Raw genomic sequence first — 224,919 nt, 5'->3', positions numbered from 1 at the left:
GAGGAAACAGGAGAAAAGTACAATGAAAATAGACACTAAGTGAAAACAGAGCAGGGAGGATGAAAAAAGGATTGAAGAGGAAGAGAAGGAAGATGAAAAAGAAAAAGACAAAACATACAAAGAGAAGTAGGTGATGAAGTAAGGATGGAGGGACCAAGAAAGAAAGAAAGAAAGAAAAGAGGGATATGGAGAATGGAGAAAGTAAACAAAGTGGCATGAAAAAATAAACAGAAAGAGAAGGAGGTAATGAAGCAAGGAAGGAGGGATGAAGAATGCAAAAAGAAAGAGGAAATGAGGGAGAAAGGTGGAATGGAAGGAAAAAGAAAAAGTGGAGGGAGAAAGAAAGACAGAAATAAAGAGGAAATAAAAAGAAACGAGGAAAGTATCAGCAAGTGTCGCTTTTTCTTCTTCTTCTTCTAAATGAGTCCGTTCAGAGGAATCCCATTTACAGATAAAACAGAGAGAGAGAGAGAGAGAGAGAGAGAGAGAGAGAGTAATAGAGGACGGGAAGACGAGAGGCCGCAGAGACAGAAAACTGTAATTCATTTTCTGATAACACGTCTAATCCGTGGTTACCGTGGGAACGACCATCCCATAACTGTGCTGTAAAAACGAAGGGAAACAAGTAGGATGAGAAAGAGAGAAGGAGGTAATGAAGCAAGGATGGAGGGATGGAGGGATGAAGAAATGACAAAAAGAAAGGAAACAAGGGAGAAAAGACGTATGTAAGAGAGGATGGAGGGATGAGGAGAGAAGGAACGACGGAAGGAAGAAGTTTTAGTCTATTTCCTGTCTACGGGATGAAACTCGTCCTCACTTCCTCCTCCTGATCCTCTCGTTCCTCTCGTTCCTCTCGTCTCTCTCACTCGTTCATCTCATCGTACGGATGAACGTCGAGATGATTTTTTTTCCTCTAGGCCAAACGCTCCCACGCTCATTTGCATTCTCCGTCTCTGTAAACTCATTAAATTTGCGCTTCCATTTCCTTCCTTCCATTAAGACGCCAACGTTTTTAACATATATTTGTTTGTACTTTATTTATTCATAGAAGCAGGAAACGTGTGTTTGACTTATGCTGCGTTCATGGACACATCCGAGACTCGGTTAGGAAAACGGTGATTTGTTGTTTAGAGGTTAAAGTTTAAATTTTTAATGTAAATTCAGTAAAGTCTTTTGTTTTTAGTATCAGTATATGGCCATGCTAACATTAGCACTTAGCTCCAGGAGGCCTCACAGATCTCCTAGGATGGATGTAGACTCTGAAAATCAGTTAAAATTTCTTAAAACGTTTGAGAAAACCGGAAGTATTTCAAACTAAATGTTTCTGGTAACTGCTGATCAGTGGTCTACAGCAGCTTGGAGGAATTTTAGCTTCATTGCTTCAGTTCTGAGATGTTGGTGGGTTTCCTCACATCAACTGCTTGCTTCAGGTCCTTCCACAACATTTCTATTGGATTAAGGTCAGGACTTTGACTTGGCCGTTCCTCAACATTCATCTTGTTCTTCTTTAACCGTTCTTTTGTAGAACCACTTGTGTTCTTGGTTCTCGTTGTCTTGCTGCATGACCCAGTTTCTCTTCACATTCAGCTCATGGACAGATGTCCTGACATTTTCTTTTAGAGTTCACTGGTAGAATTCAGAATTCATTGGTCCATCAATGAGGACAGGACGTCCTGGTCCAGATGCAGCAAAACAGGCCCAAACCAGGACATTAGCACCCCCATGTTTGATGGAGGGATGAGGTTCTGATGCTGGAATGATGCAGTGTTGGTTCATCTCATTTAAACCAAACTATTCTACTTTGGTCTCATCTGTCCACTAAACATTGTCCCAATAGTCTTCTGTCTTGTCCACATGATGTTTAGAAATGTTCTTCTTGGAGAGCAGTGTCTTTGTCCATCACACCATGGTTGTTCAGTGGATTCATCAACATTAACATTAGCCAATGAGAGAGAGGCCTTTAGCTGCTTAGAAGTTCCCCTGGGTTCCTTTGGGACCTCTCAGACTATTATGGAGTGATCTTTGTTGGTGGACCACTCCTGTGGAGGGGAACAGTCGTCTTCAATCTGTCTGACTGTGGATTATTTGTGGGTTCCAAACTCTTTAGAGATGGTTCTGGAACCTTTTCCAGCCTGATGAGCAACAACAACTCTTTCTCTGAGCTCCTCAGAAAGCTCCTTTGTCCACAAACATGTGTTGTGAAGATCAGACTGAGACAAATCCCTGATTTACTGAAACTAAACCAGGACCTGAACCACACCTGAGTCTCATTACATTGATGGAAATACTTCTGAACACATGGACCTTTGCTTTTAACCTTAGAAGTGCAACTCATGGAAATGTAATATTGGTGTATTTTCCTGAATAAACATGCAAACCTGCAAAGAAAGGCTTAATGCAAACATATAAGATATCATCATACATTTAGGCAGGAATAGATGTTGATGGGACCAGATCAGATAGATGCGGCTCCAGGCCAGAGACACAGAAATGCTGCATCGGGTTGTAATCGTGAGAAAACGCAACCGAAAACGTTGTCAACAACAGCTGCTCTCAGACTGACAGTCCAAAGGAGTTCACACAAAAGATTGGACAGACTGAAGGAGACATTCATGTGAAAAGTGGTGAAACTAAAGCCAGCAGCTGTTTTCTGTTTTTCTAAACCACAGACGTTAAGAGGCGACACGTCTGAAGATCCATTCACAGAAATCCAGAACGGGAGCCGAGGCACAGATCTGCATATTAATGTGGTCAGTCTGGACCCTGAACACAGCACGCAACAGCTTCCAAACCCGCAGCACACACACACACGCACACACACTGAAGTACACACTTGTTCACGGCCTCTCCGATTTGTTCTTGTTTTTGTGTAAACGCCTCTTTACATAAAAATGTCTGGAGGCAGATTTGATGCGCAGAGCGACCGCAGACAGACGGAGAGAGACTGCTGATCAGCCTCAGAGAGCGCGTATGTGGGAAGATGCCACAACGCAAAACATCCACTGACTAACGATAGGAATTATTAAAAACGTTATAAAAGGAATTAACAATCACTGCATTAATGTTATCCAAAATGTTAGCTGCTCTTTTAAAGCTGGCCAGACAAAAATCAGGTAATGCTAACACTAATGCTAATGAGAAGGATATAAATGAAGCAGTTCTGTTCAACATTTTATACTTTTTGTAGACTCCTCGAAGCACACTTTTGCAACTCAGAGATATGTAATATTGGCACATTTTCCAAGGATCAGGTAGCTGCTAACGCTAATGCTAATGGGCGGGAAAGAAAGAGAGTGGTTCTGTTCAAGCTAACACTTCATAGTTCCCTGGAATCTTAGAAGTATACTTACTTCTAACTCACAGATATGTACTGTTGGCTCATATTTATGATTTAAAGCTAATTCCGTACAAATATCAGATAGCTGCTAATGCTAATGCTTGTCGTAAACCTCTCAGACTATTATGGAGTGATCTTTGTTGGTCAATATTGAAATTAACATGGTAATCCCAGAAGCATGCTCACTTTTGCAACTCTCTGGTACAGTATGTAATATTGACCCGTTTTCCAACGATCGGGTGGCTGCTAACGCTAATGCTAATGAACAGGATAGAGATAAGAGTTAAAGCTAATAGAAAAATAAGTAGTTTTACTGAGTAGACTCTGTGATAGTTGATGAACCATATGTGTAACCATGGCAACTTAACGCACAGAGCTGTGGTGTCAGAATATTTCGAAAAACTCAAAAATACATACATTTGCAAAAAAAATGTAAGTATATTATATGTTCATAGTTCTGCAGAGCACTGGTACAAAAAGGTACATTTATACTATTTTGATGTCTTTTATAACATATAGATTTATATTTAAGTATATAATATGATTTGTATAGACTGAAAATGATTGAATGAATGAATATGATTTAAACTAAACAGGATCTTATGATTTAAATGGTGTTTGTAATGGCAGGATACCGATCAATTTAAATGACTGTGTTTGAGTAATCAGACGTAATTAAACTGATGTTTCTCTGCAGGAGATCTGATTTACAGACCATTTGCATTTTAATGAGTTTTAATTACTTTGCAGACCTGTGATTGGGTGATGTTACGCTGACGGCCTAGATGTTGATGACCAATCGGTGATGAGCGCTTAACTCCGAGCCAATCAGGAGCAAGAGAGAGCGAGCGCAGAGGTGAATGGAAATGTTCAGAGGAAATTGGTTGTTACCTCGAGACAAGTGGAGAAAACAGCGGAAAATGACAGACTGTGTGTGTGTGTGTGTGTGTGTGTGTGTAGTAATTATATCAGCAGTCAGGCTTGATGGATGATTGAGGTTCTATCTGCAGCCCGAGGCCCTGAACGCACCACAGCAGTATTAATCTGACATCTCTACAAAGTGTGTGTTTGTGTGCGTCTGCAGGATTGTGACTAGAGTTTAGAGAAAGAATCAGTTTAAAACCAACTTCACTGTGGGCGCCGGTATGTATGGAAGTCTATTAACGATCAGACCGGCGTGTAGCAGCAGCGTAAACATGTCCAGAATAACAGAGGAGTGGTGTTGATCCAATGGGACACGTCCATAATTCTAGTGCCAAATACTGCAGTTCCTCTAACGTCCACTAGAGGATCTGAAGCAATCTCCATAGATGTCTATGTTAATAAACATGTTTAAAGCCTGGTCTCTATAGCTAGCCCTCCTTTGTTTTGAAGGCTAACTCAATGCTAATGCTAAAACAGGCTAGCTACATGTAGCTCCGTTCATGACAACTGTACAAGGAGAACCCTTTAAAGAACTCCTCTGTTTAAATTATATCACAGGTTTAAAGTTCTGCAGGATTAAGGGGCGTGGCTGCTTTGAGTGACAGGTGGGTGTCCTCATAGGTTGTCATAGCCATCTTTAGCCTCAGCTCCACCTCTTTGACATTTTTTTTTTTAAATTAGTTGGGATTTAGATGGAGTCAGACACAACCAAGATGGTGATGGCAATTGATGCCACACTGAGCTTCAAAATTTGAGGTTCATCCACCTTAGCTTGCTAGCATTAACTTAATAACACTTTGTACCATCCATCTGCTAGCGTGGTGAGGGTGGGGCTTATCACATATACAGATATAAAGTAACGAGCCACCAGATGTTTTGGCTTCATCAACTCATTCTCCACCTCTTTGACCATATTTGAATTAGCACAGAGTTAGATGGAGTCAGATGCTACCAAGATGGCGGCGGTCGTAGACGTCGCACTGAGCTTCAAAACTTCAGGTTCATCCATCTTTATTTACAGTCAAGGGTCTTAGCTTGCTAGCTATGACATTAGCATTAACTTAATAACAATAGGCTGCTCTCTATCTGCTAGCATGGAGGGGGTGGGGCTTATTACAGGGCTTATTCGGGGTCCAATCCAGAAGTTTTGGCTTCATTTCTGGGTTCATTAGCTCAGCCACTCATGCTCCACCTCTTTGACCATATTTGAATTAGCACAGAGTTAGATGGAGTCAGACGCTACCAAGATGGCGGTGGCCGTAGACGTCGCACTGAGCATCAAACCTTTCAGGAAACGTATGGTGTCGTCTCTGAGAGTTCATTCATCTCTATTTACACTCAAGGGTCTACTTTGTCCCATTTATCTGCTCAGGGCTCTCAAGTCTCACGCATTGGGCGTGAGACACACGCATTTCGACCCGTTCACACGCTCACACGCCACACCTTGTATTTCTCACGCAGAGAAATTACCACGATAAAGCGCACCAAGTTGCGCCGCTATTTTTTTTAAATAGGTATGAATCAAGCGCGTTCCCGTAGAGTTCAGAGGCGCCTTTCACGCACCAGCCAATCAAATAAAAAGACTATAGCTACTGAACAGCCAATCAAAAAATAGGATTGCTGTATCCGGGCAAGATTTAGATTTTCCCGGTTCAGACGCTCGCTGAGAGAAGGACTGTCACATCGAGTTACATCTAACTCATTACAAAACTTCTGGGTCTCGTAAACCCGACCAATTAAATATAAAATCAATCCTGTGTCCCGTTTAAAACTGAATATTTTTTTCGTTTTGTTTTAGATTAAAAAACAAATAACCAGTCTCTTTTTAATTTTTTGATTTTTGATTGCCATTTGAAAATGGAAAGAACGACTGATAAACCAATTGTAAGTCATCTCATCATTTGATTTTTGTTGCTGGGGGATATTGTGTCCAGGATAATCAGTATTAATGTTAGCAGTTGACTAGTGTGTGAACTAGCCTAGCTAGCTCGTTGAATCCTGGCTAGTTTCAGCAGCTATTCTGACACTTGTTTTATAGTCTTAGTTCAGGACACATTATTCACATAGCTTTTCTCTTAGGCCACCGCTTAGTTTTTTCTTTAACGTTGTTCACAAAGCAGTTGAGACCAACTTTTAGGAAGGACATTACCAACTTAAGATGAGATTTGAAAAAAAAAAAGCTCTGCTTTGCTTGAAGGCTCATGCAGGAGCTATTCACCTCGCTCCATGATAGGCTGAGTGCTACATTTTTGACTCAGTTGCAGAAATATCTTTCACAGGGGGCTAAATTATGTGATACCATATTATTGGTAAGCTCAGACATTATCAGACACACACAAACCTGCACTAAGAAATGCTGAATTAAATAAATATTTTTATTTGTGCGAATTTAAGTGTCATTTATCAGATCAAAGCCCCGTCCCCAACCAAATTCCTGCCGTCGCCGCCAAAATCTCACTCTGAACTCAGATCAAAACTTGAGAGCCCTGTATCTGCTGGCATGGAGGGGGTGGGGCTTACTACAGATAACGAGCCACTGGGGTCCAATCAAGATGATTTGGCTTCATTTCTGGGGTTGTCAGCGCATGCTCCACCTCTCTGACTGTATTTGAATTAGTGAATGAAGTTAGATGGAGTCAGACAAGATGGCGACACCCAGAGACACCGCTCTGAGCTTCAAAACTTTCAGCCATCTTTATTTACAGTCAGTGTTTAGCCTCCACGTACGGCTGCGTTAGTGGTCAACATAGAGACGACATGTGTCAGTATCTGAGGTGTTGTTGTAAATGTGCAGCGCAGCAATCAAACCTGTCACTACATCCAAACACAGCTGCTACCCTGTTGTTTGATACTCATTAAGAGTCACTGTTGCCTGAAAAACTTGACGCTACACGTTATTTTAAGCGCTGGAGAACAGTCGTGATCAGACCGTATGTTTTCTCGTTATTTCTCCCGTGGAGCTGAAAACCTCCCCGTGAGCGCAGTCTCATTAAACATACATGAAATCAATCTCGCCGAGTCTTAAGTGCACATTTTGCAAGTCTGATTGGGTGTGAAAAGGCCTTAAAGGCACTAAATGTGTCTAATAACGCTAATTATAAACAGTCAGGCACTGTCACCTTCGCCGCATTTCACTTCGCGTGAGTTCACTTGAATGCAACACGTCGGTCTCTAATGAGCAGTTTCAGTCTCATTGTTATAAAAGGGTTTGTGAGACAGAAAATGAAACCCTCCATTCTCCTACTGTCACACTGCGCCGGGCCTCGCTGAGTGTTGATAACAGTGCCCGTCTGATAATCAACCACAATTACATCCAAACAGAAAAAGACAGAGAAGAAGTGGGAGGAAGGAGGACAGAACTATTGATATGGTAATATCTGTCAAACACACCCACACACAAACTTGTGATTCTATCTTTGAAAAGACATTCCATTGATATGATGCATTCCCTAACCCCTTACGCCAACCATAGCCATCAACTAAGTGTCAAATCATCACCTCATTGCAACATGCTGCATGTAAAACCACTATCTGATCTCACCTGTCCATCTCTACGTTACTAATTAACCCTCTGAGGTCTAGAGGATAACTGGCTGTTTTTAACTACCTCTCCTTGTTTGGTCTCATTCTTTTCAGCACAACCTCACATGTGTGACTTTACAGTTATTTTTTCATTCTGACATACTGTATTAACACACTGGACCTAAAACCACACTGGAAATATAAAATCCGAGAAGGAAAAGCTTGTGAAAACCAGAAACATGTTTAACAAACCAAATCTAAACTATAGCAAACAACAAAGTTATTTACAACTATTTACATTAAAATGTAGAAAATGCATCAGGCATTTTTGTACAACTATTTACAACCATTTACAAAACTATCAGGCGTCACAATCAGTAATGTCTAAAGGTCACAAATCTCTCAAATCTCAAATCTCTCTTCTCTCTTTCACCATCATCACTCCATAGACCGTATACAACATCACTCCCACAACTTTTCCCTCCTCCTTAGCAACCGTTGCCGTTTAATTTTCTGATTGGTTGATGAGATGCATTTTTCGCTTGCTAGCGTTTTCCTCTTCACCATTTCTTCCTGCACCAAACATGACGACAGTATTCAGGAAAAAGCACGGCGTCAATTATTTATAATAAGTCTAGTTTTACTTGGTCTATCAACACAATTGTAGATAGATAGATCCTTGGTTCTGAAACAGCAGTAGGCAGAGATCCAATAGAGACAGCACAGCTGTCTGTTGACTTGGGGAGATGATCCATATCTTGGAACAAGTTCTCTCGTCACGTTAAGTTCTTCTTCAGAAGCACTTTTAATAATAAACAAGAAATAATGAATGAAATGACTGAACAGGAGTCCATATCAAAAACCACCTCAGCTCATGTCGATGGATGAGAAGCCAGAGGTGTTTGTCACTGCTTCAAACAGAGCAGCGGTGAAACTACAGCAGTGATCTCTAAAATAAATCCACAACATCTTCTCCAGCACCGTCCCATCAGCGCGCCCACACCTCTGACATGTCCTCATCAGCCTCCACCTCAACAAACAGCCCCACTCATGTGGTGTCAAATCCATCTACTTTACTGTGAATCAAAAAGAAAGAAGACGAAGACGGGGTCAGAGGGCTTTTACTTTGAAGCAGATCAATATCTTTCTCACTGGCTGTGTTTTTAAATTGAATTCAGCTGAGGGAGCTTTCATCAGCTTGATACTGATAGCAGTGTGTGTGAAGCTGATAAGGAGAGAAGCTCTTTAACAGAGTGAAATGACACATGTGATAAGGACGGTGTGTTTGTGTGAGGTCTGTTAGCGTGGGTTTCGTGCCAGCTGGAGAGACAGAGCGACGGCGAACTCACACATACTCATACACCTGCACTTATCAGCATGAATGTCGACATGATACGTCATTAACGTACTAATAAAGACACAGCAGTGATCACTGCCGCGGTCTTTACAGATGGATGGGCCCTTAGCGAAGAAGAAGAAGTGGTTTTCGAAGCTCAGTGTGGCATCTCTGGTCGTCTCCATCTTGTCTGATTCCACCCAACTCCCTGCTCATTTAATGGAGTATATAAAGATGGATGAACCCTCTGTGGCGTCTGAAGGTTTTGAAGCTCAGTTTGGCGTCTCCCGCCAACGCCATGTCGTCTGAAATCAAATTTGTCAGGGAGGTGGAGCATGAGTCGTGGAGCTGTGGAGGTAGATAAAGCTTTTGAACTCCTGCCCCACCCCCTCCATGTTAGCAAATGGGATGAACAGCAATAAGCTAAGACCACTGACTGTATGTAAAGACGGATGAACCCTCCGTGACGTCAACTTTCTGAAGGTTTTGAAGCTAAGTTTGGCGTCTCCCTTCGTCGCCATGCCGTCTGACTCCGCCTAACTCCCAGTTCATTCAAATTAAGTCAAAGAGGTGGAGCTTGAGTGGAGCAGAGGTAGCCCCACCCCCTCCATTTTAGCAAATGGGATGAATAGCAACAAGCTAAGACCAGTGACTGTACATACCCTCTGTGACGTCAACTATCTGAAGGTTTTGAAGCTAAGAGGTGGAGCTTGAGTGGAGCTGAGGCAGATGAAGTCTATAAACCCAGATATGAAGCCCCCCATCCACCGTTACTCCTTGCAGTGTATGTAAGCTCCACCCCCTCCATCTTGCATTACCCATCGTTATAAAGTTAATGGTAATATATCATAGCTAACAGGCTAAGACCGTTGACTGTATATAAAGATGGATGAACCCTACGTGACGTCAGCCACATGTTTCCTGAAGGTTTTGAAGCTCAGTGTGGCGTCTACGGCCATTGCCATCTTGTCTGACTCCACCTCACTCCCAGCTAATTGAAATGTAGTCAAAGCTTGAGTGGAGCTGAGGCTAAAGACAGCTAGCAACCTGAGAGGGCACCCACCTGTCACTCAAAACAGCCACGCCTTTTAATTTTGCAGAACTTTGAGCCTTGTACAGAGGTCATGGAGAAATTAGCTGTAGCTTTTTGTACCAGGATGTGAACTTGTTTATTTCAGCTGTAAAGTTTAAACACTGAAGTTTAGTGCAACTTGAGTCTCTGCAGGGGGCTGTAACAGAGATTACAGAGTTTTTGAATATCCAAAAAAAGCTGAAACAGTGACGACAGGACTTGTAGAGTTTCTTCATCCAAGTCTTCAGCTCTAAGAGACTAGTGAGAAGCTGTCGATGTCACACTCCGGAAAGAAGTCTTAGCTCTCTCTCATCACTCATTTTTATAAAAATATCATCTCTCAGGTTCTGTAACATATGTGGAACAGAAATAGAAGAACAAATTAAAAGTGTGGGGCAGGAGGAGGATTTCCAGGTCTGCAGATGTGTCGTAATCACCTCACGTGTGTTAATTGGTTGGTGACAGTTCCTTCGTACCCCGTAGGGAGATCAGCGCTGCTCCTGCAGTGATGAAACTATGTGTTGGTTCACTTGTTTATTTTCTCACAGTTTTATTCTCTTCTGCCTGTAACTACTCATTCTCTCATACCTGCATTAACGAGGCAGTTAACAATCATCACTAGTAGAGAAACTAGTTTTAAAAATGAGATATGACATTTCTACAGACACAACCACAGAGAGAGACACAAAAAGATACGACAAACACAAAATACAATACAACAGAGACACAGCCACCTCACTTTGACAAAGAACGTCTGCAGAGAGACACAGAACAACCAGGAGAGACCAAACTATTGCAACAAGACACAAACCAACCACAAATCAACAACGAATAGCTGCAGAGAAACAAAAACAGACCACAAAAAAAAATGAACATAAAGCAACCTCCAAAAGAAGTGCTGCAGACAGACGGAGACAGACGACAAAGAAACGCAAGAGAGACCAAACAATTGCAAGAATACACACAATAACTGCAAAGACGTACAAAATGGCTGCAGAGAAATCAAAACTGTCTCTGAAGAGACAAAAAACAACCACAAAGAAACACATTGCTGCTGCAGGCATTTACAGATACACTACATTTATTGTCCTGGACCACAGAGAGACCGCACAATTGCAACAAGGCACAAAACACCTGCAAAGAGACATAAAACGGCTGTAGAGAGACAAAATAAAACCACAGAGAGACAGAACAATTGCAAAGAGACACAAAATTAGTGTAAAAGGAGACAAACAATGATCACAAAGAGGCTTAAAAGAATAGCAAGAGACAAAAACAGAGACCAAACCATGAAGAGACAAAACAACTGTGAGACACAAATAAACCACAGAGAGGCAAAAAGAGACTAGGAAGAAACTGCAGAGACATAAAACAGTCCCCAAAAGACCAAACAGTCGCGACAAGACAGAAATCAACCCCAGAGACACCAGGAGCAGCTGCAGGGACTCAAACGTTAGATTTTGTGTGATATTAAATCTACTGTGATAGATCACGGTGTTCATACCAGACTGCTGCTGCTGCTTCTTTCTTTTCTTTCTCTTTGTATGTTTGTGACATTTTCTCTCTCTCTCTCTGAGTTAATGAAGGCCTGATGAGATCTCCGTCTCTGCCTTTAGAAGTGTTTCTACATCTGCAGCTCTCCTCCCACACTCCCTCCATCCATCCATCAGAGAGGAGGAGGAGGAGGAGAGAGAGAGGGTAATGGAGGTCAGCTCAGAATGTGATTTGTCTTTTCTCCTCTCCACTCGTCTCATTCTTCCTCTCGACTGTATCATCAGCTTCTCTGAACTCTCCCAGACTCTGCTTCTTTCTCCTCCTCTCCTAATGTCGCTTTCTGTGCGTTTTTAGCCGTGATGGATTTTATTTTCTCTCTCTCCCTGTTCCACTCCATGGCTTCTTCCTCTGTTGTTCTTTTATTTCTCTCTCTCTCTCTCTCTCTCTCTCTCTCTCTCTCTCTCTCTCTCTCTCTCTATTGTCATGCCATCCTCCTCCTCTTGCAGCAGCAGCAGCAGCAGCAGCAGGTCAGGACTTAAATAAGGCCAGTGGAGCAGAGTCTACATTAAACATACGAGTAGAGAGACGATCAAAGCTCCAGCTACTGTACAGTCAGGGAGAGAAGATAAAAGCAGGAGAGGCAGAGAGAGAAATAAAACGACAGACCTGAAACGTTCAGACATGAAAAATATTTACTTTCTGATCGCCTCCATCTGAAGGCGGAGCATCGACGGACGACCTGAAGGTGTCCAGCTGAGGCTTTGATACCTCTGAACCCACGACGGGCGTCGTTCACGGCAAACAGGTTCAACTGATAACCACAGAGGGATCCGTCACTGAGACCAGAGGGAACGATGAATACGTTCATCAAATGACTGAAAACCAGACCAATTCAGATTCAGAAACTTTATTTGTCGCCCGGGAGGCAACTTCAGACACATGTGAGCAACATGACGGGCACAAACAAGACACCTTTAAAGAAACAAATACACAATATCCACAAAAACTGTGTCTTTAATGGTTGAAACTTTCCAAACCGTCCACAGATGATGTGAACAAAGACAAAAGACAAAGAGTCTCAAAAACAGAAGACTGCAAAGAATCATAAAATGACTGCAAGAGAGATAAAACGGCTAACAATGACACAAAATGACCAATAAATGACAACAAAGGCAACAAAAACATACAAAACATCTGTAAAGAGACATAAAAGACGACTAAGAGTCTAAAAAAACACACAAAAACAAAACCGCTGAAAGAAAATGACATGACAACGAAGAGACACACGACTGCAAAGAGTCAGAAAACAACTGCAAACACACAATGACTACAATAAGACAAGATCCAGCAGATTCAACATGAGACACAAAAACAACCACAGAAAGAAAATGACTGCAGACACACAAAGACAAGACAGATATATAAGATAACAACGACCACAAAATGATTTTTAAGAGACAAAAACACAACTAGAGAAAGACAACAATCTAAAACTAAAACCTACAGATACAAAAATTAGGCAAAAACACAACCGCGGAAAGCAAACAACTACAAAGAGACAAAACCTAGCTACAAAAAAAAGACTCAAAACAAACCACAAAGTATCACAAAGAAACACAAAAGACTCCAAAGTGTCGAGAAAAACACACAAAAAGACTGCAAAGACAAAAATACAGCCACTAAAATCAAACAGCTACAAAGAGACATAAAAAGACACAAAATGCAAAGAGACGAAAATACAACTAGAGAAAGAACACAATGACCACAACATGTGGCAAAAAACACAACTACAGGAAGCAACAAACAACTACAACGAGATGGAAACTAGCAACAAAGAGACTGCAAAGAAACACAAAGAGTTTAATGAAAATGACTGCAAAGAGTCGTACGATATTAACAAAAAGACAAAATGACTTTTTAAGAGACAAAAAACCCAACTAGAGACAAAAACATCTGCAGACATACAGGCACACAATTAGTACAGAGATGCAATAAGACAACAATCACAATCAAAAATTGCAGATACAAAAATGAGGAAAAAACACTAAAAGCAAACGACCACAAAGTGTCAAGAAAAACACACAAAAAGACTCCAAAGACACAAATATACAGCCACTAAAATAAACCACACAAAGAACCACAAAGAGACAAAAATACAACTAGAGAAAGAACACAACTGCGGACACACATAGTGACCACAAAATGAGGTATAAAACACAACTACAGGAAGCAACAAACTACAGAAACTAGCAACAAAAAGACTCAAAACAACCACAAAGAGACACAAAAGACCACAAAGTGTCTAGAAAAACACACAAAAAAGCAACTGCAGAGAGTCATGAAATAATCACAAAGACAAACAACTACAAAGAGACACGTGGCTACAAAAAGTCACACAAAAAAAACAACTGCAAAGACACAAAAATACAACTAGAGAAAGAACACTACTGCAAACACAACCACAGGAAGCAACAAGCAACTACAACGAGACTCAAAACAACCACAAAGACACAAAATGGCTACAAAGAGACAAAGAAAATCAAACAGCCACCAACAGAGACGCTGTTATTTTAGACTTTTTACTCGTTCTCTCTGCTGTGGATTCTTTTTTACAACGCGCTGCTTGTTTTGAGAATAACTCCAGTAGCTGAGGAGGTGAGAGTCTAATTGAACACACATGTTCCCATTAATGCAGCCTCTCATTGTGTAGTCGCGTCCCACGGGCCGAGCGCTGTGTGTTCAAAGGTTAATGCTGTTTCTCTGTGGGCCTCTTTCAGAGCTTCTCCTTCCTTTTCTCTCTCGCTCTCGTTAGTCGCTGCTTATTCCTCCCTCGTCGCACATCTCCGCTGCGACTCAGCCGTGTTTCTCCCCGCAGCGCTGACTCACTGCAAATGGAAACGACTTTTCCAGCGCGGACCTGGATTCTAAGTAAAATGTTTGAATCATTGTTCTTTTAGAAAAAAAAAAAAAAAACAGTTTCTATTGGAGCGTCCAGCTGTGAAGAACCATGGAAACAAGGATTTGAAAATGTCAGAGAGAAACCAACAACCTGTACGTATATAGGTGTGTGTGTGTGTGGAACCTTGTTTTTATTGGGTTGTGTGGATCCATGTGGATTCCAGCTTGGTTCGTCTTTTCAATTCAATTCTATTTTATTTCTATGGCGTCAATAACAATACAAATTGTCTCAAGACGCTTTACAACATCCAGCCTGAAACCCCCAGAGCAGCCTGAAGGCGACAGTGGCAGGAAAAACTCCATTTTAACAGGAAGGAACCTTGAGCAGAACCTTAAGCTCATATGGAGGGACCCATCTGCCTAAGGCCAGACGGGTAGAGACAGAAAAGAGAGAAGAGAAGAGACATGTAGAATCTGATGATGATACAAATACAACATATAGTTGATGATGATGTTACATGACAGTTTGAGAATATAAGACGAATCACGGGCAGGTTGGAGAATTGACCTTTGGCTAAGCCCCGCCCTAGAATGTAGATTGACCAATCACAGCGCAGAGAGCTCCCACAGGGGTCCGACACTTTTTCCACAGCGCTCCATTGACTTTAACGCAGGCGTCTCATATTTTCGGTCTCGGCAGGCTATACTGTCGGTATATATCCAGCATCCAGGGTATGGATAAGCCCAATGATGTGCGCGCAAAACCCTGTGGAGCTAACCAAAACATCACCGTTACAGCTTAAGTTGCATAGTTGTTGATACGCTAGCACACGCTGAAGAAATACAACGTTATACGTGCGTGACGTTAGTCCGTTTGCTTCGTAATAACGATTATAGAAGTGAATAGAGACGTACCCAGCTTTGCATGAACAGTGTTGCTCCTTGATATTGATACCAGAGCCTTATAGATAACCAGAAAACCACAGCCCAGAAGAGAATGTCGGACGTAGCAACAGTAACTAAGGGGGGCGGGGCTTAGCCAAAGGTCAATTGTTCATTCAGGTAGGAGTGGAGAACCATAGGAGACCATGAAGACTGGGAGGGTTGATGAGACCACGACAACAGATGTAGTGTGGAGCTCCACAGGAGTTTATCAAACCCTTGGTTTGGGTTATGGCTGCCACCTGATGTTTAGTTAAACAGCACATTGGACACTTTATTTGAGGTCCAGATCTTTAAGAAGTCCTCATATTTACCTACAACTGCAATAAAGATGAAGGTTTTGGGGTTTTAGCTGCTCAATAGACTCCTGAGGTGACTGGTATCGTAAAAACCCAAAAAGGTGTCTGTGGTTGCAGAACCAAGAACTCAGGCTCGGGAGGAATTTGGAGAAACCATGAAGTTCACCAAGACGGTTCTTGTCACACTATTGTTCCGTCCAGAAGATAAACCTGGTGATTGACAAGTTTGTGGTCTACATCTCCATAAATATACAAAGAGATTCTCTTGTCGTCCATCTCTTTGTAGTTGACCGTTGGTCTCTAGTGGAGGTTTCAGGCTCTGGTTGCCTAGGTAACCATCTTGCATATTCCATATTCTTGTATATTGTAAGGTCCACAATGGTGAGAGTCACCCTGAGAAGCTCAAGTCTTTGGACATTGTGGGACTGTCTTGGTTGACTTGGAGGACAGGAGCTTAAGTTTTGTTTTAAAACTCATTTTTAACCATTTAAACAGTTTCTAAAAGCTGAGACGTTGTACTTTACATCCAACATGGCATCGCTACATTAAGTTTATTAGCGCCTCCCCCGGAAGATTATTATACTCTTATAACATGTAATAAATTTTAAATAACTGCCAGATATTAAAAGTTCTAGTTATTCTGGGAACATGGGCCAAAGCACTCACGGGACATTTTCTGACCTTTTTATAGATGAAATAAGCGAAATAAAAAGTCCAGGTGGACATTTTGAGGCTTTGGGTGTTAAAGTGTTCAGACTAGATCATAACATTTCCCTTTTCTCTACTTTCAGAGGCAAGTTATGGACTAAATAATAATATTTTAATGGATGTTTGTTTCTCTGAATTGTTCATGAATGTTTGCAAGTCATGGGAATTTTTCACACCATTACTTTTACTCCCACATGATTTTAATGCACCATTAGTTCTGTTATCTCTCTGAGCTCCGTTCAGAGCATGAATGGAGGTTTTCACAACTTGGTGAGTGGAGATTCTTAATGAGGTCCAAGTTCATGAGTGGTGTGTGTTGTAATGTTGACATTTTCAGAGATGGAGGTGGATGCTCTTATTATGTCTGAGTAAAAGGTTAATGTTCACAGTAGCCTCATCATTTCATTTGCATTTCTTACATTAAATTAGAATGTGTTAGCTTGTTAAACTGTTAGCCTCACTAACAGTTAGCTTGCTAAACTTTTGCCTTAGTGGTTTATAGACACCAACAGCTACCTTGCTAAATTGTTAGCCTTCCTGGCTTTTAGACGCCAACAGTTAGCTTGTTAATCTGTTAGCCTCAGTGGCCTCTAGCTCCGACAGTTAGCTTGCTAAAATGGTAGCCTCCCTGGCTTCTAGACAAAACAGTTAGCTTGCTAAACTGTTAGCTTTCGTGCCTTATAGACGCTAACAATTAGCTAAACTGTTTGCCTGAGGGGCTTCTAACTCCGACAGTTAGCTTGCTAAAATGTTAGCCTCCCTGACTTCTAGACTTCAACAGTTAGCTTCCTAAACTCTGAGAATCAATGGTGTCTAGACAGCAACAGTTAGCTTGCTAAACTTTTAGCCAACAGTTTTGTGTACATGACTTTCTGTGTTGTAACCACGGGTTCCATTTGATGTTTTTTATTATGTCTGAGTCAAATGTTGATTAGATTTACTCCCTCTACATCTGATCCATCAGTCTGATCTGATTCAAGAGGTCACCTTACACAGTTTTGTTCTGATAATTATGTAGAAAGCCACAGTTTGACCCTCGACCCTTCACATTACAGGAAACCTGAGCTGATAACACCTAAACATGTGGACGAGTAAATAAAAGTGAACCAGTGCTGACGGACGACAGATGTATCGTCAGACGGTGAGTTCAGCTCTTTTTTTCTCTCTCTCTTCTCGTTTTCCCGTCACTCGTCCTCCGCCCCCATTACTCACCGCCCTGTGAGAATGTGATGTTTAAATTGCGATATATTTTTTTTCCCCTTGGCAACACCAATCTGTCACAACCGTGATTTACGACAACACAAACGTACACTTCACATTGTGTGTCTGTGTCTGTGTTTGTATTGTGTCAGAGAATAGAAGGTGGAATTCATCAAAGTTTTCAGGCTGATGTGACAGACGTATTTATATAAAACAAAACTATTGTATTGTGTTGTAGTGTGTTACATGACTTCATAAATTATTCTGTGGCGCTGCGTGTCTCGTTGCAGGCGGTGGAGCGGTATCTTTTGTTCTTATTGTAAAATCATTTCATTTTCACACAAACATTTATTTAAATTTGACCTTTTGGTGGATGCAGCCGTTCCTCCTGTTGGTTGCTTTGATTGTTTTATTTGTGTGTCTGCTGCCTTTGTGGCGCCAAGCGGTTGTGAATTATGGTTTCTGATTGTTAGCACTCAACAAAATCAATTGAACAGAGCAGCATGTCTCAGTCAAACTGCTTCTATTCTCTGTTTTGTTTTGGGGTTTTTTTCATGGAAGCTAGTTCTAAAAAAATATGTTTGCTTTGTTGTTAAGTTAAACAGCACATCAGACACTTTATATGAGCTCCAGATCTAAAAGAAGTCCTGATATTTACCTGCAACTGGCAATAAAGATGAAAGTTTGGGGGGTTTAGCTGCTCAGGAGACTCCTGAGGTGTCTGTGGTTGCAGAACCAAGAACTCAGGATTGAGAGGAGTTTGGAGAAACCATGAAGTTCACCAAGACGGTTCTTGTCACACCATAAGACAACTCCAACCAAACTGGAGAACTGTTGTTCTGTCCAGAAGATAAACCTGGTGATTGACAAGTTTGTGGCCTCCACCTCCTTAAATGTATAAAGGATTTCTCTAGTCGTTCATCTCTTTGTAGTTGACCATTGGTCTCTAGTGGAGGTTTCAGGATCTGGTTGCCAAGGTAACCCTCTTGTCTATTCCCTAGTGGAACAAGTAGAACATAAAAATGTTGCTAGTGTCTGGACGGACCTAGCTTTTCTTAGATTTAGGTGCCAACAGGTAGCTTGCTAAACTGTTAGCCTTTGTAGGTTTTAGACTCCAAAAGCTAGCTTGCAAAACTCTTAGCATCATTGGCTTCTAGGCGCCAACTGGTAGCTTGCTAAACTCTTAGCTTTGGTGTCATTTAGATGCCAACAGTTATCCTCCTAAACTGTTAGCCTCAGTGACTTCTAAATGCCAACAGTAAGCTTGCCAAACTGTTAGCTTCCATGGCTTCTAGACGCCAGCAGGTAGCTTGCTAAACTCTTACTCAGTGGCTTCTCGGAACCAAAAGTTAGCTTGCTAAACTTTTATCCTCAGGGGCTTCTAGACGCCAACAGTTAGCTTGCAAAACTCTTTAGCATCGTTGGCTTCCAAGCACCAACAGGTAGCTTGCTAAAATCTTAGCCTTTTCCACAATTTTCCATGTTGTAACCACAATCTCACTAGATCCATTTGAAGGCATCATCAGTCATTTGCTCCTTGAGTTCATAAGTATGGCTGGACACAGTGACGGATAGTTTACTCAAAACGGTCCAGAAATGTGGATGTGAAGTGGTGGACACCTCTCAGCTTCAGCAGTAGTAGTAGTAGTAGTAGTAGTAGTAGTAATAGTAGTAGTAGTACTTGTTGTTGTAGTGGTAGTAATGGAAATCTCTCTGCTCAATGTAAATAATAAACGACTGAAACTCCACAGTTGGTCCATGTGAGCAGTTTGCATTGCTGCTCTGTTTATTAGTTGCATCTGTAATAACCGCACGTCTTCCACTCTGATCCAAACACACCTGCCCGCTGGTAATCTGATAAAACCTTTGCTATGAACTGATGAGAAGCACCTGAACGCATCATTAGCTCTGGTTTGGAGGTTGGTCTCGAGAATGACGAGCAGGTTTCTAATTGAGCTGGACCGGTTAGAAGAGAATGATTCATGTTTTCCACTCCCTCCGCCAGGAAAGAAACTAAAAAGTAGAAGAAGGAGAAGAAAGAAAGCAAGCGAGGGAGGGAGGAGGAGGAGGAGGAGGAGGAGGAGGAGGCCTGCAGCCAAAAGAAATCCGTCAACCTGACACACCTGTCTGTCCGTTTGTCTGAAATAAGGAATTAGAAAAGAAAACACAAATGAAATGAGCTGAAATCAAAGCCAGAAAAAGTAGGAACACATATACAGAGCAGTCTATCAGCCGTGTTTGTTGCTCAAAGCATCTGAGCATCTTTTCCTCTCCTTTCTGTTTTTTTTCAACCCCTCCATCCTTCCTCTCTAATCACTGCCTGGCAGACTGCTCGCTGTGTGTGTTTGAGAGTGAGGAGGCGTGAAGCGTTGAGAAAAACCTGAGGAAATAAATTCAAACCGGAAAGAAAAAAAAAAGAAAGAAGGAAAAACGAACACAGGAGAGAATGAGGAGTGCAACAGAAGAAAAGATGAAAAAGAGAAAGAGAGATTATAGTGGCCTGAAGACAGGAAATAAAAACAGCTGCTGCTGACGGAGAAAACAAACACACCGAAGGCCGGACATGTGTGTTGATCTGAGCACAGATGTTCTTGGTTTGTTGTTATCATCGTTTCTTCATTTCGTCGGTTTATTCCCTTATTCAGACGGCAGAGTGAGGGTGCGTTCACAAGCAGCTCAGAGTGATTGTCTGTTGGTTTTCTGTTGATAGTAAATCATTTTAGAGGGTGCTGCCTTCAAATGGGGTCGTCGTTAGCGAGGAGAGTCCATAAGAACGTTGCCCTCTTGTGGTATTCACACCCTGCTGTTAGCTCATAAATGTTTGACATATTGTATTTTAGTTGGAACAGGTTTTAATGTCTAAAGATAGTCCTAACAGACTCGTCCTTCGTCTTAGCTTTACAAACATTAGCTTGCAAACATTTTCTGTCTTTTGTGGCATCTAGGCACCAAAGGTTAGCTTGGTAAACTGTTAGCACCAACTATTAGTCTTCATGGTTTGTAGATGCCAACAGTTAGCTTGCAGACACAAACAGCTAGCCTGCTAAACTATTAGTCTCCATGGCTTCTAGATGCCAACAGGTAGCTTGCAAAACTCTTAGCTTCAGTGGCTTCTTGGCACCAACACTTAACTTGCAAAACTGTTAGCCCCAGTGGTTAGTAAACTCCAAGGGTGCATCCGAATAGTCAGTACATACTAACGTCGGTTAGAACGTACTACTCAACTGTCAATTTAGTACGTTATTTGGGTATGCGAGCGAGTAGTAGGCATACAGTTAGGACGTACTGGGCAGCCATCTTGCCTGTCCTTTGACCCCGGATGTTTACATGTGACGCCGACACATATGACGCACACTGACGGATGCCGCGAAATTTTAAAGCCACCTCGGAGAAGTATTTTCGAAACAACCAACATTTTAAACTCAACATTTATACTAATATACTTACATTTATAAACTTCGGTTGTCGTAGCTGTAGCTGTCACAACGGTCTCAGCCTTTTTGTCTGATTTGATTTTCCCGGCGGCTCGTCTTCTTCTACGCTTAGCGGGCTCCCGCTGAATTGTGGGATAGCGTAGTGAGCTACCGTTGTATACTGTGGAGGTAGTAGGCCATCTGGGTATTTTTCGCCTACTAGTCGATGACTACTAAGAATTCGGACGTACTACTACTGTGACGTACTGCGTCTCGCCTACTGAACAGTACGTTAGTATGGGTATTCGGATGCACCCCAACAGTTAGCTTGCAAAACCCTTAGCCTCAGTAGCTTCTAGACGGCAACAGTTAGCTTGCTAAAATGTTAGCCTTTGTGGCTCTAGATGCCAACGGCTAGCTTGCTAAACCCCTAGCCTTGGTGACTTCTAGATATCAAGAGTTATCTTGTTAAACTGTTAGTCTCCCTGGGCTCTAGATACCAACCGATATGGTTAGCTCTGCTGCACACAGAGCTACAAGCGGTTTCCTTGTGACGGTCAAAGATTACGATGTGAAATGCTGAACACGATAGATCAACTGATCAAATGTTCAACTGAAAACAACACTACCTTCTAAAAACTGTTCACAAAGCCCATGTACATGGTCTACTTCAGTCTAGTTCACAGAAGTATCCTAAATGTGCCGTATTGAAGACTTTTCAGCTATGCTAGCCGCGGCGTCTGGCTAATGGCTATCATGTAGATTCAGGTAGTTGGTCCTGAAATTACGACTATGAATGATTTTAACATCTACTTGAACTTTATTGTACACTAGTTTACTTTGATAAATGGCATCTTTCATCATCTTAGCTGTACATTGTGTTTAGAGCTGACCAACTAATTGTAGCATGCTAATGTAGCTGAATTAGTTTAGCATGTTGTTTTATTCATTGATGGATATTGTCCTTCCAGAGTCTTATAGTTCCTGTTTAAATCTCATAGTCTGCAGTTTGATGGTTTCCCCAGCTCAGCTCTATCTAAAGGACTAATTACCACAATAAAAGAACATCCAGGCAGCTGATTGGCCCATCACCCATTAAAACGTGTAATTAAACACAGGGACACCCACCATCTACAGTCAGTGTCCAATCATGTGGCTCTTTTTTTCCCCCCAGGGCTGAATGTGATTGGCTGACAGCTCATTATACACATGACTGAAGCTCAGACAGCTGAACTGATTGGTTTGCTTAAGGGAAATGAAAATGTGATTGGTTCAAGTTTAAGGGGTGAAATACAAATGAGTTGGTTTGGTTTAAGGTGAAATATGCAAATCACAGCAAGTCAGACGTGTTCTAAATCGGGATTTAAAATGTAAAGGATCAGTGTTTTCAGTCGTGGGACATACAGAGGACATGTGTTGTGAGGACGAACAGTAACGAGGATTAGTTTGATCATAAACATATTCACTTTGGTCTGGTGGATCTGGTTTGATTTAATGATCCTTGAGAACTGAACTCGATTGGACTCCACCTAAAATGAAGTCTCAGCAACTCACTGTAAATCCCCCATCAGTGTCAAGCTGCAGCCACAACATTATGACCACTAACAGGAGAAGTAAATAACATAAACCATCTTGTGACAGTTCAATGTTCTGCTGGGAAACTTCTGGACCTGGCATTCATTGGTGTGGATGTTACTTAGACATGTAGCACCCACCTAGACCAGACCAGGCACCCCCACCCCATAGCAATGACCTCCAAATTCACTAGATCCCTCAAAGCCCCCCCAACAACAGGACACCCTCAGAAGGCCCATGTCCATTCTCTGATAAGTCACCACAAGGGAGACCTAAACAGTATTAGGAAGGTGGTCATAATGATATGCCTGATCATATACTAAATGCTCACTTATATAAAGCAATGGTTCAGGTAACAGAAAGTCTCAGATGCTAACATGCTAACAACAGACATTTCTCCACACAGGATAAATTTATATGAGAAAAAAAAAAACACATTTAAATGCCGCGTCCTTCTCCAATCTAGCTCCACTTGTCCACCAATTATCTCGAGCTCGTCCAGATAACAGCTGCTCCATATTCATGAGAAGACACAAAGAGTGGAGGAGGAGGAGGAGGAGGAGGAGGAAGACGAGGAGAGGCTCTTTGAATGTTAAAAGGTTTTAATAGTCGCAGACAACCCTACAACACTCAGCCTCGATGGAAACACAAACCTTGCCCCCCCCCAACCCCCCACCCCCCCACAACAACACAAACAGGCCACACACTGATGATTCCACTATTGTTAAAGAATAATGAGACGCTGCCTTACCGCCTCCCACTCACATCTGAAAACCCACACAAAGTGTACGAGAGGAGTGAGTGGGTGGACTGACGCATCCGTCACGTTTTCAAAATTTTATTCACAGCAACAGGTCGTCAGTAATGAGTAAAACAGCTCAGAGGTGTTGGTTCATAAAAGCATCAGAAACACCGAGAGAATATCAATCACTCCAACAAACAGCCCGGCGCTTTAATGAGAAAACTGTCAATGCGCTTTATCAGTAAGTAAAGAGGACACACGAACGAGAGCGTGTGCATTTCGATTTATGGAGATTTGGCGTTTTGACAACATTATTATTCAGGTAATTAAATGCCGTTCGTGTGGTTTGTTGAAAACGAACCGCTCATCTTTCATGCATATCAGATTTTGGGCATTGAAACGGACGGACTGCAGCAGCACTTAGCATTACCGGTCATAAACGGTGGAGTGTAAAGTATTTAAAAGGGTTTATTCACATGGGAGCACAAATGGCCTGCACCATCTTTGAAATATTAAAGACACTGTTCAGTATTCTAAAAGAACAAAAAAAATGTTAATATAAATAGTTTTAGTTTGTCCAATATGAGGAAAACAGAGGAAGTTATTTCTGGAAAATTGGGGGAGGCTGGGGTGGTTGGATAGGCTCAGGAAAATAGTAGCCTGGGTGCCAGCCGAACTTAGTCCCGCCCACAACATTTTTTGCTCTGGAAGTTCGGTCTGGTGTCGCTCCGTTAAGGCGCAATTATGCTCGAACAGAAGCTGTTCGAACCAATCAGATTCTCAGGGCGGGCTTTATACGATGATGGACAGATGATCAACAGTAACGTAACCACGTCACCAAAGAGCGCTTGGGTTGAATTTGTTTACAAAGATGGCTGCCGCTGGAGAACTGAGACGTGTAGATTCTGCCATCGAGTCTGTTCTAGAAGATATCGACAGCGCATTAATTTTAAAAGAGGAACAGATAAATGCGATCAAGGCATTTGTTAATCGGAAAGATGTTTTTGCCATCCTTCGTACGGGATTCGGCAAAAGTTTAATTCATCAGCTGGCTCCGATGTTTTTTTTTTTTTTTTTTCAAACTTTATTTAACGGACAGTCAAACAAGCTGGCTCCGATGGTCGCTAAGAAGATGGGACACAACATGCGTCGCACACTCCGTTGCTCTGATTGGTTATAGGTCTATCCAATTGAGTGCAGAGGCATTTTTTTTCCTGGTTCGGTTGAAACATGCCCCATAATCACAGCCCTATGGAGCGGTACCAGACTCACATTCTGACTAGAATTGAGTATGGCTACGCCAGGTTAGGAAAATAGGCCAATCAATTCAAAACCAGGTTGAATTTTATAACTCCCAAAGTCAAACCTTATCTTTGGTTTGTCCATGAACAAACGAAGGCGTCAGTCATTTCAAGAAAAGCCCAAAAAGTCCTAAAGAACGGGTGACGGGTTTAAAATGACCAAACCCACAATGTGGACAGGTGGAGGAGGTTGGGGTGGTTGGATGGGTCCATCTAGATGTTAATATAAGAGTGTCAGGTGTAACGGATCAGAGAAAGACTAATAGACCAATCAATTTAAACCCAGGTTGGATTTTGCAACTTGATTATTCAATTTTGTTTATATGTTTTTTTGCTCAATGGACCAAATAAAAATGTGAGTTTTGTGTCTGATATGACTCAACCAACGGCATCACTAGTAATCCTGCTGCAGCGCATTTCATTTCCAGTCAGGAAAGTAAAAAATCCAGAGCGAGGCAGGAAGTCTCACTCTGACAGCTCTGATCAGTGTGTTTTACTCTCAGACGGCGTTACAAACCGAGGTGGCGGCGAAGACGTCGAGCTGTCACTTCTGATTTCTCTCCCTCTGTTATTTCCGTATTCATCTTATTTATCTGTTGATTTCTCTTAATTTCTCCTCTGTTGTCGTCCTGTCACACTTCTGTCTGATTTAATTTCGTCGTCTCTCGTTCGCCGTGGCGTCGTTTTCTTTGCGTTTATTTAATCTCAGTCTCTTGATTGAGGAGCTGGGAGTCAGTGACCTGATAATATTAGATGCTCTCATCTCTCTAAAGCAGATCTACAGGATGCTGGATTCAATTTATTGTGTTTGCAGAGCGTCAATAACGATTCAAATTTGTCTCAAGACGATTCACAGAACCCAGAGCCTGAAACTCTCACAGCAATAATGTTCCTTTACAGCGTGGACAGTCATAGTCCTACGAGCTGCCCCTAGAGACTAAAGAGTTCTTCTAAGATTGTTACCAGAAGTTGTTACCCATACAGAAGTTGCTGCCCATCTGAACCCCACCCACCGTCCTGGGTCCACCTGTCCTCCAGAGTCCATACTTTAGAGTCAAACTCATTAAATCCAGTCCATTGATAAATCCCTCCGTTTTGATTCCCCCCATATAGATCACAAGAGATGGTGCAGTCAACGTTCCCTGATCTGACAAAATGATCCAAATAATACCCTGTAGTGTGTGGTTAGGGTTAACACTGGAGGGAAGACTATCTGTTAAGATTATCCTTAAGTGTGTGATGTGAATGGCCTTGTTTCCTGAGCTTTCTTTCACGCAAATAAAACTCTTCTGTGATCCGTTGCACTCATATATTAACAGTTTGATGGACCCATCCAACCACCCCAGCCTCCTCCCTTTGTCCATTGTGGTTTCTGATGAATGTCGTCAGTTCTTTGGCTCAGTTCTTTTAGGGTTTAGTTCCTGGGTTTAGTTATTGAGTTTTTTACTTGAATTAGTTTCTGGGTTTACAATTTGAATCAGTTCCTGGTTTTAGTACTTGACTTTAGTTCTTTGGCTTAGTTAGTTCTTGAGTTTAGCTCTTGCGTTTAGTTCCTGGGTTTAGTTCTTGAGTTTAGTTCCTGGGTTAAGTACTATAATTAGTTCCTGGGTTTAGTTCTTTCAGTTTGAGCGATTGTTTAATCAAAGTGTTTTAGTTGTTTTTATTTTTTATTTGTTAATTTACTCTTGTTTTCATATTTTTATTCTATTATAAACAGTGAGTTTAGTTTTTTGACTATATTTTTTTCAAAAATTGGCCTCTAACTTTAGTTCCTGGGTTTGATTTGTGACTTTGGTTCCTGGGTTGGATTTAGATGAGACTTACGTTGTCAACTAGGCCCAGAGTAGTAAAAATAACAGTCTCACAAAAACCTTGTGTACTCTGACATCTTGAGTTTTTCAGCGAGAACCACAATCACTCAGTCAGTGGGGCGACGGCTGTTGAAGTTGCTCTGATTGGTCGGTTTCCTATGGTGTCATCGCTGTGTGGCCCACCTCAGCTTTTTCTAAAACTAAACCTGGGTTTGGACTGCAGGACTGTTTGAATTGATTGGCCTATTTTCCTGAGCTTTCTCTCACACAAATAAAACTGCTCTCTGATCTGTTACACCTGACTCTTTCATGGACCCGTCCAACCGCCCCGTCCTCCTCCCTACTACCACCAATAGAGGCCATTTTGGACATTATCCTTAAGTGTGTGACGCTACCAGATTTCCAAATCGAAAAGTAACAAACCCAGTTTTAGTTTGTCCAGTATGGCCTCTGAACACAAAGAGGGGAATCTGTAATTTAAGAGAATGCCCAAAAATGTCCTCAAGTGGAGGAGGTTGGGGTGGTTGGACGGGTCCATGAAGCTGTTAATAAATGAATGCTGGGTGTAACGGACCAGAGAAGAGTTTTATTTGTGTGAGAAAGAACTCTGAATGTAGGCCAATCAATTCAAAATCTGGTAGGATTTTTTAAAACTCCTCCAGTCCAAACCCAGCTTTACTTTCTAAATCCTCTTTCCTCGCCTCATTTCTCTCCTTCACTTGTTCGTCCTAAAGCGACAGAGTTATGTTTTAAACCTACAGAGAGAAAGACAACACTTCTTTATTTTTAAGTCTTCGTTCTCTCTCCCTCTTTCTTTTCTTTGTTTCCTCTCTGCCTTCATCCCCTCCGTCAGCCGTCGTGTTTCATGTTTTGTTTCTTGTTGTGACGGTTTGGGGAATTACGACACAATTTGCAAGTTCACCTTGACTTCAGCGAAACCAAATTATTCTCCTCTTCCCTCTGAGGTTTCATTTCATATTTATTTCTTCCTCCCTTTACCGCTTCATCTTTATTCTGTCTTTCCCGTCTCGTCTCTTTTATCCATTTATTTCCTTCTCGTCCTCATTCCTCTTCTCGCTCCTCATCTTTAATTCTTTCTTTTCCTTCTTCCCTCATCTCTTACTTCTTTTCACTTCCTCCTTTCTTTTTCACCTCCTCCTCTCCTTCTATCCTTCCTTTAGTTTTCATTACTTTTACCTTCCTCTCATTCCTTCCTCTTCTCGTCTTCCTTGTTTTCTTCACCTACATTATTTTCATTTCCACTTCCTCTTCCTCTTCTCTCTTCCACTCATCCACAGTCTCATTTCATCTGTTCTTCTTTGCCTTCTCCACCTCATCTTCCTCTTTTCCAGTCTTCTTCTACACTTTTCCCCCCTCATCTTCTTCCATCTCCTTCCTCTTTTATGGTTCCCTTCACTCCCACTTCTGCTCCTCCTCCTCCTCATCACCTCGTCTCTCTAGCGTTCGCCTCCCTCGTTATCTCCCCTCTCTCCTGTGTCAGATCTCTCCCTCTCTCTCTCTCCTTCCGATGATGGATGCGGTGATGGATGCTGGGTTGCCACGGTAATTTGATCGATGCCTTAGCAAAGCGATACGAGGGAGGGCAGCGGAGCGGCGCCGACACACATCTCAGGAAACACTCGGCTGGTTTGAAAATGGCATTTTTGTGTCAGACCCCATTAGATTTTATTTGTCTGTTCGGCTGCGAGGGGTCACGGGTTCAAATCCAGCCAAGAATCAACCTCTGTCAACTTTTAGTTATTTATTTTCTTAGTCAAAGTACATGATTAAATCTTAACGATGCTTCCTCTTAAATAATTAGATTTTAAATGAAGTGTAATTACATTAAAAAAATATAAATATTGTAGGAATTTGCAGTAGCATGTGAAGGCCTCTTAACATCTTCTGGCAACGGTTGTCAAGACAACAAGCAACTTTTATGCTAATGCTACAGCAGACACACACACACGATGTCTAAGGCAGGCGACGGTTATGAATGACCCAGATATGGATCATAATTAAATAAGTATTTCCCCAAATTATTCTGTAACAAGGAGAAATGGGCGGAGTAACTCTGTATGTGTGTCGTCCTTGACTCCTGGCAGAAAAGATGAATGAGCCGCAATTACGCTGATGCAGAGATAATCACAGGAGGAAGGAGGAAGAAGAGGAAGAAGAAGAGGAATCAAGGTCGACCACCAGACGAGGAGGTGAGTTAACAAATGTCCAGTTTCCAAACACGGAGTTTTCTCACTAAAAGAATATCTTAGATTTGGAAAAACTACAGCTTTGTAAATCTGACATGATCTGGAGCAGAGTTTCAGATAAACCCACGGCTCCTTTAATGTTTCAGCAATGTGGACTTTTCCACCGCCCAGCGCAGGAATATATTTAAAGAACTGAGAACCTTGCCTCTGTTTCAAGGCTTTCTGTCTCATTGTTTCGTCTCCCTCGTCATCTCTGCCCGCCGATGCTTTTAATATTCAACGTGACATTAGTGTTGAGTTCACAGAAGGAACTAAACCAAACTTTATTGTCTGACCTGATCTGAACGTAACATGTATTTTGGTTCCTGAGTTTAGTTCTTGGTTTTAGTATTTGAGTTTAACTTTTAGGTTAAGTTCCTCTCGTTTAGTTTCTGGGTTTAGTTCTTGAGTTTAGCTCCTGGTTTTAATGTAAGGGTTGTGTTCTTGAATCAGTTTCTGGGTTTCGTTCTAGAGGTTAATTTCTGGGTTTAGTTCATTCTTTTAGTTCTTGAGTTTTGTTTCGTTTCTGGGCTTACAATTTGAATCAGTTCCTGGTTTTAGTTCTTGAGTTTATTTGCTGGGTTTAGTTTTTGAGTTTAGTTTCTGGGTTTAATTTCTGGGTTGTGTTCTTGAATTTAGTTCCTGGGTTTAAAATTTGAAGCAGTTTCTGGGTTTCGTTCTAGAATTTAATTCTTGAGTTTGGTTTCTGGGGTTTAGTTCTTGAGTTTTGTTCCTGGGTTTAATTTCAGGGTTGTGTACTTGAATTAGTTTCCGTGTTTACAATTTGAATCAGGTCCTGGTTTTCTTGAGTTTAGTTCCTGAATTTAGTACTTGACTTTAGTTCTTGAGTTTATCTCTTGGGTTTAGTCCCTGAGTTTAGTTCTTGACTTTAGTTCCTGGGTTTGATACTTGACTTCAGCTCCTGGATTTAGTTCTTCAGTTTTAGTTTCTGGGGTTAATTCTTGAGTTTGGTTCCTCGGCTTATTTCTTGCATTTAGTTCCTGGATTTTGTACATTAATTAGTTTCTGGGTTTAGTTTTCAAGTTTTGTTCCTGGGTTAAGTACTATAATTAGTTCCTGGGTTTAGTTCTCTTAGTTAGAGCCATTATTTGATCAATAGGGTTCAGTTGGGGTTTTTTTTGTTTTTTTATTTACTCGTTTTCATATTTTTATTATAGTATAAACAGTGAGTTTAGTTTAGTTTTTTTACTATATTTTTTTCAATAATTGGCCTCTAACTTTAGTTCCTGAGTCTGATTTGTGACTTTGGTTCCTGGGTTGGATTTAGATGAGACTTACATCATGAACCAGGCTCAGAGTAGTAAAAATAACAGTCTCACAAAAACCTTGTGTACTCTGACATCTTGAGTTTTTCGGCGAGAACCACAATCACTCAGTCAGTGGGGCGACGGCCGGAGAAGTTGCTCTGATTGGTCGGTTCCCTGTGGTGTCATCTGTGTGTGGCTCATCAGCGATCAAACGGAGGATGTTGCATCGCTGTGTGGCCCACCTCAGCTTTTTCATCACGGCCCTCAGCAGGACAGAGTCGGCCTGAGATTATGATAAAATACGAGGAAAAAAACCCTCCAATCTGCCTGACTCAGAGCGGGATCAAAGGGAAGCTGCTGCAGCGCTTTCAGTCGACTCGACTCAAAAATACACCTCCTGCAGGGAGGACAAGAAGAAGAATGGGAGGTTGGAAGGAACTGACCTGCGGGCAGCCATCAAAGAGGATCTATTATAGAGCTGCACTCACAGAAAAAGTGAAAAAGACAGAGATCTGAACCAAACCACACTGTAATTTCCCTGAAACAGCCTCAAAATCTTCTAGGAAAACTGAAGCAGACTGTGAAAATAAGAACTAATTATGCAATTACTATCACTATTGTTATTCTGTATTTGTTAATATAAAATATATGATTATAAAACTGCGAGCAAGCAAAGCTACAACAAACTAGGTGTTAAATAGGATGTAAAAATACTTCCTGGTTCCTGTTGTAGCTCCTAACATAAGATTGTCGAAATAAGCTAATTAATTAACTAGGAAGAGATGCCATTAGCTGGGTGGCTAGGAAGCGAGGAAGAGCTACTATTAGCTGTGTTTCTTGGAAACTAGGAGGATAGGAAGCTAGACGCTATCATTAGCTGGCCGGGAAGCTAGGGGATGCTACTATTATAGAGCTATTGTTAGCTGGGAGGCTAAAAAGGTAGGAGGAATTACTATTGGCTGAGAGGCCGCGAAGCTAGGAAGAGTTACCATTAGCTGGGAGGCTAGGAATCTAAGAGGGACTACTATTAGCTAGGAGACTAGGTAGCACTACTATTAGCTTGGCATCTCGGAAACTAGGAGGATAGGAAGCTAGGAGCTATCATTAGCTGGAAGGCCGGGAAGCTAGGGAATGTTGCTATTAACTTGGACACTAGAAAGCTAGAAAGGCCTACCAATTGCTGTGTGGCTGGGAAGCTAAGAAGAGCTACTAATAACTGATAGGCTAAAAAGCAAGGAAGAGCTACTATTAGCTGGGCTTCTAGGAAACTAGGAGGATAGGAAGCTAAGAGCTATCATTAGCTGGCAGGTTGGGAAGCTAGGGAATGCTACTATTAACTTGTAGGTTAGGAAGCTTGGAGGCTAGGAGGAGCTACTATTAGTTGGGAGGAATCATGCTGATCAGCTTGTCTCCACTTTATTTATTCTAGATGATCATGTTGTTGTTGACCTTATTGACCAACTCGTTCCATCATCTTGTTGCCAACAGTGCAGGACACCATGGAATCTGGGCTCACCGATGGTCCCTCACCATCCGTCACGGCCTTTTTTTAAAGAAACACAACATTTCATGGCTTTAAAACATCTTTTCTTTCACCCGTAGTCATCACAGAATCTAAACTCTCAGTTTGTAGGCTACCATCTAATGTGAATGAATCTCCTCTGCCTCTCTAAGACCTGCCTGGATCTGTTGCACTCTGATTTCACCGACGCCTCATTCTCTAACCGAATGTGTTTGCAGGCTCTCGGGGGGATTTGAAGCCGTCCTCTGATATCTTAAATATGTTCAAGGATTATTGAGTTGTTTTGATTTTTCTTTGCCCCGTTTAAGCTGGTGCTCGTTTAGCGGGTCAGCAGAGAATTCAGCTGGTTTCATTTGAGTCTATGCGGACACAAGGCCTGATTAATAACCATCCAAACAAATCGATGGCTCGGGTCAATAGACGAGCAGCGAGGCGCTTTCTGTGCTGTGAGGAAATCAAGGCTGCATGTTTTATAAATGACTTTCAGGGGCAATCCAAATTACATGATTGGTGTAAAGGAAGGATTCAAGTCGTCAATACAAGTAATTTGTGTCAATGTTAATCAGTGATTTGATTCAACTGATATTGAATTTTAATTAAGCCTCTATACATCAAATATGTTTAGAGAGATCGAGTGTGTTTCCATTTTGTCTGTCTTGTAATGTGTCATTCATTCATTTATCCAGATGCAGCCAATGGACCAGATGCAAAATTAAGGCACAGGGCTCAGATTCAGTCTGCCAAGTCACCATGTGGTGCATAGTTGATGGAGAATTGTGTGGATGGGCTCAAAAGGAACACAAAGATAATAATAATAAAAAAAGCAGTATCTATTGCATTTGTTGTCATTTCTTTTTGGATTTGGTGAAATATTAGTACATATAGAAGAAATTCAGATACGCTGACTGTTTTCTCAGCAGTCATGTGAAGTGTCATTCATACTTTTATCCAGCTCTCCCTTTCTCTCTTCAGTCACTGAGGGCTTTTGAGTGATAAACCAGACGTGTCTAAGTGGCTGCCATTATAACAACTGGTCATATTCTCTGAACCACATGGAAAGATTCTTCAGTGCTTTCCTTCTTGTCTCTTTTAGGTAAACTGGACGAAAGCCGAGGGGAGATAAAGCCATCCTACACTTTACTGAGGCACCAATGATGCACCAGCCGCCATTAGCAAAGACCAAAATAACCAACATGTGACGCAGATCATGAAGTACGTAAGTCACCTTTGTGTTTTCCATCTTGTGCCAGTTTATAGAAATATCACAAAGCACATATTCTACAAAGGTTTTAGTAAAACTTGAACCAAGCCGACTCTCCATTTGGACACCAAAGCGTTTATGCCACATTGTGTTTTCACCTCTTGAAAAGAGGGAAAGGGAATCTGGCAAAATACAACTGATTCCACTACAGGAGGAAATGTACACACATTTAAACCTTTGGACATTTTCTTTAGCCTGGACGTCATCAAATTCTACTATTGTGCACATTATACAATCAATAAAAATACTGATATTTCCTCCATATGGCTGTTGTACACACAAGTAACTCCCCAAAGCATGTTACATATCAGTGCTAAGCTAACATTCAGTAGAAGGTGGCTGTATTGTGTTTGTTATTGGTAGCACCACCATTAGCCCACCAGATGAAGCCAAAGAACAGATTCTGTCAGTGAAGTCACCATGTGGTGGATAGTTGTTGTCAATTGTTTTTTGATTTGTTGAGATATTGAGAAAGAAATTCTGACATGCTGATTGTGAAATTTGAAGTTTGACTGTGTGTTTTCTCTGTTGACTGAAGCTAGCTGGTTAGCTCCAGCCATGTGATGTTTTGTGTCGATGGAAGTCGGAGCTTGTTTTGTTTTAAATGACACCGACCAGAGTAGAGTAGAGTTGGGGCTCTTATTTTATATCCATTTCAGAAACAAACATTTTTTCTAAGTAAAATACACTTTGACTGTTGTTTTATTGGTTTAAAGTCTGATCTTTCAGAGACATTAGCAAATAACACCAAAAAAAATTATCTTTGGTAGCGTAATCTCACCTAGCCTCATTGTGAATGTTGATGTCCGTCACAAATGCTGAAATTCTTGCCTTAATAAAGGCGTAAATATAATATTCACTCACATTTATATAGCCTGCATGACAGAAGAAAACAGAAGGAACACATAAGGCTGAAATCCGCCCCTTGCTAATTTCCTCCCTCTCATCCAAGATGGCGACGGTCAGAATGGAATGTAAATGTAAACCTAATTTTGATCCATGTAAATGTTTCAGAAGCAGCCGTGTGCTGCATGACCCTGTTTGATCTGAATTTTGTTTTGCCTCGGTCTGAGCAGCAGGAGAACAGTCTAACATGCAAATTAGGTCTTGGAGGTCTGAGCATCACATATTGATGACAGTCCAATCAACAAGCTGTCTGCTGAGCGCCCGGTGGCCTCCTGCTGAACATGTGATGAAACACACACCGACCATTACCCCCTCCAACGGTGGGCATGCTGTTCGCCGCATGTTAACGTGATGAATCTGATTATTAGATACCACATAATTCATCACTAGCAAGGCTCGTTACTGCATACTAACATGGAGGACACATCAGGAGCAGGAACATCTGAGGTCAACAGGGCAGTTCTAAACAGATTTTAATGTAGCATCGGCTAAAACAAAACCTTTCTAATGTCGACTTGATAAATCTACTGCTACTGTTTCATAGCTTTTGTTGTTTAGCTCAGGGGCCTGCAACACAAAAACACAAAGGCTTTCCACCATGAAAAACACCCTTCCTGGTGTCATCCATGTGTTTCTTGAAGGTTTTGAAGCTCAGTGTGGCGTCTCCGGCCGCTGCCATCTTAGCAGTGCCTGACTCCGCTTAACTCCTAACTACTTCAAAGACAGTCAAAGAGCTGGAGCATGAGTGGAGCTGAGGTTAAAACAACCTCTGAGGACGTCCACCTGTCAGTCAAAATAGCCATGCCCCTTGATTGTGCAGAATTTTAAGTAGCCTGGCGTAGCCAAACTCAGTTCTTATCAGAAAGTCTGGTATCACTCCATTTGGATTTGGGTTGGGTGTGTTTCAGCAAACGCGAAGAAATACCTCTACGTACAACTGGATAGTCCTCCAACCAATCAGAGCAACAAAGCATCTGACATTATGCAATTAAGTCATACTTGACAAATGCTTGCTCTGCCGACGGCAGCCATCTTGTTGTAAATGGTGCTCGGATGACAACTCTTTTGTCCATTAAGCCCCGCCCCAAACAATTTGATTGCAGGAGCATAACTAGTTCCCAATGGAGAGACTTCTCCTGATCAACTTCCCCACGTACAAATTATTTGTGGCAGAAAGTTGGTCTGGCTTCCAGGCTAAAGTTTGGGCTGTTTCGTGCCTTAATCTATGATATATTACAACTTTAATAGAACTATAATAAGTCTGTCCCCTGTGCAGTTGAATGGAGAAATCAACCATAGAGACAAAATATTTTTTTAGTACCGGGCTGTAAACACGTTTATTTCTCCTGTAAAGATTTTAACAGATATCAGAGGAACTGTAGTTTTAGCACTTTTGCATTAGCTTCGTGTTTTGTCATTGGTGGTTTCAGCTTGGTAAAGACATGTTATCATGTGCCAGTAGACAGTCTTTTAACTTCATAAATCCCATCTGCCGCCATCTTGATGAGCACTGTTGGTGCTCACTCACTATACAATGATAATTGTCTCAATAAGAATGATTAGTAATGCTAGCTACATATCAGCTACTGTTCTTGGTTGTGCTCTTAGCTAACTAGCAATAACATTAGCATAAAGTTAGCGAGCTATAGACATGAAAATTGTTTTGTTAGTGTTAGTGGACATTAGACGAACTGCAGCTTTTGGGAACTTTCAAGTTTCAATTGCTGCTTGGGAATAAAAATAAATAAATAAATATTTGTCAGAATTAACAACAAACATTTTCATACCTGACTTTAACATTAGCATTCCCTAGCAGTGGTTACAGCACAGTACACATTAGAGTGGACTCTACTATGGATCATGTGTTACACAAAGGTTAGGGTCTAGACCTGTGTTTGTTTGTTTGTTTGTTTGTTTGTTTGTGTGTTGAAGAAGAGGACTGGTGTGCGTATGTGTGTGTAGTTGTGTTGAACTCTCTCATGTTGAAACTGATGTGAATTGACACATGAAAATTCCCATAATCCCCTAGGACAGGTCTCTGAGCTCTGAGCTGAGCGGATTACCTACTCCTGAAAAACACACAAACACACCGACACACACTTTCCTCATTCCTTCTTCAGAAAAAGACACTGAAGAGACACATGTTTTGGTTTTCTACATTTGCATGGTAGCATATATTCCACTAATAATCACAATTAATGCAGTTTTGTCGATAAACGTCTTCTTCTTGCGTCTAAAGGAAGCATTGGCGTCTGTAAAGATCTTCTCAGGAGGGAAACGAGGACAAACACTTGGACTGAGCAGCATTTCACTGTGGATGGTTCAGAAAAATATATCCCAGTGACAGAATGTGAGGAGACGAGTGGATGAAAGCCACAGTGAAGCGATTCAAGTCTGGAGTTGGACACCTGCAGTGACCGGACTCCACCCTGATCAAGGGGAAGCAACGGTTCATTCCACAGAGACATGCTCCAGCTTCTGGTTTCATCTTTGTGGAGAAGGACTCGTACTGCAGCAGGAGAATGAGCCTCAACACTACTCAGAGAAGAAGAAGAAGAAGATCAAAGAAGACCATGACAATATTTCAACAGCCCTGATCAGAGATGAACTATTTCTATGGACACTAAATGTAATGATCTGATCAGATACATGCGTTTATATCAAAACTTTATTGACAAAGTGTTTCTGAAGCTGTAGAGCAAATCTGTGTAAATCTGCTGGAAACAGAAGAAGAAGAAGATGTCTCCACATCTCCAACGTTGCTGTCCACACAGATTCCAGCTTGTTTCATCTTTTTAAACAAGGGGAAGGAAGAGGAGGAAGAAGGAGGAGGAGGAGGCGGAAAGAGAAGAAGGATAAACAAGAGGAGGAGGAAGAAGAAGACGGAGGAAGAACGATGAAGAAGGAAAAAGGAGAATGAGGAGGAAGAAGAATGAATCCTCCTCCATGTCCTCCTCCAGTCCTGAATGTATAGAGTCTTAGAAGACAACCAAGATGTCTCCACGTCTCCATCGTCTCTGTCCACATTGATTCCATCTTGGTTCATCTTGCTTTTCTACCTCCATGTTTCTGTCCCTCCTGGAAACTCCTCACCTGATGATGATTGGTAAAGGTTTCCATCAGAACCTCTACTCCTCATCCACCTGTCTGATCTTTTAAAGGGAAGGTTGAAGGAAAAGGGGGTATTTGAAGGGAAGACAAGAGATCAAGGAAGGAAGAGGAGGAGGAAAGAGAAGGAGTAGTAGAAGAACTTTTCTTTATCTTTGTCTCCAGTCCTGAATGTCTAGAGTAGAAGAAGACGACCAAGATGTCTCCACGTGGGTTCCAGCTTGGTTCATCGTCTCTAACAGTTGTTTTAACTGGTCACATGAGGCCTTTTTATTCTGATTACTGGAGGAACACTAGAATCCATGTAAACGCAATACGTTTCACATCATGCTGGAACAACTTGGGTCCATGTTGTTGTTAAAGCAAAAGGATTCTTATCTCAGATTCTGACATTTGTGGACAGTTTTTTTAACAAATCTTTAATAGAGTCCAGAAAACATCTCAATGACTCGTCATCATCATCATGTTCTCCTGCTGAGTCGTTTGGACCTCGTTGTACATACTGTAGACAGAGAAGTACAATGTTTGATAGTGAATATCATTATTTAAAGAGTTTCTGGATAACTTCTGTAAGTAATGTAACTGGAGCTTGTCAGAAAGTTTGGGGAGCAGTGAGGAGTGAAGACGGTGTAATTACCCCCGAAAAACCCCCAGACAGTTTCTGTTTTCTCTAAAGTATTTAACAAGAAGTGAGTCTCCGTCTTTGTTCTCCTCCTTCTCCTCCTCGCTCAGATTCACAGAGACCGATGGACGGGTGATGGATTATTGATAGAGGGATGGACGGATCGATAGGAGGAGGAGGAGGGGGACTGAAACTAGGCCACCCATCTGTTCAGAGACATCCATTTATCTGCTGGATGTCCAATGTTTAATCTGGACAGAAAGAGTGAAGAAGAGGGAGGAAATAAGGAAGCGAAGTGACATGTGGGAAAGGAAAGTAGGAGGCAAGAGATAATAAGAGGATGGAAACAGAAAAATACAAGGAAGGTGGAAAAGGAAACAAAGCGGTAGATGGAAAGGAAGGAAAGAAAAGAGGATTCAAGGTGGTAAAAAAGGATCCATAATCGATTAATCCAGAAATGAAGGAAACACAGCAGATGTCTGTGGAGGTTCTCAGTTACCCAGGTCATAGTTTATCCCAAAAAAAAAATCAATCTGAAATAACGAAAACTGGACTTGTAGAGTTTCTTGAAGACGTTTCATCCCAGTCTTCAGTTATGAACTTCTCGGATGAAACGGCTCCAAGAAACCCAACAAGTCCAGTCGCTTTTGTTTCAGCAGATGTTCTTTTTAATATTCTGACGCTTGATGTTCACTGAAATCAACTCGAACATGAAGAACAGATGCCATCATACCTGAATTAAACAATATAAAGCAAAAAATAACAAAAATTCTCCCGACAAAATCCAGAAAGTAAAGTCTTAAACGGAGCAAACCAGCTGCAGTCCTCCACGGTAAACTATAACATTATTAATCTCTTGGTTTTATATTAAACAACTGTCGTTTGTGCAGATGTTTGAAACAGCTGCTCAGTAAGTCTACAAATACTCTAGCACCGCCGCCAACACATATTTGTATTCAGACGTTTTTAGATTTAAAAAAATCGGATTAATGAAATCGGAGTCAGAGCAGCGTTAGCAGAAGTAGCAGTGTCGGCTTGTGCTGGCATTTGAAAATCATAGTTTAGCGTTAGCATGGAGTCGGCTAGCTAGCTCCACTGAACGTGCATCAACACGACTGTGACAAAAAAGCCAGACGTGCGACTTTTGTCTTACAAAAGTGGAACATGTGCAACTCTCTTTCATTGAACGGTAAGAGGCGCCACCTGGTGGTTCATCCTAGTACTGCAACAAATCTGTAGCTTGTATTCTGCTGCATGTCTCGTCGGCTCCTATATATTTTAATCTGCAAAATCGTTAAGACTAATTAACAATTTATGCAATGAAATACGTAATGTAGTAGATAAAGACAAAAATAACGGAAGAACTGAGGAGGAAAGTGAAGAAAGGAAGATATATAGAAAACAAATTGATTGAATTCTCATTAATAACATACATCAGTTTGTTCTGTGGGAGGAGCTAAATCACAAGCCAATTCAGCAAGGATACTATGAGGAGAAATCAGATGCACCCAAAGAAAGGAGGAGTTCGAAATAAGGAATGGAGGACATGAAAATGCTTAATGCATAACTAAAGAGGAAAATGAAAAGAAAAAGAAGTGAAAGGAGACGAGGAGGCAGCCTGAAAAGAAAGGAAGTGGTTTGAGTTGATTGACTGATGTGCAGTGCCCCCCAGTGGCTGCTGGCAGAGCTGCATCCATGTCCCTTAGACTCCAAACAAACTGAATTTCATTATAAACTTTATATAAAGGCTCCACGTCATTAATCTGATGGAGTTAATACACTGTATCCCGTTTCCCTCCTGCTCGCCTGATTAGAATAAACGAGTCTCTGGCCACAAATGAGAAGGTAATGAAATATTGAATAAATGAAGTTTCCCTGTGCGCAGCCTCGGCCTTGAGCCCGGGAGTGTTTAAAGGATTCATCCTCATATTAGACATGGCTGTTTGATCCGTTAGGTCTCTTGAAGAAATTGATTTCCTGGTTCGTAATGAAGGTTTGTGAGGATTTGGGAGAAAGGAAATATTTTTTTTGTAGCTCCAATCTGTCTCTGATTAGTCTCGGCGCAGTGGACGACTGCTGGAACATTTTAATGGATTTATAATCTGTCTTCTATCTGCTGTCTGTCTTTTTTATGACGAGACTCTTTGTATGGAACAGAATGACAGGATACATTTTTCTTTCTTATCGGCTAAGACCAAACTAATCCTAAACAAACATACATAAAGTAAACACAGACACATTCAGTTTGGGTTTTCATGCATGTTCTTTGTGTTTTACTTTCTGTTCTAGATTCTTGCTCCACTGGTTTGACTCCCAGCTCTAACCTCATTTCACCTGTGTCTCGTTTACCCATCAGCCCTTGCATCTATACATAGACCTGTCTTTTCCTTATGTGAAGTATCCATTGAGTTACCGACTTGTTGTCCAGGTACTCCTGCCTGTTTTCCCACATTCTGTCGACTTTACCTGCCATCCTTTATGTTCTTTTTGTAAAGTGACTTTGAGTTCTTCATGCCGTCTTTCCTGACTGTGATGTCCCCCATCAGTCTCAGGAGATCGGCATCGGGGCCTAACCGGATCGTTTTCGGTCTGTCATAAACCAAAACCACGCCCCTCAGAACTACTTCTTCTTCTTCTGTTTTATTGAGAGTAGAAGAAGAAAAAGAAGAAGAAAACTAGAGGAAGACAAAGAAGAAGAAGAAAATAGGAAGAGAAGAAGAAGAAGAGACAGGAAAACAGTTTTCTTCTCGTCTTCTCTTCTTCTGAGACGAAGAACACGGGAAGAAGAAAACACAAAGAAAAGGAGGAAAAGAAGAAGAAAACAGGAAGAAGACGAAGAGCAAATGAAAATAGGAATGAGAAGAAGAATAGGAAGAAGAGAGACGAAGAAAACAGGAAAACTGTTTTTGTCTTCTTTCTGTTTTCCTCGTGTTTTTTTCTGAGAAGAAGACGAGAAGGAGAAAACAGAAAGAAGAAGAAGAAGAGCAAATAAAAAGAGAAATAAGAGAAGAAGAAGAAGAAGAAAATAGGAAGAAGAGAAGAAGACAAACATGTCCAGCCGGCGCTGTGATTGACGCCAACAAAGTTCCTGATGGACGACGAGAAGAAGAGGACTCTTGTTTTCTTGTCCGAGGTTAAAACCACTAACGACTTTTTGCTGGACCTATCACATGACCCAGATAAGCAGAGGGGCGGGGCTAATGGATATTTAATCACCGGTCAACCTGTTCATCCGGCTAATGAAGCAGAAAACGCTGTCGTCTCGCTAACACTAGTTCGTTAGTTTAATTAGTGGAGGTTGGTCGCCCTGCCTCAGTGTCAGCCGCCTGTCTTTGTCTGTAACGAGCCTCGTTAGTGGAGAATGTGCTGATTGGCTGAAGCCTCAAGCCCCGTGTGATTGGTCGGTGTCTGCTTCTGCAAAGCTGAAAAAAATCAAACAAACAACAAAAAAACAAAAAACGATAAAGTGATGAATTCCTCAAGGAGCCAATTATTTTTAATCACACGCAAATTCACACAGAGACAAGGTGACAGAGAGAGAATCAGCTTCAACAGGCCTGCAGCTAAATGACTGAACATACTGGAGATAATGTTTTATTATTTATCCATATATGTGTATAATTTAACGTTATATTACTACAAACATCACCTTTCTGAAAAAGTGTTTTTGCAGATTTAATTAACTCATTAAAAAAAAATGCACAGCTTTAACACCATTCAAGAATGTGAAGATAGAAATGGGCTCTGAAAACTGGATTGTTTATAAAGACGCACAAACTGTCCGTGAGGAGTTTTGAAGCTCAACACTGGTGTCTCTCTTGTGCCAAACTTTAAATGTTTGTAGGAATTAAACAGGTGACTACTAAATTGTACCTGTACAGTCGTCATGGATTGAGAAATTAGCTGTAAAGACTAGAACTGTTTTAGTACCAGGCTGTAAAGCTCATTTCGCATCTTATTGTAGTCATTTTGCATCCCTCTGTTTGGGGATCCTGTACTCTTTATGATCATTTTCTATTCAATTCAGATTGGTTTGTCCATCTGTTCTGGGGTTTTTTGCACTAAATTTGAATATTTTGCATATCACTGCAGTTACTTTGTGTCTCTGTGGACATTGTGCATCCCTGCATAGTAGTGCATAGTGCATGTCGTTGTGGTGGATCTGTCTCCGTTAGGTGTTCTTGCATCGTGTGGTATTCATTTCACTCATATTGTAGCCATTTTGCATCCCTTCGTGGTCATTCTGTCTGTTCGGGGATACTTCATCCTGTTTTGTTGTCATTTTGCATCCCATCTGGGTTGTCTTGTGTCTCTTATGGTGGTTCTGTCTCTGTTTGGTGCCCTTGCATCGTGTCGTATGTATTTTCCATCCATTTCCCATCATTTTGGATTCATTTGTGGTCATTGTGCATCTCATTATGGCTGTTCTGTCTCTGTTTGTACCCTGTTTTGTGCATTGTGCATATGTTGTAGTCGTTTTGCATCCATTTGAGGTCATTTTGCATTCCATCTGGATTGATCCGTGTCTCTATTTGATGTCTTTTTTTTCACTAAATTGGGATCATTTTGCATCCCATTGTGGTGGTTCTGACTCTGTTTGCTGCCATTGCATCATGCAGTATGCATTCCCCATCCATTTGTTGTCATTTTGCATCCCTTTGTGGTCAGTTTGAGCCACCTGGTGGTTATTTTGTGTCTTTGAGTCATGTCATTGGTTATTTCTGCTGTAAAGTCAGACATTTTAACATGGACGTCTATGGGGATTGGTTGACTTTTAGAGACTTTAGAGGACCTGCATGTTGGCTTCAGTTTTCAGTTTGCCACTTTGGTTTCACTGTTCCGTTATTTCAAGAAGCAAAACAAACAGCGTTATGCTCCTCTACACTTATATAAATACCAGTGGTTATTTGGGCATTTTGGTCAACAAAAATGAGTCAAGCTTTCCAAACTGTGTTATCATTTTCTAACAATGTATGTGGAGAAAACATCATCACTCATTTTGGAGTGTTTGTGTTGTTGTCATTCAATGTAGTTGATTTATTATAAAACACAAAGAAGAAAAGGAAGTAGAAGAAGAACAAGAACACGAGAAGTTCTCCAGCACATGATTTCTTTAGTGGGTCCAGTCCAGCTTTCCATAAATTATAGAATGTAAAGGAAGTAGAAGAAGTTTTCCTGCCCGAGTCCAGTCCAGCTGGTAGCGACCCACCTTTTATTCATTATTAAATCCAAATAAGAAATAATTAAGTTAATCTGAAAAGACATGTTTGATTTATGACAGCAGTGTTTACATTTTGATGTCCTTTAAGAGTAAGTCATGAATAAAAGATTTACGAGGTTCAGTCTCCATGTTGAGAATCCACGGCTTCACTTAATTTACAGTTTAATTATTTTGCTCAGTCTCTAATTGACTGAATTCTCTAAATTAAAAAATTATAAAAAAATTTAAAAAACATTTTTTAAATAATCGTAATTATTATAATTTGTTTTAATATAGTTTTTATTGTTTGTATTTTTATATTTTTAAATGCAAATATACAGTTTTTATTTATTTTTTTTTCTGTCTTTTTTTTTTTTTCTTGCTCATTTCTCTCCTGAATAACTTCTCGGTTCTTCTCTCAGTGCTCTTTGATTTTCACTAATTGATGAAATTGTTCGTCTCCATATGACGGCTCACGTTCACACGCTGCCTATAAATAGAGCCGTCTGCAGGAGAGGCACAGTTGCAGACCTGTTTTATCACCTTTTAACGAACCAATTAACTCTCCTAATCTCTGTATTTCTTGTTTTCTCAGGTTTTTAATAGCGCTGCTTTGGTTCTGTCGGGTTTTGCTCGAGCAAACAGGAGAGGGAGTTAGTCAACTCTCTGAGCTGACTTTATTTCATATCAGATTCCTCCTGCTGAGGTTTGCCGTGAGACCGGCCACCTCCAGCTTTGATCTGATCTGCTTCTGATCCCAGTGTAGAAAAGCATGATCCTCCATCCAGGCAGAGATCACTGAGGGTGGATACTGTGACGACGAGCCTCTGTCTTTGTCATCATTTCAAGTCGTTGTGCATCTCGTCCTGGTCTTTCTGTGTCTGTCCGGCGTTCTTGCACCATGTTTGGGGGAATTCTACATATTTTGTTGTCATTTTTTTCTCCTTGTGTGTCTCTGTGGTGATATTACGTCCCTGTGTGGTCGTATTTCATCACCTTTAAGTCACTTTACGTCTTGTTGTGGTCGTTCTGATGTCCCTGCACCCTGCTTTGAACCTTTAACATGTTTTGCAGTCATTTTGCATCCCTTTGTGATCTTTATGTATCTCGTTGTGGCCCCTTTAAGATAAGACAGTCCTTTATTTATCCCGTAGTGAGGGAGTTTGCAGTGTTGCAGCAGCAGACAGTTTGAGGACAGTGCACACAGGAGATTATAAAGTACAAAAATGAGATAATTAATAGAAAGTAGTGTCTCTTTGTGGTCAGTTTGCGTCTCGTCGTGGTTGTTCTGTCTCTGTTTGATGTTCTTGTACTCTGTTTTGTCATTGTGTGTCTCTGTGGTCATTTAGCAGCCCTTTATGGTCGCTTCCTATTCCACTGGGATCGTTTCGTGTCTCTGGTGTTTTAGCACCGTGTTGTTGCATATTGTTGTAGTAATTTTCTATTCATTTAGGGCTGATTTGTCCATCTGTTTGTTTGTTTTTTTTTCCCTCTAAATTGGGATCATTTTACACGTCACTGCCGTTACTTTGTGTCTCTAAATATTTTGCATCCCTGTGTAGTGGTTCTCGTTGTGGTGGTTCTGTCTCAGTTTGTTCTTCTGGAATTGTGTTGTTTGCATTCTACAAAATTTGTAGCCATTTTGCATCCCTTTGTCGTCATTCTGTCTCTGTTTGTTGTTCTGGAATTGTATTGTTGGCATTATTCAAGGTTTGTAGCCATTTTCCACCCATTTGTGGTCTTTTTGTATCTATTTGTAGTCATTGTGCCTCTCCTTGTGATCTCTGTTTATTCTTTTGGAATTGTGTTGTTTGCATTTTATTAATTTAATAGCCATTTTGCATCCCTTTGTGGTCATTCTGATTCAGTTTGGGTATATTGCACCCTGTTTTGTCCATTATAAATATGCTGTAGTCATTTTGCATCCCATCTGGATTGTCCTGTGTCTCGTGTTGTGGTTCTGTCTCTGTTTGATTCCCTTGCATTGTGTGGCATGCATTTTCCATCCATTCGCTGTTATTTTGCATCCCTTTGTGGTCATTGTGCATCTCATTATGTCCATTCTGTCTCTGTTTGGGGTTCTTGCACCCTGTTTTGTGCATTGTGCACATGTTGTAGTCATTTTGCATCCATTTGAGGTCATTTTGCATTCCGTCTGGATTGTCCTGTGTCTCTATTTGATGTTTTTTTCCACTAAATTGGGATCATTTTGCATCCCATTGTGGTCATTCTGTCTCCATTTGCTGCCCTTGTATTGTGTGGTATGCATTTCCCATCTTATTGCTGTCATTTTGCATCCCTTTGTGGTCATTTTGAGCCGCCTGACGGTTATTTTGTGTCTTTGAACCACGTTACGTTTATTTTTTTAGTGCGTCGTTGTCATTTCATGGTTATTTTTGCTTTGTCATTTCCCCTTGTGCTTTTTGTGATATTCTTGTACTGTTCTGTGGTTGTCTTACATCTCTGTGTCTTCATACGTCTCATACTTACTGCTTCAGTCATCTATCAATGCGGCTCAACTGTTCCTGGTGTAAAGAGTCTAACTGCTTCCACGTGTTGAAGAGCCTCCAGCAGCCAACCTGCTGATCTTTCCCTGTGAAAACATGATTTGAATCCATCAGGTGGACACAAACTTGACTCTAAATCATTGCCCATGTTTCTCTGCATGTGGAAATCAGCAGCTGCTTGCTCAGAAGTTCAACACGTCAGGGATGTGTTTGCCACAAATGTCAGTAAGCGGGGGTTTGAACGAGGCCGTCCGTCTCTTTGCGTTTTCTGCCTTTTCATTTCAGATCTCTCTCTGTTCGCTGAACCGATTTATTTAGTTCTCTCCCCGGCGGACGGGCGTCTACCTGCTCTGGGTATGTGTGTTGATAACAGCGCTCCTCTAATAATCAGCCACAATTACGTGGCAACAGAAAAGGAAGGGAAGAGGTGGGTGGAAGCGATCAGGAGGAAACCATTGATATGGTAATATCTGTCTCTCTCGCTCATGCTCAGGCCTACTGCAGTGTGACAGCAGGAGAATAGAAGATTTCATTTTCTGTCTCACAAACCTTTCATTACCGCGCAACACTGAAAGTACTCATTAGAGACAGAGGAGTCTGTCTTGACTCTTACCATCCTTTTTGTTTTGTTGTTTTTTGGTTTTCTCTCATTCACTTTAATATTTCTGCCTCCTTTCGTTTTACAAGAATTTAGTTTCATATATACATTGTTTTTTACGCCTCTTTTGAGTTTTAGAGTCATTGTGCTGATGTTTCTGTTGGTTTTATGTCTTCAGTCTGGTATATTTGCTCTTCAGGGAGTCTCAGGTTGATATTTGAGGGTCGTTTGGTGTTTAATTTCATATTTCCATGGCTTGTCACGTCTCTTCTGAGCCTCGGTTTGATGTTTGTGTCCTTTCATGAGCTCTGCTTTGATGTGCTTTTATATCCGGGTCACCTTTAGAGTCATTAGACTGAGGTTTCTATTGGTTGAATGTCTTTAGTTTGATATATTTGCTGGTTAGGAAGCCTTAGTTTGATATTTGAGGACTCCATTGGTTTTCATGTCTTTATTGAACCTTTTCATCTTAGTTTGATGTTTCTGACCTTTTTGTGCCTTCTGCTTTGATGTGCTCTTACACTTGTTCACACCTGGAGTCATTGGACTGAATTTACTGTTGGTTTAATGTCTTTAGCTTGGTGCTTTGCTGTTTACGGAGTCTCAGTTTGATATTTGAGGATTTTTTTGGTGTTTAGCTTCATATTTTTGTTTATTTTTTTAGAGTCTTAGTTTGATGTTTGTGTTCTTTTATGACCTAAGCTTTCATTTGGATCACTTTTAGAGTCATTGGACTCATGTTTCTGTTGGTTTAGTGTCTTTAGTTTGATATATTTGCTGTTTAGGGACTCCTGGTTTAATATTTGAGGATTTGTTGGTATTTAGTTTCATATTTCCACGTCTTTTTTTTTTTTTTTTTTTTTTTTTGAGTCTTCTAGAATCTTAGTTTGATATTTGAGGATTTTTTTGGGCATTTAGTTTCATATTTCCGTTGGTTTTACTTTTGGTTTTTACGTCTCTTTTGAGTTTTTTAGAGTCTTGATGCTTGTGTGCTTTTATGATCTCTGCTTTGATCTGCTTTTATATCTGGTCACTTTGAGAGTCACTGGACTGATGCTTCTGTTGGTTTAATGTCTTTAGTTTGGTATACATTTGCTGGTTCAGGACTCTTACTTTGATATTTGCAGATTTTGTGTTTAGTGCCATGTTTCTGTTGGTATCACGTCTCTTTCTAGTCTTTTTTTAAATCTTAGTTTGCTGCTCATGTCCTTTTACGCTCTCTGCTTTGATCTGCTTTCATATCTGGGTCACTTTCAGAGCCATTGTGCTGTTGGTTTAGTCTTTAGTTTGGTATATATTTGCTGCTTAGGGAGTCTTAGTTTAACGTCTGAGGAGTCAGTGTTTAGTTTCTGTTGGTTTTAATGTATGTTGAGTCTTTTAGAGCCTTAGTTTGATATGTGTGTGATTTTATAGTTGTGTTTCTGACAGGTCTTTAGATTATTGTGCAGTTTTATAATATTCATGTTCATGTTTCTGTTGGTTTTAGTGTTTTTATTCCATAGTTCTGTTTTTACATGTCTCAGTTTGATTTTTCTGAACTTTTATGTGGTCTTTGGTTTGATCTGGGTCAATTTAGACTGATGTTCTGTGTTGGTTTTGTCATCTTTTTTAGAATCTTTACCATTTTAGGAGTTTATAGTCGGATTTCTGTCGAGCCTTTATTTTATTTTGGCATTTTACAGTCTTTAGTTTGATATTTGTGGGGTTCTTAGTGTTCAGGTTCATGTTTTTGTTGTTTTTTCACACCCTTCCAAGTCCTTCGGCGTCCTAGTTGGATAGTTGTGTGATTTTGAAGTTGTGTTTCTGTTGAGCCTTTAGTTTATTTTGTCATTTCGTAGACTTTAGTTTGACATCTCTGTGGGATTTGTCTGTTGCCATGTTGTCTGTAAAATAAATAAATAAAAAATGTCTTCACTTTCACAAAAACGTTCCTTTTCCTTCTTCCGTCCTTTGTAAAAATGTCTCTTACCCCTTGAGACCACTTTGCTCAAGGGCACATAGGCAGCCGTGGTAAGTGGAGAAGGTTGCATTACCATGGTTACCCCATAGAGATAGATTTAAAAAAAAAAACAAAAAAAAAACAGAGTCTGTCATTCATTCCTCTCTCTCTCTTGTTCATATCAGTTCAGGTTTGACATGATTATAACCGTAACCTGACATGAAACCCTCCACACAACACAACACACACAACACAATGAAACACACTACACACTCGAACACAAAGTCCGTGATACTGAGAGAAAATAGAATTGAAGGCTGCAGAGTCACAGCACCAATCAGACACGGTTCACCCTGGGGCGCAAAATTCACACAAAAACGTAGACCTACAAAACACACAATACACACCGGAGGTTTGGATTACATGATCGCGATACATGATACTTAAGCCTTTTTAGACAGCGCTGAAGGTTTACACACCCAAATGATCAACTGATACTAAGCTGCATTAATTATGATCTACTGATTCATCCTCCCTTCTAGAGCTTGTTCTATCAGAAACATGAGCCAAGTCTTGGGTGTGACTTACAGCGCCTATTAAAAGTATTTATGGCTTTCATAAGTGTCAATATAAAAGGGAGAGCTGTGCACGATAGAGCGCATGCATGCATGCATATTGGCCCTGGAATACTGTGCACGAGCAGAGAACCGAGAGAGAGCGAGTAAACAAACTAGCATGGAACACACCGACGTAGTTTTTATAATACCCTTCGTTATTGCTAAATAATTTGACCTAAAGTACAACGATACAGTCGTTATACTTTAGGTCAAAATATTTAGCAATAGTCAATTTTAGGACAAAACCAAGGTTAGGATGTTTCTGAAAGTAGCCTACATCGGTGATGTTTGCTATCAGTAACAGTTAGAAGCATTCATTGTGGCGTTTTATTCCACAGTTTAGATTTATCAGTTTGATATGTGGTAGATATATGACCGCTACCTGTTGATGTGGTTAGACGTTTGAGAGTGAAGCTGAGGCACAGGCCTCAGACGAGGATTACATCCCGGCTCCTTCTACACGCCTGCGGCCAAGTGGTGCGACCCGTCGAGGTCGAGGTGGTGGAGGGAGGGGAGGGCACTATGAAATGCGTGTCCATGAGCAGTGATTGACACTCTGTTAGATACACCTCTGGTCTTGATTGGTGCATCTGGATGTGGAGCGGTGGATGTCTTGCAAATCGCGCTACAGGCTCTAGGAGGGGCCAGAGGAGCCGATTTTTTTTTAAAATGACCTGCTTCATGCAATTATACTTGAACATAGGGTCAGTTTCAGCAAATATGACAGAAAGTTAGTTTTATAAGACTTTCCTACTGCACCTTTAATGTCTTGCAGATTCATCCAGATTGGAGCCTCTGACGGGCCGGCCTTGGCCTGTGAGCCACATGTTTGACACTCTGAATGGTCGTTGGGGGGCATCACTTAATATCTATTTTAATATTAATTCTTTGTGTTTTATTTAATCCAGGGTTAAAATCATCGTTATTTTCAAGCAGTGGATCTTGTTTGTTTTTTATTTTTACTCCCTTTTGTCCCGAACACTGGATCAGAGAAGCTGGTTTCTTTTTGACGTCTTGTTCTTGGTAATGCTTCACAGATGAAATTCAGCTCACACAGACAGACGTGATAAGACAATAATTGCTACATACAAACCGAAAGTGACGCTCACCTCCCACAACCGGATGATATTCGCCCTCGGGCTGCAGCTCTGACTGCTGAGATAGTTAGTAACACAACACGCCCAAGTTTTCACCACCCGGGCAAATAAACCAATTTACTCCGAACATTTTGACTGATGCTTTATTTTGAAGGAGGACAGTGGTTTATTTCATCTTAAATCTCTTTCTCTACCAAAACCTTAATATTGGTACCTTTGTCTTTCTCATTAAGGAAAATGTCATCCATCAGTTGCATCTTAAAAATTTAAACTTTATTTTCAACAAAAAAAAAAAAAAAAAAAAAAAAAAGGCTTTAGTATTCTTATTACATTACAAAGATTGGGGAATTAAAAAAAAATAAAATAAATTAAAATTAAAAATGACAATCATTTTTTATTCCTGGTAGTCTGGGGTTAGGCAGGGTTGCCTATCTTTATTGAGCTTCATATCTTTGTGTTTGTTTTGCACTTATTGTTCCCGCCTCGTCTTCTCATTTATATGCAATTTCTTTTCTTCATTTTTTTTTAAAGCTTTGTGGCACAGTAGTTTGACATTAAAGGAACATGTGTTCTCTCATTTACTGTTGCCTTTCCAGTCTTTGGTGGGACCCCTAAAACTTTGACCCTAGAATCGCCCCTGTATGACACATTTATCTACATATACACAATTTATCTCATGTACATATTTTATACTCTTACATATTATATATAGATAGATGAGATAGATATTCTAGTATATTGTATATATTCATATATCTTTGTATATTGTGTGTATACTTTTTATATCTACCTATCTATCTGTATGTCCATCAAGAGGAACAATGTAAAAGCTGTGACTGTTGTTGTTGACTGTGATGACCAGTGCTGTGCATGAACGCCTCTCATTGAACATGTTCATATTTTTGTGAACTGTGAACTGAACGCATCATTTTTCCAACTGTGAGCGTAGACGTGAGTTTCACTCAATCTGGAGGGAAATAAATAGAAGGTTTGCTACAGCTGTCAGCTGACGTATGACCTACAGCATTCAGCATGGCTGGTACAGCTGAAAGAGAAGCTGCTTCCACGTTTGGGTCATTTCCTAGTATGTACAGTCAATGGTTATTCAAGAAGAGATTCTAATAAAGGTGAACTGTTCATTTTGGAGTCAGTGAACTTAGTTTCAAATTTCAAAATGAGAACTATGAACTTGAACTAGTTCACTTTTATCTGTGTGACCTGAACGTTGAACTGGTTCTTGTTTGATGTGAACTTGGCACAACACTGGTGATGATGGATGCCACAGCTTTGTGTTTAAAGCTGATGAATCAGTCTGTGTTATGGCACGTTTCTTCCTGGTTCATTTTCCTGACATCACTGATTAACACAGGGAGTGGCCACGGTGTGTGTTTTGGCTCTAATAATGTAGAAAGATCTCTTTTAACATTTTCTCTTCTTGTCAGTTTCAAAGGGATGCCACTGTTGCCGTATTTTCTGTCTTTGCAGTGTTTCATGTTATATCTAATACCTTAGAAATGACTTTCCAGGTCTCCTCTGGCATATACATTTCAACCAGGTCTATGCTTTGTTATGTTTGTGTTATGCAGCCAGTAGAGTGAGACGAGAGATAATTGATGGCAGGCACCAGGAAGGTAAGTCCCTTTGCAAATAAACCATGACCTGGATGACGGGAACCTTCACAGTCTTAAGTATTTTCACAATCACCGGTGTCTTTGTGTGGAAGCTTCTAAGGCTGGAGTTATAATCAGAATTTTGTGCAGGTCACTTAACTCTCTTGTTAAAGGGCATTTGGAGTCGTTTGGACAATATTTACATCTGCGTATATCCATATAGTGGGAGTGACTGGGGCACCAAAACACAGCCTCTAAATAATGCATTATCGGCTGCGAAACTGTCAGAAAGTATTTTTGTCATATCCAAAGCAAAGCACTTTCTGAATTACCGGTCACTCCACATTATATACTGTTCACTAATATTACCATATTTAATCTATTGTATAGAGGTTTGGGGTAACACCTACATGAGTTCTTTACAGAGAAGAGTCATCAGAACATTTCACAGAACACACCAACCCATTATTCATAAAATCTAAACTAATTAAGCTTCGTGACATTGTGCTTTTACCATACAACATACAGAAAATGTTTCAGGAAAGAGAGGAAGGGTACAACTTAAGGGGAAAATCAAACTTTAAAACTCAACAAAGAAAAGGTTCTCAATATCACCTACGCAATATCTCCCGTCTCCGCCCATCCCTCTCAACTGAAAATACTGCCACTCTTGTCCATAGCCTGGTCACGTCCCGTCTGGACTACTGCAACTCCCTTTTATTTGGTTTACCTGACAAATCCATCCATAAGCTACAAATGGTTCAAAACTACGTCACACGTATCATCACTAGAACCCCCTCCATAAGTCACATAACAGCGGTCCTGCAGCAACTCCACTGGCTTCCTGTCAAATTCCGTATCAGCTACAAAATCCTACTTCTCACCTTCAAGGCCTTAAACAACCTCACTCCCTCAGTACCTCACTAACCTGCTCCAAATAAACATTCCTGCCCTCACTCTTAGGTCATCCTCATCACAACAACTCACCATCCCACCTGCTCGCTTGACCACCCCCTGCCCCCTGCCTCTGGAACACCCTCCTGGAACACTTAAAAAATTCAGACTCAGTCACCACCTTCAAATCTCAGCTCAAAACTTATTTATTCAGACAGGCCTACTCCATTCCATAGTCTCACTTCTATCTCCCATTCTATCTGTCATTTGTATGTAACTATATGTTCTATATTATGCTTGTGTGTATTTTAATTGTGTTTATTTCGTGTATTTGAACTGTGTTTTATTTTAAACAATTTTGTACGGTGAGTATCGTGAAAGGCGCCTATAATTAAGATGTATTATTATTATTATTATTAATATCAGTTGCTGGGATTAAAACTCTGGAAGGGTCTGAATGTAGAGCTTGAACAATGTCCGAGTATGAATCACTTTAAATACAAGTATAAACAGTTTTTTTTCACAAAATACAGGGAGGAAGAGACTTAACATTCACCAGTCATCTGTTTTGTGAAATCCCATTACTGTTTGTGAAGGTTCTCAGTCATCCAGGTCATGGTATATCCAAAAAAGGTTCCAAAAAAGGCAACTGGACTTGTAGAAGGAAAAACGTATTAACGTAAATAGATAGCAGATTAAATCTCAGTCCACTTCCTCTGTTTAGTGAAGGGTTTTCGAGTCATCTATGTCAGACTGGAAAAACCAGTTTAGTGAAGGAAAAACCTTCACTAAACAGAGGAGGTGGACTGAGGTTTAATCTGCCATCTATTTACGATACAGTTTTAACTTCTGTCCCCAAGAAGTTTCAGCCTCATTCACACCTTGACACTGGAGCCTCAGACGGACAAGAGTCGTTAGAGAACCATTCATAGGGAAGAGGACGGGGACAAAAATAGTTCCCCCTCAACAACAGGTAAGTACCCAGTCGTTAATGGATATTAGCTGCACCAGTTTCTGGTTGTTAGCATAATAAGCAAGTTTCAGGAGGAGTACCTATTTAAACCTCAGACTTCCCACCAGTCCCCTAGAACTGAAGAAGCTACTCTGATGAGTGGTGAAACGTCTTCTCAAAAAACTCTACACGTCCAGTTGCCTTTTTTGAACCTTTTTTGAACCTTTTTTGGATATACCATGACCTGGATGACTGAGAACCTTCACAGACAGACGTTTCACCACTCATCCGAGTAGCTTCTTCAGTTCTAGGGGACTCAGATGAGTGAGGAGTGGTGAAACGTCCAGTTGCCCTTTTTGAACCTTGTTGGATATTGACATGGGTCAGCTAGCAAGGGGGTAGGACTGTATAAGTATTTACTTCTTCCTACTCCTACTTGAACATGTATCAACTTGCAAAAAACATGTGGAACCATCTCTTTTTTTAATTTTATTTTCTTCATATTTTAACATGTAAATCAAAAAAGTTAATCAAATCAAATCACAAAAAATGTGTGTGCCCAACCACTACGCAGACTCACAAAAAAAAAAAAAAAAACTCGGTTCATGGTTCTGAAACAGCAGTACAGATCCATTAGAGACAGCCCCTGTTAAAAAGTTCTACTGCGAAGATCAGATTTGAAGAGCTGGCTGGAGACACATGTTAATGCCAGGTGTGAACTCAGGAACTAAAAGCTACTAAAAGTACGGAAGGTCTGAACATAGTTGACTGGAGGCGGTGGAGGTTAGGGTGGAGTTTTGAACTAAGTTCTTAGACTCCAAAATGAACAGTTCATTTTTTTTGTTTTTGACTAATTTTTTTCCACCAGGATCTGTGCTGCTTTTTGAATAACCATTAACTGTCTATACTAGGGAAATGTTTGTGTGATCCGGAGGCAGCTTCTTTTTCACCTTTACTGTACGCTATAAATCACATGTCGGCTGACAGCTGTTCTTCTTTTTTTCCTGAACAGACGTGAACGTTGCTATTTCTCTTCTTGCAAATCACTGGGTGGAGTTACATCAAAAAGAGTGATGTGTGCGTCTATTCCTGTTTGTCAGGAAGAGGTTTATTACACTGCTTAAAACAAAGCTATGTGACTCATTGATCATCTATGCACCATCAAAGGAGAGTCTCCAACGCACACAGGTTTGTTATGTTTTTATTCCATCTAAAATGTTGGGATGGGGGATATGAAATCAAGTGAGGATTTGAACTGTGGCTGCAAAAAGTTGAATCGCTATCATCATCCCAAATAGTTTTGTTTTGTCACGTCTTTTAACGGAGACAGCTCCTGTAAAGCTAACGTCGTTTTTTTCTGGTTTGTTACAGTATGAGCTGCTGATAAAAAATAATACGCTGCGGAGTCATGGCACAAATTCAAGTCTTTTGTTTCTGCCTCTACACGGACGAATAGATTTGAAACAAGCAGAAACACATAGCTGTTACGTGTGAAGATACTAGGAATGCAAACATCAGCATGTCAACTTCAAACTGTCTACTGACTGAGGAGCAGCTTTTGTGCTGCATCTGTCTGGATGTGTTCACCGATCCCGTCACGCTGCCGTGTGGACACAACTTCTGCAAGGACTGCATCGTGGAGCACTTGAATTTTAATTCCCAGCGCCAGTGCCCCATGTGTAAAGAGCGCGTGGAAAAGAAATACAAGCTGCGTGTGAATACTTTCATATCTGAGATGGCGGTTCAGTTCAGACTGTCAGTTGGAAAGAAAGCCAGAAAGATCCACAAGCAGCACGCCGCAACACCGTTAGATGTTCCTCACAATGTTCCTGCTGGACCTAAATGGACATCCCTGTGGTCCGGCCTGTTGATTGTATGTTTGGTCTTGTTTATTATCAGCCTATACCATCATCAAACCATATCCAGCTTAAAAACTCACCAGCTGTTTGATTCTGTGCAGAAGGCCGTTGAAAAGATCAGTACTGAGCATGACAAACGTCTAGATCGGTCCTATGTGGGCCCGGGTGACAGAGTTCATGAGGCGCTTCCTCTGAGAGAAGAATATGAACTAAAGAAGAAAGAACTTTTGGAAACAGAGGCGAAAATTCAGGAGGTGATCCAGGAGAGGCGGCGAAGGGTCCAGGAGTTCAAACACTCGGTAAAGGTCGGCAAGGTAGCTGCAGATCGAGAGATGGAGGACGGCGTTCAGGTCTTAACCGCTCTGATTGGATCTCTGGAGAGAGCCCAGACAGAACTGATCGAGATGATCAGACAGAAGAAGAAAGCAACGGAGACAGAGGCCAATGCTTACATCCAAGAGCTGGAGCTGGAGATCTTCGAGCTGACGAAGAGGCGTGCTGAGGTGGAGTACCTCTCCCGCTCCAAAGACCACCTCCATGTAGTCCAGAGCTTCTCTGCCCTGAATTCAGCTCTTCCCACCAAAGACTGGATGGACATGAGCATTTGTCCAGTTAGATATGATGGGATCACACGGGCCGCGATAGTGAGAGCTCTGAATCAGCTGGCGGAGACGGTCAGGAATGAGATGCAGAGGCTTCAAGACGCCGAGTTGAAGAACCTTCGGCTAAATGCAGCTGACGTGACCTTGGATCCCGACACGGCGCACCCCGCTCTGGTCCTGTCCGAAGACGGGAAACAGGTACACTGTGGTGATGTCTGGAGAAGGCTCCCAGACAGCCCAAAAAGATTTCAACCTGCGCTTAATGTCTTGGGAAAGCAGAGCCTCTCCTGTGGACAGTTTCACTATGACGTCCAGGTTAAAGGGAAGACCGGGTGGACTTTAGGAGTGGCCCAAAGGTCCGCCAACAGGAAGGGAGATATTACATTAAACCCAGAAAATGGCTACTGGACTATATGTCTGAAAAACAGTAAAGAGTACTTTGCACTCGCTGGCTACCCCCTCCCCCTCCCTGTGGACGGTCACCCTGACAAGGTGAGAGTGTTTGTGGATTACGAGGAAGGTCTCGTCTCGTTTTACGACGTCGATGCCACAGTTCTTCTTCACTCGTTTACTGGAAACTCCTTCACCGATACTCTCTACCCGTTCTTCAGTCCTGGGCCGAGTGACGGCGGCAGAAACTCTGCACCTCTGATAATCTCACCTGTAAATCACAGGTGACGCTGAACATTGTTGTTAATCGTCAAACCAGACGCTAAGAATGATAAAAATGTCTTCAGAAATATCTTTACACTTATAAGGCTGTCATTTGGGAGGTTGTTTAAATGTCTGTATGTACGATACAGGGTACAGTCTTACAGCTAGATGGTTATTATGGTCTGTTCTGCTTAGTCTCTAGATGGTTGCTATGGTCTGTTCTGATCAGTCTCTAGATGGTTATTATGGTCTGTTCTGCTTAGTCTCTAGATGGTTGCTATGGTCTGTTCTGGTCAGTCTCTAGATGGTTACTATGGTCTGTTCTGGTCAGTCTCTAGATGGTTGCTATGGTCTGTTCTGATCAGTCTCTAGATGGTTATTATGGTCTGTTCTGGTCAGTCTCTAGATGGTTGCTATGGTCTGTTCTGATCAGTCTCTAGATGGTTACTATGATCTGTTCTGGTCAGTCTCTAGATGGTTGCTATGGTCTGTTCTGGTCAGTCTCTAGATGGTAACTATGGTCTGTTCTGGTCAGTCTCTAGATGGACATTTAGTTGATATTAGGACCTTCATCTGGGTCTGGAATTTTCTCCAGGACCCAGTTCAGATAGAGTACTTTTTCTTTTCAAGTATTTATCCATTGCTATCACCACTATAACTCGAAGCATGACTTATTCTGTTGTTTGAATGGCAACAGGTGGATAGACAGGTTAATTATTTTCCTTCTGCCAACACAATTTCATGGTATTCTTGTGCAATGACAATAAAGCTTCTTAGTGGAAGCGTATTTAATTGTTCTGCCTGTCACTACACGTCGCTGGCATAGACGAACGAAGACTAATTATTTGAAGAAAATTAATAATAATTTTCTGACCAACTAAGTGAAATTGGATCATTTCTCGCGGCACACCTGATGATCTGTCACGGCACACTAATGTGGTTGGGAATCACTGCTTTAGAGGAGCCGCTCCGCCGTCCACCTTTATATACATTCTATGACTGAGATGATAAATCAGTAAATTTACAGAGCTGCAGACAGATATATTGGTCACGTGAAAATGTCAAAGAGGCAGAGGAAGTATCCAGTTTCTTTTCTGAGTATGATTTACTTTATACACTCTCATACGTTCTTGATGTTTGGACTGTCCACATTTGGCGAACCAAAGATGATTCATTTTCCTGGGAACCACAGATGCTTGTAATCCATCCAGTTGATGTTAATATGCTGTACTGTAGAAAGAGTAAAACCTTTTTTTTTTTTTTTCTGGTGGTGGCTCTTAAACAAAAATCAAGAAAGCCCCAAAGTTGTTTTCAGTTCATCCTCTGGGCACACTCACTATCTGGACCAAAATCCACGGCCATGCGTTCAAGATATTTGACTAGATTGTGATATTTTATATAGACGCTAATGAGCCCAAGAGGATGAGTCCTGCCATGTCCTCTGATGGCCATATACTGAGCTGTCAAGCTAACTGACGTTTTAATACGGTGTAATAGCGCCCCCTATGGACGCAAAGGTTAAACGCAGACTCAACTCCCGTTTAGTTAAGTTTCTCTTTTGGTTTTTGGGTCAAGGGGGTCAAGGCTGCTGCTGCAGGCTGTGGAAAGATTTTAGTTTGTCCTTGGAGCCACAGAAGGTCATATCAGTAAGTTTTTATGCTTTAAAAGTTTAGTGAGAATTGGTTATGTATGACAATCATTTTTATGTTGTAATAATTATCCCATGCTTGTCTGAGAGGCAGATTAGCTCAGCTGTTAACTTGTTAGCCATGTAGCTCAGATATTGTTACATTCATTTTGAAGTGTTGTACTACACCTTCTTTCTGTTTGTGCATATGCAGTCTGTACTTACTTCAGTCATTGTGATTATTATTTTCCCATATATTTAATTTGTGGATATTTTGTATTGCAGTTTCACAGTTGAGATATGTTCTTCAGTAAAGATCAGAGACAACGCCACCTGTCCGGTCTGTGAGTCTTTTCTGGGCTTACTGGGCATTGTTTGGGCTAGCTGGATAAACTACTTCAGCACGAAGAGGGAGGCCAGTATAAATCCTCTTCATTTAGGTAAGGTAGCACCGCCATTAGGCTGATCATGTGCTGTCCTGTCTCTAACAAGTCAAAATGTCTGCTGTGAAAATGATGTGGAAAAATATCAGTGTCCTGGAGCCTCATGTACGAAGACTTGCATGGATTTCCTTGTAAAACGTGGCGCACGCTCAGATCTAGAAGCATTTTTCCTTTGTACGTTCCAATCGAGCGTACACGACCCCTCCCTGTCCACGCCCCTTTTAAATATGCAAATTATATTTATTGGCTCTGCTCAGGGTCGACCTGCACAGTCCCGATCGGTCGGACTAATAGTTTTCACATTTGTGACAGTTTCCCGGCATCACCTCTAAGTATCACCAAAGGATCAATATCTGTAGAACCCAGCGTACGCCAGCCATGACATTGGCGTAGACACGTACAAGTTCCCAGACATTTCACTCTTGATACATCTGAACTTTTCCGTGAGCGAGTACATACGGAACGTTTTTGTACGCACGCAACCTTCGTACATGAGGCCCCTGGACTTGCTAGGGGAAAAGTGACAGTAGTCTTCTTTTCTCTGGTAACTATGAATGCCAATATGACATGCTGGACAGTTGAAAGAGTAAAACCATTGACCTTGTGTCAAATCATTACAATTGGTCCCCTGGGCATAGTCACTATCTGGACCAAAATCCATGGACATGCATTCAGGATATTCCAAACCATGGTCCATTTTTAATTCATGTACCAGACTGTATTGTACTGTTTAGTTTTAACAGTAGGTGGCGCTAGCGTCTTGAGCTTCTCTGCAAAACAAGATTAATCAAAGAAGACTTTTGGCACAGGTGATTAAAAATGGCAGAACCAAAGAAATGCAAGACAGCAAGTGAGACACGGTGGAAAAATTAAGATTTCTTGAAACCAAACACTTACATGAGAGCAGAACGTTCAGCTAATAGCAGCTAGTCTGAAGCTCTGCACATGTTTTTATGCGTGCTAACAAAACACAGGAAAAGGCCTCAATAGCCAGTTCAGAGGTTCTCAACTCGTTGCCGAACAGGAGAAATCTTTCTCAAATAGTAACTTCTTGAAAGTGTTCCTCAATAAAGTCTTAGGATTAATGTTCCTGGGAAAAAGGCAGCATTCAACAACGTTAGCACGTCGAGAAACAGTTTCTACACACAGCTGTTGACAAAAATCAGACGTATTCAAATCCATGACAGTTTCTAGGGACACTAATGGGCGTCCAAGTAATTTTGGTCTCTTCATGAGGCTGATATCTGAGGCTTTGAGTAAAATTGATGTTGTGGTTTGGTGCAGACGATCATGGTGCCCAGAGGATGTATTAAAGAATACCTACAACCCCTTCAGACACAATTCAAGGCCCTCTACAACTGTACTTCAGACTGCTGCTGCTGACACCTCCTCACTAAGAGCCGGTCAAAACTGAGTCTCATCTCATCTCTGTATGTTCCGCTAAGATCTGAGGCTTAAGGCGACTTTCCTTCATTGTTTTCAGGTGAATCGAACCACTTTCTTTTCTGTAGTTGGTGAAAACCGTGACTGAGCATCGCAGTGTTTCACTAAATGAGTTTTCAATTACAGAGGGACAGATGAGCGTATCGGCGTTGTTGTTCCCATCGTTCACCCCGCCAGCTTCATTAACTTCCTGTTCCTAAACCTCGTCTCTCATCTTCTTGACCGTGTCTGTTTAAATGAGCTGTCAATCAGCCGGCACGGGCCCCCGAGCTGCAATTACCCCGACATTATTACCTCAGCGTATAAGACCGAGGATTAAAAACACTTTCGGTGCTGTCGGGCCGCTGTGATGCGAGCGTGAGCTGAAAAAAGACGAAAACTGAATCTGACAGAGTGAAAGAAAAGCCCTGATACAACTGAAAGAGAGGCCGTATTCATTGTTCTAACTTTTATTAAATGTACAGAAAAAGACGTCGAACTATGACTCTGTAACTTTTGAAAACTACACAAAAGAAAGTATTTCATTCGTAGTCCTCTCCGAACTTTTCAAGGGCTTCTACAACATCTTTAGGGACTTAAACACCTCAACAACTTCTTTAAAGACAACCAGAACATTTAGTGGTTTCCTCACAAACTCCTCAAGAACTGCAATGTTCTCATGTTCTGCTACAGTGGAATTAAATGTTTCTACAATATCCTTTAGGACGTATAGACCAAATACTTAAAGTTTCAAAGACTCCTCAAACAAGCCAATGACGTTCAACAAACGTCTTACAGGTGCTTCACTCATCAGCGACTCCTAAAGGACTTTTCCTCAAGAATCCCCACAAACAGTTCAGTAATATTGGCGTTGTTGAGCAGTTTGTAGAGGCTATACCCTTCAAGTCCCCTAAAACCTATTTGGTGACACCCCATTGACCTCTACAACATCTCCAGTGACCCTTACAACTTATCCACAGTCAAACGGTTGATTTTCTTTTGTAGCTGCACAAATTAACCTTCTGCTCATGAGATGATTTATTGGAATTTGACTCAAATTCAGAGTTCTCCGTCTAGAACTAGGTGAAGAATAAACACCAGGCTCAGAGAAATTATTCTCAACCAAATCCAGACTTTATGATGTGCAAAATAAATGTGTTCCAGTTTTTATGTAAACACAAGAATAGCTAAAAAAGGCTGATGACGCTGATGGCACTAAAACGCCTGGTTCTGTTGTTGAATCTGTGGACGTCATGGACAGGCTTTAAGACAATTAACTACCGTGGTCCTGAAGGTCAAAACACAACATTTCAGATAAGAAAAGTGTAGGGACAACACTTCTGGTTTCTGATTGGACAGAACCCTGAATGCACGGTTGACGGAGTTAGGACTGAGGAGACGGTGCAACGACGTCCTCATCGTGCGTCCCCTCGGCCTCTCTAAACAATGGCAATGTCTTTCCACAAGACATGCAGAGATTTGGCAACGACTCGTACTTTCTTTCCACAATGTGGACAGTACATGATCGCATCACAGTGTCTACACTTATTGTCATTTCTTGACTGGCAGCGAAACAACCAATCACATCGGCTTATATTTTAGCATGGGACCTGTCCAATCAGAAACAAGAAGTGTTGTCCCTACCCTTTCTGTAATCTGAAATGTCATTGTGTTTTCTGTAATGTCGTTGTGTTTTGACCTTCAGGGCCACCGTAGTTAACCACTGAATTCAACGAATTAGTCTGTGGAGTAAATATAACCCGTTCAACCGAACAAACAAATAAGAAAAATGTCTGTGAAGGTTCTCAGTCATCCAGCCCCCACCCCCAACCACCACCACCGCCCCCCCAACATAAACAGAGCAACAGACAACAACATGCAGGCTATAAGGCAGACACAGCTAATGATGTTTACATATTTATTATTCAGAAGTCAGTCCTTTAGAGGGGCAGTTTCTTGCGTCAGGTATTGTGTATTCCATAGTTTAGAAGCTGTCACAGCAGAGCACATAATGTACTTTCATTATTGTTATTGTTGTTGTATTTTATCGTATTTTAAAATGTGCCAAATAAATGGAAAAATGGAAGCGGCATTCACATCCCTGGTTTGTTAAATGAGGGACTCGTCTCAGTGGATGACTGTTCAGCAGTTACCAGAATCGTTTAGTTGCTGTTATTGTTGCACAAGGGTTCACTTACGTTTACACTTCTTGAATAAATAAAAGCTCAAGTATAATACGTCCATTTAATTTGTTTTGTTGCTTGGGTTCTCTTTGTCTGATCAAGCGCTGATATTTTGAGTCATTTTTTATGCAGAAAACTCTTTAAACACATTGATGAGAGCTTCAACAGTCTCTTTAACGACACCTACGGTCTCCTACAGGATCACGACGACCTCCTCGAGTCTTTCAGTGACTTCACTCCAACAATCTTTTATTACAGAGAGAGAGTGAATCACCTCAAGGACGGTTCCAACCTCTTTTACAATCAGTTCAAGCACCGTTATGGCCTTCACATCCATGTTAAGATGTTTATCGCCTCCCCAAGGACTTCCACTTAACAACTCGCATCATAGAGTCGAATCATTGCGTCTCCTCTAAGTACTAATACCACAGAGCAGCTGTGATCATGAGTCTGTCTAATGATTTATGGACTTCCATATTCTGTTTGTAGGTTTAGGAGGATTTTATTTTTCCAATTTCAGTTGTGTTGTAGTTCTGAGCCACGGCCAGAAGATGGTGCCAAAATACCACCAAACCAACCTGATGTGTCTGAGGCCGTACCGTCTGCTTTATATATTCATCCAACATTTAAGTCATGATCTTCTCTCTATAGCACACTCTTCATTTCTGTTTAATTCTCACAAATCAGAAGCAAAAGAACTCTGTGGAGTCACCAGAAGACATATGAGGTCTGGTGTATTAGAGACGGACAGGAGGTGGAGTACAGGACACTGATCAGAGACTTTGTGGAGTGGCCCCAGACAAACCACCTAGTCCTGAATGTGGACAAGACCAAGGAGCTGGTCACTGACTTCAGGAGGAAGAGGACACTGGCAGAGTCCATCACCATCCAGGACCTGGAGGTGGAAGTAGTGGACCGCTATAAGTACCTGGGAGTACACATGAACAGCAGACTGGACTGGAGGGACAACAGTGATGCTGTGGACTGAGTAGAATCTAGTTCTTGAGGAAGCTCAGGTCTTTAAATCTATGCAGCAAGTTGCTGGACACTTTCTACCAGACTGTACTTTACTGTGGTTTGTTGGAGGAGCAGCACCAGCAGAAAGGACATCAGTAGGATGGACAAGTTGATCTGAAAGGCTGGACATGTTATTGGCAGTGAATTTGAGACATTTGTCTCAGTGAGGGACAGGAGGACACTGCTTTCCATCATGGAAAATCCATTACTGCACCTTACTATCATCCCTGAGTATATTCTTCCGTCTCTATTTCTTGTACATTTGCTCATATGCTAATTCTGTATATTTTTGCTTATACTGTTTATATTTTATTGTACTAGATTTTACTTACATTTTATTTTATTTAATCTTTCTTTACTTGTGGTTCTTAAGAGTGTTTTCTTTTATGTGCAACTAATCTAATATGAATAAAGTTTATCTAAGTCTAAAACTGGATAGTTTTAAATCCCTAAAATTATTTGTTTATTTTTGCAAGAGAGTCAAAAGATGTGTGAACTGGTTCTATTTGTGGTGTTTGGTTGAGGAATTTAAGACTTAAAAAATAAACACTGCCCTCTCATATTCTCAAAATGGCACATTTGCTTTTGTCAAACACTAGGGGGCGCCACAGAACAATTTAGCCAACGCCATACCATCTAAACACTGTGCTCTTATGATAATTTATGGAAACCAAACTCAATGAGTCAGTTATAAAAGTGTTAGAGCAGATTTTAATAATCTGAAGCATGAATCCATTATAGTCACTTCAGGTTCCTTCACAGCTTCATCAGGAACGCTTGGAACCTTTTGAAATCATCCCCATCCAGGACACTTGCAGGCCGCCACAGCTTCAAAGAACTTCCCGTATAACTTCTTTAAGGACGCCTACATCTCTCCAGCAACGTTCTCAATGGTCCATACAACATCCTCAAAGTCTGCAGAGTTCTTAAAGACCCCTACATCTTCCTTAGAAACTCCTACATCCTTTACAAGGATCAATACAACCTCTTCACTGAAGCCTACAGCATCCTCCTTCAGCCTCTTCTGTGATGCCTCCTACCCTCTACTATAACATACAGTATGTAAGTACTACTACATCCTCTAGGATCTGAGGCAACTTGCAGCATGTTCATTGGTGCCTTCATCCTACTGAACAAGCCTTACAGCCTCATCAACAAGACCCATTCAACCTCTCCTAGAATCCTAAATCCTAAAATCCTAGACCCTTCTACTGCATCCTCTAGGACTTAAACGTCTTTGCAACATCTTCAGGTATTCTTACAATCTCTTTCATGAACATTGTCAACATCGTTTAAAACATTCCTAAGGAGCCTTATTACCTCTAGAACCTTTTCAAAGCCCCTCCTCGATTGTCTTTTAGGACCTGTACTGCCTCCTCAACAACTCCTACGATCTCTTCAAGACTTCTTCAAGGACTTGTGTTGATTTCTACGACTTCTGTTGTTAGTCATGCTAACACATTGGTAACAAAGTGATGTCTGCAGGTGTCCTTAACTAATTGTTGGCTTAGCACAAATTAGCAAGTGTCATGCTAACAGACTAAACTAAAATGGTTAAACACACAGACTTATGTAGGGATCTTCAGTTAATGTTTCCTTAGCACAAATTAGCAAATTAGCAAAGCAAATGCTAACAGGCTAAACTGAAATGGTAAAACTGGACTTATGTTTGCCTTCCAACTAATGTTTGCTTAGCTTGAATTAGCAAAAGGCATGCTAACAGGCTAAACTGAAATGGTAAAACTGGACTTATGTTTGCCTTCCAACTAATGTTTGCTTCGCTTGAATTAGCAAAAGGCATGCTAACAGGCTAAACTAAAATGGTTAAAGCAGACATGTGTAGGTGTCTTCAACTAATGTTTGCTTAGCTTGAAACAACTATTGTTTGTTTAGCATTAATCAGTCATGCTAACAGGCTAAATTAAATGGTAGAAATAGCCTTCTAATTTCAAACGCTAACATTTTCAGCGTGAGCATGTTAGCATTTAGCCTAAAACACAGAAATCATGCCTGCTTTTTACCTTTTATTCATTATTACCTCAAAATTCCATATTTAAGCAGAAAAATAATAATTATTCATCTTGTTTTTATCAGTTTACATGTTAAACACCAACTTTTCCTCAGAATAATTAATCTTATAATTTTACATAATTCACATTTAAAGTGATTCTGCTCCAGTCATTTGGGAAAATCTAGACTTTGAATGTAAAATGAGATAAAATCTCTGAGTTTAAATCTGTTCGTACCGGATGAATCGCGGCTCTGTTTCATTCACAAACCTGTTGAATCACACACACACACAATCACACAAACACACACAAACACACATGCAAACACACACTCCTCTAAGCTCCGCCCCTCCCGCAGAGAGCGGACGGAGACCTGCTGGTGAATAAGTAACATGCCCTGAAAGAAGCGTCTGACTCGGCGTTAAGGCGTCTGTCCTCGTCGGTCGGTCGGTCGGTCTGCAGGTGTTGGGTTTCGTCGGCAGCGGCAGAGACACACAAACCAGGAACAGGTAAGTCAATGTTGCTCGAACCGGCTTTTAGTTGCTGACAGTCGATCAGCAACTGTCGCTCCTCAGCTCGACTCACATTCCTCTGGTGTCACTGCAACATTTAATTTAATTTAATCATCGTTGTGTTATTTTAATTGTATTAACTCTGCGTTTGTGGTTCTTCATTGTGAGTCAACACATTTTAGAAACTTCTTTAATAATAATATAATTTTTATTTTATATTTTTGTAGTATTCCTGCTGTGTGATGCCTGACCCACAGAGTCTCTCTATAATATTTTTAAAAATATTTCTATATATGTCGTTTTATTTGTTTACAGCTTCACTGCTGTTATAAACTGACTTCACTGTGAAACTTTAACTTGTGGAACTTAGTTAATCATTTATTAACTTTTTTTATTCTTGGTATTTAAACTCAAATATTTACCATAAAAGCTTTAGAACATTTATCCACAGTCAAACGATTGATTTTCTGTTGTAGCTGCACAAATAAACCTTCTTTATTGGAATTTGACTCAGTTCTTTGTCTAGAACCAGGACAAGAATAAACACCAGGCTCAAATATAGTCATCTCAACCAAATTCAGACTTAATGTTGTGCAAAATAAAAAGTGTTCCAGTTTTTATCTAAACACGAACATAGCTGAAAAAGGCTGAGGATGCTGACGGCACTAAAACGTCTGGTTCTGGGTCTGTTGTTGAATCTGTGGACGTCATGGACGGGCTTTAAGACAACTAACCTCTGAATTCAACAATCTGTGGAGTAAATAAAACAAGTTCAACAGACAAAACAAAAGCTACTGAACCAGCTGGGGTCTTTTTTTTTTTTCTAAAAGCTGATCAACAGCTTCTTGAAGTGTCATTGACAGTGACAGTAACCTGTTTGTAAACTCGTATATAATTCAGACTGACAGCGTTCCTGAGCGACGCCAGAAAACTGTAATTATAGTTTTACACAAGAGTTAAGACGACCGGCCGAGACTTTTAACCCGATCAGACGTTTCCTCATTTCTTCAGTTATAATATTAAATATTATCATATGTTCAAATCTCATCAGGTTACACTCACAACCTTTTCAAGAAGACTTGCAACCTTTTGAAATCACTGCAGTTTTCACAAAGACCACTACAACGTCCCGAGACATTTACACTGTCCCTATAACGTCTTAAAGGACTCCTACATGTCTTGAACAACCTTCTCAAGGCTCCAGACAACCTCTTCATTGACCACAGGACCTTCTTGAACTTCTTCAAGGACCCCAACATCTACAAACATCTTAAGAACATAAAGTCTGACCTCTGCAACCTACCCAAAGACGCCTACATCCTTCTTAGGAGCTCCTACGCTTCTTCAACAACCTTCTGAAGGCTCCAGACAACCTCTTCATTGACTACAGTGTCAATCAGAAGCTCATTACTGATTCAGTGACTGCTAAACCCTCTTCAAGGAACACCTAGAAACACCTCAAGGGCATCCATAAAGTCTGCAACCTACCTAAAGATGCCTGCATCCTTCTTAGGAGCTCCTACATTTATTCAACAGCCTTCTCAAGGCTCCAAACAACCTCTTCCTTGACTACAGTGTCCTCCAAGACCTTCTTGAACTGCTTCAAGGACCCCAACACTAACAAATACCTCAAGAACATAAGGTCTGACCCATGGAACCTACCTAAAGATGCCTACATCCTTCTTAGGAGCTCCTGCATTTCTTTAACAACCTTCTCAAGGCTCCAGATAACCTCTTCGTTGACCACCAGGACGTTCTTAAACTTCTTCAAGGAGCCCAACACTGACAAATACCTCAAGAACGTAAGAGCTGACCCATGCAAATTACCTAAAGACACCTACATCCTTCTTAGGAGCTCCTACATCTCTTCAACCTTCTCAAGGGCCCAGACAACCTCTTCATTGACCACAGTGCCAAACAGGACCTTCTTGAACTTCTTCAAGGACCCCAACACTAACAAACACCTTAAGAACATAAAGATGTCTACATCCTTCTTAGGAGCTCCTACTCTACTATGATGCTGCTTTGAGACACAGTGAAACAGGACGACTCTTCATCAAGTCATATTTTTAACTGTTTACTCACAGATTTTCTGTTTTTGTCACTTCCACAGCCGACAGTGAAGAGATGACAGTCCTCTTCCTCTTCCTCCTCCTCCTCTTCGTCGTCCTCAGCCCGGCGTCAGCGCTGGACTTTCGGTACCACAGTAACCGGGAGATGGAGCAGTACCTCCACCAGGTCAACGCCTCCAACCCGGACATTGCTCACCTGTACAGCATCGGCCGGTCGGTCCGAGGTAAGGACGCATCTTCTGTCTTCTGTTGTTTGATAAATGTCTTTAAGGGGGACAGTGACAGGTATTCATGAAGGTATTGGAGGTGTCTGGTCTAGGTGTCTTTATAATAACCCAATCAGCCATAAAATTATGACCACTGATTATCTGGTTTGTCATGACTCCTGTCAGTTGACGGGATGTGTTAGAGAAAAGAGTTGACGTTAGAAGTGGGAAAAATGTTCAAGTGGAGGAATCTGAGAGACGAGATAATGAGGAAGTGGAGGAACAAGAAGACAATGATGATGAAAAGGAGGGTAAGGATGAAGAGGAAAAGAAGCAAGAAGAGAAAGGGGGGAGGTGGAGGAAGAGGAGGAGGTAAAAACTAGTTCAAGGAAGGAGAAGAACCAAAGATAGGGTCATGGACCAAGAGTCATTGAGAACTGACACATGTTCCTAATATTTTGTCATGCTAAGCTAGGCTAACTAACAGAAACACAGAAGGACCATCCAGGTGAATCACTGCCTCCCTGACGCTGTTTCATCACCAGAACAGTCGTGATCTGGAGCAGGACATTCACCGGTGTACCTAATGTTTTGGCAGACATAGCTGAAAGTTTCTGCAGCGTGAAAGGTGGACATAAACGGGATAGGGGACAAGGGGGAGGGGGTTAATGATGAAGTGTCAGGTGTCAGGTCGCTATGGCAACCAGGACACTGACCGTGATCGTATGACGGGACAGCAAAAAAAAAAACTAAAAAACCTTGGTTAGTTTAATCTGGGACGTCTTAATCTGGCTCCACACACACACAGAGCTAATCTGAGCTAATCAGGGACACCAGCTGGCCCCCGTCCAACCTGAGTCATCCCATCTGTCTCCACTGAGACACTTTACCCCCTCAGGGCGCTGGGATGACTTCTACTGTTACTGTGTTAGTGTTAGCGTCCCGCTGAGGCTGCAGAGCTGCATTCATCCAGTCATAGAAGGGTTTCAGACGTTCACATGGAAACTCCTGCTCCACTTAAAAATATCCCTGAAGCTCCTGAAACTTTTGTTTGATTGTCTCCATTTTCTTGTTTCCAAATCAGCTTAATCCTCTAGTTAATAATTCTTCATCGAGAACTTGATTGAGAATAAACATCCTTGATTAAAATAAATTCATCTGGACCAAATTCAGAGTTTACGTTGCTCCAATAAACCAAAGTAAGATGATGTTTTCTGAGAACGTGCAGCTGCAAAATCTGAACATATATTTGATTTATTTCTCTTCTAGTTGCACAATCGTACCTTCTGCTCCTTCTTCTACTAATTCTACTTCTACTAGAGTTTATGAGGTACAAAAACTTTGCTCCAACAAACTAAAGTAAGATGAGAAGAAGTAAAATGATGATTAAAATTTAAAAAAAGGAACAATGCATGATATATTTCTGTTCTTCTTTGATTTTTAGATAATTAACAAAGACGTAGCTCAATGATTCAATAAATTAGTCTGTGAACTGAATAATTATCCTCTGCAGATCTTTCAGGCTGAATCAGAACATTTAAATCTTCACCCTATAGACACATTTCAGATTTGCTCTTGCAGCTGCACGTTTGTAGCTTCTACTCCTGAGTTAATTCATTTGAATACTGACTCATTTTCCTGTATCCAAACTAGCTTCGTCCTCAAGTTCAGAACTGTGTCCAATAAACTGTAGTACTGATGATACTAACAGCTCTAAACAATCAGATAATATTTCTGTTCTACTGAACTTTTAGACTTTTAACTAAGACATAGCTCAGTGGATTTTAAAACGTTAAAATCTGCGAAGTGAATATAACTCAACTAAAAATCGTCTTCAGGCTCCAAAACCAAAACAACGAGCTTAAAAGGCACTTCACTTCACCTTTAGCAAAGAAATACACAGATAAATATTATCTTTAAAAGTGTGAAAGGCAGATGCACTGGAGTTTGGGGCAAACTGTGCAGCTAGAAGTTGATAAACTATCTGACACAACTGGTTCATGGAGGAAACTGATTTATTGATTGAATTCAGATGACGTGTTTGACTACTGTTACCCTTCTGTCCATCACATTAAGCCCCGCCCACAAACGATCTGATTGGCCCGGCAGATCTTTGCAGGAGCAGAATCACTTCCCAACAGAGAGACTCCAGACCACCTTTCCACTGTTTTATTGGCTTCCTATAAAACACCAACTTTAAAATGTGTGGCAAAATGTGTGAACTAGCTAGCTAAAAGTAATGGATACATATTTGCAATAGCTGGCTAATCTTATTTGATACCTATCTGAAATAGCTAACTTAAAGCAACCAGTTGAAGTTGCTAGTTAAACATAATTGCTAAATGTTGGAAATGGCTAGCTAAAAGTAATGCATAAATATTTACAGTAGCTGGGTAGACTGATTTGAAGTAGTTAGCTTAATGCAACTAGTTGAAATAGCTAGCTGAAAGTTATTGATAACTATTTAAAATAGATAATGATAAACCATCTCCATCAACTCTCCGTCATGAACTTGTAGTGACTTACTTAGAACGTAAACGTATAAATTCTCTGTTTCCTCCCTCAGGTCAGAAGCTGTGGGTCTTGGCTCTGGGCATCAGTCCTCGCCATCACGTCATCGGCATCCCAGAATTCAAATATGTGGCTAACATGCATGGAAATGAGGTGAGAGGTTTAAGATTATGACATCCTTCCTGATATTGTGTAGGCGACTGGTCAAAAAATAGACATGGGCTGTGCCTGGTCTGGTCTAGGTGGGTGCTACATGTCTAAGTAACATCCACACCAATGAATGCCAGGTCCAGAAGTTTCCCAGCAGAACACTGAACTTCACAAGATGATTTAAATGTTATTCACTTCTCCTGTCAGTGGTCATAATGTTGTGGCTGGTTGTTGTATATATAGGCACATGAATGCGCTCGGCCACCCAGCCCTGGCAGAGGAACCCCTCCCTGTTAACAGGAAGCAAAGTCTAAAAAGAGACTAAAGAGTTCAACAAAAGCCATTCAGAAATCAAACACGGTGTTTTGTGTGCAGACGACAGAGTGTGTGGTGGCCGGTGTTTCTCTCCATTATCCTCAGATGAACGCTGATGAGTCGACAGTAAAAACATCTGACGACTTTATGAATCCAACAGACACAGAGAGAGCTTTAACAAAACAAAACAGAATAATGAGAGAAAATGATTTAACTGTCGTCAAACATTCATCAAACAGACGCCACAGGGAAGACGAGCATTAGTTTTATTGCCGATGTATAAATAGACTTTGTAGTAGACGTGCTTTTCTGTGCACAAAGAAAAGACTTTTGCATATTTTTATATTTGCAGGTATATGTTGGTTAATCCGTACTGAAATAACTCAAATACTGATATATTCTTAAAGTCTCTTTCACTTCAAAAGAAAAGATCAAAATATGATAAATTACAAATATTGTAAGTCAAATTGAATGCATTGAATGCAGTGAAAGAGAAGAACGATAAATGGAGTTATGTTCTTAAATCTTCATTAAAAGCGGCGTAACGGAAAACTCTCGGCCACCCCTGGTTGCCGCGGTGACCGAGGAGCGTGAAAGTCCAATGAAATGTCCTTAAATAGACAAGTCACGCTCGGACACACTCATTCACACACACACACTGGAGACGGCAAACAGGATCAGCGGAGTGTGTCGGTTTAGAAAAGAAACCGGCAGGAAAACACAAAAAACAAAGTCTTTTGACTGAATCCAGACACAGAAACGTCAGAAATTTAAGCTTAATGGAAAAGTTGAAAAGGTGTCGTGTAGCGTTTATTTGCTGTTGTGGGTGTTTATGTGAACAGCAAATAAGTTCCTGTATGATAAGAGTTTATTTCCCGTGAGGACGACAAACACTTTCAACTGCTTCGTTTACAGTGACAAGATCAAGAGATTACGTTATTAAAGAGGGCAGATATATTTTATGTTACTTCCCCATTGCAATAATTTGAATCCAAGGATATTCATACAAAGAGTGTCTCTGTGGTTGGCCATGGGAGCGATTGTGCACAAGTGATACTGAAACAACAGTTTGCGTTTAAAATATCCTATGTACAAATTGGGTGTAACAGAAAACGCAGTGTGTAAACAGAAACTAGCAGGACTAGTTTCAATAAAGACATAAAAACAATAATAAACCATTAAAATCATTTGCTACAGGTAAGTAACTGTTAAAACAGTTAGCTTACTTTTAGCTTCAAACATTTGACATAGCTAGCTAAAAGTAATGGATAATTGCATGAAGGATAATTGTTTAAAACAATTAATTCTATGTAAGGATTAGGTAGCTATAGGAAGTGAAACCATTTGAAATAGCTTGTCTAAATAACTATTTAAACAGTCAGATAAAAATTAACTCATAGGCCTTTGAAATAGCAATGGACACATGTTTGAAATAAATATCTTAAATGAATGTAACCATGTTTGAAATAGGGATATCTGTTTAAAATAGCAGGCTAAATTTATTGGCAGCAAACTGTTTTAAAGAGCTAACTAATGTAGCCTAATGGATGAACTGCAGAAATTGTGGTTCTTCACCTTTTTTCAGAAGTGTAAAATAATTAGCTTAGGGCGGGATGCTAAAAGCTAAACGTATCTGACAGTCAGTTCCCAAAACAAGTGCAGACTTGATAAAACAAAGTTTTCTACGACAGTTGGTTAATTGTAAACTGACTAACATCACTGATGACTTGATACGACATGTGAAGGGATGTTTGTAGTTCTCTAAATTGTGTTTAGCCAGCGAGGTCCGTGCATTCTTGGCGCATTAGAAACTGTGTTGCGTAGGAAATTCCATTGTACAGTACGTCCTCTGCTTGTCGGTGAATCAGAGTCCACAGAGTGAGGCCTGATGAGTGAGGACGTATCCTCCATCAACACCAGTCAGTCAGTCAGTAGCAGGAATGCAGTGTTCCTGCCTGGAAGATAAACCCCGCTGCCCCTGAGTATGTTAGTGATGTCAAATCAAACAGACGTGTTTAAGCACTGATTTAAATTAAAACAAATAACACACTCCTTTCACATGCATGTGACCAGCTTCCTTAGAGTCACGTCCATCTCCTTTCTCTTCTGTTGGACAGATTGATGAACTTCAGCACATACATTAACAATCCCCAGAGGGTGAATCCTGGTAACTTAGACGATACCCCGACCTTTTCTTGTAGCACTGCCACAGGGTTTGACAACCGATCGATGAACTGCCATTAGAAACATTCATGTTCCCGTCGGAACTAAAGAGATTCAGGGTGACTCAGTTTTCCTTTGGCTCTCAGGCTCTAGTGTCTTGGTTTGATGTGACGCTCTGATCCATCTCCACTTTCTAAACATCATCTTACGTCTGTTAATGCGCAACAACAAAGGCTGGTTTGAGCTTGTAAAAGGCCAACTATCCAGTGACTAATTAACCGAAGAGGTGGTAAGTATGATAAACACATTGTAGGCATGTTAACTTTTAATTTAAGAGCTTACTGTTTGCATTCTCAACTAAAGGAGAGTTTCAGAAGACTCATCCTCCCGTCTTTAGATCCGGTTGTTGGTTTTACTTGGGCGTTCAAGCCTTGGGATAGACTCACAAACGCCTTTTATTTACAAAAACAAAAACCTCTTGAATACCGCCGGGGTGTTGTCGACAAACTAAAGGGCGTGGCGAGGGGAAGCGAGGGAAGAGTTTCAGCAGGCGGCGGATGAAAGTAGAGCGATGGCCGGAGGCAGAGCCAGTCCTGACATGTGTGAATGTGAGCAGCTTCCTACTCAAACCTTTTCACCTCTCCCACCCTTCTCTCTTTCTCACTCCTGAGGATTTCATTCATTCATTCATTCATTCACAAAGCTGTTTCCATTCACTCTCTCTCCCCCTGGCTCCCAATAAGTCGACTGTCTCAGGGAAAAAACAAACCTCTGACTCATTTCCTGATCGTAGTTTAGTTCCTCACTGACTCTGGACATCACTTCCTCCTCTCCACAGCATGTTCACTTCTTCACTTCACTGTTTACATTTCCAATTGTGCTTCTATGTCTCTATGAGGAAGAGACATTTTAATAGAATAACGTCCTCTGGCGTCTGTCTCTGACGTGTCTAGCTCTGTTTTCCAGTAGTGTTTTGCACTACTTACTGTATATTTAGTAATATATGTGCATCTTGTTAGATTGTCAGGCCAAAAAAGAAGTCGTTACCTGGACGTAACTAATCAAATAGGTACGAGAATATATCAGAGTGTGGACAAGAATCTTGAATCATTTTTTAAAAACACTTCTGAAAGAGTTTTAACAGTTCCTTATGTCTTGGTGATGGTGACATCCTCAGCCTTGGACATGAAATGTCTAACACATCATTAAAAACTGGAAGGACAGTGGAGAACCATCGTCTTCCAGGACGAAACCAGCAATCACTTAAACGTTTGGTGAAATCAAATGGAAGAAAAACAACAGTAGAACCCAGGGCTATGTTTAATAGTGAAAGTAAGAACATTTCCACACGAACAATGTGAAGGGAACTCAAGGGATTGGGACTGAACAGCTGTGTAGCCTTAAGAAAACCACTAATCAGTGAGGCTAACTGGAAAAAAAGGCTTCAATTTGGACTCTGGAGCAATGGAAGAAGGTCATGTGGTCTGATGAGTCCAGATTTACCCTGTTCCAGAGTGATGGGGGCATCAGGGTAAGAAGAGAGGCAGATGAAGTGATGCACCCATCATGCCTAGTGTCTACTGTACAACCCTGTGGGGGCAGTGCTATGATCTGGGGTTGCTGCAGTTGCTCAGGTCTAGGTTCGGCAACATTATGTGTCCAAAGAATGAGGTCAGCTGACTACCTGAATATACTGAATGACCAGGTTATTCCATCAATGGATCATATTCCAAGATGACAATGTCAGGATTCATGGGGCTCAGATTGTGAAAGAGTGGTTCAGGGAGCATGAGACATCATTTTCACACATGGATTGGCCACCACAGAGTCCAGACCTTAACCCCATTGAGAATCTTTGGGATGTGCTGGAGAAGGCTTTGTGCAGTGGTCAGACTCTCCCATCATCAATACAAGATCTTGGTGGAAAATTAATGAAACAATAGATGGAAATAAATCTGGTGACATTGGAGAAGACTATTGAAACAATGCCACAGAGAATATGCTGGAATCAAAGCTAGTATTAGAGTGGGGGACCTTTTTATTTTGTCCAGGCATTTGTGTGGACAGCAAAAGAATAACTTGTTGAATGTTGAATTTAATCAGGAGAGAAAATTACATTTCATGAAAGTGTAAAACCGAACACTTATTGTTTTTACCCAAATTAACCAGAGAAACACGTCTGTGAAGGTTCATGGTGCATCCAAAGAAACAAACAATCTATAGAGATTTCTATATTTTATACTTCTTAACTTAAGTTTCTTTCTTACCACCTAAGTTGTTGACTCTGAGCCCTGCACAAGATTTCCAGTGTGCCTGGACTGTTGGTTTATGCACAAATGGCCAATAAAGAACCTTGAACCTTGAACGTTGAACAATCTGAAATGAGGACAGCTGGGCTGGACTTTTAGAGATTCTTGAAGACATTTTCTTCATGTAGTGCCTTCAGTTCTTGGTTGGGGTCACGTTGGGGCCATTAATGGTTCACTAGAGTATAATTCATCAGGGAAAACAGTCTGTTAGAACCAAAGACTTGAATGAAACACCTGAAACATGCTGCTTGTCAACAGGCAATAAGGGAGTAGTAGTGAGGCCCTTGAGGGAAGTTTTTAGTGACTGTAGGAGACGACCTTAAGACAAAGTGATTGATGTGACATAGCTACGCAAATTAAATCTTGTAAAGTGTCGCGTTCACAACTCCTAAACGTAGTTAAACATGACAATAATTCTAAATGAAAAGGAGCTGTCCCCCTGGGCGTGAAGAATTAAATAAAAAACAACAGCTAGATGAATGAATGAAACTATGAGGAAGAGACATTTTAATAGAATAACGTCCTCTGGCTGTCTCTGTCTCTGACGTGTCCAGCTCTGTTTTCCATGACGTCAGCCTCTACCTTCAGGCAACTTTGTTCTTGTCGAGAGTCGCAGAGTTTTGAAATCACAGAACGTTTGCGCCATTAAAAATTAACTTCAGTTTTATTTGTATAGTGTCAATAACGATATTAATGTCTCAGGTAGCGACAGACTGGGGCGCCGAAAAGGGGGGGTAAAGGAGACGGATTCTAGGGGCCCATGATTGAGGGGGGCCCAGAGAGGCCCCTAATGATGATGAAATTATAATACAGAAAAGATAATGACACTAAGTTATTAACTAACATATAATCACAAATGTTTTATTTTCAATGTCCTGGTAACAATAACTTTATTTGTTTTGGAAACATCAACGCCTGCAGGGCCCCCCTCTATTTATGTAAAATGGTTCAGTCCGACTGGATCAGCTGTTTGTCACACAGAGCCACAGCGGGCAATGAGGAGGAGACGGCAGTATGCCTCAAAAATCAGGCAGCCAAAAAAGAAAAGAAAAGAAATTAAGAGAGGAGAAGGAGTTGAAGGGTCAACAATATGTCACCCAGTATTTTAAAAAAAGGCGGGTTTGTTAGTTGTGGTGGAAAGTTATGGAATATTAACTTTCTCCCTGTCTGTGGTCTATAAGCTAGCTCACTTTTCTCACCATGTTAGCTCAAGAAAACTCTGGATTTTTACATTTTACTGCTATATTAGTTGAATAATCAATCCAGTCAAACATTTATCAAGCTGTTCTTATTCAATAATAGTTGATCTCCCCTCTGTCAAAATGATGCCTCATTGGTAATGGTAATGATAGTCAAAAATACCATTAAAATGCATAATTATATGTAAAATAGCATCAGAAAAATTCGCCGCTGTGTTGGGGGGCCCTGTAAAGATTCTTTTCATGGGGCCCAAAATCCCTAGCGGCGCCCCTGGCGACAGAACCCAGAGCCTGAAAACTCCACGGACATACGTCTGAATAAATCATACATCTAAGAAATAAGAAGACAATATAAAGCTGATGTGTGATACGTGAGGGATTGCTAATGTATGCTAAATGTAGAAATGTTTAGTTGGTTTACACAGAGCGCTCACAAAGAAAGAAATAGGAGCTAGAAGCTGCAGGAGAGTAATTAGAGGATAGGTGCTCAGTGCACCCTCCCCCAGCAGCCTAGGCCCATAGCAGCATCACTAAGAGTCACATTTCTGATCCTCTTCTCTTCTGTGTCGTCGTTTTTTTTATTTCTAGGTTCTCGGCCGGGAGCTGCTGCTCCAGCTGATCGACGACCTGGTGCGTGGTTACCGCAGCAACGAAACATGGCCGCTGCAGATGCTTAGAAACACCCGCATCCACATCCTGCCCACGATGAACCCCGACGGCTTCGACGACTCGGACACGGACTGTGTCTTCAGCCAGGGCAGGTACACAAACGTACACCTCCACACCACCGGACCGAGTCGGATTATTCTTCATCATCTTCTTGTTCTTGTTCTTCTCTCATTTCTTCTTCTACTTCTCCTTTTTCTTTGGCTTCTGCTTCTTCTTCGTCTTCTCCCACAGTACTCTCATTTCTTCTTCTACTTCTGCTTCTTCTTCTCTCATTTATTCTTCTACTTCTTCTGTTTCAGGCTGTTTTTGTTCTTCTTCTGCTTCTTTTTATTCTCTTCTTCTACAGTACTCTTCTTTCTCCTGTTGCTGCTTTTTCTTCTACGTGTTCTTCTCTTGTTTCTTTTTCTACTTCTGTTTCTGGTACTTTTTGTTCTTATTCTGCCTCTTCCTCTACTACGGTACTCTCATTTCTTTTTCTTCTTCTTCCTCTTTTACTTCTCTCATTTCTTCTATTTCTGTTTCTTTTTGTTGTTGTTGTTGTTCTTCTCTCATTTCTCCTTCTACTTATTCTGTTTCTGGTTCTTTTTGTTCTTCTTCTGCTTCTATTTCTTCTCTTCTTCTACAGTAATCTTCTTTCTCCTGCTGCTTCTTTTTCTTCTTCTTCTACAGTACTCTCATTTCTTCTTCTTCTTCTTCTTGTGTGTGTTATAATTAATAGTAAACTGAAGGCACGATGATGACAAACGTCCCAGATCTAAAACATTTCCAGCTCTTTTCGCTCCTCCGCCTCCTCCAGTTGTTTGGTTCTCTTGTTTCCAGCATATGTGGAATATGTGTACATCCAATTCTAAATCACAGCTAAACGCTCCACACTCTTTATCTGTGCAGGTTGCGTCTTTTTCCAGGGTCAAAGTATTAAATTACAGTGTGTCATGTCATCCATTATTTCATCTAGAACCATGTTAAGGTTTCCAGAGGGAGGTTTTCTGTGTCTTTCAGGTCAAACACCCAAATAAGACTTCAACAATAACATAACGGATAATTTAGTGAAGACTAAACTGAGCGACTGTCCGACGCCCAAAACACCTTGATTATCAGGAAGCCATGTTAGATCTGTATCACACAAACACACGGTCACAGTTTAAGCCTTTAATGATCTAATTATGTGTGTTTTGGCTTCTTGTGTTTCTGTTGAGACTCTTGTGTCGTTGTGTCTCTTGTGTTAATCTCGTTGTGTCGGTGTGTTCTCAGTCTGAGGAGTCGTCTCGCTGTAGACGTTGACTTGAGTTTGTGTGTGGTCTCTTTCCAAAACCTTCGAAGGAAACGAGTCTCTGAAAGTCAATGAGGATTCTGGTTCTTCCTCTTCTACTGCTACTACTTCTTTTCTGCATCTTCTTTTTTGTTCTTCTTCCTCTGTCCTTTTCTTCTTCTGAACACTTTCCAGTTATATAATTCTTCTTCTTCTATTGTTGTTTCTTCTTTTTCTTCTTCTGCTTCTCTTTGTTGCTTTGTTTTTTGCTTCATCCTCTGTATTCTTCTTCTACTACTACTTCTTTTCTCAACTTCTTTTTTCTTCTTCTTGCTCTCTTATTTCTTCTTCTGCTGCTTCTTTTCTTCTTCTTATGAACACTTTCCAGTTGGATGACTCTTCTTCTTCTTCTCTTTCTCTTTTTTGTTTCCTCTACTTCTGTTTCTTCTTCTTCTTCTACTACTACTACTACTTCTTTTCTACATCTTCTTGTTTTCTTCTTCTTGCTCTTTCATTTCATCTGAACACTTTCGAGTTGGATGATTCTCCTTCTTCTTTATCTTCTTCTTCTGTTTTTTCCTCTTTTTTGTTCCCTCTGCTTCTTCTTCTTCTATTGTTTCTTCTTCTCTGGCACACTTTCCATTCGGGTGATAGTGGTGATGATGTAATAGAGACCTGTACGTCTTGTTCTCAGACGTCTCCTTCCTGTTTTTGTATCCTATATTGATTCCACCATCGTCCCAGTTTCCTCCCAGACTGAACATGAAGATGATTTATTAAACTCTTCACTGCTCGTCTAACCAGGACATCTACCTGTTCATTCCTCTCAGTGCCAACATGATAAATCATCATTACAAGATCTGTTCCGACTCCTGATGAAGTTCACTCGTTAACATACGAGACTAAATGTTTGTCTAAAAGCCAGAGGACACGGACAAATAATAAATAAGGACATGAATAAGACGCCGTGCTCAGATCTACGGCGGGAACCAAACCCACGATCAGATGATCAGTTTTCAGCTGCTGCGACTTTCTCTGGCGTCTTTATTTAAGCAGCTGCTGTTTAAATAAAGACCCACTCACTTCCTGGAATCGACGGGGGATCGTGGGAAAGCGTTTCCAGAGCGGCTGCCTTGCTCAAGGGTTGGCGTGGCGGCAGCTGGACCCGCATTCGGTTTCGGTTTATAACGTTTCCCAGAGGCCAGAGTGAAGATGGGACGTTTCCTGTTGACGGCACAACGTCAGCTTGAGTGAACGTGTGACAGACGCCTCGTAAATGAAGTTTGACTGATTGATTCCTGTTTGTTTCTGTCAGGTTCAACCACAACGGCGTCGATCTGAACAGGAACTTCCCCGACGCCTTCGCCGGTATCCGAGGGCAACGGCAGCTCGACGAGGAGAGCAGGGAAGCGGAGGTGGCAAACGTTAAATTAAAGAAACGTTTATTAAATGTTAGAAGTTAGATGTTTGAGAAACTAGTTTATTATTAGAGATGTAAATAAGGAGGATTCTGATTGGCCGGTTGTGTGTCATGTGTTCCAGGTGAAAGCTGTGATTGGCTGGTTGAGGACAGAGACTTTTGTTCTCTCTGCTAACCTCCACGGAGGAGCAGTGGTGGCCAGTTATCCTTACGACAACGGCAACGGAGGTCAGCACACACACACACACACACACACACACACACACACACACACACTCTCGTACTCGGTGGTCGACGTGTGTTAGTTTTTCTTTCCTTTACATGAAAGTGTGACACAGAGACAGGAAGCTGCCTCTTATCGTCCCATAAATACACAAGAACAGCTGAGCACGCTGACCTCTGACCTCTGACCTCTGTTCACGTAAGAAGTCATGAGATCTGGTCTGGGTCCACATGTGGAGGTGGTCTGGGACACACACTGAGTCCTGGGTCACATTAAAGACCACCTACTCATCCTTCCTTCATTCCTTCGTTCTCTTTCTTTCATTCTTCCTTCCCTTTTTCTTTCCTTCTCCTCTCTCCTCGCTTCCTTCCCTTCTTCTTTCCTTCCTTCCTACCCTCCTTCTTTCCATCCTTCCCTCTTCCCTTCCTTCCTTCCCTCTTCCCTTCCTTCCTTCCCTCCTTTTCTTTTTTCTTTCCCTCCTTCCTTCCTTCCTTCTTTTTTCCTTCCTTCCTTCCTTCCCTCCTTCTTTCCTTCCTTCTTCCTTCCTTCCTTCCTTCCTTCCTTCCCTCCTTCTTTCCTTCCTTCTTTCTTTTTCTTTCTTTCCTTCCCTCTTTCCTTCCTTCTTTCTTTTTTCCTTCCTTCCCTCCTTCCTTCCTACCCTCATTCTTTCCATCCTTCCCTCTTCCCTTCCTTCCTTCCCTCCTTTTCTTTTTCCTACTCTACATCTTTCCTTCCTTCAGGCTTTCCATTCTTTCCTCTTTCCTTCCTTCTTTCTTTTTTCTTTCATTCCTTCCTTCCTTCCTTCCCTGTCCAGGTTAAACAGGTCCAGGTGTGAACACTGATCTGGTCTCTAGAGTCCGGGTTAAACAGGTCCAGGTGTGAACACTGATCTGGTCTCTAGAGTCCGGGTTAAACAGGTCCAGGTGTGAACACTGATCTGGTCTCTAGAGTCCGGGTTAAACAGGTCCAGGTGTGAACACTGATCTGGTCTCTAGAGTCCGGGTTAAACAGGTCCAGGTGTGAACACTGATCTGGTCTCCAGAGTCCAGGTGTGAACACTGATCTGGTCTCTAGTGTCCAGGTTAAACAGGTCCAGGTGTGAACACTGATCTGGTCTCCAGAGTCCAGGTGTGAACACTGATCTGGTCTCTAGTGTCCAGGTTAAACAGGTCCAGGTGTGAACACTGATCTGGTCTCTAGAGTCCAGGTTAAACAGGTCCGGGTGTGAACACTGATCTGGTCTCTAGAGTCCAGGTTAAACAGGTCCGGGTGTGAACACTGATCTGGTCTCTAGAGTCCAGGTTAAACAGGTCCAGGTGTGAACACTGATCTGGTCTCTAGAGTCCAGGTTAAACAGGTCCAGGTGTGAACACTGATCTGGTCTCTAGAGTCCAGGTTAAACAGGTCCAGGTGTGAACACTGATCTGGTCTCTAGAGTCCAGGTTAAACAGGTCCAGGTGTGAACACTGATCTGGTCTCTAGAGTCTAGGTTAAACAGGTCCAGGTGTGAACACCGATCTGGTGTCAGTCCACATGTGGAGGTGGTCTGGGACACATGTGACCTCCTTCCTTTGGTAGTGTGAACACACAATGAGTCCTGGGTCACATTAAAGACCACCGACTCAACAGGGCTGATCTGAGGAAGAGGAGTTTAACTCATTCATTCAACCACTAGTAGAAATGATCACATGAATCAGTGATGTCTGTTCCTTCGTGCTGTATTTATACTGGAGCTGTATTTTAGTAAATCTGTGTTACTGCGCCCTCTGCTGGCAGCTACTGACGCTGCACCGTTGGAGAGATTAAAGCAGTAACTCTCTGAACTTGTACAAATAAAAACTTAAACTCTAACATTTATGTGGTTGTGTGGGAGGAAGTAGTCGCAGCAATCATGAACAATCAGAAAAGTTAATGAATACTCAGGATGCAACATGAAAACAAGGTTAAAGGAAATACTTTGTCAGAGTTTTATCGCTTTAGTTTGCTGTTCATGGCCTCATTCAGACCTTCTGTTTACATCCGTCCTGAGCTAATCGGATCACAAGTGTCCAGCTTTACCTGGTAACCTTAATATAAATGTGTCTCCACATGCGTCCCCAGCCAGCACTTGAGATCTGATCTCAGTTTGTGTGTCTGTAAATCAGCAGCGCCATCATGTGGTCAGTAGAATATTGTACCAGCTGCTGTCTCTAATGGATCTCTACCTACCGCTGGATCAGAACCATCAACAGCTGCTGGTTGACTTGGAGACATGATCCAGGGTTCAGATTAATGACGTGTCCTGGATGTGTTCACACCTGGACTTTAACCCATTCAGGCCTAAACACTCTTCTGTAAACCCCCTCTCAAAACCTGAGGTTTTTCAAAATATGTCAACGCTTACTAAAACCTTAATTTCTCAGGCTCTGTAGCAGATAAAAACATGAGATAGAAAGCATTTGACAGCTTACTTCTTTGGCTTTCAACTTGACTGACTTGCTAGGGCATAATCTTCAAATGCATTTTTTTTAAAAATCAATAAACACCAAACATTTTTAAAATTTTGAAAATCAGTAAAGATCTATTTTTTCAATTACTTCGTCAATATCACTTCCTTCACTTGAGTCAGCCGTGACGGATCGCTAGCACGGTGTTTAAAATTTTCGACCAAAACATACTCCACGTGTAGGCTTATTTCGACCAATCACAAAGCGTTTTATTAGTCACATGAGTTTAAAAAAAATCCCTAAGCATCTCTGTCACTCACCCCAAGAATATTTCAGCCAATCACAGTGCATATAATTGGCCATGTGCCTCGAAAAAGACGACAACGCTCAAAATGACACAGACGCGTTTGCCGGCCTTAATGGTAACTACGCATAGATGCGTGATCCGGTCTTAAAGGTAAACACGCACAGATGCGTGATCCGGTCTGAATGGGTTAAGGTGGACACTTGTGATCAGATCGCCCAGGATTGATAAAACAAAAAGGACAAAGAGAGCATTAAACCGTATTAACATTTCTGTTCTGATTTCACCTCAACAGGCAACGAGCTGGTGGGCGGGGCCAGCGTGAGCCCCGACGATGACGTGTTCATTCACCTGGCCAAGGCGTACTCTGACAACCACGCCTCCATGCACCAGGGGGACGTCTGCAAAGACAGCCCAGTCTTCCCGGGGGGCATCACCAACGGGTACCAGTGGTACCCTCTCATAGGTCGGCATCCCAGAATAACTAACTAATAAATAAATGTGAAGTTAGCTTTACTGTTAGCCTAGCTTAGCATAGACAATATCCAAGGACAAAATCTCACTAATTATATTGTATTTGTTTTTAAATTCATTGAATAAAGTGGAAGAGGAGCTTAACTCGTTCATTAGAGAGTCTTTCCATCTTGTTCCAACATCTGGATCATGTCTCCAAGTCAACAACCAGCTGTTGATGGTTCTGATCCAGCGGTAGGTAGAGATCCATTAGAGACAGCAGCTGATGATGGCGCTGCTTATTTACAGACACACAAACTGAGATCAGATCTCAAGTGCTGGCTGGGGACGCATGTGGAGACACATTTATATTAAGACCAGGTGGAGACACAGGGACTTAGAGATGGACAGGAAGGTCTTCTCCTGAGATGTAAACCCATGTTTGCTGAGCATCAGTCACAGACAGACAGTCCTGTCAGACTCTGAGACGTTCCCGCTCATCATCTCTGACAGCAGTAATCAGACCTGCCTCATAAAGACGTTGTCAGGCTCTATAAACTCGTTTTCAGGAATCTGTTTCCTTTACGGCAGCGAGACACGTGTTCTGAGTTCTGGGAAGCTCGTTCAGCTGAAACATGATGAGGAGCTGCTGTGTGCTCATCACTCACGCTGCCTCCTCTGGTTTCCTGCAACCAGACATGAACTATTCATGTTATCACAGAGGAGACTTCATTCTGGTCGTGTCCGTTCATAACTGGCTTCCTGGCTAGCAATAACAAGCTAGCTGGGAGGTAGAGAGAATGTTTGTTGATGTCTGTTTGTTTGTTCTTTGAGTCCGTATCTAAACTCTTTATTACTTTATTTACAGGCGGGATGCAGGACTACAACTATGTGTGGGCTCAGTGTTTGGAGATGACTCTGGAGGTGTCCTGCTGCAAGTATCCTCCAGCAAAAGAACTTCCTGCTCTGTGGAACGACAACAAAAGAGCTCTGAAGTCCTACATGGAGCAGGTCCACCTGGGTCAGTACCTGGTCGGACCCTGTCATCTGTCTGTTAGTGTTCTAGACTCAACATTTCCATCATATTTCTGTATCTCTGTCTTTTCACCTGGAAAGGCTGTGACACTCTTAGCAACAGGTGGCCATTTCCTTCCCGGCCTTCCAGCTAAGCTCTTCATAGCTTCCCAGACTCCCAGCTAATAGTAGCTCTCCCTAGCTTGCTAGCTTCCCAGCTAATAGTAGCTCTTCCTAGTTCCCTAGCATCCCAGCTAATAGCAGCTCATTCCTAGCTTCCTAGCCTCCCAGCTAATAGTAGCTCTTCCTAGCTTGCTAGCTTCCCAGATTCCTAGTTTCCTAGCATCCCATCTAACAGCAGATCCTTCATAGCTTCCTAGCCTCCCAGCTAATAATTGCTATTCCTAGCTTCTTAGCCTCTCAGCTAATACTAGCTCTTCATAGCTCCTAGCCTCCCAGCTAACAGTAGCTCTTCCTAGTTTCCTAGCATCCCAGCTAATAGCAGCTCCTTCCTAGCTTCCTAGCCTCTCAGCTAATACTAGCTCTTCCTAGCTTCCTAGCCTCCTAGCTAATAGTAGCTCTTTCTAGCTCCCTAGCCTCTCAGCTAATACTAGCTCTTCCTAGCTTCCTAGCCTCCCAGCTAACAGTAGATCTTCCTAGTTTCCTAGCATCCCAGCTAATTCTAGCTCTTTGTAGCTTCCTAGCCTCCCAGCTAATAGTAGCTATTCCTAGTTTACTAGCCTCCAAGCTAATAGTAGCTGTTCCTAGCTTCCCAGCCTCCCAGCTAATACTAGCTTTTCGTAGATTCCTAGCCTCCTAGCTAATTGTAGCTTATTCATAGCTTCCTAGACTCTCAGCTAATAGTTTCTTTCCTCCAGAACCTATTTTCCATCTGATTGTTGTCTGTAGTCTTTGTGCTGCGTTCAAGTGCACCGTTTTGGTTCAGACACAGAAGACGTGAGGCGGTTTTACCTGTCTCACTCTGCACCTGTCTGTTCTGTTAGTCTACCTGTCCTTCTACTGTTTCTCTGCCATAATGACCTGAATCCTTAACCAGACATTATATCTTTATCACCCATGTGAATGTTTGTTTGCCTTCAGGGGTCAAAGGTCGCGTGTTCGATAGCTCAGGCGTGCCGGTGCAGAATGCAGTGGTGGAGGTCAAAGGTCGCAGGAATATGTGTCCATTCAAAACTGACCGCAACGGGGAATACTACAGACTGCTGCTACCTGGATACTACAACTTTACAGTAAACACACGTTTGTCTTTTTATACTTAGATGAACGGCAACACTTCAGCCCTGAATATATACAGCCTTATATAAACCAGGTCTTAAACTTCAAACAGCTCAGATGATAAACCAGACTGAAATGTCCTCATAGTGCTTTAGTGTCCCCGTAACGATGGTATAAAACAGACACATAGTGACACAGTGACCTCTAGTGGCCATAACTTAAAATATCTGCAGTTAAAATCAGAATCTGACTTTCTTTTTGTACATAAACATTTTAAACAATAGAAATACTCTATAATAATTTCAATGATTGTCACTAAAGATAACTTAATGAGTTAGCCTCATGCTAACTTTAGCTAAAGTCAGAAGTGGTTTTTCTGTGGCTGTAAGTTGTAATCAAAAACATATTCACTCTGATAAATCAACATGGTGGAGTAGCATTTATTATCACTCAGTAAAGCAGTAGTTAAATCCAAGCTGCGAAAGCTAACTAGCTTAGCAGAGGAGCAACAACTGTATTTAGTTTTGGTGTAAAGGCTCCTGGTCCTACGATTTTTTTATTTGTAAATAATAATCCTTTATCATTACGTCTCAGTGAGGTTTCAGGTATTTTTTAACGGCTATAAAACATCGTAATCATGCAAACAGACACAAAATGGCGTCGTCAACATTGGTTGCTCTAAACTGTTACGCTCCGATCTCTTTCATTGACAGGTGTCTTACCCAGGTCACAAGGTTTTGACGGAGACTCTTAACGTCCCTCACGGTCCCAGTCGCTTCTCCGCCCTGAGGTACGACTTCCTGTTGCAACGCATCGCCACAACAACTGGCTCCACCCAATTTAACCCCACCAAAGCTAGCATCACCCCTCCCTGTAACTACACGTTACACCAGGAGGGGGGCGTCTCCGGGGTGACGTGGAGCAGACTGGCTATGGGGCTCAGTCTGGTGGCGGGTTTACGATTCCTGATCGACTGAGGCAGACCCTGTGGACAGAGGGACATTCGGTTTGATTGACCCGCTGGACTGTCTCTGAGCACCAAAACAAAATCAAACATTTCTGAAGGGACAGTTTGACGTCTAAAGTTTGGGTTTGCCAAAAAAAAAATCTTAATCTGGGGTCAAAAGGATGAAATGAACCACAGTGGTGGTCTCAGCAGTAAGAGGCACAGTGAACCTTAATGGGATGTCCTCAAAAATGTTGAGGGTGTAAGAGATTATTTGCAGGTTTAATACGCGTTTTTTTTTTCAGCAGTAAATAACAGAATGAATTATGGCTGGATTCCAGTCAGCTGATTCAGTTTCAGGGTTGTTCATGCTTCCGTCCACAGTTAATGAATTTCTATCCTCTACATTAGTTATATGAAAAGTAGGAGTTGGTTTGTTGAGCTAAACAGCAGGAGGCGCTAATTTAGGTGCAATTAATTGATTCCAGAATGAAAGAGTATTAAGAGACGATGTCATGGAGAGAGATCCAAGCGTAGCTTAGACTGTGAAATATTTAAATAATCGTGACAGATTTACTCCACACTGATCAGATGTTTTCATCTTTCTTTTCTTTTTTGGAAGCTCTTTTTTATCGATACGCTGAAATATTCTTTTTCTGATTGTTGGTGTTCTCAGTCTTAGCTTCTTGTTACTTAAAATGTTATTAACATCTTGATTTTTCTTATACAACAACTGAAAATATCTGCTGCGCAACACCTCTACAGGCTAAGAGCTAACTTTATAGCGAGCTAGTCACAAGGCCTTACTAACCAACTTGTGCCTCAGGACAAATATTGTGTGTTCACACACTAAACAGCGAAAAACACCATTGCTAGAATGCTAATATACTAAGGCCAGCAACATGTTAGCATGAACATGTCACATTGGCAAAGCTAGCTAGCCGTACAGTTTTTAATAATTATTCCATATTTTGTGACACACTTTATATTCCGTTTATGGAGGTATTCAGCTATTGGTGCACAACAGCTAGCACATTAGAGGCTAGCATCTTCTGTTTTTGGACTTCCTGGCTCAGGATAAATGTTTGTGTGTTCACACAGGTGTGCATGACTGAATGACCAACCACCATTGCTAGAAAGCTAATACACTAACGGCTAGAAACATGTTAGCATGAATTTGTCACATTAGCAAAGCTAGCTTGCTAGCTTGCTAGCTCACTAGTCACGCAATAATTTCATACCTTTTGCATAATCATATTTTGTGATGCAGTTTATATTCCGGTTGTGGATTAACATGTGGAATATACTTAACTTTTGGTGCAACACAGCTAATAAGTTAGCTGTAGCATGGCAGTAAAATATTTAAATACTGTTGTGACTGAGATACTAATGTAGAAAAGACTTAAAAAATCTCATAAGAAGTGGGAAAAAAAGTATTATGGATGTTTTTATATTTATAAAAAAAAAAAAAGCCTGATTTTATAAACTTAGAACAGGTTTTAAATCTGGATCTGCCTTCTTTAAGAAAGACAGCTGAGAGTTTGTTTTGTTTAAAAGCTTCACTCCTGCAAGGTTTTAGTTTCTTTAGATGCTCCGGACCGTAAAGGAGCGAGAAGAAGATTTATTTTGTCTGTAATTTTATATGTGAGGACGAGCACTTTAAAATTAGCACTTGCAGCGACTGAGAGCTGTTTTTAGAAACGGTCGCATTTAGACGACGTTGCAGTGGTCGACGGTGGAGGTTACGGAGACATGAGCTGTGAAATGAAGCGATTCATGAGTTCATGCTTTCATCCTTTCTGCTTATTCAGTGGATCCCAACCTGTGTCTTATTTTGTTTTTGGTGGCTAAAATAATCATAGAGGAATGATTGTTATTTTGACCTGTCTTGAATTTGTTGACGGTTTGACACCAGACGTTAAATCTGTTTGAGTTTCATTGCTTTTAACTTCACAATAACACAACTTCTTCTTCTACTACTACTACTAATAAGCATGCAATGCTCATTTATAATAATTAACCTGCAAAATTAAAGGATAGTAGGAGATAAAAAGAGAAAATACTAAAAGAAATGTAAAAAAAAGTCTGACACATAGAAAAAAAAGGTTAAATTTGCTCAATAGCACCACCTGCTGGCAGAAACTGTATTGCACATATATGTCAACTGATTTAAATTCAGAACAACAAACAGTAACAGGGAATTTTATTATCTCTGATGTTTATTGTCACCAATAACAACCTTATAATTGCAGAACATGCTTTTTATTCCAGTATTAAATTAATCCAGGAAGATCTTGTTAGCTAGATTGCTCAGATTGTACTTCCTGTTTCCAAAACGTAAAGCATGTCTTCCTTTAAAGGAGTACAGGCTGGGAACTAGAGCTTTAAATGACGTCAGGGAATCAAACCTGTGACCTCCATTAGTGAGTGGAGCTCATGTATCCGTACACCACTTATATTTATATACACATAAAACAGACTACGTGGATCCAGTTCAAACCCTCAGGACTGTAACTCAGAGGCCTTCTACGCTCCCTCAACTTCTTGCCAAATGTTTTTCTACTTTTGTACTCTTTGTATTTTTAAATGTCGCTTTGTTAAAATAACCGTCTTGTGCCACGTTGTGACTGCCGGCTTCAGTCACAGCTCAGAGCTCGTTCTAATGTTTTTACCTTTCGTCTGTTTCCGGCCTCTTTGAAGGAAATATTCTCTGATTAAAGAAAAAAAAAATGAAACGTTGAACCGTGATAGTTGTGTTGGTCGTTTCTCTGGGAGCTTCGAACTTCAGTTTATCGTCATTAAAACTTTGTTTGTCTGCTTGGTTTGGTCTTTACACCAAGAAATAAATGAACAATTAGTTATGTTCAATCAAAAAAAAAATTAAAAAAAGATTATGAGATGTTAAAATTGTTCAAAGAAAGAAAACATTTTTATGTATATTTTCTAAATAAGGGTAAAGATAATACCATCAGAAAAGAGTATTTTAAAATTGGAAAATTGGAATTGACTGGAAGACTGGACATATTTATATAGAACACAGACACACATTATATTAGTATTTGTTATATCTATCTATCTATCTATCTATATGTATATATATATATATATATATAATTGTGACTTTTGACTTGTGGAGGTTTTGACAGATAGAGAATATACAGATTTATTTTAATTATTTTGTATGTTTTTTATATATATATATTCATTTAGAATAATAATGATACTTTTCCACAATTTTTAGATTTTAACTTAAAGCTTTAAATATAATATGTATTTTTTTCTATTTTATAGATTTCTATATTTATATTTATATTGGGAAAAACATTTTAAAATTAAAACCATTGATGGTAATAAATATGGTGTGACTTGTGGCTTGAGAAGGTTACATTCCTGACATTTAACATCTGAAACTTTTATTTATATATATCATTTTTATTTTGTAGATTTTGTTGTTATTTTGTTGGGTTTTTTTTGTAGATATGTTTATCTTTTAATATTTATAAATAATTAATTTTATGTTATTTTATGTTCATGTATGTGTTTTTGGTGCAAGAGAGCTTCCAGATTCCTATATTCATTCATTCATTCATTCATCTTCTGTACCCGCTTATTCCTGTTAAGGGTCGCGGGGGATTCCTATATTGATAATAATAATCTTTTCTAATTTTTTTGTTTTTATCAGCTGCTATTTCACGCTACTGGAATCGTTTCTGAATGTTTATTTGTTTTTGTTTAGTGTTGTTAATATTCTTCCACATACTTTCTGATTTCCAGCTTTTTACATTTATTTATTTTTCCTTCTTTTTGCACATATGAGCTTCCGTATTTATTTTGACCGAGCATCTGTTTTCTTCTTTTGTCCCATCTGGGCCTCCATACCATAGACTGTATAAAGATGGACGACCAAACAGCTCCTCTAAAGTGAAGCCAAAACAAGTAGAGCTTCCCCTGGTGGCTGGCTGCAGTATAGGTCATAAGCTCCACCCCCTTCATGTTAGTGGGCGGGACTTGGGCCAAACTAAAACACTAAAATATACATCAAATATTTTTTTAAGGATGGTTTCTGTCATTTTACGTAGTTAATATAATGTTGATGAATGTTCAAGTGTCAGTTTTTCTGATAAGTTAGTTATTTAATGTTATAGAATCAGGATGTGACGTCGTGATGACTACAAATATCCATGCCAACCGCTTAATGAAGTGGTCCCATGTAACTGGTGGAGGTACAGCAGAGTGTAGTGTTAATTTAATAAAGACACGAGCGAGTCTGACGGAAATGTGGGCGTGTCATCGACAACTGCGTGACTCCACCCTCGGACCGTACTGCGCAGACTCGGGCTTCAAACTCGCAAGATGGCGCCGACGTATCCCCGGGAAAATGTTTGGCTCATGCGGAGGGGCCGGGACGTGTCGTCCATGTTTACATACAGTCTGTGCTCCATAGCAGGTGTACAGGTAGTCATTTATTTAATTAGAAGAAAATCTGGAGGTGAATCGTCGTCGATTAGTGAAGTGACAAAAACAAATCCGCACTTTTAGCAGAAAACACACGATTTAAAATAAAAACACCCAGTGAGAGGATGAAGAAGTCTTCCTGTCCTCGGCCTCAGGTGAGACACAGTCTGTTTGTTTACCTGTATTTGTGTATTTGATCAAATATTGAAGGAGTTGAAGGAGCCGAATTAGCCTTTAGCATTAAATGTTTGCAGACAGGTGTCAGTGGATTAATGTGAAGCTGAAGAAAAGTTTAAAATGCGACGGTTCTCCGTTAAGTTCTCAGCTGCTGTGTTTTCAGACGGTTTCTTGGCGGATTTTAATCTAAAAGAGTAAAAACAACTTGTTTACTTTAATTCAGAGAAATGAATCATGTTTAATGTTTAATGTTTAATGTTTATTACAGTTAATCAGTTTAAATGTGTCTGAGATGAATCAGGACAACACCGCCCCCTAGTGGTATGAGCTGGATCTGAACATGTTCATCAGTTCAGGGCTGGAGACAAATCAACCTTCCTCCTCCTCCTCCTCCTCCTCCTCCTCCTCTTCATCCTTCTATTTATTCTTTCTGCTTCTTTTTCTTCCTCCTCGTTCGTCTTCCTTATCTTCCTCCCCTCTCCTCATTCTCCTTCCTCCTCTTTCTATTTCGTCTCCTCTTCTTTCTCCTTCTTCCTCGTTGTTTTTCTTCCTCCTCCACCTCCTCCACCTTTTACCTTCTCCTCTTCCTTTCCTCTTTTTGCTTTACGTCCTCTTTCTTCTCCTTCCTCCTCATTTTGCTTCCTGCTCCTACTCTTCCTCCCCTTCTTTATCCTTCTTCCTCCTTGCCCTTCTTCCTTTTCTCTTCTCCTCTTTCTCCTTCTTCTTGTCCTTGCTCCTTCTCCTTTCATGTCTCCTCCTCTTTCCTTTTCCTCTTTCTCCTTCTTCCTCCTCCTTTTACCTTCTCCTCTTTGTGCTTGTGTTTCCACTTTCCTCCTTCTCCTCCTCCTTTTTCTTCCTCCTTGTTTGTCTTCCTTATCCTCCTCCTTCCTCCTCATTTTGCTTCCTGCCCCGCCTCCTCCCCCCTTTCTTTATCCTTCTTCCTCCTTCTCCCTTCATTTCTTCTTCTCCTCCTCCCTCTCTTTTGTCCTCCTTATTCTCCTTCCTCATCCTCCTCTTACCTTCTCCTGTTTCTCCTTGTTTTTCCCCTTTCCTCCTTCTCCTCCTTCCATTTCCTCTTTCTTCCTCTTCCTCTCCTTCCTCCTCATTCTGCTTCCTGGTCCACCCCCTCCTCCCTCGTCCTCTTATTTCCTTTTCTCCTGCCTCCTCTTCCTCTTTCTCCTTCCTCATCCTCCTCTCACCTTCTCCTCTTTGTGCTTGTTTTTCCCCTTTCCTCCTTCTCCTCCTTCTTTTTCCTCCTCCTTGTTTGTCTTCCTTATCCTCCTCCATTCTCCTTCTTCTTCTCCTTCTTCCTCATTCTGCTTCCTGGTCCACCTCCTCCTCCTCCTTCCTTTTCCTCTCGATTCTTCCTCATCTTCCTCCACCTTTCCCTTTCTCCTCTTTCTCTCTTTCCCTGTTCCTCCTCCTCGTTCGTCTAACTTATCCTCCACCCTGCTCCTCTTTCTCCTTCTGCCTCTCCTCTTATTTCTTCTCCTCCTCTTTCTCCTTCCTCAGGTTGTTAAACATCCTGGTCTTCTTCTTCTACTGAATCAGTTCATTCCTGTCAGTGAACTTGATGGACTCTTCTTCTTCTTCTTCTGTTCTATTTCATGTAGTCTTTGTCATCGTCCCGTCCTTCCTTTAACCATCAGATCTTCTTGTCTCTGATCCGTCTCTGAGTCAGACGGTGAGTCTGTGTTTGATGAGTAACCCTCAGTGTGTGTCCTCCACTCATTTCCACTTCCTGCTGGAAGCGACGAGGACGATCAATTATGTCCTGGGGAGACGGAGACGGGGACGAGGACGAGGATTTATTCATTTGGTCATTTGTGCTCAGGTTTCTGTCCATGCTTGGTGTCTTTTTTTTAGCGTCTTTATTGAGTCATTGGTGGTTTTATCTTTCTTTGTAGCCGTGTTAAATACATTTGTTGGTTTTACGTCCATTTCCAGTTGTTTTGATTGTGTTTATGTTCTTATTTGATTCTCTTCAGGGTTGTTTTGGATCCATTTCTGGGAGTATTGTGAATCATTTTCAGTGTTTAGGTGATTTTTATTGCTAATCTATTGTTTGTGGTTGTTGGGGTTTTATTTTTATTTCAGTTTCTGATGGTTTTGTTATTATTTCTAAGGTGTTCAGAGGCTTCGTGGTCTTTTGTTTTTGATTGGTTTAAATCTTAGTGACGAAGGATTTTATATAACCTTAGAAGATGTTCATCAATGAGCTATAAATGGACTGTGGTGTCCCTCAGGGTTCTACTTTAGGTCCTGCACTTTTTAATCTTTACATGCTGCCACTTGTTAACGTTGTCAGGAGGCATGGCTTCAATTTATATCGTTATGTAGATGATACTCAGCTTTATTTTGCCGTTTTTTTTTTTGCCGTTACCTTTGCTGTGGTTTTATTTCTCAGCTTTTGTTGGTTTTACACCCATTCTCTGTTCTTTTAGCTCATTTTATTTCTCGTTTGGGTCATCTGGGCTCAGTTCTGGTGGTTTTGTGCGTCATCGTTGTCATGGTGAGCTGTGTTTTCGATGGTCTGGTTTCTATTTGTAGACTTCAGACTCATTTTGTGACGGTTTATAGTGTTCCTGTCCATATTTGGAGTCTGTTTATGTTTTAGCTGTAGGCGTGGCTTTGTGGCGTGGTTGTTTGCGGTGGTTTTGTGCGTCATTGTTGTCATTTTTTATTGTTTTGCACCAAACTAGAAGCTAATCTGTTCATTTGTGGTTGATTTTATTTCTTATTTCAGTAATTTGAGGTCAGTTTTTGTGCCTTTATGTCCTTTTTGCTTCTCTTTAGGATTGTTTGTGTTTATTTGTGAATCATTGTGAGTCTGGTTTTGGTTGTTTTGCCTCCAGTTGTAGTTGTGTTGTGTCTTTTAGTTTTTATTTGTGGTTTTGTTGAACGTATTTGTGGCCTTTTTGCTTCTCTTCGAGGTTGTTTTGGGTCAGTTTTTGTTGAGTTTGTTCATCATGGTTGTTTTGTGTCTCACTGTTGTGTTGTTGCCTCTTTACATGATGCTGCTTACGTCACTTTGTGGTGGTTTTGTCTCATTTTGGTGCGTTGTTGTTACTTTTTGCTGGTTTTGAATCTTATTTTGTTTTATAGTTGTGTAGTTTTATGCTCCTTTGTTTGTTTCCAGTCGCTTTCTCTTCTCATTTATCATGTTGTGTTGCTTTCTGGTGTCTTGCGTCTTGTTCTCAGTCATTTCAGTTTCATCATTTCTGGTGGTTTTGGTTCTTTGTGTCGTTTTGTCATAGGTTGTGTTTCATTTTGGTCGTTTGTTGATTCAGTTTGTCTTCGTTGAGTCTGTTTACGTTCGTTTTACATCTACTTGTGAGAGTTTTGTTCTTCTTTTGTGTAGTTTTCCATCTTTTTGTTCTTGTTCTTCATTTTGTTTTGTTTTGTGCTCGCGTCTCTTCCTCAGATGTTTCCTAGATCAGGGGCCTCCTCTAACTCCTCGGGGCCCTCGTCATCTAGTCGTCTCTGGACCTTTTTTAATCTTTTATTAATTAAAACAACAAACCAATTAAAGTGATTCTCGCCGTCGATTGTGTCGAGGTTTGAAATCCACAGTGGAGACGCTCCCTGAACAGCGGGGGGTGGGGGGGGCTGTCAGATTCTCCTCCCTCTCCTCCTCCTCCTCCTCCTCTCTCTCCCAGCTCGTCTTCCTCCTCCTCCTCCTCCTCCTCCTCGTTTCTTCTCGCTGCCGTTCAGTGTCTCCTCTGCGTTTCCTCCTCTACGTCCGATGAGAGATGGGATGTGGTAATTCATCTCCAACCAACAACGCCAGGAGCAGCAGCAGCTCTGGAGGTGAGGAGCTCAGTCTGGATGCTTCATCTCCTCCAGGGGTTTGTTTCTGAGACGTCTGGGACGCGTTTATGACCGGATGCTCTTTGGGAAAATGACCACGCTCGCGTCCGTCCATTTTAATCCTTTATAGACGTGAAGTTATGAGCTTTTTATTGGAATCATTGTCAGTGTTTGTCAGGTTTTGGGTCAAGTTGCGTCTTATTTGGTGCTGGAGTCACATATTTTGTCTTTTGTTTTTACTTCTCAGCGTCTTTGTGGTTGTTTTGCATCAGTTTGTCGTCAGTGTGGTAGTTTTATTGTCACCTGTTGATCATTTTACTTCTTATTTTGAGTCTTGTTTGAGGTAATTATTGTGGATTTTGTGTCTGATTGTTGTTGTTTCCTGTCAGTTTGAGGCCGTTTGTGTTTTTGCTGAACGTCTGTGGTCGACTTCGTCCCGTTTGCTTCTTATTCTGTTTATTTTATTAAAGTCATTTTGTGTCTTGTGGTTGTTTTGCTGCTGTTTGAGGCGATTACGGTGGATTTTGATTGTCCTGCGTCCCTCTGTGGTGTCTCTGTGTCCTCGGCTACTAAAATGAAAACAGACAGACGTGTACAGATCCAGTTTTCTCATGTTTTTTGCCTTTTTTTGTCGTTTTCAGTGAGTTTGTGGTTGTTTTGCGTCAGTTTGTCGTCTTTTTTGTCATTTCGCTTCTTACCCTGGTTGTTGTGAGTCACTTGGTGGTTGTTGTCATATTTTGGTTGTTTTGCGTCTCAGTGTGGTTGTTTTATCTGTTTGAGGTCATTCATGTAATGTTTTTTTGTCAGATTTTGGTCTTTTTGTGTCTCGTTGTGGTTGTTTCCTGTCGGTTTGAGGCCGTTTGTGTTGTTTTTGTGCGTGTTTGCTGCTTCTGTTGTGTCTCCTAGTTGTCACGTCTCTGTTCGTGGTCATTATTCTGGTTTGTTTTGGTTCGTTTCAGTCGCTCTGTGTCTCATTTTGGTTGTTTTTCGTGGCTCCAGATCATTTTTGTGAGTCTTTGTCGTCATTATTTGTCAGATTTGGATCATTTTGGTTCTTTTAAATCTTCTTTAGTCCCTGGTTAATGATCAGCAGGTCGTAAGAATCTCTACTTTGATGGAAACCAGTCGTTTATTTCTGTCCTACAACACAAGTTGTCTCCAGTTTGTCTTTTCTGGTCTCGTGGTCGTTGACCGTCAGTGTCAGATCATAGAGGACATAACGTCTCTGTCTCTGTCTCTGTCTCTGTCTGCAGGTCACGTCGAGCTCTCATCAAAGCCGTGAGTACAGTTTGATCCTGAGTCGTGTCTCGCTGCCGTTTGACCTTTCTCTGAAGTCCCCCCCCCCTCCCCCACACCACCACCACCCGTCCACTTTTGATGTTTGTGTTTTCAGGTTGGACGGGTCGCTGCCTGACGACGAGGACGACGACAGGAGGAAGTGAGTGGTTCAGACTTTCAGAGTAAAAGCCTTTTTTCTTGGCGGAAGGAAGCGTTGACGGTTTGTGTCCGTGTCCCGTCAGGAACTACGGGGGCGTCTACGTCGGACTTCCTCAGGACCTCAGCAACGTCCCTCAGGTTCAGATCGGATCTCTGAGAGGTAACGTCTCCGGTGATCGGTCAGCCTGTTACCATGGAGATGGAATCAGGGGATGTGACCAGAGACGCGTGTTCACATTTAAACGGTAGCCAGGGTAGGACTTTACTGAGGAAGAGGAGGAGCTACTGGAAATAGAAGGAAGGAAGGACAGACCTGTTGTTGATTAGTAAAGGTTACCATGGTTACCGCCTCTTCTCCTGATTTAAATCCAGTCCCAGTGTTTAAACCGTTTCCTAACTCCAGATATAACCTCAGTTTCCTGTTTAATCTCGGGGGGGTGTGTGTGTGTGTGTGGGGGGGGGGGGGTCTGTTGGTGTTTGTTGTGTTTTGATAATTTAATAATTAATCAGATTAAATCTTAAACGTGTCTTCTTCTTTGTCGTCTTGGTGTTTGTTGCTGTTGTGTCCTCAGAGACAGACAGAGACTCGCCGTCCCTCAGGAAACCTCTGTGGGGAGACGGACTGTGATTTTAATGAAGAGCCAGGTCTGAGCATGCTCAGTGTGAGTGACGGCCCCCACTTCCTGTTTCTCTTAATGGGAACCATGTCAGCAATAATAACCCCCCCCCCCCCCCCCACAACCCTCTGTTTGTTGTCTCAGCTGAAAACATCAGGTCAGAGTTCAGATGAATGAATGAATTTAGTCTCTAACTGTCCAGCTGTCTTCTAACGATGTAAATATAGTTTAATTCATTTCCTTGTCTCTGGAGGTTCTACAGGAAGGAGGAGGAGCCTATAGATCACACGTTCATCAGCTACCGTCTCTAATGAACTCGTCTCGTCTCCAACTTCCTGGTGATGGACGTCTGATCCCTGAACTCATAGAGTAGAAGAAGAAGACGACCAAGATGTCTCCACGTCTCCATGGTCTCTGTCCACATGGGTTCCATCTTGGTTCTTCTAGTTGTTCTACGTCCTGATGTTGAACCCACGATGGATTTATTCTTATCAGCGTCTGGTAACATCTGGATTTCAACCAATAAGAGACATTTAGTTGTCAACTAATTCATCTCCAGGACGTTCTGAAGACCCGTTCTTGTTTCAGCTTTAATCATTATCATTTGTCAGATGATTTAGTTCAACTACACTTTAGATTCTGTTTGCTTTCCACAGCGTCACCGGCCTCTCGTGGTCAGACTCTAATCTGAACATGAGTCTGGATACCTGGAGGGAAAGTCTTCAAGAAACCCCTTCACGTCTTCGGGCTAGCCTCCAGGCTAACGTTTCATTCTGTTCTGTGAATATCGTCCAGTTAGCATCGAGCTGTGTTTCAGTGGAGTACTGCTGGCTCCGCCCCTTTAGGCTGATTGTAATGAGTTCCTGGAGCGCTTTGTGCTATCTACCAGTTAGCATGTTAGCTAGCACTGATCATTCTTTACATAGAAGAGCAAGCTAACGCTGCAAATTCAGATGAAGTGTTTGACTACTGTTACTCTTCTGTCCATCACCACATTAAGCCCCGCCCCCAACAGATAGACTAAATGTTTGTTGGTGGATTTGTTTGGTTTTTTGTCGTTCAGAGAATCAGCAGGTCAACGCTGAGACGTGTCGCTGCTCGACCTGAACTCACCTGCTGTGGTTTGGTTTTTTATTTTTCTTTCGTTGCGACTGAAAACCAGCAGGAGCTCGTCTCGGCCCCCGGGGGCCACATCAGTAGGGTGGCTCCTGCTGAGAGGTGACGTCTCCTCGGAGCAGAGTTGATGATGGTTTTAGTGGAGAGATTAGTTTTGTGTTTGATCAGGATCCAGGTGTCTTGATTAATTCATTTTAGAGCCCACACCCCCCCATGGTGTTAATTTACTAACTAATCAACTGTTTTAGTATTTTTGAACATCGTGTTAATAATTTTCTGAATTTTTCATACGTATGTAAATATTATTTGTGTTAATTGTCTCATAGATTGATTGAGAAGAGCCTGTAAATGACTCGTCTTTAAATAAATAAGAGCAGAACTGTGAAGGCTTGTAGCTTTAGTTTTGTAATTTAGAGTCGTCAAAGATCCAAGACGCGACGTAAACTGTTTACAGGTAATTTTGGTCAAATTCTCTCATTGAACAGAAGCAGAATTAATAATTAACAGCTCCTCTTTCCAGTTTATTAGTTTATTCACAGAGAGCTGCCACTGGTTTACTGTGATACTGAAGAGAACTTAAAACCTGAGAATTCTCAATGAGGTTCTGAATGGGCTTTTTCTTTTCCTTGTCATTTCCGTGCAGGTTTGAGGTGAGCTTGTTCTGGACGGACGACGAGAGTCGATGTCTTCAGGAAACGTAAGTCTGTCTTTACTGGACTCTGTAGCGCCACCTGGTGACGAGTAGAAGGTAAACCTAATCTGAATAAGGTTTAAAAAGCAGGATAATTAATAAATCATAGTTTTTAAATTAAAGTTTTCAGGCGTTTATTAGATTTTTTTATAAAAAAAAACAGGACGCCACTTTGAAAGAAATTATTAGTTGTAGTTTTTATTTTAAAAAAGAACAAATACATGTTTTTGGAACAAACAAACAAACTCAATAAATATTTCATTTGAAACCTTTTGATACAAAAGTTCATCGTCTGACGTAGAAAAGCAGAACAAACCACAAACTGTCGACTTGAACGTCACAGCTGCATCAAAGTGTTTCAGTCGCTGAGGTCTGAGTGGTTTAGATGTTTGACTGAAGGAGGAACGTTCCTCACGTAGAACGAAGCTTTGACGTCCTCCTGTTTTCTCATTGGTCACTGTCGTATGTTTATATAGTTTTAGCACTGAGGTGATGTGTTGATAAAGTTTTAATGTATATGTACACAGATCTGCCACAACATTATGACCACAGTGTTCTGCTGGGAAACTTCTGGACCTGGCATTCATTGGTGTGGATGTTACTTAGACATGTAGCACCCACCTAGACCAGACCAGGTCTCCTGTCACTGGTCATAATGATGTGGCTGATAGGTGTACAGCTCTGTCAGTTCATGTGAGTATCTCCTGATCTCTAACCTACTTCCTGGTCTCTCACCCTTCGTCTCTCTCACACAGACCCCTGACTTCCTTTCCTGACGACCACTTCCTCTCCTGACGCTAACTTCCTGTACAGCTGTGACAGGTCGTCCGGCTGCGGCGCCTTCGACTCCGGCGTGCAGGGGACATCGAAGTCTGACGAAGCCTGAGAGTTTGGAAGCTCCTCCGCCTCTGATTGGACGACGACGCCGCCCTCGCCGCTCTTCACGTCTCCTCCTCCTTTTGGTCTGAGGATTATGGTGTCGGGTAAATTTGAGTCGGTGTTCTGTGACGAGTGACTGGACAGAGAGGCCGACAGCGCCAGGCTCAGGTGCTCGTTGCTTTCAGGAGCCTCTTCATCTTCATCGTCGCCGTCGCTGCTGAAGAGCTCAGGCGTCTGGGAGTCGGTCATCCTGGACGGCGCCGAGCAGCAGGATTGTGATTGGCTGTTCTGGCTGTCGGGCAGCGTCTCCGTGGTGAAGAAGTCCTCCCACTTCGGCTCCGTCTCTCTGCTAACCTCCTGCTCCTCCTCCTCCTCATCTTCCTCTTCTCCGTTGGACTCGGTGCAGTCGACGTAGTTGCGTGGAGCAGACGGGGCGACGGTCGGAGGTAACGACTCCTCCACACACACAGGGGGCGCTGTGGTCCCAGGACGGCTCTCTACAACCAACAAGGTCTCGTTTAGTGGCTTTTAAAAGTCAAACTGATCATTATATTATATCATATTATATTATATATTTATTTACTGAATCAAAGTCGTACCTGGTTTCACTTCCTGGTTCAGACTCATCTTCTTCCTCACTGGTGCCAGGTCCAGACCGTCGAACAGATCGTCTTCACTCTCAGAGTCTGAAACACAGAGAAACACCTTTAAATGGAAACTGATTGGTCTGCTGAGAACCAATCAGACGCCGCCGACCTGTTCTGACTTCCTGTGTTACTGTTGCTAGGCTGGCCAAACAACCTGTAGAGTTGACCCCTGTTCTCACCTGACGACCTCCAGTAGTAACGTCTGTGACTTTAATCCCGCGTGAGTCGGCCATGTTTGTAGTTTTTAATCACCAACCATGTTTCTGCTGACACACAGGTCCTCAGATAAAACCAATCCGGTGTGAATCAACGTCTCTGTGAGTTTTTATTTAATTTTTAAAAGGTTTTGTTTCTTTTCATTTAATGACGAAGGTTTTGTTAGAAATAAAGAGTCTGGACAGATGTTAGGACGAAAAGTCAACATGTGGCTGACGTCTTTAACAACATTTACAAACTACACATAAATTAAATCTGCTGCTACACATCTAACCGTCCTTCAGAAACTAATTCTACTGACGGTTTACGAGGCCACATGTTGACTTTTCATCCTAACATCTGTCCAGACTCTTGATTGATAACAAAACCTTTAAATGAAAAGAAGCAGCTGATAAATAAATAAATAAATAAAACTCCTCCTAAAACCACAGAGATGTCGGTTCGTTTCATCTCAGGAGAAACATGGTTGTAATTAAAAACTACAAACATGGCCGACCTATGACAGGATTATAACTTACGAGAGGTGATCAGGTGAAACTAAAACAACTAGTGACACGTCTGCGTTAGCCTACCTAAAGGTCGGAGGCGTCTGATTGGCCGTCAACAGACCAATCAGACGGCCAGTTGAGTGCAAACTGTTTCTTTTAATCTCTTATTGGAGCTGCTGTATAGAAATGAGACTAAATAAACATTTTGTTTTAGCAGAGCTGTGATGGTTTGTCAGTTTTTTTATCCAGATGCTAACGAGCCTCTGAGCGCCAGGTGTCGTGTGTGTTGTGGTGTTGTGTGTTGTTACCGTATGTGGGTCGCTCCACCCTGCTGCGTTTCAGGACTCCCAGGGGTTTGTAGACGAACGCCGCCTCATCAGAACGGTTCCTGCACATCAGCTGCAGCCTGAACACCAACCACAGTTTCATCAAGGTTTTCTACTTATATTTATTTATTTATTTATTTATTTATATTTAAACCAGAGCTCTACTCACATCTGTGAGACCTCGGTGAGCGTCCGACCGATGGGGATGACGCTGGGGTAGATGTTGACGGGTCGAAGATACGACAGGAAGTCTTTAATCTGGACGTTGAGAGGAGCTTTATGAAGAACTATAATAATAAATAAAAGGTATTAACGGTGACTGTGTTCTTACCTCAGAGTAGGAGGAGTGGAAGCTGAAGCAGGCTCTGTAGGAACTGGATCCTGTTCTGGAATAAAAACAAACAAACAGACGCTTTAATAAACTAAGACCTGTAGAGATGTTTATGTCTTTGTTTGTTTCTTTACTTTATTATGACGTTGGTCTTCTTGGTCCTCTCTCCGAACCACATGGTCGACGGTTTGATGCTGATGATGCGTAGCGGCGTCCCGTCGGGGGCTGTGCAGCCGCACGGTAACCGGTTGCCTTGGAAATACTCCTCGTCCTAAACACACACACACACACACACACATTAAATAACATGTCGCTCTCCAGACAGATGAGTTTAACTCAATGTGGTGAAAATCAAACCAGACCTTTGGGTGTCGACAGGCGTGAATCTGCGTCCGGCGGTCGGTCGTCACGTAGCTCAGGATCTCCGGCATCTTCTTGAACATGGCCAGACTGTTGACGTGGATCTGTGGGAAACAAGTTAAACAAACTAATGGTTAAAGTTTTATTAAAAAAAGATGAAATGTAGGAGTAAGTTTAGCTTTTGTGGCTAATTTGTTTTGTCTGAGTGGACTGGTGAACCAATCGTTTTCAGGTTTGACTGGAGCTAGATATCAGTCTGATCCAATTATTTTAAAAATGCCTGGACTGGTCCCAATACTGATTTGTATTTGTGTACATTTTGGCAACTGACATGATTAAAAGTAGCCGAATTATCCGTTAGCATCTCCAGTTTGACTTCCATTAAAGCATTTAGAGACATTATCTCTGGATTACTATAAAACTGAAGAAAACATTAAAATGTGATAATTTCTAATGAAGTTCTGAATGGTATTTACTATGACTTCTAAACCAGTTTATTTTCCAGTGGGTATCAGAGATAATGACGTCCTCTGGTCTCAGTGTTTGTTCCAGTATTGTGTGTGTGTGTCACCTGTGTGTTGAACTCCTCTCCCAGGTTGGTGAACAGGTATTCGTATCCGTACGCTGCTTTACAGTTGAGCCACACCACGTGATACGAACTCTGGCTGATCCAGTTCCCGATCAGCTCTGTGATGCCGTTCAAACAGACTTCCTGAAAAAACACAACACAGAAGTTGGATAAAGCTTTAAGATGCAGAGACATTCAAGGAATCCCACAATAAGTACAAACTTACCCGCGTGGGTATTTGATAGAAGCGTGGGTCGTAGAAAGTGGAGTCCAGATAAACACTCTGAATGTCTTTAACTCTGTGAAACATGAAAACACTGGAGTCAAACAGAGGAGAAATAAAAGATGGAGGATGTAAAGATGTTGATCAGTGACCGACCTGCTGCCAGAGTGAAGATATTCTATTCTGGCTGCGTCTCCAACTGCCAACCTGAAGTCTCCGGTGTACAACACGTTTCCTTGGGAGCCTTCGAACAGGAACCTACAAGATAAACAATAAAATTATTGGTTTAAGCTCAAGGGAAGAGCTACTGTCAGCTGTTAAATTACTGGTTTATATACAGCTTTAAAATCCTGTCTTTGTGTTTTAACTCACATGACGGAGCCGGGACAGTGACCTGCAGGAAGCAACGTCACCACAATCTCTTCTTTCTGTCACACAAACACCAAAAAACAAATATTAACAACTGAAAACAAGGATTAAAATGCTTTTACAGCTCCCAGACATGAACAGATGATTGATTATCTTGAATAATAGTACATATCTGACATATTTCCTGCTTTCTGACTCCTCTACAAGATTAGTAAATACCTCTCCTGACGCTTCGTCCACCAGTGAAATCTGAGTTGGGCTCTCCAGCTCCAAAGGAACCTGAACAGATTAGTCACCAGGACAAAAAATAAAAATACAGATTCCACTTCCTTTAAATCCTGATTTGATTCTTGTTCTTAATTAGTCAGAGTAGACGAGAGTGAACTTACAATATATTCCTCCCAGAAAGCATATTTAGGATTGTTCAGCAGGATCTCTTTGGTCACGAAGGAGCAGTAGAGTCTGACGGTTCGACTGAAAACAAAACAGAAAACAGTCAAATCGTGGCTGTGTTTGAGTCACGGACCTGAAATATAAATATTTTACTACTTCTGTTACCAACAGGATGAATTCTGCCTCCTCATCTTATTCATGCATCCTATCATTTATCCTACCTGTATATATATTAACTTCTATCCCCATTTCTTTTGTACATATGCAAATCTAGTATATTTTTTGCTTATATTATTTTATTTACGTCATTAATTTAATTTATATTTTATTTTAACTATCTTTCACCTAGTTTTTTTAAAGTCTCACAATTGAATTATTTTTTTTTTTTAGAAGCATCGTAAATATTCGCGTACTTTAATTTGTGGTGCGTTTGGACGAGATGTCTCATTTTTATATTAAAAAAAAAAAAAAAAAGAAGAGGGAAAGAAAGAAACATAAACTCAAGTTTGGTTTGTTAATTGAGCCAACAAGAAATTTTACAATAATGACTTTTTGAACATGTAAAGTTATGAATTCTTCCTATTGACTTTTTTAATCAAATTTTACAAATGATAAAATCTTGATGTTTGTCAGAATTTCAAACTTTTATTATTTTATAGTTTTGACTCTTATCAGAGTGTTTCCAGTATATTTCCATATATTTCAGATCAGCTGAGCAAATATTTTATGGCTGTATTTTCTCTTATTTTATAAATTTTTATTTTCATGGTTGTTTCAACCTTTTCCTTTTAAAAATAATTTTGACACTTGTAAAAAAAATAATAAAAAATAACGTTTACAGTCCAGATATAGTACATTTTGTAGATTTTTATTTTATTTTACTTGATTTTTTTTAATTGATTTTTTTTTTTGGGGGGGGGGGGGCACAGAGAGACACTTATTATGTGGGTAACGCTTTTTTTCCAATTGTCTTTTATTTATTTTTTTAATTATTTATGATTATTTTAATCTTTTCAAATGATTCTGACAAAATTTTTATGTTAAGAATTCAGATCTCGTCAATTTTAATAATTTGAAACTAGTTAAAATTACCATAACTTATCATGTTGACTTTTATTTTTTTGACACACATTGTCCTCCATACCTTTACCATCAGCTGTTATGATGCCGTAACTGTGTTGACTGAATAACTTCAGTTAAAATAAAACCAAACTGTTTTCACCTGAACTGTAGTTTTCTCTTGAGATGAGGTCCTTTTAGTCCTTTCATGTGATCTGAGGACGAAGAAGATTAAATATTACTGGTTTTAAACAAAGACCGGTGCTAATGAGGATGCTACGGCTAGCATACCGAAGATGCTACCGCTAGCATACCGGCTAGCATACCGAAGATGCTACCGCTAGCATACCGGCTAGCATACCGAAGATGCCGAGGATGCTAGCATACCGGCTCACCTTTATGGCAGTGTGAGAGGAAATATGCCCGGGCATGTAGGTTCTCCCTGTCGAACCGGTCCAGAGAAATTGTGGGATACTCCTTCATTCGACCCGCAAAAGAACTCATCTTTCTGCCGTTTGGTGATAAAATCTAAAACTAACTACGTTTTCAACAGAGACAACAAAGTTATCATCGTCTGTGTTTGTTTGTTTGTCCGTCCCGCCCACTGAATTGAGTTCTTCTTCTTCTTCGCTTCTTTTCGTTGTAGGATCAGTGCTCTGGGACTGGTACCGCCACCTACTGGCAACTACCGCTAGTGACATTTTATATTTACTTCAGTTATAAATAATTATTAAATTATTAAATATGTTTAGATGCTTTAATTAATTAAAGCTTTAATCATTTACTTAAAGTATTAAATAAAATACTTTAATTCATTCCTGTTAATCTGTTTTTCTGTTGTTATCACGTTTTAATTTGCGTTTTCTCATTATTTTTTTATTCTAGTTATTTTTTAGTTAACTTAGTAAATTATAATTTTTTATCTAATTTTATACAAAAATGAGCTCTAATTTGCTAACTTTTAACTTTTTATCATTATTTCAACCTTCATCCATACTATATATATATATATATAAATAGATGAGTTTTTATCTAAACATTTTGACTTTAATAAAATCTAATCCACTAAATCAGAGGTCTTCAACAGGGGGTCCGCGACCCCTAGGGGGTCCGCGGAGGTACTGCAGGGGGGTCGCGAAAATGTTTTGATTGATTAGACATTTTTTTATATTCACCTCCACAATTTTTTTTAAACACACATGAAGTTCTTTTTAAATGTTATACAGCTTGGGGATTATGGGGAAAAGAATCAAGGCTCTAACTATTATATAACATATATTTATGGGCGATTTCCTGATAGTAGTGATCATAAACGGCAACAGAGTCAACCATCTTGATGTAAATAAACGATCTATGCTGCTGTGCCATACTATAGGACCGGTTTAATATAAAACACAATTTTATACAATATATATATATAAGTAGGGGGTCCCCGCTCCATCTCTCCATCAGATTGGGGGTCCTTGGCCTGGAAAACGTTGAAGACCCCTGCACTAAATCTTGAGTTTTTATTGTAACTTAAACCTTATTTGTTTGGATCAATTTGCCTTTTTCATATTCAGAATCAGAACATTTTTTTATTTCTTGACTTTTTAGACTGGGCAATTTTAACATTTACAATTTTAACATTTACAATTTTTTACAATATATATTCAAAACTAAATCTTATCAAGTTTGGATTTTTTTAGACTTTTTTTTTTCAGACTTTTAAAAAAATAATTCTGACCTCGCCATTTTTGACGTTTTATTATTATTAAAATATTTGATAGTTAACGTTTAAAATGACACGTCGTCTGGCGCCATCTTGTGGACGTAGATGGAAAACATTTAGTTGTTGGCGCGTGAGAATACAGGAGAAATGTTTTATTTATCAGACTATTTTATTTATTGCACTGATTTAAACAAACATGCTTCTGGCAAAAATATAAAATAAAAACATATACAATTCAAGTAACGTCCTGTGATACAAATAACGTCCAGTGGTATTTTTTATTTCCAAATATATTGTGCAGAAATTGAGTTTAAATAATTTGATCCATAGAAAATAGACTTTTAACCACTTTAAAGACTGATTATTACTATTACTGTATTTATTTATTGCTGTTCTTTAAACAATGAATGATGATATTGATGAACAAACTCAATATATTTAGGTTTTTTACTGTCTATCAGATAAAACAAGACATTAAAACACATATCTGAACTATTTTACAAGTCAAACCATTTATTTAACAATAAAATCTAATAAATAAATAATAAAACAGAAAGAGAAATGCATGAATGTGCATTGAGTATTTAAATTCACCCACCATGTTAACTGTAATAACACAGAATGATGAGATGACCACATTTGACCCATTTCAGTGAAGGCCACAGTAAACCAGGCTGAGTTGAGTTTATTTATGAAAAACGTGACGTGAACATTTCTTTTGCAGGGATTAATCTCTGGGCCTGTCACACTCTCCTCATGTGATGCTAACACGAGGGTTGAGATTACTACGGAGCTCAGTGCACAACACATTTATGAACATTAAAGTGTAATTAGAAAGTAAGGTGAAGCTGATGTGACTGGACGACGGATCAGCCCTGCGACAGCAAAACGGGTAAGACATATATTAAACGGAATTAACTTAAAGTTATTTAACATATTTTATGCTTCAGTGCATCTAAAGTTTTATTTTATTAACAGAATGAAACAACTAGTTTGTTTTTAACCATTTAGCTTAAAAAAATACATAAAACTGCCTTTATTCGCAGAAAACGACTAAAACTGTAAATATAGTGTAGAGAATATTCAGCCTCATACCAAAGTCCATTCACAATTTTGAGGATTTAAGGTATTCTCTTAAATGTATTAAGTTGCTATACTTGAAGGCAAAAATAAATAAATAAAAAATAAAAAATATTAGAAGATCTGAACCAAAACAGAATATAAAAATAAGAAGTCAAATCTGCCAAAATTATTACTAGAAATTATTGCCCATTTTCAATAAATTGCCTAACATTATGTTGATAATGAACTTATTCTTAAGAAAAAAAAATGCCGACTTGTACGCTGGAATGTGACATTTAAAGATACTGCTTAATAAATTAATGTACAACATTTGTGCCTGTTAATAACAATAAAATACTTAAATAGTTTGTTTTCGGCATGGAGTTTGGCGTGCTTTAACGATCATGAAATCGAAGATAACGGGCTTAAAGTTGTAATTTATTTAAATAATTTACAGCTATTGTGTAGTTTTTATTGCTCCCTGATAGTACAATGTAGTTTAATTACTCACAGTGTGTTGGAAATTTCTTAAAAGAGCACACAAAACAACTCCGTGCGCTGATAATCCGCCCTTAAATCGCTTGATTTTTGAACGAAGTTCGGCGAGCTACGTCAGTGCGCCTGCCCAGCCGGAGCGCTAGGTGCCGGTCGGCTCAACAGTAAAAACGCCTTTAACGGCTTGAACCGGAGCTACCGGGCTTATTCCCTTTAACTCTGACCCGTTTCTGGTCTTCGGTTGAAGTTATGTTTTCAGCGGAGTCAACGCAGGAACTCTAAGGCGAGTACATTTGTAGTAAATCCAGCGGCTACCGGCGTCTTTAGCTGTGTTTTAAGTAAAGATTCTTCTCGAGCTCGTCCACACAGTTAGCTTAGCTCCGTTAGCATCCCTTAACAGTTGGCCTCGCAAAGCTCCGGTTAGCTAACATTACTGAATGCACCTTTAACGTTATGACTTATCTCGACAGTTTGTACATATTTAATTATCTCTGCGGCGGGATATAATAATATATAATAAATATTAGCGGCGTGTTCGTCCCGTTTCGGTAGCATATGCTTAGCTGCCCCGGGGTACGATAACTTGACACGGCTAACTGTTTGCTTAAAGTTAACTGTGTTTTCTTTGCTGCGGCTAAGCTAAGTGCTAAGCTAACTGGTGAAATTGAAGTGAATCGTGATTGTTTTGGGGCGTGTTATTAGTTAGCAATCAATGTTTTGACTCTCTTTTTAATATTTTAATAACTTCAGCTTCTTGTTTAATGAACCAAATAAAATAAATGTGTAGTTTTCTGTTTGTTGACAGTGTTTAATGGTCAGATTGAGCAATTTCTGGATATTGATTTGTTTGGAAAAGTGGTTGAATGACACGATAAAAGCTGCCAACAACGGCTCTAATGGATTCATTATAAATGTCATGTATAATTTATGTTTATGTTTTGTTTTCACTGACATTTGAGGCCTTGAAGGGTGGTTTAAAGTGATTCAGAATACATAAAAGTACATTTAAAGTGAATTTATTTGTAGTTTTATTTCATTATTTAGCAGATTACTTGCTTCCAGCTTCTTAAATTCACCTTCTGTAAGAGTAAACTCAATATTTTAAGACATAAAATATAATATTTCATCATAAACCATAGATTCAGACATTTATTCTGATTTTACGTCCATTTATTTAAAGGTTCCCGGTGGTTTAAAGTCTTCTCCAGGCTCACGTATGTGTTTTCTCGCTGGTTAAGTCGTGGGATCTCTCTCTAAGAAGCCTAGTGAATCACAAGGCTGCGGAGGAATGTAGCTTAAGGCCAGATTTCTGACGGTTTATAATGACGCTCTTGTTTTTCTTTTTTTTTTCCGCTGAGAAAGCTCTGAGAGGGTTTTTTATTTCCTTCCCCACCGCCTCCTCACCCAGAAAGGAAGACGAGTTGGTGTCAAACTGTGAGGAAAGACGTTTTTAACACATTCAGACGTGTTGTGAGCTTTAAAGGTGCCTCTGCTGTTGTAATTCTCTCTAAAAGTGACAGACTTTAGTTTAAAGTTTGTGTGTTTTGCATGTGTCCAGGTGTGGAAACAGAAAGAAGGATGTAAGCTTAACTTTCCCCTTTTTCTTTCTCGCATAAATTAAAACTCGCTTTCACAGCAGCAGGTGTCTGCAGCTCCATGAAACAACGGAAATAACGCACCTGGTTTCACAAGCTTTGTGTATTTAGAATAAAGACACGAGATAAAAAAAACAACCAGATCATTTTGTGGCGCAAACGTCGATAAAAGAACCACAAAGAGAAAAGTCTGGGGGCTGAAGGAGTTTTTTTGTCTGATCTGATTTCGAGCTTCCTCTTTTCATCTGTCGCCATCTTCAACATTTACTCAGAAGATGGAAGCGGCTGAGGTTTATTGTTGTTGTTGTTGCTGCGTCTTTAAAATAGAGGAAGAGCTGAAGCTGCAGGAACTACAGTAAAAATAAAATCAGTTTTATCTGCGTTTCATCAGCAGCAGCTGACCGTCGCTGAGAGAAAACCACTTCCTTCCTCTTGTAGTAAAACCGTCGATAGATAAAAATATGTAAATGTAATCTGCTGTTCAAGTTAAAGTCAGATTAAAGCAAATTAAAGGGCTGTACCTGGACATTTGTCCTGGCGTCTCGCCGCTGGGAGCTGATTCTGCTTCTATAACTCTTGTCTTTTAACTCGTCCCGCCCCACAGGTGAATCAAACAGCCCACCTGGCCCGGGACAGTCCGCCCTCCGCCATGTCCCCAGCGGCGTGTTCACGCTGACGGCCTCGTCCCCGACGCCGTTCGCAGGGAGGCCGCCGGTGCAGAGCCGGCTAGCATGCGGCGCTGGCCCGGCGTTCCCAGGAGGAGGCGGAGCTGCTGAGCGCGAGTCCGCCGAGGCGACCATGGACGACTTCTCCACCCGGACGTACGGCACCAGCGGCCTGGACAACAGGCCTCTGTTTGGGGAGACGTCGGCTCGGGTGGGGACCGTTGCCCCGCTGCTGTTTGGACTCGTTCTCTGGACGTTCTCTGAGTTTTAAACGCCGTCTCGTTTCTTCTTTTCTCACAGGATCGGTTCATCAACATTGCAGTGGGGGGGGTCACGTCTCTGGTTGTTCTGGTACGTTCCCCGTCACTGGCTGCTGTCGACCCGCTTTAGCTGTTGCCCACTTCCTGTTTACACCACTCGCAGCTTCACCGCATCAGCTGCCACCACCGTGATGTGCTCGGCGTCCAGGACTGAAGACGAAGACGAGCTCAGATAGATCGTTTACTCGTGATTGTTACTAATTCGTCTCTCGGTCTCTCAGGTGACGGTGATCTGCTCGTTCGTGTTCCCTGCGATACCTCCACGGCCGCTCAACATCTTCTTCGCCGTCTGCATCCTGTTAGTCTGTGGCTCCACCATCGTCCTGGTAACGCATCCACCTTCTCCTTCTCTGTATGTGGTGCTAGCGTCAGTTAGCTAGCTAGCTCTGCTAACTCACAATCTCCTCCTCCTCTTCCTCAGATATACTGGTACCGGCAGGGCGACCTGGAGCCTAAATTCAGGAATCTGATCTACTACATGCTGGCGTCCATTGTGCTGCTGTGTCTATGTGCCAACCTGTACTTCCACGACGTCAGGTAAAGACGATGAAGAGGAGGAGGAAGAAGAAGGGATGACATGGCCTTGGTGAAAGGAGCTACAGAGTGGAAGGACTACGTGCAGAGAGAGACGAACCAACAGACATTTGACCAAAAACAAAACAACAAACTTCCTTCTTTCTTTTTGTTTTTTTTAAAAACACATTTCTCACACTAGCTTGAACTTTTTGCAAAGGATTGTGGGAACAGGAACCGGTGAGGCTCAATGGTTCCAGTGGGATGATGTTGAATTATGCAAACACACGTCAACAGCAGCAGCAGCAGCGTAGGAATCAGGACGTCCTGGAAGCTGCCTGGAGGACAAACTTCAAGATGTTTACACGAGCGTCACGAGAGGACGAGACGATTAAACAGTTAAACGAAAAAAAAAAAGAAAAATCATCTGTTATTTGAAATGTGTGTTGTCTCAAAGGAGGACGGGTCCAACTTTACATTAAACACAACGAGAACTGGAAGATTTTTAGCTTTAAATCTGCTCATAAAACGCGGTAATAGACCATTCAGAAGTTGCTTGAGATTTGTTATGTTTTTAAGTTTAAGTCAGAGTCGCAGTAAAGCAGCGACGTTAATCCGTGTGTTTATGGGTTGGCTTCAAACCGGAGCTGCTAACGGCTGATTCAGCTGCTTTTTAAAGGTGTTTCCTCCTTAAAACCAGAGAGAGTCAGCTTCAGAGGGGGTTTAAATCAGATTGACTCTCTGGATTGGGATGAAATCGCCTCCTCTGGAGACGTAAATCAAGTCTGAATGAATCTTATTGTCAGTAACGATGCGTTCGAGGGCAGACAGCAGAGTGGCTTTCTCCTTTAAACTGGATTCAAGCTTGTAAACGCACACACACGGCTTCTGTTTATGTTTTTCTTTCTTGCTTCTCTGGAATTAAATCATGTCCAAATCACTTAAGAGGATTTAAAATTAGATTTAAACGACACAATTCTTTCCTGCACTAAATCAAACTTTTGTCCCGAGCCGACGCCGAGTGAGCGCTTCCAGACTTTAGCGCTTTTAATCCAGATCAGAGCTTCTAAGTTTGAGAAAAGAGGAAAATAAAATAAAATAAAGTGTTTGTTTTGGTAGAAATGGACAAGACGAGGTGAAGGTGGGTTTAAAACCCTTCAGGGACAAGAAGAGCAGGACATCAGGTCCTTTTTGGGGCCGAGAACAGAAACGAGACGAACCACGCTGCGTTCAAGTCGATTAAAAGCAGCTCCGCTCAGATTAACGCCGTCCTCCGATGGTTCTGGTCTTATTTACGGGGCTTATTGACGCTATTCTTCATCACCTGGTGCGACTTGTAGCGTCAGACTGTGAACTGCATCTTTTATTTTGATTTTTTTTGCAGCCGTAGTTTCTTCTTCGTTTTTTTTTTTCCCCGTACTGTAACTGACAAACAGAAAGCGGGAGAACGAGCACCGTCTTCTACCAGAAGAGCCAACGTCACCACAACCTTTAGGATTGTCAAAGCCATAAGTTTCTCCTTTTTTTTTTTTTTTTTTAATTTAATATTTTATGGAATAAATAATTGTGTACCCTCACTGACTCCTGCACTTGTTGTTTTCTTTTCAGCTGGGCGACCAGATTTATTTAATTTAATTATTTTATTTGCATTTATATTTTTATTTAATAATATCCACAAGATTTGACAAATTTAAATTATATTAAATGTGATTTTTTATTTTTTAATATTTAAACGTTGGATAAAAAATAGGGAAAAACTACCAAAAAATTAATTTATAATATTCAGTTTATTTATTTCCTTTACAGTTTGGTTCCTTTGCGTTTACATTTTCTGTGTAAAATCAGGTTTGACAAATTTAAATTATTTTTAAATATGAAAAATAAGGTTTGAGTTTTTTATTTATTTGTAATATTTAATATTTAAAAGTTTAAAAATTTAGAGAAAATTAAAATACAACCCTGGGTTTCCAAACTTTAACCACAACCTCGTTTAAAATAAGTCTATAATCTATTTATTTATTTCCTTTACACAGTTTGGTTCCTTTGCAGTGATATTTTTATATTATTTTAATTATTTTAGAGGAATTTGTAATATTTAAATGCTGAAAAGTCAAAACCTTGAGCTTCCAAACATCAACCACAACCTCGTTTAAATAAAAAGTCATTTAAATAGTTTATTCTCATTATTTTTTCCACCAATTACAAAAAGGAAGAGCTCATTCAACGCCGCCGTCCTGTGGCGACCTCAGCCTCGTTACCAGAAAACTGTCTTTAAGCTCCACGTTCAGAACAGGTGGAGGTGAACGGTGAGTTAATAAATTATAGTTTAGTCTGAACCACGAGCTCCATCTGAAGGCAGCAGTAATTATATAAATAATGTGATGAAGCCACAAGCGTCCAAGATGGCAGCTTCGTTCAGCAGGAAGTGGAGTCTGATGACGCCGGCGGCGTCCGTCTTTATATTCAGTCCGTTAACGTGAGAGTTCACGTTGTTTGGCGTCAAGAGTCTCTTTGGCACCGTGGAGGCTACGAGGGGTTCACACTTCATCCTCACGGTCTGAAGCTTCTGTCAGTTTTTAAAATAACATCCTGGTTTAAAGCAGGAGTCAGTGTCTACTCACGGTCTCCTCCTCTTCCTCCTCCTCCTCTAGTGTGTCCTCAGTCCTCAGTCCGAGACTTCCTGGTTCTCCAAGATGGGATCTGAGGACAAAGACAGGAAGTGATGTTCAGCTTTGAGGAGTTTCACTACTTCCTGATTCGTAACAGATAATAAGTGCTCGTAAAACGTTTCTTTAAAAACATAAATAAACGTCATAACTGTCTCTGCAGCTCAGATGGATTTAAGTAAACGTGAGACAAGAAGCTAAAGTTGTAAAGTTGAGCAGTAAATCCACCATCTTGGTTTGTTTTCTGCTGCAGAATAAAAACAAAAATGCACATTTTTAATGTAAATAAAATCATCTTTCACTTTTGTTTTTGTATTATAATAAATAAAAATATATAAAAAATGACTGAATGTAGTTGTTTAGAGGAAAAAACTAAGAGTTTTAATTTGATGTGGATTTAAAATAAAGTCTAAAACTGTCAATTACCCGTCAATAAATAAAAAAAGGATCCTTACAGCGACGAGTTTCTGCAAGACACAAGTCTCTGGAGCTTTTATTCTGAAATTCTAGGTTTGTTTTAAATAAAAAACACATGTTTAAACAAAGTATTGATTTAAAACGAGGTGTAATAAAGTCTGTTACCTGTCAGAGTGCTGCTGATGTTGGGGGGAGACACAATTAACACAGCGCTGCCACTCGGTATCCCAGAATGCACCACTGGCCCTTCCACAGAGGGGGAACTCAGCTCCTGACGCACAGTCAAATGATTAGCTTTTCAAATTAAAAGCATGCGTAACGTGTAGGACATATAAAAATAAAAGAACCTTGTCGGCGAAGCCTTCCGTCATCGGCCCCCGAGTCTCGACGCGATCCGAACCCTCCAGGAGACTCGTGGCGTCGTCGAGGCGGTCGTCCTGGCCCCGCGCCACCGCCTCCACCACCAGCTGCGACTGGCCGAGCGGGTCGGAGGAGGAGGCGGGGTCAGAGGTGACGGTCTGGATGATGACGCCGTCGCTGGAGCAGAGGGCGTCGGTCTGAGGAGGGAACGCACACGATGATGATGATGATGATGACGAAGCAAAACAAATGAAGATACAGAAGAAAAGAGTTCAAACATGGAGGGGAACTGACCGACAGGCTGTGGAGGATGATGTGTTCATGAGACGAGGACGACGAGCCGGTCGTCAGGGTAACCGTGCTGTTGTTGGCTAAGCTGAGCGGAAGGCCCTGATTGGACGTCGTCTGGAGGTAGTAGGTCCCCGGGGTGCCGGTGGGCTGAAGGTGGAAGGACTGAAAAACAAAATGAAGTCATGACACGTGGACTCTGTGGAGATTTAGATCTAATTAATACTGCTGGATTCACTGCTGAGGAAGATGAGGAAGAAGAGGAAGATGAAGAACAGGAAGAAAGAGAAGAAGAATAGGAGGATGAAGAACAACAAGAGGAAGAAAAGGGAAGAAGAAGAGAAGGAAGAACAAGACCAATAAGAAAAAAATATCAAGAACAGAAAGATGAAGAAGAGGAAGAAGGAGAACAACAACACAATCAACAAGATCAAGAAGAAGGGGAGGAAGAAAAAGGTCAAGAAGGGGAAGATGAAGAAGAGGAAGAAGAAAATAAGAAGAAGGAGAACAACAATAACAACAAGAACAAGAGGAAGATGAAGAATGAAAATGAAGAGAAGGAAGATGAACAAGAAGAAGAAATATCAAGAAGAGGAAGATGAGGATGAAGAAGAGGCAGAAGGAGAGCAACAACAACAAGAAGAACAAGAAGATGAGGAGGAAGAAAAGGTTCAAGAAGAGGAAGATGAACAAGAAGAAGAAGAGGAAAAATGGGAACAAGAGGGGGAAGAAGAACGAGAAGAGGAAGAAGAAAGAAAAAGAAGAGGAGGAGGAAGAAGAACAAGAAGAGGAGGAAGAAAAGAACAACAGGGAGAACAACAACAAGAAGAAGAGGAAGAAGAGGAACAAGAACATGGAAACAAGAGGAAGAAAAAGTAGAACAGAAGGAAGAAGAACAAGGCGAAAAACAACAACAACAACAACAACAACATGAAGATCAAGAAGAAGAGGAGGAGGAAGAAAAAGTTCACGAAGAGGAAGATGAACAAGAAGAAGAAGAGAGAACAAGAGGAAGAAAAAGAAGAAAGGGAAGAAGAAGAACATAAACAAGAACAAGGAAAATAAGAGGAAGAAGAACAAGAAGCACAACATGAAGACCAAGAAGCATCATCATCATCATCATCTAGTCTCTGGTCCTAGTCTCTGGTCTTAGTCTCTGGTCCTAGTCCTGGTCCTGGTCTCTAGTCTCTGGTCCTAGTCTCTGGTCCTAGTCCTGGTCTGGTTCTCACCGGTAGGATCTCAAAGGTCTGCAGGGCTCCAGCGTTCAGGGTGATGGTTTCACTGTCACTGGACGAAGCTGCTGCAGAATCTGAGGCTGAAACAGAAACACATGACGTTAAATTAAAGGTCATAAACAATAAACCAGTTAAATCTGATAAAAGATCACCTACCCAGGTGTGTGATCTGCAGCGGGATCTGAACGGGAATCTGCAGCGCCGCCACAGAGCTGGGGGCGGGGCTACTGCTGCTCTCGTCCAATCGGGTGAGTCGGATCTGGAGCGAGGAGGAGGAGGGGCTCCCGGGTCCGGAGGTCGACTGTGAGGACGCCATCAGCTCCTGGAGGCCCTTCAGGAGGACTGAGGAGACAATGACACGCACACGGTGTGAGTAACCACAGAAGAAGAAGAAGAAGGAGGAGGAGGAGGAATAGAAAAGGTAGAAGGAAGGAAGGAGGGGGAGGCAGAGGGGAGGAATAAAGAAATGAAGAAGGAAGAGAAGGAGAAGAAATAGAAGAAGTGAAAGTAGGGAAAGGAGAAGAAGAATAAGGAGGAGATGTAGAAGAAGGAAAGGAGGGGGAGAGGGCAGGAAGTAGTAGATGAGGAAGGAAAAGAAGAGGAAGAAGGAGGGGAGGAAGGGAGAAGAAGTATAAGAAGAAGAAGTAAAAATAGGAGAAGAAGAACAGAAAAAGGGAGTAGAAGGAGAGAAAGAAAGAGTGGAAAAAAATGAAAGAAGTAGAAAAAGAAGGAGAGGAAGGAAGAGAGGGAGAGGAGGAAAGAGGAGAAGTGAAAGTAGGGGAAGAAGAAGGACTAGAAGAAGAATATGGTGGAGATGTAGAAGAAGAAGAAGGAAATGAAGTAGGAGAGAGAGCAGGAGGAGAGGGCAGGAAGTAATAGATGAGGAAAGAAAAGAGGAGATGAAGGCGAAGAAGAAGAAGAGGAGAGAAAAAATTGAGAGAAGTAGAAAGAAAGAGATGAAGGAGGAGAGGGAGAGGAGGAAAGAGGAGAAGAAGGAGAAGAGTCCTGTAGGAGGAAGAAGAAGAAGAACTGGAAGAAGCAGAAGGCAAAGGAGAGAAAGAAGAAGAATCTTTCTTTTACTATAATTCTGATCAGGTGTTGATTGTTGCTGCTTTCATTTGTCCTCTATCTCTCTCTGGACTTCCTGTTTCATTTCTAACCCAGCGTCTGATTGGTCCGTTCCCTAACCGACCCCTGTCTGATATAAATCTAAATGTGTTAATGTTTAATAAGTAAAAGATGTTCTTACTGCTGAAGGGGATGTCCTTGTGATTGGCTACTTGTCTCTTGATGCTCCACCACTTGGATCTGAGCCACTGAGGCGACCGGACGCTGCTCCAGCCGCCGGCCAGATCCTCCCACTTGATCTCGTTCTCATCCTCCACCTCCAGCTCCGATATCCTGAAACGTACGATTAATAAATAATTAATTAAATGAACCCTACGACTTCAATAAAAAACTCTGTCTCCGTCTCTGTACCTGCGAACCAGGTTCAGGTCGTCCTCCTTCATCCACTCCGTCCCTCCGCTGTGTTTCCAGTTCAGGTAGTTCAGCCATTTTGAGCGACACTGCTTCTCTGAGCGCGTGCGAACCTGATCGGCGACCGTTGCCCAGGAGACGCCTCCCGTGACCGCCGACCCCGGGGACGCGCCGGCCATCTCGTACACGACCTCGGCGAGGCGTCGCTCCTCCTCCTCGCTCCATTTACCTGATTCAGAAGATGATGTATGTTTATACAGATATATACGTAAAGTAAACGACCAGCGTGTTACTGGTTTGATTTAAGGTGGAGACGTTTAAACACCTGTGTTGCAGGTGTCCTTCATCAGACGACAGCGGTCTTTGACAGACGAGGCGCTGCGACCCAGAGCTGCTCCGATAGTCGCCCAGTCGTTCCCGTGTTTCTCCCTCAACCTGAATACAGACATCAGATGTGACCACATCAAGACCATGCTAAACCATTTCAAAATCTGGCATAAACTAGTCTAAAACTAGTCTAAGACCAGGTCCAAACCCAGTCTAAACCCAGTTAAAAAACTAATGTCCAACATCATGTCAGAAACTAGTTCAAAACTATTTCATAATCTAGTTAAATCTGGTATAAACGTGTTCAGAACTAGTCTAAGACCAGGTCCAAATCCAGTCTAAATCCAGTTCAAAACCAAATCCAATATCACACTAAAATCAGTTTGAACACCAAGTCAGAAACTAGTCCAAAATCAACTCCAAATCTAGTCTGAAACCAGATTAAAACAAGTCCAAGACTAAGTCCCAAACTAGTCTAAATCCAGTTCAAAACCAAATTCAGTATCACTCCAAAATCAGTTTAAATATCAAGTCAGAAACAAGTCCAAGACTTAGTCCAGATCTAGTCTAAACCCAGATAAAACCCAAGAGCAACGTCACTCAATATCACTCTGAAAATAAGACCAACAACAAGTCAGAAACTAGTCCACCACCAATTCAAAATCCTGTCTAAACGCAGTTCAAAACCAAATCCAGTATCGCTCCAAAATCAGTCAGAAACTAGTCCAGATCTAGCCTAAACCCAGATCAAATATCACTCTGAAAACAAGACCAACGTCAAATCAGAAACTAGTCCCACACCAAGTCTAAATCTTTTACGAATATAGACTAAAACCAGTCTTAGACCAAGTCCAAATCCAGTCTAAAACCAGTCTTAGACTAAGTCCAAATCCAGTCTAAACCCAGTGCAAAACGAAATCCAATTACACTCTGAAATCAAACTGAACTCCAAGTCAGAAACTAGTCCAAAATCAAGTCCAAATCTAGTCTAAAACCAGATTAAAACAAGTCTAAGGCTAAGTACTAAACTAGTCTAAACTCAGTTGAAACCCAAGACCAATATCAAATGAGGAACTAGTCCACCACCAAGTCCAAGTCTGGTACAAATCTAGACTAAAACCAGTCTTAGACCAAGTCCAAGACTAAGTCCTAAACTAGTTGAAACTCAGTTAAAACCCAGTTAAGACCAATATCGCTCCAAAATCAAGTCAATATAGATATAAACTTTTCATAAACTAGTCTTAGACAGAATCTAAACCCAGTATAAAACCAAATCCAATATCAAATCAGAAACTAGTCCCAAATCAAGATGTTACCACTTTAAGACAATCGTAATAATCTTAATCTTAACAATAATTTGATGCTAAAAAGAGTAAGTACAGATGTTTTACTCACGATTTTAGCTTCTCTATCTCGTCCGGCGTATACCTTAAAGAAGACAACTCAAGTTATTACTCGTAATGAAGATACAGTTTCTTTTCCGACATCTTTTCCGACATCTTTTCCTCGTACACTCACTTGCCGACGTGGTTGCGGTTGTCGTACATTCGCAGGACTCGCCTGTAGACGGCGAACAGCGGCCGGTTTAACCCCAGAGCCACCGAGCGGTAGAAATCCTTCCTCTCCTCTTTGGACATCTCAAAGATAATCTCCGCCGGGTCTTCGATGCCTCGGCCCTGAGGACGTGTTTCAGAAGAAGGTTTTGATGAGTCTGGACGCCATAAAAGCAGATATGATGAAAGATTCAGCGACGGGAAGTGACTGACCTTCACGTATCGCTCGATGTTGCTCATCAGGATGTCGATCTCCTCTTTAGACCACATGCCCTGTTTCCACTTATGACCTAAAGAAGAAGAAATGCTGAATAAAAAACTTCATGGGAAATTCTGTTTATTGGTTGAGAAGAATAAACTTTAATCTTTTCACACAAAACCAGGAAGTTGATGTGTCAAATATTGTTCTACTTTAGAATCAAGTTTAAACGTATTTCTAAAACCAGTCAAAACCAAACTCAAAACCAAACCGCATCTAAAAACAAGTCCAAATCCAATCTGAACTCTAAAACCATACAGGAAAAACCACTTCTAGTCCAAGACCATGTCCAAAATCAAGTCCAGGTCTAGTTTAAAACCATTCACAAATGAAGATCAATATGTCAAACTAGTCCAAATACACTCCAGAATCAAAACCAAACCTAAGTCAAATTGTGTCTAAATCAAGTTCAGAATCACTCTAAAGTCAAGTCCAACACCAAGTCAGAATCTAGTGCAAAATCAAATCCAAATCAAGTCTAAAGTGATGTGAGAATGAAGTGGAAAACGAGTCTATACACAGTCCAATATAGCTCTAAAATCAAGTCCACAACTGTCTGAAACTGGTCCAACATAAAGCTCAAAATCAGACCAAGTCCAAATCTAGTCTAAAAACCAGTTCAAATCTAGTCCAAGACCAAGTGCCAAACTCAAGTCCAAATCTGGTATAAATACAATCTAAAGCTGGTCCAACACCAAGTCCCAAACTAGTCCAAGATCAAGTCAGAAACTAGTGCAAAACTGAGTCCAGATCCAGTCTAAACTGATGTGAAAATGAAGTGAAAAACTAGTCTAAACACAGTCCAATATAACTCTACAATCGAGTCCAAATCCAGTCTGGTACCAAGTCCAAACCAAGTCCAAAACTGGTCTAACATCAAGTCCAAAAATCTGACTAAAGTCAAGTTCAAAACCAAGTCAGAAACTAGTCCAACACCAAGTCCAAATCTAGCCTAAAACCAGATCAAACCTAGTCCGAGACCAAGCCACAAACCCTTTCAAAATCAAGTCCGAATCTGGTATAAATACAGTCAAAAACTGGTCCAAGACCAAGTCCCAAACTAGTCCAATATCACTCTAGAATCAAGTCAGATACTAGTCCAACACCGTGTCCAAATCAAGTCCAAACCTGATCCAAGTCTAGTCTAAAACCAGTCATCATGGTCAAAACTTCTCCAACACTGTATGAGCGTTAAAATGTGAACTTGATCTTCCATCCTTGTCTTCAGTTGCGTCTACCTTTGTTGGTCAGTGTGTCTTTGTCTTCTTTGGTGGTGAACCAGGCCTGACTGACAGGGGACACTTCTGTCTTCTGATTGGGCGAGAGAGAGTCCTCGTCCTCGTGCAGGATCTACACAGAAAAAAAACAGCTCTCAGCCACAAATTCATCAGAACCAAAGAAGATTTTTAGTTTTAATCAAATAAAACCGCTCATCTGTAAAACAGTGAGAACATGGTCTACCTGAATCTGAGCGACGCCGTCCTCGGAGAGATCTCCATCCGCCGTTGCCGTCATCGTCACCTCGAAGCTCTCGTCGTTCTCCGACACTGAGGAACGAGACAGAAAATCTTATTTTAATAATGGCCTACAGCCAACAGGTTTATGGAAGCTGGAGCAGGTTAAAGACTCTAAAACCATCCTGATTAATATTTATTCCTTCTGTGGATCAATTAGAACACTCAACTATAATTGTACTCATATGTAGTACCCAGTTACCCAAACTGTACGAGTCTGAAGTCAATGAAAGTCTTTCTATATGACTGCAAGCGCTTCAGAGATTGAGATACAGCTGTTCCTCGAACTCTAAATGTAGTCTGAAACCAGTCTAAAACCAGTCTAAACACCAAATCCAGTCTAAAACCCAAACACAAACTATGTCCACAATCATGTCTGAAACCCAGTTTAATATAACCAAGTCATAAACTAGTCCAAAATCAAATCCAGATCTAAAACAATGTGAAAATGAAGTTAAAAACCAGTCTGACTAGTGTAAACGCAGTCCAACACACCTCTAAAATCACGCCCCAGTTCAATATCACTTTAAAATCAGGTCCAACACCAAATCAGAAACTAGTCCAAGACCACGTGAAGTACAGCTCTGGTATAAATCCAGACTAAAGTTGCCACATCCACCGTGGTGAAGAGGCTCCTGAGTCGTACAGAAGACTATCAACGTTCCAACCCTCACCTATCGTCATGAACTTTAGGTTAGACCAACAACATGGCACCGGCACAATGAGGTTCCTCTGAAGGGCGGCTAGCTTCAGCCTTAGAGAAAGGGCGAGGAGCTGGGAATAGAGATGCTGCTCATTGAGGGTCGGGAGGTTTACCGGGCTCGGCCGACTGGGAGGTGACCCCAGAGGTGGGATTATAAATCTCAACTGGCCTGGGAACGCCGAAGGATTCCTGAAGCTAGGGAGGAGGACGTCTGGAATACCACGCGCAGCCTGTTGACCAGACTTTGGATGAATGGATGAAAATGGGACGAAAACAAAAAGCAGGAGATACGATATGCAAAGATGTCTCACTGGGTAAAGTGACGACGGAGAACTGAGGCGCGTCCGAGTCGTCCTGTTCTTCTGTCGAGAGTCGCAGCTTCTTCTGAAGGGGCTCCGAGTCCTCGTCTACATGAACACACACAGTTATTCATCTTTATTTTCATTTCATTAGAGTTAAAGAAGCAAAATATGAAATTACAACGGATTTTTTTGGCTTTTCTGCTTGAAAAACGTCTTTAAATAAAACTCTTGGTGGTTTAAATGCACAGAACAAATTCCTAAAAGCAAAAATAGACCTTTTTTTTAGTGCTTTAACCCACCATTGTGAGGACAGTGCAGTATGATGCTTCCATCACTGTCCTGAGTGAGCGTGACCGACTCGACGGTTTCCAGCGCTGCAGCTTCGTCGTCCTCTGCAGCTGAACTCATCCTACAGCTGCTGAGAAAGCAAACAGCCTGACTGATTATTTTCATTATTGATTAACTGTTTGGTCTATGAAGAGACAGAAAATGGTGAAAAACACCTCACTTTTTCACCACATCTCTTGTTTTTCTGATCAACAGTTCAAAAGTAAGTCTAAAATGTTTAACTTACATTGATATAAAACAGAAAAAGCAAACATATACAGTCAGTTTGTTGTGTTTTAGTTTAAAACTGTCTGATTCTAACAAGATACTGAACATTATTATGATAGTATTTGTCATGGAGATGAACAAGACAAATATTTTAAAACATTTATTCAATTTTAAGCTTAATTTGATCAAAATAATTAATTAATTTATTTATTTTTTTGCCAAGATAATCAATGTTTGTGCTTATAAGAGAATAAAAATGACTTCACTGAAGCTAAAGTGTCTCATTTGTTGAGTCTTAGACAGGAAACAGCAGAAAAACACACATAAATCTAACTAATGCCAACATCTACTCAGAACTCCCTTTAAAACTTTACCATTTTAAACTTTATTAAACATTATCAGTGCAATTCAGCTCCAATAACATAACTTATAGGAGTTTCTGAATTCTTACACAAGTCTGGATAATTCGGGTTTAAAGTGATTTATAAAGAAGTTCAAATGTTAAATAAAAGCTGCTAGCTAACAGCCTCCACAGTTAGAGAAGGAAATTAAATGATGTTAAAATAGCCATTATTTCTTCAAATATATTGTAACTGTTATATGGCACATTAGCCGAATACAAGTCAGAACTTAACTTATAAGTCATAACTTGTAAACATACTGGTGTAAAGCTGCAAATTAAATAAATGCCAACTTCTGTAATTTATAACTTTTATTGCTTAAAATTCACACCAAACTCAATTGAAAAATGTGCCCATTTAAAGCCAAACTGCGTATCAGCGGAGACATTCAATGCCAACGCCAGTATTTATGACATTTTTACTAATTATTAGATGAGTCGGTAAACTCGGATGAGAATTGATCCATCAATAAGTTACTAATAAATAAGAGTGAATAAATGTACACTGATCTTCTATTGGTCGCTGCCGCCCTCCACTGTTTTCAGGTGGTAACACAGTTGTCAATAATATAATAAATTTAGGCATCATTTGCTAAATTGTGAAGTTATTATTGGGCAGTATGTATGCCGAATTGTATGTTTAGCATCTATATGACTGTTTTATTCCAAATAAAAATAAAAATGTTTTACTGTGCAACAATCGGCAAGTATGAGTAAAAGTAGAGCTTTTTTAAACAGAGTTTGGCGTACGGAATCCACATATTTGAAGACGAGTAAAAACAATAGGATTCTGCGCAAAGATGGGTGCGTCATTTATGTATAATTAAACCGATAGTACAATGAACAAAAAATGTATTCTGGGTTTAATACAAAAACAATAATATTATTTTTGGAGGGAAACTGATGTTAGTGCAGCTCTGGAGTCGTGCTAACGGTTAGCATAGCATGCTATGAGCTAAATGAAAGAGAAAAAATCTCCGGCGCCATGTTAGTCGACAAGGTGAAGCTTATGGCGTCTGTGCGGTTAGACGATGTTCTGGCGCTTTATCCGCAGCTCGGTGGAGATTTCTCTCACTCCGAGCTTTCTCTGCGCCGCTCGCCGGCTTCCACTACCAAACAGAAAGTGAATTTTACTTTTGATTTGGCTACTTACTTCCTGTTTTTGGTCCGGGGACTTGCGAGTTACCAGGATGAAGGCAAGTGCCAGGATGGAGGCTCGAGCTGTCCGAGGGCCGGGTGGGTGGTTGCCAGGTTTGAGCGTTATCCGTAAACTGGACAATTGTAGGTATTGCGCTCAAAATTAGATATTTATTTAGACTTTTCATATATTTTCTAGTTTTGATGTGTTACTTAAATATATTTAAAAAAACCTGATAACATATAAACTGTTGTTAATGACATTTTATTCTATTGTAATAGGATAAAACAACGTTTTATATGTGTTTAATTTAATTATAATATACATATATATATAATACAAAACTAAACACTATTCTTTACCGTGTGTAAGTGTTTATTCGTGACCATGCAAATCATTTTGACAAATGATGTTAAAAGCTAGAAAGTATTATTTTTGTTGTCCGGGAAGAAACAAACCTGGCAACCACGCTGTCCGCTCTAAAGTGTGCCCGGGTAAACTTGTGAATTTATTTATTCTCTAATTAAAAGCAGGAATCGTTTGAAGACACTACAAAATGACACTGTTGTTAAATAAAAGTTTAAATCGTACCTTGCGTAATTATATTTTGCACGTTAACAATGCGGGATTCGTTGAAAAGTAAATAGTTCCGCTTCTCGTTTCTACCCGACCGTTATTGAGCAACGGACGCGACGTTGAAGCTGCAAAAATCGAAATCGCACATTTTTACCTTTTTTTTTTTACACTTTGAGCAAAAACTTGGCCAAGACATGGGAGACCAACCTGTGAGAGTGTAAGTTTATCTTTATAAATACTTAACCTGTGGCTTTAATCGTGTTTTATATGTTTAAAACCCGAAATGAAACGTTATTTTATGTCGTTTAATCCTAGTTTGACAAGATTATAAACGTCAAAACAGATTCATAAAGTTATTAATTGATTCACTCCACAATAGAAGATCAGTTTAAAACCGTGTTTTCAACTCAGTCGGTCAACTCGCTTCAGTGGTTACTCCTTTTTGAATTGACTGGATACAAACCGCCAGCGTCTTCACTGAACTTCACTGAACATTTAAGATAATTTAAGAGTTTTCTTCGCCGTTACATGTTTATATTCATGATAACTCGGGATCTAAGGTCATAATCGATCATTATTGAAGGCAATGAAAAATTCGGCTTAGATTTAATTCAGCAAAATACACTATTTGTAATTAATTAAAGTGAACTAATACAGTCAGCATTGTGTATTGTTTTCCAAAAATGTTATAAATGTAAAGGGAACATGTTGGCCCTTTAGTCCTGGGAGACACTTATTTATTTAATTTAAATTGTTCCTTTTTGTTGGTTTGTTGTTGTTTTATTTATTTATCCAGCGCTCATATAAAATGTTTGAATCAAAAATCAGTGGAATCACGATCAATATAATTTGTCTTTTTCACTGAACATTTCCCCCCAAAAAACTCATTAATGTTAAAGTGAAAACAGATTCATACAAGGTAATATTAATTAATTAAAAATATATAATGTGAAATAAGTGGTTGCGTAAGATTCACCTCCTTTAAGTTGACTGAACTTGTGTTTTTAAACGAGAAATGAGCTAAAACACCTTCAGGCCTCTGTAGAGGACAGACCAGCAGTTACCAGAAAAGTTTAGTTGCTGTTGTTGTTGCAGCAGATACTGAAAACAAGGGTTAACTTACTGTTCTAACGCTCAGATATGTAATATTGGCTCATTTTCTTGAATAAACAAACACAAAATTATAATATTTCTGTTTCAGTTGTTTATTTGTGGCTCTCTTTCTCTACTTTCAGGCCTTTTGTGTTGATGTTTTGAGTCATTTTTATGCAGAAATGTAGAAAATTCTGAGTGGCGTAAAAACCTAAAGCTCTGCATATAAGCGACACTTGTAGATATAAATCGAGACGACTTCCTGTGTGGAAGCATTAAAGTGTTTTGTCCGTGTGCAGCTTGGCGTGTGGAGACGTGGAAGGCAGACTCAACGCTCTGTTCAGTCGAGTCCAGGCCATCCAGAAGAAGACGGGACAGTTTGACGTGAGTGACCCGACTAACCGATAGCTGCACAACGTTAGCAGTATTAAGGCGTGGATCATCAGTGTGAGTGACGTCTTCTTCTCCTGCAGCTGTTGCTGTGCGTCGGGGAGTTTTTCGGGACGACGGCGGAGGCTGAGGCCGAGTGGCAGCAGTACAAAACTGGAGCTAAGAAAGGTGAAAACGGATTTATATCACTCTGTCAACTCACACTTTGTGTTTTTATTTGTCTTTCTGCACAGTCAGGACCTACTTATTGCATTTTCTGCTGTAAAGTTGGACATTTTAACATGGAGGTCTGTGGACGCTGATGTTGTGACGTTTGTTCCCCCTCAGCTCCCATCCACACCTACATCCTCGGAGCGGCGAGCCAGGAGACGACGAAGAGCTTCCCCAACGCCGACGGCAGCGAGCTGGCTGAAAACATCACGTATCTGGGTAAGACCGCGGCGCAGCCACGCCCCCTTCCACTGCAGAAAGTTTAAACGTCCTCCACGATGGCGAGCTGCAACGATGCCGCGCGTGCGTTTCAGGTCGGCGAGGCGTCTTCACCGGCGTGTCGGGGCTGCAGATCGCCTACGTCAGCGGCCGGGAGGCGCCGCAGGAGCCGGCGCCGTCCCACTGCTTCACGCCCAAAGACCTGTCGGACCTGGTGACGCCGCTCGCCAGCAGCTCCAAGTTCAGAGGCGTCGACATCCTGCTGACGTCGCAGTGGCCCCGGGGAGTGTGGCACTTTGGAAACAACCCGGTAACGAAGGTTTTAAGGTCCGAACTTTAAAACTGCTGCTGATAAACGGAGCTGAGTTCAGTTTTTTTGTTTATTCTTGCAGGAAGTGAACACTAAGTTTTGTGGAAGCAGCTCCGTCGCCAACCTCGCAGACAAACTGAAACCGCGATACCACTTTGCGGCACTAGAGGGCGCTCACTACGAAAGACTCCCATACAGGTACGGGATGTCAGAAGTTCACATACTTTTGTTTTTGTAGTTTTTTGCTAAACTTCCTGTTTACAGAAGTAAGAAAGCGCCATGTTTTCAGTGATCATGTGACCTCTACGTCTTGTTTCGAGCAGTTTAAAGGTTTAAATTAATCCAATTTAAAAGGTAACGTGAACGGCTCGGACATAGAAGCGTGAAATAGTTTGAAAACCAAAGTATCTTTAGACGAATCGGTTTTCAGTCCCTGTCCCCGTCTTTCAGGAACCACGTCGTCCTCCAGGAAAACGCTCAACACGTCAGCCGCTTCATCGCCCTTGCAGCCGTCAACAACCCGGCCAAGAAGAAGGTGAGCGTCTCCAACGTCCTTCCATTAATCTGTTATGAAGCTCAAAACGGTTGCTCTGGTGGTCGCCATCTTGAGAGGGACTCCTCCGAACTCCTAGCTAGTTAGCTGATGCTAAAGTCGGCTAGCAGCACGTGTTTATTTCTGCTGTAAAGTTGGACATTTTAACGTGGTGGACGTCCTCTAGTGGACGTCAGAGGAACTGCAGTGTTTGGCTAGCTTCGTGTTTTAGCCTCAGATGTTGCTGCTCGGTTGCAATGCATTGTGGGAAGATAAAGACACGACAGTGACAGTGTTTTCTGTCTTTAGTACCTCTATGCCTTCAACATAGTCCCCATGAAGACGATGGACCCTGCGGAGCTGGTGAAGCAGCCGCAGGACGTGACGGAGAACCCGTACAGACGTCCCAAAGACAAGACGGAGACGCAGAAGAACGTCCAGGCCTTCAGCGCCGCAGAGGAGGAGGTACGACGACGTGGTTTTTAGTTTTTAGACTTTTTAGCTAAATGTGATCCTTGCTGACTGTTCGTGCCCTCGCTCAGGAGCCGGCCCGCCAGTTCTTCTTCGACCTGGGCGGCAATCAGGGCGGCGGCGGCGGCGGCCATCGGGGTCGCGGCAGGAAGAGGCTGTCGGACGGAGACGGGCGAGGACGGGACGAGCGGTTCAAACAGCAGCGACGACATCGTAAGAACGACGAAAGATCTCAGCTGAAATTTAACTCCTCCTCATCGAGGTTACAGTCTGCAGTGCAACAAAGCCTCCACAGGGGGGCGCCGGAGGGGGCGGGGCACAATTTGACTATAAACAATTAATTAGAACAAGAATTGGTTGGATTGCGTTAAAGCAAAGACTGATCGCTAATGATTTCTTGTTTGTTTAATCTTTTAGCTTTAGCATTTGTTGCCTTTACATAGAGCTAGGCTAGCTATATCTAAGCTAAGCTAAGCTAAGTAGCCGCGGCAAATATTTGCAGCATGTTCGCCAAAATTTCAAGGTATTCCTTTAATGTTTTGTTTAAAACCATCAATCCTGGTGACCATCATGGGTTTACTGCAGGAAACAGGAACTGCTAATTGCTAATAGGCTACTGTTGATGGTTTTAATCACAAAAAATAGACGTGTGTCGACTTTATTTGGTCTAAAAAGGATTAAATGTTTAACTAAATGTGTTTTTCATGTGTAGCTCAGCCCACTGGTCCCTGCTGGTTCTGTCTGGCCAGTCCTCAGGTGGAGAAACATCTCGTCGTCAGCATAGGAAGCCACGTGAGTTCATCATCATCATCATCATCATCTGATCGACCTGGTAGCGTTGTGATGTCATGCTGAGTGACGTTGTGCTTCCTTCCCAGTGCTACCTGGCTCTGGCCAAAGGCGGCCTGACCCCTCGCCACATGCTCATCCTCCCCATCGGCCACTACCAGTCGGTGGTGGAGCTGTCCTCGGAGGTGGTGGAGGAGATGGACAAGTACAAGTCGGTGCTGAGGAACTTCTACAAGAGCAAAGGAGAACGCTGCGTTCTGTTTGAGAGGAACTACAGGAGTCAACATCTGCAGCTGCAGGTAAAAATAAAAAAAAACACGTCAGACTTCACGTTCTTTAGGTTTTAATACGTCAGAATTAATAACTTTTTTTTACTTTCTTTGTCCCGTTGAGGTCGTCCCGGTGCCGTTGGACCGCTGCACCACAGACGACATCAAGGAGGCGTTCATGGTCCAGGCTCAGGAGCAGCAGATGGAGCTGATGGAGATTCCTCAACACACCGACCTCAAGCAGGTAGACGAGTTAACGCCGTAGGGTCTGAGGTGTGCTCTTGTTTCACTCTTGTTTCACTCTGTTAATATGAATCCTGTGTCGACTGTGTTCGTTCAGATCGCCCCTCCAGGAACCCCGTACTTCTACGTGGAGCTGGACTCTGGGGAGAAACTCTACTACCGCATCCAGAAACATTTTCCTCTTCAGTTTGGAAGGTGAGCGTTGAACGAACTGATCATTTGAATCCTTCAGAAAAAAGTCACCACCACAGGGTGTAACAGTAGCTCCTCCTAGCCTCCCAGCTAACAGTAGCTCCTCCTAGCCCCCCAGCTAATAGTAGCTCCTCCTAGCCCCCCAGCTAACAGTAGCTCCTCCTAGCCTCCCAGCTAATAGTAGCTCCTCCTAGCCTCCCAGCTAACAGTAGCTCCTCCTAGCCCCCCAGCTAACAGTAGCTCCTCCTAGCCTCCCAGCTAACAGTAGCTCCTCCTAGCCTCCCAGCTAACAGTAGCTCCTCCTAGCCCCCCAGCTAATAGTAGCTCTTCCTAGCCTCCCAGCTAACAGTAGCTAATATTAGCTTCTCCTAGCTTTCTAGTCTCCATGCTAATAGTAGCGCTTCCTAGCCTCCCAGCTAATATTAGCTTCTCCTAGCTTTCTAGCCTCCCAGCTAACAGTAGCTCCTCCTAGCCTCACAGCTACTATTAGCTCCTCCTAGCTTTCTTGTCTCCCAGCTAATAGTAACCTTTCCTAGCCTCCCAGCTAACATTAGCACCTCCTGGCTTTCTAGCCTCCCAGCTAATATTAGCACTTCCTAGCTTACTTGTCTCCCAGCTAATTGTAGTTCTTCCTAGCTTCCTAGCCTCCCAGCTAATATTAGCACGTCCTAGCTTCCTAGCTAATAGTTGCTCTCCCTAGCCTCCCAGCTAATTGTAGTTTTTCCTAGCTTCCCAGCTAATAGTAGCTCTTCCTAACTTCCTGTACTCCCAGCTAATAGTAGCTATCAATAGCATACTAGCTTCCCTACCAATAGTAGCATTTCCTAGTACGTGCAGAACATATCTACCAGCTGGTTGTTACCTCTAGTCTTTGAGGTGTGCTTAAGTACAACTTTTTAGTCGACCATTGTTGACGATCGTTCTTTGGTGTCAGTTTCTCTAAGGAGTTAATGTTGGTCAACGTAGCGTCCTCTAAAATGACATAAACCTGATTTTTATGTGTGTGTGCAGGGAGGTTCTGGCCAGCGAGCCGTTGCTGAACATCCCGACTCGAGCCGACTGGAAGGAGTGTAAACAGAGCAGAGAGGAGGAGGAGGAGAGCACCAAACAGCTGAGAGACGACTTCCAGCCGTTCGACTTCGCCTGGGAAGACTAACACACACAAGTTTGTCCAGCAGACAGAGTGAGGTCCACGTTGGACGTCGTGCATTGTGAGGACCCCGCGTTGGCATCATGAATTCTTTTTGCCAAAGCCAAATCAGACTTTTCCTGACGTGAGGTTCGTCCTCAAATGAACATAAAAACAAACAAATAAGATTTTTGTTTTCTACAAAATGTTCTTTTAAACCGTTAAAGGAAAACATTTTGTGTGGATTATGTTAAATATAAAGATAAAGCCAGCTGACAGTTGGCTTAAAAACTGATGCCCAGTTATTTCTTTAATTTGTTAGCTTTGGCATTTGTGTTTTTTTTTTTTTTTGTTGCCTTTAGGTGGAGCTTGGCTAGCTGTGTATAAGCTAAGCAGATGGTTTTTATTGTCGGCACAAATTAAAGAAGTAACGAGGTAAATGTCGAGGTATTCCTTTAGTTTGGGTTTTGGTGTTTTATGAATAGTGTTTCCCGTTAAATCTTGATAGTTAATGGTGGCTGGTTTCATGAGATTACTGCAAACAGGAAGTGCTATGAGCTAATTCAGACAGAAAAATTAAATTCTACAAAATATCCTCTTAAATTGTTAAAGGAATAGTTCAGCATTTTGGGGGGATAGCTGGGGACAGCTGACAGATTAGCACAAAGATTCATCACTAACTAGTTGTTTAATCTATTAGCTTTAGCATTTGTGTTTTTTTTTGTTAGCCTTTAAGCTAGCTGTGTCCCGAATCCCGAAATGTTGAGGTATTCCTTTAATCAGTTTTTCATTAACAGCCTTTCTTTTTATATGTTTACAGTCAATGCTGGTGAATTTTATAAAGACTGAAACAGCTTCCGTTTAAAGTTTTTTGTTGCTGCAAGACTTCAAAACAGCGCTCGTCTGTTTTGGTTTGTCTCATGAAAATAATTTAGATTTTCAGATTTGTGTCAGTAAACGACTGTTTGGGTTTGAGTCCGTGCGAGGCTTGTAGTTCTTTTTCAAAAAGGCAAATTAAAAGTTCATAGTCCAGACAGTGCAGTAGCTGGAGAAACACCTTTCAAAATAAAAGTGGAAATCTACAAAGTAAAACCCTGAGTAACAGTATCTGTCATATCTGTGGAGATTCAAACACAATTCTGAGTCACACTGTTTTTAAATCTATTTCTTGTATTTTGTAAATGATCTGATTATTAAACTCTTATTTTTAGGTTCCTGGTGTCATGTTTTATTACAACAGTCTTGAAAAATGTCTAGAAATGCTTTTTGTTTTTGTTTTTTTTTAAACCAACGTCTCATTCAAATTTTCATATTTGAAATACAAAATATTTTTCTTTCATGATGTGGTGTGTTTCATGCGTTTAGAAAAGGATGGGATTTGGGGGGAAATTGGTTTTCCATCAGATGGAAATTTAATATAAAAAAAAAAAAAAAAAAATCAGTTCATTCAGATTTTAATTTATAAAAATCTGCTGCAGTTTAATGTTCAGAAGAACTTTGCAAAAAGAAAATATTTGAATATTGATTGCATTTCAATTAATGAAGTTTTGAGCAGTGTTTATAACAAATGTATGACATATTAAACTGTACATGTATTCTGAATTATTTACCATTTTCCATCAGTGTTTTCTAACCTTAAAGATGGACGTCACTCATTCAAACCACCTTTCCAACAACAAATGCTCCGTTTAACTCAAGTCTCTTGTTTATTAGTTTATTTATTTGGCATCTTAAGAGACAAATCTGAATTGCTTTAATCAAAAAAAAGAAATGTGCATAAAACGCAACAGTTCAGCTCCGGTTTAAAATAAAAAACAAATCTAATGTGCAGCTTCAAAATAAAACAGTAACCTTCAGTTAGCTGCAGAAAGCCTGTTAGACTACAGCTCAGTTAATAAAAAATAAAATGTCCACCAGAGGGCAGCAGAGACATAGTAAAAGTCTTTGTCCTGAGGACGCTCAACCGATGAAGTGATTTTTTTATTACTTTTGATGCTTCGTGTCATAACATGAACGCCCTTTTGTTCTGTTTACTCGGTGTGTGAACATGTAACCTCCCTGCAGACGCGACAGGGACGGATAAGTTAAAGAGGCGTCGTTGAACGGGATCCGTACTCTCACGGGTCGACGAGGCCATCCTGTACGGATCCAATCAGTGCACGGCCGTTATTAAACTTGTTTAAACTCTAAAAATAAAAAACAGCAGGTTGACAGAGTGAGGAGAGTTAAACGTGGAGGGAGGGAGGACGGAGGTGGGGGTTTCTTATTCCTGGGGTTTACACAAAGTCTCTGGATCTCTTGATGGCGCAGCAGAGCATCATGCTGAAGATCATCCCGAAGATCTGCAGACAGACGGAGACGAGAAGGGAAGTTAATAAGAGTCAATAAACATAAAACTTTATTAACAAAGAGATTCTGCTGCTGTGAAGAAATTAGGAGGCGGTGAAGAGGATGAGGAAGTCAAAGATGGGGAAGAAGAAGAGGAAGGAGAAGACAAACAACAAAGAAGGTAGAAAGAAAGAAGTCGGGATGAAGGAAAAGAGGAAAGAGGAGTAAAAGGAGGAGAAGAAGGTCGAAAAGAAACAAGACGAACAAGGAAAGAACGACGAAGGAAGACGAGAGGAGAAGAGAAGTAGTTTTGTTCCACATCTTCATCCTCAGTCCTAAGTTGACAAAGTAAACGAAGCAACTGATGCAACCATCACCTTAAAAAGACATGAGCATTTATTTGCCATGAATTCTGGGTAAATTAAGACTCGTCAATCATGTTCCACATAGTTTTGTTTTATTAGCATTTCCAGTCGTAGTGCTAAGCTAACGCTAGCCTCAGATTCCTGTGCCGGCGCGTTTCTATCTGAGCTTTTCAGACTCACCATGATGACTCCGATGCCGATGCCGACTCCACCGATGATGTGCAGCTTGTTGTTGAACATCTCCTCGATGGCGGCCGGACAACTCTGACGAAAGAGTGTGGGGGGGGGGGGGGGGGGGGGACAAACGATTTTTAATCCACGGCCAACGGTTTGAGCTGCTCAGATGTGAAGACGCTCTCAGGTTTAGCGAGATAATAAAGACGCTAACAACCTGAATTATGAAACATCGTGTATTTTTCTACTTCTGAAAACATCTTGAACTCTGTGACTGTGCTGCGTTACCGTGGTGATGAGGACCTCCAGTCCTTCCTTCTTGGGGCAGATATCTTTGGCGGCGTCGATCACGGTTCCCGTTGGGCCACAGCAGTCCAGCTAAACAGAGGAAATCAGACAAAACCTCTAACTCATTTCTTTACCGACGAGTTGATTTATTTTGCGAATAAACGGATGAGGAAGGTTTGTTTTCTTACCCCAAAGTGGATGAGGCGTAGCGTCTCCTTCAGAGCTTCCTGTCTGGTGTCCTTGTAGTTGGCGTAGGTCTGCTTGTAGAACTCGGTAACGTCCTCCACCACCTGGACACATAAGAGGAAGGAGTTCACACCTGAGCACTGATCGATGATCGCATTGATTAGCAAACGTTTTGCCGTGTCGTTACCCGGTCCTTGTTGGAGAGACCCCAGATCCCAGCGGCCACCTCCACGGCGAAGATGACGAGCAGGAAGACGAAGAACTGCAAAAAAATAAGTTTTTTACCTCCGAGTGTTTTTAGGGATTGTGACTTTAAGACAAAAACAAAGACTTGGGGGACTCACCAATCCCAGCATGCACGGCGACTCTTTGATGGCTCCGCAGCATCCCAGGAAGCCCACGACCATCATCAGGGCCCCCGCCGCGATCAGGATGTAGACGCCTGCAACGAGGGAGGAGGGTACGAGTCAAAAAACATACCTGTGAAGGTGTGCAGTAGTATCTGGAACCAAGATGTTCCAGTAAGTTGAGGTGGAGGCCTCCTTGGTTTGGACTTGTTTGTCCAGAACGTCACACAGATGCTGGATTGTATAAAGATCTTGAGCCAAGTCAACAACTTAAACCATTCCTGAACCAGAACCAGGGAGCTCCAAATGTGCTGTGGAGTCCAAGACGTTAGCAGAACATCCTTTAAGTCCTGCTTCAAGTCGGATCTGGATTTGTTTATCCAGAAGGTCCCACAGATGCGAAACTGGACTGAGATCTGGTTGAATTTTTGAGGCAACACCTTGAACCAATGAGCATCATCCTCCTGGAAGAGGCCACTGCATAAGATGTACCCAGTCTGCAACAATGCTTATGTGTTCACACTAGCAGTAAAGAGCATTGACCAAAGCCCCATAATGCATCCTGGTGCACGTCCAGCAAACTCATGTCAAATTTGCTCCAGCTTGTCCTACTTCCCCGCTTCAAACATCAACTCTTGAGGACAAAATGTTGACTTGACGTTTAATAAATCCCGCCCACTGACAGGAGCAACCCAAGTCACCCGCCATTGGTCACAATATTCATTGGTTCGACTCATGAACTGGGCCCTACAGAAAATGTCCACTTGCAAGGTTGTGAGTTTACTTGTGAACGTGGTGAACACAACACTATGCAAATGCAGCTGAAGACCCCGTTGGGTTTCACCTCCTCTTAAACCTAGACACACCAACACTGGACAGTTGACGATGGAAAAACAATGTCTGGTCAGATGCATTAAAGGTTTTCTTGGACGCTTTGTCTGAGAAGGAGCCCAATCAGTCACGGTCTGAAAGCCACAGAGCGTTAAGAGCATCGTTCGCCGACCATCAACTACTAACAGCTACTTCTAGCAGGATGGTGCTCCATGCCACAGAGCTAAAGTCAAACTGGTTTCATGAATATGACGACAAGTCCAGCAGAAAACCTTTAGGGAGTTTAGCAGAATGGATCAACACGGAGCAGACTTTCACCAAGAACTGAGGCCGTCTGAGAGCAGACGCCACTATCAGCTGATGATACCATCATTTGCCTACACTTTGTTCTCGTCTATTTTTGAATATGTAAATTCACTTATTTGCATGTTGTGTCACATAATAGTCGCCATAAATCCTATCGTGCAATTTTATAAAGCTATAAAAACAAGAAAAATGTTTTAAAGCCAACAGATTTTTTATGGCTGATCGTCTGTTTTCATGTGGATGAGTCATAGAAAGTCATGCGCACACACAAATATTCATCCTCCTCCTCCTCCTCCGACTCCGAAGCGGTTATTAAGATGTTTGTCGTTTCAAGGCCCGGCCTCCGTCGCCCTCGCTGCCCACTTCACTCATCAGTTTGATGGAAGCGACAACACAAAGAGACGAGGGAGGCAGCCAGTCCGTCGTTCTGTGACAGTTCCTTTCGAGAATACAAAAGTCCGGGAAACAAAGACGTCCCTGTCCGCCGGCGAAGAATGAAAGCTATGTGTGCAGCGCTGGAGGAGTTGCCTCAACTCTGGCCTCAGCTGCCCTCTGGACGGCCTGCGTCTCCCAATCGGCATCCATCAGGTCACATCAACAAATTAACACAGGTCTGATTCAACCGGTGTTTAAGTCGGGGATTGTTTTTCTCAAGGTTTGGGGGCGAGTTCCTCCCCAAAGCGAAGGAGTTCTAGTATCTCAGAGAAAGAGATTTGAGCAGCGACCAAAAGCCAAGGTGTGATGAAGACACCCCAAAACAGGCACCCAAACTCTTCAGCCATCACCGATTCATTGCATTGCATTATCTTCTAGCTCAGTTTGATGCACTTATAGTAATTACAGAGTGACGCATCATCAGAGTCTTTTATTCTCACGTCAACTGTAGATAAAGGCGTGATGAGACATGTCTTACCAGTGAAGAAGACAGAAGGCGATCCCTCTCCTTCAAATAGCCCTTCAGTCCTGCTGTCAAAACGAAGCCAGAGTCCAACGGCTAGGACTCCAGTACCGGCAAGCTGCAGGAGAAAGGGAAAAACATCTTTAGCGCCATGGATTAAAACGTCTTTTAGCTGTAGGAAAACCAAAGCTAAAACATAAGCATGTTAGCCAGAGAAGACGGATGGTTTATGTGAAGCTGGACAACATTTATCAGCCATTTACAGTCAGAACATCTGTCTGCAAGTTTCAACCAGAGACCAGAGATCTCCTCTGGTCCTCAATGGGTTGTTGGAGAACAATAATTGGAGGACTAAAACGGTATCAAAATAAATTCTTCCAGTCGACTTGTGTTTGCGTTCCGATTGGTCAACACTGTCCAACAGTCAGAGGCCTTCTATCCTTTTGTCTAAGCTAGCAAGAGGAAGTCTGGACTTGACAAACAATGTTGAAAACCTGTAACTGTTACTCGTGAGAGCAAACAACCAAACATAAAAACTGAAAACTGGTCAAAAGACTGGGACTTTTTTGTTTTTCATTGTCTGTCAACGTTATCCATCTTGCCACCAGGTTACTGCTAGTTTTTTTTTTTTAACGCCTACCCTCTGTCAGGTCACGTTTCTGTTGTTAGGTTAGACGAACAATAGCCATGCAGGGTTCCGCTCCAATAGAAAAACTTTGAAAGTCAAATCTTTGTTGACCTTCCGCTGGACTTTCCAGCTCTCTACTCTACCGTTGCTAGGTTAGACAAACAATAATAATGCAGAGGTCCATTACCACAGAAAGTCTTAGAGGTATTGTGGCGCGAGACAGTTAACGTTAGCAGTTGTGCTAATGTTTGTCTTGGCACGGGTAGGAGGTGTGGTTAATTAGTGGTAAGAACTGATAAAAGATTAGGAATGTTTGCCAACAACATGTTGGGTGTCAGTTCCCATAGGAACATGTGAGAGAGCCAAGATTAGCAACCATGCTAACATCTTTTCACCAGTTTTTGGATTTTCAGTTTAGTTATTTACTCTGTTGTACCCACACGTGTACATTTTTCAATGCTTTTCCATGGGAATTGACCCCTACATGGTTATTGATTGTCTAACCTAGCAACAGAAACATGGGAAGTCAGGACTTGACAAAGTGTAGGAGCCTCTGGCTGGTGGTCAGCAGAACAGAAAGAAGGCCAAACAAAGGTTTAATTACAGGTGAGTATCTGGTCTTTAACAGACTCTAGTCATAAGCTTCACCACTCACAAACGTTCCTAATGAAAACCTAAACTCCCACCAGTCATTTTTAAGAGAAGAAGCGACTTGAATGGAACATATGAAACTCCAGTGCATTTACACGCTTTTATTTCTCACACAGTTTCCTCTATTCGTGTCTTTGTTGACAGAACAGATGCCAGTCCAGAGTGTGGATCAATCAGACAAAAAAAAAAAGGCAGATTGCGTAAGGAAATGTCATTCAGAAAGCTAACAGCTGGGGAATGAAGTTAAACTTGCTGCAAAACACAATGAATATCAAACCCACCCCCAGGAACCTGATCAACCAGAAGCTGCTCTTGTACTAAAAAGTCAGATCCTCCTACACAAGACGTAAAACCTTTAACATCTAGCTGATGAATCTGAGGAATCTATGAAACTCTGGACATAAATTTAGAGAATGACTTGTGCAATCACTCTTTGTCAATCACTCAAATAGTTGCATAACGTCCTGCAGGGTGATTATGATGTCTGCTGTGTTTCCTGCTACCGTCTGCTGACTATGAATCAGACACAAAACATCTGTCCACCCACAACAACATGAACGTAACCATCAACGGCTGTAATTTTGGTTTTAAACCTTTGGTGCTGATGGAGGGACGTGAACAGAAAACAGTTTAAAAACTAAACCCTACAGTACCCTCAACTCATCTGCCTCGTCATATCCAGCAAATGGAAAGTTGCTATAATAAGAACAGCTGATGTAATTGTGAGAATATGCGATAAGACACCCCGAGGACTTTCGGATACACAAACATGAAGTCGTGACATCCGCTTGACACATCAACGATACATGTAAATGATCACAAGAGGTCGGGAAGGGGAAACTTTAGAACGAGTAAACACGTATTTGTTTTAAAACGAGGTTTGAAAAATACTTGGTGAGGCAGGAAATACATTTTTTTCTTCTCCAGTGTTTTGGCAACACTGACGGTAAACAGCAACCTTTTCGTCACACTAATCACCATTTGCTCACATTCTCCTGCTCCTACACAATGACATGAGTTGACTGAGTCATTGCTTCCATTTCTGAGATTCCTGCAGAGTTACATATGCTTAACGCTTCCTATGTATGTCTTTTATTTCATTCTCTCCTTATTGAAATTAAGTCTAATTAAGCCGAGACAAGGAGTTTATGTAGAAAGCACTAAATCTGTAGTTCCCGCAAATGTCCACTAGAGGCAGACTCCCAAAGTGGGAGTTGGAACCAAACATCAACCTTTGGTGCTAATACATGGAGCTAACTTGGAAGAGCTGAAAATGTCCACTTGAGGTCTGTAGGTCTATAAAGGATATTTTGTTGTAATATCACTAGTGGCCACTAGGAAAAATTGGTAGATAGCCTGAGCGGCACAAATACCAATTTGTGGAGTAGATTAATAATCAGGTGAACTTAGACAAGATTTATCTTTGATGAGAAACAGAATTAATATCTATAAGCATCGTAAAATAAGATTGTGGCGTCATTAGGACATCTCCACACCTGCAAAAAGTTTGTCATCTAAGACAAATGTTGACAGTGTGAGTCTTAAATTTAAGCCGAGTTACAGAAATGAGGCTAAGCTAATTTGATGTTTATGTTTTTGGAGATGCGGACTAGTTTTTTATATTATTCTGTTGCTTCACAGCAGAAATAAAACATGTTTGCAGCCATGTACAAACTCTATAGCCAACTTCTCAAGAACTTTTTAATTATATCAAGACTTAACGTTACGGATAATTAAGGGGAGTGGCTAATTTGAGTGACAGGTGGGTGTTCTCACAAGATGGCGGCGGCCAGAGACGCCACGCTGAGCTTCAAAACTTCACAAACATGTGGGCTACATCCATCTTTATCTACGGTCAAATATTTTTAAAACCAAAAGTAATAAATCCTCCCTTTAGAGTTTCTATCAACGAGGTCTGGATTAGTTTGAGCGACGTGTACTCAAGTGAGCAAACACATGTTTACCTATAATCAGTTTTAATTTCAGACGACTGCCTACACCCGACTTGTGCTCATCCTCTGTGAGTCATGGAAAAGTAGATTGCTCAGGATCATTGTGTGACACACGGCTCCAGTGAAAAAGTACACATCGCCACACCTATGAATTTGTCAGCGCATGACGTTAAGTCACAGATTCGTCAGTGTTAGTAGTCAGAAGAAGCCAGACACACCTTCAAATAGTAGCCTGAAGCTGCGGCGTGTTTGGAATGTCTTGGCTAACGCATGGCTACTCCTACAGATCTATTAATGCGCACAACAGATTCAGAAGTAAACTAATTCAAAGCTAGTTTATCTTCTCTCAGCATTAAAACTGGAATTAGAACCCGAGTGTCCCAGTTCGTGGAGAGGATTATTAATGTAGAATAAAAAGGCTCATGAGAGTAGGGGTGTTTGTGTGGAGGAAGCACTAAGACATCCTGATGATGAAAACAGTGCTTTCCCCCAGAGGTTCATGTTAGTTCTCATTAACCACAAAGACACCGTTAGCCTTGCAGAACAAGTCCTGACGTTAGATGCATGTCTTTGTGACACAGGTTTGTTGGAAGACGGTTTAATTAATCAAAGACACAATCTGCTTCAATGACCACGTACACGAAGATCAAATCTAAAAAACAATGAGGCTCAGGGTTGGCTTGAGTGTAATCGTCAGGCTGTAAAAGATGAACCGTTGACTGTATGTCAAGTTTGTTTAACTATGTATAACTTAGAGCTTTTATATAATTTAAACAGGTCCATGCAGTTGTCATTACTGTATACAAGATTATCTCTGCTGTAAAGAGGTCTATGGGGATTAAAGGCTCATATAAGGTACTGCGGGACATAGACGACGTAACCTACATACGCAACCTACTTCAGTGAGAATCATTTATACTTGTGCGCTCGTCAGTCTGGATCGCTCTGCAACAACGCCACCCAAACGCCAGTCGGGTTAATTTTTGTTCCTGCTTGACTTTCAACGAAACTTCGCCAAAGACGAGTCATACAAATGTTTGTATCTCCGAACCTCCTCAGTTAACCTTTCTTCCATGTGTTCCATCTTTTTGTTATCCAAAACAATCGATTTGAAAATTACCAAGCGGACCAATCACAGCTCTTGCGGTCTGCGTCGCCGCGACTCGTAGTTACATTCCTGAGGAGGTGCACGTCAGTTACGGCGCTAGGGTCTGCGCTGTCGCCGTAGCTTCTGCGTCAATTTCACGCAGAAGTCTAAACCCACTGTTGGAGCCTCTAGTGGACATTAGAGGAACTGCAGCTTTTGTCACTTCCTGTGTTTCCAAGTGGCCACTGGTGGTACTACAACAAGAAATAACCACTGCGGGCCTAATTTCTCAAATTGTTCTTAAATTTGTACTTTAACTTGGTCATTGTTAAATTGTAAATTACACAGCTGTCGTCACTAAAAAGCCATCCGTAAATCATTTAAACAGGTGACATCTATAAAAATTAACCCCCGTGTGTTTGTCGTCAATGGAGAAGCCGAAGTGAAGAAGCTTTTAATCTGGGTGTCTATGGAGATTGACTTGTATTCAAAAGGTGTCATTAGAGGAAGTGGGTTTTTTTTTTAAATCACATCATCTGCACGTCAATGTCTGACAGTTGCTGTTTGTTTGGTACCCAGACAGGTTGTGAACCACAGCTTGTTGGTTCCTCATGTAAAATAAATGTCACCTGTGGGATCTGTGGTTTTAAATTGTGTCTAAACTAGTCTGAAGTTTCCGTTTTTGGAGGTGTAGGCGAGTTCTTCGTATTATTCTGGTGCCTCACAGGTCGACTCTCGCCTGTGGCATCTTTGCCAACCTGCAGACTCGCTTTCTGAAAACAGTGATTAACACAGATCAGCTGTGTGCGTTCAGGACTGAAGGTAAACAGGTTGTAAAGCAACAAACAACGGACAAATTTTACCAGCAAATAAAAACACAAGCCATCTCATTACTGTCCCATTTGTAGCCTGTGTTTGAACAGTTTGACCCACTCTGAAGCAGTGAACCTGTGGACGTGCACACACCTACGTCTGGATTATTTTAATACTCAAGAAAACCCCAAAACAAGACGATGCTCAGGCAAGTTCTGAAGCAGATCTGTGGACATGTTAATATTCTAGAGACCAGAATTCCCTAAGGTTTAAAATCTAAAAACAGCTTCTTGCTGTGTGGACACAACTGTTTGACTAAAAAAACGCATGAATTTACAAGTAAAGTTTTGATTCGTATCAGAATTAACCAGCAGCCTCTTTTGTTTACGGATCAACAGTAGAATTATATTAGTAATTAATCCCCAAAATACCAGAATAAAAGTAAGAAACAGTCCAGAAGTCAAACAGATTTAACTTAGAGCAATGAAAACAAGCAGAAAATCCTCAAGTTAGTTAGGACGAATATTACAAAACAAGTAAAAAGTTGTATTTTATAAGTGTTTAAGCAAGAACTCCATGTTTTAATGTTATGATTTAGGATCCATTTCCTTTTTCCTGCAGGTGTACATCCCTCAGATACACACCTGAATTTATTTGGCTTATTTTCTCAGGAACTTAAAATAGCACAACTAAAAAAGAGCAGTTTAAGGCGTATTTATCCAAACATTGCTGCAGTAGTTTGTCAGTATCAGGGTCAGTTTCACCAGATTTGTTTTCCCAAGAGAAAAAAAATGTCCAATCCGAGCTGAGCTCAAACAAAAGCCGTTGTGCAATCAAAGAAACCGAGCAAACCACTCGGAGGCTCATGTGTTGACCACTAATGGGACTTTGTAAGTGACTCTACATACCCAGAAGAGGAAGTTGAAGACAAACACCAGGTATTTGATGCACTGCAGTCCACCCATGATGCTCAGCTCGGGATTTAAACCTTCTTAAGAAAGAAAATGGAAGCGTCCTCCGGTCAGACAGCGAGAAGGAGCAAAGGTTGGTGTAGGAAGAAGAGGTAGGTTTTGTTTTTTCTGTGTGTGTGAACCACACCCTTCTGTGTGGTTCACCTGTGTGTGGAAGCTAGGGGGAAGGGAGTGGGTGGAGACAGATGGGTGGGACTAAGTGGGGGGAGATGCTGAGGACTCCAGGTGAAAGCAATCGACGAGCTGGAAACACTGATTCACACTCACTGGCCAGTTTATTAGGTACACTAGTCAACGCATTCTAATACAACAGTCCCCTGTTTTCATTGTGGAGCCTGTGGTTTGTAGAACTATTGTGTTGTGTTGTACCTGTCTTAATCTGGTCTAAAACTAGTCTTAGACCAAGTCAAAGTCCAGTCTCAGTAATGTCCAACAAAAATGTCCAACATCAGTTAAGAAAATAGTCCAATACCAAGTCTAAAACCACTTCAAAATCAAATTCAAAACTGGTATGAATCTAGCTTAAAACCAGTCTAGGACCATGTTCAAGTCCATTATAAACCCAGTCTAAAAACCAAATCCCATATCACTCAAAAACCAAGTCCAACATTAAGTCAGAACTATTCGAAAACCAATTCTGAAACCACTTCAAAATCAAGTCCAAATCTGGTCTAAATCTAGTCAAACACAAAGCCCAAATCCAGTCTAAGACCAAGCCCAATATCACTCTGCAATCAAGTCTAACATCAAGCCAGAAACTGGTCCAAAACCAAGTCTAAATCTGGTCTAAACCCAGTTAAAAAACAAGCACAATATTACTCAAAAATCAAGTCCAACATCAATCCAGAAACTATTCGAAGACCAGTTCTGAAACCACTTCAAAGTCAAGTCCAAATCTGGTCTAAATCTTGTCTAAGACCAAGCTCAGTATCACTCTAAAATCAAGTTGAACATCAAATTAGAAACGAGTCTCAAATCAAGTCCCAATCTGGTTCAAATGCAGTCTAAACCCAGTTACAAACCCAGGCCCAGTATCACTCTACAATCAAGTTAAAGACTAAGTCAGACTAGTCCCAAATTAAGTCGAAATCTAGTGTCGACCCAGTCCTAAACCAAGTCCAGTATCAGTGTCAAGTCCAACATGAAGTCAGAAACTGGTCCAAAATCAAATCCAAATCTGGTATAAATTTGATCTAAGACTAGTCCAAGACCTAGTCCAAATCTGGTCTTAAACCCAGTCTAAACCAGGTCTAATATCTCTCTAAAATGTTTAATTCAGTCCAGTTTAATAGCACCACAAGTTCATCCTCCATAATGATCCTCCAGGTGAATTACCATCTTCTGATTCTGTTTCTACATCAACTGAACATTAGAACAAGTCATGAAGGAGGAATCTTAGGGCAGGACGGTTATATTAGAATGAGTTCCCTAGTGTACCTAATGAACTGGACAGCAAGTGTAAACTCAACTGAATACGCAGACGGTAGATTTGGCAATGTCCTCTCCGTTCAAGATGACAAATTGCAGTTTAAAGAGTAGAACTTCTTCATTTAGTCGTTTATTTGATCGAAAGCAAATGACAAAACTGTAAATCTAAATCTCAGATCACCATATCGACAGCGGTCATACAACCACCTCTTCCTGTTTTTAGCTGCTACCGAAATAAAAACACACAAATAAAGAAATCCAGACAACTTGTTTCATTCAAAACATTATTCTGCTCCAGGGACTGGGAGGTAAATCGAGCTGGCCTCCATTCCCAGTGGACACCAGTGAAACCAACAACACCAGCTTTGTTTCCAAGCCGCCGAGGCCTCCGTTCGTCTGTCTCCCTTCACTCTGCTCCTTTCTTTTTTTTTTTTGAGAAATGCCTTCAGTGACGAAACTGTTTGCATTTCACCGTCATGTTCGTTCATGTTTTTCCGCCACGGTTCAGATTTATAACATGAAAGAAGCAACGCCTCTGTCGTGTAACGGTGTGGTTGCACCTGTTATCCCCCTTCTGATATGTGACACCTGAGCATTCCTGTTTCCAAGTCGCCTGTAAACCTCCATTCAGTTTGATAAATTACTTAACCTCCTGCCGGCCTGGTTGTGTCTGCACTTGGGTCTTCCCTTCTGATCTCATCATATAAAAGGTGCTTGCTAACAGCTAGCAGCCGGTTAGCAAGCTGATATTGTTATTTGAAAATTTAAGGGAAGTCAAACTCACCTTATATCTACATCCTATTTTCTTATTTAGAGACTCACTTTAGTGCTGTAATGTTAAATGTTTGACTAAAACATTAAATTAGATGCTAATAATAGCAAAAGCTAACACCTGTGCTAGCATGAGGATCAACAAATGTCGGTATGGCAATTTTAAAGCCATTTCTAATCTACAGACTTAAACAGGTCACGCTGTTCTTCAGATGTGAGTTGAGATTACTGACACCTCACACTTGTGGTTGAAAACCACAGTTTGCAGCAATTTGACTCGACTTCCACCCGCTGCCTCCGAGCGGTTCTGTGGGCTCTGCCGCTACCATGGTTACCGCTGAACTCTACAGCTGGAAGGAACCAAGCTGTTTGACACGGGAGGGGGGGTGTCTGTGTGGACTAATGGGTCTTTGAACGTAAACAGCTAGAAAAGCTTTAAGCTAACCGAGTTTTTACTTAAATGTTATTAAAATGTAACTGCGCGTACATCACTTCTCTCCATCGCCACATAAAGTCCCGCCCGAACAATCTGATTGGCCCGGCAGCAGATATTTGCAGGAGCATAATCGGTTCCCAACAGAGAGAGAGACTCCAGGCCAATTTTACGCTACGAAACAATACGTGGTACGACTCGACAATATCATCATTATCTCTGGTACAAATAAAATATACTATCTGATGCTACGTCCACGCTAGCGGCCAGAGAGCAACAAATTTATGGAAGTGATCAATATGTAGTGACAAAGGGCCATCAAACACTAGTCTCAGCTTAAAGGGGAGCTACCGTTTTTTACAACCTGGAACTTATATCTGGCATAAAATATGATTGTTTACTCAACTCACCCATATAACGTTTGTGTAATTCGTAGTCGTTAGGGAGATAATTAGATCTGTGTATATCCATATAGTGGGAGTGACTGGGGGCACCGAAACGCAGCCTCTAAATAACACATCATCTGTAAATTTGTTTACCTGTAATTTGCTACTGCTATGGTTCGTCCACAAATTTAGAATCGGAAAAATATTCAGCCATGTTGCAAAAAAATAGCAGTAGCAAATTACAGGTAAACAAGCCGACCGTCGCGGGTGCACGCGGCGCTCAGAGATGACATCATCCAGGTCAGAAGACGTCATCCGGGGTCTGTAGGTCAATCTACAGACCCCGGATGATGACAACAGGTAACTCCGGACTCAACGGGGAATAGCGCTAGCGTAGGATAATAAAATATTGGTGAAATGAACAAGTTTCGCGGCAGATAATGTGTTATTTAGAGGCTGCGTTTCGGTGCCCCAGTCACTCCCACTATACGGATATACGCTGATCTAATTATCTCCCAAACGACTACAAATTACACAAACGTTATATGGGTGAGTAAACGATCGTATTTTATGCCAGAAATAAGTTCCAGGTTGCAAAAAAAACAGTAGTTCCCCTTTAATAACATGTAAAAGTTGAGCTAGCTTAAAATTATTTTGTTGCTCCATGAACACGTTAATACTTTAATAAATCGTATGCTCTTGCTTCAGCGGTTCCACGCAACTCCAGTGCTCCAAAATCAAAAATCGTAGTAGCTCTTCCTAGCCACCTAGCCTCCCAGCTAGCTTTTCCTCGCCTCCGAGCTAATAGTGGCTCTTCCTCGCCTCCGAGCTAATAATGGCTCTTCCTCGCCTTCCAACTAATAGTGGCTCTCCGTGTTTCCCCCTTTGAATGAGGAATCCAGACTACTGCCACCTGCTGGCATGAAGAGTTATTTCCTCTCAGGTGCAGTATGAACCAGCCGGTCGTTGGCTGCAGCCTTTGTGGACTGTTCAAGTTCAACTTTTTGCTTCAGTCACATTTGACATTTGTTGCTGGTAGCTCCTTGATGTCCGTTTGGTTTGTCTGTACTAGTTTTGTTTCAACTGACTGAAGCGAAGCCTCAACTGATTCAACGCCACCCTGGGTTTATTCATGTTTATAAGATCTGACGTAGTCTGAAAATAAACGTTAGACATTTTAAGTTGAATTGACTAAAAAAAAAAGACCAAAAAAAAGTCTTTATTTACATGAAGATATTGAGAAAATATTATTTGAATTCACTATATTCAGGTAAGATGTGGCAAGAGTCTAAAATCAACAAAACTGACTCCAGAAACAAACTTAGCTTATTCTGACCATAGCACTTTGTCCTACTTTCACTTCCACACAACATAAACGAGCACACTATTTATAAAAAAGACCTGACACGCTTCAAACACCGAACCCTGTTTAAAAATCTCTAAATTTAACGTTTATTTCATCACTAAACAATATATATTCAATAAATAATACTCCTAAATACTGAAATAAAACGGGAGCAGAGGGCTCTTCAATTCAGCTTAGATAAAACTCATGGGTGTGGCCAAATTAATTATAATACGGTTAATAATATGACACAAAGTCAAATAAATTAAGTTAAATAAACATTTTTTATGTAATTTTGTAAAGTATTATTGTCAGTGTTATTGTAGAGTAATTGGTTAGCGAGGACTAGTTAGAAATACAAACGTGAACATCTGTATTTATATTTTAAATTTTGACTCTTACCCAGAAGACGAAATTGAAGATGAAGAGAGCGTATTTGACACACAGCTCCCAGCTGGTTAGAGCCGTCATCCTTGTCTTTTTGTCTGTTAGTTATTAAACTATGAAACGTCTACCTATTCCTCTCTCCGTTAATCTCTCGCCGTTGCTTCAGCTCGGACCGGTTCGGTTCTGTTCGGTCAGTTCCGGCAGAGCTCGGAGGAGGACGGACAGCCTCGGTCAGCTGCTGCTGCTGCTGCTGCTGGGAGGAAACAAGCGATCAACACCCACAGAAAGAGGCAGAAATAGAGAGATTCCTGTCGTTTTGCTTTCTCTCTTGTTTCTTTGTCTTTTGTTTGGTCTTTCTGTTCTTTTTTTTCCATCAAGCACGAATAATGTGATCAAGATAAATGTCCAAACTATGGGCTATTGTTGGGAAATAACTACAGAAGCTGTGAACATCCTGACATCATAAATTATGCACAAGGACAACACACACAACTCTTTCTTTAAGAAATATGCTTGAGTAAAAGTAAAAAGAACTAAAATTAACATATGTTTTTTCAGTAGTGGCTAAACTAGAAATGCTAGTTGCTATGCTAGGCATGCTAACTAGCCTAGGATTGTTGGTGAGTGGCGTTAAAAGTTAATCACTAGCTATGGATGTTAGCTGCTATTTTTGGGATGCTATTGACTCATCTAGATGTGCTAGTTGCTAGTCTATGGATGCTAGTTGCTATCCTGTTGCTAGCCTAAAAATGCTAATGACAAGCCTGAGAAAGTTAGCTGCTAGCATAGCATTGCTGGTGCCTAGACTGAGAATGACATGTTATTTGCCTACATTATTAACTAACCTATAAATAACACCAGTCTAGAGATGCTAGTTGCTATTTTTACAATGCTAATGTCTAACCTAGGCTAATAACTAAACCGTGAGTATAGAGATACTCGTGACTATCCTAAGAAAGTTAGTTGCTATCATTGGGGATTCAAATGACTTACCTTGAAATAGCTGTTAGCTAAGTAACAGTAGTTGCTATGCTAGGGACGCTAATGACTAGCCTAGGATTGTCGGTGAGTAACGTTAAAAGTTAATCATTGGCTATGGGTGTTTGCTGCTATTCTTGGGATGCTAATGACTGGCCTACATGTGCTAGTTGCTAGCCTAAGAATGCTAGCGACTAGCCTGAGAAAGTAATTTGCTAGCATAGCATTGCTGGTGACTAGAAAGTTATTTGCCTACATTATTAACTAACCTAGAAATGACACCAGGCTATGCTAGGAATGCTAATGACTAACCTAAGGATGACCGACCTACATATGCTAGTCGCTATCACAAGGATGGTCATGACTAGCCTAGGATTGCTAGTGACTCCCATGAGAAAGGCTGTTGTTGCTATTCTTAGAATGCTAATGACTTACCAAAAAAATCTTGTAGCATAGTAGCCTATAGGCTGACCACTGAGAACATTAGTTGCTAGCCAAGGGTTGTTGGTGACTAACAACTTACCTGAGCTAATGACTAACCTAGAAACGCTAGCTGATATAATAGAAATGCTAGTTGGTAGCATAGGGATGCCTGAAAAGTTGTCCGTCACAAGGATGCTAGTTATTAGCATGAGAAAGTTATTTGCTAGCCTAACTAGACAACTTAAAAATTATACAATAATTGCAAATTACTAAAACTGTTGCAATGAACTCAGGTTTACTGCCTACTGTACATATAACAGTATTTACACGTAAATAATTTTTATTTAGTTTCATTATAAACAGCCGTGAAGTGAACAAAAAACGCCAACAGTTAGCTTTTGAACTTTAAACCTCCAACTGTCAGCCTCCAACGAGCCACGAAGGTCAACACCAGCCAAACCCAGTGTGTCATGAGGCTATATTCTCCATCTCTGCTGCTGTTTACTTCTTCTTCTGCAGAACAAAGGCATCAGTGTGAGCGGTCAGCCCACCACCGTTGTTGGCAGCTGCACACAAACACACAGTGATGGTGAGGATGATGAAGGCGGTGATGGTGATGAAGGAGTACAGTGAGACCCGGCTGACCAGAGCTGCAGAAATGCGACTTTAGAGGTGACCGCCTTAACTAAACAGAGTGAGATGTCTAAAAAATATTCATTTTGCATGATTAAATGTTGCATTAAAAATAAAAGTTGCTTATTAAATGTGTTGTTTTGTTATAAATTAGCTGATTAAGATATTATTTCTACTTGTACATTATTAACTAGCCTAGAAATTACACTCACTAGTCTGGAGATGCTAGTTGCTATTCTTACAATGCTAATGACTAGCCTAGGCTAATAACTAACCAAGAAACACTAGTCATGAGTGTAGGGACACACTAGGGACTAGCCTAAGAAAGTTAGTTGCTATCATTAGGACGCTAGAGACTAGCCTAGTATTGCTAGCAACTAGCTTGAGCAAGTTAGTCACTCACCTAGGGATTCTAATGACTCACCTTGAAATAGCTGCTAGCCAAGTGACGATAGTGGCTATGCTAGGGATGCTAATGACTAGCCTAGGATTGTTGTGAGTAGTGTTAAAAGTTAATCATTAGCTTTGGATGTTAGCTGCTATTCTTGGGATGCTAATGACTCACCTAGATGTGCTAGTCGCTAGTCTATAGATGCTATTTGCTATCCTGTGAATGCTAGTGAATCACCTGGTTGCTAGCCTAAGGATGCTAGTGACCAGCCTGAGGAAGTTTTAAGATATTATCGATTATTGGAAAATGATTGATTATTTATGAATATTGTGAATATTTTTTTAAACATTTGACAAACTAAACTGTCAAATAGTAATAATAGTAATTTTCCTAATTAGGAAACTTATTAGATGATGAAGCTTTGGTAATAAGGTCGAAATAATCATTAACTATATCATTAGATCAGCGTTTAAGTCTGTTCTTCATCGTCCTTGTGTAATATTTTTAAACCTTTGGTCATTTGAGATCTTTGATGTAAAGTGCTTTATAAATAAAATTTATTATTATTATTATTTCTGTGGACCCAGCCCCTTATTTTTAAATATAAACTGAACAATCAGCAGCCTCAGATCAGTTGGAGCTGCTTCAGTGTTTCTTCAGTGTCTCGGTTTTCTCGCCGCGCTGCATAAAAGACTGACTCTGAGGCGTCTAAGACAACACGGCCTTCATCTCCTGCGTGGTGTGTGTGTGTGTGTGTGTGTGTGTGTTTTGTGTGATGCCGTTGGTCTTTTCACGCCCGTTACAAAGCTCCCCTTCAAAGCTGCAGCCAGATTCGCCTCTGTGTGTGAGAGAGAGAGGACGGGTCACAGAGAGGAGGACGAGGCAGAAGAGGAGGACGAAGGACATAACTTCACATATGTGGCATTTTTTTTCTGGTTTATATGAACCCAAGATGACAGTAAATGTATTAACATTTAGATTAAGATGACCAGCAAAAATATGAATTAACAATGTTTAGAGAGAGAGAGAGATTAATTACATTTTTAAAAAAGGGACATTGAGCAAATATGCTATTATACTGACATCTAGTGGTAAGATTGAAGAACTACAACAACACTAAATAATGAGTTGATTGGTCAGATAATAAGATAATGCTAAAACTGCAAGGGATTTTGATATATAAAATTTATTATTTGTTTTATAAAACAGAGTTTAAGTAGTTCTACTTTGGGTTTTAATGTGGTTCTTGTAACTTGTTTTTGAAAGTTATGATATAATATAATATAATATATACATATATTTTGCTCTCACAGTAACACAATGCCTCTTATAAATATCTGTATATCCAGCAGAAAATACATTATGATGCTTTTTCTCGTCTTACTAGTTAAGTTCAAACGGTCTCTATTTAATATATTTATTATCTTTAGGAATTTATTCTATGAATTGCTATTTTAAAATGATTGTATCACCTTTATTATTTTTAACAATTAAAAGAAATTGTGTGTTCGGTCAGGAGCACCAAGGAAATGTTTGCTTGTAAAGAATTTGCTTTTGAAAAGTTATTTTATTTATTTATTTCTAAATGACTTTTAAGAATGTATTCTATTCTACAGTTTTAAAAATTAGTGTACAATTTTTATGTTTTATTTAACAGAAACTATGTTGATGTAAGACACGTTTGCTTGTAGAAATGTTATTTATTTATTTTATTTATTTATTTGTAAGTTATATTTAAGAATGAATTCTACTCTACAATTGTAAATATATTTTTATTATTTTTACAACATTTAAAAATAAAAACTTTTATTTGTTTTATTTGTTTGTTTTATTATTTGTTATTTGTTTGCATCAGGTTGAGGTCAAAGGTTGGGAGCAATCAGGAAATGTCATCTGGGGCTAATCCGAATGATCCGAACCGAACATGCGCATTAGAAATTACTCCTGAAATAGCTGTTTATCTTCCAGCCAATCAGAAGCGTTCACTGCGCGGACTAATCAGAGAGCAGCGTGTGTGATGGAGCGAGCCGGCGGCGGGTTACCTGCTCACTCCGAGTCGGTACCGGCGTCCGTCACCTGTCCCGGTAGCTTTAAAGCGTGGAGCTCAAACTTTCCGGATGGAAAGTGACACCAGACCGGCAGCCTCGCACCGCAGCGGGGGTTAAACTTCCCGAAGCTCCGGTCCCGTCATGGCCCGGACCGGCAGCGGCTCCGGGACGCTCCTCTGCCGCCGCAACGCCAAGCTGGACTCCTTCCTGAAGCGGAACACGGAGCGGGCGGTGTACGAGCGGATCCGAGCCCACGAGCCGTGCGTGGTGGTGTCGGAGGCCATCAACAAGGTGTACATGTACGCGGTGCTGAGCGACGAGCGCGTGTACCTGACCGAGTACCCGCCGCGCACGCTCACCACGGCCGTTAGCTTCGGGCGCGTGCGCGACATAGAGCTGGTGAGTTTAAACCGACAATGTAAATTTAAAAAACAGAATAAAATCAGTTTCTACTGTTTTTATCTCGATAGAAATGTCAAAAAAAGTTTTAATTTACTTAATAAATAATAAATTATATCAAATTAGATTTGAAAATAAGGATATAGAGCAATTAACTATCGATTAATTAATAAAATACAGTATTTATTTGCTGAGTTTTGGTGTAATAAAGATAACTGTTAGCTCCAACACTATATTTTTAATTAATAATGACATTCTGCTTAAAAAATGTCTATAAAAGTCTCAGCCACGTCTTCAAATGTCTTATTTTGTCCAGTAACCGAAGTAATGTTTATTTTATTTGAGATTATAATGCTAGGTAGCTTCTAAAAGTGACTTTTTAAAGCTTAAATCAATAGTCAATTAATCGATTAATCAATAGATGGACAGTTATTCATCAAATATTTTAGTAATAGATTAATTTGTCAGGAAAAAATGTGAAAAAAAGTTAAAATACAGTACCTGTTGGCTTAGTTATTGGTCTTATAAAGACAATAGTAGTATTTTCTTTAAAAGAAATCCATAACGTCTTTAATAAATGCCTCAGCCAGGTCTTCAAATGTTGTATTTTGTCCTAAATATTCATCTCAGAAGAAAGAAGAATAAGTGTTATCTGGATAAGACTTGAACAATCCAGTTTTCTACTTATTTTGTGAAATATTTTGACGTCTTTGTGCTTTAAATGGAAATTTAGAAGAAACTTGAGAAGTTTAATTCATCAGCTTATCAGATATTTTACATATTTACACGCCTATCGTATATTTTTCCAATGTAATCAGTCGTTTGAATGTTTTCTTTCAGTATTTCCTGGTTAAAGCCTCTAAAATGTGATGATTTGAAGTTTTTCTTTCACATAAATGAAGGAAAATTAAACTTTTACCGGGTTTTGGCCTGATGAGAACAGTTTTATCAGTAATTAGCAGATTTATTAATAATTTAAAAAATAATTAGTAGGAGCAGAGTATGAATTATTAATATGCCGGTACTTTTCTCTTTCTTTCTGTAGCAAATTGAATATTTCGAGGTTACGTGACTTACGTTTTGAAGTCACCAAACAACGTGATGACTGATCTGACATCAGCCGATTAATTGATAACGAGATCATCTTCAGTTACGTCCTTATCTGCGACCAAAGCCAGTGAAAATACCTGCGCGTCACACTGTGGCCTCATTAACTAAGAGTCTCCTGCTGTTTGATCGGTGTTAAATTCTTCAGATTACAGATCGCTGACTTCTACTCACAGGTTTCACATCGCACCTTTTCCATTGACTGAATTAATTCAGATCTGGTAAATAACACTTCACACGGCCTCCTGTTCACGTCGTGTTTGAAATATAAAAGAAATTTGGGAGATATGATGCTTTAAAACAGTTTTTCTCACCTTCTCTATATCGTATTTGACCAAACATGCAAGGTACCAGTATTCTTCCATCCAGTACGACTTCCACATCCAGAGGACGTCATTATCTCCAATGTCTATTTAAAATAAACGTCCAGAAGTCCTGCTAAACTCAAGCCCTTTATGAAGGGCAGAACTCGCCTGAAAATAATCAGGTTTTCTGCAGTTTTGAAGTAACGCAGCGACTTGTGTCTGATTATCCGAAAAACAGGACCTGCAAATAAGTAATTCAGCTTATTCTCGTACCATTTTAACTCCCGTTGATCTTTGCTGAACTTATTTACTCTATTCAAGCCGCAATCAGACAAATAAAAACACAAAAGCGGCAAAACAATTACCCCAGAGTCAAATATTTAGTTCAGGAGGTGGAGGAGACCAAAGACGGAGCTAGAAGAGACAGAATATCGGACTTAGATTCACTAGGTTGATGCCGACACAACTCAGAATGAAAGCACATCAGGAGAACATTATTTTTAGACTCTTATTATTATTCTTATTCTTACTACCAGTCTGCACCAGTATAAGCTTAAAATAGGTTGAGCCACAGCGCCACATAACCTGCAGAGTCCAGCAGGAAAGCCCCGTGTGCGGCGGCTAAGCCTCTAATTTCGACCTCATCTCGTTATGTCAGCGGTTTAACTTCTAATCTAATCCTGTCTGCGTTAAACGGTCAGTTTACTACCTGTTGCTGATCTCTTGACAGCTTCAGCCGCTTCTGTAACACGACGGGATAAATAACGATGCGTGTAAAGAAACATGTCAAATTCACTTAAGAGACGAAAACACTGACGTTCATCGAGTCCTCTTCTTATGTGACGGTTTAAATTCACACACTGGAGAATTAGTTCTGTTTATATTTACACAAAGATTGTATAGATTTGGATGTAAACCTGGTTAGAGTTGTTATAATAGCAGAAAAAACACAAAAATAAATAGAGAAAATGAATAAATGTGAACAAAAATCACATTTGAGTGAAAGTACACAAAAGTAGAGACTGAATTGAGATTCAGTTGTATGCTATTCATATGCAAATAGCTTATAAATATATATGTTTCTATTTATATTCAAGTAGAGAAGAAATATTTTGTTGACAATGATATACAAGAAGAAAAAAATGTTTGGTCTCCTCAGGTGAACGACCTCCCAGAGTTCCTCAGCGGGAAGGACAGGGAGCGCTGCCAGCACGTACGAATCACCTACGTCGCCGAAAAGCCCGCAAGGAAGGGCCGCGATTGGCTGAGGAGAGACAAGGGGGTGGAGCTTCCTCCTGCGGACCCGTCGTCCCGGAGGAACAGCCACTGCGCCGCGATAACGCCCACCACAGAAGAAGGTAGAGACGATTTGGTCAGAAGCTGGAGGTGGTGGAGACCAAAAATGGAGCTAGAAATCTCAGCGTTGACATTATCAGGTGTCAGGTGTGCAGTTTAAACCGAAAATGTAAATAAAAACAGAATAAAATCAGTTTCTACTGTTTTTATCTCGATAGAAATGTCAAAAAAAGTTTTAATTTACTTAATAAATAATAAGTGATATCACATTAGATTTGAAAATAAGGATATAGAACAATTAACTATTGATTAATTAATAAAATACAGTATTTATTTGCTGAGTTTTAGTGTAATAAAGATAACTGTTAGCTCCAACACTATATTTTTAATTAATAATAACATTCTGCTTAAAAAATGTCTATAAAAATCTCAGCCACATCTTCAAATGTCTTATTTTGTCCAGTAACCGAAGTAATGTTTATTTTATAGAGATTATAATGCTAGGTAGCTTTTAAAAGTGACTTTTTAGAGCGTAAATCAATAGTAAATTGATCGATTAATCAATAGATGGACAGTTATTCACCAAATGTTTTAGTAAAAGATTAATTTGTCAGAAAAAATGTGAAACAAAAATTAAAATACAGTACCTGTTGGCTTAGTTATTGGTCTTATAAAGACAATAGTAGTATTTTCTTTAAAAGAAATCCATACCCATCCATTTTCTCACGGTTAGCTAATCGACTATCGGATATAGTCTTTTAGAAACAGTTAAAACAGTTAAAAAATTACATTTAGAATTATAGAAAACAGAGAAAAGCAGCATTTTTTTGATAAACAGTTTGCGAAATGTTGGATATTTCTTTCAGCAGGTGGTGGAGACCAAATATAGAGCTAAAATAGATTGAATATCGGACTTAGACTCATCCGTTTGTGTCACAAAAACAAAACAAACTCGTTCTCATTACAAGAAATTGTTGATATTGTCATGTGTTACCTATTAGTTAAAAATAAAGGGTTCTAAAAGATAATAAAAGGGTTAATTCACTCAACCAAGACATTGGACGCCATAGCTTTTGGTCTTTCTGTAATTTTGTGGATTGATGATTGGCTGAAAGTATTTAATATGTTTAATCTGAAGTTGTAACTCAGATTTTAGGATTTGGCTCCAAGCATCAGATTTTACAGTTTCATCTTTAGTTCAGTCCAGGTTTACTTCTTTAACCGTGTCATTTATTTATTATTTATTGTAAAATCCTTTTTGTTGTTGTGAGGGATTAAATCAGTGTGGAAAGACGAGTGAAGCTCATGTGTCCTTCTATTTCTCTACCTGTAACTCTAACCGTGCTCTCTCTGCTTCCTCCACAGGATATCCTGCAGAGAGGTGAGCACTCGCATACACCTGTACCTGATATCCGTGTCTGGAAGCCCGAGCTCCGGCTGCTCTTACTTTTTAATCCCTCTTAAAGAAACACGCTTATTTTAAAACACACGGGAGCATTTTCTAGTCCGGTGTCCCGACTGTCTGCTCGGTGTTTTTATATTCTGTGGAGGAGTCCTTCAGCTTTACGAGTCTGTTTGGTGTTTGGTTTGTGCGCTGGAGTCAGGGCGACAGACAAACTCTGAGTTATAAAAGCTTTACAGGAGGAGGAGGAGGAGGAGGAGGAGGAGGAAGGACGGTGGAGAGTTAAAGCTCAGCGGTGAACGTGTGGAGATGTTGTGTTAAATGAAAGCTGTGTGTTGCCTGAGTGTATAATGAGCCTCATCAGTGTCTCAGGTAGCTTCATGACTTATTCACTCTGAGAGTTGACACTGTTCACTGAGTGGCTCCGCTGTCGCTTCACTGGGTTGGAGTCATCAGACTGTACACATGTTTAATTATCATCTCATTTCATTGGGTTAATGAGTGGCCAATAAAACGTTCTATATATTAGGATTTATCCAGGTCATGATGGATCTGAAACGAGGACAGATGGACAAGCGCTTACAGACGTTAAAATAAGAGAGAAATCTATCGTCTAATGGTCGTTAATCTACATCCTCGTTAGGTTACTGAAGATCACAGTAAATATTTCATTATATAATAAACAGACACATTATAATTAGTTAGTGTTGTCTCTTGGCTGCTGAGTTGTTGCCTGGTTACGACAGACTGCTGTAAAGCTGACGGGCGTGATGTAAACTCCGTCTCGCGCTCGGCTGCTCCGTTCGCCGCCGGGACGTCATTAAACCAAACCCTCCCCAGTAGAGAGTCGTCTCCTGCCCCGGCCTGAGTCTAAAGAGTAAATCTGTAGACGAGCTCTGGCGGTTAAAAACACATTTAGCGTTATTATTATTATTTTAAAATCAAATCAAACTTTTCTTCCTCCTCTCTCCGTCAGGAAGGACAGCCGGTGGAGGAAGGACGAGCTCCAGCCTGTGCTGAAGCCGGCACGCTCTGCCTCCTGCCCCAACCCAGAGACGCTGGGCCTCCTGATGGTCCCGCGCCCTCCCACCCAGCCTCACCCCTCATACTCCTCCTCAGCCTCACCCACCTCACCTTCATCACCCTCAGAGAAACGGCTCAACACCCGCGAGTTAGCTCAGGTATGAACGGCTTCGTCCTGAGATTATTCGTCGTAAATTAAAGGAAAATTTTTGGCATTTCGCTCTGAAGAGAAGAGATTTAGGATGCAGTTACACTTTCTGAACAAATGCTCAGATTTTCATTCATAAAACCAATCAGATTTCACTTTTTTATTGATGTGCATTAATTAGAGATGTTTACATTTATGTTTTTAAAGTACAACGTTTTTTCCTGAACCCGTCGTGTGCCGCTGTGGCGCTCCAGGTACCGTGGAGGATCGGCTCGGTCCTGTCCCGCCTGCTGAGGCGAGACGGCGTGGACGGCGGTGGCGGCGGCAGCGGCAGCAGCGGCGGCGTGGAGAGGGAGGCAGAGCTGCACCTTTACGCCGTCTCGCACACGTCCCGGCTTTACCTCCACCTGCAGAGCTCCTGGAACAGTTTCATCATCGTGAGTGTTCGCCCCTCGGAGACCGGTCCTGGTTCCTCAGATTCAGATTGTTTTATTTGATGGTCTCCCTCTACTCAGTCTGTGGTTTGTGTGTTTGTGCGTCCAGAGGTCCACTCTGATGTTAGACCCTCTCTACAGGAGGAGGTGCCTTGCTTCAGCCGACCCCTCTGCTCCTGCCATCAGGTAACAAACTCCTAACGCCTTTTATTTACGTTTATAATAATACATTCAATACATTTGAGTCCTCAGAATCCCTCAGTGGGATAGTGGAGGGGTTTTTTTTTGTCTGTAAATGTGAATAAAGCATCTGAAGCTGGTGTCGTTGCAGCTGGGAGCAGACGGCTCACCTGTTCGGTCAGCTGAGCTCGGAGCTGCTCCAGGACGGGATCAGCGTGGAGAGTTTGTATCTGCTGCTGCAGGAGCTGAGAACCGCCGCTCACCGCAACGTCATGCTGCGCCGCCTCTTCTGGAGGGTGAGATGCTCATATGTAGGCCACCAAGGTTCACCTTTAAACCTCCACCTTTCCTAACTTTCCTTCCTGGAGATATTGGTATAAAACTGTTTACAAAAACGGGGTCTTAAATCAGTCCTGTCTTCACAAACAGATGGTTTCTGAAGAGTTTCTGTTCCCTCTCTCTCTCTCGTGTGTTTCAGTCCAGTGAGGTGTGTGTCTTCATGGTCCAGACTCTGGAGGGTTGTCTTCACGGTTGTCAGAGTCCCAGTGGAGTCTACACCCCAGATCAGCTACTGTAAGCTACAGTGTGTGTGTGTGTGTTTATGTCATGTTGTGGTGACAAAACAGTTCACACATTTACATGAGTGTGAAGGCTTGGTTAGCTTGGTTCAATTTAACTGAAGAGAAGTTTGGGTTTTAGTTTGGATTAGGTAAGATAGGATTGGGTTTAAGTTGGGACATAAAGGAATGTAGATTAGGCTAAAACCAGGTTTAGGTTGGGTTTAGATTAGGATAAAGTCTGGTTTAGGTAAGGAGAATGAGTTTGGGTTTAAGGTTAGAATTGAGATTAGGTTTAGGTTGGAACAAGTTTGAATGTAGATTAATCTAAAATCAGGTTCAGGGAAAGAAGTTGACTTTTGGTTTAGGTTAGGAGAAAGAGTTTGGGTTTATGTTGGGACAGCTTTAGTTTGAGGTTAGAATGAGATTAGACTGGAGTCAGGATAGAGTTATGTTTAGGTTAGGATAATAAGTTTGCATTTAGGTTGGGCTTAGATTAGAATAAAATCAGATTAAGGCTACAGTTAGATTATGATTTACAAGACGTCTGCAGCGCTGAATTACTCGTTTAATCAGCTCCTGTTTGATATTTAACGACTACATGATGATGCTGATTGTCTCAGTTTGGTGTCAGTAGCAGCAGTAGTAGCAGTAGCAGTAGCAGTAGCAGTAGCAGTAGCAGTAGCAGTAGTAGTAGTAGTAGTAGTAGTAGTAGCAGTGGTAGTATTTGTGAGTAACACCTGGCCGCTGTTTGTCTCCAGACTGAGCACTCTGATCGTCCAGACGCTCGCCATCATGTTCAGAGAGACGGAGGTGGAAGCCGCCAGAATCAACCTGCTCTCTGCCAAGAAGTAAACGTCCCACCTGTCTGTGTGTTAAGAGACGCTCTCTCTCTCTGTGTGTGTGTGTTGTCCTGTACGTTCATACCGTCATGTCTCTGCAGAGGGGCCCTGGCCTCCAGGATGCTGCTCGCCTTGATATGTGATCCACAACTAGAGACACAGAGCCAAGGGTCTGTGGTCGAGTCTGAGGTGAGCTGCTCTCTGATAACTTTAATAAATCAGATTAAAATCTTTTTAATGTATTTATCATCATCATCATCATCCTCTTCCAGCTTCAGGTCTTACTAGCAGAGTACCTGGATGCTGCCTGCTCTCTGCTCTTTGAGCTGCTGCTTTTAGGCCACGAGGTGATAGCTGTATTCATTACTATATTTTATTTTTAGTAAATTTAAATTATGCAGACCCTTTTCTTGTTCTTCTTTTATTCAGACCAGCAGGTGTTTCTCTGCCGACAACTTCCTTTGCGTCGGCTGGATCCTTCGAGTCCTGCAGCCTCATCCTCACATGGTAGACCTCACTGTTTCATTCATAATAATAATAATAATAATAAACCCAATCTAATCCAAACCTGCCCCCCTCCCCCTCCAGTTGTCCTTCATTGGTTACCAGGCCCAGCAGGTGGTGCTGGTTCTGTCGAGCCTGAGGGAGTCTGCTCTGAGTCCGGTCCAGTCCGTCCTACTCTTCCAGCGCTGTCGCCTCCTGCTGGTGTGTCTGCAGTACAACAACCAGATGGCTCAGCACCTGCGCTCACACTTCAGAGAGGAGTTCAGGTTCGCTCTGCTCTGCTGCCGTTTCCTGCTCCAGACTCACTCAAACATTCATTCCATAGATTCATAAATCTCCACTCTTGCCTTTTTGACTTTCCTCTCCTCAGGTACTTCGTGAAGCCGTCGTGTGCAGAGGAGAAGCTGCCGCCTCGCTACCCGATCAGCCGACCGACTCTACGACTGGTCCAGTATATTCTCAATCTGATTCTGAACCGATGATCCACGCTTTGTTTTTAACCCCAGTTCACCAACGCTGAAGGAAAGTGTGCCTTTACCAAAGTCATTCTGGGCTTCGAGCTGTAAGGCCTCAGACACTCTGAATGTTCCCGTGTCATCTGATCAGCTAATCTGATATTTTAACCTGTAAAGTGTTCAAAAGCCTCTGAGTGCACTCTAAATAAACTGAAATTGTCTAAGTCACTATTTAAGACTCTGTCGTTTTTACCGAAAATAGGCTAACGTGTGAGCTAGCTTTGCAAACGATGTAGTGTCACATCCTTTTCCCAAATTTTAAAGGCTGTTTTTGTGTGAAAATACGCCTCTAAAGTTTAAATAAACAAGAAAACAGCTGCTTCAAGGTGAAAGCAGGGCAACCACAGTAGCTACCGTTAGCCTATAAGTGTTAGCAGCCATTCTTCTTGACTCTTTCAGTAACTGTCTTAGTTACTTGGCGTCTAGAAGCTACTGACGTTAACAGTTAGCAAGCTAACGACAAGGTGATGTAGGAAATCTAAAGACATGATTAAAGGGTGAAGCTTTTGGGAATATAGTTGTTCCTTCAACATATTGCGAATACCACAAGGGGGCGCTGTTCATATGGACTCATAAACATGAAAAACACAACGCTATTTGAAAGCAGCATCGGCATCATGGGAAGGTTTTCTCCTTTCCTGTTTTTATTTAAAACAACAATCTGGTAAAATACTATTAAACGTTTTAGACATCCATGTTGATCAGTCATATTAGAACTAATTTACACAAACAAACATTTAAGAAATTAAGTGTTAAGTTGGGATTCAGTTTTGTACAAATTATGGTTCAATTCAAGAAATCAGAACGAAAACATATTTGTTGAAGCAGCGATTCGACTCCTTATTCACATCTTCGCTCTGAGACTCGGGCTGCAGTACAGATGTTGCTGTAGAAAGCACAAGATCTTCTTCCAGGAGTCCTCCTGAGCGTCCGAATGGGCTTTGGTTTCTCCTCCCCACAGCAGTATTACTGAAAAATACACGTGAGACATGAAATGTAAATGTAAAAACTGGCAGTTTGATGTTCTATGAAAAGGAAACATGCTAAGTTTAGCTCACGGGAGACAATACTTTTGTTAATGTTTGCTCACAACATTGATTTGGCTCCTTTGACATTAGCATTAGCATTTAACCGATATCTGGGCTAATATTCACCGTCAGCATTCACAAAGGATAACGTTATCTTGTTTAGGCTAATGCAGCGGCTAACATCATCTAGTTTAGCCTGCTATAGAAGCTTGTTTATGAACCTAGCAGCTAATGCTATCTTGTTTAGGGCTAACATAGCAGCTAATGTTATCTTGTTAATAAATAGACCAACTAATGCTATCTTGTTTAGGGCTAACATAGCAGCTAATGTTATCTTGTTAATGAATAGACCAACTAATGCTATCATGTTTAGGCTAACATAGCAGCTAATGTTATCTTGTTAATGAATAGACCAACTAATGCTATCTTGTTTAGGCTAACATAGCAGCTAATGTTATCTTGTTAATGAATAGACCAACTAATGCTATCATGTTTAGACTAACATAGCAGCTAATGTTATCTTGTTAATGAATAGACCAACTAATGCTATCTTGTTTAGGCTAACATAGCAGCTAATGTTATCTTGTTAATGAATAAACCAACTAATGCTATCTTGTTTAGGCTAACATAGCAGCTAATGTTATCTTGTTAATGAATAGACCAACTAATGCTATCTTGTTTAGGCTAACACAGCAGCTAATGTTATCTTGTTAATGAATAGACCAACTAATGCTATCATGTTTAGGTTAACATGGCATCTGGCGTTTTCCTGTCAAGGCTGCCACATAGCAGCTAATGCTATCTTGTTAAACTAGCACAGTATCGCACATGCTGTCTTGTTTTATTAATATAGCAGCTGACATCAATTTCTTTAAGCTACCAGAGTAGCTAATGCCATCTTGTTTGGGTTAGCATACCGGCTAACAATGATATGGCATGTTTATTAACTGTGACTGTGTTCAAGTAGAGGCTAACGTTAGCTAGTTAAGAGTAGCGCAATGGCAAATAGCGCCTTGCTTATGCTAGCAGTTGTTTTCTTAGCTTTGCAGAAGCTCACAGCCAGATGGTTGCTAGGTAGGAAGCTAGGTAACAAGGTTCAACATTTACTATAATAATCTATAGAAACCCAACAACGTATGAGACATTGCCTAAAAGCTACATAGACATGTTAGCATAGCTTTAGTGCTAGCATGCTTCAGTGTGCTGAATATTGTCACTAATATGTTTATTGTGAAATCCTTGTTGTGTCGAGCTGATGCTCCCGGAAAAAACAAGCTTCTGTAAGTATAACCCACTTTTCTCGTTTCTGCTGGGCACTATGAAGTTAGTTGCTCTGAAATGAGGTGAGTAAGGAGGCTCGATCAGATGTCCTGCATCAGGGTATCAACCCGGCTCAGCAGGTGGTCCTTCCCGGCTGAGTGCATCATTTGTTCAATCTGAAGGTGAAAGATAAAAGTGAAAAGGAAAAACGACGTGAAAATCTGTTTCAGAGCAGCTTTGGTGAGTGATAACAATGTGTAGATGATGTACAAACATCTGGATCGAGGAGGTCCAGGTGTTGGCTTCAACCAAATATCATCAGCTGCATCTAACGGTATGTTGTTTAGGCTGATGGAGCTGCTAACAATATATCATAGCTATTTGTATATCGTTTATGCTAACTGGCTTGCAGTATTTCATTTAAGCTAGCACTGCAGCTAACAGTAGCTATTAGTGTCTTGTTTATGCTAGCACTGCAGCTAACAGTATCTTTGGTTAACACAGTAGCTATTAGTAGCGTATTTATGCCAACTCAGTGGCTTACAGTATCTCATTTAAGCTAGCACTGTAGCTAACGTATCTTTCTTTGGTTAACAACAGAGTAGCTACTAGTATCTCTTTTAAGCTAGCACTGCAGCTAACACCATCTTTCTTTGGCTAACACAGTTGGCCTAGCTATTAGTATCTTTTTTCAAGTTAGCACTGTAGCTAACAGTATCTTTCTTTGGTTAACACAGTAGCTGTTAGTATCTTGTTTAAGCTAACAGTATTTTATTTCAGTAAACTGCAGCTAACGATATCTTGTTTTGTCTAATGTAGCAGAGTCATATTTTATTCAGGCTAACACAACAACTATCAACATCTTGTTTAAGCTAACTCTGCGGCTATCTTATTTCGTCGGCTAACTCATAGGCTCACACAGATTAAGAAACAGTGTCTTGCTTACGCTACCAGTATCTTATTTTAGGAAACACTGCAGATATTAATATCTTGTTTAAGTCAACACAGCTGCTAACTCGGTGACTGAGAGTATCTACTTTAAGCTAACACAGCAGCTATGCATATGCATGCTGTTTAAGCTAACTCGGGGGCTAACGATAAGTTATTTTGCCTCATGCTGTAGCTAACAATAATAGCTAACTCCTGGACTAACGTTATCTTATTTTAGGCTAAAGCTGCACAGATTACAGATTATGTGTATGAGCTCACATCCTCAGCCGTCTCCACCGATGGCCAGTTCTGATCATCACAACCATTGATCAGCAACATCGGACAGTTTATCTTCCGCACCTAGCAGAAAAAAAAAATTAAAACCCGTTAAGAAACTATAATTTGATCACAAATTAAACACTGACATTGATAATTTGCTGTAACGGAAGGCTACTTACATCCACTTTTAATGAAGGGTCATTGAAAAGGGCAATACCTATACCTTTCCAGATATAGTGGTTGTTTTCATCCACACGTACGTTGTCATGATCCCTGTCGTCAAACATAATTATTCATGTCACTACAAATGTAAAACTTTATGAAGTACATTCATGCTACTGACAAACGCAGCACTGACCTTTTCAGAGCTTCACTGAACCCAGCGATTGTCCTGGTTGGTGGATATGAGTAGTTGCTGCTAACGCTAACAATGCAAGAAGGCTGAAAAACAACAAGACCCACAGACATTTTAATGGGAAATGTGGCAGATTCAAATATACTGGAATTATCCCTTTAAGGACTTAAAGGCAATTTCGGTATTTACCTTCACGACGGTGCTCTCAGCCGCCAAGCAGAAGCTCACAAACGAGCCGAAGGAAAGCCCCAGCAGTCCAACTTTGTCTGACAACACTTGAGGATGGTCCTTGAGCATAGTAAACGCCGCCTGTGAAGAGGTAGAAACCAGCAAATGAAGTGTTATGATAGTACAAGCTGTGTTCATACTGTAGATGTTATGTTATGGAAGAAACGTTTAGCGCAAAAGCTGCATTCAGAGCCTCAAGGCCAATCACAACGTGATTTGTGGCCAGAGGTCGGTCTGGAGTCTTTCCATTGGGAACTGATTCTGCTCCTGCAAAGCTCTGCCTGGCCAATCAGATAGATTGGGGCGGGGCTTAATGTAGTGATGGACAGAAGAGTTACAGTAGTCATGTCTATTCAGTAGATGCAGAGGTATCTTATTATCAGTTGAAAGACAACTCATATTGAAATCGGACGAAGAAACGCGATGCAGTTTGTTTACAAACTCGAACACGAACCTCAAAGTAGCTTAACTCCAGATGCTCTGACTGCACCTCTCCAGAAGTGAAGTACTCCAGCGCCAACGAAACAAAACCATGAGACGCCAGCAAGGCCGAGCGATACTCCACCAACCCTCCACCGCCGCCCCACATGTCCATTATCCCGGGGAAAGGTCCTGGACCTGAGGGACGGAGAAAACAGGAAATTAATTTAACGTTTTTACTCCAGTTTGATGCTCCACCACCTCCTGAGGGAAACATTTGGCTTTTTTAGCTACTCAATACCTGTTGTGACTGAAGTGAACCAAAACAGTAAAGCTTTAGGCAAACATGTCAACATTTAGCTGAAACTCACTCTGGAGTTTCCAGATAAAGCCACTTATAGGCTTATGGTATGAAGTCGTAGTAGTACCTGGAGGTATAAAGAGCGTCCCTCGCACTCCTTTCTCTTTGACATCGATCCTCTTGACGCCTGGAGCCATGTACCATCTCTCTGTGAGCGTTGATGCCAGGGGCCTCTGGTCCCTGAATCCCTCGTGTCCTCTGTAGACCGAGATGTTGACCAGCATGGGGGCGCACACGTTCCTCTTCCTCAGCCTGGTCCAGAAAGAAAACTGTGTGTAAACCGACTCTTCCTCGTATCTTTGGCGCCCCCTTGTGACTAACAGATATTTTACCTGAGGCCTTTGCGGCTGCCTGGGACGGGACGCATGCTCCACAGCAAACCCATGGGCTCTTTCCCAGAGTAGGTGCCTCCAAAACTCGGATCATCTGATACTGAACGACAAGGAAATAAAAACATGGAGGTTATTTATTTTCAGACTGCTGGCAAACCATCAGGTCTCTGTCTGGCATTCCCAAACTCTATCTTAATGGGTTACTCTGGTTTAGACATTTATAAAATATATGCACCTACAGCGACTTTCCCATGAGGGTTACTAAATAGATTTGAGGGATTCTTAAATGACTAATGGGAGAGCAAGACATTTACTTTGTTTTTTGGCCATTTTAGTTTGATTTTTCTCACTTTTTTGCTCCGTTTTTGGTCTCCACCACCTCCTGTGCAAACAATACTGTATTAACCCCACTGGACCTGGCAGCCACTATATCCCACAGGAAGAAGACGTCTTCTGTCTCCTAGAGATGGACACAAAGAGGACCCACCATACACAGTCCCGCTGTGATCGCTGACGTAGTGCCCATAGGCCTCCCAGTAGTCCTTGTCCTCCGATTGGTGGAGGGAGTGGACGGTCACCGGACATGTCGGAGGCAGATTCTCCACCAACACCTGGAGCTTCTCGTCAACCAGTGCCCGAGTCGGGTGGACGGAGAGAATCGGAGGAGCTCGTTGGGACATGACGGACGATCGTCTCTGGAGAAATGAAAAAGAAAAAGAACGTGAGTTTTCAAGGATAAGATTTCAAAAGACAATGATTTACTGATTAAACCGTCTCCTTGGATGGACCAATGACCAAAGGTCTCTAAACGCAATATGACGCCAACAAGCTTTGGTGTCTGATGACATGGAGACACCATAACACTTTTAAAACCCTCCTCAACCCACATACTATAGATTTAAAAGAGCCGATATCGATTATTTAACATCGTATGCGTTTGCTGCCATGACCTTCGAAAGTCTATCTGGATATGGTAGAAACAGGGCAATCTGAACATGAGCCGGACAACATGCTGATTAACAAGCTTTATTGGCATTGTTAGAAACACAAGAAGCTATAATAATGGACAACTTTGTCATAAGAACCATTGATCTTATTGACTCCACCTTTTGTCTCCTAGAGATGAATGAACTTTGGTAGAAAAAGAGACAAGACCTTGTGTTGATAGTGCAGGAAATAAGTCCTACATCGAGCGGCTGCTCGGCATCGAAGAAGCTCCAGCACCGCCATTTTGGAAAAATGTCCTCTGGACTCAAAAAAAAAAAAAAAAGCTGACTATTGTTATGCCTGTAGGAAAAAAGGGGGAAAGCTTAAGGCTCATTTAAGGTACTGCGGGACACAGATGCCGTAACCTACGTACGTAACCTACGCCGGTGTTCGTCAGTCCGGATCGGTCTGTAACAACTCCACCCAAACACTAGTTGGCGCTGTGTCTTTTTAGCCAGTTAGGTTAACTTTTATTCCTACTTCCTGCTTCACTTTCAACAACGGTGACTGAAACTTTCACCAAAACTTTTCCACGAAGACGAGTCGCACAAATGTTTGTATCTCCGACCTTCCTCAGTTAACCTTTCCTCCTTTATTGACCCAAAACAATCAGTATGTTTTGCGGAGATGGAGAAGCAGCCAGAAATACCAAAGCGGAAACACGCTACTACCAAACGGACCAATCACAGCGACTCGTAGTTACATTTTTGGTAAGGTGCACGTCAGGCTACGGAGCTAAGTTGCCGTAGTCAAGTATAAACCGCCGTTTATGATCCAAAGAACGTCATCCTGACTGTGAGGCATGGAGGTGGTAGCATCATGTTGTGGGGAGGTGATTTGCAGAAGGACGGACTAGAGAGACAACTCAAGACATCGGCCAGGGAGTTAAAGATTTGTCGCAAATGGACAGTGACGCCAAGAAAACCTCCAAAGTTGTGGCAAAACTTGATCCTTGACCTTTAACCCATTAATAAACTAGTGGGCAGTCGTACAAACCCAACTAAATTCCACCAGATTTCAGGAGGAGGAATGGACTTAATATCTTGAAACTTATTTTAAGAAGCTTGAGAAACGTTTAACCCAAGTTAAACTACTTAAACCAAAGCAGAAATAAATCATCCATTATTCTGACACTCAAGTAAAGTCCTAACTGACCCAACAGAGGGGTTTTTATAAGTTGAAGAAAGGCTGGCTCATTGATTTGTATGTGTTCAAATCAAATCAAGGTTGATTGATTTAGAGACGTCCTGCGCATGCGTCCAGACTCGTTGAATAATAGTTTTGACCGTAGTAGAATAAGAAGAAAGCCCCCAAAAGTTAAAGTCCACTTTAATATTTCTGCGTTTTATCGCCTCATTAGCAAACGTTAGCTTAGCCGAACTTAGCCGAATGCTAGCGGAGGAGCTTACACGCTTAACCCGCCCCACACGGGCTCTCCTCCGATCCGACTAGTGGACGTTAGCCTGATATAGTCTAATTTTAACTCACCGGAGCGTCGGTCCTCGAAGGAGTCACAGAGATGACGCAAGGGACAAACTGATGTCGCGCTGCGTTCACGTGTCGCTTGTAAAAACCGTAAAACCCATAAACTCTAAAAAAACAAACAAAACAAACAAAAAAGTGTTTACTTCGAAGGACAACGAAGGTTGTTACGAGTAAACGAGCGCGCTCACGACACTTCAGCGAACGCGCTCCCGAGAACACGTTGAAGGAAAAGGTAAATCTTCTACTTAAAGGGAAAAAAGGGAAAACTTTATCACGTGACTTCCTGTGAGGCAAAGGTCGCGTTTAAGTGCTCAGATAAGAAAGGGACACTTTTAATCTGTAATAATTAGTTATTACACAAGTTTATTTTTAGTTACATCAGCTGACATGGGTGCGTGAGCAACAATCTACATTTAATAAATATATAAACAGAGATGAAAAAAGTGAGGAAATGGTTTCAAGTGGAAACAGGAATTCTGCAGGAAACCCTGGAATCTGGTTGCTCACACAAACAAAAGAGGGAGAACAGGTTGACAAAAAAATGCAAGGTCAACATAAGAAACATGTAAAACAACCACAAACAGAAGTAAAATAGCTTCCAGGCGACTGCAAACAGACACAAAACGACAACAAGGAGACACAACTGATGGACAAATGAGCATAAATAACCAGAGAGTGATGTAGAAATACGTTGAGATGGACACAAAATAACTGCAGACAGAAATGCAGCAATTAGAACGAGACACAAAACAATTAAAAAGACAGAACTAATGGACAAAACAATGCAAAACGAGCATCAACACATGCAAACAAAGCACAAATAAAAGTAAAATGGTTACAGAGTGACGCAGAGACACAACAGATAGAATAAACAACACAAGATGAAGAAATACAACCACAGAGAGATGTAGAATAAGTTTAGATGGACACAAAATGCTACAAAACGACTGCAGACGGACACAAAACAACAACAATGAGACACAACTGATGCAAAAAAAAAACAATACAAAAGGAAAACAGATGCAAAACAACCTCAGAATAATGATAAAAGCCATTAGAACTGATCTGAAATAGCTGCAGAATGACAAAAAATAGACACGAAATGACTTAAAGCGACTGCAGAGACACATCTGATGGAAATGTCAGTGGAAAACGAACACAAACATAACAAAGAGACACACAAAACGACTACAGAGACGAAACTAATGGACAAAAACATGCAGGACAATCTCAGATAGATGAACAGTCGCCATTAAAATGATGTAAAATAGCAACAGAGTGACACAAACTGACGGCAGAGATGCAATGGACAGAAAACACAATGTAAGAGCAACAGGAACAGATGAATAAGAAGCTCAGAGTAATAAAAAAAAAGTGACAGAAACGACTCAAAATCACCACAGAGACACGTCTGATGGAAATATCGATGCAAAGTGAACACAAACAGATGCAAAGCAATCAGAAATAAATGCAAAGTAAGTCTAATGCTTCACCCCTGGAGAGTGACACTGAGTTTTATCATAAAAGCACGAATATCTGTGAAGATATTCAAGTTCAAACTAGTGTGTGACCTCGGCTCAGAGGCCCAGAGGCTCAGAGGTGAAGGCTGCAGATCTCCGGTGGACTTTAAACTCTTTCTACATATTTTCCAGAGGAGAGCCACAAACTGCAAGATAAGGACATTTACACAATGTGTGAATGCATCGCAGCATCTTAAGCATCTGTGCAGGGTCAGAGGAGCATTATATGAAGTTAGTTACAAAATCCAAACATGTTGTTGTTTTCTTGTCCTCTACCTGCAAATAATGAATATTCATGATTCGTACAACAAAATGACACTGATGTAAACAGGAAGGACTAAATAATAGAAGCTAAAAGCACAGAGGAAGAGACAAAGATGCTTAAGATGTAAAATATTAAATACTGCAGTTTCCTGATTCAGCCACCAGAGAGCGCTGTTCTCCACATATTGTTTTTCACAGTGAAACGTCTCCCACTTAAAATATAATACTACTATATAATAATGTTTTTAACCTTTAGCACAAAATAGCTCCACTTTTTATTTATTTATTTATTTATTTAAATCCAAATGTTTGATTACATCTGAGCACTGCACATGAAATTAAATTCCCTCACTCTCCGGGGACGTTAGTGTTCCGTAATAATAAACTTGTTCCCTTTTAGTTTAATTTTAAGCAAATTATCTCCTTTAATTGTGTTTTTCAGCACCTATATTGCTTTTGCTCATAAAATACCCTGTAATGTAATGTGCTCCTTAAATCTTATTGTCATCCTTTATCCTTGAAGCCTCCTCTTAATACATTTACTTTATTGTTTCTGTGCAGAACGTGACTTCCTCTGGTTGTTTTAGTGGATTTTAAATTACACATGCTCGCTGTTTTAACATTTATCACCGATTTGTTATTAGTTAATGCAACAGGGGACATATTCTCAGTTAAATTTTTATTTCTTATCTTGACATTATGCATTTTTAATATGTTAGGTATTAAACAATTCATCCAGTTTTATCAGTTAATCCGTGCCGTTAGCTTCGTAGGTGGATATGCTGTAGTTTATTCTGTCTTTGAGTGGATGCAGCCGCTGGCAGCTGCAGATGAGTTCCCTGCACACACACCTGGAAAGAACCGATCTGCACCTTTGAGCATAAACGTGGCCTGAACTGCTGAAATTGATGATGGAGATCTTAAATGAACCTGCGGAACGGCCCTTTTAGCGCCCACACAGGATGCAGCCGACTCAGATCGCTTGGGTCTGATCAGATTATGTGGGCTTCTTTCCACCGCACTGTTTACTGTCAGATAAGGTTCACATCCTCAGCCGGCTGTCATCAAGTCAAATATGATGGAGCTGGATTTTCCACTGACCGATACATAAACGGATAGGCTGACATTTGGTCCTTCGTTAACGCGTGGTCCTGTTGTAGCAGCAAAAAATGATAGTCGAACATTATTTACAGTATTAATTTGAGCTATTTGTCACTTTCTAAGTTTGTCAAATGCATTAAGTCTGATTTCGAACTAAAGTAAGATGTAAAAGCTGCGTTAATGAACAGTCTTTGCAGGTCTGGTGTGAGGGAGTTAATGCTTTATGCTCACGTTGACAGCGCTAACAACCGTATCAGGTGTAGTGTTTACCACCTTCACCATAGTTTAGCGTATTAGCATGCTAATGTTTCCTAATCTACATAAAATCAACACAAAACACCCACAGTTGCTCAGAGCGACGCTGCATGTTGGTGTTTAGCCACTTTAATGCTAAGTTTGACCTTTTGCTGTAGCTAATTTGCATGTTGATTAGCATAAAACACAAACTTTGGTTGTTTGCCATTTTAGCAGCGCATTAGCATGCTGACATTTAGTACATAGCACTAAACATAAACATATAATGACCCATATGTGTTTGTTTGCATGCTAATATCAGCTAATTAGCAGTCGTTGCAGGTCTGGTTTTAGAGAGTCAATGCTTTATGCTCACATTGACAGTGCTAACAAGTGTACATGGTCTGTTGTTTAACGTAGCATATTAGCATGCTATAACGTATCAATAATAGCTCAAAATAACACTGCATGTCGGTGTTTAGCATCTTTTATGCTAAGTATGACCTTTTGGTTTGGTGATTGGCACGCTAGCACATGCTAATCAACACAAAACAGGAACTTGTTGACATGCAAACGTTGACTTTGTTAAGAAACATGTTATCGTGCCAACATGCCCTAATATTTGTTTTGCTTGTTAGCATGCTAACATGAACTAAGTAGCAGTGTTTGCAAGTCTGGTTTTAGGTAGCTTTACACTCACATTGACAATGCTAACAAGTGCAGAAGGCTTAGCATATTAGCGTGCTATATCACGTTATATTGCTAAAGCCACTTGTATGCTTGTACATTTTGCCTTTTGGTTTAGCTGATTGGCATGCTAGCAGATGCTAATTAACATAAAACACAAACTTGTTGACATGCATAACTTCCCTTTGTTTGCCATGTTAGTAGCACATTAGCATGCTAGCATATGGTAAACAGCACTAATGTCATCATGCCCCTATATTTGTTTTGCTTGTTAGCATGCTAACATGAACTAATTAGGAAATGAAGACACGTAACATGCATGGGGAACAATTAAATAAATCATTAAACAATCAGAAAACTACTTCTAGTCAGATGCTTTTGTTTTAAAGGCTAAAACTGATGAACGGCGTCTCAGCTGAGCATCAGCGAGCTTGTTTACATTTTGTTGTTTCTGTATTTATAGCTACTGAGTTTTTTTCCTCTGCGTGTTTTACCACTTGCAAAAGAAAAACATGGTAAAAATGTTGAGTATCTTCAGTATCTTGAAAACAAATAAAAGAGGCAGAAACATATCCAGTGATTACATCTTATCAAACCGTGAACCTCCAGGAATCCTTCAGAGGATGTTAAATCCTTCGTGTTATTCAGGAGAAGGTTCAGTGTCGGGTGATTTAACGCGACCCCTCATCTCCTGCTGGTGGTTCTGATTATCATCCTGCCAGTCATGTTTCACAGGAACCTCATCAGTTAAACTCACGGTGACACGTTAACGCACACCACCATCATTATCGCCTCCAAACACACTGATCGGGACGTCCCCCAGATGTTAGAGTCGTACTCAACATCAGCTTTGCGTTTGCTGTGTCATTCTGTGGTGCCTGCATCTTTTTTTTAATTCATCTTGGCATTTTCAGTTTCCTTCTTTTAAGTGTGCACCTGTGAACGAGCACCTCTCGTATATCTTAACCTTTCTGTGACTGTGAACATCCCTGAGGATTAATATCACTTGTTGACGTGACTGATGGGTGCAGAAGTGTTTTTAAATTATGAGGATGGAGGCAGGTGTGAGCTTCAGAGCTGGTCTGTTTTACTTTCTGGAAAAGAAAGAAAATATCTGTCCAATAAGAGAATCGGTATTTAATATATTAGCATGCTAGCATTTACCAGTTATCACAAAAAGAAACATTAGCTAACAGGGTATCATGTTGCAGTTCAGCAGTTGCAGCAGTTTGCCATGTGTACCATTATGCTAACATGTTGTTGTTTACTACTTGTGGTTTTGTTATTTTAGTGTAGCATATTAGCATATTAAAACCGCAAATTAGCACAAAACACAAACATGTTATCATGCTAACACATTGCTGTTTTGTAGATTAAATGTTTACTGTGTTTACCATTTTAACTGAGCATATTAGCATATTGACATTGCTAACTGGCACATTGCACATTGTTCTTTAGCATTTGTGGTTTTTGCCCTGTTTTAGTTTAGCACGTTAGCATGTCAACACTGATAGTTCGGACAAAACACAATCATGTTTTCAAGTTAGCATGCTTCTGTTTAGCGAGTGTCATGTTGACTATATTTGACATTCTAATTTAGCATGGGCTATTAGCATGTTAACACGAACTTTTTATCATGCTAACGTATAGCACATAACACAAACATGTTGCTATTTAGTTAGCAGTGTTAACATGCTAATATGCTATGGTGTAGCATGTTAACGCAGCTAACTGGCACATAACACAAACATGTTATTATGCTAACATGTTGCTGTTTAGTTAGCGTGTTGTTGACATGCTAATATGCTAAATTAAAAATGCAAACATTGTAAACGCTGATAATTAGCTCAAAACACAAACATGTTATCATGCTAACACGTCGCTGTTTAGCATTTGAAGTGTTTACCGTGTGTTCGCTTGTTAATTAGCTAGCTCATTTGGATATAAATAAATTTTGTCCTGATTTCTGACAAACACATGGAGCAGAAAACGTCCTGAACCTTCTCAACCCCCCGGGGAGGTTTGGTTTTAAGGCAATCACACTCCAAATGTCACGTATGTGCAGATGGAGCCCTTCCACTGTTTACGTGCCAAGTGCATTCAGGAAGTGGTTGGCGTATCGCAGACCTCAGGCCCCCGCCGGGACAAACAGATGCTTGAGGCTTATAGGAAGGCCGAAGGTACTTATCTGAAGTTGGAAATCTGTAAATCTACAACTGCTGTGAGATAAATCTAAAAATAACAGGACCTTCCTTTTGAAGTGTTCTCAAAGAAAATAAGGAGGCTGTGACTGAATGTTTTTTATAGCGTGAAATGAACGTGTGAACAGGGAACGGTAACAACAACATGTGGGCTCAACAAAAACTAGATTTTGACTGAATCCGTCCGCCACACCGAGGCCACCAGATGGAGGTTAATCTTCTACTTTAGAGGCGCTAAATTCCAAAAATGATATATGTGATTTGGGGGTCGTCAAGGTTCATAGGAGTTCAAAGACTGACCGTAGAATGTGCTTTTCAATAGTCCTTTGTAATCTGTTCTTCAGAATTTGTCTCATGTGGCTTTTTGAAAAATAGGAAGTGTGTTCCTGGAGTTAACTCTCAAACAAGAAACGTGACTAATGCCCCTTTATGCCCCCTTTGCCCCAGGACGACACAACTAATGTAATCCATGCTTCTGCCTCCAGCAGGGTGAACTCTGACAGCTGGGCCCAGGTACAGAGAGTCAGAGAAACTTTAAAACAAATATCAAAACAACAACAGTCAGATGTAAAATTACTGCAAATGATTCTAAAATGACAAGAGGAAGACGCAAAACCACAAAGAGACACAAAGCAGCAACAGAACGATGAAACTACACAGACAAAACTGAGAAGATACATACAACAACTACAAAGAGACTTTATTACAAGAAGACAACCACAAAGAGACACAGAACAACTACAAAGAGACGAAAAGAAATACAAACATCTACAATGAGACACAAAACAACTAGAAAGAGACACAAACATCTACAAAGAAACACAAAACGACTACAAAGAGACACAAAACGACTACAAAGAGACACAAAGAGACACAAAACAACAACAAAGTGACACAAAACGACTACAAAGAGACACAAAGAGACACAAAACAACTACAAAGAGACACAAAACAACTACAAAGAGACAAAAAACAAGTAGAAAGCGACACAAAATATCTACAAAGAGACACAAACATCTACAGACACAGACTACAAAGAGACACAAAGAGACACAAACATCTACAAAGAGACACAAAGAGACACAAACATCTACAAAGAGACACAAAGAGACACAAAGCAACTACTCATTCTGGTGGTTTCACTATTTTAAAGCCTTTGAAAAACATAAACATAGAACCAACAACCATATTCCTTCCTTAACTAAACACATAAAACACATGGTTGACCCTTAAGTGTTAGAATCATTGTAAATGTGAATGAGGTCTGAAAAGAGAAAGAGAGGAATGTGGTGATGTTTGTGTTTTAAGAAGATGGACCGAATGCAAATAAAGGAAACGGTGTCAGGGCGATATATGGACAGATAGAGGCCACTTAAAGCCTGAGCACAGGATGGGACTCCACCCGACGTCTTTCATGATGAAAGCTGCACATTTAAATTTTATTTTTTTTAACCAGCGCTGGCCTCACTCTGCTGCATTCATCTGCACGTCCTGTCTTTAACAATGCGCTTCCTCTCTGTGAGTTCCTGCATTCAGCTCTTTGATAAACACTGTCCCCTGTGGACGACGTGATTGATTCTAAATTGAAATTCCTACAAAGCGGACAGGAAGCAATGAGTAAGCAGACATTTCTTATTCACTTCCAGCTGTTTAGGTTCTGAGTGGCCTTGACCTCCAATGCGTGGGGTTCACTAACACACCACATTCAGTTAGATTTAGATATTCTCACATTTCTTTCCATCCTCCAGGCTGGTCCTGTCCCGGCAGAGCTGATAGATTCTTCCTCCTAAGATTTATAGCATGTACCCTGGGGTCACAAGGTGCTAAGAATAACTTGTGTTGTGATTGCTGGTTCTGAGACATAGAAGATTTTTCAAGGGGTGAGATAATTTGTCAGGGTTGTGTCAGGAGAGCAGGGAGGAGGTTCTGGTGTCGATCTAACACCTGGCTGGGAGTTTGGTGGAGACTCAGGCTGGAAGAAAAAACAGCAACAAACAAGAACCAGGGGTTTTGGTGATGTCGCCAGCTGAGGTGGAACAGATATTTAGCTTAATTTCATTAACAACTGGACCAGCTGGCTTTATTTAATAGAGAGGAAGAGTTGATACGGTTCATCCTCTGGGGAAACTAATTTCAGGGCAATGCATCCAACACGTCTTTAGATATTTTAGTCAAAACCAGCAGATTGTAAAGTATGAGAGAAAAGCCAGAGAGTCACCACAAGGAATGAGATTCATCCTCCGGGGAGTACGAACTTTATAGTTCAGTCACTAATTTGTCACATGAACGTTAAGCTAAACATTAGCACAAAATACAAAAGATAAATGAGTGTAACAGATGAATACAGTGTGATGATGATGATGATGTAAGATTTCTGGTTCATCGATGCATATTTTTCATTCTCAGGATGTTTTGGGGGTCGGGGCCCAGCCGGGGTCTGGGTTGAATTAAAGAAAGATGCCCCCTCAGCTGTTTTACGTCAACTCCTGGGTTACCTGAGCCAGGCCGGGTGCCCCCCCGGAGGTCCAAGACGACCAGGATCAACGGTCTGTTTTCCTGCTTCTTACATTCACATCAGACAAAACATTTGTCCGTAGGGGCGACGTGGTCCTGGAGCGTGGTCGAGCTGAACTTGTTGAACTTCAGGTTTGCGACTGGGACGGTGCTTCGACGCTAATCAAGTTAGCACAGGCAGCACATTCTGGTTCCTTTCATCATCACACCTCAGGGGTTTCAGCCTCCAGCCTGCAGAAAGAACAAATCAAAAACTCTCATTCGTCGCTGTGCCTCCAGCGAGGGAGTGTTTTAATCTGAAGATAAACCCAAGATATCCCAGAGAGAAAAAGGTCCTCGGTTTAATATGTTCATTTAATTTCAGTAATATTCTTTTAATTTATTCATTAATTCATTTGAATTTAGTGAGAGGCAGCTGTTACATCACAGTCCTCATGCAAGAGTCACAATATTCATCTCTTACTAAACCAGTTTGTGCATAAATTTGTAATTTAGCCAACAACAACGCAACATGCATCTTTTTTTTAATCCTGCACTCACTCCAGGATCTGTCAGACTTCAGTATGGAACGTTTTCATCTGGTAAAATATAGAAATGGAAAATAGAGACTGTTTTTTAGTTGACTTCATCGAGGGCTGGATGTAATAACTGCACAGAACAGGTGATTAACGCCGCTAACGTTGTAATCGTCTGTCGTCTCTCGTTATCAGGCTCTGAGTTCTAGCTCATTGTTTTTGTCGCTGTAATGCTTCACTCTGAGTGCTCTGTTGTTTTTGGCTGCAGCCATTTGCAGATAAATAAAAAGAAAGAAAAGAAAGAAAAGGTCTAAATATATAGCGAAGCTTTTAGCAGCGAAAGAGACGTATATTTTGGGAAGTGGTGGAGACCAAACACGGAGATAAATTATATCCTGGAGGGAAAAGGTTTTCATTAAAGCTTTTACAGTTCATCATCTGGGGAATATGAGCGTATGAAACTAATCTCATGGAAAAACATTTCATTCAGAACCAACAGAAGGTCATGGTGATGCTACTGGAAGAGACTAAGATTCATCCTCAGTGGAACATGAGTACAACATTGGAGCCCAATGAAAAAAACATGAAAAGGAGGCCCCCCTACCTTTTGGAATATTTAGCAACGACAACCATAAACCTTCCCCTAAACCTATGAAGGCCCTACGGTCCATTGACAACCTTCCCTTGGGGCCTCCATCAATTTACCCTATGATAGATTTAGCTAGTTTAGACAGACTGGGGGTTATAGGCGGTTTAGGTTACGTAGACCCGAACGCCGTAGCCTAATGTGGACCAGAAATATAACTATGTACTACAACTGCTTCTCCATCTCCGCAATTTTCGAAATGATTGTTTTGGATCAACAACGATGGAACTCATGGAGGAAAGGTTAACTTCTATGTTCAGCGAAGTTTCAGCCAAAGTTTCAGTCGCCATTGTTGAAAGTGAATCAGGAAGTAGAAAGAAAAATGAACCCGACACAGCACCAACTAGCGTTTGGTTGAAGTTTTTACAGAGCGAGCCAAACTGACGATTGCACAAGTATAAATGACTTGCAAGGTTATGACGTCTGTGTCCAACAGTGCTATAAATGAGTCTTTAGAGCATGTACATCTTTGTCTGGGGCCCCTGAAAACCTAGCATCATCACTGGATGAGAGTAACCAAAGTGGCGCCATTAGCACCTTTAGCATAGCTTCAAACTGGAAATGGGAGGTTTTCGTTGTTCATCCCGTTCATTATTTTCAGAGCTGTCAATAATTTATTTTATAAATATTTCTGTAAATGAAACCAGAGATGCACATGAAGGTACAAGGAACCGCTTTTATCTTCCTTTACAACATATAATAAAACAGTATGCAGATGACAGAATACACTTCATCGGTAAAATATCTTCAACATCAACAACACGTCAACACAGATCCGGACGCAAAGCAATGCATGAGTGTATGAGCAACTGTACATTATAGAGAAAATGAATCCTGTTTCCAAATATATATTAATATATATTCACAGGTTTAGTGTTATATTCAACAAAGTGCACTTTTAATTAACAACATATAGTATATTGAACATCACATTTAAAGTATTTGCAGTTCCACACTTTTACAAACGAAAACACAATTTACACGAGAGACAGTTCTGAAATAATTTTCGATTTCTTTCCGCTTCCAATTCATTAAATGCAAATATTTGCTTGTTTTTCTTCGTCGTCACAAACCGTAAACAAAATATCGTTTAAATATGTAAACTCATTAAACACGTTTTCAACTTTTTTTGAACACAAAACAATCAGTCAGCTAGAAAGTACCGTCCAAGGGTGTTGTGACTGTAATATATTTATGTACATGTGAGTAAGAGCCGCAACTTTAACCCCTCTCTGCAGCGGTTTATTCATATAATGATGTATACATCATATATATCTATATATATATATATATAAATACATGTCTCAAAATCATTAACAGCTTCTAAACTACAGATTGGAAGATTGGAAGTGCTTAGGTACATATCTTCAAACTTTTTAAAGGCACCTGGAAAATCTTAAAATGTACAATATGTCAAAAAATGTAAAATTATTTAAAACAATAATAGATTGCATTTTCATTGTGTCATATTTTTATTCAGATAAATATATTAAATAATCTATGCGTCGACGTTAATTGCTTAAATTGAAGAGGACAGTTGTTTAACGGTGTGTCTGTAAAGTTTACATGAGACGTCGTAAAGCTTTAAATATAAAAATTTAAAAAAAAAATGTAAAAAAAAAAATTGCAGAAAGGGGTTAAAGGATCTCATAGACTACAAACTCTGTAAATCAGAGTCAAAATAAACAGCAGAGCATTTGGTCAAGCTAGCTTTGAAATAAAAAATTGAAGCTGTAGTCATTGTTTTTTTGGCCACTGGGGGGCAGCAGACCTCTGCAAAACACTGACAGATACAAAGTGCTAGCATATTATCACCATGTGAGATTCTTACAGCTAAATAAGGGACACATTACAACAACTGAAAGTGAATGAAAGTGAGTCCTTGAAAATATGTTCCTGTACTAACTAAATTTGTTTGAGTGCAACATAATCACTTGCTACACCTACTAACGTTTGAGGTCAACGTAATTGCTGGCTTATTTATGTTTTTCTGTGACTGAACAAAGCACCATGTTGGCACCTCATTGAAGTCCACAGGAGGAGGTCTGGGTGGATGGTGGACGTACAAAGCGCTCAATTTTCAGAGCAGAGACAGAGAACCAAATCCAGAGACAATCAAATGGACCATTATCTACCCCAATCCTCAACTATAATTACGTAAATATAGCTATTTATTGGCAGGGAAAGGATGTTGACAGTCTGCAGATAAAATCTTATAGTGTGTGATATCTAAAGACTGATCATAGCTCTGCAGATTGGATCTGAGTATATCTCTTAAACAAAGCACCATGTTGGCACCTCACTGGAGGAGGCTGGGGTGGATGGTGGACGTACAAAGTGCTCAACTTTCAAACCAGAGACAGAAGTTGAAATCTTAGTCCATCGTTATGACAAAGTGTTATTACAGTATCCTTTAAGAGACATGAATAGTGACTGACACTTGCAAATAATTATTTCTATATGTCTTTGTTTTGTTTTGTTAGTGTTAAAGGGATCAGCTGGTGATATTCAACACTCTTCTTCTTCTTGTGCGTTTCCAACGTCTGAGAAATCTGAGCACTACAGTCACCAGATGTTTTAGGGGAATTATTGAGCCTTTTAAGAAATTAAACTACATATTAAAGCAGTTATATATTAGGAGACTGGTGTACTTTGATAAGAAGAATACTGAATAACTCTTTAGCTTGTAAACCTTTTTTTCAAACTGAGCAAATACACAGAATTCAAATGCATTCAAAGTGGAATACGTTCAAACCTGCTGCAGTTTATAGTAAAAGTGTAAAAGTGTTTTCTTTCCTCCTGGGGTTCAGGTAAACAATGTGCTTGGCCCTTCATCAAACAATACCATTATCACCAGTGTTACGTGTTTGGTTTGCTCATGTTCAGGCATTTTCCACGAGGGATTCACGTAGCTAAAGTGACTGGATTTGTTTTGACGGCGTCTAACCCTCCTTCAAAAAATTCCAGTCAGACTGAAAAGATTTATTATAACTCATGTTCTCAGAGCCGTGTGAACCTAAACAGACCAACACCAAAAAACTGCCAGCGAGTAAACTTTTCCGCTCCGGATTGGACCAAAGAAAACAAAGTGTAGGTGTGACCGCACCCTCAGATGAGATCATACCTTCCTTCTCTGCAACAAACCAGCAGATTAAAAACTGTTTTCTGCTTCGTCCCGACCAACCAAACACCCTCTGAGTGTCCCAGGGGGTCAGGATGCAGACGGGACCTGTGGACAGTTCTTGGGGGTAGGGTTGGCGTCTCTGAACGGCTCGGAAAGCCGCGGACCCTGCAGGCGGGACAACAGCGTGGTCCGGCGGATGCTGCTGTCCGAGTCCTGCTGGTGGAACTTGTTCCTCAGGCGGCCACAACACGGCAAGCTGCTGGCGAAGTCCGAGAGCAGGTGGCCGCTGAAGATCATGTAGATCCAAGGGTTGCAGCAGCTGTTGAGGCTGGCCAGCAGGGCGGAGAGCGTCACGGTGGCATTCTCAGAGTCTGCGTGGAAATAAGAAACACGTTTATTAGGCATGCTCTCAGATTCTTTCCCTCCAGGGAGTTGTAGGATAGCTCTGAAGCTTCTCACGTAGCTATAGGAATCATTTTTGACTTTATGGTACAAAAACATAACTTCTGTAAAGCTAAGTAAGTCACCCTGGAGTCATAGTTGGACGTAGTTATCGGCAGGATTAAGTATATGTTAATACTTCACTGGCTAATGCAGTTCGCGGCAGCAATGCTTCAATGTGCGGCGGCCATATTGGCGCCTAATCCCTATTAAGTCTGTGAAGCCAATTAAAATAATCACTACTTCCTGAATATTTAACAGATTTCACAGCTGTTTGATTTGCAGCAAAATATTAAAGGTTAGTCAATGATATGGGACAAAAAATGTGTGATTAAAGGTCAAAGCATGTACTTCAATTATGTAGCTACTTCCATTAAACACGTCTTTGTAAAATCATAATACCAATCGGGGGGCTCCTACCCTTTGTCAAGTCCCAACGTCCTAATTTGCTATTGCTAGGTTAAGCGACCAACGCCCATGCGCTGGTCCTTTACGTGTTGACAACCCGTAGACTTAGGTTGCATTTAAACTCGTAATCGAGATTCTTCAAAAACATGAAGTCGACAGGTTTGGGTACAGCGGAGGAAATAATCAAACATCAAAACTGAAAACTGGTGAAAACACAAGTCAATCTGTTCCAGCGTTGGCATTTAATCACATCTTGCTAACCCAGTTGTGTCTTCTTTTGGACTCTGCAGGAGGTGGTCGGGGTGGATGCTGGGCGTACAAAGCACTCAAGTTTCAGAGCAGAGACAGACGACCCAAATCCAGAGTCATAAAAATGGTCTGTCCTCAACAAGAAGTGCTTAAATATAGCTACACTAATGCTATAGTCCCTATAAATCAAATGTTTTGGCAGTCAGCAGATAAAATCTTATAGTGTGTGATATCTAAAGACTGATCATAGCTCTGTAGATTGGATGTGAGTATATCTCTTACACAAAGCACCATGTTGGCACCTTATTGCTCAAATTTGAGACCAGAGACAGAGAACCAAAGTTTTTTTTGGACTTGGACTCTGCAGGAGGTGGTCAGGGTGGATGGTGGGTGTACAAAGCGCTCACATATTGTGCTTTTTTTTGAATGTTTAATTAGAAATGGTCATATAAATAGTTTCAGAACACTGATTGTCCATGTCTGAGATTAATTAAAGACTAAAGTTATTTGTTATTTGTGCATAAAACCTGGATCGCTGCGTTGAGTTGCATGGAAAACGTGGAAATACTGCAACTGGGAACTCAAGCTGCTCCTCAGAATAAATTAAAATAGGAACATGTTTTTCATATTTCCAGACGTGCAGTCAGAGCTGTGTAATTTTTTTCCCCCTTGACGGAGGTGCAGATGTGATTTTTATTCTGCAGCTTCAGAGTCCATGAAAACCTGCCTCCATCAGCCCGAGACAGCTGCTCACCCATCTGAAGAATTTCATTATTGCGTTCAAAAGGAGTTTTAGTGACTCATGATGGTCCAAGTGCTGCTGTCAGAGGCTTTCTGATCCTGACAGCAATACATTTATTATTATTTTTTGGAACACTGAGGTCTCCTTCTCTGCTTTTGGCCCAAACACAGTCAGACCTGAACTTTCTGAACAGAAGCTTCAGTCCAAAAAGTGTAAAAGCATTACTCACAACTATCCCTTCCTGTCTGCACTTAAATGAAAAGTAGTTCCTCAGAGTCAGAATCCTTGACGCTTTGACACATGGGAAAGATTTAAGATGATGAATCCAAACAGGTTTAAAGATTTAAAATAACTGACAAAGACAAATGCTTTACTTCAGATTCTAAACCAGACCTTTAAATCATCTCTTAAATCTTAAATTTCAAGCTGGGTTAGGTGCCGACTGGGAACTTGGTGTCTTTGAGACTTAATTTGCATGACTAGCTGGTGAACCACTAGCTCGCAGGCTAACCATTAGCTCAGTTAAAATGTTTTTCAGCTCTTCTGATTGACATTGTTTCAAGTTAACAGTTGAAATCAATACATTTCATTGGTTGATGGCCCAAATTGTCAAAAAAGTTGCAGCTAGCTCAACTTCTTCTATATGTAGCATAGCAACAAGTGTTGATATCATATTGCCAGCTTCCACTGAGAATCTTTAACGCGGCTAGTGTGAACGCAGCATTGGTGACGATATTTGCATGACTACCCGGTGAACCGCTAGCTCGTAGGCTAACCATTAGCTCAATTAAAATGTTTTTCAGCTCTTCTGCTTGATGTCTTTTCAAGTTAACTGGTGAAACCAACTCATTTGGTTGGTTGATGACCCAAATTGTCAAAAAAAAGTTGCAGCTAGCTCATGTGTAGCATAGCATAGCGACAAGTGATGATGTCGTATTGCCAGCTTCCATTGACAATCTCTTACAGCGTCTTGCTCTAACGCAACTAGTGTGAACGCAGCATTGGTGACGATATTTGCACGACTAGCTGGTGATCTCCCATCTAGCAGCTAGCAGGCTAACCATTACCTTCCAAGACTTTTCTCTACATTTTTTTCAACTCTTCTGTTTATTTCTCTCCTGACACTCATCGCAGTTCACCGCTGTTCACCATTTAATTCAGTTAAAAGTTACCGAAGACTTGAGCTAACAATGATTTTGCTAATGCAGCGCTAACAGCGTTTTCTGTCTTTGTGCGTTAGCCTAACGCACTAAGACAGTTACGACATGGCGTGACGAGCAAGTTGCTTGTTTTCTAGTTGAGTTTGCCGTGGTTTAACTTTTCTACTATTTCCATCCTTGTCAATATTCTTCACCATTAATTCAAGATCATTTTGTTCAATGAAAAGTTAGTGAAGCTAACCTCGCTAACAGCTATTCAGCAAACGCAGGTTGTCAAAGCTTAATTGGCCTGAACTAATAATCTTGATTGACCAAAAATGTATTTAAACAGAAAAATAATTTAGGTTTTTCAGATAAAAATATATCTGTACATGTATTTATTATATTAAGAGGATTTAAGGCACAAAACAATGTAAAAAAAATAAATAAATCAAAGTAGTGATGAACATTTTAGCCTTTATTAGCTGCTGTATTGATTTAAATATTCTAATGAGTGAATCATAGTTTCAGGTTTTTACTGCATTAACACAGATTACAAAGACTACACTTTAAAATGATTAATATAATAGCAAACGGGTTTTTAACCACATAAAACTGACATCTGTGTAGTTTGTTTAATGTTTCTAAACAGTAAATCCTCCTCCAGACTTTTAATGATCCAAATAAAACAACTTATGACAGCTGAGACGTTTTCAGCTATGATTTCTGTCTATTTATTTGTTAATATCCTCTGAATTTTGAACTGCCCCAACCCAGACATCTGAATTCCTGCTAATAAGAGACATCCTGACAGTGACTCACCGTCCCAGGAGAAGGTCTCGTCCCACACTGACCACATCTGGACGGTGAAGAAAGGCGCCCAGCAAACCACGTACGCCACCACGATCACGAAGGTCATCTTGACCGTGCGTAACTTGGCTCTGGAGATGGTGCTGACGCTGCTGACCGAGTTCCTGCCCAGGATCCCGTTCTTCACGGACTCTGCCACCGCTCCGGTGCTCTTCCTGCGCGTCTTAAACCTGATGTTCCTCCAGATCGTGCGGCAGATGAATCCGTAGCACAGCACGAGCACGACCACCGGCACGAGGAAGATGCCGGCCGTGATCCAGGTGATGTAGGCGCGCAGCCCCCACGGCTCCACGAAGTGTCCCCAGCAGTCGTAGACGGCCGAGCCGGGACGCACCTCGCTCAGGGAGAAGATGAAGTACTGCGGGGTGCTGAGGACCAGGCTGCACGCCCAGGTGGAGCCGATCATGATGTACGCGCGCTGCGTGGGCTGCTGGAGCGTCTGCAGCGGGTGGCAGATGGCGATGTAGCGGTCCAGGGTCATCATCACCATCATGTAGGTGGAGGCGAACATGCCCAGGACCTGCAGGTGCTTCACGATGCGGCACAGAAAGTCCGGTCCGTAGAAGCGGTAGGTGATCTCCCAGCAGAGCTGCGGCAGCACCTGGAAGAAGGCCACCACCAGGTCGGCCAGGCTCAGGTGCTTCATGAACAGGTGCATGCGCGACAGTTTCCGCCTGGTCTTGTACATGGCCAGCAGCACGCTCACGTTCCCCACGACTGCCGCGATGAACGCGAGGCTCAGGACAGTGATCTCGATCTTGGCCACCTCCTCGTTGCGTCCAAACGGGTCCGTGTCGTTACTCTTCTCGCTGATGTCCCGGGACGCTCCACCGGTACCGGTCTCCAGCTCCAGCGTAAAGTTGAAGTTCTCCGCGCAGCTGGAAGTGTTGCAGGAGCTCTCCGAGGGGAAGAGCATGGTGGCCGCCTCTCCTCCGGGCGCACGGAGGTGCCTGCCCGCCCGTCTGTGCGTAACCGTGAGGAGCAGAGACCGTGGCTGTCAGACTCCTCGGTTGTTCCAACATGAACCGGGAGAAGCACAAAGACGAAGCGCGTCAACAGAAACACAAAACTCCATCAGCTGTTCTTCTCCGTGGCGCGTGAACCTGAGCCGCGGTGCAGCAGATGCAGCCTCTTTTAAAGGCTCCGGTCCCGGAGACCAGAGACCAGCCCCCCCAACCCCCACCCCCCCGTACCCACACTCACTACACACAAACACACACTATACCCAAACCAGACACACACCCTTCCTCTCAGCCTCCCACCCACTAAACACTCAGGATAAAGTGGAGCCTGTTGAGAGGAAGCACTCTGATTTAAATAAAAATAAGTCTGAATGTATACATACATACATATATAAATAATTAGATTCATTTTATTCAGACTTATTTTTATTTAAATCATATTTTTATCATTGCTGAAAAATAACATGGAGGAGAAGTCTGACCAGAATAAAAGCAAACACACAAAAAATAGACATATATTACAATATTAATAATTAATAATTACATATTTTTATTTTATTTTATTTTTCCATTTCTCTACTTTTTTATTAATATCCAATTTTTAAGTTGTCGAAAAATAAGTGTATTAGTCTTTTTAATTTTTAAATCATCTTCATCAACCACCCTGACACACCAACCTAAGATATATTAAATAATATATAAATAAATGATTTAGATCTCATTAGCATGTAGCTGCTATTTCCCAGTTTGGTGATTTTTATTTCTTACTTTTAGGAAAATTAACAGATTTTTCAGTTTTAATGGTTTGAAAGAAAAATGTTAAAAATGCAGCATTAGGAGTTTATAAGAGATGATGTTTATTTGTAATTAATACAAATCTTATTACTTATTATTGCATAAGTGCAAAATTATTAGAGGATCAAACCTATTAATTCTACGTCTTACATTTTAATTATGTGTTTTCTGCTTATTTGAACGAGCTTCTTCTGTGTTTTCTTCACATGAGGAGTTAAATGGAGCATCCCAAAGCGTTTCCTCATCTGTCCCTGTCACGGCCTCAGCATTAAAACATTTTACCGTCAGAAAAGCCAGAGGTGACGTCTGCAAATGTCTCATTTTTGTCCAAAAACAGCAGAGACGAGCAGCAAATCTCCGTCGGGGACCAGAGAACCGTAGAACTCTGCTGGTTCTGATTATCTAAGTGATTAATTGACTAATACGTTCTGCTCAAACTGGAGACGATCAGAGAAACATGCCTGGAATGCAGCTTATAAACACCTGGATATTGATTTAGCTTTTATTCTAACCACCACATGCAATGTGTGTGTGTGTGTGTGTGTGTGTGTGTGTGTGTGTGTGTGTGTGTGTGTGTGTGTGTGTGTGTGTGTGTGTGTGTGTGTGTGTGTGTGTGTGTTGTGCGTCTGTGTGGCATTAACGTGTTTATGTGCAGATAACCTGATAACCTCAGAGGCAGCAGTTGTTTTCTCAGCGTTTAAAACAAACTGCTGAGGACGGACTGGAAAAGAAAAAACTTCTGCAGACGGAAAACTGGAATAAATAAAAGCCTCAAAGCATCAATCTTCTGATCCAACTCTGTCATTCATAAAGAACAAATGATTTAACATCTTTTAGGCAACAACAGCTTAGCTTAGCATAAAAACACAAATGCTAATCACAGGTCACGTTTGAGAGAGCAGGATATGAGCATCCTGAAGCTCAGCATGACGTCTACTGGTCGTCGCCATCTTGGCAGTGTCTGACTTCTTGCTAATTCGAACCTGTTGTTGCATCTAGCTTAATGCTAACATATCTAATCCTTGTCTTGTTTCAGAAAAGTGATGACAAAGAGATTCAAATAGTCAGTGAAGATCAGATACATTAGCATTAAGCTAAAGGCAACAACAGGTTAGCTTAGCATAAAAACACAAATGCTAATCACGGGTCACTTATGAGAGAGCAGGATACAAACATCGTCTTTGGGGGAAAGAAAAGATGGAGGAATCCTCACTAATGTCACCCATATATGTTTCATGAAGTTTTGAAGCTCAGCATGGCGTCTCTGGTCGTCGCCATCTTGACAGTGTCTGACTCCCGGCTAATTCAAACCTGTCGATGCCTTTAGCTTAATGCTAACATATCTGATCTTTGTCTTGTTTCAGAAAAGTGATGACAAAGAGATTCAAATAGTCAGTGAAGATCAGATACATTAGCATTAAGCTAAAGGCAGCAACAGGTTAGCTTATGTTACCCATATGTTTCCTGAAGTTTTGAAGCTCAGTGTAGCGTCTTCGGTCATTGGCAGTGTCTGACTCCACCTAAATCTCAGCTAAGCTTAATGCTAAGATATCTAATCCTCATCATGTTTCAGATGAGTTGAAAAAGAAAACAAACTACAAACTGAAGACAATCACCACAAAGTGACAGAAACTAACAAAAAAATATCAAAATTAGTTCAAGAAATGTCTCAAAACGACTGAAAAGAACCGCAAAAGGCATAGGATGCAATATTTAAAGATGAGTTGGGATGAAATGTGGGATGAAATGTGACAAGAAGAAGATACAAGAATCCTTGTTTCTTTATTAAACTCAAAAACCAAAGTGTAAAACCCACATTTTATTGTTTCATGTCACCTACAGCTCAGATAGTTTGTTTTAGAGTTCCCGCTTCATGTGACCTTGTTTCCCCCTCTGGGAATTGTAATGTCCTCTGACGCCGGCGTTAAGTTTCAAACACTCGCTGCCTTACAAGGCCACAACTTAGTATCTTAATGTTCAATCTATATGCAAAGAGCTTGGTGCTCAAGTCGCAGAGTCCAACTGTGTTTTTCATGTCGGAGGCTGAGCCGGCTGCCGATGCCGGCCGTTACATAACGTGTTGTGGTTAAAACAATGGTGGGTAATGGTCTGGGCCTGTCACAAGTTATAGATTTATTACAGCGTGATTATGAAAGCTGTCAGGCTGGCATGGAGATGATGAACAACCACAGGCTAGGGCTACACGCTGATAAGAACTGAGGCTACATGTTGGATGTGCCCGATATAAAACACACCTTCATACTGTGTTATGTTATACAATATTTATTTTTGGCGTCTGGTTTCTGTCTCCTTGAGTTGTTGCGTTTGTTTCCGTCTCTGTGTGATCTGCTTTTGCATATATTTGTATAATGTGTCTGCTTCGTTCATCCTTTTAGTCGGCACCTCATCTTGTTTGCTTTGAGTCATTTTGTTGATCTCCTCAGTCGCATCCCATATTTTTTATCGTGTCCCTTTTGTAGTTGATTGCATCCATTTATTGTTAGCATCTCTTTATATGAATTTATTCAAACCTCTCTCCGCTGGTTTGAGATTGTTTGTGTCCATCTTGTGTGTCTCTTTTCAGTCAGTTCTGTCAGTTTGTGTGTTTGTTGGATCCGTCCACTCAAGCTGCATCTTTTCCTGATCTGTTTTGTGACATTTGACTTTTTAGTTGGTTTATGTGATTACTCTATCATCATTTAGCATCTCTCCATTGATTTGAGACTGTTTGTCTTCATCTTGTGTCTCTTTTTAGTCAGTTCCATCTGTCTTGTGGCCGGTTTCTGGTCCATTTCTGACATTTTGTGTCTTATTATCGTCCAGTCCGTCCACTCATTGGTCGGTTACATGTTTTTTCTCCTTCTGCTCTGTTATTCATTTATTTATCTTTCTGTGGTTCCTCTGTGTTGCTCTGCTGCCATTTTGACTCTTGTTCTTGTTGGTTTTGCATCTCTTCGTCATTACTTTGAGTTTTTTTGTGGTTCCTTTGAAATGTATCTCTGTTTGGAGCAGTTTTGCGTCTATCTTTGCTCATTGTTTTTGGTTATTTCCATTCATGCATCGCTCTCTCTGGTCTGTTTTTGTTTCTTTGTGGTCATTTTGGTCACTTACATCTTTTTCCCATCAGTTTGTACTCATCTTTGTGAGATGCAAATCATTGTGCTTGATTTGCATCCTATTACGATAAGTTTTTGCATGATGTGATTGGTTTCATCCATATTTAGGAGGATTGCATCTCAACTTTTCAGTGATTTGTGTCTCCCACTGGTTGTTTAGAGACTCTTAGTGGTTGGCTTGCATGTCGTCATCGTGTGGTGTCACTCTGATGTTGATCATGTGTCTGTTTTTAGTAACTTACATCATTGTATAGTTGGTTTGCATCCTTTCGGCTTGCTTTGCTGTTACATGTTGTGTCTGTTTGCAGATGTTTTGCATCTATTTGTGTTCATTGTGTCTGTTTTTGGTCGTTTCCATTGTGTTAATTTTGTGCCACTTCTTTGTCAGTTCATTTCCATCCATTGGTCAATTTAGATCATTTTGAAACTCTATTTCTTGCAGCTTCTGTCTTCTGTCGGTGATACGCTGCAGACCAACACTTTGTCACCTGCAGGTTTGTCCTGAAGCTGGGTCTTGTTTGTCTCTCGATCTCTACAGGTGGCGAGTCTTTAAACCTCATTAGTTGGCAGAGTTTTTGTTCCTAAATAGATTATGTGTGTTTTCCTGAGCCAAAAGTATCAGCATTTGTTCCAGGTGAATCACTGGTATTGATCCACCACACCATCAGGACTCACAGATATAGATCTCCTGGAGCCAGACTGTAAATAAATCCCTCTTATTGCCCCTTTGAGTGCAGTTCTTACTGTACTTTAATTAACTATACATTGCCTCAGCCAGCCAGCCAGGCTTCTCTATTATCTCCCGGGGTCCGGTTTGGAGAGTTCAATATACAGTAACTCAATACTAAGCTAACACCACACCTTGAGGCAATATGTGAGGAGACGGGGAGGAAACACAACAGTGAGAGTGAGAACGGACTGACAATCACAATCTGTAGTAACTTTTCAACTGAAACTTTTGTTTTGTTTTTTGTCACCAGATTAGCTTTCAGTCATGCTAATCAAGGAGTGATGGGAAACAGGTAATAAGACATATACGTTCATCAGGAATTTGCAGCCATATAAACAACACAAATTCAAGCATATTTCAAAGACTCCAAATATGAGCAATAGCGAAGGGAAAAAAACCCTGAAAAGACCATTTAGACACTCAAACTTACAACAAACTGATGCAAAACAACCACAAAACATCAAAATGAACATAAAATGACCCAAAAAATGAGTGAAAATGAGTTAGAACGACCACAAAGAGACTGAAAATAACCACAGAGATTCAAAACAACCCCAATGACTCTAAACGACCACCAACAGAGTGAAAATGACCACAAAGAAATGCAACATGTCCAACAGAAGAGTCAAAACGATCACAAAGAGACTCAGAATGACCATACAGACTCAAAACGACAACAAAGAGATGCAAACCAACCCTAAGGGTCTCAAAATAAGTCACAACAACCACAAAGACACTCCAAATACGCATATCAAGATTCAAAACAGCCACAAAGAGATTCAAAACAACTCTGACAGACTCAAAGTGACCAAAAAGAGAGTCAGAATGACAACAAAGAAAATCAAAATGACCAGAAAGAGACGTATGACCACAAAAAGGCTCAAAATAGTTATGACAAGACTTAAAATGACTATAAAAACATCTCTAAACCACCACATAGAACTCAAAAAACAAACAAAAAAAAATCATCAATAAATTAAAAGCTACACACAAAGAATCCAGATACAATTTGCATCAAAAGAGACAAGCTTGGACTATCTTTCTCAATTTTAAATATCATTATTAATCAATTTTCTCTGAATAAACAATTTGAGACACAGTCAAATGGATCCTCAAACTCAGCCTGGGGAAGAAATTAGCATAGACAACTTTCCCAACAGCACCCTAAAATATTCAACTCATAATTCATAGTTCATAGCCCCGTGTTATTGTCATGGAAGTACAGAACTTTTACATGACAACAGGAGCTTTTATGATATTTAATGTGACTCCATCGGTCAAATAAATGAAGTGGAAAATAAAATCTCTTGAATACAAAAACACAGATAACGTATGCAGCTCCAAAAAACAGGAAGCTAAGTGTCACATTGCCTAATGCTGCGTGGAAATGGTTTGATTGACTTTAAATGTGTCTTAGCTGCAGGATTTGTCAGTGGAACATGTTCCTCATGGAGAAAAGCTCTTAGAAACAATTAGCGTCTCAGGGTTTCAGTGAATTTGGCCACAGGAAACTTCCCAGTGGAAAAACAGACTATAATTAGTGTAACTGTGAAGAGTGTGGATTGTGTATGGAAGCTGAAGCTATAGAAAGAGCTATGTGCTAATGTGATCTCACGCCATTGTTCTCCTCTAAAATCCTTGAGGTTAAATATATTTAAAGTGGCCTCTTCACATAAATAGACACTTCAAACAAGATCTGCTTCCAAAGGTCACGTCAAGCCGTGGCTGGTGACTTTCCATTTTCAGTGGAGCACAAATAATACATACCATTATTTTAGTAATAGATGTACAAATATGTTTCTTGTCATTATTTATTTATTTTTATCTTATGTCCCTTGTGATAAATCATGTTAAACTTGCACGTATTATAAATGTGTCCAATTGTGTTTTTATGGTACACAATTTTTGACATGAGCCAGAAAACTGTATTTTCCTTTGGTGTTATTTATTGCTAATAAAGATGGACCCAATTTGGACTGACTAGCCAATCCTCTAAATGACCCACTCCAAATAAAAACAAAAGACTCAAAACGACATGAAAAACATTCAAAATGACCACAAAGAAACTCTAGACAACCACAAATAGACTCAAAATGACCACAAAAAGTTTCAAAACAACTGCAAATAAAGTCAAAACAACCACAAAGACACTCTTGACCACACTAACAGACTCAGAGAAATCACAGAGACATAAAACAGCAATAAGATTATTTTTAAAACCACCACGAAAAAACTCAAAATAACCACAAGAGACTCTAAACAACCACAAAAAGATTCAAAAAGACTCAAACTGACCTCTAAGGAACCTTTAACAGAATTAGAAAACTCGGGTTCAAAACAATCACAAAAAGACACAGAATAACCACAAAACAAAAACTGAAAAAGACCACAGAGGTTCTCAAAACGTGCAGAAAATTATTTAAAACACAAATGACAAACCACAAATAAAGATTCAAAAAGACACTAAACAAACAAAAACTTTCAAAACGACACCAGCTGATTCAAAATGACCACAAAGAAACTCTAGACAACCACAAATAGACTCAAAATGACCACAAAAAGTTTCAAAACAACTGCAAATAAAGTCAAAACAACCACAAAGACACTCTTGACCACACTAACAGACTCAGAGAAATCACAGAGACATAAAACAGCAATAAGATTATTTTTAAAACCACCACGAAAAAACTCAAAATAACCACAAGAGACTCTAAACAACCACAAAAAGATTCAAAAAGACTCAAACTGACCTCTAAGGAACCTTTAACAGAATTAGAAAACTCGGGTTCAAAACAATCACAAAAAGACACAGAATAACCACAAAACAAAAACTGAAAAAGACCACAGAGGTTCTCAAAACGTGCAGAAAATTATTTAAAACACAAATGACAAACCACAAATAAAGATTCAAAAAGACACTAAACAAACAAAAACTTTCAAAACGACACCAGCTGATTCAAAATGACCACAAAGAAACTGTAAACAACTACAAAAGACGCAAAATGACCAGAAAAAGTTTCAAAACAACTACAAACAAAGTCAAAACCACCACAAAGAAACTTTTGACAACCCTAACAGACTCGGAGTAATCACAGAGATGCAAAACAACCACAAGATTATTCAAAAAAACAGTGAAAAGACTCAAAATTACCACAAAAGACTGAAACAACCACAAAAAGACTCAAATTGATCATAAAGAAACTCTTAACAGACTTGGGCAAATCACAGACTCAAAACAACCACAAAAACTACTTAAAACAAGCAGATTTGACACTCAAAATGACCACAAAAAGATTTAAAAAAAAGAATCAAAACAAGCAAAAAAAGACTAAAAACATCCCCCAAAACTCTCTAATCAACCACAAGAGATTCAAAACAATCACATCTCATTTATTTTCTTATATATTCTGTAGCGCTGTCGGCCTTGTTCATGTTGGTTGAAATGACTAGCTAGCTACATATCAGCTACTTTTCCCAATGGAGTAATTGTAAACTCTAAGCTTACTACACTAGCTAGCATTAGCATTAAGTTACCAATCAAGCTAGTCTTCAAAAAACCATAAATTTAGCGTTCATTTAGTGGTTTGAAACAATAAACCTCAGACAGGAGCAGGGTTTTTGGTTTATACTGCAACCGACCACCAGGGGGCAATCCAGATTTTGGCTTCACTCCTAGTTTATAAATGATTCATGGACGTGAGCGATGTTTTTGATACAAGGGTTCAGTTAAAAGGCAGGAAGTAATGATGAACCTGAACTGTTAAAGGTTTTTTGATTTTGCTGCAACACTGAAAACTCGTGATATTTTGGAAACAGTAGACTTCATCCTTGGTTATGTTTGAAAGAGTGCACACATGGACAGTACTTTCATGTGCAGACATCTGATCACAATTAGATTTCTAACCCAAGTACATTTCCAAGACTAACCCTCACACAAACAAAAACCTAAGTGCAATATAATCCCTCAGTCATTTTATAGAGTTGAGGACCTGGTGACATGTCCTCACTTTTAAGGGCTTGGTCCCCACAAAGCTAGAAGCACAGAAACACACACCACCAAAAAAAAAAGAAAAAGTGCATGAAAGTCACAAAGAAAGGGAACTACATGCATACTGACCTTTCTGAGAATCCTTAATAGCTGGTGTGAGTTAGCAGTATATGATTAGTGACACTTTTATCTGACTCTAGCGCAGCCTTATGTGATGTTAGTCGACAGTCGATATGTTCAAGGGCAATCTTGAGCATATCGACCTGAATAAGTGTCCACAGCTTAAGGCGTTAAAAGGCCTTGGCACGGATTAAAACAGGCTGCTGTCAGTTTTCAGTAAGGGGATCTGTGCAGATGAACAGAACCAATAAAAAAAATTTAAAAATTTAAAAATCACCTTACAGATAAAACAGCACAACGCTAGAAAACACTTCAACAAATATAAACCTAAAAAGGTTCATTTAGAATTTAATAGTTTAACGTTTTTTGGATAATTATTTCAACCAAACTATCTCCTTTAGCTAACTCTTTCACATTTTTATTGGCCCATTTTAACCACTTTTCCATCAGGTTACTTTTAGCTAGCTTTGCTTACCATTTGTTTTTTTAACTCTCAGTTAACTACCATAAGCATTTATTTAAACAAATTCACTATATTTAGCAAGCTCTTTTATCAGTTTATCCTATTAGGCTACTTGCAGCTAGCTACCTGTACCTGATTAGCTGCTACTTTTAGCTAGCTACTTTTAATTGTGTATCTATTATTTTTAGCTATTACATTTAGCTAGCTGTTACTTTCAGGCAGTTTCTTTTAATAGTTTATCTGGTTTTTTTTAGCTAGCTATTTTATCAGATCATCCCTTACCTTTAGCTAGCTACTTTAACTGTTTATCTCTTACCTTTAGCTAGCTATTTTAACTGTTTATCTCTTACCTTTAGCTAGCTACTTTAACTGTTTATCTCTTACCTTTAGCTAGATACTTTAACTGTTTATCTCTTGCCTTTAGCTAGCTATTTTAACTGTTTATCTCTTGCCTTTAGCTAGCTATTTTTAGCGGTATATCTGTGTCTTATAGTTAGCTATTTTAATGGTTAATCCAATACTATTAGGTAACTGTTTCGCCATTACATTTAGCTAGTTAATTTAACTGTTTATTCATTAGCTAGCTATTTCAACAGTTTCCGCTATATCTTACCATTAGCTTAACTCATTACTATTATCCAGCAGCTTTCCAACAGTTTATCCTTTACTTTTAACTATTGTTAACCATTTACTTTAAACTTTTAGATAAATATTTTAGCCTTATTATCCATTTACCCATTACTTTTAGCTATCGATTACATTGGTTGAGCTATTTTCACCTGTCAATCCATTACTTTAGGCTAACTGTTTAAACCAGGGGTGTCAAACATAAATATGTCCATGGCATGAATATGCAAAGTGAGGAAATTACATAGAAGACTTAAAGTGCAATTTTTTAATAAAAGAAACTGATATATTTCTAATTTGTCCTCCGTTTTAATCAGAACACAACACTCAGAACTAAACAGCACACGGCAAAGTGCTGTACGTGGCCCCTGAACCAAAATAGGTTTGACCCCCCTGGTTTTAATGTTTTATTATTTATTTTTTCAGTCTGTTTTTTTTAAATTGGTTGCGTTACTCCACAGCTTTTGCAGACATACTCCCTGGCATGCAATCATCCTGGCAGTGAATCACTTGAACAACTAAACACTGTGTATTAGTCGTGAGTCAAAGGCCTGTTTTTGTTTTCCATCCCCTCGTTACCTCATTGTTTCACGTCTGTATATTTCAGGGTGCTCTTAACCGCAAGCAGCGGAGATTAATGCGTCCATTACAGTTGGCATGCGTGTTATTTTACTGAGGCACTCAAGGGTAAATGTTCACTCCTTTATTTACTTCACTATCTATAGACGCTATAATGTGACAGTCTGCAGGGATCACCCCGTCCTGGGTGCTCAATGTTTGTGTTAATGAATGCTTCAGGTTGTGCGTCTGGACTGTGGACAGCTCTGTGGTGTGTTTGACCGTCGGACATGAAAGGACATTAGATTGTGTGTGTGCAGCTGAGAGGATGATAAGAGGTTAGTCTGATCAGCTGTCTCACGGTGAAACCTGTCCAAACTCATCCGTTCTGATTCCCTTCCCCCTCCCAGCGTTAATCCACTTCATGGGTTCGCTCCATGGAGACAAAGACCGACAGAAAGTTGAACCGGGCTCAAGTTTTGCCCTCAGCGCAGTCCAGCATCAGCACAAAATGATTTGGCCAATTAAATATAGGCAAACTGACAAGCCAGGAAAAAACTGTCATGTACTGTAGCGTCTGCTGGGTCCGGACTACGTCAAGACTCGATTCTGGGTCATGAACTGAAGAACTGTGGCACAGCAGGAACAAAAAGTGGCAACACCACCAGATTAGTTGTTTGTAGTCGTTTTCTTGTGTTTTTGTGGTGGTTTTGTGTCTCTTTTGTTGTGGGTTTAATGGTGCTGTTGTTTAGTTTTTTGGTCATTTTGAGTAATTATTGTTGCTTTTCCATCCCATTTGAGTAGTTTTTTGTCTCATTTTACTAATTTTAAGTCTCTAGTTTTTGGTTGTTTTGTGTCACTTCACTAGTTTTATCTGTCTTTCAAGTTGTTTTGTTTCTCTTTGTGGCTGTTTTGTGTCTCGTTGTAGTTGTTGTGTTTGTATTTGTGGTTGTTTTGTGTCTCCTTGTGTCATTTTAGACATTTACACATTTTAGTTTTGACTCTTAATGTGTTGTTTTCTGTTTGTGATCATTGTTAGTCTAACTTCAGTCTTTGTCTTTTCTGTCTTTTTCTGTCCCGTTTGAGTTGTTTTGTGTCTCATTTTACTAGATTTATGTTGTCTAGTGGTCTTGTGTGTCTTTGTAGTTGTTTTCAGTCTCACTTCAGTCTTTATGTGTCTTAGTTTTGTGTCTTTCTGCATCCCGTTTGAGTTGTTTTATGTGTCATTTAACTTAATGTTTCTAGTGTTAGTTGTCTTGTGTCTTTTTGTGGTTGTTTTGTGTTCGTTTTTAGTCTCAGTTCAGTCTTCGTGTGTCTTTTCTGTCTTTTTGCATCCCGTTTGAGTAGTTTTTTTGTCTCATTTTTCTTGATTTATGTCTCTAGTTTTTGGTTGTTTTGTGTCTCTTTTAGGTCATTTTAGACATTTGCACTTCTTAGGTTTGACTTTTTTTGTGTTGCATTGTTTTCAGTTTGTGATCATTTTGTGTCTTTATTGTCTTTTTGTGTCCCGTTTGAGTTGTTTTGTGTCTCCTTTTACTAGATTTAACCTCTATTTTGTGTCATTGTAGTTGTTTTGTTTGTTTGGGATCATTTTGAGTCTTTATTGTCTTTTCTGTCTTTTTGCCTCCTGTTTGAGTTGTTTTATGTCTCATTTAACTAATTTTTTAAACTAGTTGTTGGTTGTCTTGTGTCATTTTGCGGTTGTTTTGCATTTCTTTGTCTCTTTTTACATCTTAACATCTCCTTGTTTTAAGTGTCTTTGCATTGCTTTATGTATTTTGCAGCTGCAGACCACGAGCCCTGTACCTCTTACTATACTAATACTAATTTGTCCCCCTGTCTGATACCCCGGCTCCGTCCTGAGCAAATCAAATTAAAATCAGCGCGTGGAGGACTGATAACAATGAGCCAGGGTTAATTAACACTGTGACAATTAGATTTAGGGAAAGGGAGAGGAGGCAGGGGATGTGGAGAGAGGATGTGTTGGACTTTATGTACGTTTCAGACTGAGGTTCACTGAGTTTGTCTGAACTGATGCTGAAGAAAGTGAGATTTGCTTTTTACTGTTAAACTTTTCCATGTTAGTGAACTGGTGTGAAATATTTCAGTAAATGTGAATGGGCTGCAGGTTTTAGTCAGTGTGTTGTTGTTTTGGCCTAGGTGAATGATTTATTAACATGTTTAGATTAATTCCTTGAGAAGCAGCTTTTAGCATTAATACACAATGTTTGGTTCATTTTTGATGATGGAAACAAGACTCCATTTGGACTTGAATTATATCTGCAGGGGAGTCCAATCAATCATTTTAATACCAGCTGGGGCGCTATTGTGGATAATTCACTCTCCACTCCAGTAATAATTAGAGACGCAATTACCTGCACAGTTTCCAAACTCTCTCTGGTCGTGATCGTCCTCCGACTTTGTTCTACCAGCTCAAAATAAATCTGTTGGAAACATGCAGGCCTCTATGGGAAGCAAATAAATAAAAGATTATATAAATAATCTTTGCGCTGTTGTTGTTCCTGATAGAGTAAGTACCAATTTTCTCTTTTTCACTTGTATTTTTTTGACATTTTGGCTGAATTAGCTGTTTGACTGTGATACTGAAGAAAACTGTGGACGTTCTGCAGCATCTTTTCCTCTGTGATCTCTGGGCAGATTCAACGTAAGTGCCACTCTTTTGCATTTCTGAGTTAAAATCTGAGTTAAACTCTAAGACCGAGGGTGATTTTTGACCCAAATTCCTCCATTTCTTTAGTCACTGTTTACACAAATATGTCCAAAAGTTATTTTGCCCTCTTTTGAAGACAGGAAGTAACTAAGCTCACGGCCATGGAGGAAGTGTCTCAGTTCCAGTGGTTGTCAACATTTCTCACGAACCACCAATGCTCCCATGTGGCCTCTGAGCTCAACATATACATCGATAAATCTTCGAGGACCTTAAGCCCTGCTCCTCTTATACATCCCCAGGGGAGAGGACATCACCCAGGTGGGAAAAGTTAATAAAAAAAATGGGGTTAAAGTTAACCAGAGAGCGGCAGAGTTACACTGATCGGGTGGGAGAGAACTTGGACATATATGAAGCACAGGATGTGTCTCCGTGACCCTTGACCCCTTCGGCCCCCTGATGTTGCACATGTAAACATCCCATACCACAGCCCTGCTTAAATGCACTGGTTTTTATATCATAAACATAAACATATCACACGCAAACATGTACATTAACAACATGACCTACAGTTCACTGGACAGAATCCAAGACCAACTGGGAAAATGTTTCCCGTTCATGTTTGTGAAAGTGACAGATTGATACCAACTCAGCAAGGTTGCACTTTAAAGAGAAGTCTTACAGGCTAGTTCTGGTTCCCTAGAGGCACTTACAAGCTAGGTCTGCTTCCAGGTTGGTTCTGGTTCCCCAGCGGCCTTTTTAGGCTAGTCCTGGTTCCTTAGAAGCTAGTTTTATCTCCCTAAATGCCCATCCAAGCTAGTTCTGGTTCCCTAGAGGTTAGGTCTGGTTCCATAGAGGCCATACCAGGCTAGTTCTGGTTCCCTAGAGGCCCTTCCAAGCTAGGTCTGCTTCCCTAGAGCCCCTTCCAGGTTGGTTCTGATTCCCTGGGTTGAAGCTTTAGTTCCCTAGAAGCAATTCTGAATTAGTTCAGGTTCCTTTGAGACTGTTCCAAGCTAGCTCTGGTTCCCTAAATGTCCTTCCAGGCTAGTTCTGGTTCTCTAAAAGCTAAGCCTGATTCCCTAGAGGTCCTTTCAGGCTAGTTCTGGTTCCCTCTGCCATATATTGACAGTGAAATAACGTTTAAAGGGCAAACAGTAAACACTGATAAAGGTTTTAGTATGTCACATAATTGATTGGTTGTAGAACTATCCAGTCCTGTTCAGTGGTATTTTTTAGCCCGTCCCCACAATGAAATTCAAATGATGAATCAAAGTCAAAAAAACAAAGAAGCAGGGAACACATGGAAATAACTAGAAACTGTAAGGGAACATGGACAAGAAATCCAGTCCAATCCAGTCCATTTTTATGGTTAAAAACGTCAAATACTGAGATGAAAAAATAATTTAAAATGACATTAATCAATCTAATATTTAGCCCCTAGTTTCATTTATTCATTATTAATGGTTTTAATTTAAAAAGTTTTAAGTTTCATGATGAAAACAACTGCCGGCTCCAGCTAAAGGCCTCTCTCTCATTGGCTAATGTTAATGTTGATGAATCCACTCAACAACCATGGTGTGATGGACAAAGACACTGCTCTCCAAGAAGAACATTTCTAAACATCATGTGGACAAGACAGAAGACAATTGGGACAATGTTTAGTGGACAGATGGGACCAAAGTAGAATAGTTTGGTTTAAATGAGATGAAACAACACTGCATCATTCCAGCATCAGAACCTCATCCCTCCATCAAACATGGGGGTGCTAATGTCCTGGTTTGGGCCTGTTCTGCTGCATCTGGACCAGGACGGCTTGTCCTCATTGATGGACCAATGAATTCTGAATTCTACCAGTGAACTCTAAAAGACAATGTCAGGACATCTGTCCATGAGCTGAATGTGAAGAGAAACTGGGTCATGCAGCAAGACAACGAGAACCAAGAACACAAGTGGTTCTACAAAAGAACGGTTAAAGAAGAACAAGATGAATGTTTAGGAACGGCCAAGTCAAAGTCCTGACCTTAATCCAATAGAAATGTTGTGGAAGGACCTGAAGCAAGCAGTTGATATGAGGAAACCCACCAACATCTCAGAACTGAAGCAATGAAGCTAAAATTCCTCCAAGCTGCTGTAGACCACTGATCAGCAGTTACCAGAAACATTTAGGTTACAGCAGATAATGATAACACGGGTTCACCGAGTTTTGCAGCTCACAAATAATAAACTTTTTTTAGCAAACAAATGCAAAAGTATAATATTTCTGTTTCATGTGTTTGATTGGGTTCTCTTCGTCTACTTTCAGGACTTATAGTAATAAGTCATAAACTAATATCTGCTGATGTTTTGAGTCATTTCCTGTCCAGACTCCTCTCGTGCAGGGTCGTGTAGGGGGTCTGGATCCTGGTGTTTTGTAACATATCTGCGTTAAAGTAGAATCAGTTCAGGATGAATGACTGACAGGCCTCCTCCTCAGTTTCTCTTCCTACATTCCAGTATTCCCAGAGCGGGGATTACACAGGGCAGCGCCAGCTTGTCAGTGTGAAATCGACTAAACCCAACCACAGCCCCACGGCCCTCACGGGTTTCCAGGTCAGGAAGAAGTCTCCTGGAATCAGGTCACACTCGGGAAAACAAAATAAACATAACTCTGATGACACACATCCGACAGGAGGATTAAAATTCCTGGACTGGACGTGTGCTTCAAGAGTTGTTCTGAGTGAAACATCTCCAGAACTACTGGACGGATTCCTGTAAAATTCCCGATCCTCTCTGACTTTTCTTCTTGTGCCGTCTTCAACTCTTTAGTATATTAAATTCAAAAAATATCCTTTAAACGTACTGAGCTGGTTTATCTCAGACTTGTTCTGTTCTCGCTGCCCTGAAAACATTTAGAGGACGGTAAAACCGGCAGGAAATAAAATCTCCTGGGGATCTGAGTCAATAAAGATGGAGACATGATAAGGAGTCGGAGGAAAGCCTCTCACCTGGAAGAGAAACACCAGAAAGAAACACTCTGATATGAAGAGATAGAGCGAGGAACCCTGGACACAGAACAGAACAGCCCCCTGCACCGGACCAAGAACAGCTGTAGTCGTTTATGTATTTCTGTGGTTGGTATGTGCGTATTTGTCGTCTTTTACTTCTGATTATTATCGTTTTGTCTCTAACTGCAGACACTTTGATGTCATCTAGTCTCTTTTTGGTAGTTTTGTGTCACCATTGTGTCATTTAATGTCTTACTCTTGTTGTGTTTTGTGTGTATTTGGAGTCTTTGGGATCAAATCACCTCTGATTATAGTCGCTTGTGTACGTCTGCAGTCTATTTGTGTCTCCTTGTAGTCGGTGTGTGTCCTTTTTTGTAGTTTTGTGTAATTTTCTTCCTTGTTGTAGTTGTGTTCTGTGTGGATTTGTTGTCTTTGGGGTCATTTCACCTCTGGTTATTGTCATTCTGTCTTTCACTGCAGACTTTCCGTCATTTTCCCTCCCATTGTTGTCGTTCAGCAGCACTTTCTCTGTTTTTGTGTATCTGTCATCTTTGTGGTCCTTTTACTCCAGATTGCCTCCCCTCTTGTTCTCTTTTGGCATCATCTTATAGTAATTCTGCCTCTATGTGGTAATTTTATCTATTTTTTTAGTTTTTATTCTTTTCGTCACCTTCGTGGTCATTTCACCAGCCATTGCACTCGTTTTGCGTCTCCTTGCGTCTTTGCTGTTGTTTCTTTGTTGCCGTCACTTTGTTTTTTAGTTGTTTTGAGCGTTTGCATCCACTTAAATTCTAATCACTGTAATTTAGTCTCATTAAAACCTTCCATTCTCAGTCGCCCTGCAGCTGTATTTTGTGTCTCATTCTAATTATTCTGAATCTCTCTCTGTCGTCGTCTTATCGACTTTGTGCAGGTGAGCTCTCTGCTGCTGCTGCTGCTGTTTGTTCAGAAATTCATCTAAAAAACTTATTTTTATCAGATATAAAGACATGACCCAGTACAAAATGTCAAGCTTGTTCTGTTTCCTTAGAGCTGGATCATCCTGTTGTCCTGATTTCATTGAGTCTAAACAGCATCGTTGCACTCTGCTTCTGGGATATGAAGGGAAAAACCAAACAGAAACAAACAGTGGATTCAATTTCTTTGGCGGAAAGTCAATAATGAAAGACTGTGATTACAATCAGCAGCAAAACATGTCATCGGGACGTCTCGGTTATTGGAAACCAACGCTGAATACCAGAACCTTCACGGAGACAAGATTGAGAGCAGGAATGTATTCACTAGTGTACCTAATGTTTTGGCAGGCAAGTGTACGTAAATATTTAAACTTAGACAGCTGGTATGATGAGATGATGTCTGGAAATTGGAAAGTTTAGCAGCTGAAGAGATGGATATATTTCTCGTGGGTTGGTGGAGCCCAAAGATGGAGCAAAAAATAGAGTTTAGTTAAAAAGGAGCGTTTTATAAGTAAAAGCAGAAATATATATTCTTTCATGTTGTTAATATAGCTACTACACAGTAAATACAAACTGTGCAGACATACAGCTGATGTGATGATTTAACAGCTGGTTTAATCAAGCTGAGACATGAAGGAAAACCCAAAAAGAGACAAACGCTGGATTTCATTTTGTTTGGCAGAAAGTCAATAATGAAAGACTGTGATTATAATCAGAGGCTGCTAAACATGTCATCGGGACGTCTGGGTTGTTGGAAACCAACGCTGAATAACAGAACTATCATGGAGACCAGATTTAGAGCAGGAATGTATTCACTAGTGTTTCTAATGTTTTGGTGTGATGAGATGATGTTTGGAAATTGGAAAGTTGAGCAACTGAAGAGGGTTTTTCTGGGTGCGTGGGTTGGTGGAGCCCAAAAATGGAGCAAAAAATAGAGTTTAGTTAGACGTAATTATTTGTGGAGCGTTTTGTTACTAAGAGCAGAAATATATATTCCTTCATTACAGTGACAAAAACACAGTTAAACAGCTGATGTGATGATTTAACAGCTGATTTAATCAAAACTTTGGCAGAAAGTCAATAATGAAAGACTGATTATAATCAGAGGCTGCAAAACATGTCATCGGGACGTCTGGGTTGTTGGAAACCAACAGAACCTTCATGGAGACGAGATTTAGAGCAGGAATGTATTCCATAGTGTTCCTAATGTTTTGGCGGGAGAGCGTATGTAAATATATAAACTTAGGTAGTTGGTGTGATGAGATGATGTTTGGAAATTGGAAAGTTGAGCAACTGAAGAGGGATTTTCTGGGTGCGTGGGTTGGTGGAGCCCAAAAATGGAGCAAAAAATAGAGTTTAGTTAGACGTAATTATTTGTGGAGCATTTTATAACTAAGAGCAGAAATATATATTCCTTCATTACAGTGACAAAAACCGCAGTAAAACAGCTGATGTGATGATTTAACAGCTGATTTAATCAAGCTGGGATACGGAGGAAAAACTTTGGCAGAAAGTCAGTCCTGAAAGACTGTGATTATAATCATCAGCAGCAAAACATGTCATCGAGGCGTCCGTATGTGAGCTCCGCGGTCGTAACCGATTCATCAGCGCTCGTAAAGTTCGTCCTGGAACGATGAAGAACGAGACTTCAGAGGGACGTCCAGCTGGAAAGAGAAAACTCGACAGCGTAACGTCGGATTCTGCTGAAAGACAAAAAGCCCTCGTTTGCCTTTAGGTTGCTTCCCGTTGACGTTTCCATCCATATTTTCCTTCGCTACTCAGTTCTCCAGAGACAGGGGCCCGTCTGGCGGCCCCCGAGGTGCCAAACACATCATTTCACAGACGGAGAAACAGATAATGTGATTTTAATTTCCAACAAAACTGATTATTCCAACGACATCTTCCAAACGGCTCTGTTGCCACCACACCAGCTTCTAAAACCTATACGTTGTGTATCTTTATGCTCGTGTGCTGATAATTGACTCTAATTGTGCGTTTACGTATGAAGCCTGCAGCAGTGCGGCTACTGACTGATAAGATAATGCGCTGCCCACGCACAGAAAAAAAACACTCACCGCCGCCGCCGGCCTTGACCCCGTGTTTGTGTGTGCGTTCGTCTGGTGGGGACGCTCTCGCCGCTGCCGGCTAAATCCATTCGAGTTGTGTTTGTTTGAGTGGAGCTGCAATAATCTCCCAGGCTTGTTTGTGCAGAGGACATGATGAATAATACAGATGAATCAGATACACAAAGCAGAAATGTAGGAAATATGAAGAGGAGCCGACAGAAAGAGCTACAACGAGGAAGATACTTGTTTTGCTACTGAAACTAATCTGCAGATTGTTCATTTAAGGCTCATTTAAAGTTCTGTGGGACATAGACGCCGAAACTTACGTACGAGCAAGCCATTTATATTTGTGAGCTCATCAGTCTGTAACAACGCCACCCAAACACTAATCTGCGCTGTGTTTGTAGTTTTTGTTTCTACTTCCTGCTTTACTTTCAACAGTGGCGACTGAAACTTTCGCCGAAATTTCCCCCGAAGACCAGTCGTACAAATGTTTGCATCCCCAACTGCCTCAGTTAACCTTTCCTCCATTTGTTCCATCGTTATTGATCCAAAAACAATCGATTTGAAAATTGCGGAGATGGAGAAGCAGCTGGAGACACTAAAGAGGAAACACGCTACTACCAAGCAGACCAATCACAGCTCTTGCGGTTTGCGTCGCCGCGGGGGAGGTGCAAGTCAGGCTACGCTGTTGGGTCTACGTAGCTACCGCCTCACTAAAAGAAAGGCTCACAGTGAAATTGAAATTAGTTTTTGCTTTCCTGCAAGAAAACAGTCGTATATGTCCAGTAGCTGAGATGCAACAGCCAGGAGGCACTTAGCACAAAGCTAAGCTAAGCTAACACCAGAACCTTCACGAAGACCGGATTTAGTGCATTCAGTGTGTTCACTAGTGTACACAAGTTTTAGGATCAACACTGAGAAAAGGGGACGTCCTGACAGCTCCTTTAAAAGTGAAGAAGCCAAGGTGTGTGGAGCTCCCCCTGGTGGCTGTCTGCAGTATAAGTCGTATAAGCCCCGCCCCCTCCATGTCAGTGGGTGGGACTTAGGCTGTTCAGTGATGCTTTCCGTCATTTTAGGTCGTTGCTAATATAACGCTGACGTTTGTTCAAGTGTCCATTTTTCGTAGAAGATTTAGTTTTAGTTATTTGACGCTATAGAAAACAGGATGCGGTTATCAATGGCAACTGTCAGTCATCATGATGTCACATCCTGCTCCATGCTGTTTCAACATCAGTTGAACATTAAAACAGTCATGAAGGAGGGATTTAGAGCAGGGTTGTTGCATTCGAAGGCATTCATTTCCACTAGTGTGTTGTACTAATGTACTGACCCCCATCTTTGTGCTAAGCTAAGCTAACTGTCTTCTTGTGGTAGAACAGTTTCTTATTTACCTAAAAACCGAATGCACAGTGTTTTCTAACCTGCTGAACTATTCCTTTATGCTACACTCAACAGTCTCAAACTCTGCTCTGTAGAGGTTGGATTCAGAACTTTTCCCTGAGGCTACTTGTGTCCACCGGCTAACACACACACACAAAGAGAGCGATTGTAATAAAACGGGGATCAAACATGGATCATGTCAGATCGCGTTATCTGCGAGCGTAAGCGAAGGGGGGGGGTTATGAGAGTCCGCGCTGATCCGTCAGAGAAATCCCTGCAGTTCTTTCAAAGCAGACATTAAACGTCTAATCACTATTCAGAGGCTTTTTCGACCTAAACCCCGGTGCGAGAGCGATGTGTGAGTGTGCATATTTAGCCACCTTAGCTTGTAAATCACCTCCCTGGCGGAGGCCGCTAAAAACTCACAGACGGTTCAAAGAAAGACAAATAAAAGGCGTCTTTATTTTAGGGTTCCCAAAGAAGCTAAATCATTTCCTAGAAGAGAATAAGTGATTACTTTGTCCACTAAATCAAACCTACCACCACCTGTGAGGCTGAACTTCTGCTTCTTATTAATGGCAGAACAACGGGTCCAACATATCAATCAACTGAACAAGAGGAGGAAACTTTTATCCAGGGTAGAAAGGGTGCAGTTCCTCTAATGGCCACTAGAGGGTGTTCCCCAAAACTGACCTCCATGTTAAAATGTCAAACTTTACAACAGGAATAAACATGTTTTGGTCTCTCAACTTTCTCAACTCATGACAACTGTACAAGAAGATTTTCTTGTAGAGCTAACCCGTTTAAATTTATTGTTGTTAATTGATCGCAGGTGTTTCATTTATAATTCTTTGGACATTTTTTTTCAGCTCAAACATAAGCACATGATTAGAATAGAATATATAAATCTGAGAACAGTTTTCAGAAATTAGTTCTGTGGGTAAGAGTTTTAGAGCCGTGGATGTTTTTGTTGTAATACCACAAGTGGCCACTGGGGAAGAATTAGCAGCTAGCATAAGCGACGGCGCCGTATCCAAGCAGAAACCTGAAATAAACATGTTTACATCCTGGTACTAAAACAATTTTGGCCTCTAAAGCTAGTTTCTCCATTCATGGCATAAATTAAATCAAGGTTTAAATTATTAAGGGGTGTGGCTTCTTTGAGTGACAGGTGGGTGTCCTCGCAGGTTGCTAGCCGTCTTCAGCATTAGCTCTACCTCTCCGTTTATTGTGAAATAGCTGAGAGTTAGGTGGAGTCAGACAAGATGGCGGCGACCGGAGACGCCAACTTAGACTTAGACTTAGATAAACTTTATTCATCCACAAGGGAAATTGCTTGGTCACAGTAGCTTAGCTGTGCATAAAAAACACTCTTAAGAACCTCAGATAAAAAAAGATTAAATTAAATAAAATAGAAATAAAAAAATAAGTAAAATAAAATCTAGTAAGATAAAATAAAAATAGTATAAGCAAAAATGTACAAATTAGCATATTAGCATATGGTACAAATGTACAAGAAATAGAGAAGGAAGAATATATATTATATATACAGGGTAAGGTGGTGCAGTAGTGTCCATTAACATTAATAACATGGAGTTATTTGTTACAGAAAGGTGAGCTGTTGTACAGCTGGACAGAGAATGGTATGAAAGTAGTCCTGTAGCGTTCACTGTGGGAGCAGAGCTGGATCAGTCTGTTGGAGAATGAGCTCCACTGTTCCTCTATTGTCTGGTGTAGTGGATGTGATGGATTGTCCATGATGGAGAGCAGTTTGTCCAGTGTCCTCCTGTCCCTCACTGAGACAAACGTCTCCAACTTACTACCAATCACATGACCAGCCTTTCGGATCAATTTGTCGATCCTACTTATGTCTTTCTTGCTGGTGCTGCTCCCCCGGACTGGTAGAAAATCTCCAGCAACTTGCTGCATACTTTAAAAGACCTAAGCTTCCTCAGGAAATAGAGTCTACTCAGTCCCTTCTTGTACACAGCATCACTGTTGTCCCTCCAGTCCAGTCTGCTGTTCATGTGGACTCCCAGGTGCTTATAATGGTCCACTACTTCCACCTCCAGACCCTGGATGGTGATGGGCTCCACTGGTGTCCTCATCCTCCTGAAGTCAATGACCAACTCCTTGGTCTTGTCCACATTCAGGAGTAGGTGGTTTGCCTGGGACCACTCCACAAAGTCCGTGATCAGTGTCCTGTCCTCCACCTCCCGTCCATCTCTAATACACCCAACCACTGCAGAGTCATCAGAGAACTTCTGCAGGTGGCAGGACCCAGAGCTGTACTGGAAATCAGAGGTGTAAAGAGTGAACAGAAATGGAGACAGGACAGTCCCCTGTGGTGCCCCCACATTACTGACAACAGTATCAGACAGGGAGCCCCCCAGCTGAACTAACTGGGGCCTGTCAGACTAGTAATCAGTAATCCAGGAGACAAGTAACAACACTGAGCTTCAGAGCTTCAGGAAACGTCTGGGAGTCGTTAGTGAGGATTCGTCCATCTTTACATAAAGTTAATGATCTGGAGCTTCAGTGTGTGAATCCACAAACACTGAGGGGTCATTAATAAGTACATTAATTTGTCTTTAATGCTATCAACATATTTTCTCTGATTAAAAAAAGCAGTTAACTTGTCTGTTGATGTAATTTTGCTTTCTCATATGAGCTTCGAGAGCTTTGGACACTACCAATAGCGGCTGATGTTGCCACTCATCTGAAATAAAGTGGATATTTCCACGGCGTCGTTCTGTTTTCCTTCACAAAGTAAACCTTTTTCCAAAAAGCTCCCTCAAAGCCTGCCTCTGTTTTACCCTCCTAATCGACACCAGACGGCCATTTTCTACAGAAGCCTGTCAATGTGCGAGGAATGTGTTTTTATATTTCGGCTGTAATTTGGAGGAGAGCGATTAGTTGGGGCTGTTTTATTTTTCTGTTTAGAAGAAGACAGAGTTATCATTCTTTCTCCCCTTTTATGGAGGAGTCTTGACAGCGAGGCCGGCGCGAGGAATGTATTGTAATCTAATCTAATGGCTTTGTGTGGAAATGATACGAACAGTGTGTTGTTAGCTGCAGGTGAATTCACAGCTCAGAACTTTACACTTTAGTAGGATCAACACTGACAGCATCCTGACAGCTCCTTTAAAGGTGAAGCCAAGCTGTGTGGAGCTCCCCCTGGTGGCTGGCTGCAGTATAGGTCATATAAGCCCCGCCCCCTTCCCATGTTAGTGGGTGGGACTTAGGCTGTTCAGTGATGGTTTCTGTCATTTTAGGACGCTAATATAATGCTGACGTTTGTTCAAGTGTTCCGTTTTTCGTAGAAGTTTTATTTATTTGACGCTATAGAAACGGGATGCGGTTGTCAATGGCAACTGTCAATCATATCCTGCTCCATACTGTTTCAACATCAGTTGAACATTAAAACAGTCATGAAGGAGGCATTTACAGCAGGGTTGTTGTATTAGAAGGCATTAATTTTCACTAGTGTACCTAATGAAGTGGCCGTAGTTGTTCCTATGCCGTATTAATAATTTTCTCTTGTGGATTCTGTGGTTATGAAACATAACCATCTATTATATTTGGCCTTCATCTGACCAGAGTTGTGCTTCTAGTCATATCTGGCTGCTGTGTTGAACTGGAGGGATTTTGTTTTTGCATTTTTAACAAACCTGACGAACTCTGTTCAAGGCTCATGGCTCGGAGCTCCGACTGTACAAACAAGATAATATATGAGTTCCCCCCTAAAGTTCAACCACCACATCTCTCCGTCTTCTTCTGCAGCCTCCGAGGGATGATGCTCCCTGTGCGCACGGGCTCAAAACAACTGGTTAAAACTTTCACTGGCATCTTCTTCGCTCCCGGGGCAGGACCAGAGGGAACCGGCGTTTGAAGAGGTTATCTCAAAGTCAGAACTCTGAGATAAGAGACGACGAATGGACTTAAGTCACTGGGTCAAAGGCCTCGAAAAGGGACCGCGAGGGAGACATGGGAAACATCAGCAGGTCTGTGGAGAGGAAAAGGGAAATGAGGAGAAGTTTAGCTGTTAGACCTGTAAGAAGCTGCAAAGACACATAACAAGAAAGTTAAGCTTTTAAAAATGAACAGCTATCGAGCGTTAAAGCAAAAAATTATAAAAAATATTATTTTCTTTTCGGCTTCTCCTAGAGTCGACCGGATTCAGTGTCTGTGAAGGTTCTCAGTCATTCAGGTCATGGTATATCCAAAAAAGGTTTAAAAAAGGCAACTGGACTTTTTTGAGAAGACGTTTCATCCGAGTAGCTTCTTCAGTTCTAGGGGACTGGTGGGAAGTTTGAGGTTTAAATAGGAAACTGAAACTTTCTTGTTGTGTAAACAACCAGAAACCGGTGCAGCTAGTTTCCATTAATGGCTTGGTACTTGGGTACCCCCCTCAATGACAGGTAACTGTTAAAGGAAATTAGCTGCACCGGTTTCTAGTTGTTAACACAACAAGAAGAAGCTGAAGAAGCTACTCGGATGAAACGTCTTCTCAAAAAACTCTACAAGTCCAGTTGCCTTTTTAAACCTTTTTTGGATAGACTGGATTCAGTCCAATAAATCTTAAAGTTAACGTAGCGTGGAGAGGGTAGCTTGTACCTCCTCTTTCACAACTTCGGCTTCCACGTCCATCTCCCAAACTTTGAGGATGTAGATCTTACACCACAAGCCGCTAGCGTTAAGAAAGATCGTATTAATCATCTGAAACTTTATTGTAGTTGAGCGACAACTTTACTGATGGACGCTTCTAGGACTCCAAAGAATCTAAAGTAGTAAAGTAGATCTAATGCAGCAGTGGCTTAAAATGTAATACCACTGACGGCCACTAGGAGTGCAGTGATGTCCCGATCTGATCCCCTTTAATAGTTAGTCTTAATCTGATCCTAAATGTCCTAGAGTTGGTCTCCTGTAGCGTCCTAAAGTCTTTCCTTGTCTTCTCCTAGAGTCGACTGGATTCAGTCCAATAAATCTTTCTGTTAGAGTTAATGTAGTCATTCAATAATTCGGTATTATTGAATAATGATCAACTACTACTACCTCATGAAAACTTCCACATGGTTCTTCTTCTTCTTCTTCTCCTATATTTGGCAGTTTTGACTCTAGCCAGCCGCCACTAAAACAGAAGAAGAACAACAAGTTTTGATGCTACATGGACGTAGTTTGGGCCCCCGATACCGATCAGGACATCCCTAACGTCTACCCTCTGTAGAGTTCCTCACAAGCCTGGATGTTGTGATGGGGTTTTTCTCTATAATGGAGAGGATCCTGAGATCATCCACCCCTGATTTCTTTTCAAAACATCCAGGCTTAATGTTCCTAATGTTCCTGCGCTGCATCTCTGTGATGGATTGGTTTCGTTTCTGCAGCCTGAACGTGGCCTGTTTAACGTTCAGAGCTCTTTTAAGTGTGTCAGCTTCTAAATGCCACGCTAGGAGCCGACTCTAGAACTTTTTCCTTCTTAACTGACATAGAAATAATGAATATCTCACATCCATCCACGAAACAGATCCCTTGTAAAGCGTCCAATTACATCTGACCTCCTTGTAATTCCTACATTCCTCCTCTAACTTGGATGTGAATTCCTCCAAGTTTAAAGCTGATCGTCTGCACTTTCAGAACGTGTCAGAACATATATGGAGCTAACTGTGAGATATAAACTGAGATTTAAATAAATAAAGGAGCAGATGTTACAGTGGAACGTAACGCGGTAGAATATATGTGTACATTTTGGCAAAAGACTTAAAGGAAGCGCAACAATAAATTCCAGTCAAAGAAAGAAATAACTTTGGTATCTGCAGACAGTATTGTTATCCAGATATGGTGAATGCTGAAGCTCAAGGTCGTCAGAAAGAGAAGAAGTAGGGACGGAGAGTTTGATTACTGTCCTTGTGGTTTTGTTGCAGAATCATAGTGAGACCCTGAATGTCGTGTTTGAAGTCTGCAGACTTGTTGTTTTTCTGCCCAGAACAGATAAGCCCCGAACAACAGAGCCATTAAGAGAAGGCATCACAACACGACTTATAGATAACATCCCATACATTAGAGCCACAAAGAGTCGAGGGCGAGATACGATCAGCCGGTCTACTTAAAGGAGGACCGCCACAAAATCAGGAAGCAGTTTTAAGCTCATTACGGGAATGGTTCGACATTTGGGGAGATGTGTTTATCAGGGGTGGATCCAGAGGGGATTTTCTCATATATGATGGACCTGGAAGGGACGCCAAAACAACAAGAACAGGAAAAACCACAAAGAGACGGCCGTAATGAGAAAAAAAGAATCACAAAATAAAGAAATCGCTAATGCAAAGAGAACAAAGAGCCACAGAAATCATCAAATATATTCACAAAATGACCATAAATGGATGCAAAACAACCATAAGGAGAAGACAGATGTACAAAGACAAGAAGATGCAAAACTAAATATATCATGAATATCACAAGAAAAACAAGAAGTGAAGCAAGATGTGCCCGCACAAGAAACACAAAGACACAAAGAAATCATCAAAATGATCCCAAAAAGATGCAGCACAACCACAAACAGAAGCAACCTTTCCATAAAAGACAGAAAACTATCACAAAAAGATGCAAAACTAAGAAATGACAAATGAAAAATGACCAGAGACACAAAAATAATCCATTAAATACACACAAAATAAACGAAAAGATGCAAAACAATCACAAGATGTCCACAAAAAAAGGCAATCACTAATGCAAAATGGCCGGAGACACGCAAGACAACCACAAATAGATGCAAAACAAAGAAACAAACAAACAAATGGTCAAAAGACGACTGCAAACAACCACAAATAGGAAAGGTGTCCACAAAAAGACACAAACGCAAAATGAGCAAAGAGACAGAAAGTCATCAAATGAGACATAAAACTAGAAGAAAGAGATTTTAAATATCTGCACAGAAACTTCCTGTATGTGGTAAGAGATAGTTAGCACTCTGCTGCCACCTACTGGTGAAAACATACAGACAGCACAACACAGGCAGACACTCACACCTACGGTCAATTTAGAATCACCAATGAACCAAACCAGCATGTCTTTGGACGGTGGGAGGAAGCTGGAGAACCTGGAGAGAACCCACGCAGACACAGGGAGAACATGCAGACTCCACACAGAAAGGAACCAGTCGGAACATGGATTAGAACCTAGAACCTTCTGGCTGTGAGGCATCAGTGCTGCTAAAAGTGTCATCTTTAATTTACGCCATCCTCCACAGTCATGTGATGTTTCGTATGAAGAGTTATTTGACGTTAAATGAAGGAATGTGGAGATTAACTCATTAATTAATTAACCTCTTGACCCCTCAGATTAATCTGGTGACCTTTAGAATGGGACTGAACCCATGAGTTGGGAAACGTTGCATAGAGCTGACTAAACAATAAAAAAGATGTTCAATCATCTCATTTGGCCACTAGGTGGAGACAAATAGCCTTTAATCATAGTTTAAAATGAAAGGTGTGCAGGTTTCTGCTGCTCAGAGAGAAACCCCCAAGCTGCCAAAACATAGGTACCCTCATGAAGGTGGTGATTCACCTGGAAGGTTGTTTAGGAGGATGGAGTTTGTGTCGCTGTTAAACTGGATTGAATTAAACACTGAGGCGTTTCTTTCATGTGTCAGTGAATCCTGGAGGCCAGACCAGCATGCCCCGCCCACAAACCATGTCTGGTCTGGAGGCTCTCCGTTGGGAACTGATTCTGCTCCTGCAAAGATCAGATAGCTAGGGGGCGGGGCTTAATGTGGTGATGGACGGAAGTGTAAGAGAAGTCATGCATGTCATCTGATGGCTCTGATTGGTTGGAGGCCACATAATGAAACCTGTTTGACTACACCAGGATATATTTGATTTTTATTTCAATATATTTTATTTGACACTAAAACTGAACACCAGAACCTTCATGAAGATTCAGAGCAGAACTGTTATATATTAGAACACATTCACTGGTGTACCTAATGAAGTGGCAGAATGAGCTCTAATAACCACATCTGTCTTAATTTAATAATCTGTGATTTCACGTTAGTTTTATTTTCTTCCGTGGGACCCACTGGCCTCCTCAGCTGTCAATCATGCCTCTAGCCCCGGCCCCTCGCCCCCAGCCCCTCCCTCCCTCGCGGACACACCTATTTCCTCACCGGCTTTTTCGTTTCACCGATATTTGAATAATCTGCACGAGGAGGGCTGGACGCGCGCGCCGTGAAAGGTGATGTCGGGGTGAAGACACCGTCAGATCAAACACCTTCCTCCTCCTCGTGCGTGTATGCGTGCGTGCGTATGTTTGCGTGTGCATGTGTGGTCCACGCGTGTGTCTACCTAGTGGGCGTGTGCCCGCTCCTCCTTCCCGCCCCACCTCCTCCTCCTCCTCCTCCTCCTCCTCGGTGCCTGCAGACCGGTGCATGCGTATGCACGCGCGCCGGTGTGATTTTATTTTTGCACGCGGTGAAGCACGCTGAAGGTAATTTTTTATTTATTTCTTTTTTTTGATGCGGATCCACGCGGCGGCAGCAGCAGCAGCAGCATTGGCAGCAGCGGTCACGAGTGTGTAATTCCTCTCTGAGTGTGCGTGATTCCTCCTCCTCCTCCTCCTCCTCCTCTTCCTCCTCAGCGTGGAGGTGCGGGGCCACTGCTGGCTGTGTTGTTGCGGCACTGGATGGATCTAAGGAGCGTGTTCGCGGGTGAAGCCTCGGGCGGCGCACACGGAGGGAAATAAAATAATAAAAAAGAAACAAAAAAAAAAACGAGGATTTAATTTATTTTGATTGATTTTTTTATTAGTATTATTTTTGATATAAATCATTCACCTGTCTACCTGTAAAAGAGAAAATGTCAAACTCCAACAAGAGCAAGAAGGACAAAGAAATCCTCGCAGAGTACGAGAGTCAAGTCAAAGGTAAGAAGACGTTTGAATCATTTCACCTTATTTTAAAACCACACACACACACACACACCTGTCTTCCTTCCTGCCTGCACGCTCCCTACCTCACTCACTCATCTGTGCTCGTGCCCGTGCACCGGCGGGGCGTGTGCACGGGCGTGTGTGTGTGTGTGTGTGTGTGTGTGTGTGTGTGCAGGGTGTGTTTGGAGCTGACACCTCTCACCGTGAGACGTCAGGATTTTCTGGGTTCATCCCGAGTGCTGCATGGCGCCCCGAGGAGGAAGAGGAGGATGAGGAGGATGATGCGTGTCTTCATCCCTTCAGTGTGTGGATATGTGTGTGTGTGTGTGTGTGTGTGTGTGGTATTTGTATTCCTCTGAGACTGTGACTGCAGCACCTGATAGAACCAGGTGATTCTGACAAACTCCTCAAACAGTGGCTGCCGTGACCGTGCAGGGGGGCCAACCCTCCTCCTCCTCCTCCTCCTCTTCATCCTCCTCTTCTTTCCTCCACCCGGCGCCATGGTTACCATCATGACCTTTTCATTCATTCCCGTTTCATGCAACCCAAAAAAAAAAAAAAAAGAAGGTGTGACCTTTATCAGACACCGAGGATGGAAACATTTCACGGCTTCATTCAGAAATCATTCTCTGCGTGACACACCTTTTTTTTTTTTTGCTTTTGATTGGAGAGTGTTTGTGGCCTCACAGTGATGGAGGAAGCAGTGTGTGTGTGTGTGTTGGGGGGGGGGGGGATTGCCCTGCGTTGTAAAAATGACCGCCAGATAAAACCACCGCCTCCTCCTCTTCCTCCTCTTCCTCCTGCCGAGAGCCAAACCTATAGATCCGCCGTTGTAACTATGTGCTTTCCAAGTCTGCCTCCCGTCCTCCGGCTCCTGATTGGCCGACGCAGGAGGTGGTGTTTGTAATGTATACACAGGAGGTGGCCGCCGCCGTTGCTGCCGCCGCTTTCTCTCTCTCTCACCCAGGGATGGGTGGGGAGGCGAAGAGAAGAGGAGGAGGAGGGAGGGGGGGGTCCTTCCTCCCCTCCTCAGCTGAGGTGAGGTGGGCCTGGCGGTAAAGGTAGCAGGGAGTGGATTATCATGCACGGTGCTGACAATACAGAATTTGTGCGCTCACGGTTTTCAAAAGTGAGCGTGCTCGGGATGCCATCCCGCCCGCCGGCCGGCCGCCTCCCCAACCAACGCCGTGTCACACCTCCTCCTCCTCCTCCTCTGACAAGAGGAAGGGGTTTAATGAGAAAATGCAAATGATAGAAGAAGAGGAAGGAGCTCTGCAGCAGGGCTGGAGAGGAGAGACAGACAGACGGACACCAGGCTGAGATAAGAAAGAAAAAAAAAAAAGCCCTGCAGCTTTTAGTTTGAATTATTTTAATTATTATTATTTTACGTCTCTAAGCAGGTGATCGGTGACGTCCACACCTGCAAGACAGAGACACAGACAGAGACACGGTGAGATAAGATAAGGATTCCTTAGTGATGCTCACTCTGCCCCCCCTTGACCTTGAACCTGGTCGTCACGGTAACGGCTTCCCCCCTCAGCTTCCCCGTCTCTCGCAGTCGCAGACACATGATGAAGTGTTTACGGTAAAAAGTTTTAGGGTTATTTTTCCCTGCAGGCGCCAAAACATCTTCTTCTTCTGTTTTAATGGCGGTTGGCTCGTGTCAAAGTTGTCAAAAATCAAAGACGAAGAAGCAGAATCCCGTGACTAAACACGTCTGCCGAGTCTCTTCTAATCAGTTCCCAACGGAGCGACTTTACGCCGTTGTGTCTTCCAGGATGATGTGGCTGTAGACGAGCTTCGAGTGAATAACATCATCTTTATTTAATCACTCCAGAGGTTGTTAATCAATCCTCACAACAACGGTTTTAGGGCCATGACACAAAGTGATAAAGTGTAGAGCAACCGATTAGCTGATTCAGGAGAGGGCAGCTCTGTACGAGGGTTTGTAGCTCTTCCTAGCCTCCCAGCTAATAATTCCTAGCTTTCCTAGCTTCCTAGCCTCCCAGCTAATAATAGCTCGTCCTAGCTTCTGAACAGTCCAGCTAATAGTCTCTCTTCCTAGCCTCCCAGTTAATAGCAGCTCTTCATAGCTTCCTAGCCTCCCAACTAATAGTAGCTCTTCCTAGCCTCCCAACTAATAGTAGCTCTTCCTAGCCTCCCAACTAATAGTAGCTGTTCCTAGCTTCCTAGCCTCTCAGCTAATAGTAGCTGTTCCTAGCTTCCTAGCCTCCCAGCGAATAATTCCTAGCTTTCTAGCCTCCCAGCTTCCTAGCCACACAGCCAATAATAGCTCGTCCTAGCTTCTGAACAGTCCAGTCTTTCTTCCTAGCCTCCCAGTTATTAGCAGCTGTTCATAGCTTCGTAGCCTACCAACTAAAAGTAGATTTTTGCTTGCTTCCTAGCCTTCCAGCTAATAGTAGCTGTTCCTAGCCTCCGACCTAATATTAGCTGTAGTAGTGCAACTTTTTAAAACCTAGATTGAACATTAAGATGCAGGGCATCACTTCCTCATTTAACTTTGTTTGACAATCGATAGTTAATGTGGCACTTACAACGTGATAAAAGCCTCTAGATTCTATTTTAACTAAAGTTATACTAAACTACACATAAAGGTTAAATCAATCAGTGTGTGTGACCTGAACAGATCTCTGAGGAGCTTCCAGATGGAACCAGTTCAGAGATATCACAAGACTAATTCTTTCTGCCCGCTGTATTTTTCCTGCCTAACTTTTCCCTGTGTCAGTGTTTTGCCTCGTTGTGCGGTGCTGAGCGTAGCTCGTCTGATCAAAGACGGCGGCGTTCGGGGGGTTTTTACGAGGAGGATTTCTAAGAAGGAGCGTTTCTCAGATCAAAAGGTAAAGGATGTCCTCCTTTCACCGTCAGCTGACTGAGATCCAAGCCGAGGAGGTTCATTGATATAATCTTGGCTCCTCGTGGATCTGCTTGAATCCTCCCCCTTACTCTGCGACTGCAAACCTCATTTTCACATTCTCTGTAGGTCTGCAGCTAACGGTTATAATTAGTCCATGAACAGGAAGTTTGATTTGATTGCATCGTGGATATATTAGCAGAAAATAGTTACAAATGCAAATACGTTTTTATGAGTTTTTCTCATTTGTTGAATCAAAGACAAACAATATTAGATAATTCCTTTTGCACACTTGTATTAGGCTGTGTATACTGAGTATTTACATGCATAGTCCATGAATATTGACAAGGTAGTTTTACACTTTGCAAGAAATGAAGAAGAGAGTAACATTACACCGGCTAAGCTAACGAAAGTATGAAACAAATTCTTGCTTTTGAGAAAGAAGAACCAGAAACCAAACTAATCCAACTCCACGGCGCTCAGATGACGTGTACGACCACCATCAGTCTTCTGTCCATCACCACATTAAGCCCCGCCCACACGATCTCATTGGCCCGGCGGATCTTTGCAGGAGCAGAATCAGTTCCCAACAGAGAGACTCCAGAACAACTTTACACCTTTAAACCCTATAAACATTGACCAAAGTGTAAAATCTAAAACAATTCATGTAGATGTGCAAAACATTTGTAACAGCTGCAGCTTTCTTTGTTGGCATTTGCACAAATTGGCAAGTTGGTCAGTGGTAGCTCGGCTTTCTGACGCATATCCAAGATGGCGACCATTGAGGGTGAAAAGCGTCCAGTGCTTCTTGGCGTTATTACCGTTATTAGGTGCACATCAGGGTTCTGACGGGCTGCCTTCAAATGTTTGTGGAGACAGCATTAGTGCATCAGCCGCCACCCTTCTTTAGTGTAAACGGACTAAACGCTCTCAAAAATAGCAATTTTAGTGTGAAAGAAGCAGCTATTTGAGGCTGAGCTAAATGCTAACATGCTAGGGCTAATGGTTACCATGTCCACCATCTTGGTTTAGTGTCCTAAACGGTAATGTTGACTCACTTGGGTCTCATAATTCAGTTTATTGTCGAAAAGTGACCCCTCATTAACATCCAGTCACGAGTGCGCAGCTTTAAATACCTGTGGTCCAACCTGGTCTTGTACCCCTGTTGAGTAGGTGGTCTTTAATGTGACCCAGGAGGAAGGAGGTCACATGTGTCCCAGACCACCTCCACATGTGGACTGACACCAGGACACTTGAGAGCTGATCAAACAGGACGGATGTTAATGCGACAACAAACAATTTGAACTAAAAACAAAATATTAAATCAGAAATTAAAACGAACCGTCACATGAGTCAGTGTTTAACTTGGGTATTAATATGTGGGACAGTTTTGTTTTCGTCCTCTTGGGATTTTTTTAATGCAACAAATGATTTTATCTTTGTCTCCGGAGCCGCTCAGACGGGAGGAAGCACATCATTTTGTAGGCATTCGGGGAAACATGCTCCCGTCTTTGATGTGGTTGTCGGAAATCTCTGTGGAAAGTTTGAATGAGAATTGCAAGAAAAGCAAAACGAGTCTGGTACGGTTTCATCACAAACTCACCGGCTTTGGGAATACTTGGTGTTTTGTTAACGTTGAAAGTGAAATACTCTTTGTGCTTCCCATTCAGAATACATATTCCACAAATCCACTTGGAAATCATACGTTTTGAATATCCTGAACTTTAAAAATGACCTAATATATCAGCTGTGTGGACAGTTGCTAAGATCCCCGCTGTTTGACATCTGTTAGCATCTAGAAGCCACTAAGGGGTTGCTAGAGTATAAAAACAGTCCGTGCATAGCCTGTATAAGAACATGCATCACCTCAGCACCATCGGTAGCATTTAACAGTACTCCACAGTCTTTTATAGTGTAGATGTGTAGATGATGTGCAGCCTCCTTCTCTCTGTTACCACAGGACGTTTGGTGAATTTGTTAACTGACTGCCGTCCAGAGGATTTGGACCGTTCCTCTGCTAGCATTAGCGTTAGCCTTTTTAGATGCATTGCTGTAGTGCTTTAGCTGTATTTCAGGGCTGACATGTCACCGTAGTATTTCAACACACTCGATGAACCGCTGCTAGTTTGCTGGAACATCTTCTAGGAGGCGTCCATGTTGTTATTGTCACGTGATCGACAGACTGACTAGTAGCCACTCAGGCTAACTAACGATTTCTAAAAATGTCTGTAAATACTTCACAACTCTGTCCTCTGTAAAAACCGATTCAGACTTGTACAGTATTCGTGTTTATGTTGCCGTTGATTCGCTGACACGATGTTCAGACATTCCCAGCATCAATAATAAATAACGAGCTGGATGCCGACGTTCCCGCTCGGCTAATTACGCTTTAAACGCCGCCACGTGAACACTTCCGTTTAGAGGAGATGTTATTAAATCGCTGATCCCTCCGGTCTCAAACCATCCCGTCAGGGCCAGTCGGCCAATCAGAGGCGAGCGTTTCCCCTCTGCTCAGGGACACAGAGCGAGCAGCGAAGCAGACGTTGGTTTATTTGAAATTGTTGCAGCTGAACAGTGTTTGGAAAGCATGAACATGAAATGGCTGCCATTTTAAATGAGTGAGCAAAACGACACCAGAATCAATATAATCTGCAAAAACACACACACAGGCGCAACATTACTGCATTTATAATATGAAGCAAAGTGTGTGTGCATGAATGTGTGTGTGTGTGTGTCGATGCTGCAGATACGAGCTCTCGTCTTCACCTTCCTCATCACATGGTTCACACACAATGTGTGGTTGCCTAGACAACAGGTAGTGGAGTGGATAGGGTCCCTGGAGATTGTTGTGTGTCTGTCTATGTGTGTGTGTGTGTGTGTGTGTGTGTGTGTGTGTGAGAGAGAGAGAGAGAGAGAGAGAAGTGGAGTTACTGTGCGCTCGCCCTCCCTTCGTTTTTCTTCCTCTCTTCCTCCCGCTGCTGCAGATAGATCGAGCTCTGAAACAAGCGCGAGCATTGAAGCGTGCAGCCAGGCATTACCTCTGCAGGACCCAATCATACTGTGTGTGTGTGTGTGTGTTTGGGTGTGTGTGTGCACTTGTTTCTATTAAGATGTGGGGCCCAGTGTCTCATGGAATGCTAATGTTGTGGGGACATTTTTGCTGCAACTTTCTGAGGGTTAAACCCGGTTTAGACTTGGTTTTAGGGAATGCATTCATATATCGTGTGTGTGTTTGTGTGTGTGTGCATTGAGTGTGTTCACATGTTATTTTAAGCGGCCGCCGGACGTCGTCCAAGGTCACTCCTCAGATAAATGAGCAGTCTTCATCGGGATGAAGAGGCAAAGGGAAGTTAATCAATCGTTAATCAAGCAAACATGGCCGCTATCAGCTGAGATCAGTGTCACAGTTTACCCCAGTAACAGTAAACTGTTTATGTTATAAATTATTTGCACATTAAATAAAGTAACCGGCCTTTTTTATTGGTTGATTTACGGGCGATGAGGTTGAGGAGGACCTTGTTTTACTGCGGCAGGACTGGTGTGATCACCTCCTCTGATCTGATCACGTCATCCCTGCAGTGTGTTTTAAATGGAAGCATGACTTTCGGTTAATTTGTGTGTGCGTGTGTGTGCAGATGTGCGGACTCAGCTGGTGGAGCAGCAGCGCTGTCTGGAGCAGCAGACGGAGATGCGGGTCCAGCTGCTTCAGGACCTGCAGGACTTCTTCAGGAAAAAGGCCGAGATTGAGACGGAGTACTCCAGGAACCTGGAGAAGCTGGCGGAGAGGTTCATGGCCAAAACACGCAGCACCAAGGACCATCAGCAATACAAGTGAGGGCCGAGCACCGATCTGGTTGCTTTTTGGGTCAAAGCACGAGTCAACACGAGATAAATCACTAGATTACAGGGTCAAGGTGACGGAAAGTTGAGTTAACCAATCAGCAGGCAATTAGCATTAGCTCTTCAAGTGGCAGACGCTACTGTAACTGGAGGGAAAAGTGTATCTCATTCATTCATTCATTCATTTTATGTAACCGCTTGTCCTCTGGAGGGTTGTGAGGGGGGGGGGGGCTGCAGCCTATCCCACCCTGGACAGGTCTCCAGTCTATCACAGGGCTAACACAGAGAGACACTCACACCTACGGCCAATTTAGAATCACCAATGAACCTAACCAGCATGTCTTTGGACGGTGGGAGGAAGCTGGAGAACCTGGAGAGAACCCACGCAGACACAGGGAGAACATCCAAACTCAGAAACACAGAAAGGAACCAGCCTGAATTATATTTTATATCTAAACTATCTGATGTTTTTATCTCTTCGTTTCTTGCAGAAAGGACCAGAACCTGCTCTCTCCAGTCAACTGCTGGTACTTGCTGTTAAACCAGGTCGGTTCACGTTGAGCGTTCCTCGAGACGCTTTTAAAAAATAAAAAATGATATATATATATATATATATTAAAAGTGACTCCATCCATGTCTCTGTTTTTCAGGTGAGGAGGGAGAGTAAAGACCACGCTACCATCAGCGACCTCTACCTGAACAACGTCATCACCCGCCTCACGCACATCAGCGAGGACTCGGCCCGTCTGCTGAAGAGGGTGAGCAGAGTGAAATGTTAATTAATTAATAGAAAACGCAAGTGAGTCTGGAGGAAGTGTGGGCGGGGCATCGATATCTGGCATCCAGTGTCACCAGATTTATTTCCATCCAGTGTTTCATTAATTTTCCACCAAGATCTTGTATTGATGATGGGAGAGTCTGACCACTGCACAAAGCCTTCTCCAGCACATCCCAAAGATTCTCAATGGGGTTAAGGTCTGGACTCTGTGGTGGCCAATCCATGTGTGAACATGATGTCTCATGCTCCCTGAACCACTCTTTCACAATCTGAGCCCCATGAATCCTGACATTGTCATCTTGGAATATGATCCATTGATGGAATAACCTGGTCATTCAGTATATCCAGGTAGTCAGCTGACCTCATTCTTTGGACACATAAAGTTGCTGAACCTAGACCTGAGCAACTGCAGCAACCCCAGATCATAGCACTGCCCCCACAGGCTTGTACAGTAGACACTAGGCATGATGGGTGCATCACTTCATCTGCCTCTCTTCTTACCCTGATGCCCCCATCACTCTGGAACAGGGTAAATCTGGACTCATCAGACCACATGACCTTCTTCCATTGTTCCAGAGTCCAAACTGGAGCCTTTTTTCCAGTCCACCTCACTGATTAGTGGTTTTCTTAAGGCTACACAGCTGTTCAGTCCCAATCCCTTGACTTCCCTTCACATTGTTCGTGTGGAAATGTTCTTACTTTCACTATTAAACATAGCCCTGAGTTCTACTGTTGTTTTTCTTCCATTTGATTTCACCAAACGTTTAAGTGATCGCTGATCATATCTTCCTGGAAGACGATGGTTCTCCACTATCCTTCCAGTTTTTAATAATGCGTTGGACAGTTCTTAACCCAGTTTTAATAGTTTCTACAATCTCCTTAGATGTTTTCTCTGCTTGATGCATGCCAATGATTTGACCCTTCTCAAACAGACTAACATCTTTTCCACGACCACAGGATGTGTCTTTAGACATGGTTGTTGAAGAAATGAGATGCTACTCATTGCATCAGTTGGAGTTAAGTAATTTGTTGCCAGCTGAAAGATAATCACCCATGCAGTAATTATCCAATAGGAGGCTACGGTAGGGTAGTAACGCTATGGAAAGCAAGCAGAATCTAAAGTGCTGTTGTACTAAATAATCCGCCCTGTTGCACCAAAACTGACAACAATCCCCAAAAGAAGAAGAAGAAGAAGAAGAAGTACTTAAATCTAAATGAAGCATTACCAGACTCATATTCTGATAAGACCTGACTCTGACTTCACCAGATGTTTCCCTGAAAACGCAGCAGCAGATCCAGCTGATAATTCTCTGTAGTTTCATAAACGATTGATACTTTTACGTCCATGAAATATTGATCAGCAGCTGCTTTAACTAAAAGACGTGAGCGCTCCTTGCGCCTCAGAGACAAATGAGCGTATTCCGACCTGCACGCCACAAATAAAACGAATTCATAAATGAAACAAGCCGAGCTGCGCCGCCTGCACTTTTCCCCGACTCGAGTCTCTGCGTCTCATGCATTAAACAGCCGAGCAGTTTGGGGAAGGAGCTGTGTGGCAGCATTAATATTACATTATGCCAAATGACTGTGGAATCCCAGGATGGATGAGTCCCGTTCCCATGGCGCCCGCTGAGAGAAGATCAGTTGAGCCGGTCGCCATGGCCACGGGGCTGTCATCGTCGCCATGGATGGCCGCTGCATCCCCTTCCCGGTGTTCCTCCTCGGCTTGGCGGGGTCCGCGGTGGAGGTCTGACTGTTGGTAGCCGCCGGGCCGTCGCTGCACTTTAAGCTAGCATGAATAAAAGACGAGCCAGGAGCGAGATTAATAATGAACACGGCCGGGCTAAAGTTGGAGGCGGCCCGGGAGTGTGTTTAATTTGCTAAACTCGGAGGCGGCTCCGGCGAGAGCTCAGGGGAATACTGACTTTACTTTTCATTAGAATCAACTCTTTGACTCAGAGACGCAGCATGAAAAAAAAGAAAGGAGGATGAAAATCTTTACAGAAAAGCTGCTTCGATAATGAGTGTTTTATTATGAATATCTTTAATCTTTTACCCTTAAAACCATTGTTTAGTTGACTTCCTGCTCTAAAAGCCAGTGGATCAGTCCTTAATTTATTGACGTTGAATTAAGAGATAGTAAATTGCAGCGTGACGGGATAAATAAATATGTCTTTTTATGGCTTATAGGCGTATCTTAAGGTTTTTTACACCATTTAACCTTTAATTTTTCTTTCGTTATTGCATTGTTTTCTGGTGACATCGGTTTTCCCAAAGGCTGCTATCAATCCTTAAATGTTTTACCTCAACAATCTATTCATTTAACCTTTAATTATTATAAAATAAAGCTACTTTTAATGGCAATTTGAAGCGATAGTTGGTTGTTTAGCATTTAAACGAGGTTGCGAAAGTGTGACAATGATCCTTGAATGATTTCAGCTCATTGTTCAGTTGTCCCGCTACAACTTTCCTTCACTCACACTGGTCACAATCCTTAAACGTGCATTTAACCGTTAATTGTTATTAAATAAAAGCTCATTTCTATGATAATTTGAAGTAATAGTTGGGTTTTAAGGAAAATATCACTTAAATTGACCCAAAAGCGTAAAAATGATCCCTGAATGATTTCAGCTCTCTTTATATCTTTGAAGGTTCTTCATCCAGGTGATGGTGTATCCTAGCGTGAAGTGTCCAGACTCCGTAATTATCATAGTATGAGTAACATGTCATCTGGATTTCATTATACAGAGAAAGAA

At 41.2% G+C, this 224,919-nt stretch overlaps 11 protein-coding genes and 1 pseudogene across 15 annotated transcripts; 7 read left to right on the top strand and 5 right to left on the bottom strand.

Moving 5' to 3' along the window:
* The first annotated feature begins 54,081 nt into the window (after positions 1-54,081).
* LOC311508478 (E3 ubiquitin-protein ligase TRIM21-like) lies at positions 54,082-57,969 on the top strand. The gene is made up of 2 exons (XM_084573247.1): positions 54,082-54,109; positions 54,293-57,969. The coding sequence occupies exon 2, from the start codon at positions 54,441-54,443 to the stop codon at positions 56,058-56,060; it is 1,620 nt and encodes a 539-aa protein (XP_084429373.1). The 5' UTR covers positions 54,082-54,109; positions 54,293-54,440; the 3' UTR covers positions 56,061-57,969.
* A 9,006-nt stretch (positions 57,970-66,975) lies between these two features.
* On the top strand, positions 66,976-88,681 carry cpm (carboxypeptidase M). The gene is made up of 9 exons (XM_084573444.1): positions 66,976-67,545; positions 70,094-70,191; positions 76,763-76,935; positions 79,408-79,507; positions 79,635-79,740; positions 82,761-82,931; positions 83,787-83,939; positions 85,034-85,182; positions 85,882-88,681. Exons 1-9 carry the CDS (start codon positions 67,377-67,379, stop codon positions 86,143-86,145), a joined length of 1,383 nt encoding a protein of 460 aa, XP_084429570.1. The 5' UTR covers positions 66,976-67,376; the 3' UTR covers positions 86,146-88,681.
* A 1,822-nt stretch (positions 88,682-90,503) lies between these two features.
* Positions 90,504-96,363, top strand: LOC311508897 (uncharacterized protein; the record flags this gene model as incomplete). The annotated part of the gene is made up of 5 exons (XM_084573887.1): positions 90,504-90,569; positions 90,694-90,724; positions 95,810-95,834; positions 95,950-95,994; positions 96,077-96,363. The coding sequence occupies 5 exons, from the start codon at positions 90,504-90,506 to the stop codon at positions 96,240-96,242; spliced, it is 333 nt and encodes a 110-aa protein (XP_084430013.1). The 3' UTR covers positions 96,243-96,363.
* A 2,271-nt stretch (positions 96,364-98,634) lies between these two features.
* dclre1c (DNA cross-link repair 1C, PSO2 homolog) lies at positions 98,635-104,889 on the bottom strand. The gene is made up of 15 exons (XM_084573184.1): positions 104,672-104,889; positions 104,440-104,491; positions 103,214-103,298; positions 103,044-103,103; positions 102,828-102,883; positions 102,612-102,713; positions 102,459-102,531; positions 102,236-102,376; positions 101,667-101,768; positions 101,439-101,575; positions 101,305-101,359; positions 101,143-101,231; positions 100,956-101,053; positions 99,896-99,982; positions 98,635-99,793 (listed from the first exon to the last, which is right to left on the bottom strand). The coding sequence occupies exons 1-15, from the start codon at positions 104,778-104,780 to the stop codon at positions 99,165-99,167; spliced, it is 1,875 nt and encodes a 624-aa protein (XP_084429310.1). The 5' UTR covers positions 104,781-104,889; the 3' UTR covers positions 98,635-99,164.
* A 1,713-nt stretch (positions 104,890-106,602) lies between these two features.
* tmem243b (transmembrane protein 243, mitochondrial b) lies at positions 106,603-112,383 on the top strand. 2 transcript variants are annotated; one of them, XM_084573574.1, is made up of 5 exons: positions 106,603-106,879; positions 109,744-110,015; positions 110,105-110,155; positions 110,346-110,450; positions 110,546-112,383. In XM_084573574.1, the coding sequence occupies exons 2-5, from the start codon at positions 109,938-109,940 to the stop codon at positions 110,663-110,665; spliced, it is 354 nt and encodes a 117-aa protein (XP_084429700.1). In that variant the 5' UTR covers positions 106,603-106,879; positions 109,744-109,937; the 3' UTR covers positions 110,666-112,383. The 2 variants fall into 2 exon arrangements, with proteins under 2 accessions (XP_084429700.1, XP_084429699.1); XM_084573573.1 differs by lacking the exon at positions 106,603-106,879 and adding an exon at positions 107,183-107,827.
* A 414-nt stretch (positions 112,384-112,797) lies between these two features.
* dmtf1 (cyclin D binding myb-like transcription factor 1) lies at positions 112,798-123,907 on the bottom strand. 2 transcript variants are annotated; one of them, XM_084573026.1, is made up of 18 exons: positions 123,849-123,907; positions 122,040-122,158; positions 121,750-121,845; positions 121,410-121,668; positions 120,683-120,768; positions 120,460-120,571; positions 119,176-119,252; positions 118,928-119,085; positions 118,805-118,837; positions 117,408-117,517; positions 117,083-117,311; positions 116,853-117,004; positions 115,760-115,945; positions 115,598-115,683; positions 114,375-114,533; positions 114,068-114,277; positions 113,886-113,991; positions 112,798-113,337 (listed from the first exon to the last, which is right to left on the bottom strand). In XM_084573026.1, the coding sequence occupies exons 2-18, from the start codon at positions 122,070-122,072 to the stop codon at positions 113,303-113,305; spliced, it is 2,127 nt and encodes a 708-aa protein (XP_084429152.1). In that variant the 5' UTR covers positions 122,073-122,158; positions 123,849-123,907; the 3' UTR covers positions 112,798-113,302. The 2 variants fall into 2 exon arrangements, with proteins under 2 accessions (XP_084429152.1, XP_084429153.1); XM_084573027.1 differs by lacking the exon at positions 121,410-121,668.
* Positions 123,908-124,494: 587 nt separating this feature from the next.
* On the top strand, positions 124,495-131,532 carry cwf19l1 (CWF19 like cell cycle control factor 1). Its single transcript, XM_084573901.1, has 14 exons — positions 124,495-124,626; positions 125,801-125,885; positions 125,975-126,059; positions 126,219-126,320; positions 126,416-126,630; positions 126,713-126,828; positions 127,081-127,165; positions 127,472-127,627; positions 127,705-127,846; positions 128,346-128,425; positions 128,512-128,721; positions 128,816-128,935; positions 129,032-129,129; positions 130,138-131,532. Exons 1-14 carry the CDS (start codon positions 124,604-124,606, stop codon positions 130,280-130,282), a joined length of 1,662 nt encoding a protein of 553 aa, XP_084430027.1. The 5' UTR covers positions 124,495-124,603; the 3' UTR covers positions 130,283-131,532.
* A 423-nt stretch (positions 131,533-131,955) lies between these two features.
* On the bottom strand, positions 131,956-147,054 carry LOC311508951 (CD9 antigen-like). 2 transcript variants are annotated; one of them, XM_084573955.1, is made up of 8 exons: positions 146,846-147,054; positions 135,994-136,096; positions 133,941-134,038; positions 133,784-133,858; positions 133,599-133,700; positions 133,411-133,500; positions 133,129-133,212; positions 131,956-132,597 (listed from the first exon to the last, which is right to left on the bottom strand). In XM_084573955.1, exons 1-8 carry the CDS (start codon positions 146,912-146,914, stop codon positions 132,532-132,534), a joined length of 687 nt encoding a protein of 228 aa, XP_084430081.1. In that variant the 5' UTR covers positions 146,915-147,054; the 3' UTR covers positions 131,956-132,531. The 2 variants fall into 2 exon arrangements, with proteins under 2 accessions (XP_084430081.1, XP_084430082.1); XM_084573956.1 differs by lacking the exon at positions 146,846-147,054 and adding an exon at positions 142,018-142,199.
* Positions 147,055-151,438: 4,384 nt separating this feature from the next.
* Positions 151,439-160,273, top strand: cUnh12orf56 (chromosome Un C12orf56 homolog). Its single transcript, XM_084573373.1, has 14 exons — positions 151,439-151,702; positions 154,274-154,472; positions 155,776-155,791; positions 156,789-156,993; positions 157,238-157,420; positions 157,527-157,603; positions 157,749-157,893; positions 158,076-158,170; positions 158,916-159,005; positions 159,098-159,185; positions 159,269-159,343; positions 159,426-159,503; positions 159,585-159,766; positions 159,871-160,273. Exons 1-14 carry the CDS (start codon positions 151,445-151,447, stop codon positions 159,980-159,982), a joined length of 1,803 nt encoding a protein of 600 aa, XP_084429499.1. The 5' UTR covers positions 151,439-151,444; the 3' UTR covers positions 159,983-160,273.
* Positions 160,274-160,417: 144 nt separating this feature from the next.
* LOC311508557 (peroxisomal succinyl-coenzyme A thioesterase-like) lies at positions 160,418-167,779 on the bottom strand (annotated as a pseudogene). The gene is made up of 11 exons (XR_014699904.1): positions 167,684-167,779; positions 165,696-165,903; positions 165,209-165,308; positions 164,944-165,128; positions 164,550-164,713; positions 164,057-164,176; positions 163,871-163,953; positions 163,692-163,785; positions 163,513-163,593; positions 162,339-162,479; positions 160,418-160,984 (listed from the first exon to the last, which is right to left on the bottom strand). The product of XR_014699904.1 is annotated as a peroxisomal succinyl-coenzyme A thioesterase-like (transcript).
* A 12,794-nt stretch (positions 167,780-180,573) lies between these two features.
* On the bottom strand, positions 180,574-185,251 carry LOC311508910 (arg8-vasotocin receptor-like; the record flags this gene model as incomplete). Its single annotated transcript, XM_084573900.1, has 2 exons — positions 180,574-180,857; positions 184,288-185,251. The coding sequence occupies 2 exons, from the start codon at positions 185,249-185,251 to the stop codon at positions 180,574-180,576; spliced, it is 1,248 nt and encodes a 415-aa protein (XP_084430026.1).
* Positions 185,252-214,600: 29,349 nt separating this feature from the next.
* LOC311508759 (SLIT-ROBO Rho GTPase-activating protein 2B-like) lies at positions 214,601-222,264 on the top strand (the record flags this gene model as incomplete). Its single annotated transcript, XM_084573709.1, has 4 exons — positions 214,601-214,667; positions 221,181-221,376; positions 221,877-221,931; positions 222,036-222,264. The coding sequence occupies 4 exons, from the start codon at positions 214,601-214,603 to the stop codon at positions 222,162-222,164; spliced, it is 447 nt and encodes a 148-aa protein (XP_084429835.1). The 3' UTR covers positions 222,165-222,264.
* Between the last annotated feature and the right edge of the window lie 2,655 nt (positions 222,265-224,919).

Source organism: Chelon labrosus (assembly GCF_963514085.1).
Source record: "Chelon labrosus genome assembly, chromosome: 23".
NCBI lineage: Eukaryota > Metazoa > Chordata > Actinopteri > Mugiliformes > Mugilidae > Chelon > Chelon labrosus.
The sequence above is the reverse complement of the archived record's forward strand: the minus strand, read 5'-3'. Positions and strand labels throughout refer to the sequence as shown.

Excerpts from the sequence above, each read along its gene's own strand:
- LOC311508478 (XM_084573247.1), top strand. The coding sequence starts at position 54,441 with ATGTCAACTTCAAACTGTCTACTGACTGAGGAGCAGCTTTTGTGCTGC.
- cpm (XM_084573444.1), top strand. The coding sequence starts at position 67,377 with ATGACAGTCCTCTTCCTCTTCCTCCTCCTCCTCTTCGTCGTCCTCAGC. Across the intron at positions 76,936-79,407 it reads TGTGTCTTCAGCCAGGGCAG|GTTCAACCACAACGGCGTCG; the intron begins GTACACAAACGT and ends TGTTTCTGTCAG. Across the intron at positions 85,183-85,881 it reads CTGGATACTACAACTTTACA|GTGTCTTACCCAGGTCACAA; the intron begins GTAAACACACGT and ends TTTCATTGACAG.
- dclre1c (XM_084573184.1), bottom strand. The coding sequence starts at position 104,780 with ATGAGTTCTTTTGCGGGTCGAATGAAGGAGTATCCCACAATTTCTCTG. Across the intron at positions 101,576-101,666 it reads ACGCCTGTCGACACCCAAAG|GACGAGGAGTATTTCCAAGG; the intron begins GTCTGGTTTGAT and ends GTGTGTGTTTAG. Across the intron at positions 101,360-101,438 it reads AAGACCAACGTCATAATAAA|AACAGGATCCAGTTCCTACA; the intron begins GTAAAGAAACAA and ends TTTTTATTCCAG.
- tmem243b (XM_084573574.1), top strand. The coding sequence starts at position 109,938 with ATGGACGACTTCTCCACCCGGACGTACGGCACCAGCGGCCTGGACAAC. Across the intron at positions 110,016-110,104 it reads TTGGGGAGACGTCGGCTCGG|GATCGGTTCATCAACATTGC; the intron begins GTGGGGACCGTT and ends CTTTTCTCACAG. Across the intron at positions 110,451-110,545 it reads GTGGCTCCACCATCGTCCTG|ATATACTGGTACCGGCAGGG; the intron begins GTAACGCATCCA and ends CCTCTTCCTCAG.
- dmtf1 (XM_084573026.1), bottom strand. The coding sequence starts at position 122,072 with ATGGAAGCATCATACTGCACTGTCCTCACAATG. Across the intron at positions 117,518-118,804 it reads GAGATAGAGAAGCTAAAATC|GTTGAGGGAGAAACACGGGA; the intron begins GTGAGTAAAACA and ends GTCTGTATTCAG. Across the intron at positions 117,312-117,407 it reads GAAGGACACCTGCAACACAG|GTAAATGGAGCGAGGAGGAG; the intron begins GTGTTTAAACGT and ends CTTCTGAATCAG.
- cwf19l1 (XM_084573901.1), top strand. The coding sequence starts at position 124,604 with ATGGGAGACCAACCTGTGAGAGT. Across the intron at positions 126,060-126,218 it reads CAAAACTGGAGCTAAGAAAG|CTCCCATCCACACCTACATC; the intron begins GTGAAAACGGAT and ends GTTCCCCCTCAG. Across the intron at positions 126,829-127,080 it reads TACGAAAGACTCCCATACAG|GAACCACGTCGTCCTCCAGG; the intron begins GTACGGGATGTC and ends CCCGTCTTTCAG.
- LOC311508951 (XM_084573955.1), bottom strand. The coding sequence starts at position 146,914 with ATGACGGCTCTAACCAGCTGGGAGCTGTGTGTCAAATACGCTCTCTTC. Across the intron at positions 133,701-133,783 it reads GTCTCTCCAACAAGGACCGG|GTGGTGGAGGACGTTACCGA; the intron begins GTAACGACACGG and ends TTATGTGTCCAG. Across the intron at positions 132,598-133,128 it reads TCGGCATCGGAGTCATCATG|ATCTTCGGGATGATCTTCAG; the intron begins GTGAGTCTGAAA and ends GTCTGTCTGCAG.
- cUnh12orf56 (XM_084573373.1), top strand. The coding sequence starts at position 151,445 with ATGGCCCGGACCGGCAGCGGCTCCGGGACGCTCCTCTGCCGCCGCAAC. Across the intron at positions 158,171-158,915 it reads TACACCCCAGATCAGCTACT|ACTGAGCACTCTGATCGTCC; the intron begins GTAAGCTACAGT and ends GTTTGTCTCCAG. Across the intron at positions 159,186-159,268 it reads GGTCTGTGGTCGAGTCTGAG|CTTCAGGTCTTACTAGCAGA; the intron begins GTGAGCTGCTCT and ends ATCCTCTTCCAG.